Here is a 240,162-nt window from a genome sequence, read left to right as displayed (position 1 = left end):
GGAAGATGCAACACACCCTCATACAATATATAAGCAGGACACATTACTAGAAGTGAAAAGGTGCATATAAGATTGAACTTCAACAAAGAGGTAATTGTGCAATTCTGTTAGCTACTAACTGCTAATTGATAGCTCTAATAATCTCACTTGATAATGTGCAGTGTGATAATCCCAACTATCTACTCTTTGTGGCTATGGAAGTGACCACTGCACTCAATCTTTATGGCTTATTTCAAGCAGTGACAGGAAGGCATTTATTAGGTTCCTGTACTTAACATGAGATCTGGTGAATTCAGTCTTTGACAGCATGGCAAAGTCGCAGTAAGATATAGCCATCTGGTTTTGCTGCTTTCCCCAGGTGTATGATAATTGTCATCCCATTGCTTTGCCATCATAGAAAACCCTCTCAACCACCTCTAAAACAAAGGCCTCCACTCTTCAGTCCACATATTTGTACCAGATTTTCCAATCTTGCCTGCAGTTGAGAATCTTCGGTCCCAAAGGTGGCAGAGTGAGCTCAAGAAAAATTGTCAAGCCAGAGTAGTAAGTAAAGCAAAGGTGGTATTGTAAACATATTTGCATGAGGACAGGGGGTGGGGGGGCTGGTGGTAGCACAAGGATGTTTGGCAGAGAAGAGATTAATGTGGGGCTGGAGAATAGTATTACCTATGGTATGATTGAGACAGTCACATGACAGTAGACTGTGCAGTAGAATCTGGAAGTCAGCATTGTTGCAGGGCAGTACCTTGGATATGTATATAGTTACGGGTTACCATTAAACAGTTTATCTTTAATTGCACAAGCGCCCAGAACTCAGTGTGACACTAAACAACTTTTAAAACAATGATACAATTTTCTAATAGGTATATTTAAACAACAATACTTATGGTTATTTGTGAAGCAGCAGAATTGTGGAGCTTTTCTCTACAGGGAAAAGCTAAGGAACTGAAAAATGTATAGTTCTCACTGGTTTTAATTACACTGATGAGTTTGTACAATAATTCATTCTTGTCCCAGTAAGGCACAAAGTTGTATTCCAGAAGGTGCTTTTCCAGGGTACTTAGAGTCATAGCCATACTTACAGCATGGAAGCAGGTCCTTTGCCACAACTTGTCAATGCCATCCAGTTTTTACCATTAAACTAGTCCCAAATCTCTCTATACCAATCTTACCCATGTAACTATCTAAATGCTTTTTAAAAATAAAATTGTACCTGCCTTTACTACTACCTCTGGCAGCTCGTTCCAGAAACTCACCACTCTGTGTGAAAAAATTGCTCCTCTGGACCCTTTTGTTTCTCTCCTCTCTCACCTTAAATCTATGCCCTCTAGTTTCAGACTCCCTTATCTTTGGGAAAAAATGTTGACTAATTACCTGATCTACGCCCCTTATTATTTTATAGACCTCTGTAAGATCACCCCTAAGCCTCTTCTGCTCCAGGGGGAAAAAGTCCCAATCTATTCAGCTTCTCTCTATAACTCAAACCATCAAGTCCCGGTAGCATACCAGTATATCTTTTTTGCACTCTTTCTAGTTTAATAATATCTTTTTTATACTAGGGTGACCAGAACTATGTCTTGTATAATTTCAACAAGATATCCCAACTCCTGCATTCAATGTTCTGACCAATTAAAGCAAGCATACCAAATGCCTTCTTCACCACCCTGCTCACCTGTGACTCCACTTTCAATGAGCTATGAACCTGTACTCCTAGATCTCTTTGCTCTATAACTCTCCCCAGTGCCCTACCATTAACTGAGTAAGTCCTTCCCTGGTTCAATCGACCAAAATGCATCACCTTCCATCTGCCATTCATCAGCCCACTAGCCCAATTGATCAAGATCCCACTGGACTCCAAGATAACCTTCATCATTGTCCACTATCACAGATGTAGAGATGCTGGCGGTGGACTGGGATAAACACAGTAAGAAGTCTCACAACACCATGTTAAAGTCCAACCAATTTATTTGATAGTAAACTCAGAAGCTTTCGGGGTTTGCCCCTTCATCAGGTGAATGGAGAGTTCTGGCCTCAGAACTCTCAGAGCATGCTCTGTCTGAGGCCAGAACTCTCCATTCACCTGACAAAGGGGCAAACCCCAAAAGCTTCTGAGTTTACTATCAAATAAATTGGTTGGACTTTAACCTGGTGTTGTGAAACTTCTCACTGTCACAGAATCACAGAAACCCTGCAGTACAGAAAGAGGCTATTCAGCCCATCAAGTCTGCATCGACTACAATCCCATCCAGGCCCTACATATTTTATCACGAATCCCTCTAACCTGCACATCTCACGACACTAAGGAGCAATTTAAGCATGGCCAATCAACCTAACCCGCACATCTTTAGACTGTGGGAGGAAACCGGAGCACCTGGAGGAATCCCACTCAGACACAAGGAGAACGTGCAAACTCCACATAGACAGTGACCAAAGCCGGGAATCAAACCCAGGTCCCTGGAGCCATGAAGCAACAGTGCTAACCACTGTGCTATCATGCTGCCCAAATGCCATGCCATCCACTGTGCCACCAAACTTGGTGTCATCTGCAAACTTACTAACTATGCCTCCTAAATTCTCATCTAAATCATTAAATAACAAACAATAGTGGATTCAGCACTGATCCCTGAGGCACAACGTTGGTCACAAGCTTCCTGTTCGAAAAACAACCTTCTACAACCTACAACCTTCAAGTTGTAGAAACGCAATATTTCTCGAGGAGAAACGCAGTTTTCTCCTTGACTACAACCTTCTTGTAGTCAAGGAGAATACTGCGATACCAGGTAGTAGACTAGACGGGATTGAGGTACATAAGGAGGAGGTGTTAGCAATTCTTGAGAGTATGAAAATAGATAAGTCCCCTGGGCTGGATGGGATTTACCCTAGGATTCTCTGGGAGGCTAGGGAGGAGATTGCAGAGCCTTTGGCTTTGATCTTCATGTCATCATTGTCTACAGGTATAGTGCTGGAAGACTGGAGGATAGCAAACGTTGTCCCCTTGTTCAAGAAGGGGAGTAGAGACCATCCTGGGAATTATAGACCGGTGAGCCTTACTTCTGATGTGGGCAAAGTTTTGGAAAGAATTATAAGGGACAGGATTTATAATCATCTAGAGGGAAATAAATTGATTAGGGATAGTCAACATGGTTTTGTGAAGGGTAGGTCGTGCCTCACAAACCTTATCGAGTTTTTTGAAAAGGTGACCAAAGAGGTGGATAAGGGTAAGGCAGTTGACGTGGTGTATATGGATTTTAGCAAAGCGTTTGATAAGGTTCCCCATGGTAGGCTACTGCAGAAAATGCAGATGCATGGGATTGAGGATGATTTAGCAGTTTGGATCAGGAATTGGCTAGCTGATAGAAGACAGAGGGTGGTGGTTGATGGGAAATATTCAACCTGGAGTTCAGTTATAAGTGGTGTACCTCAAGGATCTGTTTTGGGGCCACTGCCATTTGTCATTTTTATAAATGACCTAGATGAGGGTGTAGAAGGATGGATTAGTAAATTTGCTGACGACACCAAAGTTGGAGGAGTTGTAGACAGTGAGGATGGATGTTACAGTTTGCAGAGGGACATAGATAAGCTGCAGAGCTGGGCCGAGAGGTGACAAATGGAGCTTAATACGGAAAAGTGAGAGGTGATTCACTTTGGTAAGAGTAACAGAAGTACGGGATATAGGGCTAATGGAAGGACTTTTAGTAGTGTTGACGAGCAGAGAGATCTTGGGGTACATGTGCATAGCTCCCTGAAAGTTGGCACCCAGGTTGGTAAGGTTGTTAAGAAGGCGTACGGTGTGTTAGCTTTTATTGGTAGAGGGATTGAATTTCGGAGCTGTGAGGTCATGTTACAACTGTACAAAACTCTGGTGCGGCCGCACTTGGAGTATTGCGTACAGTTCTAGTCGCCGCATTATTAGAAAGATGTGGAGGCATTGGAAAGGGTGCAGAGGAGGTTTACCAGGATGTTGCCTGGTATGGTGTGAAGGTCTTATGAGGAAAGGCTGAGGGACTTGAGGTTATTTTCATTAGAGAGAAGGTTACGAGGTGACCTAATTGATGCATACAAGATGATCAAAGGACTGGATAGGGTGGACAGTGAGAGCCTTTTTCCTTGGATGGTGATGGCTAACACGAGGGGACATAGCTTTAAATTAAGGGGTGGTAATTATAGGACGGATGTCAGAGGTAGGTTCTTTACTCAGAGGGTAGTAAGGGCGTGGAACGCCCTGCCTGCAGCAGTTGTGGACTCGCCAACTTTAAGGGAGTTCAAATGGTCAGTGGATAGGCATATGGATAACATTGGAATAGTTTAGGTTAGAGGGTCATTAGATTGGATCCACTGGTCCGCGCAATATCGAGGGCCGAAGGGCCTGTACTGCACTGTAATGTTCTATGTTCTACAACTGCCCTCTGCCATCAAGCCAATTTTATATCCAATTAGCTACCTCACCCTGGATCCCGTAAGACTTAACCCTACACAACAGAGATGGGCAATAACTGCTCAACTTGCTCATAACATCCGTATCCCACGAATAAAAAACTTCATATTGTTCAGTATATGTTGTCTTTAAAAATAAATCCCGCTTATTAAATGTGTTTGCAACCTGGTCCACTTTTAAATTTCACTCACATGCCCTCAACGGCAGCAATTCAGTTACTCAGACGCTATTAATTCATGTGGGAACCGTTGTTAGTCGCGGTGTTTACCAGTCGGATTGAATTTCTGTTCCAGAGCTTGCGCGGTATTTCCTGTGAGTTGCTACACCTTTCCTGCGGTGCAGATGGTGGAAGGTTTACAAACTGCCAGGCCATGAGGAAGACAATTCTGACTCTTGCTGCACACACTCGCTGCATTGCACGGAGCGCGCTGCTCCGGCCGGATCCCCGGGCTAGGCTCGCGCTGCTCCGGACGGATCCCCGGGCTGGGCTCGCGCTGCTCCGGCCGGATCCCCTGGCTCTGTCTGCGCGAGGCCCTCGAGACAGCAGCCGCAGCGCTAGCGTACACAGGGAAAACAGCGCGGCTGCTGATCTGGGTAAAATGCATACGTTATCGAAACCTTGGTGGGGAATGGTCTGTGTATTCAGTTAACCAGAAGAGGTTTTAAATCTTCTGACTTTTTCAATGTCACTGTTGATGCGACCCTGGCGGAACCATACGAAGTTTGCGATTTAGATCGCATTGTCAAATGCTTCACAGCACAAGACTTTAAGTTAGCACTTCTGGGCAATTGCTGTATACAAATGTTACCAGTGAAGTTCTGAGAGAGGTTCCCTAGTGCATCTTTAAAGTAGTTCCACCAATCTGACAGGAAGCTCAGAAATTACTGGCTGTTCACTCCGTTCCTGATCATTCTTAGTAGCTGCACATGCATAAATTTCTTTAATCCTACCTTTTTTTTCCAATAAGCGAGTCTGCTCTGAAGGGTTGAGATTGTTTTTGTATTTGGTCTTAGGTTGTAAGTTTAGAACGTGAGCTTATTATGCAAAAGACTAAAATATAATTAGTGATATATCCAGCTATTAAAGTTAACAAAAGAATAATGTTTAAAAGGAAACAACAGGGAAGGAAAGAAAACACAATTGACAAATGGAATGATTGGTAAAGTGCTTAAGTGGAAAACATAATTGAATGCATGACACTGTAGAAAAAAAGGAAACAGTGAAAATCAGCACGAGGATAGAACGTAGAACACTACAGCACAAACAGGCCCTTCGGCCCACGAGTTGCGTTGATCACATCAACACCTACGAATCCATAGACCTATCTATAACCTCCAATCCCATTAACTCCCATATACTCATCCAGAAGTCTTTTAAAAGACCCCAGCGAGTTCACCTCCACCACCACTGACGGCAACCGATTCCATTCACTCACCACCCTCGGGGTAAGTGAAAAACTTACCCCGAACATCACTTCTGTACTTGTCTCCCCGCACCTTAAACCTGTGTCCTCTCGTAGCAACCATTTCAACCCGGGGAAATAGCCTCTGAGAATCCACCCTATCTTTTCCTCTCAACATTTTATAAACCTCTATCAGGTCACCTCTCAACCTTCGTCTCGCCAGGGAGAAGAGTCCCAGCTCCCTCAACCTAACTTCATAAGGCATGCCTCCCAATCCAGGCAACATCCTTGTAAATCTCCTCTGCACCCTTTCAATAGCTTCCACGTCCTTCCTATAGTGAGGCGACCAGAACTGCGCACAGTACTCCAAGTGGGGTCTGACAAGGGTCTTATAAAGTTGCAGCATTACCTCCCGACTCCTAAACTCAATCCCTCGATTAATGAAGGCCAGTACACCATACGCCTTCTTGACCACATCCTCCACCTGCGACGTCGATTTAAGAGTCCTGTGGACCCGGACCCCAAGATCCTTCTGCTACAACAGTAACTTATTTTAAGTTGAAGACATGTAAATATGTCTCAAGGCACATCATAGAAGCATAATCAGACAAAAGTTGATAATGACATAAAAGAAGATATTAGAAGAGGGGACTGAAAAGTTGGTCAAAGAGGTATGATTTGAGGAGCATCCTAGAGCTAGAAGGTTGAGAGAGTGAATTTCAGAGTTTAAGATTGAAGTGGCTACCAGCCATTAATGGTAGGATGAAGGGTTGGATGTGGACAAGTGACCAGAGTCAAAAAAACTTTAATTCTCGAAGGGTTTAGATTAAGAATTTACAGATATCAGGACAATGAGGCCACAAAGAAATTTAAAAGCACAAGGATGAGAATTTTAAATTGGATTGTATGAACAGGACTTGGTATAGTCCTGAGCTGGAAAAACTTAGCAGATCAGTGACATTGGTGGAGAAACAAGGTTCACGTTTTGAGTTGAGTATGACTTCAAAACTTGTTACAAGTTAGTATAAAGGCAGAATTTTAGATGAGCTGAAGTTTATGGAGAGTAGGGGTAGCAAGGTTAGACAGGGTGCTGAATTAATCAAATGTGGAAGTGACAAAAGGCATAAATGAGCATTAAGCTTCAGAAGGTCCAAGATTGGCAATAAATGAGAAGTGGAAGTAGGTAATCTACGATGGAGGATATGGGTTTGTCTTTGCTCAGACTTCTTGGCCTTTGGCTTTCTTGGCTTTGTTGCAATTCAATTTTGCTCCAGTAGCATGTTTGCTAAATTGCAGTATTAACCAACTTAATTACTAGAAAATATGTAGTGTTTGTGAAAGCATTTAATAAATTCTGCCAAGATGGATTAAGCTATTTCTAAACAATGTTTCTAGAATGTAGTGTGTCATGGATTAAACAAATGTAATCTGCTTTCCATTAGGTTCTATTTACCAGCCAGTTTTTAACATTGATGTTTTGGTGGCTTTGTTACGCCAGGAGAATGCCAAAGAAATATGTGTTATTAAATTGCCCATGGAAATACGGTACAGTGATTATTTTATCATTGTAAGTGGAACTTCTGCAAGGCATTTACAAGCAATGGCACAGTATGCAATCAAAGTGGTAAGTGTCGTATTTGTGTGAATGGAAGTTTTGCTAACTGACTTTATAACCCAAAAGTTCAAGCCCACATCTTAAGCTTACTTTTTGATTGGGAATGTAGATCAATGTAATATTCATACTAATGTGTTAGACCTAGAAGGAAAACCTAAAAGTTAACTTTGTGGATAATAAATTTAAATATATAACTTTTAGAAAGCTGAACATATTTTGCAAATTACTTATTTCATTTGCAGGAAATACACTAAAACTTGCTATGCTAAGCTATAGCCCCAGTATGAATTCTCATTAGATAATCTTGGTTATCCATATTTATTTAAAATATATGCAGCACACAAGATAACTAATATACACTTGATTTTTCAAGCATCATGACTTGCAGTGTTATGATTTAATAGTGATGAATGAAATGCATCTTGGAGGTGCAGTGGCCTTAGGTTTAATGTTGGTCATATGAGTGAGTTAAGGAAAATGTTTCTAGAGCCTAGAAACTGGAGTTTCTAGTTTCTGTGTTGGTTGATTATTCATAGAATCCCTACAGTGCAGAAAGAGGCCATTTGAACCTACATCGACAACAATACCACCCAGGCCCTATCCCTGCAATCCAACATATTTACCCTGCTAACTCCCCTGACACTAAGTGGCAATTTAGCATGGCCAATCCACCTAACCTGAAAAATCTCAAGTGTGGGAGGAAACCGGAGCACCCAGAGGAAACTCACGCATATACAGGGAGAACATGCAAGCTTCAGTGACTCAAGGCCAGAATTGAACCCAAGTCTCTGGCACTGTGAGGCAGCAGTGCTAGCCACTATGTTACCCCAAGTACCTTATTCTGTAAAGTTTTAAAAACACTAAAAAATGAAGTGGATTTTCTATTTAAGATGCATAACTAAATTATTGTAGGAGCTTAGGAAGATTGTAGAATTTGTAGTAGCTACTACACCAGAAGAAAGGAAGTGTGTTTTATGGCAAATTAAATTGTGGATGCTCAGGAATATTTCACGTCACTGACTTTTAATGGAAACTAAAATAGTTCTGTTTAAGTTTGGTTGACATAGTCAAATCCCATCTCCTCCTCCTTGGTTTAATGAACTGACACTTAAAGGGACAGTTTTGTTACAAACTACCGGTTAATATTGAACATTCAAATTTCAAAAGGAAAATAGAAGCAGAAAGAATGTCTTTCTTGACTTTGGAAGTACCCTCAATTCAGCCCAAAGTGGCCATTTTTGAAGTGGCTTTTCAAATATGTTTACACATCAACTTCAGCATTGTAACCAAGTGGTTTCAGCTTCACTTCGACCTTGAAGCTGATAGCCGAGGACTGAAACAGAATGGCCTCATTGAATGGCAAAAAACAGGTGGTATGAGACAAGTTTTTAAATTCATATTATTTCATTCATACTATGTGGACATTATTGACTAGGCTTAGCATGTATTACCCTTCCTGCATCAGGATCACAACTGTTACAGCATAGGAGGCCGCCATTCTGCCCACGTCTGCACTGGCCCTTCCGAATGAGCAATTCATCCAATGCCATTCCTTTGCCTTCTCGCCATACCCCTGTGTATTCTTCCTTTTCAGTCGAATTCCTTTTGAATGCCTCAGTAGAACCTACCTCCACTACATTGTTCATTCTTTCAATGCATGAAAGCACTTTTTATGCTGCTTTTACTTCTTTTGCCAATTACTTTAAATCCATGCTGTCTAATTCTTGATCCTGTCACAGGAAGTTTCACCTCATCTATTTTGACCAGATCCCTCATGATTTTGCATATCTCAACCAAAATCTAAGGAAAACAGTCCCAAATTCTCTTTCATTGCTAAAGTTCCTCATCCCTGAAACCAGTTTTATATTTTCTGCACTCTCTCCAATGCTTTCACATCCCAAAATGTGACACCCAGAACTGGATGCAATATTCCAGCTGAGGTCACATTAGTTTCTTATACAAATTTATTAGAACTCCCCCCAGGATACTATATGCTTTATTAACCATGTTCTCAATGTGTCCTACCAACTTCAATAACTTGTACACCCTAGATCCCTCTACTCCTCTACAGTTGTACCTTTTATTTTATATTCTCTCCAAGTTCTTCTAACCAAAACAAATCATTCATGTTTCTCCACACCTCAACTTCATCTAGCACTTCTTTGCCTACTGCACCAACTTGTTCATGACCGATTAAAGTTCTACACATTGCTCCTCAGTTCAGTGCTTCCAAGTTTTGTATCAATCATCTGCAAATTTTGAAATTGTGTACCAATATCTAGGTCATTAATATGTCAGGAAGAGCAAGGTTATGTTTCTGGCTAAATTATAGAGTGAAATTACTGATGTTAAATTGGCACTGTCGGTATTTACTGATTTACTCTGCAGCATAAAAACTTGAAAGGAGGGCAGACTGCTCATGCCCACATTGAAGGGAAAGATGCAGATGATTGGAAGTGCATAGATTTTGGTAAGTTCAATAAAATCACTAAAATATTTTGTTTAATGACAAATGTCGAACACTACTGAGGAGAGAAATCTGAAAATTCCCAGATAATCCCGAAAACACTCACCTGTGGTTCAGCTCAGATGGTTGACTGATTCCTGGGTGAAAGCATGAACTTGTTAGAAATGGTTGAGCCTACACTCGTTGGTGTGTAGATGAATGAGAGAGAATTCTATTGAGACTAAAAGGGTGGAAATTCCCACCTGATGTCAATGGACATTTTGCTGGTCCATCACATTTCCCATCCCATCTGCAATAATTCTTATGGTGCAGGACTGAAAAGTCCCTAAGATCTTGAGGGACCTTGATGGGGTGAATGCCGGGAGAATATTACCTCTTTTGGTGAGGGGAGTCTAGAACTAGGGATACAGTTTAAGAATTAGGAGTTTTCCATTTAAGATGATGTTTTTTTTCCTCTTCCAGAAGCTTAAGTCTTATGAAATCTCTTCCTGTGAGAGCAGTGGTGATTGGGTCATCATTACATATATTCAAGAGTGACTTGATTTTTGATCAAGGGAGGTATTGAATTGTGGAGAAGGCTCAAAAGGAATGGCCTACTACTCAGTTTCATGTTTCAGTTGTGTTCTAGTGAAATTAACACTATGGCACTTAGTTATGTGTGGACTCATTGCTCAAATTAGAGCAAAATAATGGGTAACTGGAAGTAATTCCAATGTTCTGTGCTAAAGGGGTTGAATGTTATCAGTTGCAGTTCATAGACAAACTACAGGATTGGTTTAAGATGTATCCATGAACTGATCACCTCATTGTCTACCCTGTGATATTAGCCATAGACCAGGGAGTTCCTGAGGCTAATCCCTTGAATCTGCTTAGATCATCCCAGCTTGTTGGTTTGATTGTACTCGGGCTTTTAATACAGGTACAGCAGCCTAATAACAATGCCAAGAATTTGAAACTTTACATTCCACCAGAGGGCAGCATCAGAAAATTCATCTCAGCAGCCGAATTTAGAGAAATGAGTCCGATACTGAATTTGTCTGCCCTCTGTACAACTCCGGCCTCATTATAAACTCAGTGGTTGGGGGAAACTCTTATGATCGTTTAAAATCTGTAATGAAGTAGTTTTGAACGGGCATTTGTTTATCTGCTGTCACTTTAAAATTGTTTTCTTCTATCAAGGTAACATCATAGTACACTTCATGCTACCTGAAACAAGGGAAGTTTATGAACTGGAGAAACTTTGGACCTTGCGTTCTTACGATGATCAGTTTGCTAAGATACTGCCAGAAATTCTTCCAACAGATTTTATATATGGACCAACCGATGACTTGGACCAAAAAAGTAATTTCAAAGGACTGTCTTGAAGAGACTCAAAGTGCACAAATCATGATTCATTATGTAAAGCAGTTCATCTAATGAATGATCAGAGGAATTAGTACAAGAAAGGAGATTAATTACATAAGTATAAGGTTCAGAAAGTAGTTATATTGAATTAACTCCAGCTTGGAGAAATTAAGCATATGCTGCAGTTGTAGCAGCTGATATTTTGATCATGCATTTCAAAAAAATAAAATGACTGCATTTTCACATATGAAAGCAATATAGCAGCATTCTGGTTGGGTGTGCTTTATATTGTTGAATGTGTTTGAGGAGCTAACAACATGGCAGGCTCAGGATCAGTAGGTTTATTGTACACTATAAATTGTAATGCATGTTTTGAACCTTTGAAGTACAGAGCGGCAGTGTATAATAATGAATCATCAAAGGGAGCTGAAAATTGTTACAAATGAAAACAAATTGTTGTATTTGTAAAATACACATTTCAAATGTGTATGAGTTAGTAAATGTCAGATACTTATCTAATGTTGCAAAAACAAAATGTTACATGGGAATTGATCTAATTTGAGTAGAAGGACAGAAATGAAATGCATCACCACACTCCTATTACAGTAAAGATTTGGGTCCTGCAGAAAAGTTCTAAATATGAATTTATTAAGTGGTCTAAAAGCTGGTGTGGGTAATCTTTGAACAGCATTTAAGATGGTTAAGAATAGATGACATGCAATAGACCTATCTGGGTTAACGAGAGGGAATATGTGGGAGCACTTTCCATCCACTCCAATGTGAAAACATCAACCGGAGTTGGAGGGGGTTGAGCTATGAGGAGAGGCTGAATAAACTGGGCTTGTACTCGTTAGAGTTTAGAAGAATGAGGGGAGATCTCATTGAGACGTATAAGATGATGAATGGGATGGATAGGATAGAGGTGGAGAGACTCTTCCCACTCAAAAAAGACAGTAGGACTAGGGGGCACAGCCTCAAGATAAAAGGGGGGCGGTTTAGAATGGAGTTGAGGAGGAACTTCTTCACTCAAAGGGTGGTGAATCTCTGGAATTCTCTGCCCGTTGAAGTGGTGGAGGCTGCTTCACTAAATATTTTTAAGACGCGGGTTGATGGGTTTTTGATAAGTGAGGGGATTAAGGGTTATGGGGAGAAAGCGGGAAAGTGGAACTGAGCAGCGACAGATCAGCCATGATCTTATTGAATGGCGGGGTAGGCTCGAAGGGCTAGATGGCCTACTGCTGCTCCTATTTCTTATGTTCTTGTGAAAAAACATTTCAAATTATTTTTACATTGCTTCTTCCTACATTCAAAGCATGCATCAGTTAATTCTCAAATTTTTTTTGGGACATTTATGAAATAAATTTTTAAAGATGGTTCTCAATTTCTGAGAAGGAATAATAAATTGTACAAAGATGGCTTGTTGCACTGTAGTAAACATGGTCTTGAAAGTGACCAAATAAATTCTGACATTATGCCCTATAGGTCCCAGGAAGATCACGTTTTAATAGATTCATGTTTTACAGTGTTAAAGACAAACTATTTTCATAATTTTTGACTGACTTCACATTTAGCTGTTTCAAAATGAGTGGCTATTAGTGTGTTTGCCTCTAAATATTAATTGTGACAATTATACATGAAATTGTGTTAGTGTTTGACATGTTTATGAACAATTGCTAATCCACTGGAACAAAAATGTCTCTGTTCATACTTACAAACTATTGCAGCAAGAGAAAATGCTTAACATCTTGAAGACATACATAATCACATTAGGAGCTAAATTCTTTTATTTCATACAGAGGCATTTGACAAGTGGGGCTGCATTGGGGGCACAGTATTTAAATGAAAGAAGTGAGCCAAATTATTTTTTGCTGGTATCACTTCCATTTACAGAACTACCTTCCACTAAATGCCAGTATTTCCAAATTACCAATCTTGCTATATAGACCAGAAAATTAATGATACAACAACAGCAGCAGATCAGGCAATGTAAATGCAGCAATTTAACCAAAACATATGGTAAATCAATTTATCAAATGTTATTTGCAACAAAAAAAAAGTGGGCTCTGACCTTTCAGCCTCACGTCAATTCATTTAAGCTATTAAATGACCTTCTGTAGTTCAGTAATTTTATGTAAGAAAACATTTCTAATTCTACATGGAGAAGTCACTCTGTCAAAAGAATGAGAATTAATCCATTTTGCTAAAGCTACAACATAAGCTTTGAGAATTTTTAATTAGTAATGAATATATGTAGGCAAAAACACACCAGACCATTTTTATATTGTCTAATCTGTACAAAAAATGATCTTTGGGAAAAAATTATCAATCTATCCTATGCAGAAATGCCTCTAATTCAAATGTATCTAAGAGGTAGATCAAAAATTGATGAAGTAAATGGTTTTGCCAAGTTGTGCCCCTCTATTTCAGTGCAGCATGATGATTCTGATCATCTCATGCACAAAAAAAATCACAAAAAGGTTCAGAGGTAATAGCATGGCTCTGCTCAGACCACACACACACAGCAGTGTTTATGCACTTAATATGCACTGCCTTCATTTAAAGCACTGAGGTAGATGGAAACTGGGTGCACTCAGGAAATTAACTGGAGCATTTCGACTTTACCACAAATTAATTATTTTAGCTTATTCTGTTCAGACTACATTCGATGGGAGGAGGAGGAACAAACGTTATTTTGTGGCTGTCAATCTGGCCAAAATGTATTTATTGCTATACTGGTTATCTGTAGGATGTGCATAAACCCTGCTGCATTTTGATTAAGCTCAGAGGAAAGACAGTATTGAAACTAACAGCCTCTCCCATGACTTAGTGTAGCCCACTACAGTAGCTGCATATGTAAACTCTTATTTTCAACAACTTTAGAATGAGCAAACAGCATTTGACTTTTTCTCCCCATTATGGTGATCAAAATGTGTGGTTCAATAAATTCGGAGTCCACTCTAGCGTACTCTGCCACAATGCACCCAGACAGATCTAATAGCTCTACCAGTAATTGAAGATGAAGCTTGCTCTTAGAACAAAATGGCCAAGTCCAAATCGACTGTGTCATTAATACATCAAGATGCAGTGATGGTCAAAGGCACCAAGGGTCCATGCATTTAAAATTACCCAGTTATACTAAAAGCTAATCCATTTTGCAGCCTCTTTCCCCAAGCCCAGCCTCTTGCCATCACTTCCTTGTTTTGTTCCCAAAAGTACCATCAATCAAAAATAGGAAATAAACACTTTCATCCTATCTTAAGAAAAAAAATGGCATTGCTGCTATTAGTATATATTGGCATCATTCGGCGTCTCAAACATTCACAGAATTTTGATCAAATGATGGTGTTGTAGACCTCAGGAAAACTGAGGCAAGTATCATTTATCGAATACTCCCATCAGCCAGCAGCTAGAAGCAACACATTTACATCTGTATTTTTCTCTGTAGTGCTCCTGGCTTTTAGCTGATCAAATTTTACTTTTTTTATTAAAAAAATAAAATGCTTGACTATTACTTTTATAAAGTATACAAAATAAGCAGAAAAAAGGAACAATTGAGGTACTAAATGCCTGAGGTAGTTTAGTAAAATGCATAATCAATTCATGCCTGGCCAACACCATTCAACACTTCCCTTGGTTCTCATGGCAGTATTCTAGTAATCTTTGTAAAACAACCCAATTTAAAAAAGCCATTTTGCATTTTGGGACAGATGCCTCAATCTTGCCAACTCCCTTAGCCCCTCCCCAAAAAATCTCAAGGTTTCATAATGATTCGAACTATAAGAGCAATGCCTTTTTATAACCAGTGAAAAATCAGAAGAGAAAGCTTCATTAAACCCAACAGATCTAAGAATTTTGGGAAAGCTAACAAGGCAATATAAATTTTTGAAATTCGAACAAAAGAAGGGAAGTGAAAGGGCCTTATTTAAAGCTGGGTTTCACAAGGTTTCTTCTTGAACGCCTAAAGAATACATTCTCACAAAGACAGAGTTCATAGGTTGCCTAGCCCTCAATAAAAGGTGACTGGGGAAGGTGGAACATATGCTTCTTTATTAGCGACAGGTTTAACTGCCTGTGATTACACAGTCTCTCTCTCTCTCTTTGGTCTGGCATCTGTCTCTGTGGTAGACTGGAGATCCTGAACCTTTTACTTTCTTCGTGATTGGGGCTGTCCACTCTGCACTGTTTTCTGTTGTTGCTGTCTTTTTACTTGGATCAAAATGTCTTGAATTTTCCGCTGAGCAAGCTACACGTCAGAGAGAGAAGTTAGTTATTTTTTGTAAGCAATCTTCACAAATTTTGCACTGAGTTCAAGCCTCATTTAACCAAAGTGGAATGTGAATTCTTTCACCCCAAAGTGGATCAGTAAAATTCTAGAGGCTAAACTGGTAATTATAAATATACATATTTGACAACCATAATTATATACAGAACATCCAGCACATTCCTCCACCTAACCAACAGGTTAGGTATTTGGAGCATAAAAGATTGACCAAGTCATATTTCATTTAAAAATCACTGGACAAGGTGACTTGGCCTATCATACCTGGATACGCAGTTACTCAACTTCCATTTTTTTCTATAGCCACACAATTTTCTACCCTTCATATACTTTTCCAATTCACATTTGGTGCTTATTTTAGAGTTGCTTCATATGACCCTTTCAGACAACACATTCCAGATCATGATGCTAACTCACAACATAAAACAATTCTTACTGCATTTTTCACCCTTTTGTCAATTACCTTGAATGTATGTTCTCTCCTTATGTTAGTGGAAACAGTTTATTTACTTTATTAAAACATTATGATTTTAATGTCTCTATTAAATCTCCCTTGATCTTCTACTTTAAAGGAGAACAACTCAACTCATCTAGTTTCTCTACAAAATAGACAGCATTAAAAAAATCATTTATGTGATGCAAATGTTTATTTTCCATCCGTAGTTGCCCTTCAGGTGGTGGTATGCTGCCTTCTTGAACTGTTGCAGTCTGAGGTGTAGGTACACCCAGAATGTCAGGGAGGGAATTCAGGATTTTGACCCAGCAACATCGAAGGAATGGCAATATATCTCCAAGTCAGGATGCTGAGTGACTTGGAGGAAAACCTCCAGTTGGTGGGGTTACCAGATATTTGCTGCTCTTATCCTCCTAGATGGTAGTAATCATGAGATTGGAAAGTGCAGTCTAAGGAACCTTGGTGTGTTCCTGCAGTACATCTTGAAGATGGTATACATGGCTGTTTGTCAGTGGTGATGTGATGGAATGTTTGTGGTAGAGTTGTAATCAATCAGGTTGCTTTGTCCTGGTTAGTGTCAAGCTTCGAGTGTTGTTAGAGCTGCACACATCCAGGCAAGCGCAGAGTATTCCATTATACTCCTGACTTGTGCCTTGTAGATGGTGAACATGCTTTTTGGGTGGGGTGGGGTGCAGCGCAGGCAGACAATTACTTGCCACGGAATTCCTAGCCTTTGATCTGCTTTGGTAGCCAGTGTTTATATGGTTAGTCCAGTTCAGTTTCTGGTTAATGATAATCCTCAGGTGTTGATAATAGGGGATTCAGCAATGATGAGATTGAATGTCAAGGGGCAATGCTGGAGATGGTTATTGCCTGGCACTTGTGTGGCTCATTGTTATAATGATGAAAATTCAGGTTAGAAGTACATAATTTTAAATCCCAACCTCAACTGTTTTTTTTGCAACATTTTTTCCGAAATAAGAAATTCTGATGAAAATCTAAAACACCATGGTTGAAAGAGTAGCTCTCAAAAACACGGTGCATGTAGGAAGGCAAGACAGACTGAAGACGGTTGGAGAGCAAGACTGTTGCGGAATCACAAAAAGGAGAGCTGGAGGAGCAGGCAGAGTATAGGGTAGTTTGGAGCTTAGAGAAAAACAAAAGATAAGATTTCAGAGGAACTTACCATAATAGCGTTGATAAAAGTAGACAGACAGAAACTTTACTATAGAATAAAGTTGATTGATTTGGGGGAGGGGGGAGTCAAGGGAAAGAGAGATCTATTTTGTTTAAATAATTCCATGTTGTTTTCATTCCGCCACCCAGAGATCAATTCTATACATTCACCATTAATAATTTCTTGACATCAGTTTAAAATTTGCCTCTTTCTACTTTGTATCAGAAGGCTTTTGGGTCACTGACATGCTACTTTCCAAGAGCACTCATTTTTAATTGCAAAACACTGGGACACAGATGTTCAAGACAAATACACTGTTGAGAGTTTCTCTCCCCAGATTTCAGGTAGCTTTCAGCATTCAGGTAAATTTAAATGGGAGCAGGAATTTGGAAAACAATATTATGTATTTTCAACAGGGTTGTGTTAACTACAGTAAAATTAAATGGGAATCATGAAACTGGGCACTGGAGAAAAAAGTGAACAACAGTGAGAATAGGATTGACAAAACAGAAGTGTGGCAAAATTTAAAAATGGATTCAAAAGTAGCTTTCAAAAAGTATGTCTCAATGCAAATAAAAAGGGAGCCAAAAGATATACGAAAGAAAAACGGTTGTGAAGTAAAAACAAGATGAGATACGCATTTATGTTTCAGCAAGGTTAAGAAAATGTGTCATAGGTAAATAAAAAGTTAGGGTTTAAACACAAAGGCCAGTGAAATGATCAGACTAACATCTGATCTTGAAAGCAAGTCAAACTGAAGACTACTACAGTCCAGGACAGAATTGTCAGAATATGGAGACAAGGGCAGAGGGCAATCAAGGAAATTGAGATTCTGGATAAATTAAGATTGGTATGAGCAAGATAGAAACAAGATTGTGAAGGTGTCCAAATAATTGTAATAACAAAAAGGTATATCAGGTACATTTCAAAACTACAAATGAGACAAAATGTCTGATTTTAACTGTGTTACAGGGATAGATTTTGTGCAGGTTAATATCTTAACTAAAGCATCAGAAGACATGATTAGCTAGCCTAAACCTAGGTGCACCTTGTAAGTCAGATTGCATTTTTAGGGAACCTTTGCTCATAAAACGACTTGTGTAGTAAAAGACAGTGTACAGGATGGCAATCTGTCAACATGTTGCCACATAGTGATAAATGACAAACATAAATAGTGCAGGGTCTTTAAGCCACACACAAGGATTTACTGCCTGTGGAGCTTTTTGAGATATCTCAAGAATGTGAACAGTATTATGGAAATGCAAGTCCTTTCGTGCCCCCAAAGTCAAATAGCGGATGCAAAATAATATTCTTGCTGCATTAGCGTATTTAAGCTAGAGGACAGGTTTGAACTAGTAAAATATGTGACAATATCAGGAGATTCTTCTCAATAGATTGAACAAGCAACATATTTCCAGATAAAAGCAGTGGAGGTGGAAATGCTACTATCATTTGTAGGGCGCATTGGGAAGAATCTAAATAGATCAAAAACACAGGCCAAATAACCACCTTCACCTGTAGATATTTTGCATAGAACAAAAGGACACAAGAGTCCGAAGTACTTTTAGTGTCATAGGAGGATGTCCCAGGTGCTTCTTTTTATGAGCAAAAATGAGACAAAGTCACACAAGTAGATATCACAATGGGTGACCAATAGCACAGTGAGAGAGATTCAGGTTAAGGCATGTCTTTAAAGGAGGCGGGAGGCAGAGATGTTAAGGGAAGAAATTCCAGAGCTTCGGGCCTAGACAATGAACTCACGGCTGCCAAAGAGACAAGAGAAATTAGGGATACAGAGCGGCAGGAATTGGAGTAACAAAGCTCTTGGGGGTTAGAGATGGGTAATGGCAAAGACATGAAGTGATTTGTGAATTGGTGAAATGAGCTGAGTTGGAGTCATGATATGGCAGAGCTTTAGAGGAGCTGAATTTTATGGAGGGTGGAAAATGGGAAGCTGGTCAAGAGCACACTGCAATAAAATGAACACAAGAACAGAATCAGGGAGGAAACCAAATGGCTCAAGCCTGTTCAGCCATTTAATAAAGTCATGGCTGATCAGTGACCTCAAGTCCACTTTCACACCTGCTCCCCATATCTTGATTCCCTTCCAAAGTCAAAAATCAAGTGATCTCAGTGGCTCTGAGTAAACTCAAGGGCTGAATATTCATTGTCCTTTGGAGTAGAGGATTCCAAAGATTCATGACCCTCCAAATGAGAAACCTCTTCTTTATCGCAGTCTGAAATGACTGCCCCTTTACTCTGAGGCTAAGTGCCAAATTCTCAACCCTCCAGTCAGAGGATAGAACTTCTCAACATCTACTCTTTCAAGCCCCTCAGTATCTTGTATGTTTGAATGAGGCCAACTTCCATTCTTCTGAACTCCAGTAGAAGTCATTACTACTAAATCTCTCCTGATTTCAGGATTGAGAGTTGATTTGTGAATCACAGTTGCACCCCTCCAAGGTACATATTTCCTTTCCACTAAGACCAAAACTATATGGTGCTTCACATGTGGTCCTACCAATGCCTTCTATAATTAAAGCAAGACTTCCTTAAAGTATTCCCTTGCAATAAAGTCCCAACAATGTGCCTATATAATTGTTTGTTATACTTGTATGTTAGCTGTAATTCTTGTACAAGGATACCCAAGTCTCTCTGAACCTCACAATAGTTTATTTAAGAAGCAATTTTTATTTTCCTCCTGAAGTGAATAATGTCATGTTTCCTTGTACTAAACTCCACTTACCACTCTTGTCACTTACTTAACCCTATTATCCCTATTATCCCTTTGCTGTCTCATGCTGGCAGCTTACTTTGTCACCTAGCTCTATCTCACTAGCAAATCTGAATTATTATTCTCAGTGCCTTTGTCCAAGCCATTAGTATAGATTATAGTAGAGGTTCCAGCATGGGTATTTGTGACCCCCCTCCATCAGCTTACCAACTTGAAAATAATCCTGTTTGTTGTCCTTTAGTCAACCCTCTGTATATGCCATTATATTAATACCAATCCTATTAGCCTCTTCTTTTGCAAGAACTTTTCCTGTAGCACCTTATCAAATGTTTTTCTGAAAATTCAAACATACATCTGATGGTTCCCCTTTACCTATCCAACTAGCCATATCTTCAAATGAAGGAATATATTTTGCCAAACACAATTTCCATTTTATTAAGCTTACGTTGGCTCTGTCTGATCATATTATTATGATTTTCTAACTTCCCCTTTACCATTTCCTTAATGATAGATGCCAGCAGTTTCCCGACAACTGATGTGGTTAACCGACCTATACTTCCCAATTTTCTCTTCCCTTCTTTTCTCGAATAGCATTTTCTACCTTCCAATCCACTGAGACCATTCTATAATCAGGGAACGTTGGACAATCACAATCAGTGCATCCAGCATCTTTGTAGTCATCTCCATGAACTCTGGGATGGAGGATACTTCAGCTTTCAGTCCCATTAATTTCTCAGTATCTTTTCATCTACAAACACCAATTACTTCAACTTCCTCAATCTCACTAGATCCTTGGTTTCTCACTTTTGTACATTGTCTTCTACTGTAAAGACAGGGACACAATATTTGTTTAATGTTTCTGCCATTTACTTATTCCCTATTACAATTGCTCCTGTCTTGGGCTCTAAGGGAGTCACATTATTCCCTTCCTTTTTACAATCTGCTTTTGTATGTCTTATTCTATCACACTCTATTTTGTCCCTCTATCAATTTTTTCCATCAGCCTTACTGATTTCTAAAACTTATCCAATTCTAAGGTTTACTATTCTTACCATCATATATGCCCTTCCTTTAACACAATGACCCATAACTTCTTTGGAGCACCATGGATAAGTAATCTGTCCCCCATGGACATTCTACTTCCCAATGGAAAATAGATTCATTAAGAATTTGCTGACATTAAATAAAATGTTTTATATGAAAACTTCAGCAGCAAATAGTTGAATTGAATCAGGTGGTACTATGGAGGTAAGACTGACTAACAATGAACAGAGTTGTGCTAAATGGATGACTTTCAGACTTGCAAACTGTAACTAGCAATTCGTGTGGTACAGTGTCAACAGGGATCAGTGCTGGGGCCGTTGGTTCTAGTATTGAAAGTGAACTGGTCCTGAGACAGGAAAAATTGTGTTGGGGAGAAAGGAAATGACAAAATGTTAAACAAATAGTTAGTGTCTGCTTTTACAGTGGAAGACAGAAATCCTTGGAAATCAAGGATCTCATCAGATATGCAACAACATTTGCAATCTGTTTGGGGGTGGTGCTTCAGTTATTTACAGTCTACATTATTGACAATTATTGACTTGGATGAAGGGACCAATTTTGTTGATGATACTGAGCTAAATTTGCTGATGATACTAAGATAGTTAGGAAAGCAAGATGTGAGGGGGCCATGTAAATTCTGCCAAGGTATATAGATGGGTTAAGCAAGTGGGAAACAAACTGATAAATGGAGCATAAGGAGAGAAAACATGAAGTTATTCACTTTGGTGATAACAATAGCAGATTTTTAAAAATCAGAGCTACTTCAGAATACTGCAGTACACAGGGATTTAGGTAATCATGAATCTTAAAAGTTATCATTCAGGTGCAACAAGTAATTAGAAAGGCATATGAAATGAAGCATTGACCTTTATTACCATAGGGTTAGAGTATTATAGTAGAAAAGTCTTGCTACAATTGCATAGGCCATTTGTATAACAACACATGAAGGACTGTGTACAGTTCTGATCTCTTTATTCGAGGAGGGATATACTTGCATCAAAGGTCACTCAGAGAAGGTTCACTAAGTTGATTCGCAAGATGGATGAAGGGATCATATTCCGAGGAGAGGTTTGGTATTGAGCAGGTTAGCCGTGCACTCCCTAAAAGTTTAAAGGAGTGAGGAGGGATCTTACTGAAGTATAAAATATTGAGGGGCTTGAGGTCACAAGATGCTGAGAGGGTGTTATCCCTTATTGGGGAGGGGGTTGGCATGGCAAAGGGGGATGTACAAGGGTTCACAGTTTCAGAATAAGGGGCCTCCTATTTAAGGTAGCAGTCAGGAATTGCATCGCTGGAGACTGGATGGGAAGGACAGTCCAACAACGGGGTAGGGAAGGTGGCTGACCATAAGGAAAAAAAGGGACTTAAAAATGCAGTTACATAGATATTCCAAGGAACTTTACAACCAACGGTTACAAGTAAACGTGTTTGAAGTGTAGTTATTGTTGTAATGTAGGAAATAGGGCAGTCAATTTGCGCATAGCAAACTCTCTCAGATAGCAATATGATAATGACCAGAATTTGTTTGCAATTTTGGTTGAGGGGCAAATATTAGCCAGGTCATGCAGGATAATTCGCCACCTCTTCTTGAATCCACCTACAGGCATAGATGGGGCTTCCACTTAACATCTCATCTGAATATCTGACAGTACTGTACTCCCTTTGTGCTTCACTAGAATGTCAGCATAAATTTCTGAGACAGGATTTGAAGCTACATCTCCTTAGAGGTAAAAATGCAGACATTGGATGGTCACATGTTAACACTCCCATGAAGTGACCTTATCGTAAGAGAAAAGCAATCTCAGAAGGACGGATGACATTTACACTTAATTGTTTTCAAACTGTAGATTTTACATATTTCGCCTCTTTTCCCTGACTTTTGGTGCAGGTTTAAGCAATAATCTCAACATCTGGTTTTTTTTAAAACTGTGAAGGGCTTGGAATAACTCATCCCACTACATTTGCACTCTACTGCAGAATAATCTCTGCCACCAACAATTCAGCTTAATTACTTGAGTAAAATAGTCACATTGAACCAAATTTCCTCGATGCAAAGTTGAAAATTAACAGATGGATAAAACAAACAGAATTCAACTGCACCTGTAGAGATATCCCCATCAAATACTGCAAAGCGAGGCAACATTTTGAAAAACTGGAACCATACTCCCTAGAAACATTCCTACCAAAGGTTGAAGAATTTGAGTATCATGCTCAAAGATAGACAGTAGCAATACACAAGTCATTAATCAATAGAAAGGCATTATTTAAGACAGTTATAACATCTTACCTGACTTGCAAAGAAGTGACCAGTGATTTTCACAATAACCTGATCATTTTCATCTGGTGTTTGATCACGAGGAACTACTACTTCTGCACTGGTCAGGTTCTGTAGTTCATTTACCTTTTCATTAAAAAACTGAAGTTACTCTCAAATGTGCATACAAACACTAAATTTTTATACAAGGATCCTGAAATATTATTTCAAAAAGCAGGGACATGAATATCTATATATAAAATTTAAGCAGGAAGTGCCAGAGGGGTGGAGAACAACATCATTCCTATCTTGGCAGAGACTGAGCTTATCAGGAGACCCTTGTGACAGTTCTCAATATTACTGATAAATCCCAGTCAGAAAATATCAAAATTATAAAAAGTAGCTACACAAAAAGACATGACTTTGAAATTTTTAGATGATACTAAGCTGTGGGATAAAGCATGTGGGACTTCATCAAATTATAGTATGGTATATAAAGCTTGCAAAGTGGACAAATAAATGACATATCCTCATTTATATCTTAGAGTACAACAACATTAGAAGTGGATTTATTCCAAAAGCCAGGTATACATGCCACTACACCCAGTACTCACCGTTTTGCCACCCTTTCCAATAACCCGACCAGCAGCATGGCTTGGCACTTTGATATGGGTCTCCAATTTCACTTCTTCTTTGGGTCCAAAGAAGTTCTCCTCTTTAAGTTTATTATAGATTCTTCCTTGAGCCTGAAGAAGAAAATATTTTCCCAAATATAACACTTCGCCAATCAAGAACTGAGCTCCTGTTTGTCATTCTGGCATTAAAATATTTTCGTTACAATAATCTGAAATTTTTAAAAATTCACTAACAAGTGGGAAATTTAGCTTAAGGGTCAGAAAGATTAGCTCTTACTTTTGAACAGGATGTGAGCTGAATTTGCTCAAATCTCTCTCCAGTTGCAGTACATGTCACTATTATGGTACAGTAATTAAGAAATTATGCCAATAACAACGCATTATGTACATGAGGTCATAATTTGTTGGGATTTTAGTACTACTCTATAAAGACTTTTAACCAAAATATTGAACAGTTACATAAATCATGGCCCAACTCGAATTAAAATTAATGGAGAAATTGACTATTTAAATCAAACCACTGTGACTGCTGCAACTTTGACCATTACAGGATGCAAAGTACTCAGGATCAATAATAAACACAATCGTTCAGCCAGCTGAAGTTATCGTTATGGATCAATCTGCAGAATAAGGGTCACATGAACTGGAGAACCAACTGGGGAGCAGGGTGGAGTAATCACCCTGATTAGTACAGGCTTCTGTACTCAGGAGTCATCTCAGGAGTGGATTCTAGTCATGGGGCTGCATGCCTCTATAGTTTTAATCTGTAAATAAACAAGTTGATTTTCCCTAAACTACTGAACGAATATCTTTCCATTTGAAGACCACAATTATCCAGGTTACATTGAAGTGAAAGAAGAAAACAGTACTTACCGAGATGCCCCAGTTTGGATAAATAGATCCATTTGACTCCTCTGCAGAGGATCGGACAATATGTAGAATATTTTGAGTATTACTTTGAAGTGAATGGAATAGCGAAGGAAGTGAAGCGCAAGACAATTCTGAGTGTGTGGGGTACCCAAACATATAACCAGACTCGTACTGTCACAGCCCCAAGCACGCTCAACTCCAAATGTCATACTTCAGAAATTCAAGTTTAAAGGCAGAGTGTCCAAGGAAAAATGACCATGACTTATATCACTAAATTGAAGCAGAGATCTGAGCTTTGCAATTTTAGGAGATTCACTAGGTTGATTCCAGAGTTGAGGGGGTTGGCTTATGAGGAGAGACTAAGTAGACTGGGGCTACACTCATTGGAATTCAGAAGAGTGAGGAAGATCTTATAGAAACATTTCTATTCCCTTCATAATCTTATAAAGCAGAAGCAGGGAAGTTTTCCCACTGGCAGGTGAAACTAGAACTAGGGGACATGGCCTCAAAATTAGAGAGCGCGCATTTAAGATGGAGTTGAGGAGGAACTTCTTCACACAAAGAGTTGTGAATTCCCTGCCCAATGAAGCAGTTGAAGCTACCTCATTGAATGTTTTTAAGGCAAAGATGAGATTTTTGAACAGTAAAGGAATTAAGGGTTATGGTGAGTGGGCAGGTAGAGCTGAGTCCACATAACGATCAATGATTTTATTAACTGGCAGAGCAGGCTTGAGGGGCCAGATGGCCTGCTCCTGCTCCCAGTTCTCATGTTCTTATGGAGCTTGCCTGAATGGTGTGTCATGGAACAGATTAATCTAAGAGATGAATAATGAGGCAATTCAATGACGACTACTTGCAGAGGTTGATACAAATTTTAAACCAGCAATGGTGATAAATACAGGCAATGGAAAGCATTGAAAAAGGTGCACAAGAGATACAGTGCATGCAAAATGGCACCATTCACTAGTTAGGGATGGAACCTGCAGTCAGCAATGATGTCAAATAGCTATGAGTTCAGCCTCAAATACAGCTGTTCCAGTACCAGAGGAAATTGCTACGGCGCTGAAATGTTTTGGACATGTTGCCAGTCACAGCAAAGCAAATCAGATACTGGACCAGTTGGGATCCACTTGTATCCAAAGCGAGACAAAAGATATTACAAATAGAGTCAATGAGCCAGTTTCTGAAGAAATGAAACCATTTGTTACTTGCAAGGATGAATGAAGATGCCAGGATGGCATTCTACTCTGTGGAGTAATAGTAGTCCTATCTATACCAGGCAGAGAGCTGCTTCTAATGTGATTACACAGTGCTCATGCGGACATCTCAAAGATGAAGGTGTTTGCCGGAAGTTGCGTACGCTAGCGATGCTGACAGAGAGCTTAGTTAAGCACTGAGCAGTGTCAATTACTACGAAGGTTATCTACTGCACCTTTGAGAATGGCATGGCCTGCCATGGGTATGGGTCCTTATTGATTATGTCAGTGCATTTATGGACAATATGTTTCTGCATACCAAGAGGATGGACGTTTTTGAGCTGAAGTCTCTTACATCACACGGTACGACTGAAAGATTGCAATGTTTCTCCAACCACAGAATACGAGGTAATAGTGTCTGACAGTGGAACAATATTTACAAATGCTAAGATTTGAAACTTCACACATTAGAACTGTGCCTTACCATCCAGCGTCTAGCTGAGCAAGCTGTCCAAACTTAAGTCTGGCCTAGAGAAGCAGTCAGGAGGAACCCTGGTGAACAGAAACTCACGTTTCCTTCTTGGCTACTGGACCACTCTATATGCAGCAATGGGAGTCGCGCCAGCAGAGCTGATAATGAACTATTATCTCAGAATGTGACAGAGCTTCATGATTCCAAATTTGCTGGGGAGGGGAGAGGCTAGCCAAAACAATCAGAAGGTACGTCATGATTCATATCAATTAGCAGTCATTTCTGGTGGTTGGTGCTGTAAATGAGGAGGAATTTTAGTAGCAGATCGAGTTGGTTCTGTCATTGTTGCTGAACTGCACCCAAGTGGATGTAGAAGGAAGGATTGTCCAAAAAAACAGAGACAGACCATTTTAATGGAGATATCCCAAGAGCAGAGGCAGACTTGCAATGAAACAGATTGTGTGTAAGGGGAGCATGGCAGCCAAACGCTGGGCACCAGAGTCTGAAGTCACACTGTACTGAAACTCCAATTGGTTGTTTGCCCCTGGAGCAGGAAAGCACTGGCGAATGGTGATGTGACTGGAGGGAGGGAGAGCAGTTAAAGGCAAAGATCTCATGCTTAGTTATTTTGCAAAATCGGCACAAAAAACCATTAGGGAGGGAGCCAGCCAGCTAGCCAGCCAGTTGGGATTTGGAAGCAAGCCACTATTGAGGAAAGCAGGGTGATTTGATCCCCCATGTCAGGGCTGACAAGGGCTGGACAGGCCATAGCCAGACAGCCTTTCCTCGTGGCTTTTTTCACCACTTCACCCACCTTGGTGAGTGAAGTGGTGAAAAAAGCCACGAGGGAGGTTGAGTGTGAGCCAGCTAAGCAGTCGGGACTTGAGGTCACCGCCGTCCAGCAGCAAGGGGAGCAGGGGTGACTTGACACCCCCCCCCCCCGGAGCTGAGGGGGGCAAAAAAGTCTGCTCTTCCAGACAATTCATACATCAAGATCAATCAATTAATATGAAGTAACACTATCAATCTGACAGTCAGAAACACAAAATTGAAGGCGAGGCAAGACAACAAAGCTAGGCAACAAGAATGTCATTTTACTTTAAAAAGTTTAGTACTGAACAGCACACAAACTACATATTCATCCTCAACTGAAAAAGGGGAATCCGAAATGACAATGAAACAACAAGATATTTCTTCTGTTGAAGTGAGGGCAGAAACCCACCCTGATGACATTGCCTTGTGGTCAAAATCTGTTCCACTGGGGATGATAGAATATGTTGTACTAAGTAAATCTGAAGACATAGGTAATATGGAAAATGAGAGTAAAGAGTTTGAGGTTTGTGGAAGTGAAATGGGATGTCAGAGATTAGAAGTTGCCTGATTTTTTTTTCAGAAACCTCTAAGGCAGTCTACTGTTAGTTTTGCAAATTATTCCCTGATAGTAAAAGGAAACACGCTTTTGTTGGCAGGTACTCTAACTGGAGAAGTACTGGAAGAGATATTGCTGATTATGAAACTTCCAAAGCTCATTTTAAAGCTATGTGAGCATTCAAAGATATAAATTATCTGGAAGAATTGACTCTGCATAATCAGTTCAGTTTTGAAAAGGAATGTTCTTACTGGAGGAAAGTGCCAAGACGTGCTGTTACCATGGTTAAATTGCTGTCTTCTTTGGGACTACCTCAGAAGACAGGATGAGTCATTATTTCAAGTCAAAGAGGTCTTTTTTTTTTTAGCCTACCCTGAATATCTCCGAGTTTGATAACTTTTCAAATGGTCTTTGAGAAGTTTATCAATATTGTAGCTCAGAAAGACCTACGTTTTAACATACAGAAGCACTGTAATGGCAGAGTGGCTCAGAATCCAATTCACCAATGAAGTAGAAGATGCCAAATATCATTCCATAATAATTGATTCAACACCAGACAGAAGGATCAATTAACATTTTAAGATGTGACTAGTGATGGTGAAGTTGTAGAGCAATTTCTTTATTTTGTCCAGCTGCAGTCCCACACTCGAGTATCTGGAAACAACTATTTTGGAAAGCATTGCAAACTTAGGTTGGGACATCAAAAATTGTTGTGGGCAGAGCTTCGATAATGCCACAAAAATGTAGGAAAATATTCAGGCCTTAAAGCAAGATTGAATAATGCAAGTCCCTGTGCATTAATCATCTCATGCCCCAACCATTCCTTGATTTTAATCTGCAACACTGCAGCTGAATCCTATGAGATGGCTGGACATCTTTTGTTCGAAAAATGTATACTTTTTTCCAGTTTCCACAAGTGATGGAATATGTTGCAATCACATTTGAAGCAAATGGAAAAAATTTGCTAGTCAAAAGAATGTGACAACAGGTGATCTACTCATGCAGATGCTGTTTCACCTTCGAAAAATGAACTTTGATGTAAATGAAACCTAATGAGACATAGCTGCATTAAATTCAGAAAAAACCACAAATGAAACTTGAAGCAAAACCTTTAGCAGAGAAGTTTGAAAAGTACCACATAGCAGTTTTTACCCTGTTGTGGAACAATTTACTTCAACGAATTAATTGCTGTCAAATGCTAAATAATTGTTAAGGGAGCTTGAAATGACAATACTTGTTGGAAACAGAGGCACTAACAATAGCTAAAAAATACAAGTCCCTCCAATGATGAAGTGTGCAAGACGCAGGAAGTTTTTTTCTCCTCAATGAAACTAGAGACAATTAAGTCACTTTAAAAATGAATGATCATCCTTGACACTGTCAATATTACCGACAATCATGATGCAATTGCAGAGTAGAAGTGAATCTCTGAAGAAAACTGTTGATTAATTTGCACGTTTTTCATTTGGATGAGAATGCTAAAAGCCACTGCAGAAAATTCTGCCAGGATGACATAGATGAAGTGAAATAATTAATTAACTTAATTGACAATGAAGGGCTCTGTGCTTTGAGATCAACAGCCGATTTCTATGGACAAATATATTCAATGACAACATATGCATTGGACAGAGCGCAGAGGAGATTTGCCAGAAAGCTGCCTGGTTTGGAGGGTGGTCTTATGAGGAAAGGCTGAGGGAGCTGGGGCTTTTCTCTTTAGAGTGGAGGAGGATGATGAGAGGTGACTTACAGGTTTATAAGATGAGGGGGACAGATCGTCTCTGAACGCCCACTCTATTTCCTCGGGTGGATGTAGCTGTTACTAGGGGGCACAACTATAAGGTTCATGGTGGGAGATATAGGAGGGATGTCTGAGGTAGGTTCTTTACTCAGTTGTTGGGGTGTGGAATGCACTGCCTGCTGTGATAGTACAGTCAAACACTTTAGGAACTTTCGAGCAGCTATTGTACAGGCACATGGAGCACACCAGAGTGATAGGGAGTGGAATAGCTCGATCTTGGGTTCAGATATAGCTCAGTACAACATCGAGGGCCAAAGGGCCTGTAGTGTGCTGTATTGTTCTATATTCTATATGTTCTATGCATCTTGTTGATTGGCATGTGCCTTAATGATGTCACCAACTGATTTTGTATCTCTTGCTCATCAAGTTCTATCAAGACACACATTGCAACATTGACCATCTTTGCCATAATTCTGAGAAGAGATAAGCTTGGGTTTTAATTCAGCAATTATTGTACACGTGTTTTTACAAGTTAAAAAGCAGTTAAGCAGTGAACAATGTGTGTATTTTTGTGGCTTGTACCTTTGCATTGAGATGAAGGGTGGATGGGGTTCCGCAACCTGCAAGACCACCACTGCCTAGCAGCCAGCTTTGCAATCAGGCAATGTTGGTGACTGTTTTAGCATTAAAGTACCTGGTCGTTCTGTGGTAGGTACAACCAATGTCTCCATGGAAGCAGAACTGAACTGTGTGTCTAAAGAGGCATCTCTGTCATTGTGGTTTTGGCTGATAGCAATCCTGTGGAAGCATCTCAGACAGAGGAATTACACCCCTCCACAAGGATTCAGAAACCCCATGAAAGACTTGATTTATAATTGATTAAATTCATGTACTAAATGTTTAATTACCTGGGACTGCAAATCGAGTGTTGACATTTATGAAGGGATGTGGCAAGTGTCCCTTTATGGATCGATCTGCAGGACAAGAGTCACATGATCCAGGGAATCATGATCAGGGAACGGGTTGGGAGATTACACTTAAGTACAGGCTTTGTATTCAGGCGTTATCTCGAGGCTGATTGCAGTTACAAGGCTGGAGCCTCTGTATAGTTTGAACCTGCAAATAAATGAGTTGTGATTTCCTAGACAGGTGAACAAGCATCTTTACAGTAACATTTGGATTGTTTTGCTCCAAAAAAGTACTGAAATCTTAAAACTTCTAAGTGATAAAATAAGATTTTTTGACAGCCAAGCAGGCTCTAGCTCCTCCCACCACCAAGACTGATATTAGTTTTATATTAATGTTTACTGAGATTGCATTGATTCCAGCTGATACTCAAATCTGGCTGGAATTGCAGAAATGGTGTTGTTTCAGAGAATTTACCTTAAACTGAGCTTCAGGCTGCCCCGAGATGATCACCATTCGCTGTTTAGCATCTGGGCCTTCTGCAGGAGCAATCTGTAATATAACATTTATGAACGAGAACAGTACTTTTAAGAATGATCATACAAGGAATCAACCAACACAAATCAACCAGCACTTCTTTCCTCCATTCAAGTCCCATGTTACTTTTCTTGCAAAAAATCTTTCCTCCATGTGAGGCAGTCATAATGAGCAGCATGGTGACATAGTGGGTAGCAATGCTGTTTCACAGCACCATGGACCTAGGTTGGGTTCCTGTCTGTGCAGAGTCTGCACGTTCTCCTCGTGGCTGCGTGAGTTTCCTCCCACAGTCCAAATGATGTGCTGGTTCGGTGCATTGGCTATGCTAAATTCTCTCTCAGTGTACCCGAGCAGGCGCTCCATATGCAACAAGTTCAGGTTGGTTAGCTCAGTTGTCAAGACCATTGGTTTATGATGTGAAGCAATACCAAGAGCATGGGTTCAATTCCCATACTGGCTGAGGATATTCATGAAGGCCCAACCTCCTCATCCCATTGCCAGAAGTGTGGCAACCCTTGGGTTAAATCACTACCAGACAGTTCTCCCCCTCAATAGGAGGCAGAGAGTGGGGGTTAATGGGTGCTATCCGGATTGGCGGTTGGTGACTAGTGGAGTGCTCCAGGGGTCGGTGCTGGGGCCTCAGCTATTTACCATTTATATAGATGATCTGGAGGAGGGAACCGAGTGTATGGTGTCGAAATTTGCTGATGACACCAAGATTGGTGGAACGGCAAATTGCGCGGAGGGTGTGGAGAGTCTGCAGAAGGATCTAAATAGGCTGGGCGAATGGGCCAGGAACTGGCAAATGGAATTTAATGTTGGCAAGTGCGAGGTGGTCCACTTTGGTAGGAATAATGGTAGGAAGGACTCTTACTTACGTGGCAAAAAACTGCAGCAGGCCACGGTGCAGAGGGACCTCGGGGTTCTTGTGCATGAGTCGCAAAAACCCAGCCTGCAGGTGCAGCAGATGGTCAGGAAGGCTAATGGGATGCTGGCCTTCGAGGGTGATTGAAGAAAAAGTAGGGCGGTCTTGCTGCGGCTGTATAGGGCATTGGTGAGGCCGCAGCTGGAGTACTGTGTGCAGTTTTGGTCGCCGTACTTACGCAAGGATATTTTGGCCTTGGAGGGAGTGCAGAGGAGGTTTACTAGGCTGATGCCGGAGTTGAGGGGGTTGAGCTATGAGGAGAGGTTGAATAAACTAGGCTTGAACTTGTTAGAGTTTAGAAGAATGAGGGGAGATCTCATTGAGACATATATGATGATGAATGGGATGGATAGGATAGAGGTGGAGAGACTCTTCCTGCTCAAAGGACAGTAGGACTAGGGGGCACAGCCTCAAGATAAAGGGGAGGCGGTTTAGAACGGAGTTGAGGAGGAACTTCTTCACTCAAAGGGTGGTGAATCTCTGGAATTCTCTGCCCGTTGAGGTGGTGGAGGCTGCCTCGCTAAATATTTTTAAGACACGGGTTGATGGGTTTTTGATAAGCGAGGGGATTAAGGGTTATGGGGAGAGGGCGGGAATGTGGAACTGAGCCACGACAGATCAGCCACGATCTTATTGAATGGCGGGGCAGGCTTGAAGGGCTAGATGGCCTACTCCTGCTCCTATTTCTTATGTTCAAAAGGGGAGAGCAGACTATGGTCATCTGAGACTACGGTGACTTTGCTTATACACAAGATCTGGACAACATTAAAGCTTGTGCTAGTAAATACAGGAAATCTCCGCCTCCAACAAGAGAGAATCTAAGCTTTTCCCCTTGACATTCAACGGCCTTACCATTTAACATTTTGATTAAATTTATTGCACATTGTCTGCCTTTGCCAGTATTATATTAATTTCCCTGAAAATCATATACACTTTACAATTACAGTATGGAATAAAATTCTGATTTTTAAGCTTGTTCAATTCCACCCTGATCAAATCACAAAAATCAACATTAATGAGTTACACATACATTTTCGCTGGCATATCTCTGCAGTAAATTAAAGCTAGTGCTCAAAGATAAGGCTGAAATAAAACACACGTCGATTTAAAATATACCCAGCAACAACTTGCAGTTACATAGTGCTTTTGATCTAGTAAAACACTGGAAGGAGCTATTTGGGGACAGGTGACCAGAAACATCACCACTGACAAGTTATAAGGAGCAACTTGAAAGAGATATGCAGACGGGTTTGATCATAGAATCCCTACAGTACAAAAGGAGGCCATTTGGCCCACCGAGTCTGCACTGACCCTCTGATAGAGCCTGGAGGAGATAAACTTTCTCCAACCTTATCCCTGTAACCCCAGACATTTACCATGGCTAATCCATCTAACCGTCACATCTTTAGGCTGTGGAAGCAAACCAGAGCACCCAGAGGAAACCCACACGGACACAGTGAAAATGTGCAAAGTTCACACACTGACCCAAGACAGGAGTTGAACCCAGGGCCCTGGTGCTGTGAGGCAGCAGTAGTAACCACCGTGCTCTTTAGGGACAAAATTCCATATAGTTCAGCACCATAGTAGCTGAAGACCTGGCCATGACTGGTAGAGCGAAGACAATTGGGAATGGGTATGGGGCAAATCAAGCCAATGTTATAAACAGCTAATTTCAACATAGTAATATTTATACAATGTCCCAATAAAGATCGATGATCAAATGATGGGGTCTACTAGGGAAACCCAATATTCAGGGGATTATAAAGACAGACATTGACAGGCATTCAGAAACAATAAAAATTAACACACACACACAGCATTCAACTGTTCAGAATATTCTGTAAGCATTTCAAAATTATTGCAAATTGCTTTTGCAATTTTTAATATTGAACATTGCTGAAAATACTCAGCAGGGTCAGGCACAATCTGTGGAGAGAAACAGTGTTAATGTTCCATGGTGAAGTGACATTTCTCTCTACAAATGCTAGCTGACCTGGTGAACATTCGTAACATTTTTTGATTTTCTCAGATTTCCAGCATCTGCAACATTGTGGTTTTGTATCTCCATTTTTAAAGTAGTTTGTTAAAGAAATGCCAATAGAATGTGTTAATTACCTTAATGGAAGCTGATGCATAGCGAGAGAGTTGTTTGATATGTTGCCCCTTCTTGCCAATAATTGCACCTACAGCCAGAGCAGGGATGAAGACATGAACTGTTTCAGATTCGGACTGCTGCTGCAAAGAAGAGAGTCATTATGTACAAGCAACATGAAGTTTATACACAAGCTTCTCAAATCATAATTTTTCCACTACACATACATGTTTTCCCATACCTCAATGCTAGCCAAGAACCAATCTGACATTTTTTTTTGCAATTTCCTTTGTCCCTGCTGTTATCACTGAGAACTGAGCATCAAATCTCAGGTGTGTTATAATTTTATAAATAAAAACATAAGACAAATGCTGCTGCTTTTACATTGTCATGTGCATCCACTATACATACCAGGCCAGCTGAAATAGAGGGTCTTTTATGAAGCTTATGAATTAAAAAATTCAGTGAGCCTGCCAGACAGCAGATATTCTCAATACAAAGTTTGGAGCTTAAATACAAGTCATTTTACCACATTTGCAACCATGTAAGCAAGGTTAAAGCACTGAAAAGTTGAGGGGGCAAAGAAAATATATCCCAGATCTTATACCTTCATTTGTTCAGGCTGGGACTAAAAATGTGTTTTTTTTTTAAATTTCTCTAGGATTAAAAATGATCCCTCCAAGTGTGGAAGAGGATGGCTGGCAAAGCAGCACTGATTTCCCATCCCCAGTTGCTCTGAAGTGATAGTGTGATTTCTCAAGAAACTACTGTACACCTTGGGGACAATACTGCTTCCACAATTGTGGTAAGTAGGAAATTCCAGGATGTTTTTAATTGAAACTGCACTGAAATGAAACTAAATTATGTTGTGTTACATTTTGGAAGTGTGTAAATCCAGTGCCCATTCATCATTTTGAAAAATGGCCAATATAACCGGAAAGATTTTTTTAAAGATTAAAATGAGTGACAACTTAATTCAGTATTACACTGTCAAAAAATGAGTAATGTTTATTGGAAACAAATTAGGAATTATAAATCAAATTTTAAATTTGGTACAGGACAGGTTCCCCAACTGGACAGGTAAAAAGATTCAAACTCTAGTTCAAGACCCCCAGCTCATATTTGGCTCAAATTGGTGTTAGCGGACACAGCAAAGTAAAAAAGCAGCAAAATAAGTTAAGGGAATTTCAAAGAGACCGAGAATTCCAGGTAAGGAGGCTGGTGGCTATCTACCAAGACAAGAGCATAACTAAATTCCAAACCATTGTTCACGTTCAGCTGAGCTGCAATTTGCTCATCCTTCAAGGCAAAGATAACCATATTCATCATTCTGATATTTGACAGTTCCAGGGAGTACACAGATAACTGCTACAGCAGATCTGTGGCCAGAAGGTTCTGCCACAAATAGTACAGGACACTGCAAACAGTTTTGGATGAGTTGCTGGCTCAGAATTTTCCCTCCGCCTCAGATGTGCGCTTAAGCTTTGGAGGCCACACAGTTTTACATTTGGTTGCAAGAGATGCAGCAACCCTGCACAATTGATTCCAAGATTTGAAGCTGATATTAAATCTACCAAGCCAAGCCGTCAGTGCCCTTGTAACACTTCCTTTGACCACCATGAGTGCGCACTCCAGACACTACTTCTCCACAGAAGATTTGCTTTGGTGAGTATCTGGCATTCTGGTCACATGACCAGCCTAACTCAGTTGTGGTTTTCTCAATATGATGTAAATGCGGAGCATGCCAGCTCAGATGAGCACATCATTCTCTGCTATTTTGTCCTGCCATCTAATCTTCAGAAGCTATTGAAGGCAGCTTAACGAAAGTTGCTGAGCTTCTTGGCGCGGCATGGGTACATAATCTAATTCTCAAATGCTTCAGTTGGGGCTATTGTTATAGATGTTGGGATGAATCTTCTGAGGAATACATCCATGAGCATTATGTCAGATCATCAACTACTGATTAATTTCTCAGTGAAGCCAAAATGCGCTCTTACCTTCCAAAAGCCCTCGCAGATGTCTATCAAAAACCTTGCTCAAGACAAACATGCTATATAGACTAGCGTTCTGTTTTTGGTATTTCTCTTGCAATACATAGATGGACAATCAAGACATCTTTTTATTCATGCAGGATGATACCTTGCTCCCATGCAAGTTCAGTAAACTTCTTGAACAGGCATTCACCTCCAGTCTTGTAGTTGGGATCGTAACAACGTGTGGAACTTTGCCACCAGCCAGGAATTTGATTGCATTTGTTGTTTCTAACAATGTGGGTGGGTGGGTCAAGGGAGCACTTACAGCCAACTGATCACTTTTTTGTTGATAGAAGGCAGCTAATTGAGGATGGGGTTAAAATGCACTGCCAATTATTTTAGATTTGGGTTTTCTCGCTGAGCAGTGTTAACTCATCAGCAGAGGATTGGTGAAGAACTATTAGGTTAGGATATCTTGACAGATTTAGGAGCATTGTGGAATCTCTTCAGCTTTTGTGGTCTACATAGGACCAAAGTCCCTACTCAGATGATGTGAAAGATCATCTAGCACTATACAGAATTGTACAGTGGATTTCTCAGTGTCCTGATGAGCATTTATTCTTTAATGGATACCAGAAAATAATTACCTGACTGTTAATTTTATTTGTTGTGGAATCTTGTTTTGTCCAAAGTTGCCGCTGCATGTGGCTACTTTAGAGTGATTACATTTTCACAGTCGTGAAATATTCTGAAACTGAAGGGCATTATGAAAAATGCTTTTTCCTTGCAACATTTTACAGCAAATTAAAAACACTACAAACAAACCAAAATAGATGTTGTTATCACCACATGCAGATGAACAGGGAAACTTTACCCAATCTTGTGTTTGAAAAATCATCTTTGAGGAAATCTATTTAGTTAGAAGTCAGACAACATTCAGATTAGAAAACTGGGAAATCAGTAGGGAAAAGCAATTAAAACTCAAATTATATGATTAAACCTCAGGCTCATTTACTTCTGCAACAGATAATGCTCTTTAAAAAAACTCCAATTTTCCCGTTGCAATTGCTAAACAACTTTGTCCCAATTAGTTCAATTTATATTTTAATTGCATACAATTCTTCTTCTAAAGAAATTCAGGCAATTTAATATAAACACCATCTATACTATTAGCAATGTCATGCAAAGATGCATTTAATTCAGGGTTATGGTTTCTCACCTCTCCTGCAATGTCTCAAAAAATAAAAATGTTTTCAACTATTTAAATAACTAGGAATGATGGCACCTGTTTCACCACTCTTAAATTCAAGGCTTAAAACAATAGAATCCAAAGAGTTCCTACAATACTCTTAGAACTTAAATGCAAGCTCACCACACTGATTTCTCCAACTCAACTCCAACTAGGCAATTTATCCTGGGGCTTGTGATTGCTCTGAAATTCTGGTCAACTTCTTAAATGAAGATCCATCCAAATTAGCAGTAGGCCACACAATTCTTCGAGCCTGCCCTGTCACTCTAAAGGTTTTGATCAAATCACCTCTTACAGTAAACTTTAGTGGGTACAAGGCTAGCCTCTGCAAACTTTCCTCCTAGGATAACCCACCAATTTCTGGTATTAAGTCTAGTAAACCTTCTGAACTGCTTCTGAAGCACCTACATCTTTCTGTAAATAAGGAGACCAATACTGCACACAATACTCCAGATACGGTCTCATCAATGCCCTGTCAAACTGAAGCATTACCTCTCTACTTTTGTAATCAGTTCCTCTCTCGATGTTTTCTTAGCATTCATAATTACTTGCTGTATCTGGATGCCAGCCTTTTGTGATTCATACACTCAGATGCGTAGAGCACATCAAAGCTCTGCAATCTTTGACTATTTAAATAACAAGCTTTTTTTTTATGCTTCCTGCCAAGATGGACAAGTTCACATTGGTCAGATTACACTCCATTTGCCAGACATTTGCCCACTGAACCTACCATCTTTTGTAGTCTACTTACATCCTCTTCACAATTTAACGTTGTACCTATCTTTATGTCATCAGCAAATTTAGCAATCATTCCTTCAGTCCTTTCATCCAAGTAATTTAAATTGTAAAGCGTTGAGACCCCAACACTGATCCCTGTTTTATACCACTCATCACATCTCGCCAAGCATAAAAACCCATTTAGGCCAACTGTTCATGTGCTAGCCCAATCTTCTATCAATGCTATCCCCTACATAAACCTAAGCACAGTACATTCATCAGCTCCCCTTTATCTACAGCATATGCAACCCCTTTAATTGACACCAATAGATTGATTAAACATGATCCCCCTTGCTTCAAACCATGTTGACTATGCCTGGCGATCTTGAATTTTTCTGAGTTCCCTGCTCTGGCTTCTAACATTTTCCCTATGACAGGTGTTAGGTTAACTGGCTTGTAGTTTCCAACATTCTGTCTCCCTTTTTGACTAAAGGGAATCATACTTGCTATTTTACAATCTAATGGAACTTTCCCTGATTGGAAGAATTTTGAAAAGATTAAAACCAATGTGTTAGATGTCACATTAGCCATTTCTTTCAAGACCTATGGGTGAAGTCCATCTGGACCATAGACCAACGATTTGCTAAATACCATTTCCCTGGTGATTGTAATTTTTGAGTCCCTTCCTCCCTTCCATTTACAGACTTAGCGCTATTTCTGGTCTATAACATGCACCCTCTAAGCAAAGGCCGATGCAAAATAATTGCTCAAATCATCCATCATCTTTGCAATCAGCCTCACCTTTTACGAATCATTCAGAAATTCTCATTTTTGATCAAATCTTATCTGAGCATGTTAGTTCCATCTTTTCCTATTGCTTTGCCTCCATAGTATCCTTTTTACCTCTAGTGCAGCAAGACATCTTTAGGTTCCTAATGTTACTCAATCCCTAACCAAGCTCATCACTACTACTCTTCAACCTCTACGCCTCTGGTTTAACATCCTCTTCAGTAAGCCCACAGCTAATTTCTGTGCCTCTTTGGCATTCAAAGGACTTACTATGGCACCAGTTCCTTGTGAGTAACACTCCCAAATGCCTCAGTTTTCTATCACCAACTGCCCAACTCAGTGACTGGTTTAAAAGCAATCCGTTCCCTCCAATCCCCCCACCCCCCACTCAGTGTCAGGAAACATTTGTGCCTCAGCATTTCCCTCCAAAGTATTCATTAAAAAGTATCCATCTCTGTGAGTGATTACCAACATTGGGACTTGACGCTCAGATGGTGACAGCTCACCTCGTACTGAAACCTAAAGATAACAGCATTTGCCTTGCAAAATAATGTAACCAGCTGTAATGTCACAAACAGATTCAAAGTATGTCTCTGCGCATGCACCTCTAGTTAAACCTGAAAAGGAATCCAGAAAGCAAAGAACTGCTTAAAAACGGTAGCTGTTAACATTTTCAATTACTGTGGATCATTAAGAAAATTGGTCACTATTCAATGTATTGGTGGTAATCTTGCCTTCAAAGTTAAATTTACTCTGATATACTCTCTAAAAATTCTAGACATCCTAGCCAAAATCCCAAGAATGCACTTAAAACAAGATGGCCCTGTTGTTTGCGCTTGAATTCATGTCCAAGCATCATGTTATTTGCTTGGAATTTGCTGCCTCCCCAGAACGAGAGGAGTGCAATGTCCATGTAGATCCAGATTTTTCTCCCAGAATTTTTCTGGTGTTAGCAGATCAACATATTGTTTGCCAGTATTAGGAAAATCACAATTAGAATCACACTCGAAAGGGAGCCAGTGGACATGGTTAATTTGGACTTTCAAAAGGCTTTGACAACATTCCACATAAGAGATGAGTATGTAAAATTTAAGTGCATGGGACTGGGCGTAGTGTATTGAGATGGATAGAACATGGATAGACAGGAAACAATGATTAGGAATAAATGGGCGTTTTTCCAAACAGCAGCAGTGACATGTGGGGTACTGCAGGGATCAGTCCTTAGCACCCAAGTTATTCAGAAATGGAACCAAGTGCAACATTTCCAAATTTGCAGATGACAAATGGGTGGGTGAGCTGCGAGGAGCTGTGATTTGGACAGACTGAGTGAATGGACAAATGCACAACAGATGAAGTATAATGTGAATAAATGTGAAGTTATCCACTTTGATAGCGAAGACAAAGTGGAAGATTATCTGACTGACTAAAAAAAAATTGAGGGGGGGGAAAATGTGCAACAAGACCTGGGTGCACCAATTCCTAAAAAGGTAAGCATGCAGCTGCAGCGGACACGAAAGGTGGTAAATGATATGTTGGCCTTCATTGCAAGAGGATCCGAGTGCAGGTGCAGGGATGTCCTGCTTAGTTACACAGGGCCTTGGCGAGGGAGAGCAACGAACGTTTACCAGACTGATTCCTGGGATGGCGGGATTGACAAACAAGGAGAGCTAGAGTCAGTTACTATTATACTTGCTGGAGTTTAGAGAATGAGGGAGAAATTGCATAGAAACCTATAAAAAACTTTAAAATAACTGTCAGCTAGTTGTCAGCTTATGGAATTCGCTATGACAAAGCAGTTGAGGCTAAAACACCATTTTCAAAGAGGTACATATAGCTTTTGGGTGAAAGGGATCAAAAGGATGGGGGGGTGCGGACAGAGTTCAAGCAATTGAGTTGGAGTTTAGCCATGATCACAATGGCAGAGCAGGCAAAAGGGCCAAATGGCCTAATTCTGCTTCTATTTTTTATGTTTCTAGAGATAGGCAAGACACTGATTACAGTGGCCATCATCTTTCTTTGAACCAGAGTGTTTGATACAAGGTGTGACTTTCAGGTAAATCCTTGAAAAGGAAATTGCAAGATCCCATTCCCGAATATCCTTCAATAATTCGAGACACTTATAGTGCAATTAATTCAGGAGATTCATCAGCCGAGTGGTTCAAAACAAAAAGTATCAACATCTTGAGTGAAATATTGTGCTCATTTCCTACATTCATATGTTCAGAACAAAACAAAAATTGCTGCTGCCTCATTCATTAAAACATCAATTTTACAGCACAATCCAACGTAAAGATGTACATCACCTTCAGCAGTTTAAAAGGAAAAGATGAGTGCCTCCAACCTTCTGAATTTGCCCATTTAGCTTATGCCACTCTGATGTTTGGCTTTGTACAAACAGCATCTATCGCTTAGCTACTTATATTTTAGCCAACACATTACTTTCAAATTATTTGCACATTACCTGCATATTAAATTAAATATAGAATGCCAAGTCTGGTGACTAAAAGCAAGAAGTACCCTTTAACCATGTGATCATTGATAATGCAGTGTGAATCAACAGTTCTGATCCAGAATTGAATAATTTAAACTATGGAGTTGCATTCTTCCAGTTGGCAAATTGAAATGGCAATTTAAAAACAAACTTTTTCTTTATGAATTTTTCTCTCTCTCTATCCAATTTCTTTCTGCGTCTGTTTTGACCCCAAATCACCACCACCTAATTTGTCTCTTTCTCAATGGGTAAACCTTTGGTTCAGAAACATAATGTTGGCCCCATCATTCACTGAGATCCTACATGCCTGTCTCACTGTTACCAGCCTGTACTTTCAGCAAGTTACAATACAAAAGAAGAGCTGAAGAGTACGGAAGTCTAGCGAGATGCCCTGTTCCAGCAATATCTATCTGGCCAATTAAGTTTTTTTTCCTCCCCTCCCTTCATTGATATCCAATGACAATTAGATGAAACTAGAGTGGATAGCTGTTTTGCATTTTGCAAATTATTTTAGGATCATCTTACATGATCATTGTAAATGGGTAAATTAAATTACAAAAGCAAGGCTGTGCAGGTGAACCATGAAGGATAAGTGAATGTCAGACCATTTTTGTTGACATAAGAGTTCAATAAACCTATCACACTAAAATAAGTTCAATTTATGCAGGTTATATATTTTTAACGTGAAGATAGTTCTATCATTACAACATCTTCAGCAGGAAAGCAGGTCAGGCAAACAGTGCTGTGCATAGCAGACTAAAAATAGTCACTTACAGCTAGTTGCTGGCCCCCTGAAGCAATGCTCGATACCTCATACACATCACAGAAATTTGGATAGCTCTAAATCAAAGAAAATGGGCATTTAAGTAACTTCAGTTTCTGCTCAGAACTTCAATTCAGCTTTCTACTACAGATGCCAAATCAAAAACAGTGAAGATATGAAATAGAAATTTTACGTGTTTCACTATCAAAAAATGTTAACAGCCAAAATGAAAGTACAAATATACAAGGATATCGTGTACAAATTACAAACAGTACGTTACATTTTATAGCAGAAATTATCAAAAAGGAACAAAGCATACAGACAACAGGATAGTTTCCACATCAGGTGTAAATTGGTGAAGTGCTCATTTTGAAAGTGGTTTGCCCCACCTCCCCCCAGCTTTAAAACAATTTAATAAATCTAGGAATATATTGTGGAATGATCAAAAAAAGCATGGTAACTAGGCAGTTTGATTAATAGAGCGTTTGCTCATGGAAAAAATAAGCTTTGCTAAAAATCAGTGTCAATCACCCATCTGTGGGTAAATAGATTTTTTTCCTAATGCTGTAGGATTTACAGAACTGCTCCTCACTATACGAGGGCACACCAGTTCCATTCTAGTGAATTAGAAAGTTTTAAAAGATTCCTAGTGTCCTTGTACCTAAACAAAAATTAATTTTTAGCTTCTCTCCTAGAGGCTGAAAATTAACCCAGCTAGTAGAAAATTTCAAATGGTGGTTGCAGTAGTCCAGGAAGGAGAAAAGTGGGGCAGTTGGTCAGCTTCTAATGCCATTAAAACTAGTGCAAATGACAGCAGGAATCCAAGTTGTGCTGAAAGTGATCAGCACATAAAATTTTATAATCTTTCGTCAATTTAAGGCAAAACGTGCTCAAAAACAGAATCAGTGCAATCAAGCAGAAAATTCAGGCCAACAAATCTGGAGGATCAAATATCCCAGCTGTACAGCATATGGAATAAATGTATTTGACACACACACACCACCTCTAATGTTCAGCAAGATCTAAATTGAAGACGACAACAAATTGGTGTCGGTATTAAATCAGATGCAGGTAGAAAAAAAATAGCAATCCTATGCTGATGAAAGTAATTTACATGTACTGAGCCCAGTCCATAGCTGCATCAGTATAGGAGTGAAAATGTTCAATTGAATCAATTACAGTGGAACATATATAGGACCTTAACATGACCAATAAAGAACTTCAAAATGAATAGTTTACTGAGCCTTTACATACTGTGCACCTAATTTTATACAAACTGGCTTCAAATTTGTGGTGAGGAAATTATTGCAAAGGAGATCTTTCAAACCAATGGCTTTAAATGTGCATATATTTAAAATTATTTTTGCATGAAGTTCAAAGTTACCTTGCAATAGTGTTCTTCTACAACCATAGCTCTCAAAAACATTTGACGTTCCATGAACAATTTATGGGAACATAATCAGGATGAAAACAGCTGGAATTTATACATTGAGGAAAGGCTGTGTTTACTGCCAACATCATGCATGCGCAGTTTGTGTGTTACTCTATGACATCGTGAGTGGCAGTGACCAGGAACAAAGATGGTGCTGCTCAAAGCATCTCAGCTCAGTTTTAGGTGGCTGCATTCTCATATCCACCCCTAATAGCATAATGTTAACACAATAGCCCTAGATCCACTAAACAAAAAAAAAACACCAAATGCAACTATTTGAATATGTATTCAAGTAAAACTAAATTTGTAGAGGAAGCACTAATGTTGCTGCAAGTTGTCGGAGATGAAAGTCTGCTTTGCGATTGCCTCCAAGCAGGAGTGCTCTGTGCAAAATGTTATGAGCTCATGCAGAAAGTGGCTGCAGTTAAGTAGGTTTTCAATTAATCCCAGCAAATGGTAAAAAGATAAACTTCCTTGATGGAGCTATTAATACCATACAGTTACGCAAGAGTGTACTTACGTAATGAGAGATGTTATTGCTGCACGCGCAGACTGGGGTTGGGCACAGCAGAGTGACATCGGTTTTCTGCACAGTGCAGACCAGTGCACATACATACAGCTATCAGTGGCCATTTTGTACAGCTATCTTATGTTGGCAGGAGAGTGTGTGTGTGGAGAAAAATATAATTTTTTTTTACTTTGATTTGGCTGTTGTACCCTCAAATCTTAGTAATGCAGGAGTTAACATTCAGCTTAACCAGAAAGTTGCACCTAGCAAATCCTTCACTTGTACATTTTCCTTATTGGAAATCACAAATAATTAAACTGTAATTCATGCTGTTCATGGCCTAACTCTTTAATACAAATATAAGAAATGGAGGAAAATCTGCATAGTACAAGTATTAAAAGGTGATTAATACTATGTAGATATATTTCTGGAAATAGTTCTCAACAATTTCAGGAAATTATTGCTTAAATGACCATTTAGTGAACTTTAGTTTTCAAGATTTGATAATCTAATGCCAGCCACATTCAACAGCCCTGTAGCTATGAGATGGAACCACTGTCAAAAGTCATTGGGGTAAACCAAACATATCAACTTTAATATAGAGTGCAGCATAATTGCAGTAATTAGAAATAATCAAATCCAACTTCATAGGGACCTATGAAAAGATACCAACCCAAGGAATTTACAAGCATTGCTATGTCAGAGATAGGAGACAGCAACTACAGGATAACCAATACTTACAGGGTACCGCTAGACCCATGACACTGGGTCATTGTATCACTTATCAAGTTTCAGCCGGAACATGACTTGCAATCAAATGTAAAACAATATGGATTGCTGACACAGGTATTGATTGCATCTCTTTTTGTTTAATGTTAGTGGGATTTGTTTAATGGGAACACCAATTTAGCTCTTGTGCAGTCACACAAAACTTGAAGTGCTGTTAGTTCACCTCATAACATGCAAGCTACCAAACTATCAACAGTATACAATACAGCCTAGGTCTTTTTATGAATATAATCAGGGGCACTTGAGTATTACAGACCAAAGTTTAGCAGTGATTCACAAGGCTCTTGCATGACAGGCTGTACAACCTTGTTACCTCTCTTTTCTCTATTTATTCATGGGATGTGGGTGTTGCTGGCTGGGCCAGTATGTACTGCCCCACGTGAGGGCGTTTAATGAGTCAACCACATTGAAGCAGGGCTGGAGACACATAGGCCAGACCAGTAAGGGCAACAGATTTCCTTTCCTTATGGATATCAGTGAATCAGATGGGATTTTACAACGACCGATGATTTGTTTCTCATCATTAGGATTTTGGAGCACTCAGTTAACAGATTGTGAAGGTCAGGAATTTGGTGCAACTAGGAATTTTCAGGTTTTAAGTATTTCTCAAGGTGAAAGCTATTTATGGATGGCACAGTGGTTAGCACTGCTGTCTCGGCGCCAGGAACCCAGGTTCAATTCTGGCCTTGGGTCACTGTCTGTGAGAAGTTTGCATTTTCTTCCTGTGTCTGCTCTAGTTTCCTCCCACAGTCCAAAGATGTGTGAGTTAGATGGATTGTCCATGCTAAATTGCCCCCCAGTGTCAGGGAGATTAGAAGGGTAAATATGTGCAGTTATGGGGCCAGGGCCTGGGTGGGATTGTTGTCGGTGCAGGCCCAATGGGCTGAAGGGCCTCCTCCTGCACTGTAGGGATTCCATGATTCTAACTTAAATAACTGCAAAATTGGTTGAAAGCTAGTTAAGAAAATAAATAACATATGCTTTCATGTTTCGTAAATGCAAGTTAGCTGGTCACAGAAGGGCAGGTGGTATGCTCTAACTGCTGCATTTGAGTTAGTGGAGTGCATTTTGGTCCCAGATGACCATATATGTAGTAGGTGTCTGCAGCTTTGGGTTCAAGAATTGCTGGGGTTTGCGCTGCAGACTTTGCTATGGCATCAGAAGGGCAAAGAGTTACGCAGACTCTTTGTTCCAAGAGGCAGTCACTTCCATCGGATTAAGTAGAGTTTTAGAGTTGGTCAATGAAGATGGACAGAGACAGGGTTGCATGGCTGAGTCAAACAGGTACAGGGATCCAGGAAGTAGTAATGGACAAACTTCAGCCTCTAACTTACAAGTATGAAGACATGGACTGCAGGGTAGATGGCCAAACAGAACACCATACTGCAGTAGGCCATTCATGTGTCAATGACAGTTAGAATTAGGAATGACGTTGAATGTACTGAGAAAAAAAAAGATAAATAAAAGGCAGAAGTAAAATCTATAGGTTGCTATCTGAGCCACATGTCGATTGGCATACAAGTAAACAGATTAAAAAGTTAATGTGGCTGAAGTGGTGTGGGAGACAGAAGTTTTACTTCACCTGAGTAGTACCCAGAAGAACTGTGCCATTGGACTGGCTCTATTTAAGCTGGGCTAGTACTAACTTCCCGGCGACTTGAACAACTAGGGCAGTAAACAGGGTATTAAAACTAATAAAGGAAATACAGGAAAGGACAAATTCAAAAACAGCAAGGAAATTTTATGGTTCTAGCACAGATTAGTGTTTTGGGTAAAACACACAATGGTCCAGGAAAGGGAAGAGAGTGCAGTAAAGTTGTATCTATCTTCACTGTAGAAGATAACAATTGTGAACTTGCTTATCTCAGGGCAGAGGCTGAATGCCAGGAGATGCCATCAATGACTGGTTTGGGTTCTATCGCCATGCACACCCCTTTGATTGTTTTTCGGCAGACAATCACAAGGTGTAGAGAGTAAGTCTGGTTTCTCTGGAGAGAAACACACCAGTTTTCTCACCAGAAACACTTGCATTTTAAGTAAGATTTCACCCTATAATACATCTAAACATGGTCTAATGATCTCCCATCATCTGTTTCTGCTTCAAATGATTAGTCTCCAGTTGTGTATCCAATACATGGGACATAATTTTAAAATTTACTAGGTTATCTCCTCAATATTCTTGCATTCTAAATCAACCTTTTCCCCATTGCAAAAAACATGAAGTATTTCCAACTTCAATTTTCTACATTAACTTTCACTTACTATGGCATTAAATCTAAACATTCAACATCTACTTCCACAACACCTGACATTCCTGCAAGTTTTAAATAAAAATGCAAAATAATGACATTTTTCACAACTTAAAAAATAGCCAAGGAAGCTTCCAGGGCCAACTCCCCAAGACTGTTAGCTACATTCATCTACACAAATGGTAAGAATGCAATTGTCCTCAGCATTATTACATATGGCAATAAAATCTGTCTGGATTCCTGCTCTTGATCATAATTTTTCCAATGCTTAATTAGAGGTATTAGTGGTCATTGATAAAGGGAACTCAGATCTCCAGCAAATACAATATCATTGAAAACTGTTTTGAAGACCCTTTTTTTGAGAAAAACCCATTCTCCATGGCACAGCTGCAGTAATATTTACAAATTAACCTTCCATCATATTTTTATTCAAAGAATGCATTCCTATTCCTCCTTGTCCTTAATTCTACCATTCAGAATGTTCTGCACAAATCCTCAAAATGAAGATTAGCTGCCGATTCATCCCATTGCTGTTTGTGGGAAGTTGTCAGCATTGACAGCTGCCTCATCTCCTATGAAATAGTTACTGAACTTCAAAACTAACCAACCTGATAAGGCACCATACAAATATCTATCCCTGCTCAACAGCAGCGACAAAGCTGCAAGTTTTAATATACTTTTAAACATTCATAAGATACTGGAAATAATTGGGTCTTTTTTTTCAGTTCTCTGCCCAAAAGTATGTCCGAATCACAGTGCTGCAATCTCCACTAGGGGTCGCACAAGGAGACAAATTCCAAATTGACCCCAGCTGAAACTGGAATCAAACCACACGCTGTTGGCACCAATCTGATCTACCAGGGCTGTCGAGCCAAACAGCCTCAATAGGAATGCGAGCTGCGGAGCGAATATACATTTTTACATTAAATATTCTAGTTTGGAACTACGAATAATGACAAATGCCATAATTTTCTTTCCATCACACGGCTGACCAAGAGACTCTCCCGCTTTGACCACCTGCCATTGGCATAAGTTGGCAGGATTTGCAGATTGGTATTCAACTTGTTTGGCTGCATTATGAATGCATGTTCTTTGGCCTCATTTGTGGAATGGGACTCGAAACCAAGGCTTTTCGCTCAGAGGCAGGGATGCCATTCACTGTGCCATAAGACTTCAGATTGGGTTGTCCTAGGATTAACAGACTTCCATTTATTTCGGTACATCTCCACAGATGATTCATTGGGAGCTAAAGATATAAAAATATGCTTTTGTCTGTAGGTGTAAAATGCATACAAATCTCAAACTATCATGGAGCTTAATCAGGTGCATGCTTCAGATGTCTGTGTGGACTTTCCATATTCTTGTGTCTGTGTAGGTTTCCTCCGGCTGCTCCATATTCTCCTTCAGTCCAAAATGAGCGGGTTAGGTAGATTGGCCATGCTAAAAATTGCCCCTTAAGAGTCCTGAGATATGTAGATTAGAGGGATTAGTGGGTAAATATGTAGGGATATGGGGGTAGGGTCTGGCTGGGATTGTGGTCGGTGCAGACTCGATGGGCCAAATGGCTTCTTTCTACACTGTAGGGTTTCTTTGGTTCTATGACTTCAGTACCTGTCATGACTCATCTTTATGACCATTGATGACTTGATAAGACTGTGAGCTATCTACATAGCATACCAGGCAAAATAATTCCCAGCAGTTAACAGCAAATTTATTTGTACCGATCTAACTAATTTTCTGGGCAGAACGCCAAACACTCAAAAGGACATGAAGTGCACCAGAGTGTCACATAAGATATTTTAATTGTGTTCTGGTTTTACATTTCAAGTGAATTAAATCATGGCTTGAGTTGCTTCCCATAATTTTAAATGATTCGAATACTTTGCAAGCGAGTCTACTGACAGTAGAAACAGGCCACGTGACTGTTACATCAGAAACGGTTTGTCCATATTCCCTTATTCCCCACTCGGAAAGACAGTGTGAAGAACAATTTAGTGCAGTGCCTCAACATTCGAGGTATTAAACTACTAATAGTTCTTTAAAGTTGGTCACAAATAACTGTAAATCGATATGATAAACTTACCTTCAAGAAATACAAAACTTGCAGTAATGGAACTAGCATTATCACAAAAGTCTAAGTCACAAATCACAAACTGTACCAATAAGCTGCAAGTACTCAGTTAACAAGAGTTTTACTTAATTTAAACTATTTAGCAAGAGCTTATGAAAGCAATACTCATAGTAAGTATCAGACATCAGAGTACACTCACCCCAAATGGAGTATAAGCAGGAGGTACAGAAGGTGGTGGCAGTACAGGTGAAGATTGAGGAAACAAGCCAAGAGCTTTCAGGTTTAGGCCAGGAATTAAATGTGCTTGAAGCTGCAAAAGTGAAATATTATGGCCAAAAATATTTTGACCAAAAGAAGTTACATTATTCAATCTTATACACACAGCTAAACACAAAAATATGGTCAAGAAGTTAGCTTTCCTTAAAGCATCGAATTGTGTGTTGAAAGATTGGACAATTTTTTTGTTGCCAAGCAAAAGATCAATATCATTTGTATAGCACCTTCAAAGACAGTAAAACGTCACAAGGCTCTTTGGATAGCTAGTTTGCTCTTACACAAGTTACAGCAGAATATCCCGAATTGTTACATATCACATTACTGAATTAGCAATGCAAATCCCCTTGCAGTTAACTATACATTTTGCACCAGGTCTGTGCTTAGCACTTGGAAATCATGTCACATCATTGAACTACAAGAAGCTACCTCTTTTTCCACACCTCAAAATCCATTATTTGAGAAATTACTCCACTAGTACTGAATTGTCAGCTATGTATTATGGAATGCTTATTGCAATTGGTAAGGAACTTTTGCTTACTTAGTTTGAATGCAGTACTTATTTAAAATGTGTCCTACTCTGGTTTACTGAACAATTAGCATGAAAGTTTGTGCTATTTGTTGGGCCTATTCTAAAGTAGATTTTGAAGATGTAATGGCTTTCTCAATATAATGAAACTGTTACTAGATCAGCATTCCTTGGTAAAGCGAAGAAGTTATTCAATTTAGTTTAAGATGGCCATAAAATTTTCAAAGAAAACTAGGAGTTTTAACTCACCATGTCTGTCAGGATGGTAAAAAGGGAAAACTCAATATCACTCTTTCAGGCCTACAGAACATAGCTACAATTGGACTCATTAACAATGGCTGTGCAGAAGTCTAACAGCTGAATGTGTTGGCAGGAAAGAGATAAAATCCTGAGCTGAGAACAAAATAGTTTTCTGGCTTGGGGAAAAGGCAACCAAGGAGAAAAATGCAAGGTGAAAAAAAAATAGAAGCATGAACTTAGCTTGGAGGGTATGTTGTACTGGCCATATGAGGGACCTGGCTATAACTAGATATGATCAGGAATTAAATGTTGATGACTACCGAAATCTTCCAAAAAAAAAACTGGAAAATGTAGCAGCAATTTTTCAAACATCCCACCAATGGAGTAATGTAGAAAACTCAATTCACCCAAATCTCAAACCTGGACAGCAAATGGAAAATTCGTGCTTTCCACAGCACTGTCCTTTCATTCTGGTTTCTTATTATTAATGGAAACAATTTTTCCCATCTACTCTGTCCAAACACCTCATCATTTTTGAATACCTCTATCAAATCTCCACTGCTCCAAAGAGAACAGTCCAACTTCTCCAATCTATCTTCATAACTGAAGTTCCTCACCCTTGGAGCCATTCTTGAGTCTTTTCTGAACCTTCTCAATGTCTTCACATCCTTCCTAAAGTATGATGCCTAGAACTGGATCCAATACTTCAGCTGAGGCCAAACTAGAGTTCTGTAGAAGTTTAACATAACTTCCTTGATTTTAAGCTAACCCCTATTAATAAAGGGTAGGAAGCTGTATGCTTTATTATACATGCTCCAGCTCCTTCCCATGATTTATGCACATTGATATTCAGGCCCACATGCACCATCTTTAGAATTGTACCCTTTACTTTACATTGTCTGTGCTCTTCCTACCAAAATTACTTCACCCGTCTCTGCATTAAGTTCATCTTTCACTTCTCACAGTTCACAACACTTCAAGTTTTGCAATATTCACAAATTTTTAAATTGTGCCTCATACCAGGTAGGCACAATATTTCACCACAAATATCTATTTGGTTCAATGCTCAGTTAAAGCTCTGTCAGAACTATTCAGCTTTAGACCTCATCACCACCTTAATCCAGACATGAATACTAGCACTGAATTAGAGGGAGTTGGAAGTAACTTCATTCACTAGAATGGGACGAAGAATGACAGCAAGCAAAGCTTAAACAAAGCAGAGGTTCACGTAGGTCAAGGAAACCTTCCTGGGTCTGAAGCGAAAGTACAGGAACGCTGGAACACTCAATAGTATCTTCAGCCCAAGCGTCTCCCCACCCCGCCCAGCCATCCACAAGATCTGAAATGGAATGGTTTGCTGTAGATCAGTGTTTAGCTTGATTCACAAATTCCTGATAATGATGTAATCTATGCCAACTTGCAGCAGGGGACAGTTGAAAGTCAGGAAGAGGCAGCTGGTCCCAGATAACTGGTTATTAGTTGGCATTTATGCAGCACAAATGTTATTTGTCACTTGTCCAAGTCTGGATGTTGTCCAGGTCCTGCCATAGGCTGGTACATGGTGTCATTATGAACAAGGCTGAATATGAATTGTCAGTAAACAGCCCTGATCCTGAACTGAAGGTCATTGCTGTAGCAATTGAAGAAAATTGAGTCAAGGATGCTGCCTTTTAAAAAAAAATCTAGCAGCAATGCCCTGGGGCTACGATAATTGGTACCCTGCCACCACAGCTGTCTTCTGTCAGGTATGATTCCAGCCATTGGCAGGCTTCCATAATGACCTCAGGTTTATGAGGGCTGCTTTATGTCATGTTTTCTACCTTACACTTACCCTTGGCTCTATGCTAATATTCAGCTGGTGTGCACACCTGGATCAAGACTGTGATAAGGTCTGTAGCAAAGTGAAAATCTGCTGGAAACCATAGAGTTATTCATAAATGGATGTCACTTGTTGGCACCACCATCGATTCCCCAGAGGCTGATACAAAAAGTGACAACTTTGATTTCTCCTGCTTTCTGTGGGCAATCTGTACCGGGACAAATTTCCATCATCATTTAAGGTTGACTCATCCACCAAAAGGTTTCAATGGGGAAAGACTACAGTTTAGAGCCCTCTTGCCAATACATAGTGAGGGCCTGGAATCAATGCAATATCCCATGTGTGTATAGGTCACAAAATGTTTCATGTGGACCGTAGTTCCCCAGAATTTAACCTAAGTTATGATATCTGGGTTGCACCTGAACTATAGCATTACAAATTTTATGAATAAAGCATAACAAAACAAAAAAATCAAATGTACGATGATAAACTCAGCTACACTTGGGTAGAATCGTAAAGGTGTTATTTTAGTTGACAAAATTTAATCAAGTTTGATTTCTGACAATATGAAGTGAACATAAGGATTACAAGAAATTCAACCTACAGATTACTGTAATTTGAAAAATTACTAATCCTCAAGAGACACAGCTCTGCAAAGACCAAGCAGATAGCAGTTTATGCAATAAAAGGGCATAGTCCATTTTATAGGAACTACTGAAAGATAATTGTTAACTATTCCAAATACAACCCTCAATTGGAATAACAGCACTGTATGAATAGCAAACATGCTGATTACTTACATTCATAGCAGCCATATCATTATCATAAGATTCTCTAATTTTCTTCATAATTTCTTCTTCAGCTTTGGAACATGCTTCAATACTGCTTTTTATTGTAATGGTCCTTTCTGGATTGCAAAGAGTCAAGTCTTGCAACCTGCAAATCCAACAAAATTACAAATTTTGTTAGGAGATCATCAATACAACGCACAGAAAACTGAAATCCAGAGCTCCAAAACTTACGGAGAAATTGTGATTTTAGTGTCTGTATCTTGCTCTATCTTTTTCAGGTTTCTTCCTTCTTTCCCAATGAGACGTCCAACAAAGTTGTTGTGTGCTAAAATCTTTAAAGGTATTTCTTCTGTGCTGCAATTATGTAAATAGGAGATTTAATCCCAGTTTGCAAATTTTTCAGATGGTGATTCATTTAATTTACCCAATTTTTTTTAAAACTTATTTTCAGGGCAAAAGTACTCTATAGTGATTTAGATTAAGACATTTAGACATTTACTTTGTTATTGCCTTTGTAGCTCACAGGGTAAGTGCAGCACAATTTATACCTAGTCATACAAACCCGAGGATCTCAGGTTCAATGCCAAGTTAGCTGACTCAACAGCAAAAGGTTGCCATATTTGGGTTTCGTGTAGGCTATGACTGTAGAGAGGAAGCTGTGGGTTTAGGTCTACAAGTGAGAAAGCAGATTAAGGACTTTGGGGGAGAAATGATTCAACCATCTATATTTAAAAGGATAAATAAATTAAACCCCAAAAGTGGATTTCCACAAATTCTACATGAAATACAGGCTCAAAGCTTAAAAAGTAAAGGTGCACATTTAGATTTCACTGCTTTAAGTTGTGGTGGAGAATTAATGGAATAGCCCTGGGAAGCAAGTAGCACTGAAAACTTTAGGGGAATGTTGTCTGTTTTGGGAATGGACAATTGAGATGTTAATTTTGAGAATGACCAAATGGACTTCAGAGAGCTACAATTTCCCCATCTGTCAATTGTTTCGAAAATTGTAATTTTGAAGAAAAGGGAGTGATATTCTGGCAACTTAAAAGTACCTGCCTGGTTTGTGGGTACAAACTAACTTATTTATATTATTAAGGATCTAAATGCAAAACGTTATTTGATATACGTACAACTTTGTATCCTGAGCTTCCTTCTGCATGATTTCCATTATCATCTTGCAAGCAGCTGAACACCCCTCTGGTGTTGAGTGAATACTTATTGGCTTCTCAGCAGCACCCGCATTATCTTTACGATGAATGTCAATCCTAATCACAAATGACAAATGCATGTTCAATGCTAAGAAACAAAATCCACTTCTATATTTTCTTTCCCTTTTTCAAAGGATTTCACAGCTTCCCCCAGTCTGTGCAATGGTCCTTATTACTGGATATATGAAGGTAGTTCTTTTGGGTCACTGAGCAGGAAATTTACCATCTTTATGGATTTAGGATTGGACAAGTACAAATTTGCACTTGTATGCAATCTGTGCTTTGGACTTAAAGTGTAAGTACAATGACTCAAATCCAGTTATCTGAACACCAGCCATGTCCAATCAGACACTTTAAATTGCTATGAAGAATTTTTATGATAAGTAAAATAACTTACTGACTTAATGGGCTAGGTGCTGCATTGGCACACAAATTTTGCACACTGGTCTTTTCCTGCACCACAAGTAAGAATCCCTTGATCCAACCCAACCCAAACATCCAACACAAAACTGGCAGGATCCAAAATCCAGCTGAGGCCTGGCCCAGAGGTCGCATGTAGCTATAATTGTGGCTCATTTGAATTTAGCAATCATTAGAATAATCCGTTTATCCCCCCCCCCCTTAAGCAAAACTCAAAACACAAATACAAACTGACAACTCAAATAAGGAACAAAGCTCTTCATAATAAAAAGTTGCAAGTGAAAAACTTACTTTGACTGTGTCTGTTTTGTGATATTCCGGATTGTTGCTCCTTCCTTCCCAATGATGGCACCTACAAACTGAGTTGGAACCATGATTCGCAAAGGAACATCAGACTGCTGCTGTTTCGGTCTAACTGTACCATTAGGGGACCCTTGTCGAGGCGGGCCTCGTTGTCCAAAACCACGTCGTGCTTGTGAAGGTAGCTGTTGTGAACTCTGACCAGCCATCTCATCAGGAATATAGGTTACTTTTAATGAGAAGTTCTCCAACATATAGCCATTAAGTTTTTCGATTGCCCTATTAAAAAAGGCAGCTATTAACACATGATTAGCATGTCATAAATTAGAAAGGGATTTCAATAAGATTAAGGGGGCAGCGATATAATAAAAAAGAGGCACCAACTCCCAAGCTCCTTCAACACCACACTACTATAGTAGTGTTATATTAGTGATAGCCAAAACATGCTGGAAAAAAATCAGAAAATTTTGTAAACAAGGTCAATCAGCATTTGGAAGAGTTTACACCACTGACCATTTATCAAAACTAGAGTTTGATCAGCTCAAAACACAATTGACTTAATTTAGTCCCATAAGCTTGTTCCATCATCGGTGAGGCAATCCATTTCTGAACACCTGCTGTTTCCCTACATTCAATACCTTTGACAGATGAATCAATCTCACAACAATTGTAACTGATCTAACATCAACTGCCATTTGCAGAAGAGTCCAAACTTCTATGGTCCTTTGTGAAAAGAAGAATTTTCCAACTTCACTACTGAAGGTCTGGCTGTAACTTCATGACTACACTCCCCAAACAATGGAAATAGCTTCTCCACTAAATGCTCCCCTTAATATTTTGAAAACTTCAATTAAATTACCCTGTCAAAATTCCAGGTAATACAACCCTGTTTTGTTTAATCTCTCATCTTGGCTTAATCCTTAGCGTCTAGATATCATTCTAGTAAATCTAGGCTACACTCCAAGGCCAAAACTTTGTTTTAAATTGATGCTGCTTGGGAGTGGGGTTACCCTATCAACATTCTGGCAAAGGTGGTCTGCATTCTTAGCACAGACCTTTGTCTGCTAGGTCCTGGGGCTATTACAGCCAGTTCAGCTTAACCAGTTTTTCCACAATGCTCTTACCTTCAGCCGCTGTTTCACCTTTTAGCCATGATGTGGAGATGCTGGTGTTGGACTGGAGCAAAATACAGTAAGAAGTCTCACAACACCAGGTTAAAGTCCAACAGGTTTATTTGGTAGCAAAAGCCACTAGCTCAGAGCGCTGCTCCTTCATCAGGTGAGTGGGAGTGCTGATCACAAACAGGGCATATAAAGACACAATAATGATTGGAATGTGCATCTTTATAGGTAATCAAGTCTTAAAGGCATAGACTATGTGTGGAGAGAGTGTTAAGCATAGGTTAACGAGATCTGTATTGTCCCCAGACAGGACAGTTAGTGAGATTTTGCAAGCCCAGGCAAGTCATGGGAGTTATAGATAGTGTAATATGAACACAAGATCCCAGTTGAGGCTGTCCTCATGTGCGCAACTTGGCTATCATTCCACACACATGACCAACCAGGTTCATGTCACACTCTCTGTAACCCCCAAGACTTGCCTGGACTTGCAAAAATCTCACTGTCCTATCCTATCTGGAGACAATACACATCTCTTTAACCCATGCTTAACACTCTTTCCACTCACATTGTCTGTGCCTTTAAGACTTGATTAGCTATAAAGACTCACATTCCAATCATTATTCTGTAAATTGAATGTGTCTTGATATGTCCTGTTTGTGAACAGAACTCCCACTCATCTGATGAAGGAGCAACGCCCTGAAAGCTAGTGGCTTTTGCTACCAAGTAGATATGTTGGACTTTAACCTAGTGTTGAGAGACTTTTTACTGTGTTCACCTTTTAGCCACACACACACTTACTTGATTTGCTCATTATACTTGTCATTATCCCATATATTACTGCGTAACACTCCAACATTTTATAGGTCAGTCTATTTATTTTACGGTGTTCCAGAGAGATGACATTGGTGTAAACTTATAGACCTCAATTGTCTCCAATTAGATTGGCATAGCATGGTAGCACAGTGGTGAGCACTGCTACTTCACTGCTCCAGGGACCTGGGTTCGATTCCCAGCTTGGGTCACTGTCTGTGTGGAGTTTGCACATTCTCCTCATGTCTGCATGGGTTTCCTCTGGGTGCTCCAGTTTCTTCCCACAGTCCAAAGATGTGCAGATTAGGCTGATTGGCCATGCTAAAATTGCCCCTTAGTGTCTGAGACATGTAGATTAGAGGGATTAGCAGGTAAATATGTAGGGATATGGGGGTAAGGCCTGGGTGGGATTGTGGTTGGTGCAGACTCGATGGGCCACGTGGCCTCTTTCTGCACTGTCTGATTTCTATGATTTTTATGAGATAGAGAACATGCCTTTATTTGTAGAAAATGAGGAACTACTGAATTATAAATCAATTAGTCTGGTCTGATTCCAAATCCAATTCACAAAAGTAGTCAAAGGACACCAAGTATTACCCCCATTTTCCAAAAAAATGTTTTCAAAATACTTCTTTTCAATCTATTTAGAGGTTGCACCTTGCCACCAATAAAAATTTACCTAAAAGATAGTTAAAAATGAGAAGTGCAGATGAATCGTTTCCACCCAGGAAAAAGTGTTTCCCCTTGTAGAAAAAGAATTGCACACAATTTAAAGCACAAGTTATTCTGCCCAACTTGCCCATACTGGTATTTAAGGCCCACATCTGCTTTGTCCCAACTTATTCCATGCAACCCTAATTGCATAATCATCTATTCCTTTCTCCTTTGCATGCATATCTAGCTTCCCTTGAGCAAAATTTGTGCTATTTGACTTGACCATTTCATGCGGTAGCAAGTTTCACACTGGATCAGTGGTTTGCAACAGGTGCAGCGACAACAGATTGTATACAAATGAATGTGACAAATCCAGTGAAAAGTATTGTTTCTTACACACTATACCGACGTAACATACTGCACATAGAGGAGGAGAGAGTGAAGAATATAGTTTTGCAGTCATAGCTAGGGTGTAGAGAAAGATCAACTTAAGGCAAGGTAGATCCATTCAAAAAATCTGATGGCAGCAGGGAAGAAGCTGTTCTTGAGTTGGTTGTTACATGATCTCAGGCTTTTGTATCTTTTTCCCCCCAATGGAAGACGGTGGAAAAGGGTATGCCCAGGTTGCGTAGGGTCCTTGATTATGCTGGCTGGTTTTCCAAGTCAGTGGGAAGTATAGGCCATGTCAACGAATGGGGGCTGGTTTGAGTGATGGACTGGGGTTCATTCACGATCCTTTGTAGTTTCTTACAGTCTTGGACACATCTGGAGTCATGTGTTGTGAAATCTTGTAAAAATTTTCACATTTTGAGACTGGTACTTTTCCATTGGAGAGGAAGCTGCAAGTGTGGGTGTCTGGGCTCCGGGATAAGGAGTCGAAGCCAGGTGCGAATTGAATGCGGAGACGGATGATCTGATGTGAAATTGCAAATATATCTGCGGGTCAGCCAGGTGACACAGGACCCTACCTTTCCATTACTGGCAGAACCCCAGGCCAACATCAGCTCAAGGGAATGACACCACAATGCCTGGCCCCTGGATTTAAAATTGGTTTTGTTACAAACCAGCATTTGTGGCGATGCAACCGGGAGACGCTCTCAGCCTGGAGTCTTCTCACCATTCCCGTTATCAGGAGGGACTATCGTCTCTCTCTCTGTTTGATGCTATGACTATTACTCATCAATAAAATGTCACTGCAATCAATGAACGAGTGCAAACTAGAATGCCTCAGAACAAGACATCAGGGCTGTTCACTGCTGTCTTGCACCAAACAGTTACAGGTGAGAAGGGGTTTTGAAATGGACCTTGCTGCCAATGAGATTGTTTGGTTCGATTATTAGCCAGGACTCTCCAAAGCAATTTGGATATGCAGTTACCTTGACTAGGATGCTGTTTCTAGAACCTGCAGCACTCTTAAAAATCAACACAAGCCAGAGCACATTATTAATGGGTTGATGAATCTCTGATGAATAAAACTCAGGACACACAGCATTTCACAATTAAACTAAAGTTACTCGAAGAACAAAGAAAATTACAACACAGGAACAGGCACTTCAGCCCTCCAAGCCTGCACCGACCATGCTGCCCAACTTAACTAAAACCCTTTACGCTTCCTCTATTCCCTCTATTCCCATCTCATTCATGTACTTGTCAAGATGCCCCTTAAATGTCACTACCGCCCCCAGCAACCCATCATTGTATTAAAAAAACTGCCTCGTACATCTCTTAAAACTTGCCCCTCACACCTTAAAGCTATGCCCCCTAGTAACTGACTCTTCCACCCTGGGAAAAGGCTTCTAACTATCTACTCTGTCCATGCCTCTCAATCTTGTAGACTTCTATGACGTTGCCCCTCAACCTTTGTTCCAGTGAGAACAAACCAAGTTTCTCCAACCTCTCCTTATAGCTAATACCCTCCATACCAGGCAACATCCTTGTAAATCTCCATAGCTCCACATCCTTCTGGTAGTGTGGCAACCAGAACGAAATACTATATTCCAAGTGCAGCCTAACTAAGGTTCTATAAAGCGTCAACATGACTTGCCAATTTTTAAACTCAATATCCCAGGCAATGAAGGCAAGCATGCCGTATGCCTTCTTGACTACCTTCTCCATCCGCATTGCCACTTTGTGACCTGTGTACCTGTACACCCAGATCCCTTTGCCTATCAATACTCCTAAGGGTTCTGCCATTTACTGCATATTTCCTATCTGTATTAGGCCTTCCAAAATGCATTGCCTCACATTTGTCCAGATTAAACCCCATCTGTCATCTCTCCGCCCAAGTCTCCAACTGATTTATGTCCTGCTGTATCATCTGATGGTCCTCATCGCTATCCGCAAATCCACCAATCTTTGTATTGTCCGCAAACTTACTAATCAATCCAGTTACATTTTCCTCCAAATCATTTATATATATTACAAACAGCAAAGGTCCCAGCACTGACCCCTGAGGAACACCACTAGTCACTGCCCTCCATTCAGAAACGCACCCTTCTACTGCTATCTTCTGTCCTTTGACCGAGCCTGTTTTGTATCCACCTTGCCAGCTCACCTCTGATCCCATGCAACTTCACCTTCTGCACCAGTCTGCAATGAGGGACCTTGTCAAAGGCCTTACTGAAGTCCATGTAGACAACATCCACTGCCCTACCCTCAATCACCTTCGTCACTTCCTCGAAAAACCTTGATCAAGTTTGAGATACGACCTCCCCTTCACATATTAGTACCTCTCACTAATATGTCCACTTATTTCCAAGTGGGAATAAATCCTGTCTCGAAGAATCTTCTCCAATAATTTCCCTACCACTGATGTAAGGCTCACCAGCCTGAAATTACCTGGATTATTCTTGCTACCCTTCTTAAAGTAACAACATTGGCTATTCTTCAATCCTCTGGGACACCCTCTGTAGCCAGTGAGGATACAAAGATTTCTCTAAAGGCCGAGCAATTTCCTCTCTTGCCTCAGTATTCTAGGGTATATCCTCTCAGGCCCTGGAGACTTGTCTACCTTGATGTTTCTCAAGAACCCCAATACCTCTTCCTTTTTGATCTCAACATGACACAAACTATTTACACATCCTCTCCCAGACTCATCATCCATCACGTCCTTTTTGCTGAATACTGACTCAAAGTACTCATTTAATACCTCGCCCATTTCCTCGGGCCCCACACATAAATGCCCTCCATTGTCCTTTAGTGGGCCAACTCTCTCACTTCTGAGATGTGTAAAAAGCCTCAAGATTTTCCTTAATCCTGCTGGCCAATGCTTTTTCATGACCCCTTTTAGCTCTTCTAGCTCCTTGCTCAAGTTTCTTTCTACTTTCCTTGTATTCCATACTTGCTTTGTGTGTTCCCAGCCTCCTAACCTTGACAAATGCTTCCCTTTTCTTTGACTAGGCTCACAATATGTCTTGTTATCTAAGGTTCCCAAAACTTGCCATACTTATCCTTCATCCTTGTGCCAGTCCTGAATCCCGATCAACTTGCACTTGAAAGCTTCCCACATGCCAGATGTTGATTTGCCCTCAATCTACATAATATTGTTGTAATTAGCCTTGTCCACTTTGGTAGGAATAATGGTAGGAAGGACTATTACTTACATGGCAAAAAACTGCAGCATGCAACGGTGCAGAGGGACCTCGGGGTCCTTGTGCATGAGTCGCAAAAACCCAGCCTGTAGGTGCAGCAGGTGGTCAGGAAGGTGAATGGGATGCTGGCCTTCATAGCAAGGGGGATTGAATATAAAAGTAGGGAGGTCTTGCTGCAACTGTACAGGGCACTGGTGAGGCCGCAGCTGGAGTACTGTGTGCAGTTTTGGTCGTCGCACTTACACAAGGATATTTTGGCCTTGGAAGGAGTGCAGAGGAGGTTTACTAGGCTGATGCCGGAGTTGAGGGGGTTGAGCTATGAGGAGAGGCTGAATAAACTAGGCTTGTACTCGTTAGAGTTTAGAAGAATGAGGGGAGATCTCATTGAGACATATATGATGATGAATGGGATGGATAGGATAGAGGTGGAGAGGCTCTTCCCACTCAGAAAGGACAGTACATCTAGAGGGCACAGCCTCAAGATAAAGGCGGGGGCATTTTAGAACGGAGTTGAGGAGGAACTTCTTCACGCAAAAGGGTGGTGAATCTCTGGAATTCTCTGCCCGTTGAAGTGGTGGAGGCTGCCTCGCTAAATACATTTAAGACGCGGGTTGATAAGTTTTTGATAGGCAAGGGGATTAAGGGTTATGGGGAGAGGGCGGGAATGTGGAACTGAGACATGACAAATCAGTCATGATCTTATTGAATGGCAGGGCAGGCTCGAGGGGCTAGATGGCCTACTGCTGCTCCTATTTCTTATGTTCAGACCTTAACTCGAGGACTACATTTATCTTTATCCATCAGTACCTTAAAGCTTAATGAATTGTGGTCACTGTTCCCAAACTACTGCCTACTGAAATATCAACCACCTGGCTGAGCTCATTCCCCAATACCAGGTCCAGTACAGTTCCTTCCCTAGTTGGACTATCTACATACTGTTTCAGGAAGCCCTCCTGGATGCTCCCTACAAAGAAGCTTTAAGCAAGCACTAATTAAGTCCCAGTCAAAATCTCCCACCACAACAACCCTGTTACTTTTACACCTTGCCAAAATCTACCTACATATCTATTCTCAATCTCCCACTGGTAATTGGATGGCCTACAGTAAACTCCCAACATACTATATCGAGTAAATAGTATTTATTAAGAGCACGGGAGTTCCACTCAGCCCCTTGAGCCTGTTCCAGTAGTTAATTACATCATGGCAGATTTATCCCTGAACTCCCAACATTTATTTTTGATCACTTAATGTGCTTCTTCGGGTACAATACCCAAAGAGGCCAACTGTCAACCATAGTTCGCTACTGGATTGATCCTTAGCCAAGTACTGCAGAAGATTGTCATTCAGCTGACCAGGAAATACATTGCCTGTCATCAGGTGTATTTGGAAGGGCTTGGTGTTTAGCAAGTGAAGCAGGAGACTTCTAACCAATAAGATTTTTAAATAGAATACATTATTGAACATAAGAACATAAGAAATAGGAGGAGTAGGCCACTTAGCCTTTGAGCCTGCCCCGCCATTCAATAAGATCATGGCTGATCTGAAGTGGATCAGTTCCACTTTCCCGCTTTCTCCCCATAACCCTTAATTCCCTTGTCTGTCAAAAACCTATCTACCCGTGACTTAAATACATTTAGGGAGGTAGCCTCCGCCACTTCAACAGGCAGAGAATTCCAGAGATTCACCACCCTTTGTGTGAAGAAGTTCCTCCTCAACACAGATCTAAACTGCCCCCCTCTTATCTTGAGGCTGTGCCCTCTAGTCCTGCTATCCTTTCTAAGCGGGAAGAATCTCTCTACCTCTACCATATTCATCCCCTTCATCATCTTGTACGTCTCTACAAGATCCCCCCTCATCTTTCTAAACTCCAATAAGTACAGGCCCAGTCTATTCAGTCTCTCTTCATAGTCCAACCCCCTCATCTCCGGTATCAGCCTAGTGAACCTCCTCTGCACTCCCAAGGCCAATATATCCTTCCGCAAGTGCAGCGACCAAAACTGCACACAGTACTCCAGCTGCGGCCTCACCAGTACCCTGTACAGTTGCAGCAAGACCTCCCTACTTTTATATTCTATCTCCCTCACTATAAAGGCCAGCATTCCATTCGCCTTCTTGATCACCTGCAGACTGCGTTTTTGCGACTCATGCACAAGGACCCCCAGGTATTGGTAGTCCTGTAGCACCTCAAATGATTCTTGAAACAAATTAATAAGTTAACAAGGGAATAGTTTACACATGTGAATGCAGAGAATTAAACAATTATGATTTTAAAACAAAGTACATTAAAATATCAGCATATAAGTATTATCATTGTTCATGTGCGCAGTTCTGGTCGCCTCACTACAGGAAGGATGTGGAAGCTATTGAGAGGGTGCAGTGGATATTTACAAGGATGTTGCCTGGATTGGGAGGCATGCCTTATGAAGATAGGTTGAGGGAGCTAGGTCTCTTCTCCCTGGAGAGACAAAGGTTGAGAGGCAACCTGATAGAGGTTTATAAAAATGTTGAGCGGAATCAATAGGGTGGATTCTCAGAGGCTATTTCCCAGGGCTGAAATGGTCGCTACAAGAGGACACAGGTTTAAAAAGGTGCTGGGAAGCAAGTACAGAGGAGATGTTAGGGGTAAGTTTTTCACTCAAAAGGGTGGTGAATGAGTGGAATCGGCTGCCAACAGTGGTGGTAGAGGCAAACTCGCTGGGGTCTTTTAAAAGACTGCTGGGTGAGTACATGGGATTTAATGGGATTGGGAGTTAGATAGTTCTATGGCCTGGTGGGTATGGATATGATCAGCGCAACATGTGGGCCGAAGGGTCTGTTTGTGCTGTAGTGTTCTATGTTCACTTCAGCTGAAAAGCAAGTTACCGCAAGGTTACATTAACACCTTCCATGGTCAGCAAATCCTGAAAGGGGACGTGAACCTAGACCTTCTGGATCAGAGATAAGGACACTGCCAGAGTTACAAGACCTTCTATTGATGCTCTTATCTAAATAAAATCCGTTATTCACTACCTTGAGACCCTTTGCTTTTTTTGGGAGGTGGGGTGGGAAGAGAAGGAAAAAGAGAAGATAAAAGAGAGGATGTTCTTTGTACCCTGACTATGAGAGAGACTATTTGTTACATTAGCACTTAGGATTGTATCAACCCAAAATCTTCTAGATGGCAGGCAATATAAATCTACGCAACTTCTCTATATTTAACCCTTGTAGCCCCAGTAGACTCCTGCTAAATCCGTGTTGCATCCACTCCAAAGCTCAAGGGGTGCTGCCCAGAACCAAACACATTAATGTTATCTAACCAGACCTTTATAAGATGTAACTGAAAGTCTATTATTGTGAAGCATCTCCCACTGGAGAGAACAGCTAAGATTCTATTAGCTTCTAACTGCTTTTTGAACCTGTCCACTGACCAGATTCCAAGTACAGAGCGGGTTTGTCTCATTGAAGTGTGCAATGTTACTGAAAAAGGTTGAGAAACAACTGCTCCAAGTAAAAGATGTTTCTCCCAAAACCCTGATTGGATTTATTAGTGACAGTCTTGTGTTTGCCCACAGGCAAAATTATTTTCTCTCCATCTACCCCACCAAACCCTTTTGTAATTTATGATTTTTCATTCCTCCATCCTCTCCCTTCTAGAGAATGAGCCTCAACCTGTTCAGTTTTTGCTCCTTGATAGTTATAACTTAATTATCTTAACTAACTTAATTACACAAACAGGATGCTAGATAAACATATGTTAGAAAAATGTTTTTACATGGAATTACTTACAAATTTAAAACAGGAGTCCAGCAATGTTTTCACATCCTGATCAATATGAATGGGTTTCCAATTAGAACAATAGTGAAAAATATAGTGGAAGAATTTTCAAAAGGGTAATTTGCCAGATTGCCAAATAATACACCTGCACTTAGGAGATAAAAGGACCATGATTCTAGACACTGTCAAAATCCTGGAGCCTCCTCACTAACAGTACTATAAACATACCTATACCACATGGCCTGCTGCTATTCAAGGCAACAGCTCAGTTCACCACCACCACCTTAAGGGCAACTGGGGGTGGACAGTATATCCCAACAACACTTGCATCCCAGGAACAAACTGAAAAACTGTTCTCTTTTGGCATAGGCCCAGAAATGTGAAAACACCAATCTGCGAACCCAAATCACAAGAAATAACTAACATGTTAGATATGTTAGACAGGCATGGCAATCAGTAATCTCTAAACTGTCTGTGCTTTATATGCTCTGTCTGAGGCCAGAACTCTCCATTCACCTGACGAAGGGACTAACCCCGAAAGCTTGTGAGTATATTATCAAATAAATAGGTTGGACTAAAACCTGGTGTTGTCAGACTTTTTACAGTGCCAACTTCAAAAAGGACAGAAGTTTAAAAGCTGACTTTCAGTAGCAAAATATGTAGCCAAGTTATACTCATGTATACACGATTATATTGTTCAAATTATACATGGCACAATGGCATCAGCTAAACAAGAAAAGGAATGGAGCTGGCAAAAGTTATTTTGGATGAATTGCAGGGAAATGATATTAACCAAATAATCAATTATGGGACTCGGTAATATAATAGTGCTACTGGAGCAAATCTTTGTCTCTTTGGACACAGGTGAGGTACCAGAGGACAGCAAACGTGGTACTGTTGTTTAAAAAAGGTTAGGAGGGATAACCCTGCTAACTATAGGCCGGTGAGTTTGACGTTAATGGTAGGCAAGTTGATGGAGAGGATTCTTAGGGATAGGATGTATGAGCACTTGGAGCGTTGCAATCCGATTAAGGATACGCAGCATGGCTTTGTAGAGGGGAAGTCTTGCCTTACAAATCTGGTAGAATTTTTTGAGGTGGTGACAAAAACGGTCGATGAAGGACGAGCCGTTGATATCGTCTATATGGATTTCAGTAAGGCGTTTGACAAAGTCCCTCATGGTAGGTTGGTAGAAAAGATTAAGGTTCATGGGATACAAGGCCAGGTATTTCGATGGGTGGAGAACTGGCTTGGTAATAGGAGACAGTAGTAGTGGAAGGGTCCTTTTCTAGCTGGAGGTCTGTCACTAGTGGTGTGCCGCAGGGCTCAGTACTGGGACCTCTTCTCTTTGTAGTATATATAAATGATTTGGAAGAGGGACTAAGTGGTGTGATCAGCAAAATTTGCAGACGATACTAAGATGGCTGGATTGACAGGCAGTGAGGAGCAGTGTCTGGCAATACAACAGGATATTGCTAGGCTGGTATATTGGGCAGATATATGGCAAATGGAGTTTAATCCTGATAAATTCATCACCTCACATTTTGACCAGAATAACATAGGGGGGAGTTATATAAGCCTATAAAGAGTATAGAAACGCAGCAGGACCTGGGGGTGCAAGTGCACAAGTCTTTGAAGGTGGCAGTACAAGTGGAGAAGGTTGTGAAGAAAGCCTATGGTATGTTAGCCTTTATAGGAAGGGGTATAGAGTACAACAGCTAGCGTCTAATGTTGCAGTTGTATAGAACGTTGGTTAGTCCACATTTGGAGTACTGCGTCCAGTTCTGGTCGCCTTACTGCTGGAAGGACGTGGAGACTCTGGAGAGAGTGCAGAGGAGGTTTACCAGGATGTTACCTGGTATGGAAGGACTGGGTTATGAGGAAAGATTGAGCAAATTGGGGCTGTTTTCCCTTGAAAGACGGCAACTGAAGGGGGATCTAATAGAGGTATATAAGATTATGAAGGGTACAGATAGAGTAAACAGAGGTAAGCTATTTCCTATGTTAGAGAGACACAGTATGAGGGGCCACGGGCTTAGGGTGAGGGGAGAGAGGTATAACACGGATATCAGGGGGAGGTTTTTCAAACAGAGGGTAGTGGGAGTATGGAATGCTCTGCCAAGTAAAAGGTGGAGGAGGCAGGCACGCTGGAGTTGTCTAAGTAACTCAAACAGGCACGAGTGGGTTGGAGATGGAAGGATATAGGAGACTGTTTTAAATAAGGTTCATTAGCATTGGGACGTCCCTGGTAATGTAAAAGGATGTGGAATGATAATGTTTTTCCTCTTTTAATTCACAGGTTTTAAGTCGGTCTGCCTTGTTGTCCAACGAGGGGCATACACACGATAGGTTGTACTAGGGCTGCTCTTGGATGTTTGCAAATAGCCTAGTGCTTCATGTCGTTAGTGTGCGCTTAAACTGGACCAGATGCTGGGCAACACGACAGCTCAGTGACTATCACTGTTTGCTGTGCAGACACATGGATTTGGGCCAGTGTCTGTGGGAGTTTGCGCATTCTCCCTGTGCTTGTGTGGGTTTTCTCCAGGTGCTCTGGTTTCCTCCCACACCCTAAAGATGTGCAATTAGGCTGATTGGAGGTAATAAATTGTCCCTAAATCAGTTTCCCTCAATGTGGGATGCCATAAGCATAGGTAAGGGTCATGGGTGGAAGGGGGACTGGTAATGTTAAAACGGCGGCGTGGGCTCATTGGGCCGAAGGGCCTATTTCCCAGGCTGTTTTTGTTCTTTGAGTTGAGTTTAGAACTCATTTATTTGCTTGTTTGCACTTGAAACAACTAGGGAGTATGGTTTTGGGTGACTCGGAGAGAGGAGTTGGACAACAGCATCAAGTGAATACTCAGGAATTCACCCGAAGAAGTCATTTGCAACTGTGCCAGTCCAAAGTCAAGCTGGTGGGAACTCTTCACTGATTTGCTGTATCACAATATTGTCCTGTGTCATGATAAAGGAATAGTGGGAATTTAAATTCTCTTCTTGTGCTGTGACTTTTTATCCCCCAACTTTTGGTCCTGGGCAAATTGTTCATTTTTCTTGGATTTAATATATATATTACTCTTTGCTGAATACCTCTAATCCATCTGCAAGTGCATCCTAATTAAATTTCCAGTCACTTGCCATTTTACTACTTCATCCCACCCTCAGCTGCTCCACTCTATCCCAAAAAGGTTAGATGAAAGCTCAACGTTCATCACCACTTCTTCAGATTAGGTTCTTTACAGCCTTTTGGACTCTCAGAACACAACGTCACCAGATCACAACAATTATTCTATCAAGTGCTGGTAACTGTTGCGTTGTTATAATTTATAGCTTCTGTAGATTTCATCTTTGGTTTATTTGCTTGTTCCATTAGTACTCTCTTCTGTCTTTTTCTATCATCCTTCCACCATTTAATCAATCCTCCCTTTCCACCTCTCAGACCTTTTATTTACTTGTTTAAAAACTGTTACATCTAACTTCTTCCAGTACCGATAAAAGATCAACTTGAAATAGGTATCTTCTGCAGTCATTGGCTGACCCTGTACTTCTGTAGTTTGCTGATTTTAGTTCCGATTTCCAGCATCAGTAGTATTTTGCTTTTGCACTGGCCTGTTTCTGTGCTATTTTAGACAATGACATGCAAATTCATACAACTAGGATGCTGGTGAAATAAAAATTCACTTGGATGTTCTGTGGAATGAATCCTGAAGTTGTGTCAGGAAGTTAATAAAAGCTTCTGGCACTTTTCCACAATTAAAAGGACCATGAAGAATTACTCGTACAATACTCACTGTCTTGCATGTTCCTTGGTAGAATATGTAACATTCACTACTGCAGTCTCTGTTTCTGTATTAACTGCAGACCAAAAAAATAAAAAAGTGATATTAAAAAACTGGATAAGATATGCAGTTAATTATAAATACTAAAATGGCGATTAAATACCTTGTTCGCAGTTTTCCACTGAACCATATTGAGCTAACAAGCTGTCCAAGACCTAGAACAAAAAGAGAAGATAATGGGAACTGAATACATTCAGGAGCAAATTAGTTTACAATTCTTCATGAAACAAGATGTTACATTTTGCATATCCGTTGCAATCAGAACTATATTCTAGCATATAATAAAAACATTTCTCATTCTATGACTATGGAAAACACTAATATTGCTGAAGAATGATACATACTGATTCATCTTGCACTCATCAGGACAAACCCAAGAATACCAAATTTCAAATAATCAGAACAATTTATATCATGGAAGGAAAAGGGGGTTGGCAAGTTAACCATGATGAAAGCAACAGGGAAACAAAATATTTTTTAAAATTTAGAACGACACAGTGGCTAGCACTACTGCCTCTCTGCATCAGGAACCTGGGTTCAATTCCAGCCTGGGGTCACTGTGTGGAGTTTGCACATTCTTCCCAGATCTGAGAGTGTTTCCTCTGGGTGCTCCCTTCCTTCCACATTCCAAAGATGTGCAGGTTAGATGGACTGGCCATGTCCCTTAGTGTCACAAGACGTGTAGGTTAGAGGGACTAATGGGATAAATGTGGGTTAAATACCTGGGCAAGATGTTCTGTCAGGAAGTTAGTGCAGACTCAATGGGCCAAATGGTCTCCTTCTGCACTGTAGGGATTCTGCAATTACATCTTTCATGTACATTCCCCAAACTTCCAGCTAATTCAGAAAAAGGTGCAAGGTATAAAGATATTTATTTTGCTTGGGAGGAGTGGATTCCTGCATATGAATGTAAGTCGCCTCTAGGAAGTGTAAATGAACTATGTTAAAAGCTTGGCTATCTCAAATTGGTTCTTAATGTAGCCATGAGCACACTCAGGATTGTTCAGCACTGTTGCCCAATCTCAGAACCACATCTAACAGCAGTCATTTTGTTTTATGTTTTACAAACATGGGTTGTTGGAGTACCATCTCTGCTCTGCCCATTATGAGCTATTGAAGAAATGTTTAATTCTATCCATAAATCTGAGGACATAGTCTATACCATATACCTGGCATTGCACAGGCACTGAAATTCATACTTTACACAAGTGTGTTGGCCAGATCTTTTTGGACTGATCCATTAATGGAAAATGTCATTTGTGTCGCTGCTGCATAGTGGCTTATTTGAATTTTCCAGAAGCAACATACATTGATATGCTCTAATCCACTGCTGTCAAATAAAAAAGAGACACGTTCAAGGAGGCTCCTTTTTTGAATTACCATGAGTCTGGGTAACCTATAATTCCCCATTCCTTTCTCCATGTAACAACTCAGGCAGAGTTGACTTGCCAAACAGTCGGCACCCCTTTGCTCCTGTGATACAAGTTGCGATCACTTGAAACTTGACAGCCTCACCATTGTCCTGATGAATACACATTGACAAGCTTAGCAACAAGTCCCTCTTTTTGGCAATATTGAAGTATCAAATGATTGGAAAACACTATTAATGATCTGCATTAGGGCATTATAGTCCATTGTGTATAGATCAATCAAGATGCATCATATGAAAAACGTGCCAACCTTTTTAAACCAAATCACAACTGCAACCCAGGTATTAAACGATACAGAACATCTGAGTTATGTGCAGAAGGCAGCCAATGCTTCACTTCAGATGGAAAATGAGTGCACAGTTTTCTCTGGCTTTATAGAAGGGAAGTTCTCTGTGGAAGTGTATTCCAAAGACTGGTGACCTTGGAGAAGAAATTCTTCCTCATCCCACTTTTAATCGGAGACCTCTAATTTTTAAAACATTTCTCCTAAGTCCTAGACTACCCAGGAGGAAACATCCTTCCAACTATCAAACCCCCTCAGAATCTTACATTCCAAATAGATTGTCTCTCATTCTTACTCCGCCAGAAGTGAATTCTCTCTAAACCTCTTCTGATGCAAGTATATCGTTCCTCAAGTTGTTGCAAGACCCAATTTTTATATTTCATCCCCCTTGCAATAAAGGCCAATATCCTATTTGCCTAATTGTTTGCTATACCCATGTTAACATTTCATATACAAGGAGACACAGATTACTATGTTGTAGCATGCTGCAGTCTCAACATTTTATAGAATTTCATAAAATCCCTAAATGCAGGAGGCCATATGGCCCATCAAGTCTGCACCGACACTGACAGTATTTTACTCAGGCCCTCACGCTCACCCTGTCCACATATCCCCACACATTTGCCAAGGCTAATCTATTTAACCTACATATCTTGGGCACTAAGAGGCCATTTAGCATGACCAATCCACCTAACTTGCACATCTTTGCACTGTGGGAGGAAAACAGAGCACCTGGAGGAAAGTCAGGCAGACACAGGAGGAATGTACAAACTCCACACAGTCATCCAATACTGGAATTGAGCCCAGGTCCCTGGTGCTGTGAGGCAGCAGTGCTAATCGTTTGACATTCCACTTCTCTATTCTTCTTTTGCCAAAGTGGACCATCTCATATACTTCATCTGTCAATTTTTGCTCACTCACCTAACATATTTGAAATTCTTTGCAGATACACTGTATACCCCAACCTACCTTGGGAAGCATTAAGGATATATGCTTGTTTGTACCATAACAGACTTCATCCTGTTATGGTACAAACGAGTTTTTTTTTGGGGGGGGGGGGGGGTTCTCCTCACCCATTGAGGACTCATAGGCCCCACCCACTACCTTCACATTAAACCACTTGCCCACCTCGTTGGATGACACTACTCATTTTAACAGTAATTCTAATAAAGGATATTGGGTGAAAAAGTCCACCACTATATATGCCAGAATTAAGACGCAAAGGCAGATCAAAACAAAACTGCACAGATTTAGTAAGCGGATGACCCTGGGATAACAAGCGAATGTTCACTACCACGTTGACCAGATTAGTCCCAATGATAAATCAGGTAACAGGATCAATTAAGAGATGAAATCACAGGGGAGAAGGACAAATGGATGTCCTTGGATTCACTAGGATAACAAATGGAAGTTTACTAACATGCTCACTCAGAATGCCCCCAGTGAGATAATTAGGATCAATTAAGAGATGACATTACAGGGGATACATTCAAAGATGAACAAGGGTTACTCCAAACAGGATACCTGGCAAAATTTGCTTCAGAGCTCAGTTAGAGGATTGTTCTCATTAATATGAAAAAAGCAGTGCAGGATCAACACGAGGATATAATTAGAGAGTGTACAAGCCCAGGATTAACAAATTCTGATTTTTTACAGTATAACAGATGACAAACACCTGCATTCATATATCTCACACTTGTTAGGATAAAAACTATCACAAAAATCAGGACTATAATTTCAAGGGAACAAAGTTCAGCAATAATGGTGAACTGCTGGATTATGTAACCATCCGTGGACCTTGAAAAGACCAAAGCCATGACAGGATCATCAAGCAACATCCAGGTTCCATTCACAGATTTGCTGAAGATTTTGCACCTCAGCCATGTTGTCATCTTGAAACCCCAGTAAAGAGAAATCTAGACCCCAGCAAGTGAAGACCTGTCATGTCTGGCCACCTTCAGCCCTTCAACAAACACAGGGGACAAGACACTGCAGTGGACGGAGTCTTCAACCAACCCCAGACTTCAAACACCAGATACAATGTGCTCCATCAAACTCAAAAACGTCCAGCTAACAAAATCAAGATTGTGAAAGCATGACAGTCAGTTCTCAAATTTGGCTGGGAATTCATCAATTACCTGCAGGAGACTGGGCACGTGGATACTCATTCTCAAACCCCACCTTCTTGACTCAAATAGGATGTTCGACACACCACGTAGCAAGATTTCCCAGGACTGACACTAAGCCCCCATTGAGGTGGCTGCCCTCTCGACTGACAGGATTCTCTTCTCCGCTTCAATCAATCATTCTCTTTACGATCTCTCTCAGTTTATAGAGCAACAAGAACAACAAAGAACAAAAAAAAGACAGCCCGGGAAACAGGCCCTTCGGCCCAACGAGCCCGCGCTGCCATCTTAACACCACCAGTCCCCCCCTCCACCCATGGCCCTTATCTAATGTTTTATGGCCATGCACATTGAGGGAAACTAATTTAGGGACAATTTATTACTGCCAATCAACCTAATAGCACATCTTTGGGGTGTGGGAGGAAACTGAAGCACCCGGAGAAAACCCCCACAAGCACGGGGAGAATGCGCAAACTCCCTCAGACACCGGCCCAAATCCATGTGTCTGCACAGCAATCAGCGATAGTCACTGAGCTGTCGTGTTGCCCAGTATCTGGTCCAGTTTAAGCACACACTAACGACATGAAGCACTAGGCCAATCTCGAACAACCAAGAGCAGCCCAGGTACGACCCATCGCGTGTATGCCCCTCATTGGACACAATGTGGACCGACTTTAAACCTGTGAATGAAAAAGAGGAAAAAAAACATTATTGTACCATATCCATTTATCTTACCAGGGACGCCCCAATGACCCTTACTTAAAACAATCTCCTATATCCACCCATCTCCAACCCACTCACGTGCCTGTCAAAGTTGCTCTTAACCAACTCTAGCGTGTTTGTCTCCACCACCTTACTTGGCAGAGCATTCCATACCCCCACTACCCTGTGTGAAAAACCTCCCTCTAATATCTGTGTTGTACCTCCTCCCCATCACCTTAAGCCCCTTGTCCTGTGTTTACTCTATGATAGAGACACAGAGGTAAGCTATTTCCTATCTATACCCTTCATAATCTTATATACCTCTATTAGATCCCCCCCAGTCGCCGTCTTTCAAGGGAAAAGAGCCCCAATTTATTCAATCTTTCCTCATACCCCAGTCCTTCCATACCAGGCAACATCCTAGTAACCTCCTCTGCACTCTCTCCAGAGTCTCCACGTCCTTCCGGTGGAAAGGCAACCAGAACTGTACGCAGTACTCTAAATGCGGCCTAACCAACATTCTGTACAACTGCAACATTAGACTCCAGCTCTTATATTCTATACCCCTTCCTATAAAGGCTAACATACCATAGGCTTTCTTCACCACACTCTCCACTTGCACTGCCACCTTCAAAGACTTCTGCACTTGCACCCCCAGGTCTCGCTGCAATTCTACACTCCTTACAGGCTTACCTTTTATCATATAACTCTCTCCTACATTATTCTGGCCAAAATGCATCACCTCACATTTATCAGGATTAAACTCCATTTGCCATATATCTGCCCAATATAGCAGCCTATCAATATCCTGTTGTATTGTCGGACACTGCTCCTCACTGCCCGCCAATCCAGCCATCTTGGTGTCATCAGCAAATTTGCTGATCACACCACTTACTCCCTCTTCCAAATCATTTATATAGACTACAAAAAGAGGTCCTAGTACTGAGCCCTGCGGCACACCACTAGTGACAGACCTCCAGCTAGAAAAAGACCCCTCCACTACTACTCTGACTCCTCTTTGCAAGCCAGTTCTCTACCCATCTAGATACCTGACCACATATCACATGAGCTTTAATCTTCTCTACCAACCTACCATGAGGGACTTTGTCAAACGCCTTACTGAAATCCACACAGACAACATCAACGGCTCATCCTTCGTCGACCGTTTTTGTCACCTCCTCAAAAAATTCTACCAGACTCGTAAGGCAAGACATCCCCTTTACAAAGCCATGCTGTGTATCCTTAATCAGATCGCAACGCTCTAAGTGCTCATACATCCTATCCCTAAGAATCCTTTCCATCAACTTGCCTACCACTGACGTTAAACTCACCGGCCTATAGTTACCCGGGTTATCCCTGCTTCCCTTTTTAAACAACAGTACCACGTTTGCTATCCTCCAGTCCTCTGGGACCTCACCTGTGTCCAAAGAAGAGACAAAGATTTGCGTCAGAGGCCCAGCAATCTCACCTCTCGCCTCCCTAAGCAGCCTAAGATAAATGCCATCGGGCCCCGGAGATTTATCGGTTTTAATGCTACCTAAAAGCCCAAACACTACTTCTCTCGTAAATCGATAGATCTTTCAATTGGTCTACTGCTCCCTCGATGACCGTACCAGACACCCTCTCCTTTGTGAATACCAACACAAAATATTCATTCAGGATCTCCCCCATTCCCTCAGCCTCTAAGCACAATTCCCCTCGTCTGTCCCTGAGAGGACCAATTTTGCCCCTAAGATAGGAGTAAAACGCTCATTGTTCTCCGGAGCAGTGTACTGGTGGCTGGTGAGTCTGAACTGAGTGTACTATTATTTTCAATTGCATTGCCGGTTCGCAGGGTTTTTTTGTAGTTTGCGCTTTCCGTAGCAGGACCTAGGCGCAAGGGCAGTCGGGAAGGGAGCGCGGGAGTACAAAACAGGTACTCACCCGAGGATCAGTCTCATTGTTCTCTGGAGCAGTGTACTGGTGGCTGGTGAGTCTGAACTGCGAGCGTACTATTATTTTCAATTGCATTGCCGGTTCGCGGGGTTCTCTTGTAGTTTGCACTTTCCATAGCGGGACCTAGGCGCAAGGGCAGTCGGGAAGGGAGTGCGGGAGTACAAAAGCAAGGCCGCAATAGACAGTGGGCAGTGTCAGGAGCGGGCAGCAGAGTGAGGTGGGTGCTGAGTGTGTACTGCAAGGGCTTTGGCTCACAGGGCTTAGGCGAGAGCAGGCTTAGGCAAGGTGAGTTACTGGTCAAGTTTTTCCATTTGTGTCCATAAGTCTAAGGGTGGTCAAATAAATGGCAGGGCGCTTGGGGAGGCGTGTCAGCTGTGTTAGGTGCAATACGTGGGAGTTCCTGGACACACCACATCTCCGGAAAGTCCACATCTGCACCAAACGTCTGGAGTTGCAGCGTTTGAGGGCCCAGGTTAGGCAACTGGAGCTGAAGCTGGAGGATTTATTTTTAGTTAGAGAAAATGAGGCGCTAATGAATAGTAATCACATTCAGGAGGGGATCCCAGAGCCGGGGGAGGGGGGGTTACAGTTAGAAAGGGGAAAAAGAAGAGGAGTAATGTTCCAAAGGCTCACATTATCAATGTGAGCACCAATAGTCTGTGCTGCTGAGCAGAGACCATTGTCCACAACTTCGCTCAATGGTAGCCATCATCCTAACGCCTACGGAACAGCCAAAACATGAGCTCACTCACCAATGAGACTGCCGCCGTGAAGTGGGCCCCACCATCTCTCAAGTCCAAGTCATTATGGGGTGTGCACCAGGATAAAAAGGACTAAAACATGAATAGCACCAGTGCTCACAAAAACATGGTACATCATGAGACCCTGACCCTAGTTTTAGAAGTAGTGCCCCCCTAGTTCTGGACTTCCAGTAGAGGAAAAGATCCTTTCTATATCCATTTTATCAATGCCATTCAGGATCTCACATTCTTCAGTCAAAGCATCAGTCACATTCTACACTGCAGTGGAAAACAAGCCCAGCATAACTGACCTTTCCTCACAAGACAACCCATTCATTCCAGATATCAATCAGGTAAATCTCCTTTGAACCACCCCAACACACTTACATCCCTTCTTAAATAAGAAGAGTAAATCAACATACAGTATTTGAAATGTGGCTCCCCAATTTATAATTATAATCCTTATAATAAGCTAAATTCTTGTATTAAAGATTGCATTGCAGTGGCCTTCTTGATTATGCTATGACTCACGTACTGGAATACCTAGCTCCTTCTGCACCTCAGAATCTTGCAGTCATTCTCTGTTGAAGTTTTATCTTACTGTAATTCTCAACTATTACTAGGATCTGTGTGTGCACTCTACTGAGAATAGAAACAAAATGCCTGTTCACAGTCTCTGCTATTTCCTTGTTTCCCATTATTGAACTGGCTTAAGAGAATGTTCACTTCAGCTACTCTTTTCCTTTTTGTACATTTCTAATTTTACATTTCTTACTAGTTTTCCCTCACTTTAGTTTCACCCTTTTAAACTAAAAGTCATCCTTTGTTAGTTTCTAGAATTTTCCCAATCTTCTCAGCTACTAATCTTTGTAGCATTGTACATCTTTCCTTTCAATTTGATTGTGTTTGTTTTAAAAGGTAAATATGTAATCTACCCGTAACTTAAACTAAATCAAGTAACGAGTTAAATTAGGAAGTATAAGCAAGCAATTAAATAAAACAAGATTTTATGGGATGGCAGCACAAGTAGTGCACTGCAACTGCAAAATAGAGATTTGTGGAGAGTGCTGTAACTCAAGACAAACAGGTCTTCACTTGCTAGGGTCTAGATTTCTCTTTACTGGGGTTTCATGACGACATGGCTGAGGTGCAAAATCTTCAGCAAACCTGTGAATGGAACCTGGATGTTGCTTGATGATCCTGTCACGAGGCGCAGATTTTGCAAATCACAGACGGCAGCAGGACAGCAAAATTCAACTATAAGGGGAAAAACTAGCAAAAAATATAAAAACAGTAAACTCTTCTACAAAATGTATAAAAAGGAAGAGTAGTTAAAGTGAGCATTGGTCTTTTAACAGGCTAATCAATAATGGGAATCAAGGAAAGGGCAGAGACTCTGAACAAGCATTTTGTACGTTATATCTGCCTTGGTGTCATGGTTAACAACATTTCCATGCAGCTGGAAAGGAATGTGAAGGAGGAAGATCCACTTGTTATTGTTTGTGAGGAGGCCAGCAACATCAATGGATTGAGATTCAAGGCAGTTGGAGCTGCTAATTAAAAACAAGTATAAAATAGAAAGCAAAACCTCAAATATATTAATAACTGGATTACTAACATGAGCCATGTGCAGTTTGGCAGTGTCAAACAGAGCAGATAGCGGAATACATGGTTCAAAGAATGGTGTGTGGGAGGCAGGAATTTTGATTCATGGGGCATTGGCACAGAACTAAGGAAAGATGGAGCTGAGATTGGGCCCACTTAAACAGGGTTGGAATCAGCTCTAACTGTAGTGGGAAGGGACAAAATGCAGGTGAATTGGCAAGTATTGTATTTTGGGTGCAGTGACAAGAAAGGATGAAAAATGTAACAGTGTAGTCAATAAATTCAAATCAGGAAAAATTGTAAAGTTAAAATAATATGGTGCTTTATTTGAACGTACAAAGCATTTCAGCCCAATTAGCTTTTGTGCCTCTAACATAATAAAATACCCCATGGTGCTTTGAGGGATTGTTATGGAACAAAGACCATCAGAAGGTATGCTCTTAGAGTCTTACCTGGGGCAAATGAGGGACAGAGGCTTGAATGGCAACTGAAGCCCCTCCACCCACCCACGATGGAGTTGAGGCAAAGATTAGTACAGAAGCGGGGTTGGGGGGAGCATTGGGGGAAAATTTATCCATTGGTCATAAAGGTGTGGAAGTTCTCAGCAGCGGAAGGTTGAAGCAGAGCAATGCTAGAGCAGGAAATAGGCAGTCTTCATATTGGTGCGAATGTGACGTCAGATGGTCACCTCGGTGGTCACATATGAAATTAACATTGCAAACAGCTTGGTTTCAGAAAAAGTTGCTAGAAAAAGGGATGAAATGGTCAATTTTCTGAACATTCAACTGCAGGAAATCCTTGCTCAGTTAATTCTGAATGTCAGATACACAATCTGACAAATTCAGCAAGGGTCTAGACAGATTGAGAAATGGAGTAGCATCAGTACACTTTCGGAAACTGTTGCCATGATTTTGAATGATGTCACTGACAGACATGTAGTTAAGGAAAAAAATGCGTGCTAAGGTTAAACTGCTGGGGAATACCACTGGTAATGATACAGGAACGAGAAGTCATTACAAATATTTTGTTTCCAATAGGACAGATACAAATGATACAAGGCTAGTTCACTCCCTTCCAGCAGATGGCAGTGAAGCTTTGGCACGGTTTATCATGCAATTGCATTCCCAAAGACGATAGAAAGATTGAAGACAATGACAAAGGTAGTCTACCTTGTCAACATCAAAGAGAACAGAAAGGTACCTCTGACGCTGGTAAGAGCCTTCTATAACAAGAAAAGCTTGATTCATCGGTGAAATTCTGAAGATGATGATTTGGGACAGCTATGTGTTAAAGGCTCAAGAAGGCAAGGTTTGGAAATAGGAGGATAGTTTACGACAGAGCAATTGAGGTTCTCTTTTCAGGAAACGGGTGATGGTAAGGAAGAGGGAACTATTAAAAATGTTAGTTATTAGAGCTGGGAGCTGCTTTGTCAGCAGTTTAGTAGAAATAGAATCTGGAGAAAAAGATGAGGACTTATCAACAGGAGGGACTCAGTGTAGGGAGGGAAACAGGTGATAAACCAAAGATGTAAATGGGGCATGGGGGAAATCTTAAAATGGTAGGCCTGGTGGGGTAGGGGAAAGGAGAACAGCACAGGTAGCTGACTATATGGTCTTGATCTTTGCAGCAAAGAAATCCATGAGCTCATTGCATACGTTATTGGAGTGTGCGCTGAAGGCAGGGTTGCGATTTGAGGAGAGTGATGGAAAACAGATGTTGCTTTTTGTCACCTTGGATGATCTTTGAAGATTGAGCAGTTTGCATGTAATACTTTTAAAAGGGTCTAGCCATATCTGAAGATAAATAATTTGAACCAGTTATTCACAAATACATGTCTGTGTCTCTTAGACTTAAGTGATGATGAGAGATATACTGGGGAACAACCAGGATGGCAAAAAGTAAGAGTTCTTGTGAGACAAGGGAAAAGGTAATGTAGGAAATCAAAAGCTGTTGTGACATCAATAAACTAAAGGCAAAAGTAGAGGGTACTTCAAGAATGTAGAGGTACATGACATCCAAAGGAGGGGTTGTTGCACAAGAGAAAGGTTCCTGAGGTTGAAAGTCCCTGTACTATCAGCTAACGGGACCAGTTTTTGTCTGCTTTATCTGAACTTGTCAATTTTGCACATTGCTAACAAATCCCCCTTCAATTTCCTGCACACCACAGAAGAACCCTGGATCTCCAACGTAATCTTGGCCACTAAAATCCTGCAATCCTAGAACCATTCTGGTAAATCTCCTCTGCACCCTCTCAAGAGTCCTCGCATCCTCCCTAAAAAGTGTGGTGAGAAGAACTAGATGCCTAACCAGAGCTTTGTAATGCGTCTGCTTTTATATTCAATACTTCTATTTATTACAGAATTCATGCAGTGCAGAAGGAGACCATTCAGCCCATCTAGTCTGCACTGAGACCCACTCTATCCACATAACAATACAATTTTCATTGTTAATCCAGCTAACCTACACATCTTGCGAAACTATGGAACAATATTCCATGGCCAATCCATCTAATCTGCACACCTTTGGAACTTGGGAGGAAACAAAACCCTCCTGGCACTGAGGCAGCCGTGCTAACCATTGCACCACCATGACACTGAAGCTCAAGATCCCATTTGCACTGCTAATGACTCTCAATATGCCTTGCCACCTATGTGCATGAACCACTAGGTTAGAACTATGCCATTAAGTCTACATTGCCACGCTCCATCTTTCAAGCCAAAATGCATTATGCCAGTCTTCTCTTATTAAATTCTATCTGCCACTTGTCCACCTATTCTGCAAGCCTATTTCTTGTCACAGTTCTTTAGTATTATCTCATAAATGGAGAGGCTGTTACTAGTGAAGTGTCGCAAGGATTGGTGCTAAGCCTCAGCTATTTACAATCCATTAATGGCTTCGACTAAGGGATGAGGAACAGCGAATCCAAGTTTGCTGACAAAGTTGGTGGAAAAGATTTTATTTGCTATCATGTGGCTGTTACTGGCTACCTCTAGTTCAAGTATGTTTTGAGGAAGACACCAAGATTCTGCAAGGCATTTTGAAAACTGAATGGGAAGGGTGGTGTATATAGAGTGTAAAACTGGAAGTGAGGTTATTCACCTTGATAAAGAATTTTAAAAAAATCAGTTTCACAGACATTTAAAAAATATTTCATTAAATGTTAATAATGCTGATATAGAAGGCAACGTTTCTTCAATGCTCCAATGTTATGCAGTAGTAAGGCTCCAGCTGAGGCGTAACCTGTTCTTTTGATAAAAGGGATTAGTATAACTTCCTTGCTTTTGTACTCTATTTCTCTAATAGCAGAGACCTTTTTTTAAATAACAGCGAGACCATCAGCATTCATTGCAGAGTAAACCCAAAGGCAACATTTGGCATCTACACATGTACAGTTAAGTACTGAAATTTAAAAGTTGTGATTAGAGATACTCTACTCCATCTGGTGTATTATTGCAGTCTTTGCCAATAATCACAGCACGAAAACAACAACAACATGCCCTCACCACAGATAACTAACTTGTAATGCTGCAACATCACCAGGTGATGGCACTATCTCAGCTATCTGCTGCAGAAACCCTCACCTAGCTTTAGGCTCAACTATTCCAATACATTCCAAACCAACTTGCACCATAAAATATGGGAACAGAATTAAGCCTTGCGGCCCATTGAGTCTGCTCTGCCATTCAAATCATGGCTGATAAGTTTCTCAATCCCATTCTCCCACCTTTTCTCTAACATTCAATCCCTTAACCAATCAAGAATCTCTCTCTCAAATATACACAATGACCTGGCCTCCACAGCCTTCTGTGGCAATGAATTCCATAGATTCTCCACACTCTGGCTGAAGAAATTCCTCTTCATCTCAGTTCTAAAGACTCCTCCCTTTACTCAGCAGCTGTGTCCTCAAATCCTAGTCTCTATTAATGGAAACATCTTCCCTAATTCCACTCTATCCAGGTCTTTCAGTATTCTGTAAATTTCTCCCTCTGCAAACTGGAAACAAACCAATCAGAAAATGCTGGAAAAATCTCAATAGGTCTGACAGCATCTGTGGAGAGAGAATAGAGCCAACATTGACTGATTTTTTTTGTCCTCATCTCCATACTCTGCTGCTTGTATTCTAACCTGCACCAAACCCCACTCACATATCACCCCTCTGCTCATGACATTGTTAATTGGACACCAATGTATATATTTTAAATTCACTTTTTGTTCAAATCCCTCTAGGTTTTGCCCCACTTTATCTATAACTGTCTTTGGGCCTACAACCAGAGATATACTCCATATACTCCAATTTTAAATTGTTCCATTGGCATCCACGACTTCAAAACTTGAAATTCTCTATTAATCTTTCATGATCCTCCTTTAAAATGCTCTTTAAAAAGAGAAATTCCTTTCTGCCTCAATGCTTCCTTATGTGACTTGGTGCAAAACTTTGTTTGACGACATCCTTGTGAAGCTGCTTTAGCCATTATTTGTCACCTTTTAAATGCGAGTTATATTGAGATAAAAAGGGAGGCGATATTGGAGGCTTTGAAAAGCATTAAGGTGGACAAGTCCCGAGGGCCAAATAGGGTCTATACCCAGAATACTAAGAGGTGTGAGGGAAGAAACTGTTGAGGCCTTGGCCAAATTCTTTGCACCCTCTTTAACTTGGGGCGAGGTACTAGAGGATTGGGGAATAGCTAATGTTGCTCCTCGGTTGAGAAGGACAGAAGAGACAATTCAGGAAACTACAAGCCTGTGGACCTTAGTAGTGATGTAGAAATTATTGGAGAAGATTCATGGGACAGGATGTACTCACTTCTGGAAGAGAATAGGGTTATTAGTGATAGGCAGCATGGTTTTGTAAAAGAAAGGTTTGGTCTCACAAACTTGATTAAGTTCTTTGAGCTGGTGACCAAAGTAGGGCAGAGGATGTCATATGGACTTTACTAAAGCCTTTGATAAGGTTACTCATGGCAGGCTGATACAGAAGGTGAAGTCATATGGGATCCAAGGTGAGCTGACAAAATGTAGGTGATCAGTAAATTTGCAGATGATACAAAAATTGGGAGAGTAGCAAATAGTGAAGAGGTTGTCAGAGGATACAACAGGATATAAATCAGCTGGAGACTTAGGCCAAACAATGGCAGATGGAACTTAACCCAGATAAATGTTGGCTGCGATTTAGAAGGTCTACTGCAGAAGGAAAATATACTGTAAATGATAGAACCCTTAGAAATATTAACATAGAGAGATCAAGGTGTGCAAATCCAGTCTCCTGAAGGTGGCAACTCAGGTGGACAAGGTGATCAAGAAGGCATATGGCATGCTGGCCTTCAATCAGGGTGTTGAGTATAGGAATTAGAAAATCATGTTGCAGCTGTATAAGACTTTGGTTAGGCCACATTTGGAGTAATGTGTACAATTCTGATCACCATAGTACCAGAAGGATGTTGGTGTATTGGAAAAAGGTGAAGAGGAGATTTATCAGGATGCTGCTGGTTTGGAGGATATGGACTACGAAGTAAGTTTGAAGAAACTTGGATTGCTTTCATTGGAGCTTCGGAGAATGAGGGGGGACCTGACAGGGGTTTTACAAGATTATGACAGGCTTAGAGAGAGTGGATAGCCAGAGAGGCAAGAAAATATTAGTCAGGCATCTGTGTTGGCACAGACTTGGTTAAGCTGAAGGTCCTGTCCCTGTGCTGTAATGTTCTTTATTCTATATTTCCTGATTTTCAATCCATATATTCCAGTACGGATACCTCAAACTGATTGGAAGAAGAGCCTTGCTCATCATGCTCACAGATACCATAAAAAGGAGCACACCACACCACACTGGAATATTCCCCAATTAATGCAAGTCACACTGAACAGCACTAAATGCGTCACTGGACAATTGTACAAGAGATTAACAGCAAAAGGAGTTTTTGATACTGAAAACTAAATCATTGTCTATTTTCTTCTATTCCTTCAGAGTGCAGGCATCTCTGGCTTGGCCAACATTTATTGTCCATCTCCAATTGCCCTTGAAAATGTGTTAGTGAGCTGACTTCTTGAATCCCACCCCACGTGATGCAGCTTCACCCACAGCTGTTAGGGAGCAAGTTCCAGGATTTTGAAACGACGACAGTGAAGCACCAGCAAAGCAATTTGAAGCAAGTGTCACATGGATTGAAAGGGAAATTGTAAGTGGTGCCCCCATGCATCACTGCCCTTATCCTTTAGGTGGTAGTGGTCTCCAATTTGGCAGATGCTGTCTAAGGACCCTTGGCAAGTTGCAGCAGTGACTGTGTAGAGATACACACTGCTACCACTGTGCAGCGGTGGACAGGCTACCATTCTTATTGGCTGCTTTGCCCTGCATGGTGTTGAGCTTCATTCATCCAATCAAGTATCCAAAAAAATCATCTTGGGCTCAAAATTGATCTTTGGGGAACTCCATCATATTGCCTTTTGTCTAAAAGCAACCCTCAACTATTTTCTGCTTTGTGTCCCTCAGTCTATACTGTCACTGTCTTTCGATCCCATGGATTTCCATTTTGCTAACAAGTGCATAATGTGGTGTTTTGTCAGATGCCTTTTTAAAATCCCATATAAACAAGCTCAATATTCATCACTCCTCACTATCACTTTCAAGTTAGTTAAGTGTGATTTGCTTAAGAAATCTATGCTGACTTCTGTTTATTAACTCATACTTTGCTAAATACCAGATCATTTCATCCCAAGCTATTGTTCAAGTGTCCTACTACTAAAATCAGGTTAACTGACCTGTTGTTGCTGAACTAAGACTTCAAAACAAAAAAAATGCAACATTTGCATTCATCCATTCCACTGGCGTCATCACTATACCCAAGAGAAGACAAGACTGTGACCCAAGTCGCCTGCAATTTCCATCTTACTTCGGTCAGTATCAAAAGGCATCCATTCTGGACTTGCATGGTGGCACAGTGGTAAGCACTGCTGCTTGCAGCGCCAGGGACTCAAGTTCGATTTCTGCGGGATCTATACTTTCTACCTGTGTCTGTATGGGTTTCCTCCCAGATGTGAAATTCTCTCGTGTACCTGAACAGGTGCCAGAGCATGGCGAGTAGGGAATTTCACAGCAACTTCTTTACAGTGTTAATGTAAGCCTGTGACAATAAATAAATTTTAAAAACTTAGTGGTACTTTCCACTGAAGTCTGTCAACCTTTTAGGTACTTGCTCTCAATCTTACCCAATATCATTACTCCTCCATTAACAAGGGTACACTGATAACAGACAGATGCAAAAGTACCCATTTTAGTACCTTAGCTATGCCTTCGGTCTCCACAAAATGATTTCCAACTGTGCTTTTGCGTGTTTATACAAGACCTTTCGATTTGCTCTAATCCGGTAATCCTTTCTCATGCTGTCCCTTTGTCCCCATTTTTATTTTATATAAAGATTTCCCCCAATTTCTACATTGCCTGATATGAACCAATTAACAGATGCTTTTTTTTTTGCATCTCATTTCAATCTCAACTTTAATAGTGCAGGGAATTCTAGCTTCTTTCTCCATTTATGCTGTCCACTTTTCTCTTTGGAAGCTTCCCACTTCTCAATTTCTGATTTCTCCATCAACATTTTCCTTTCTGGTTTTATCAGGTTTTTTTCCCCTCATCCCTATTTTGATATTTTGAAGGGCCAGCACCAAAAAAAAGGTAAGCATCAAGTATCTCATTTTATCCAAGTGTGTTTTTGGTTCAACATTTAAAACCCCAATAGCATGATCCACAGATGAACCCGATACTGCAGGTGAACGTAGACACAATTTACAAATAGAGCAAATTGATCACAGTCGTTACAGTGCAAGAAGAGGTCATTACCCCATCATGTCTGCACAGGCACTGCAAATGAGCAACTCCTTTGATGCTATTCTCCCATCTTCTCCCTGTACCCCTGCATAGTTTAATTCTCTTGAGTAATTTGATTAAACCTGCATCAACCACATTCTTGGATCTTAACCACTCATTGCATTCTCTCATGTAGCTTTTACTTTCTTTTCTAATTACTTTAAATCTGTGCCCCGTCATTGATTCTTTCACAAATGGGAAAAGTTTCTCCCCGTGGATAGTTCAAACTATCTTCATTACTTAAATTCCACATCCCTGGAATTATTCTCATTGTAAATCTTTTCTGGTGCCTTCACATCCTTCCAAGTGCCCAGAACTTGGTGCAATGCATCAGTTGACACTGAACTCATGTTTTCTAAGTTTATCATGACTTCTTTACTCATCATCTTTATGCCCGTGCTGATAAAGCCCACAATACTACATATATTATCATCTTTTCTGTCTGTCCTGCCACATTCAATGGCTCATACAGACAGGCACCCAGGTTCCTTTTCTCCCACAATACCTTCAGATCTTTTCTATAGTACTTCTGCATTCTTATAACCAAAATGAAATATTTCAAATTTCTGTGCATTAACGTTCAATTGCCAATCAGCACATTCTAGTGTCTGTTTTTGAAGTTCTACATTATCCTCCTCTCAGCTTACAATGCTTCCAAGTTTTGTACCATTCACAAATTTTGAAATTATGATCTGTACACAAAGTTAAAACTTGCGCTGAAGTTTGGGATCAACATTAAAAACAACAGAAACAGTGCCACAGGAAAAATCAAAGGAACTGATAAGATCTCGATTCAGCCAATGCCTCACTCCCAACTCTCAATTACCTAGAGACATTGAGTGCCCACAGGCCTCCATAATCAGTGAAGAGACACTTGGAAACACCAAAATTGGTTTGATGAGTTCAACCAGGAGATCCAGAAACAAAACAAGCTGCCAGTGCAAGGCTTTTCTGAACCTGAAACAGCAACCCAACTCGAGAGCAAGAAAACAGCTGTAGACAGCTGAAGACAAACAAAAATCCTGTGACCTAAAGATGGAGAAAGCGCAATTAGTCAACAACCATGACACACAATGTTTATTTATCTAGGTTAAGACCCATGACTCGAACACCAAAGGCCCACCCCAATCCTAATTAAGATTAGAGGAGTATTCATCAAGAACAGCGGCGCACAGTCCGCTGGAAGGAGAACTTCAAGAATCTCTATAACAGAGACTGTGTCTTCAATACAAGCGTCTTTGACTGCAACCCACAACGTTAGAAGTGACCATCTCAGCACCATGCTAACCTAGTGAGGTAGAAGAGGCCATCCCACAGCTAAAGAACAAGGCATTTAGGAGCAGATGGAGTCTCCAAAGCACTAAAGCATGGTGGAGAAGCACTATTGACGCCAATAAACAACGTTAATTCCCTTATCTGGAAAGAGAACAGCCAGGAAATTTCAAATGCTGTAATCATGTCCGGCTGCAGCAATTAGAGATTTCTCTACTGTAGGCCGCAGCAAAAGGTAATCACAAGAGGCCTCCTTTAATCATGAGGTGATTTAAGAGCTCTTCCAAAAGTCAAAATATACAGTCTGCCCAATTGGACACAATGGACATGATCTTCACCACTCAACAAAAGAATTGCATGAAACAACACCAACCTTCATACCCGGCCTTTGATGCCTGTCAACCATGAGGGAGTATGGTGCTGCCCCCACAAAAATCTGCAAATCCATGGACAAGACAGATGCACCAGTGTTCTTATTCGGGCAACCTCTTCGCACTGAAGCATTGACCCTGCACGAATAGCTCCACTGGACAGGCTACACTGTCCATATGACGGTCCTGAAACAAGTGCTCTACTCAGCTTTGACATGGCAAGCGAACCCCAGGAGAGCAGAGGAAATGCTTCAAGGAAGCCCTCAAAAGCTTCCTTGCAAAAATTCAACATCTTTACCGACAACTTGGAATACCTGGCCCAAGACCACCCAAAGTGGAGGGAAAGCAGCTGAACATAAAGTTTCATCACAGAGTAAGCTGAAGCCAAGCATCGAAAGAGAGAAGTCCGAGGGGCAAACCGGGCACCTCATCCACCCACTCCTCCAATAAGCATCTGCCCCAGCTAACAGACGTTCTGAGAATCATCCAAGAACTCGTTTAGTAAGGAAACAAGTTATCCTTAACTCAGGAACTGTGTAAGAAGAGAGTGATTAATATATAATTGGGAAGAGGTTTGTCCCAGTGCTGAACTCTTCCACCAGTTCAATATACCATTGGCCACTAACGTTTCTGGTCACTCAACCAATTTAGTATCATGTTGCTGTATCTCTTATTCCATGTTGCACAAGACTGTTTTGCAGCACTTAGCAAATGCCTTTTGAAACCCCACATACACAACATCAACCCTCTTACCACGAAAGACTCAAAACAAGTTGGATAGGACAATTTGCCCATAAGTCAATGCTGACTTTCTTTCCTTAATTAACCCACACTGGCACAAGTGACTATTAATTTTGACCTGCATCATTTTTAGAAGCTTCCTCATCACAGGGGTTGAACTAACTGCCACCAATCCTAAATTTTCTGAAGGTCTGTTATACTGTCATTGGTTGGACATATGAGCTTTTTGCTAATATGGCCTACAGCAGTGACTAGGCAACATTTGCAAAGAACAAGCTGCTTTATGGAGACACTGATTCTATGGAATCCAAGAGAGCATGGCTAAGATAAGCCCAGATTGAAACCAGAGTGGTCATGTGATCCCACTAGTATATTACAATTACTAGATGTGAACCAAGTTGGGGAGACAGTCACACAAAGAGCAAAAGCCTTTTCCCTCTCCCCCTTGTCACCAAAAACACTCAAAAGCTGAGCAGTTTGCAACTTGAAATGCCACCAGAAGACTGCATTTCTATAAACCAAGAGCTCCAAGATAAGATTTTGATAATCAAGCATGATTGCAGAATGAATGTTCCAGTGAAAACCAGCAACTTGAGAAAATTGGCCCTTTAGCTCTAAGCAAGCATTCAGGCAATCAGCACATATATTTTTGTTACTTTATTTTTAATTTGACCAAGTTTTAAAATCCGATAAGCTGCAGAGCTTTATTTCTTTTCTCCATGCTTGGGGGAGGGTGGGGACGTGGGTGCTGTTTATGCATTAGTGGGTATTTGAACTTCTTTGCACATTTTAAACCTTTTGTTAATTTCAACATCTTTACCCAAATTAGTTTAGCAAGTAAAGAGCTTGGTTATTGCTAAAAGAAAGAAAACTGGCTGGCTTATTTCTTTCACCAAGCTACACAGTTATGTACATATACTGAATTGGCAAGGCCAGCAAATTAAATTCAAATTGGATTAAACCAACCCAGGAGTGAGACAGAAATGAATTGGTTCATGCCTCCTAACCTGTTTGTAACATCTTTATAGAAAGGGTTGACTGCACCAGAGTCAAATACTTAACCAACCTCCACAAGTCAACAAAATCTTAGCGTACAAAGAAGTTGTCGTCTGCTCTCGTACTACAGTGGGAACTGAACTTTGTATCAGTGACAGAACCGTGCTAGAGAAACAGCAGTAGCAATGTCTCTGCCACTTCCTGTAAACCAACAAGACTTTCAAACAAATGGTAGTGCCCTTGAAGCCAGGTCCACTAAGTTCGCAAAACTGAATATAGTCTTCACTATCACGTCCTGACATTCAAGGTCTTCCTGAAGACCAGCAGCATTGACACTTAGAGAGAGGAGTTTGCTACCAATCAATGATGACAGCTTGTTCATTTAAGCTTGGTCATGCCAACATTTTAATGAGGCAGAATATCAAAGGAAAGAAATGGAAGCAAATCTTGAACTCTGGATCCCAATACCTTATGGAATGTCTTGCCCCATCTACCCAAAGCTTTACATAATCGTCTGCTTCGTCAAAAGGTTACCCAGTCGGCCTAAGGCGTCCACCAAAATGTACAACTTCCACCCTCCAAATAATGGAGCACACAACTGTCCCAACAGTGGTGTTAATGTTTTATATACATTTATTTTTTATTCCTCTATTTAACACAAGGGAATATATCATTTGTATCTGTCCATTCATTAATAATTGTCTCCTAAAATTTAGGATTTGCACTTAGCCAAAGTAAATTTGCAGCCGCCATCTATACCACTCAAAAGTCTTTTTACAATCATATCTCTCCTCCTTTTCATACTTACTCTCACACTCCATCATATATCTCACTTCTCCTAACAAGTCCCTTACAAGACCATAGATGTGGGAGCATATGTAGGCCTTTCAGCCCATCAAGTCTGCTCTGCCATTCAATGAGATCACAACTGATCTGACATTATAATCCTCAACTCCACTTTGCTGCTTTATCCCCACAACACTTGATTCCCTGATGATTGAAAATCTGTTTATTGCAGAGGCTGGGTTGTTAACGATGTCCAAAACTGAGATAAAGAATTCCATAGATTCACTAACCCCAAGAGAAGAAAGCTCTCATCTCTGTATTAAATGGCAACCCCTTAATCCAAGATTATGCCATTTGATCCTAGATATCCCACAGGGGAAACAACCTCTCAACATCTACTCGGTCAAGCCCTCTGAGAATTCTGTCTCTACAAGGTTCTCTCTCATTTCTCTAAAGTCCAATGAGTACTGGCCCACTGAATCTCTCCAAGAAAATCCCTCCATACCCAGAATCAACCTACTGAACCTGTGCCTCCAATGGCAGTATATCTTTCCTTAAAAGGAGACCAAAATAGTATTCAGGTCTGATCTAATTAGCGCCTTGTACAGTTTTAGCAAGACCTTCCCATTTTTATACTCCATTCCCTTTGCCTTCCTTATTACCTGTGAAATTTGCATGGTAGCTTTTTATGACTTGCACAAGAGGATTCCAATTCCCTCGAGTTGCAGCTTTTCTGCCTACATTTAAATACTCAATTCTTAATCTTCCCAAAGTACTTAACTTCACACTTTCCTACATTATATTTCAACTGCCAAGTTTACCCACTCACTTTGCCATCCGAGGCAATCCTATAGTAAAGGATGACTTGCATGACATTTACTGCATCTTTAGTTGTTACATTAAAATATATTTACCCAACATAAATTGTCTATAATAAATGTAAACAATCATTTTATCTCTCAAGTTACAGACTTCAAGCGTTTGTCCAATGCTTAGACTAATTGTTTACGGTTAGACAGTTCATTGTTTTTCCATTCTTGAGTCAACAGGTTATTTTAGCTATTCTCCAATTCTATGGAATAATTGATAAATTGAACGTGGATTGAATTGTAGCTAGAGTTCCTGCTTCCTTAAATGGTCTAAAGTCAATACCATGCAAGTTCAGCAAAACTTGAATTTATATCACACCTTTGAGGATTTCCCAAAGCACTTTACAACAGTAGCTTTACTTCAGAATTATGGCCGTAAAGGTAGAATCACAGCAGCTGATTTGTATGCAGTAAAACCCCCTAAAATCGAGAATGACCATTTTAATGATGGTTGACTGAGGAATAGATATTGACCAGGACATTGTTGTATCTCTCCTGTACCTCTGATATAATGGATCCTTTATGCTCATCTGAAAGCACAGAAAGGGCTGCTGTTTAACATCTAAAAGTTGCCACCTCTGACAGCACAGCACTCCCTCAGTAAGGCATTGGAAAGCAGTCTAGGTTTTTGAGAGGTGCCTGGACTGATGTTGCCACAGATCTCCAAGGCAAGAAAACCCCCAAATGAATCATTTATTTTCTATTGCTCTCATTCTCCCATATCTCATCATTTATAATTAATGTAAAAATACCAGAGATGCTGTAATTTCACCCACCGCAACCAATGCCTTTCTTTATCCCTTGTTAATCAGATCCTATTTTCACCTCTTCATACATATGAAGCAATTATTATTTTTCCTCCACATTATCCAGTTTATTTTCCTGTTTTGTTTTACATCATTTGATCTCTTTCGCCCCCATCTCTTTACTGCATTGCCTTTATAGGTCTGACAATAGCTTTTGACTCCAACCACATTTTTGATAAATCCTCAAATCTTGCATGTCCAGCAAAATTTATTAATCTGAAGACCCTGCATGATAGTTTTATAGCAACCATCTTTTGAAATGGATTGGAGACCATGCCTTTTCACATCCAGATAGACTTCATGCAACGTTCTTCATTCTTGCTATCTTAGCCTAGTCATGGAACTTATCCACAACTAATTTCAGCAAGATATAATAATTGAGTTGTTTCGACAGGAGCCGAGACTAAGGTGACCTGCCAGCAAATCCATGACTTACAATATGCTGTGTAGTTGTGACCCACACTGCAAGTGATATGTAGACCACCACAATATCAACAAGGCCAAAATCCTTTTTTTAATCAGCCCACCCTAATCATTTTCTAAGTTCAGGTTTAGACCACAAACATCAGGTCTCATTTACCCATCACTTAAGCAAAAAAGTAGATTTTACAATTTATGTCTGTTTTCAAAGCCCTCTGTGCCTCACCCCTTCCTATCTCTAACCCCACAACAGGATAAACTGCAAGTTTGGAGCAGGGCACATTTTTGAATAAACTTAAGTTTAGGAACTTTCCTGATTTTTTGGGGAAGGTTAGTTTTTAAAAAATACGATAAATCTGCTTCAAGTCACACCGTTTAACCATTTAAAACACAATATGTTGTGGTAAAATGAATCTAATGCCTTGTTAGACAAATGGCATCATTTTACAGCACACTAATCAAAATAGGCACTTGCGTTATCAGCTGCTTTGAAAACAAAAGTAAATGCAAAAATTTTTTAGTTTCACATTTCACATACCTACATTAACCATATTATGGTACTTGCCCAATTTTATATTTACCATATATGGTACTTCCCCAATTTGTTTTTGCACATCAACATCAAATCTCAAAAGCTGTCAAGGTGCTAGGGTGACTGTCGCAAGCTGTAATCAGAGTAACTGTAAATACTCTAGGTAGACACATAACTGGCTTGTAAAGTGTAAAGGTTGGACAAATGCCAACACAAGTACCGGACACAGCTGTTACATTAGCCTCTGTTGCCAAGCAAGCCCAGTACTTCTATTCCTCAGCCCCACTGTTTCAAAACTAAATTAGGAGAAAATTCACTAAAAAATAATCAGAGCTGACAGTACTTAAATGCCACTTTACTGTAAGATTACTATATCAGGGCTCATAATAAATGATGCACCACTGGAATAGTGAAGCCCAATTACTTCCACAGACACCCATAAAAGCCCTTTGGGAATCAAAAAGATACATTCATTTACAGGACTTGGGTGCTACTGGCCAGGGCAGCATTAATTGCCCATCTCCAGTTGCCCTGAGATGGTGAGCTGCATTCCTAAACTACTTCAGTCCCTCATGTGTAGATATACTCAGTACTGTTATGGAAGGAGTTCAAGAACTTTTGACCCAGCAACTGTGAAAAAATTATAATATATTTTGAAATCAGGATGTGAGTGGCTTGGAGGGAAACTTGCAAGTGTTGTTTCCTTGTATCTGCTGCCCTTGTCCTTTAGATGGTAGTGGTCGCGCATTTGGAAGGAGCCTTGGTGACATCCTGCAGTGCATCTTCAAAATGGTACACACTGCTGCCACTTTTCTTCAGTGAAGAGAGTGAACATTTGTGGAAGGGATGCTGATCAAGTAGGCTGCTGTGTCCTGGATGGTGTCGAACTTCATTTGCACTCATCCAGGCAAAATGGAGAATATTCCATCACACTAAAGCATATTTTACCAGCACAATTGAAAGACATGCAAATACTGAAGGCTAGGGATTCAAACAACTCTCCAAGATCTATGATGACAAGTACTAGATAAGTGAATGTTGCCCCACGGAAGCTGCTGCCTTTCAAGTGAAAAATTAGATAGGCATAAAGGATCTCATTCTACTACATGAGAAATATGTGAGTTCTTCCTGTTCAATTTTTATTCCTAAATATCAGTGAAAAACAAGTAGATAATATGGTCAATATATTGTTCTTTGAGAGATAGTGATGTGTACAAAATGGTATCCACATTTCCTATACTGCAAAAGAAATTCACTGGCTGGAAAGTGCTTTGGGACATGAAGTCATGAAACATGTTCAATATATTAAAGTCCATTTTCCTTTAAAACTTTTCAGAAGCAGCAGCTTCCCAACACAACACTGTACTAAACATTTTACAAAAATAGTGCAAACATAACTTGTGTCAATAAACTAACCATTGTGTTTTTAATTTTTATAGGTCCAAAGATGTGTAAGAAATGGCATCCACAGTTTAAAATTTTTGTTTCTATTAATTTTCGTATGTTTTAAATTTCTAGCCTCAAGTCCTGATTTAGGACATAGTACAGTTTCGGTGACTATGGTGAATCCTTCACAGAAGGAAAATTAAAACAGGAAAACTTACAAAAATAAGCACAAAAAAGGGACCAAGTTGTCAGGGTTAAGGGATTATCATGACATAACATTACTACACATGCGGCACAGAGCCCCTAGGTTCAAACAGCACTGCAGCAGAGACTAGAGTATTAAAAAACACTTCCATCTGTACCAGACATCTTAGGAACCCAGAACTTAGCATAAAACTTTTGGCAATTCATACAGTATCTATTTATAGCCTTAATCCTGGAACAAGGGGAAATCCTCTCTGATGTGAGGAGGATAACTGCTTCCATCCCCCAAATGATGAATTGGCAACAGCATAAAAGCATTCTTTTAGAACTTCAGATTGGCACTTAACTGGGACAAAATTGTGATTTAATTGGTGGGAGGAAGGGGAAGGAAGGAAGAAAGAAAGAAAGGAAGAGAGAAAATTCAAATGGAGCCATTAGGTCAGTTTACTTTTTGGTGGCTTTACACCACCCAACTACATTGAATGACTGGTTTCCAGATGCGCTATATTACAGAAAGGAATATTCTCCCCGGCCTCAAAATTGGTTCCACTCTTCTCACTAAGACAACTTTAGAAAAATTGCCTTGATACTAAACATTTGGTCACATCACATACTAATGCAAGTAAACAGGCACATTTTGAAATCTAACAATTAAGCATACTGTATATCTAAAATTCCATCAAAGACTTACTGAATATCTTCCTCCAGTTATAAGAAACTGTACTTAAATTTCAAGCTACATTTATCAATGCTTTGGGTATAACTGCTCAATAGTGGTATCAAATAAACCATGTCAGAATAACGAGCTAGTCTAGATGTAGGCATGCCGCAGCCATCACCAAACGAAGCATCAAACAGACTTGAATTGTTTTCAGATGCTGCCAGATCACCTGAGTTTCGTTTCAGATTCCAGCATCTGTGGTATTTTGATGTTTTTGTACCAATATCTGATGATCATGGACAAAATCATGGTTAATAGACCAATCTGTGAAGGTTTTTGCCATTTAGGGGCTAGGCAGATATGCAGAGTGATTTGAAAGTATAAAGAAAATATGACAATGGTGGATAACTCTGGGGTTTATGTTGTTTCATCTTATAGTATGAAGACTAACGTTAAATATTTAACTAGAACATTAGAGGACAAATGATGCAAGAGCAGAGGACAAGAAGTATGCGGAGATAAAAGCAAAATACGGCAGATATAACAAAACAAAATGCTGGAAAATCTCAGCAGGTCTGACAGCATTTGTGAGGAGAGAATAGAGCTGTTGAGACTCGATGACCCTTTGTCAGAGCGTGCAGAGACATTGTGTGAAGCCTAATGCTAAGCCTTGTACTATGCATGGTTAAAATAACTTTTAAAGGAAGTTAAAAGTTTACCAAATGCTTTGTTTCTGCAGTCTCTTGCCAACCATAACCAAGGACAATCAAAATTGAGATCAAAATGGTAACAGAAACATTAGTTAGTCTCCTGCTTCTTTTTCAATGTTGATACATCCATTTGACTGCTTAATTTCTTAACTGCTTTCAGAATGGTTTGGTTTATCTCACTGCGCAGGTTGTTGACTTGCATAGCCTTGTTGATCAGATCCATGGCCTCAGCAGCCTTTTTTTGGGGATCACAGATTATCCTGCTTTTTTTGCTTATTTGGTATTTCTTCAAATTCACATGTTAACACATTGTGGGTATATCTATGAAAAGTAACAGAGGTAAAGCAACGTTACCACCATCTGGCCTCTCCTTGACTCAGTTCCTTTCTTACCATCACTGCCTGGGCAGCTCTCCCACTCCACCCTGATTCAAACTTCCATTTCTATGGGGGGAGCAGAGGTGGAGTAAGTGAAGTTACTGGCTTTAGCTCAGAGGGGAGCAGTGTCCTGGATCTTGGTGAGTAAATAATTTCAGTGTCAGATTTAGGGATCCATTACCTGGAAAATTCTAAATCAGAAAAAGGTGCAAAGCTGATCACAAACCCACTTGAAGAAATGCAGGTTGAACCTGCTCATCTCCAGAAACTTTGTCCACAGCTAGGGTTCAGGAGGAGGAAATGGCAAGCAGGAGAATCAGGGAGAGGGAGGTTCAGTGTGAGGGTGGATCAACATGAGGATGGGATACAGATTCTGCAAGTAGGAGAGACAGCAAAAGAAAGGATCCGTAATGACCAAAAGCAGCAGAGAGCAGGATGTATGCTGAATGGCAGGAAAGACGCTGAGAGAGCATGATCAGCTGCGAGTGGGAGCCAAGTCACAATATTTCTTTATAAAGTTTAAAAATATTTAATATAGGAGTTTAGCAATGTGAAGCACTCCAACTTGAGGACTGAACCTTTTTCTTGACAAGCAAGATCGTACAGAACCTAACTACAGCTTTTATATTCTTGGGAAAATGTGATTTGCTTAGTTGCAATTTTCAGGAATATGATCTCGACTTCTAAGCAAGGACTTGCTGTACAAGCAACTAACTCTGACTTGAAGAAAGTCCATCGCTAGAGAAAATCCCAAAAATGACTTTGGCTGTGGAATTTATGCAAACTAATTAGGAGTGAAGTGGTCTTCATCAGGTCTGTCACATTTGCTAGAGCAAGACAACCATGTGAATTATGAACTATTCTTTTGCTTATAAGATGTAGAAGTGAATATTCTCTCCAGTTCAACTTTCCCAAGTAAGCCTTGAGGGTGTATATCATGGAATATGAATAAATAGGAAAATGGGTGCCCGATTCATGCACAGCATGCTTACTGATTATGAAAGTTGGGAAAGGGGGATTTTAGCTGTTCTGACACCAGTCTCTAACATGTTCTCAATTCTGTTTCCAGACTTGAAAACCCTTTGCCATAGCCAAAGATCTTTAACATCCAGCATCATATTCTCACTTTTCTTCACAACTGAAGTCAAATTTATTCTTCCCCCTCATCTAGTAAAGCCATGCTGTCTTTACTTGCTTTTTACATCCACAAAAGTATTTCACACTTTTTTCAAATTTAAGAAATTTCTAGTCACTTGAAGACAGTGGAGCTTGGAATACTTTCCATCTTAATACTTTATCAACACCAATTCAGCTCATCATTACTAGGATTATTTACGTTCCCACTTATTCAAAAGGAGCTTATATTCACGTAGCATCTTTAATATAACAAAAATTCCCCAAGTGCTTCAAACGAAAATTGTAAAATAAAATGACACCAATTCACTGAGGAGATAACAGATCCAAAGATTTGATTAAACAGGTAGGTTTTAAAGGGTATTTTATTGGAGGAAAGAAGGGGCAGAGAGATAGAGAGAATTCCAAAGAACATAAGAAATCAGAGCAGGAGTAGGCCATCTAGCCCTTCAAGCCTGCCCTGCCATTCAATAAGATCATGGCTCAGCTGAAGTGGATCAGTTCCATTTTCCCGTTTTCTCCCCATAACCCTTAATTCCCCTGTCTATCAAAAACCTATCTACCCGTGACTTAAATATATTTAGTGAGGTAGCCTCCACCACTTCAACGGGCAGAGAATTCCAGAAATTCACCACCCTTTGAGTGAAGAAGTTCCTCCTCAACTCCAATCTAAACTGCCCCCCCCCCCCCAATCTTGAGGCTGTGCCCTCTAGTCCTGCTATCCTAAGCGGGAAGAATCTCTCTACCTCTACCCAATCCATCCCCTTCATTATCTTATACGTCTCTATAAGATCCCCCCTCATCCTTCTAAACTTCGAGTACAAACCCAGTCTATTTAGTCTCTCTTCATAGTCCAACTCCCTCATCTCCAGTATCAGCCTAGTGAACCTCCTCTGCAATCCCCCCCAAGGCCAATATATCATTGCACAAGTGCAGCGACCAAAACTGCAGACAGTATTCCAGCTGCGGCCTCATGAGTACCCTGTACGGTTGCAGCAAGACCTCCCTACTTTTATATTCTATCCCCCTCGCTATAAAGACCAGCATTCCATTCGCCTTCTTGATCACCTGCTGCACTTGCAGACTGGGTTTTTGCAACTTGTGCACAAGGACCCCCAGGTCCCTCTGCACCGTAACATGCTGCAGCTTTTCACCTTTTAAATAATCATCTCTCCTACTATTATTTCTGCCAAAGTGGATAACCTCACACTTGCTAACATTATACTCCACCTGCCTAGAATCTAGAGCTTAGAGACTAGGCAACCGAGGTGCAGCAACCAAAGTTAGGGAAGCTCAACAGGCTAAATGTAGATGAATATATATGGGAGGGCTGAGGCTAGAAGAGATTACAGAGATAGATCATAGAGGGATACAAAAACAAAGATCAGAATTTTTAAAACTGAAGTTGTTTGACTGGGAGCCAATGTAGGTTAGTGAGCACAGCGTGCTCGGTGAATGGGAGGGTACGAGTTAGAACATGAACACGTGTTTTAGTTGGCCTCAAATTTAGAGGGTATAATGTTGGAGACCAGCCAGGAGTGCACTTGAATAGGCGAGTATTGAGGTAACAACAGGCATGCTTTTTGTTTAAAAATAGACAAGATGCATGAAGTTGGGTGATGTTTATGGAGGTGGAACTAGGCAGTCTTACTGATGTCATGAACATGGAAGCAGAACTTCACCTCATGGTGAAATATGACAACAAAGTTGCAAACTGACTAGCTTAGAGATTGTTGCCACCGAGTGGCATAAAGTTAGTCAATGGAACAGAGTTTAGTGTGCTTCTGAAACAAAGGGTGGCATGGGGGCACAAGGTTAGTGCTGCTGCCTCTCAGTGCCAGGGACCTGGGTTCAATTCCAACCTCAGGTGAATGTGTATTTCACATTTGCCCCATGTCTGTGTGGGTTACCTCCAGGCGCTCCAATTTCCTCCCACAGTCCAAAGATGTGCAGGTTAAATTGAACTGCCATGCTAAATTGATCCTTTGTGTCAGAGGGATTAGCATGGTAAATACATGGAGTTATAGGGAAAGGGCCAGGGTGGGATTGTCGTCAGTGCTGGCTCGACTGGCCGAACGACGACCTTCTGCACTGTAGGGATTCTACAGGTTTCAGTCTAACCAATATTTAAATTGGGTGTTGGCCGAGTAATCTGATAATTTAGGAGTAATAGAGGTGTTGAGAGAAATGGTGGGGAGATGGAACTGGGAATCACCAGTTTACACATGAAAGCTAATGCTATGCTGTTGGTTTCACTGCAGAGCAACATATAGATGAGAAAAAGATGACAAAGATAGATCCTTGGAGTACTCCAGAGATAACAGGTGAAGGAGCAGGATGAGAAGCCACTGAAGGCGATTTTCTGGCTACAATTCGATAGATACAATAGAATCGTGCAAGAGAGATCCCACCCAGCTAGAAGAAAAGATAAGATGTTGGAGGAGGGTGGTGTGGTTAACTGTGACAAAGTTTCCTGCAGGTCAAGATGAGAAAGTTTCTCTTTTTCATAGCCACACAGGATGTCACTTGTGACTTTTAAAATAGCCAGCACAATACTGTGGCAGGGGCACAAACCCCAGAGCTCCAGAAAAGATGGGAATGGATAACACATTCTAGGACTTGAAGAAAGTAATATTTTAGGAGAAAGGTGGGGTTGAGGATAACAGAGGTTATGTTAATCAGCAATTATGAGATTTTCATCTTCATGCAGACTGGATGAATCAAATATGCAAAAATAGCATGGAGTGTGATTTCATAACAGCATGTTCAAGACAGTTTCTTATAACAATGTGTCCTGGAGTCAACCAGCAAACCAACTATATTAGACCTGGCAATACAAAATGAGACAGGATTAATGATTTCATAGTAAAGAATCCTTTAAAGATGAGAAATTTGGATCTGAAACTAGCATCTTAAACTTAAATAAAGCTAATTACAATGGCACGAGGACAGAGACAAAGACAAATGGGTTAAATGTGCTGGGGCCTCAGCTATTTACCATTTATATAGATGATCTGGAGGAGGGAACCGAGTGTAGGGTGTCGAAATTTGCTGATGACACCAAGATTGGGGGAAAGGCAAATTGTGCGGAGGGTGTGGAGAGTCTGCAGAAGGATCTAGATAGGCTGGGCGAATGGGCCAGGAAATGGCAAATGGAATTTAATGTTGGCAAGTGTGAGGTGGTCCACTTTGGTAGGAAGAATGGTAGGAAGGACTATTACTTACGTGGCGAAAAACTGCAGCAGGCGACGGTGCAGAGGGACCTCGGGGTCCTTGTGCATGAGTCGCAAAAACCCAGCCTGCAGGTGCAGCAGGTGGTCAGGAAGGCGAATGGGATGCTGGCCTTCATAGCGAGGGGGATTGAATATAAAAGTAGGGAGGTCTTGCTGCAGCTGTATAGGGCATTGGTGAGGCCGCAGCTGGAGTACTGTGTGCAGTTTTGGGCGCCGCACCTGCGCAAGGATATTTTGGCCTTGGAGGGAGTGCAGAGGAGGTTTACTAGGCTGATACCGGAGTTGAGGGGGTTGAGCTATGAGGAGAGGCTGAATAAACTAGGCTTGTACTCGTTAGAGTTTAGAAGAATGAGGGGAGATCTCATTGAGACGTATAAGATGATGAATGGGATGGATAGGATAGAGGTGGAAAGACTCTTCCCGCTCAAAAAAGACAGTAGGACTAGGGGGCACAGCCTCAAGATAAAGGGGGGGCGGTTCAGAACGGAGTTGAGGAGGAACTTCTTCACTCAAAGGGTGGTGAATCTCTGGAATTCTCTGCCCGTTGAAGTGGTGGAGGCTGCCTCGCTAAATATTTTTAAGAAGCGGGTTGATGGGTTTTTGATAAGAGAAGGGATTAAGGGTTATGGGGAGAGGGCGGGAAAGTGGAACTGAGCCACGACAGATCAGCCATGATCTTATTGAATGGCGGGGCAGGCTCGAAGGGCCAGATGGCCTACTTCTGCTCCTATTTCTTATGTTCTTATGTTCTTATGTTCTTAAAGAAACAGAAACAACAGATGCAACAACTCATCTAAATTAAGCTTACAATCTTCTCAAAAGAACGTACCTCAAAATTAAACAGGAGGGTGGAATAAGGAGCTAACAACATACACTTTGTTAACTATTTGTACATCCATGCAGTCTCGAGACAAACTTGTCAAGAATCACATTCATGAGTTCTCTAGCCTCAACCTTGTTGGACATGTGGGCAAAAGAAACAAGAAAAAAAGTGTTCTGTACTTTTCAGAATCTCTGTTCAAAATTCAGGTGTTCCATATTTATAAGTGAATAAATAATTCCATGGTGAACGTTTATGGAAATGGAATGGTTCAAATACCAAAAAAGCTCAAGTCAAAATGAAGCTATGATGGTATAGGAAGAAGAAAACCTAATTTCTCCAGCACAATTGACTGTACAAATATTTTCCATCTCTCTACCGAACACATCTGCATCTTCAGATTTTTCACAGATGTGTCTTAGCTCTTATTTTCACCAAGGTAGTCTGGATATCAAGCTAGGTTTCACAAAACAACCTTATGAAGGAAATAAAACAAAAGTAATACAGAAAGAGAGCAGATAAATGTGAAGACTATTCACTCATGGATACATGGGTGATCAAATCATTAAACATGATAGAGCAGGTTGGGATTAATAAGGCAACGAGATCTTGGATTATGTAAATAGCGGCAGAGTACAAAAGCAAACAAATGATGAAGAACTTGCGTAAAACACTGGTTTGACCACAACTTAATGCCGGTTTCAATTGAGTGCCACCCTTTAGGAACGCTGCAAAGGCTTCAGAGAGGATGCAGAGAAAATTTACTAGAATTATTCCAAGATGAAGACAATGTTTTCATCAATCTCATGCCTGTCATGGCCCACCTGCTCCATCATAGTTATGCATCATACATCAATGCATGGAAGGATCATTGCTTTGTTAAATGTTATCCTTTGGATAACGCATTAAAACTATGCACCCATCCACATTGGTGGCACAAAGGTTAGCACTGCTGCCTTTCAGTGCCAAGGACTACATGAAGCAACTGCAATTGAATTGGTTTGCCAGAACACTATCACAAGTAGACATACAACTAAATAGTAACTCTGGTCAGGTAGGCCTTACCCTGGTTTATACAAATTACAATTCAATTGGCTAAATTACATGTTTAAATCTCAAGACAAAGATCCAGCAATGACTCTTGTTGCTCAATTTTTCATATGCAGGAAAAAAATGTGAGGTAGTGAACTTAAAATGACTACTATAGAATGAGTAAGGGATAACCTAGCACAACTCAGGTTAATAGGGTTCAAGGGAAAAACCTCAAGTGGCTGAAGTCATGCCCAAACAAAATGTTAGTTCTGATTTGAACTCCAGTGGCCAATCCATTAATCAGCAGTTGCAAATTGCAACATCTTTAGCTACTTCAATGACTTGATTGCCACTTGGATCACTGTCTGTGTGGAGTGTGCACATTCTGCGCGGGTCTCCTCTGGTTTCCTCCCACAATCTGAAAGACATAGTTAGGTGCATTGACCTGAACAGACACCAGAGTGTGGCAACAAAGGGAGTTTCATAGTAACTTCATTGCAGTGTTAATGCAAGCCTTACTTGTGACTAATAAATAAAACAAACATTATCCTCAAGCGGACATGAGATCTATAGACTCTATCTGAAATAAAGCAGGACACTTGCTTAACATTATGCCTAATATTCATTCTTCAAACTACACAAGCAAAAGAAAAATGGGTTTTGTTCCTGGGTTCTTGTGCTCAAATTAGAATAATGGAATTGTACAACTCAGGAGGGCGTCTTTGAAAGAGTTGTTCAATTTGGTGCCATACTTGTGCTTTTCCTCTAATCATGGCAGATTAATCCCCTGTAGGTAAATGTCCAATTGCTTTTCGAAAGCAAATTAGCAAAAGTTGTTGTATCATTGATTTATTGGGAATCAAAGCATAGCTAAGAAAAGAAACATATGACCGAAGTGGAGAAAACAGAAAAAAAAAAGGACCTAATGCCTGCTTTTGAGGAAAGAAAGACCACTATGCTTTCAGGTGAAGAAGTTTCATACAAAATCAGTGCTACATGAAGCAATTGCAATTGAATTGGTTTGCCAGAACACTACCAACACAAGCAGACACACAACAGATCATCATCATCTCTGGTCAGGTAGTCTTACCCTAGTTTATACAAATTATAATTCAATTGGTTAAATTACATGTTTAAATCTCAAGACAAAAGATCCAGCAATGATACCTGTTGCTCAATTCTTCATATGCAGAAAGGGAAAAGAAAATGAGGTAGTGAAATTAAATGACAACTACAGAATGAGTAAGGGATAACCTAGCACAACTGAGGTTAATAGAGTTCAAGGGAAAAACCTAATGTGGCTGAAGTCGTGCCCAAAATGTTAGTTCTGGCCACTGGAGTTCAAATCAATCTGTTAATCAACAGTTGTAAAATGCAACATCTTTAACTACTTCAATAACTTCCCTCCTCTCTTATTTACACTGATAATTCCAGTGTTTAGTTCTATTTATTCAATAATAAATGCTGAAAGTTGCCTAGGTCCTGCTGTATGTAGACATTGATTGCTTTAAGCTACAGAAATACTAAACATTAATGACTTTACAAAAGACTTAAAAGATGGGAAAGGGCTCTTATCCAACTTCAGGATAGAATCATAATTAGCTAAGGGCTCCCTGCATCAGCACTGTGAAAGGCAGAGTAACTACAATGTCAGCTAGTCATATCAAGGAAGGAAAACAGAATTTTCTAGCACTTTTCACAACTTGTACTTAAATAGAACCTTTTAAGATAATAAAACTTCAAGGCACTTCAACTACAGGATATTTCAAATTAATTTACAGCCAATGAAGTACCAGTGCTCGGTTCAAGGTACATCAGCTGCGTAATGGAACACTCACCACTCGCACGGATCATTTAGCCACTATGGGATTTGAGAGCTTGACACTATCCAGGAATAGAGCACCTCACCAGTGGGCACAGCATTCATCCCTCCAGCAGGGGTACGCTGCAGCTGCATCATACAATCTTTATAAGGGGCACTACAGAAATTTACCAAGTTTACTTCAACATCTCCAAGTTTCCAACAATCAGGAAACAACAAATGTCAAAATGCCATTCCAGACACTATTTTCATTTCACGTGCGCTCACTATCCTTTCATAACTTCTGGAATCCTAGAATTCACCACCCAACAAAAAGCACTATAATTCAAAGAGATAGGCTGCCAACATCTTTGCTCTATAACTAGAGATGGATACAAAATGTGACCTTGCCAACATATTTCAAACATATGTAAAAAGGATAATTTTTAAATAGATTTAGAGAGAATAACCATGGGAATAATGTTGTATCAAGACAATGTTTTATAGTCTTCAAAATTTTATGTCAATGAATTATGTAGAAGATGTACACAGACCACAGGGCAGTTAGCTAAAAAGAAACTTCCACTCAGATGCATAAAAAAGGGGCAGAGCCACCAGTGAGAGTCAGATGCATACGAATCCACAAAAAGACAAGAAACATGCACGTACAAAAAACCTTATTTTTCTATTTGGGTTCACTAACAAGATAGGGAAAGTTTCCAACAGGCTGGCTGTGATCTTACCACTAGGACACTACTGACATCTGTCAGAGCAATCCAAACTTAAGAGGATACCCATTTCTAAACCATGTGACAAGTAATTGGTGCTTGATTTAGTACAAGCCACTGAAACAAATACACTTCCATTGAATTTCATCAATGAAAAGGAAGAAACTTGCATTTAAGAGTGCCTCCCTCACATACATCAGGACATTCTTAAGTACTGCAAGAGAAATTAAGTGTACAAATGCAACTGCCTTTTATTTCACAAACCAATCAGAACAACTATTAAATAACTAAAATACAAAAGTATGAAAATATCCCCTTGCAGGATATTGCACTTCTGCTCACTTCAATAAAAACATTGCAGTGTTTTGCAGACCTTCACAATGTAACACTATTTTTTGAGTGACAGATTACAGATGCTGAGAACTCATTCACTTTGATTTCAAATCCAACAAGATACGTTGCAAAAAGAGTTGTTACTGCATGGTAAGCTGTTTTACATGCCTGTACATTTTGAATTTCTCCCATCTCTGCCTAATGGTCAAATGATGCTGACAGCTTTCCCATAGATAGGCTGATCAGTTGGCATTTGAAAATCTGAAAATTTTTAACTCTAGGTATTTTATGTTATTTTCCTCTTCACAAGACTAAAATGTTGCATTCATCATAGAAATGAAGTGTTAGGGTGGATTGCAACATTTTGATCTTTTAATGAATTTTGTTTGAAATCAAAATCTTTTACACCATAATACTTTTCACATCTTCATGTTCAATGATTAGTACAGAGAATGGCCATAATACTCAATAACGCTATTATGCCAATCACACCAACCTCTTTTCCATTAATAATCCCATTTATCATATACATGCCCCCAAACTCAATTAAGTTTATTTATTAGTCACAAAGCAGGCTTACATTAACATTGCAGTGAAGTTACTGTGAAATTCTCCTAGTTGCTGCACTGACACCTGTTCAGGTCAATGCAACTAATCTAACCAGCATATCTGTGGGAGGAAACCTGCAGAGACATGGGGAGAACATGCAAACTCCATACAGACAGTGACCCAAGCTGAGAATCAAATCCAGGTCCCTGGGAGTGGCACGGTGGCAGTAATTAGCACTGCTGCCTCACAGCGCCATTCTATCAACTTTCCTTGCAAGTAATTTCATAATTTCTAACTTGTGCCCTCAGGTATTTCAAAGTTTTTGATAAGAGATAAATCTCCTGACAAATTCAAATACTAACTTTTCTCTCATTGCTCATCATTTAAATTCCTCATTATTGAAATTTGCCTTCTGAAATCATATTATTGATTCCTCTCAAGAGCAATGCAATTTTCCTATGAGTAGGTAACAAAAGCAGCACCAAGTACTCTATACAGAGACCATCCATTATGATTTGTGCACTGCTTCTAATAATGCAAGTCATTTCACTTTTTTTAAAAAAAATGTATTTAGTTTTGGAAGTTGCAGGTTTATCCACAATAGCCTGAAGCACCTTTTTTCTGAAAACAAGAGGCAGGCAATGAACAGGTTATGTTATTTGACTAACATAACACTGAGGCATGGATTAATAAACCAGGATCCATTACATTTTTAAACTCCACCATGACAGTTTGAGAATTTGAACAAGTGAAGAAGAAATCTGAAAATATCTTTTAGTAATCCTGCCCCCATAGGGCAGGATTCTCTGGCCTCACTCACCCCCGAAACTGGAAAGTCCTGCCCAAGGTCAACCTCAATTCCCACGGCGGGCAAGACAGTAAAATTTGCCTCATAATCTTTACCTAGTTCAACACGTGACACACATCTTTCTTTTTAACTGCCTTCTGAAGTAGTCTAGCGAGTCACTCAGTTATATCAGCCAAATCAGAATTACTAAGTCTAGGTATAAATACCAAAATTGTCCAAAATTTCTTTTAATGACATTAAGATGGAAATGTCCCATACTTGTTTTGGTTCCTTGTTCTCAGAATAATTTCACTCTTAAATCGAATAGAACGTGATCATCGTTATTCAATGTGATTCCCATGACCTTAAAGCCTTTGGAATCTGGCTGTATCATTTACACTAACTCCTATCTTGGCATCTTAGGCATAGGTGGAAACTTAATTCACCATATTTTTACTCACGGCATTATTAAAAAAGCAAAACCATCCTCAGGGTACATCACTTGGAAATCATAGGATTTCTCATTTTTAAATCAAATTGCATCCTCTGCCGTACTCCACTTCCGAATAAGGTTACTGGATGATCCAGGTACAGAATAATTGTGCTGATCAACTCACCGGGGAGTACGCCATTCTCAACAACACCCAGTTCAAAATGCTGAAGAGAAAAGGGGCTTGCATCTTCCATGATGGTCACCTTGCACCAATTTAAGCTGCCTTGAAATCTGGCAAGGATAGGCTGATTGACTGCCCCAGGGAACTGTTTCAAATGCTCCTCCTGGCCCATGAATTAAGTGCCTTGGGCTTACTTCAGACTTTCCTTACAACATCCTCAAGCTTGGTTTGACTCTACATCAGCCATTTCCAAGACAATACAACTGCCACCCCTCATCCAACACTGCGACTGTCACCTCACTATTTGAAACGCTGAAACCAGTGTTACCACCTTGCTTCAAAGCTAAAATATTCTAATGGGTGCAACACAACTTCCCGTTTATATCCACAAGTTTTCATTTTGTTTAAATCTCATATTTACTAAGACTGACAGCATAGAAAGGAATTTAAATATCCACTGTAACTATCTACTAAACATTAAGACACACTTACCTCCCACTGCAAGTGAGGGGGTATGTTCCTAATCTGAAGTTTCCGACTCCTGCAGAAAGAAAGATAATTTGTAAAATAGAACAAAAGGTTTTTTTTCCTTTAAGTTAAACATCAATGTTTAAATACTTCAAGTAGTTTCCCAACACCTTCCCCAGCTACCCCCCCGCCCATGACATTAATGCTGCACATCACTGTTCAAGATGGCACTTTATTCAATGGATAAGCCCAAGGTAACCAGCACCAACAGGATCCAAGCCTCTAAACATTTGTCACTGATGTTCCAGTAGCCCAAAACCCATAAAACCCAGTACGTAAACAGCCAATCTGTAGTCTTAGCTAGAGATCCGTACAAGCAAAACAGTCATTAATGAAGATTTTAAAAGTCCAAAAGGAAAAGATGAAGTCATTCAGAATAGAAATCAGAAAATAAAGTACAAGTTCAGATGGCTGCGAAACTCAACTGCTTACTCCAAACCAAAACACAAACTATTATTTGCATCAGTGGTTCTGCACAACTACAGAAATCAATTCACACTATTTACTCCTGGACCAAGAACAGTTTGATTAATATAAGTTAAGGGAGGGTGGGGAAGCTCAATCACTGATTCCAAAAATGTTCGAAGAGTCATTACTCTAATAAGAGTACGCACATCATTACTTAAAATTTTGTAGACCATTTCTTTGCATTAGATTTACTTTTTTTTGGGAAGTATTTCTGCCCTATCATGCAATTTATTTTTTGAACCAAACTATTTCCAAACCCCCTCTATACTTCTCCAGAATTGCAACTCCCGCCATAAAAATCTGGACTAGCATCAGTGGCAAATGATATAATCCAATCTGTTGCACACCAATGCACCTTTCATGCTACTTTTGACAACTGAAAGGACATATTATTTTGTATGTAAAAGGGTTACAATACTAATATTGCTATTTAAAAAATGATTCTTACCTAATATAATCCTGCAGAAATTTGTTTTATAAACTATCCTCCATTTCATGATTCATCTGCAACTGATCGGCTCAATGTGCACACTTTGGTGATACCAGTTGGGGGCAGGATTGGGAACCTCCACAATGACAGCATGTGAATGCATAAAGCAACACAAAATACATTTTTAGCTATCAAATCATTTAGCAATTTTCCCAACTCTAAATACCATGAAAAGATTATTGAATTTTTGCCTTATTCTGCAACAAGCAGGCGTAAAATTTTAAATTTCTAACTGGAATCTGATATGGTGCTTCATTCTAAAAAAGCCTTATTGAAGCCAATTAAACCATTTTCAATACAGTTTAAAAACCAGTCTCAGTCTGGGCTAACATTAGTCAATTGAAATTTCTCTTGTGGAAGTTGCAGGGAAAAGAGAGAGAGAAAGAAAAGGAAAGAGAGTGTTTCATTGGAAGCAGGAGAGGGGATAAAATGGTTTTAGTGATATGCAATATTATCTAATCTTAAAAACATTTAAACAACTCATACACTAATAGTAGAATTTGAAACTCAATAATGGATGTCAATATCTTTTAAAAATATTTCGATTAATGAGCAATAAATTACAACTTCCTGAAAAATTCTAATTTTCCCTAAATAAATTTGGTTAACAGCAAACCCAAATGAATATTAACTGTTGAGAAATTATGGTTCCAATTTCAGAAAAAGCGCTGAAAGTATTACAAATGTTTAAATGAACTTCTTGCACAAACAAAATGTCTTTTTGAAGAGCAAAAAAATTAAAAATTTCACGTTAGGTTGTGGAAGGACCAATATTAGAAACTCATCACAGTCAAGTGTCAAAGCATGCAAAGGTGACACAGAGACCTTCGTTATTTTGAAACAAGAAAAAGGTGACAACAACTCACCATTTAAACCTTCTGAAACATTGTTTTCTTCAAAATGTTTGATACAATTCAGAACAATTAAGCATTTTACTGATAGCCATTGTCTAGGTAGGATTTTTCAATAGTTCAATTGTATCATAAAATCAAGTGTCATTAAATGAAAAGTTGGTCAGCATTTGAAGGAGAAACTAACTTTTTTTAAAAAAGGGAGATCTTTGCTCAGGACCAGAAAACATTGAAGCATTAGAAATGCCCCTATCCTTAACATTCCAAAAGATGCTACCCAAAATACAAATTGGAAAGGGATGGATATATTCTCCACCATGTGCTCTGATGTTTTCCACAATCATGATCCTGACAACAAAAGACATTATATGGATGGGAAGCTGCCTAGTGAGTTGAGAGTACTGGGAATATAAAAAGGCAGAAGAAAACAGACCAGTGAATCATACACCTTCTCAGTTCAGTGTTTGTCTCTGCTGCATTTGCTGCAGATAAAATCATGCCAAAGTTGATAGTCTCAATACAGAGGCACTGGAGTTGGTCAGAACGGCGCAAACCATCATCTCATGAAAAGGCTGCCAAATATGGTGGAAACACAACTGACAAATGCCCCACATGGTATTTCCATCTTTTATCATCTTTATTATAGGAATGGAAAAGGCTACAATCTATCATTTCCCCCAATTTGGGCATTTAAATTTATCCAAGCAGTTGAAGAAAACCAAAACATCTAGCTAATTTTGCTGTGCAATTAGTTGAATCTCTCAGATAAGATTTGATTTCCTGAATATCAGCGACATTTCATATTGTTCAGATCAAAAGTGAGAAAAGCAACTAAGTTCTGGTAATAATATTCAATTATTTTCATTTTCCAACATATCTGGGGTTTACCAAAGCTTCCACCATGTCAATCTGAAGTATTAGAGTACATAAACCAAGACATTGATTTCTTACAACTTTTAGAAATTACATTAGTAAAGGAGGCTTTCTTAAATCAGCTTTTCAACTGGATCACCAGAAAGCTAAAAAGCCCACCTGTAATGTTTTGCCTCTTATAAAAGGACAGCTTTACACCATGCATTTTAAAAACAAACTGCACTAAAAAGTGGATAAACCAGATTCTTTAGTGCAAAGTAGATGTAAACTAAGTTTAAAAAGGTTGGCACCTAGCATTACAAATGTCAACTTCATTTGCAATCGTCAAAATCAAAAGTGAATCAGTTCCTGAACCAGCAAACTGTAGGACAACCTGGTATTGATAGCTTTTCATGGCTGTGAATAAATTGTCAACACGAGATCATTTGTTTTTGAAAAGTTCATGCTTGGGTATGGGCATCACTAAAGCAGCCAGCAGTTATTGATGATCACCTGAAGCTTTCAGTGAGGTAGTAGTGAGCTTTCTTGGGCAACTACAGGCAAGTGCTGAAGGTATTCCCCCATTGTACTCCATGATTTTGGCCCAGGAACAAAGGAGGAATGTTGATAATTGGGTGATGTTGCCCCTGTGCATTGTGCACACTGCAGTCACAGTGCAGTGGTGGAGGGATTGAGTATGCAAAGTGATGGTCAAACTGCCCAATCAAGCAGATTGTGCTGCTTCATCACAGTTGGTACCAAACTGGAATATTGTTGAAGCAGCACTGATCCAAGCAAAGTGAAGAATATTCTATTAAGCCCTTGTCTCTGGATGGTGGGAAGTCTTTGCGGAGCCAAAAGGTCAATTTCCCCTCTCAGAATACCCAGCTATGATCTGGTACTGACTTACGCAGCTGATTCAATTTCTGATTCATGGCATCCTCCAAGATGCTGATGGTGAGGTACTAGATAATGGCAATACTACAGCATCAAAGGGAGGTGGTTAGACTCTGAGAATTGGCACTCAAGCAGCCATCATAGAACAAAGAACAGTACAGGCCCTTTGGCCCTTGATGTTGTGCCAAGTTATGTCTGAAACCAAGATCAAGCTATCCCACTCCCCATCATTCTGGTGTGTTCCATGTGCCTATCCAATAACTGCTTGCAAGTTCCTAAAGTGTTCAACCCCACTATCACAGCAGGCAGTGCATTCCATACCCCAACCACTGAGTAAAGATATCTACCACAGACATCCCTCCTATATTTCTCACTATGAACCTTAAAGTTACGCCCCCTAGTAACAGCTACATACACCCAAGGAAATAGTCTCTGCAAGTCCAGGTCTTGCAACAAGCAGGCTTTTCTGACAGTTTGAGAAAGTGCACTGCAAATCATTAGCAAACACCCTCACTTATTTTCTTAACCATACAGGATAGATTGTTTTAGTGTCAGTCAGTTATGACTTTTGTAAAAATCAATCTGTACAAATGCCTACGATGATACAAAATTTCTTTAAAAATTTGATTATATTAGCATTAGAAGACGACCATTCAATGCCAAAATCTTCTTCCACAAGTACAACTTGGGCTACCTCCAGAAAACATAAAATCCAACTACAATCACAAACCACAGCACTTGTACGTGGTATCACATGTATTGTCTCAGAAACAATGCATACACAATAATAAGTACACAACTTGAAAATACGTTAGCAGATTTTGTCAAGGGTTGACTTGTTTCCAAAAAGTACCGTCAGTCAAGCACCTGATATCTGCTGTGGGAAAATACAGCACTATGGAACTATTCATCAAGACACTCAGGAAGCTTCCAATTTCCCACATGGCCAGCCCATCCCTAGATCAACATGTGTTATTATAAATTGTTTAGAAGCTTCTTAAAGCCATTAAACCCAAAATGATCCATTATTTCCTATCAGAAGTGTTCAGAGAATTCATTTTGTTAGGAATACACATCTCCAAGAACTCTTTTTAAAGTTGGATGGACATGGAATTAACCTGGACTTTTTTTTATAAAAAGGTTACAAGTTCACCTTGGACCGTGAGCAAGTTCCTTCTTTGAAGAAATCACATGACTAACTAAATGACCAGCAATTCCTGACTAATTGTTTACTTGACTTAATTGCTGGTTTACACACAAAAAAAAAGCTGTTTGTTTTCAGGCTGTAAACTCCTGTTTTTCTGGAAAAACACCTGATCAGACTTCTGTTTAAACAGGTTTTTTGTAGTCGAGTTTTGGGAACAAACCAGAAATCTCTCTCCCTTTGTTTTGCACGGAGTTCAGCGATGGTGTCCATCTCCAGAAAACCTCTCACCTTAGTGTGGCTCATCTGTATTCAGAAGCCTGAGAAGTCACAATAAAAGAACATCCCCAAGAACAGGGATATCCTGAAAGTCCCTTGGAAAGAACTTTCAGACAGCACCGTGATCAATGAGCCAGCAGATGCAGAAGCATCAGATTGACCATATCCAAACCCTTCAAATTTTATCCTTTTTCATCAATTACTCCACCAGGAAAAGCTCTTCCTCATACCAACTTCTGCAGAGGCCCTTTTTGTTTGTCCTTTGTTCATGTGTGCACATGCATCTGTGCGCATGCATGTTGGGATTTAAAGAGGTACATAGTTACGCTTCTGGATTACAGATTGCATGTTCACCAGTTTTTGCAACTTGTTTCAGAAAAAAAAGTTCACTACATCATAAAATCATTGAGTTTTTGTTGGAAGAAGCATACTTAATGTCTTTTACTCTGGGTCACACTGCGGCCAAGGCAAACAATTAGCCATTTTGATGAGTGAATTTAACATTTACCCTAATGGTGCGACCTGTGGATTAGTAAAAACTGCGCACTTCTCCCATTCCAGCTTTTATGTATACATTTTGTAACTGGCATATAAACTGCTTCCAACTAAAAGTGATAAAGAACTTTTATTATACAACCAACACTGAATTAGCAATTCCAGGCAAATAAAGACAAAAATCAAGAAACATGGCGATAGCTTATACACAAAAATCACACGACAAGAGCAATCTGCAGCTGATATTTTCCATCTCAGAATCAGTTCTTTAACCACATTTACAGAACTAAAAAACCTCTTTAATCCCAACAGTTTAGAACATTTAAAAGTTGAAACACAAGTTTGGCTAAATTAGAAAATATTGAAGGCAAAAAACAGGATTCAAGACTTGTAAAATATTCTGTCATGCTGAACAGAAAACCTTCAATATACATTGTAAATAACAAGAAATGTAAATATAGGCCACATTATTTGAAGAGTTCAAGTCTAGGTGGTATAAAGCACTGCAGCATTTAAACACAATCATTAAAAGTGTTCAAAATACAAATACGACTATCTCTGACTGTCACATGACTCTGAACACCCAGTCATTTATTTCTCCAACCCACCATTTCCTCAGTTTCAGGTTTTTTTTTACACACTATTCCCAGAAAGATCAAAACGGCACTTTCTTTCCAATTAGAAACCTTGCAATCTTCTGGTGATGGTACTGATTTTTGGACTAAACCTACTACTTTCTATTCAGAAATTTTGGCAATGTACAGGGCACTGGTGACTCCGCAGCTGGAGTACTGTGTGCAGTTTTGGTCGCCGCACTTATGCAAGGATATTTTCGCCTTGGAGGGAGTGCAGAGGAGGTTTACTAGGCTGATACCGGAGTTGAGGGGGTTGAACTATGAGGAGAGGCTGAATAAGCTAGGCTTGTACTCGTTAGAGTTTAGAAGAATGAGGGGAGATCTCATTGAGACATACATGATGATGAATGGGATGGATAGGATAGAGATGGAGAGGCTCTTCCCGATCAGAAAAGACAGTAGGACTAGAGGGCACAGCCTCAAGATAAAAGGGGGGGAGGGGGCGTTTTAGAACGGAGTTGAGGAGGAACTTCTTCACTCAAAGGGTGGTGAATCTCTAGAATTCTCTGCCCGTTGAAGTGGTGGAGGCTGCCTCGCTAAATATATTTAAGACGCGGGTTGATAGGTTTTTGATAGGCAAGGGGATTAAGGGTTATGGTGGGAGGGCGGGAATGTGGAACTGAGACACGACAGATCACCCATGATCTTACTGAATGGCGGGGCAGGCTCGAAGGGCTAGGTGGCCTACTCCTATTTCTTATGTTCAATGTAAATGGGAAAGCGAAAATGTTTGGTTGGTGCTTTACCTTGGGGACTCAGCACTACTCTGGTGAGCTGCTCGCTATCCTTGGCATTGATTTATATTCTTCTACCAGATTCCAGGGCCATTGGAGCTTTCTCCGCCAGTTTACCCGTATCCACCTATATACCGAGTGTTCCTTTTTAGCTACTAATATGCTGTTCTGTTTCCTACTAAACATGTTACAGCCAAGGGCACGTGCGATTTCTCTTCAATGTTACTCATTTGTTATATTCTTCAGTTCTGACGGAGTTATACCTGAAATATTAATTTGATGTTCTCTCCAAAGATGCTATCCACTAAGTGCTTCCAGAGTTTCCTACTTCTTTTCATATACTTAGAATGTGAAGTACTTCGCCTTTTCTTCTGCGTATACAAAGGAACCCTGTTCTACAGCCATCCTTGTTTTGATTGCATCAATTTCAAATACAACATTCAAGTAAGCCAAGAATGCTCAGTGATGTAGCAAATTCTTTGCAACAGTTAACTTAGAAAACGCATTATATCTTCAGTTTGCAAATTGTTCAAGTTAGAAAAGCTGTAATTGGAAGTTTGGAGCTAACCGATTACCAATATGTATTTCCCATTAACTGAAATTTCTTTTTAAAAGAAATTCAAAATGCAAAAATCATAGAAATCTGCTGCACAGGAGGAGACCACTCTGCCCATGGGGCTGTGATGGCTCCCTGCAAGAGCAGTCATGTTTAGCCCCACATCTGGACTTTTGGTCCAACACCCTGCAAGGTCCTCATCTTCAAGCACCTACCAAATTTCCTTTTCAAATTATTTATGGAATCAGCTGCTGCAATCTTTTCAGGTACAACATTTCATAGCATGTGCTATGTCTTTATAAACCCAGATAACACACACCATCAAGGTCTCCCTACTCATCTAAGCTTTAGAAAGTTGTGTCAATTATATTGTATTGTCTTCCCATTGTTACAGCTGAACAAGTCAGATCCCAGAACAAAACCTGGTTTGACAGATCCCAATTTCTTTTTAGAAACAATGGAGGGCAGTTACTGAACACGGTCACAGGAGTATGCTCATGCACTTTCAACACAAAATGTTTATTAAAGGAAAACTATATTATTCTAGATAAGAGGTTGGAAAGACTTTAATATGAACACCAGTAGTCCTTCACCAAACTGTATAGTTTTACAGATGCATACGAACAAGCAGCTGGAGGCAGATATTCAGGCACCACCCTCCCCCGCAACCCCAAAGGCAATGGCTGATCTGATAAGTTATTTGGAGTAGATTACTATTACCCCCTTACTTTCAAAAGGTTCTTGCTTAATAATATTCAAGGATTCGACTTATACTTTCCACCCACCTCTCCAAAGTTCCAAAGACTCACAACCCTCAAAAAATTTTCATCTGTTGTAAATGGCTGACCTGCTTAATACTGGATTCTCCCACAACAGGAAATAACCTTTCCACGTCCATCCTGTCACCCTGACAAGACCTTTCAGGAAAGGTTTTGATTAAGTTGCATCTAACTCTACTAAATGCCAGTGGGTACAAGTCTAGCTGGTTCTTCACTTTCTTCATAAGATAATACACTCATTCCAGATATTAGGTAAACCTTCCCTGAACTACTTCCAATGCATTTACATCCTTCCTTAAAATAAGGTGACCAATATTTTACACAGTACTCCATAAGGTCTTGCTGGTGCTCTGTACAACTTAAACAATCTTGCTACTTTTATAATTAATTCCCCTCACAATAACATTCTATTAACTCTCCTACTTACTTGCTGAACCTGCATACAAGCCTTTTGCAATTCATGCACTAAGACACCCAGGTCCCACTGCATCTTCCAGCTCTGCAATCTCTCATTTAGATGACACTTTTTATTCTTCTTCCCAAAATGAACAATTTCACATTCTCCCATATTCCACTCATGTCTTTTTATAGCCCCATGTCTCGTTCACAACATGCTTTCCTACCAATCTTTGTGCCATCAGCAAATTTTGCAACCATCCCATCCATCCTTTCATCGAAGTTAATTATACAAGTTGTAAACAGTTGAGGTCCCTGTGGCACATCATTTGGTACATCTTGCCAACCTGAAAAAGACATTTATGCCTACTCTACTTCCTGTTAGCCAGCCAATCCTCATGAGCTTTTATCTTCCACAATAGTTGTGTAGCTTTTGATGTGGCACTTTACCAAATGCCTGTGGAAAATCTAAGTTAATACATCCATTAGTTCCCCTTTATGTTGTTTTTTCAAACCTTCATTTATTGGTTTTTACAGAAAGGTACATCATAAAATACAGGCAAAGAAAAAGTTCAAACAAACAACAGGTGAAGATAGAAACAAAAACTGAATTATTCAACTCAGGAAACAACTGCCAAAATGACAATAGATTGCTAGATGGAATTAAATTTTTGTAAACTGATCTGCGCAGTGTACTTAATCCTTTCAATTTCAAGAAATATCATCTTCTTGACCCACTGCAAGTGGGGAGCCACTGACTTGTGTGCAAACAATGAAGCAAAAGGCCAAGACATCTGACTGGTGGTGATTTACAGGCATCTCATCAGGGATTATCCCAGAAGTATGAATAATAGGGTTAATCTCAATGGATGTGCCACATATATGAAAATGTTGAAAATCAAGGTTGGAGTGTCAAGTTTGTCAAAAAATGAAAGAAAGCAAGAATTGTCTGCAGCCTCTGAGGAATACATGGTAGAATAGAATGTTTTAAATTGACTTTTATATATGTGTGTGATGTCATACAGAAGTACCAGATTCAGTGCAAACCTCCGTGGTCAGATCAAAGGCCAAATGACTTGAAGTTGTTGGGAAAGTAGTTTGCTGGCTTTTTCCACCATGCTCACAAGACTGTTGTCTTGATTTCAGAATAATTTGCTCAGCTTAGTTTGTGGATAAAAGATAAGGAAAGATTTGATTTACAGACAGAATTTAAAGTTCAGAAGTTGGCGCAGTGGTGTACGCCAAACTGGTCAATTTGGAGTACAAGGTCAACAAGTTCAGTTAGGCAATTTGAGTGCTGCGCGTTGACTCTTGCAGTGTATGAAATAATCTGACCACTATATAAATCTTAAATGCTTCCCAAATAATGGATACAGTTACATCAGGGGTCATATTGACATCCAAGAACAAATCAAATGAGGAGATAAACTTAATAAATTCTTCAGAGTGAAGAACAGACTAAAATACTGAGGGGGGGGGGGGGGGGGGGGCGGGGAAGATACATTTTCAGGAAACATCAATAGGAGGCATGGTCAGATATAACAATGCTATAATAGTCACTGCAGTCAAATTAAAATGTCTATTCTCGATTAAGAATGATGAACTGGTGAGAAAAAAAAACAATAATCTGTAACTTTCTAGAAAGGAGTTACCAAAAGCCGTCACAGAACAAAGCACGAGCCAGTTTTAGAAGTCAAGAGAATGATTTAAAATGCAAGTTAAGTCCCCATTGAGAATCAGATGACAATTGTGCAAAAGAAATAAAATTGCTGAATTACCAAGCATCATCCCAATTAGATGACTACCGGTTGACCAGAATTATTCATTTACTAAATAAACTACCAGATACAATCTGCTGTGTGAAGAGACAAATGGTATATTAACAAATCAAAATTGTAGCCCTGTGATTTATAATGAAAGACTTGCCCCAGGCATCCCTTCCTGAGTCGAAAAAGTGTTCTAAAAGTGTGCAAATGGGTTTCAAGAAAAGCAATGCTTTTGCATGAGAAAATGCCTTCCTGCATTTCACAGGGCAAATCAGCCTTTTTACATTTCAATTAACAACATTTGTAGAAACTTTGCACACATCGGATAAAATTTCTTTAGTGTCATCACACAAAGGAAAATGAACTGACCAGACTGAGACAACCAAGTTGGAACAAATGACAAACCAACAGCCTTCATTTAAAAAGAGCAACCACAGAAAGGAGAAAAGAACAAAAATAGAAAAAAAAAGTCCCCAACATCAGTCTCTCTCCCTACCCCCCACCAAAGGCTGCACCCAGTCCCTCTCTTCTAAAGAGCGATGTGAACATAGGGATAATTCAGAAGAACTTGTGTCCAAAACCCTACCAGAGGTGAAATAAAACGCAAGAGTCATTCCCAGCTACAAATACCAAAGAGCCCAACGATACTTTGTGGCAATTTTAATTGTTATCACAAAAAAAATCATAATCAAAGACCTTCAAACTTCGCAATCACTATTAATATCGTACTACCATCAAGTGTTCAACATTAGTAATGCACAATGGGCAGCTGTAGAACCGAGAAAAGGTTTCTCAGCTGAAATCCAATGGAATGTTGACATACATTGCAGCCCATTAAACTCAGACAGTCAACCAGTAACATGTTTCACATAATAGTCTTTTTTGGGATCAAGGAATATTTTCTGAACATTGTTGCGATCAGCGACCTTTAACCTAGCAGGATAGAACATGCCAAATTTTGCTCTTGGGCCTAGGCTTTGAGACTCCACAAAGGCAGCTCTTTTCTTGGCTACTGCTGCAGCAAAATCCATAAAAGTAACAATTCAGTTGCCTTTGCAGAGCAGGGTACCCGTCTCAACAGCTGCAGAATTCTTCCTTGAAACGATAGTAATGGAATTCAATAACGAAAGGCCATGGCCTCAGCATAGTTTTCGGCTTGGATTGCAGGCTGTGGTGAGAGCTGTCTAGCAGCAACATCTCAGGCAAGTCCAGCACATCTTTCAGTAGCTGTGCCACAAATTTGGTAGTGCAGAGGCCCTCAGTTCTCCACACCCAAAAATCCTCAAATTGAATTTCCTTGATCTTGCTTCAAGGTCTTTGGTCTAAGGTGTTGTTACTGCAGGTCTCAAGCTGCAGCACTCTGTCCAAATACTCAAGACCAGAAAGGCACTCCCCATGTGCAACACAAACAGCACTGATCGAGTTGATGGCGGTCAGTAGCTTCTCTCGACATCCATCCTGTCACCCCTTCAGGATGTTATACGTCTTAACCAAGTCACTGCTTACTCTTCAAAACTACAGCAGATACAAGCCTAGCCTGTCCAACCTTTCCTCAAAATAACTTGCCATTTCTAATATTGATCTTTACCTGCATACCAACTTTGTGAATCATGTTTAGGATACCAGATCTCTCTTCGTTTAGATAATGTGCTTTTATTCTTCATGCCAAAATGGTCAACTTCATATTTTCCCACATTATACTCCATTTGCCAGAACCTTGCCCACTCCTTTTGTAGCCTTCGTAGGTCCTCTTCACAACTTACGTTATCTTTGTCTCATCAGCAAATTTGCAGCCGTCAGCCAAATCGTTTATATAAATTGTAAAAGGTTGACGCCCCAGGATTGATCCCTGTGCCATGTCACTGGTCACATCCCTTCAACCAGAAAATGAACCATTTATGCCTGTTTCCTGTCAGCTAGCCCATCTTCTATTCATGCCGATGTTAACTGCTACACGATCTTTTATCTTCCACAATAAAATGTGTTGTGGCACCTCAAATGCCAGCATGTGACTTGGTTAAGCACGATTCCCCTCTTACAAAACCATCTTAGGCCACCCCAGCCCAGCCATAATGTTTTAGAGTGGAGACGATACTTGGCATTGCCACATTAGATGCGAGGGCAGATAGCCAAAGTTTGGTCAAAAACACAAGTTAAAGAAATGTCTTAAAACGAGAACAATCAGAAAGGGGGAATTCAAAAACGCAGGGCTTTGGATGCTGTGCTCTAAAGGATGCAATTTATATAAGAGTAGAACCCTACCATCATTTAATCAGAGTTGAGCTGGGATTTATTCACAATGTGTATAAAATTGGTCCAAATGTCAGTGAGAGAGAGATTAGGTTGAAACAACTTGCATTGATACGTTGTTATATAATAATATTCTGCATTGCCCCCACCATTTCCCAGGAGCGTAATCTGACAATAGTTGACATATAGATAAAGAAAATGGCATCCAGACCAAAAGCTTATTTAGGGTGTTAGGTTGTTTGAAGCTCCTTAAATAAAACAGAAGGGCAGAAATGGCAAGATTTGCAGAGGAAATTTTAGAACTTAAGGACTGCACTGCTGAAGTGGCAAACAAAGTGAAACACACACACAACAGGTAAATATTGGAGGAATGCAGTTTTCTGAAGGTTTGAGGTGATTGGAGTTTTAGGTGGGACCATGGAGAGGTTGAATAAAGGGCGAGACATTTTAAATCATTGGAAGATCAGTCTTGATGAATTATTTTTCATTTTCTCTTGGATCCCACCAATGTCCCCATTATCAAAAGTAACTGCAACAAGACAGTCCCTGTCTGAAAATGGATAACTTCAGTTTCATTCCCAAAGAGAATGCCAACATTTTCCTAAAGCTTTGGTGAAAGCAGTTGTAATACTCTAGTATACTACATGCTGTAGTCAGGTAATTTGCTTTCTACAAAATTGGAATGGAACAAGTTGATTTTATATCTAGGCATTAATTCACCAGGTAGAGATTTGAAAGCACCAGTCAATTGCATTGACTTGCATAGAAAGAGCTTGTAAATTAATTTGCATTTAAGAATCACTCTTGCTACTCTCAAAGGCTAGAATCAGAAAATGGGCATCTTTATTTAATAGTCCTCTATCTTGAGGTTACCCTATTAGTTCATCATAATCATTAGCTGTCCAATCAAGACAGTTCTGTGATGGAATGCTCCAAACCTGTCTTCTGCATTTTTCTTCAATTTCAGAAGGTTTTTTTAGGGGATCCAGATCCATTCTTTTCCCCTTAAACTGCACATACAATTATCATGTGGAGATGCCAGTATTGGACTGGGGTAAACACAGTAAAAAGTCTCAAAACACCAGGGTAAAGTCCAACAGGTTTATTTGTTAGCACAAGCCACTAGCTTTCAGAGCGCTGCCCCTTCATCAGGTGAGTGGGTTCTCAATGGGCATAAACAGACAAACTCAATTTACAAAATAATGGTTGGAATGTGAGTTTTTACAGGTAAAGTAGTCTTAAAAAGGTACAATGTGAGTGGCGAGGGAGTTAAGTACAAGTTAAAGATGTATATTGTCTCTATCCAGGACAATTATTCCATACAATTACTGTACAGAACACAAACCATTTAGCTCAGAGTCTAGTTCAGATGCTTATAATTCATGCAAACCTCCCCCTTCTCTAATTACCTTTCCCACTAGCCCCTACCCCTCTCTCCATCATGAATGCATCAGGCCTCTCCTTGTATCAATGCTATCTACTTCAATTATTTCATGTGGCAACAAGTTTAATATACTCACTGCTCCAAAAATAAATTCCTCCTTAAATTCTTTATTTGATCTTTTTCCCCCATATTTTATTGGTGTGCTTTCAGTCTGGATTCATCTGGAAGTGGAAATTTTTTTTCAACTAGATGCCTTCATAAATTTGGAAGTCTCTTATCAGGTCTCCTCCAAAATCTAGTCTTTGCCAGATAACAGAGTCACTTTCTACTCAGTTTTTCGAAAACTGAATTTTACAAATGGTGATAGCCAGTTAGACTACCATGAATGTACGAACTTTAAAAACTATCCACTTTACCCTGACCTTCTAACATCTTTTAAACTTCACTTTCAAACTGCTGCGCTACCCCACTCCTTCCCATCATAGTTCCACGAGCATGCCTGGGACATCAGGTCTTTGTAGCTCTCTTCATAAAAATATTTTCTCAATTCTTCTAATTACCTTAACCTTCTACCATCTGGTTACCAACTTAATCAGAACAAGTAGTTCTGAGCAAATTACTGCTATCTAAACCCCACGTTTTAAAACCAGGATTGCCCCCTAACACTTTGAGAAAGAATGCTTTCTCCTTGATCACCAATATCATTTTGGTGAACCTCTGGTTTGCCTAAAAGGGCCTCGGCATCCATCCTGAAGTAAATGGATCAGCCAAACATTTATTTCAATTGCGGGCTATTTTACATTCTCTATTTTCAAATAAGATCACAAATCAGAGAGGCGAAATGGTGTAGTTTTTAGAAACAGGATCTTTCTAGTGCTTCATTTTGGTAATTAGGATGTGAAGTTGTAACCAATTTGATCAAGTTTTGCTCAGACACGTTCACATGCTTCCATTTAAGTTTTGCTATTTGCCAAGATGCAGATCTACATTTGTTCAAATGCTCTGTACCGCAGGCTTCAGCAATACATTTTTTTCTTGAATTTCAAAAGGAAGTTAAAAGTATTAATATTCAGCACAAGTGTTTTCAAATCTGAATTAAACAAATCAGATTACAATTGGACAATACTAAGATTTGATTTCAGGCTGGGCTCAAAAGATTTCGATATAAACAGCATTCAAGACTTCTGATTACAAGATATTTAAATCAAATTTACAAGTTCATAAAACTCAGTCCATTCATTTAAAGTTTCAAATTTATACCAAACTCAAATGACAAATAAATGAAATTCAGAAAGTGCAGAATCTAAATTATTCACTGATTTGTTACAAGCCATTTTACATTGCAACTTTTTCTTGTGAAATTACTAATCTGAATGAAAATCAAAGATCATACTCTGGGTCTCGACTTGACAAATTTTGCAAACATTTACAAATTAATCATTTTAATCTGCAACAGGCCAGGCAAGCCTATAAGTAAAAAGGACAACACTTAAATACAAACCATCTTCAAGACAAACTGGAGGTAGATTTAGTTTTTGAAAAATCACATTTGTTCATGATCAATTTACTTTTAGATTTAAATCTGTCTTGAGATTTGATTGGAAATGCATCACAATTCAGAATTTTCTCCAAAACTTCTACAGGACAAGTTATTTACATTAAAAAGTACATATTGTGAAATGCAATTTTGAAAGTGCAACCACTGAAGAGGCAAACGATAGAAACCATTTTGGGTTGGTGTATTCCATGTAGGTAATCCCCAAAAATACAAGCCTTCTCCACAATAGCGAAATGTCTCAAGGGATTTCCTCAGAAAGATCTCTACTGTTTAGGGAAGTGACTAAAAACACACTTCTTGGTCCATTACTTCCAAGACACTTTTGAAAACAATGCAAAGGGATTTAAGTTTAGGGCAAAGAATCCTAGAGGTTCTACCACCTGTGCTAGTGAACAGAGGTCAGTTTATAGCATAGAAACAGGAGCTGGCCATTCCACCCCTTGAGCCTTTTCCACTATTCAGATTAGACCATGGTTGATCTGAACTTCATGTAATGGCTGCAGCACAGAATGCAGTGTGCTATGTGCATACCAGCTCTCTGCAATCGCAACTCAGCTAGTCTAAACCCGACCTTTCAGGCAGTGTACTACAAATTCTAGCCCTTCCTTCTTTTGTCAATCATTTTAAATCTTTGTCCTTTGGTTCAGCTGCATGGCTTAAACCCATCATGATTTAACACTTTCATCAAATCCCCTCTCAAACTTTTCTGTTTTGAGAGTAGCTCCTAGCTTTTCAAATCTAGAGGTACCTGAAGTCTCTCATCCCTGGAACCACTCAAAATCCTTTTCAACACCCTTGTTTCTCTAGTCACAAAAGTATCAGAATTGGACACAATGTACTAGAGTGGAGGCCAGCCCAGTATTTTGTAAGGGATCATTGTACTATCCTTGTTTTTGTAGTCTTTGCCTCAATTTATAAAGCGTAGGATCTCTATACCTTATTCTCCACACTCACATCTGTCCTGCCACTTTAAATTTGTGCACATATGCTCCAGGTATCGCTACTGCAGTATCTGTGAGGAATTGTGCCCTTTCTTATATTGCCTCTCCTTCTTACAAAGTGCATCACCTCACCTCTCTGCATTAAAACTTAATCTATCGTGTCAGCCCGTTATGTCCTTTTGAAGTCCATCATCATCATCTTCCTCTTCAAAATTATGAAGTGCTTCCTAATTTTGTTGCTCAATTTACCCAGCTCTTTGCCCTTATATATTCATTTTCCAGAAGAAATAGTTTCTCTTATCTACTCTAATGAATCCTTACCATTTTAACTATTTCCATTAGGTCAGCCTCCAATCTATTAAACAATAAAAATGAATTTTATGCTACACAGCTCATAACTGGAACACTGAACTTCAGTCTGATTAATCAACCCCATACCTCTCAAGATCAATATATTTTTCCTGAGATTCAGCACCCAAAACTGATCCCAATTTGAGCGAAATCTTCTCTGAACTGAAATAGCATCCACCCTTTGTATTTCATCCCTTGGGATAAGGTTAACATTTCATTAGACTCCTTAAATGATTTTCTTCTACTAGTGCACTAGCTCTAGCGATTTGTGTTAATGGACACCAGGAACACAGGCTGGAGAGGGGTGTCAGGGCTGGACAGGTTGCAAAGCTATAAAGGAATTTGTAAATGATGATTGAGGATATTGCTGGAGTGGTTGTGTTGCAAATATAGCATAGATTAATTTTCCACAACTACAAGCACTAAAGGATGCAAAAGACCAAGGATAAACATTTTGTTTAATCAAATTCTGCTTAATACTATCCTTGAAGTACCCTGGCTTGTTTTACTATATTAAAAGACAAAAAAAATGTTGTCACTATCAGGATTCTGAGAGATAGAGCAGGGTAGCAAAAGCAAAGCCAGATGAGTTATATTTTCAACTATCCATCAGTCTCAAAGGCTTCAAGTGAACAATGCCCACTTAAACAAGTTGCTAAAGAGTCCTAGGCACTTGGTAAAATCTTACTCCATCAAGAAAGAAATGGGATGGGAGGAACAAAAGAAATAAGGGAGACATTTAAAGAACAAAAACACACCCAAGGCTAAAGATGGGCCAGTTATTGAATGGTCAGTGTGTACACAATTGTTCCTGCCAATTTTAATAGCAAATACAACAACTTGCATTTATATAGCCCATTTAACATCTCAAACCAATTCAAATTTGACAAAATGGAACCTAGAAATTAAACCTTAATGCTACGTTTATATATTTTGTAGAAAGTTCAGAAAAAAATTGAATGAATGTATTATTAAATACTCTATAGCTAGTTTAAATACAACTTAATATCCTTCTATACAAAATCTTAAATTATGAATGAATTTCAGTCTTCATAAAGAGGTCATGGGTGCTGAAATTTTCTTTCTGGAAATAACTTTACAACCAGTACACAATTTTTAACCAGGTCCCAAGAAACTTAAATTTAAAAAGGAAAACTTCAAATTCAGCCATTTTAACACAGAAATCATTCTGAAGCAGTTTGAATTTGAGAAATGTAGTTATTCTTGGGATGCATTACCAGCATTTAATATCAAGATAAACTGTTAAAACGAATTGAATTTTAGAGCAAACATTTAAATACAAGAAATCAATAAACCCATCCAACTTTTGAGGAAGTCTGAGGTACATCAGTAACTTGGGTTGATTTACCTAGCCTTAGCCACAGCAGCAGTCAAGTCTTACAATTGATCTTGGTGCCCCTAGTTTACAGGAGAAAGCACAGCCAGTAAACTGGCTCCCAAACATGATCAGGTGACCCTTGCTGAAAGCATACGATAGGGACAAGATCAAGTTCAGCTGAGATTTCCCCATTTGATTAGCCAGTCAGCACTTGCATCATGTTGAGGTACTCAAAACTGCCTAGTGCAATTACACCCTGGCATTAAAAACAAGATCTTGCATTACATAGTATTTTTAAAACATAGTACAAGGTGTATCAAAAAGAAAACTCATAAGGCACACAATAGGATAGATAATCCAAAGTTTGGGCAAAGAGTCAGGATTTAAAGAACCTCTGATAAGGAAGAGGAACAATGGTTTGGGGAGGGAATAAGCAAATGTTTTCAGTAGAGAAGGTGAAACCGAGCACAAAAACAAGCTTGATATTAAGTTAAATTTATTTTAATACTAACATTAATTTTTCTACATTAGTCTGTTTAATCAGGAATATATTGATTGCATTAATCATATTAGATAACCTTTCAATCTTTTGGAATAAAAGATCAAACTTGTGACTAGCAATTTGAAGTGCAACAGCAAATCCAATTTTATCTGGGGTTTTAAAAGTTACAACGTAGATTAAAATTGCACAGAACTTCAAATTCAGGAAAGCAGCACATCAACTTTTGCCACTTGTATTTTAATATTTCAGCAGCTGTTATGATTGAACTATATAAAAGTGACTCATTCTTAAGAATAGATTTAAAGTGATTCATTTTTAAGAATAGGTTTAAGAATCATAGAACTATCTTATGACTCATTCTTCAGAACAGGTTAAAGACATATCCTCCTTTACCTTCTCTACGGCCACTGGCAAAATTTCACGTAGCATACAACTCTAGTAGTCAGTCATAGAAAAAGAAAGCTGTGCCATTTGCACCTTACAATTTAAAATTTGTTCAAAGTGCATATCATTTCATTTCCAAAGTAGATAATTTTTAAATATTGCCACGATCTGCAGACAGCACATTTAAAAAATCCCTTCAAATTAACTATTTTCTAAAACTAGTCACCATTTTATTGAGAGACATTTGGGTTGTAAGTGAACAGCAAGCTAAATTTTATTGCAGTAAAACTGGTACATTTTGCTGACTTAAGCCAATTTGCTTACAATAATGGATACAACTATTTCAAATTACATGCATTCTAAAAACACGTTTACAAGTTACAGTACAGTTCATTTCGATTCATTGTGTACAGAGTGAAGTTTGACAAACACGAGAAATCTCAAAAATCACGTCAGGTATTTGGGCTTTTTGACAAGATTTTTAAATTCAATTAAGACTGAATGATTTGTAGGCTGCATTTTCATTCCCATGTAATAAGTTATGCATGTCTAAAAGGTTGCAAATAGATCATCTTTGTATTGTAATGAAAGGATTCATAAATCACTTTTTACAGATGGATTGCATAGACGACGAATATTATATAATTTTGCTGTCTTTACAAAGCTAGAACTCTAGTTTTGATTTCTTTCAAATTGCTGTGTCAAGTATTAATCTAAACATTTAAAATATTCTATTAGTCAGTTTACAGAAATGTGCACAGGTTCCCAGAGGTTGAAATTCTTAATATTCAACAGTCAACAAGAGTCTGAAGAGTTGAAGGTATTGATATTTATCAATTCAGTAAAAGGACAAATCACATTTCTGAATATAGATGAATGTTAACTGAAATTATATAGGTCATGATTCAGCTTTTTGTTAAACAATGTATTTGGTGTCCAGAAATCCCAGCAGGCATGAAGAATGCCACTTAACCATGTAATTAAATGAATACAAAGTTTTAAGAGAGTATTTACATCTTTAATATTAAATAGCTATGGCAATATAATCATTTCAATATTAGTAAATACAAAACATCACATACATTAACCTGTGCCACTTATTTTAGAATTTTGATCTTGTTTGTACTGTGTGCGCAACATACAAGTGAAGAAAAAGCAGGTAAACATAACCAATTTTCAGGGGTTAAGAGAATGTGACTATACTCCGAACCATCAAGCTCAAGACTGTTATAAAATAAACTCAAGCAGAAGTTAGAACACCTTTGTTATATTGAGACTTTCAGTTTTATAATTGTTAAGCTACATTGTAATTAATAGTTGTATAGTGTCCTGTGGTGCACCATTAATTTTTGGACTGTTCTATTATGCATAACATTAGCAAAGAACACCAACACATGTTTTCATTGTCCAGTGTCACATCAGATATGGCTCATCAGTTCAATACACAGCTGTATATTGGAAGATTTCTAAATTAGATTTTAATACAACTTCAATGCTGCTGAATTAAAAACCTGACACAAAGATTCAAAATATAAGCCATATTACGATGCATCTATCAAGTGATCGTCCATAGGTATTGTATTCTACAACTTCTGCTCTAAATATTGTTTTGTTTTATTACCAGTGATTTTCAGAAACGTCAAACATGATCAAATCATGCAAAAACTAGATATATCAAAACGAATCAAACAGATTTTGAAGTTGTTACTAAATTGCACTTTACCTGAACCATAATCATGTACCTTTCTTAGATTAAATTTACCAGTTCAGAATGGTAATATTCATTTGGAAACTTGTATAAAAACTATACATCACATTTGCAACTGACAGTAACACCACATCCATAAGTGGCACTTTCCACATATTCTACACATCTAAGAAAGGAACATGGTTATGCTTCAGGTGAAGTGCAGTTAGTAACAAATTAATCAAAATTGTTACCAAGATTAGCCACTCCCATGTTAACAGTTGGCCATTAAAAACCAACCCACACCATTTATTACTAGTAAGCAAAATTTTTCACTTATTTTAATTGCAGTCATTTGCTCATTCCTGCAATGTCTCAATGACTACCATGGGTACGCTGTGAAGCTCAAAATAGACAGAAAAGATAGTTTGCATCTGCTTTTGCCAGATTTCTGGTACAAATGAAGAAATTGATTCCCTGTCACTCAAAAGATGTCCTCAATGTAAGAAACATTCTTAAAGCTTTCTTTGAGCCAAGAAATTTGTGCTCCATTCATGGTTTAAAAAAAAATCACCATGCACACTTTCCTGATTGAACCCAAAGTTTAGAAATTTAGCACAGTTAAATATTGAGTTAAAAAAAATCCCAAAACATTGGACCAAGTATGTTAATAGTGGTGCAGGGAAAAATCAAAACTTTAGACCACACAAGAGCAACTCTCCAGAAATGTTATTGCAGTCAGCCTGGATCCAGGAATTTGATCCAATTTCTATTGCCCCATCCCCTAAAATAATTTTGATCAATTAGATCCAATACACGGTTAAACACAAGTGCATAATGTTAGGTCTCATTGAATTTAAAGACAACACTAAAGTTAACTGTAGGAAATTTGTAACGGAAATAAGCCACAGATTGAAATTAAATACATAAGGTGAACAATTAAACCAGTTTCAAAATATAATGAAGAGTTGTTAAGCTGTTTGAGTCAATATACTGAATAAACGTGTCAGATTATACTGGCCATCCTCTCTGCATTTAGCAAATTGTTGTTCTAAGGCTGCACCACAGCACAGACACTTCTATCCAGAATTAAGAGTTAAACATAACAGATTTATTATATGCCATAAACAGCATTATGGAATGACATGGCATAAAACAAACTATTTCCACACTCTTAATGCCAAAATATCTACAAAACAAGAAAAACGATATTTGTGGTAGGAAATCACAGATACCCTAAACATGATTCAACAATCAAAAGCAGTTCAGCTGCCTAGTATGCAATGGCTGCCCTCTTTACTGATTGTAGTCAGAGGTCAAGGAGGAAGTAACCCTAGACAGAGGAAAGAACACCCACTACTTCACAGACATTTTTCATTACTTTACAGATACAGCAATCAATTTGGGCCTCAAGCTTCCCTTCTCCAAAATGCACATGAAGCAGGTTTTTTCTAAAAAAAAAGTGTTTACAATTTCATTCCAGGAAAATAAATGACACTGTTTAGAGAATACTTTGTTCATAAAGTATTACTCATATAGCTACCAAAATTCTTAAGACAGATTTTAACCCCAGGTGCAAGTGTCAGATCTGTACCCATCCCCCCCAATACTAAACTGCCCGTTGTACAAATGACAGCAGGCTGTTTGCATAATCAGATTGTGAGCATGTACATTGTCCACTGGACACCAGCTGCTGTGACATCAAGTAAAGACTACAGATCTCGGCTACAAACATCAAAATGGGAGAGACATACACACGCTTCCCATATCATTCAAACTTGTGTATGTGAATAGGATCTCAGTTGGGAATTCATTAAACGATTTTACAGTAACTGATTATAGATTTTCTCAATTTCTTTGTAATAATTTTGCCCTGCAAATACTAACTGAAAAAGAACCTGTGAAGCCAATAAATATGCATAGTTTGGGTGTGCATTTTGAAAATTTAAAGCATATATTCAAACATGAGGCAAAGACATCTTAAAAGGTTTAACCCTCCCCCATTACATACTCCCACCCTTCTATCAAGTAAGCTTTGACCATGCCCTCTCCAATAACAGTGTGCAGTCTTTCATCCTTTTAACGCTTCAGTAAGTGCTCTATGGCACCATATTCCCAACCTGCCTTTCACAGCAGGTACAAAGGTCGCTTTTGCAATGGTGGGCGTACCCACGTCAGTTCTGAACGTTCCAACGCGAGCTGGAATGCAGTGACTGCTGGGCCCAAGAATTTCACTTTGAATAACAAATTAAGCACACTTTATCCTGATTGGTCCTCTGGCCTCAACACAACTTTATGGAAACCCTTACTAACACCACCTCTTGACCTTTCTTTACGTGATGAGGATGTGGATTAGCAGTACCACACTCACTTTGCCTCCAAACCTCGAGGCAAAAATGAACAAACGAGGGAAACTACTCGCTGCTCAACTATGCACATCAAGTCACAAGAGGAAAAAAAACTAGATAATTCAAACTGAATTTCCCAATGAAACATGAAAAAAAATGCAGGACTCTGGCATTTGGATAAATATGCACATTGTGCATTGATGAAAACTGAGCAGGAAGACCACAGTGAAACAGTTGCATATATCAATTGTTGGTCTGTTATTAGTAAAGCAAGCATTTCTCCCCCCATTTGCAAATTCTGGCCCGATCCAATGAACCCCTACAAAGCAATATTTGAAAAAAAATTACATAAAGCAAAGTGGGAGAATGCAAATACCAAAAGGTATGTTCACTAATTCAGTTCTTCGGACCAAAGTGAATATTTGTGTAGGAAAGGCTTTAAGTACAGCTCACAGAATTCACATACCAGCTAACTGGGTGGGCTCCTGTACTGATACGTATGCAAGATTCCAAAAACTGCCATAGCAAAATGACTAAATAAAGTTAGCTGATCAATCCTATTTCACAACCATTGATTTACATATGAATTTATCAGTCATAATGGACACAAGGAAGTTATATTCAAATATTAAATTGATCTTTGGGCAACTTATCTAGAGCAATCCATTTTTTTAAAAATCCACATATGCTTTTCAATATATACAACTTGTATTTATGTAGCATATTCACCATCAAGGCTTTGAATATTTTATACATATTTTCAAAGAAGTCAGAAAATGAAATGCTAATGTTTGGACTTACTAAAAGTGATACACATTACAAATATTCTAAACTTCAATTATGTTTGAATTATGTAAATGCACAGTGCATACCTCAATTTGGTTGTGGTCACAATTGATGGAGCCAAGAATTTCTTCAAACCCATTACAAATGATTATTAGAATTTGATCTGACTTTGTTAACTTTTCCCCTTCCTTCACCCCACATCCACCTCAAAAAATCAAGTCTTCTTTCCAAGAAGGCAACTGAATTTCATGCATTGACCTCAAACTCATAAGATTGGTATTTGATCTTAAGGCCTACAAAATAATACCCAAGTTATCAACTTACTGGGCCAGATTGCAAATAAGATTCTGGAAACCAAGCAACCTTTTGAAACACAACCTCTTTCTCACTTGATATTTCACAAAACGTGTTAATGGTTGAGATATTTATTTTCAATTGTGATTCTTATGTCATACTACAGTACTGACGGGACACCAGCTGTAGAATGCACAACGAGGCCAGACACGAGCTGTTGTGCAAACTACAAAAGCACACTACCTGCCAATAGAGCACTGCATGTCTTGGTTTATGTGTACCAAAGTTTCACTTCTCAAGGTAAAGTCTCCATTAGGAAAGACAGACTTTCAATTTCCTCTTGCGTCCAGTATTCGTGTGTTTCATTTACATATGAAATCTTAGCGATCCAATGGATGACAACAGCAATTTTAAACCCTGCTTTTTACCCAGATTCAAGGTATCTTACTCAGAACTCAAGATGGCCTCTCGAGGAGACTGCATACTGCAGCATTTTAGTCTGCACACAAGTCACACTAGCAATTAATCCCAGGACTATGCTTCCACTTTCATATCTGTGCAAAGACATTTCAACTGCACACTAGCAATAAATGGACACAACATCTTAAATTCAGGTTTCAGAAAATCCCACATGATAACTGTGTTTTCAAATTAAGTGTGCAATATGACCTATATTTCAGAATGTATTTACCAATATGAAGTCCAAAATAACTCAAACAATGACTTTCTAGATCAAAACAAAGAATGGGCACAAGTTTTAAAAAGGTGATGCAAAAGCAAGAATCAAAAAGGTTGATACCACTCAGATTTTTTTAAACTCTTGCTAATAACTAAGCCATTCATGTGATAAAATGGTTAAAAAGTACGAGGATGAACCATATGTACTCTTGAAAATTTCAAGTTTTATCATGAAAGAGTAGAATGGACGAATCAACTTGCTTCACGTCTATTCAATCTTTGCTTATTAAATCAAGAACTGCAATGCAAAATTAGTAAAATTAACAGAACAGTTGTACAGTTTCTACCCTACCTAATCAATTTTGATCATTAGATTGAGTTACTTTAAAAAGTGTTAAATTATACAAATCAGTCTCATAATACATGGTATTATTCATGAAGTTACATCATTTACATAAGTTTTGGATTCAAGTCTTCATGCCCCTCAGTATTATCAATTCCTGGATTAGATTCAAAAATATAAAAAAAACACTCAAAATTGATATTTTAGTCATGTTGCACTAATTAGTTACATAGACCACTGAATAAAAGTAGTGTGGACAGAGTTCAAAATGCTATATGGAAGAATGGAAGAGAAAAAGAATGTCAAGATAGGAAGTTACCTAAAGCCCCTTCCTCCCATACTAAATTTTGCCCTTTCAACCATTTGTATCTCTTAAAATGTAGCAACCTCAAGGTGTAACCTCACAGGACTACAAAAAAGTCAAATTACATTAAGTAAAAGCTCCTGCAAACTTACTTTGAAGATGGGATAAAATTGGTTTCATTTTAAATCATACGTTCAAAATTTGTTGTGCATAAAATCCTGGGGGGGGGGGGGGGGGGAAGAGAGGAAAGCGGGGGCGATGAGGGCCACTAGAGAAAAAACATCACATCCTAGTCAAAAACAAAACCAGTAATTTGGCACAAGAAATGTAACCTATCACAAACCAATTCAACTTGTAGATCCATTTGAAACGCTAGAACCATTGGTGACTTCTTTAAAAATGCAACAGCTGACATTACTTTCTGAAGTAAGTGGTTTTAAGACAGCCTAAGACTCAAAAGACTGAAAAATTAATATTTAACTCCAACTCCTGAAAAAGATAGAATGAACCTAGGATATTATATCATGTATGTTTGGGCAATAGCATTTTTGAATGATCCTCGTGCATTTAATTTTAAACTCGATGGAATAATCGATTGCATATTAACGTTTAAGCGAAACGCCTCAAAACATTTAAATGCTTTCCTTCCACATCACATCTCACCTAGTATACAAGAAAAAACATTCGATAGCGATTTTCGGATTTTTTTAAACTCAAATTGGGAACTTCTCACGTGTTTGTCGGTTAGCATAATACAAGGCATCTCAGAGCATTTCCTGCTGACGCCCAAAACTTTTCAAAAATACTGCATCAAGGTCTTGGAGTTTGAGTTAAAAAGTTCTTTGGACTTCTCGAAGCAAATGCAGTTTTAATCAAATTCTCGCGCAATGGTAAAAAAAAAACAAGAAATTGATTATAAACAAAATACGAACCCAAAAATAGATACAAAGTAGCAAGTTCAAACGGAAACTAGATGCTAAATTAAGCACATCATGTCCAGAAGCTCGTACGGTTTGTATAATATTTAATTCTAAACACATATCATTAATCAGACAGTTCTTGTATTTAATTCTACCTGTGCGGATAGAAACCTGATACGAATTAAACCTTTTACCTTTGTCGTTTAGGGACGGAATGTTCCACTTCGATAGATTTCCCGTGCAGCTCCACTTTACCTGAGGCAATACATAAAATACAAGGGTGCGTGTTAAACACTTCAAACATCCAAAACTGACCGCTTTTAGTGCGTCGATCCTAAACGTTTAAGTTGATGCGTGTCTGACCAACTTGCAAGGACACACTAACGTTTAGAAATCTCGGGCTCCGACTGACAAGAAATTTCAGTGTAAATGTGAGGAAACCAGTAAACCGCAACCCCTCCTAAAACTGATGTGAATAGGTGTATTTTTAAAATAATTTTTAAAAACAAAATCAAGTCGTGTCTCAATTGTTCTATAACCCTAATTTTCAGCCATGTTTCTAGTGGTCGAGTCCTAAAGGACACTTTTGGGGACTCAGTATGGCCGACTGGAAACGCATTCGCGCTTTCGGGACGAAACGAACGAAAATAAAATTGATAGTGTCGAAGGTCTTTGGATAGGGAGCTTTTGCTTCTATTTGTATTTAGTGCAGTAGAAAATTTGAAGAACGCGTTCCTGTCTCAAGCAAACATTGATTTGAATGGTGGCTCCGAGCTAAAGGCCTACAATTAAAGAGAAGGTGCAGCGACCCGGGCTGCATTCTCCCAATATCGCCCCCCCCCCCGGTAAACCGCTGCTCCAGTTTAAATAAGGAATGAGCAAATCATAAAAGCATCCCCGTGCAGAATGTATCCTGGTTTAGTTACTGCTAAAAGCCACTGGGAGCTATAATCATTAAACAGAGCAGGAAGGGGGAAAAAAGACCGCGTGCAGAGGCGGCATAGACCGGGGTCCACTAAAAATGTGTACATTTAATCCAAATTAGATTATAGGATAGAAGGAAAATCCCCAATTCCTTCAGCGAACGTCTGAAGAAAGTGTGGCGGGAAGTAGGGAGTGTGGAAATGGATATTTATGAAACACTCGGGAGTAAACAGCCTTCCCCCTCCTCCTCCTCCACCCACTCCCAGTTCAGTTTGTGCGAAAGTGGTGCGCAAGAAGCTGCTTTTAGGCCTCGCACCAAACAAGGTTCACGGCTCTTTAGCCTCAAAACTTGAGATCACATTGGGGAGTGCATGGGATTGAGTTACTTACCTGACAGCGTATCTATAGCCTTCATAGCGCAGTTATCATCTGGACAATCGACAAAAGCATAACCAGTTTTCACCAGAAACTGTCCAGTGAAGGGAATCTTCCATTCCTTGAACAGACTTTCCAAGTCCACAGTGGTTACGTTTTCGGTGAGATTCCCAATATAGAGCTTGTTCATGTTGTTAAAACTGCAAAAAAAAGAGAAGCAAAGATCTTTCCCGTCTTTATCTTTCCCTCTGGAGAAATAATCCGTCGATTTAAATACAAAGATGGGAGGAAAGCAAGAGTTCTTACAAAAAAAAGACGATGATAAAATTAATTCCCAGAACAAGTAGTGTTAGCAGTCTAGAATGGCGGGCTGTAGAGAGAAAAAAAACTATTTTTTTGTCTTTCCCCCAAAACCCCTTTCGCAAACAGGCTGTGAAAATGTCACACCGCACGTTACTAGTAGCACCGCCTCTGAATAAAATGCAGCTTCAAAAAATCCCTGAATATTCCGGCTGAATGAGCCACGTGGTCAAACTACACATCAACTTCTCACGTGAGGAATGCCAGCTATTCAAAGATACTGGGGGAGAGGGGGAGGAGGGGCAAGCTTTACACTAACAATCGGAGAAACATACCGATTGTGGAATAACAGTTGTTGGAGCGCTCTTTTTTCCCCCATCCCCCCCTTTTCCTTCTGCCTTCCCATTCGCACACAGCCCGACTCTTAGACCCTATCAAGCGTCTTCAGCCTCGCTACCATTGACCAAGTTTTTTTTTCTCTCTGCTTGCGAATTTCATTCATTGGTTTAAATCAAGCTGCCATTTACAAGGGCAATGGCGCGAAAATTCTCCTGACTGCTGCAGTTCCCCCAATGTAGTGGTTGCGCGAGTTGCTGATGATGGTGGCAATGGGGGGGGTGGTTGGTTGGTTAGCGGAGGGGGGGAAGGGGAGGGTATTTTCTTAATGATCTACCCATCCTGTTCTTCTCCCCCCTCCCCCGTTGAAGCTGAATAATGTAGAAAGGACACTACGTTCAGATGTATAACGCGTCGCCACCACAAACTGAAACGTTGCAATGGCTGCTCCTTAATAAATAAGGCGTATTTTTTTTAAATGTCAAAATCTTCAAGCTACGTTTTTGTCCGTGTGTCTTCATCCCCAGATTTTGACTGGTGGTGGGACCCCACCAAAAAGGACAATTCACACGATCGCATCGAAATTCTGGTCGAAAAAAAGATCTTGTGAAAGTTTTAGCAGTTTCGCCGCTTTCTTATTCAATTCGAGCTAAGAAGCCTACATCACTGTTGTTCATACAAGACAACGTTGCCGTTTTAAAATATTGGAACTAAGGGTCTTTTGTCTTTGAAAGGTTGTTGGTTTTAACGTTTGCCCACAGATGTACTGGAGTAAGTTTGTTAAAAGTAGTGAATCCGGTCTGTTTGTTAACAACGCGTGCCGAATCGCTTTCCGTGCAAATTTCTTTTTTTTAAATGGAGCGTTTTTGTGGCGAGGGGAGGAAAATTAGTGAACAAAATTCACATTGCACAACTTCGCTGGCGGAAGTGTTGAGAACGAACGAAAAATGTACATCCGAGATTCAAAGCCCGTTTCCTTTTCTTTGTTGGCAGGCGCGAATGTAAGAAATTTGGTATTGCCGATTTAAAATTGTTTAAAGCTAAAGCGCCCTTTAGCGACATGGCTAACGATACCCGGCGTGAGGGAGGAAGCCTCCCGATGAAAAGCAAATAATCGTTAATAAATTAATTTATATTTTGCGATCATTCCTCATGATTGGAGCTGTCTACTTTAATTGACTAGATAATATGCGGTGCTTTAGCGCATATCACGTTTTTATATATTTAAAATTGAGCTAAAACGTGCAATTAAAATACATTTCGTTCACGTTGACTCTTGCTAAATCTTCTGTTTCGATGGTATATTCCGTTTGCCCAATAATATTTTTTTCTGGGAATTTGTAACAGTCGTCGCAAAGTTTAAAATATATCGATTAGCCGTAAAGGATGGGCTTTTGTTTTGTTCCAAGCGTAATGGAGGTATGATTTATTGGTGTAATTTAAAAAGTATGTTGTAAAATAATTGCATTTGCTGCACACAATGTATTTGAGAATAGCCAAGAAAAACTATCCTTAATCTGGTGATCCAATTGAATATTTAATCTATGTAATTATTGTACTTGGAATTAGGGTCATTGTGCAAAATGACTGCCGTGGAGAGAGCAAATAACATGTTTCATATGTTTAGAAAGCACGCAAAAATATGAAAATATCGACTTAATTTGGTTACCATATTAAATGATCAATTCGAGCACCACTTTAAATAAAGGGCGATCCAAAATGGGGGAGGGGCAACTGGAAAGTAGGACCTTATAGGAGCTGCATTGTTAAAAAATTGTTACCAAAAATTGCCTGGTGCAAAGTTAATAAATACAGAATGAACAGATCATAAATATCCAAACTCTGACACTTTGTAGAAGCTTATTTTGTGGCAGAGAAGAGAAAAACTAGTTTGATATGTTTCATTGTAGCAGTGGTATCTATTTTCAATCTTTGTTCTACCAGTAGTTGGTTCAAACTCTACAGTTCCTTAAGGCTTTCTCTGCATTTCCCATAATCATCGACTCAACTTGAATCAGGTTTAAATACCAAAGGTGTCAATGTATCTCATTTGAAATGATCAAAAACTGATAGCAAATCTAAACTTTTAACAACATGTTACTTTTAAATTGTGATTATAGTTTATCATTTTCATTTGAAAATGAAAGATATTAACTAGTTGATCAGAAAAAGTCCTTATTTTCAACTTTCAATTATCTTAAACTAATACCAGAATGTTATAATGCCTCAATGTTGGAATATATAAAATGTGCATTCAATATAGTGACAAACAAGTTGCAATCTTGTTTTCTATTTAAAAAATACATTCAAAATGGGGGAGCTACCCTCTAAGATTTAAAAAAAAAGTAGAAACCAAGAACTTGCGATTAAAGCCATATACAAATTTCTGAAAATCTTTTGTTAGTACAGTTTGAATTTTATCCATAATCTTTTAAAATCAATACTTAAAATATTGAATTGACAAACCCTTTTTTCACTAGAACACATGTAAGTTTGTTTTGAGAAATATATTAATTGAGTAGATATTGTAGTCTCTCCTAACGATAAAAAGTGCAATTCCTTAAAATGCCCCACTGTTTAAACCAATATTGCATGAGGATAAATGAAATGGAAATTAATAAACCTGATTGGGGGGGGGGGGGGTGAAAATTGCACATTATAAGCAGTTATACTTGTGGTTAAAAGTCTAATTCTAATTTATTGTAGCTAGGGTATTTTTGATAATTGATTTACTCTTTAATATATAAATTAATCAGTTAATGTTCTACAGAATTTCAACAACTCTGAAATAAATTAATTTTATAATTTAAGGTGTTGTAAGCATTGTACATCGCAGCATATTTGCTTTCCCCACTTATGAAAAAGTGGTATTATAAATATATTGACTGCATGATAAATAATTATAGATTATTGAAACTGTTTATCAAAGCTCCATGGTCTATTTAATACTGCATCATTAGGAAATTCTCAAAATGTTTGATGGAAAAATAGTTTGAAATTATTTGGAATGTTTTTCATCAGGATAAAAATCAGATTTGTTCTCTTAGTTTTCTTTGTGCCTCCTCCGTAGAGACATGAAAAATCTTTTCATTTTAAGAAATAATACAACTAGATATTATGATGACATATTGATATCTGTAATACCAAATTTTGACTTATGATCTGAATGTATAATTGGTACATTGTTAACTGTATAAACTGGTTTAGGTCTAAACATCAAATTAGGTTTGATTAATCGAACTTGATTTTACTTTTGATTCTAAAGACAATTAGAAATTGATAAAATTAAGATAGTGTCATGTTTGTATATAAGATTCAGTAGAATTAAGGTTTTCTTCTAATGTTATCCAAAATTGGTACGCATTTTGTTGTCCAATGGGGCTTTTGCTTTCCTTACTCATAACTTTTAAATCATGAATTATGAAGTTACCTAATTAACTTTACTGATCATTTTGTAATTGTTTTCACAATTATAGAACTATTGAATTGTTCATTGTAAACCAGATTCTGAAGTTTCTAGTGAAATGTCGAGCAAACAGACTGAGGTTGTGTGTGCACTGAGCAATGTGAGTTTTGAGATCAGAATGCACAGTATAGATTGTAATAATCAATACCTTTATCCATCTGTTGCATTATACACCAAATAAAAGTATATTCATGTTTTGAAGTAAGATATTGGTATGTGAAATCAATGACTTCAAATAATTATTCAAAATACATGAAAATTATATGGTCCAAATCTATAATTAATATTGCAAGATAAGTTATCCTCGTATTCTCAAAAAAAAAATTCAAGTTTCTCTTAATAAGAATATTGTCTAGCTATTCTAAATGATCATGATAGTATTAAAATTTTTAGTCCTCATTTCAACATTTGAATTTAAGAATTCTTGAAATGAAATGTTAAATATAAAAGAATTGTATTCCTTTTTGGTAAAGTTTTCTGCAATTATCCCATTAATTAACATTTTCAATGCTTTAGTTAAAAAATGAAGCAAATGTAAAGTGTCAATGTTAATATTCCCCAAGATTGAATAAATTTTACTTGTTGTTTAGTACCTCATTGGATATTACAATGTGATGCCTAGCCTGTTGACTTAGTACTTCAATGGACATTACAAGATGATGCCTATTGACTCATCACCAAAAAAAAATGCAGGAAACTAAACTTGCATACTTGGTTTGTGTCACAATTCTGAAGGAAAATAAATCATGTTTTAATTGATATGGTGAAAGAAAATTTAGTTTTTAAAATCAACTTTTGAAATAAATCCAAAACATGTTTTCTGTCAAATTACATTTAATAGGTGTCTTTATTTATGAATTGTCCATTTTTAATGGCATTTCACTCCACTCATTTATTTCTGTGTTTATGCGTGTATTCCTTTTTGTGCATTTCCTATGTTTTCCTTCTTTAAATATTTCCTTTATTTGTGTTCTTTCCTACAACTGTTTGGGCTTTTTTTCTTCACCTTATTTTCTTTTTGTTAATTTCGCAATTTATTTATACTTTTCCTTTTCTTACTTTAATCTAAGCACTTCTACCATGTTAGCATTTTTTGTATTCTTCATTGTCTTTTACTGTTTTCATTTCTCAATTATTTTCGTTTGTAAAAAACTTAAATAGCTCATCACTAAGATATCTAACATTATTATCCAAACAACTTTTCTTTAAAAAACGTCTTGATGAAAAACAATATATTAAGATGATTTTTAAATTAATTTTTATCATTGTTCAAATTTTTTAAAAGTTTCTTGGTATGAAATAGCAATGCAATAGTAGCAACTGGTGTAGTGCCACAGTAGCAAAATCAATAACCGTGCTAGATAAGTCTGGAGATAGAAAAGGGCTTTCTTGGGAGATCAGATAGGTGCACGATAGACAGCAGAGAGACTAAATTGGGGCTGGTTATTTCAAACTATGTGTACAAAGAGAGGGAATATGGTCAAAATTATTTAGAATAACCAGGCATTGTAGACAGGACAAAGGAAGTCTGACTGCAGTGGAGGGAAGGAAAGAAATCTGAAGATAATTGAGAGATCAGAATGTTCAGACTAAAAGCAGAAAATTCTAAAACTGGTCAGTAGGTCTGGTAGCATCTGTGGAGAGAGAAACAGTTAGTATTTTGAATCAAATATGACTTCTTCAGAATCTCTCAGTTCTTAAGGGGACTCATTTGAGTCAAGATGTTAATTCTATTTCTCTATCCATGGATGCTACAATACCTGCTGAGCATTTCCAGCACTTTCTGCTTTTATTTCAGTTATCCAGCATTCGTAGTTTTTTGCTTTTATCTCGCAATTGTTACATTCAGTTAAAGAAGGGCAGATAGCAAATTAATCAAATATTTGTAGTGCCTTCCTATAGCTCCTATACTTAATGCTAATCATAAACGTTTTTATAGTTTCTAAATTGGTAAGAGTCTGAGAAATGCATATAAGTCTTTCTATTGAGAGTCACAAATTCTATTTGTTTTATTTGAAATATGGATGAATAATCTGCTTCTTAAGATGAATGATGTTAAGTTTTCGCCGTATATTTCTTCATTGTTTGGGTTAGTTGTCACACCTTTTAACTGGACCCTATTTGCACCTGCATCTGAAATACAGTATATGACAGGGTTCCAGACGTTCACCAAACACATCTGAAGACAGTTGTCAGGGGATGGCCAAAAGTTCTAATAACACCCCTTTCAATACTCCTCTACTCCTTTGAAGAAGTGTTTGGTTCTGTTCTGTATCTTTTCAAAATAACATAGCTTCAGAGAGCAAGGATCATGTCTGCCTGCCCCTGTCCCCACACACTCTGTGTGTTGCTGCATCAATAATAAATATATGGGGGGGGGGGAGGGGGGCGGAATCAATTCTCCTCACTATAGATTAATTTGAAGAGAAAGTCTAAATGTACGTTCTCATGACAAAACATTTAGTTTGTAAAAAAAAATGAGTTTGTTGAGGAAGTTTCCTATTAAATTTTCTAAAATCACATTTTTGTCTGAACTTCTGTATTATTTGGTTAAGGTTAACATTGATCAAGTCTTTCAGCTTCTTGAAGAATTTTCACAATTTTAGTTCATAATTTTATATTTCTAAAGAGAATCATACAGGAGGCTATTAATCCTTCATGCCTGTGCAACTGTTTGAAAGAGCTATCTAATTAGCCCCAATCTCCCGTTCCATATCCAGTTCCCTTTTCAAAGTTACTATTGAATTTGCTTCTATCATTCTTTGAGATATTATTCCGAATTTCAAAATCATAAAATATTTCCCTTGAGTTCAAACAAATTGTACACTTGCTGAAATAGTGGTTGAATTGTTGCTTACTAATTTTAGTTAAATTATAAGTTTTATTGTTCAAATGGTTAGTTATCATATGGTTTCCTGTAGTGTTTTGAAATGTATCACTATGTAAACTAAAAGTTGCAGCATTGTGTTTTAAAGTGTATGATTTTTATGGATGTTTAGAATGAACAGATCAGCATTTAAATGCTTTAAAAACATGAGAAAATTCACTTCATTATATAAAATTAAATTAATCTATTTTGTAAATTATTAAAAAGCCTTAAAGATTAAAAAGTTAACAGAAAGCTTTGGTTTCATTATCTGTAAGGAGAACAATTCCTAAAGTTAACCTTTATTGATATGTGAAAATGGGGTGAATATTTTAACAATCATGCGGGTCTTAGCTGTGAACAAAAATTTTTTAAAAACAATTAGATATATGTAAAAATCTATAAATAATCCTTATGGATTTGTGACAGCAAAATTTACAAAATGACTCCAAAATTGTTTCTCTTAGCTCCATTCTGACTTGAAACCTTTTGACAAACATTCGTTCATAATGAACATTTGAATTATGTTAATTACTGCTATTATCAGAAATTGAATTGAGATTATTGATTTCTTAAGAATTAAGGGATAGCAATAACATCTGTTTCTTTAGAGATTATGTAGTTCTGCACGTTGGTGTTTGTTGCAAGCTTATCTACCAACTTGGATTTTGTATCAGTAACATTGTTACAAACGTGAACGCCCATTGAATCTTGATGCAGAAGGATCAAACAGCTTTTGAAACAATTCATTGATCCATGCAGTGAATTGCATAGAAATGGAGACAGGTCCTTCAGCCCAACCAGCCCATGTGGTTGTTTATCTTCCACAGGAAAAGTAGTCCTAATTCCATGAACCCATCCCATTCATTTTAACCCCGCTTTATTTCATCTATCAATCCCATTTCTAAGTGTTGAAGCCACTGTTGCTTCTTAGTCAAACTTGAGAATGCTTTGCACATGTCAAGATTGCACAGACATCAACAAGATGAGTTTATCTAGTGTTGGTGTCATAGGTAGTGAAGAGACCGTTCTTCACTCTATGAAGAGCTGTTCATAGTAATGCCATAGAATATTTAAGTGCTCACCTATTTTAATATGCACTTGGATAAGTGGAAAAGAAATTATCTGTACACTAACCTTCACCTTTATAGAAACTTAACAATAATGCTTTAAATTAATGAGTATTTCTAGCAATACAGCTCTCTAGGACCAAATTAAAGAATGATCTTAAATTATGAACTGAAGTCTGGTGGAGGCGTGAACCCACAATTTATTGTTAACAATAACTTCATTGTTAATGAACATTAACAGTGAAGTTAATGTTCATTAGACCAGAAACATCAAATGCATACACAATGGATTGGCATCCAACATCAAAGTGGGAAAAGGAAAGTAGAATTGGTGATTATCAGCATTGTATGAAAGTTTCGCTCCATTTATGATTGTCAATTGGACTAATAAATTACAGCTACAAATGCAAGAGTTGTAAATTAGATGGGTTATTTCAATTCTGTATGATTGGTATTTGTTGTTAAAATCAGATTTGTAATAATGTATGTAATTTTGGACACCATACATTCAAAATTATGATGCATTGGAAAGGATTAATGAGTCTGTCATGTGGGTGATTCTAGTACCTACAATTTTTTTATGGGCAAAGTAATTGAATTTCTTAGCACCAGAAAAAAATGAGATGGAAACATGATAGCAAATTCACTAACCAAATTGTTAACACTGATTACATAACTTGAGCTCAAGTATGAAATGAATAAACCGCAATGTGTGGAATAGACCACCATCTAGTCCGATCAATTTTGTGATGATTAATTCATTCAAAATCTCACAGCTGACTATCCAGTTAAAAATCGGACTGAAAGTTATAAGGATATGTTTAAGAAAATTATCAAAAGTCTAATGGAACATTATGCTTCCAGTGTTGCTCACACTATTAAAATGTCATTTGGCAAATAGCTACTTAAATATGAATAGATTGCTTTTGAAATTTTCCACAGTTCCCAAAGACAATGTCTAGAAAGTGGGATGCATTGTTCCTGTTTCAGGGGATGGGGAGGTGAAGTATGGAGGCATAAAATAGCATCAGCAACGGCAAGTTTGTGTTGAGTTTTCCACACCTGTTCTAGGAACCTTCTGGGAAATTGACTTGAATGAGTGGAGCGCGTGGCAGTGCTGCTCCACTTGGGATTCCTAAATGGTCACTGTGAGCTCCACCAAAATGTAAGGTTTTAAAAGGAAAAGCATTACTGTGAAATCAAGAGAAATAAGAATGCTTACCTGATTCCACGGTCTTTGTGATTGCTTCCCCATTGCTATTGCAAACACCATAGGGCTTAACTAACTGCATGTAGTGCCTGTAGAGATGCCAAATAATGTTAAGACCAGAGGTACAATTATGTCCCAGCCTCTAGTCCCTCAGTTAAGACATGCACTGTCATGAATGGACTGTAATCTACTTCTATCTCAATGTGTTCTTTGTTTTCTTTGAAGTTACACATATGGTTATTTTCTACTTCCACAGATTAATGAGTTTAAGCTGAGTCTCTGAAAACCTGCAGATGCGGGGGCTTCACTGGGACCAAATTTCTGAGAAGAAATATCTGTTTTCTCAAAGTTTTCTTTCTCCTGATCTGGAGTTTAATAGCTGAAGATGTCAAATTCTGCTTTCTTAAAAAAATACTTATTGCAAAATATCCTAATAATGGTTCTGCTGATTGACTTGCATTTGATTTCCTGTTTTTACTAATTTTGCTGATTTCAGCTGATTATACAATATAAATGCTTCTGTTGACATGATTGTTACAGATTAGGAATGGGAAAATCTCAGTGTTTATTTTCCTGATTATGACAGCATGATTGGATTTAACTGTGATGTCCACCATATTGAATAACCTACCAGCTTGGTGGTATGGAGTATGGTGCCCTAGGAAGGGATTGATATTTTCGGGGGAGGATGAGAGACATTGAGAAGATTGGCAAAAATGAACCAAGAAACTCAGTGGTTTGGATCATGAATTCATTAAAAATAGTTGTTTTTATTCTTCCATGGAATATAGGTGTTGCTGATGAGACATGAGTATATATTATTACAACTAATTTGCAAACTACACAACATTCTTTTATAAATTCTAAAAATTCTGATAACAGTACATTACCACAAAAGCATGGATCCATTTTGATCCAGTGCACCAAGATCATCAGCAGTATTTTTTTTTAATTGAAAGTTTATGATTGATATAAATACTGATTTGATTTATTATTGTCACATGTATTAGTCCACATTGAAAAGTATTGTTTCTTATTCTCTACAAAGCAGACCATACGTAGAGAAGGAAAGAAGAGAGTGCAAAATGTAGGGTTACAGTCATAGCTAGAGTGTAGAGAAAGATTAACTTAGTACAAAGAAGGTCCATTCAAAGGTCTGATGGCAGCAAGGAAGAAGCTGTTTTTGAGTCAGTTGGTAGGTGAGCTCAGACTTTTGTATCTTTTTCTAGATGGAAAAAGGTGGGAGTGAGTATGTCCAGGGTGCATGGGTTCCTTAATTATGGTGGCGGCTTTACTGAGGCAATAGGAAACTGAATTAATAAATGGGAGGCTGGTTTGTGTGATTAACTGATTTAATTTATTTGATATTGGGCTTCATTCGTTTCGCCTTTATAGATTTTTGTGGCCTTGGATAGAGCAGGAGCCGTACCATGCTGTGATACACCACAGAAAGCATTCTTTCTGGTTGTATCTGTAAAAGTTGGTGAGAGTCTTAGTGGACATGCCAAATTTCCTGAGCCCCCTGAGAAAGTAGAAGCATTGGTGGGCTTTCTTAACTATAGCATTGGCATGGAGATACCATGACAGGTTGTGTGTGATTTGTACACCTAGAAATTTGAAGCTCTCAACCATTTCCACTTCATCCCCTTTGATGTAGACAAGAGCATGTCCTCTACTACGCTTCCTGAAGTCAATGACTATCTCCTTCGTTTTGTTGACATTGAGGGAAAGATTATTGGCTTACCAGTTCACCAGATTCTCTGTCTCTTTCCTCTACTTCATCTCATCATTGTTTGCAATCCAACCCACAATGGTGGGTATCATTAGCAAACCTGAAAATTGAATTGGAGGGGAAGTTGGCCACACAGTCATAGGTGTATAAGGAATATAGTAAGGAGCTGAGGACACAGCTTTGTGGGGCACCGGTGTTGAGGATGATCGTGGCAGGGGTATTGTTGCCTATCCTTACTGATTGTGGTCTGTAGGTTAGCAAGTTCAGGATCCAGTCATAGACAGAGGAACTGAGCCCCAGGCCATGGAGTTTGGAGATGAGTATTGTAGGAATAATGATATTGAAGGCTGAGCTGTAGTCAATACATAGGTGTCTTTGTTAACTGGGTGTTCCAGGATTGAGTTTTGGGTCAGGGAGATGGCATTTACTGTGGACCTGTTGCGGCAATAGGTGAACTGTAGTGGATCCAGGCATTCTGGGAGGCCAGAATTGATTCATGCCAATGATTAACCTTTCAGAGAACTTCATAATGATGGATGTCAGAGTCACTGGACGATATTCGTTAAGGCACACTGCCTGGCTTTTCTTTGGTACTGGGATGATGGTCATCGTCTTGATGCAGATGGAGATCTCAGATTGGTGTAAAGAGAGGTTAAAGATGCCTGTGAATACTGCCAGCTGGTCCACACAGGACCTGAGTGCTTGTCTGGGTACCCCATCTGAGCCAGTTGCTGTGGTTTGTCTTGAAGCACAACCCTAATTTGGCAATATTTTTGTTCTCTGATAAATAATAAGATGCACTGACACCTAAATAAGTGAATGACCATATAATAACTATATACTGCAAATGGAATGGGAAACACTTCCATGATATATAATCTACCCAAAAGTTGACATACCATATGGCTAATTGGAAATATGTCAGAAGAATGAATCAAATGCAATAGATATTGAAATAGGTTTCAGGAAAGATGTTTGCAACAGATATACGGCATCTAATCAGGCATTGGACAAAACAATTCAATCAGAATTTATTTAAATTGCAATATTTAACACAGAAATGGAGAGGTGAGGGAGAAAACATTAAATGAAAAATGATTGTTAAACTTGTTCCTGTGGAATAAGTTGTCATAATGAAGCTGGTGAGGCAGTAGAAATATGGATGCTGAAATCCATTCATACCTATTAGTTTAGAATTTTTATATTTTCACACTAATGCTGACCATTTACTCACATAAAGAACAGAAACTGGGGCATGGGGGAGAAATAGTTAATGCCTGAGGAAAGATGTGAGTTCTGCATAAAAGTAGATTGGTTAACAAAAGATTAAAACTAATAACAAAGGAAAAAAATAACCTTCAATGTTGGGAGACAAAGTTGATATAAACGGAAACCTGTGACATTCACAGAAATTAATCAATGGGAATTGTGGGGAGCAAGGGTGAAAAAAATTCAAAACTTGAGTTGGAAAGTTGAATAATAATATCCAAGTGGCTCAATTTCCTATGATAGATCAGTGTACTGCAGTCTGTATTTCAAACTGGTGGATCTTTATCCTCAGTTCAGGCACCATATTTTAAGCAAAAAGAGGACAATTTAAAGTGCATGGATATTAACAACAAATTTACTACCCAACATCTTGTTATCTACCTCAACCCTGCATCTAATGTTAATATTGAGACCATTGACCAGCTGCCTGTGACCCTAACCCTAATCCTTCTCCCAACACGCAGCACTGACCCTGAACTTCCACTTTATCTAATTTATCTTATTCTTCTCATTCCCTCAAATCTGTTCATAATGCCTAAAAATTGCACTCTCAACCCTTGTCCCATGAAACTCCTAACCATCCATTTTGCTCCTTGATGCCTATGTTTATTTATAATGTAAAGTGTTTTAAAACACAATTAACAATTTTTTCTTTTCTATCCTTCTTCAAATTTACCATCACCCCTCTCAGAAAAACAACCCTTGACCTGAACTTGCAAACTACCATCCCATTTCCCTTCCCACTCCTAAATCCATTATCATTTTGTTGCCTCCCAAATCTGTGCCATCTTCATAAGAACTCCAGGTTTAATTCCTTCCAATCAGGTTTCTGCCCATGCCGTAGTACTGAAATTGCTCCTCTCAAAGTTACAAATAACATCCATATGACTGCAATAAACTATCTGTCTTTGTCCTTGACGTGTCTGCAGTCTTTGACGTGGTCAATTGCAATTACTTCTCTTCCTTTTCCTGCACCATTACCTGTCCTTTCAAAAACATAAAGTTGTCTCCTACCTCATTTTCATCTACATGATTCTCCTCAGAGACGTTATCTGAAAGCACCGCATTAATTTGCACTTATACACCGACAACATTCAACTTTACCTCATCCACTTTCAACTACTCTACTGTCATTAAGTTATCAGGCACCTTATCCAGAAATCTCTGAGAAGACCCAAAGCCATTGTTTTCCACCCTGTGTTCCCTAGTAAAACCTATTTTGATGAAACTTTTAGTCACCTTCTCTAACATATCCTTTGCGGCCCAGTGTCAAATTTTACTTTATAATGCTCCTGAGAAGTGCCTTGGGATGTTTAATTACATTACAGGTGTTTCTTAAATATAAGTTGTTGTCACACTTTAGACATAGGGCTTCAAAGCATCAAATACATATAAAAAAGTGGGAAAAGGTAGTCAATCATCATGGTTTCCTCTGATTGCAACTGGAAAATTAAAGCCCTGTGAACTTCTTCTATAGCATAAATTAACTAGCAATTGACTTAAGTACATGCGTACATAAAACTGGTCCATGTAACTCAAAGGGGGAAAGTGAAAATTAACACACCTACTTGTTAACTGTGGCCGTCCTCAAAATGAATAACCTCTGGGCACATATCACATCCTTTTAATCTTTAAGTACTCCATGTAAGAATTCCAATGAACTTGTTCATTCTCATCCAGCCACTGCATCACAAATTGTTCAACCCATCTACAAGATCAGATCTTGTCACCAAGATGCTCTCTTTTCTGTATGTAAAACAATGCGCATACTAAATGCATCACTCAACAATCTTAAAACTATACACATTTTAAATCATAAAATTTAAAACAGTATAAAGTAGAGGATTCACATGACTCGAATGTTTAAATGCAAAATAACTTTGTCATGTTAGTTTTTTCAGTCCAGATAGGAGGCTAGTTCCCTGACTTAAATTTACAATGTTAAAACCAGCCTTAAACTCTTTATCATCTTGTTTAGTAATTATAAAAGGTATAAGTAATCTGGTTAGGAGAGTGGAGAAAGTTCGACGTATACCCCCAAGTTCGAAGGATGGCTAGGTGGTAAGAAGATGTCAACATAGCTGATGAATCATGCACAAAGACAATTAAAATTTTAAAACATTTTCATAATATATTAAATGTGCATAATACACAACAAAGCAAAAGACATATACCAGAAGCAATAAGTTTTATATGCCTGCTGAATTAGCTAAAAGTTTAACAGAGATTACTGGACAACTAATAATTGGGGAAGGCTTTTCAATTATGTGAAGAGTCATTGAAAGATACTCAAGGACTATCAGTATACGGCAGAAAAACGAAATGGCCCTTTTCGATCATACTTCACTCTTAATGGTGATGTGCAACTAACTGAATCAACTGCTGCTGTTAATTTAAAAATCTTCATATTAAAATAGATGAGGAAAAGAAGCAGAAAATGTTAGAAATAATTAACAGGTCTGGCAGCACCTATGGAGAGAGAAACAAAGTTAACAGTGATGAAAAGTCACAATCTGAAACATTAACTCTGTTCCACTCCTTACAAATACTGCCTCACTGGCTGAGTATGTCCAGTATTTTCTGATTTCCAGCATGCATAATATTTTGCTTTGTGAGACAAATCACACCAGACACCATATTGGCATTTATGTTAGCATGCAAGAAGTGAACGTATGCCAGAAGTGTGCAAAGCAGGCAGATCATGATATCAAACCAAGTGCATCATTGATTTTGAACCAGTGATGATATTTTGTATGTCAACATTCGAGCTGTTATTCTCTCTTATCTCACACAGCTGGACACTTATTCAACAATGGCAATCCCCCCACACAAGCATTTTTTAAAGGAATCACCAACTACTTGCAGATTAATTACTCATTGCTTTCTTCTGCCTCTTGCTTTCAAAATTCTTGAAAAGATGCAAAAATTACAGGGAGAGTTGTGGCAAATGCTGAAGGAGTTTTTGCTGATTTCAAGAACTTTCCACAAAGCAGTTGCTCCCAGGTATGGATACACTAAAGGCATTCCCTTGAATACAGCATGACATGAATATATAGGCCATGCAGAGGAAAACAAACTGCTGAAAGAAGGTGGTGAAGGAAGGGAAACAACTCTTGTTAGGACACCCTATATGCCTAGGGTATTCAGGGAACGATTCTCCAACCTGAATGTCAGCGATGAACAAGTAAGAGACACCTACGCTTCAATAAGGCTGTCCTCATTAAATCTACCACCCATAATTGCAACCTTGAAGCAGGGTAAGAATCACATTGCCAGTGACTGTATATGTGTCTGAGGTGAAGAACTTTTGTGCTTCTGATTCCTGGACAAGCCTGGAACTGGAGATATTTCAATATCTCACAGTTTGCCACATGGCCATTCCATTCAATAAGAGCTAAATGCATTTTGTTCTCTCTTGATAGAACCAAGTAGGTGTACAGGCACGTGATTTCACTAGGATGGCACGCATATTATTTTGCAGATATTGCCTGTCAACTCTGCCCTATACTGCAATGCAAGAGATTCCATACCCTCAAAATTTTAGCTGGTATGTGACCGCAAGTAGAAAATCATGTAGGTTATGCAGTATGTCTGAGACTGCCACAGAGTGCATTCTAAACAGAATATAAAATTTGGAAAATTGGAGAAAGTAGGAATTTTGTACAGTGCAGAGGGAGGCATCCTCCTTTACCTACAAGATTTGTATTGGTTTGTGTAACTTTCAAGCAGAAAGTATTTAAAATTTTGTCCAATGTTTTAGTATAGGTTAGTGTGTAGAAAAAAATCTAGTAACAATCTAAGAAGCTGATGTAAAGTTTTAATGATAAAACTTTTTTATCTGTTTGGATTCTTTTGATTTGTCAATTTACAGAGTGTGAGTGAGTTTATTTAGTGGGTGGTGTCTTGCGCACACAGCAAGATATGAAGGACTAGAACACATGGCTGCTAACATTTGGTTGGCAGCATTGGCAATGGGATAGGGGTATTGGTGAAGAACAAAAATAACAGAAGATAAAAGGAGCCAACAACAAAGTTGCCCTGGCTGGAGAAACTGTTTCCAAAAGGAATAATATAGGATTTATGGAAGGGATGTTTATGGCAACAATGGGATGGGAAAGACATGGGAGGGATGAAAAAATGGCACGGTAGGAGAGGGGTGGGACAGGAGGCATGAAATTTCATGAAATGGGAGGCAGGGAATGAGATGATGAAATAGCAGGGATAATTATTTCACACAACTTACTATTCAAAAGCCCATCTTCATGCTAAAAATGATTTGAATCCAAATGTTTCCGAAAAGCTGCCAGGTGAATTAAAAGGATAAATCAGCATTGATTGTATAATCACAGTCAACACCCTCCAGATTTTCTGCAGGTAATTCCATACCACTGCGACTTAGTTTCAAGAGCTAAGCAATTATAATGTTGCTTCAAAACATGAATCCTGAACGAGGACTTTTTAATGGAACTTGATAGTAAATAGGATGCTGTTTTCTTCGAAGATAGAGGCAGAGATTATAACAGATAAATTTCAAGGAAATAGAATGCTTATTCCTTAAACTAGACGTAAATTTGCCTTTTCACCTTGGGAGAAAACAATATAATTTTATATTTAAAGAAGTACTATTGTAATAAAGATTCTATTTTGATCACAAATATTTTGCAGGTCTCTAAGAGTAACAAAAATAATCTCAACTACATTAAAGCTGAGTAGTTCGACTGAACTGCAATTCAATATGTGGGAGTTTGTGGACAGTGCTAATGTCCTGAGAGGACAGATCTGCAGTAAGTATCTCATTCAGAAATCTTTCTTGCTCAAAATCACTGAACCAGAGTGTGAGTTGGAGACATTCTGACATGCAAAGGAGGAAGAGAATTACCAGCACGGTTTGTTTCAGACTTGGTTACACCATATAGAGAGGTACTGGATCAGAATGAAGTTGGTGTGGTTAATAGTGGGAAGCTAGATGGGATAGAAAACTAGAATATGCACAAATAGTTTCAATAGAAACAATATACTTACTACCTTCTGAGGATAAGGGTAAAGGCTATTGGAATGCTGACTGAAGCACCTTGGAGCTGAAAGCTGTTTACTTGCAGAGAAGGAGGACAAAAAAGGCAAGTTACAGGACATTCAGAGAGTTAAGAAGATGGATAGCATCCTTTGTAAGATGGATCAAGTGTCCTACATGGCATGGTGCCTGCCTAGCTCCAGGGCAGGAGCCACCTCTAACTGTCTTAAAAGGATATTGGAGAGGTAGGGTAGAATCTGGTCATTGTTCTCCATATTGGGACCAAAAACATTGAAAGCAGTAGGCAAGGGGTTCACTTTGGAAAGAACTAGGAGAAGTTAAAGATTAGGATCTGAAGAGTTCTATTCTCTGGGTTGTTATGAATCACATGCAAATCGATTGATAGGAAAGTGAACAAATGGCAAAAGGATAGTTTAGTGTGCATTACCTAAAAAAGCATTCTCTATAATGTACAGAGTATAAAGAAAAATGGAATGAATTGCAGGCATGTATTCAAGTTGGAGAATATGGCATGGTGGTGCTGTGAATATCTAGTTCAGGTTTCATGTGTTTTACAATATAACTTAGAGTTTTTGAAATTAAAGATTTATAGAGAATAGGGGCACCTCATTGAGAAAATAATAGGCAACCCTCGGGTGAATACAATTCAAACAAGCTGGGAGTTTATTACGCTTAAATGGATTGGATCATGTTGACTTCAGAAGTTCACAGTTAGAAAGGTAAGATCATAAAACAGCAGACATGGTTAGTTATCTAAAGAACTGGAGGGATGACATAATCAATCATTTCACAAGGGCAGTCCAGAGAGAAATTTTTGCTTTGAGAGTTAGAACTAAATTGGTACAACAGCATTCAGTAAACTCTGGAGGCTTATAAAATCCCATTTCTTTCTTTAGACAAAGAAGGAATTTCAAATTAAGGATAAGTAACCCAGAGGTCTGTTTGAGGGTATCCCAGAGTATGTCACATCATCATGGAGATGGGTGGAACTCAGGGAGATTCTGTGGTCTCATTTTATCTGGGGTTTTCTGAGAGTTAGCTGCAGCTTGGATTTTGTTTGGGGTGAAGCTCACTGAGAGAATATAGACAAAAGTAAATTATGGTTTGTTAGGCCCTGCACTGTAAAAAGAGAAAAAGCTATTCTGATCATCCAACACATGAAATCCGGGTAGGGTTTAGTCTCAGTTTGGATTTCATGAGGGAAAAGAAACTGGAAGATTGCCCTGATTGAAACAAGTGGAAAAATCTACAACGGTCCTCACAGATCCTTGTGGCAAAGAAATCAGTCAGTGAATCAGTTTGGAACTATTGAGAAATTAACCAAAACAAGGGACTTAGGTATCCACAGTCAAGAGATAATAAATCAAAATTTTGCCTCTGAAAATACATGTGGGAAATTAAAGTCATTTCTGCAGGGCCAAGGCATACTTTAAGGTAATCCTGACAGAAGTAAATTACTCTAAGGTATCAAAGTATAAAAGAATTCTGGGGAAAAAAAAGTAAAACAAAATGCATACCATATGTTCTTATAAACTACAATGTTAAATTAATTGTACTTGGTTTGTTTAAATCTCTCATATTCAATAAAATTTTCTTTTGTTTATAAATGTGATATCTCGTGGTGTGGTTCTGATGGTTAAAATGAGTTGTTTGGACTTCTGTTTAAATGTTAATGGTCCTGCAGAGAACTGTAACAATTGCCATTACTGAAATGTGGCTGCAAGACTGAAGAAATACTAAAGAAACTAAAGATATCAGATTATGCATGTGGCATAGTGGTTAGCACTGCTGCCTCACAGTGCCAGAGACCTGTGTTTGATTCCCAGCTTGGGTCACTATCTGTGTGGAGTTTGTACATTCTTCCCGTGTCTGTGTGGGTGCTCTGGTTTTCCCCCCACAGTCCAGAGACATGCAAGTTATGTGAACTGGCGATGGTAAGTTTTCCTCAGTATCTGAATAGGTGTTGGAATGTGGTGACTAGGGGATTTTCACAGTAACTTCATTGCAGTGTGAGTGTAAGCTACTTGTAACTACTTTTATAACTTATTTTTTAAAGCCTACAGGGAAGATAGTTGAGGGAGAGTGGTAGATTTAATGATTAAATTGCTTCATTGATAAGTGAGGACATTTCAAGAAGCTCAACAGGCTATGGATATTTTATGGGTAGAATTAAGAAACAGAAAATTATGTATGACCATAGTGGGAGTTGTGTTTAGGCCCTCTTGTAGCAGCTAAGAAATGGTGGATTATATAAATGCAAAGATTAATTAAGCATGTCACAAATACAGAATGGTTTCATTATAGATTTTTAACTTTCATCTAGATTGGGATAAGCAAACTGGCATACATGAGAAAGGTAGTGAATTGCTGATTGTGATCAAGATAATTTACTGCAACAATATGTCATCGAACCTTCAAAGGGTAAGGCAATATTATTTTTCAAGTGATCAACCAGATTGAGTTAACAACATGGTGCAAGAACATATTACCTAACAGCAATCATATCATGATCAAGTTCAACATAATGTTTAATATAGCTACTCAGATTCTAGATATAGGTAATTATTTCATGCCATGAGACATAGACTGTCCACAATATACTGAACAAATCTGTTCATGGGTAAAATGACACAAGATCAGTGGAGGTGCTGAAAAGAGAGTTTAATGCGGCTGCAGGGGGAAAGATGATTGCGCACATACTTGTGGAATGTGCCCTTGCAAAGGAGGTTCGGAGTGAGATTCAGTGCTATTTGCTGAGGTTTATCCCAAGTAGCTCTATCATGCAAGACTTTGTGTTCCCGGGCTGTTCCCAGGGATGTACACCAAGACAAACATCAGCTGCTACTAGAACTCATCAACTCGGTGAAAGATGCTCTTTGGTCTGCCTGAAATTTATTGATCTTCCAGTGCAAAGAATTGTCCTCAACTGAGTATTGCAGACAGGCACATTCCAAGGTCAAGGACTATGTGTTGAAGAATGTAGTTAAGCATGGGAAACTACCAATAGAGAAAGGCCATTGTGTAAGGCCTTTCAGCCAAAGTATATGGAGGGACTAGTAACAGGGTAAAACCTCTTGGATTGTGTGTACAATTCTAAGGCATGACCATGTAACTTCATTGAAGCACCGCGGAGTGCAACTTATCAATGTATATAGTTTGTAAAGAATTTTGCTCTCTAACTAAAATATTGAAATATATGCAATATTTTCATTATTGAACTGTCGGACCTCAGAGTGCATCTTGATCTCTGGACAAAATGTAAATATACCTTACTGTTACAATAATTGGAAATGTTTTGTAATGTGTCATTCAGACTTTATATGAATAAAATATATTTTTGTAAAAGAAAATAATTTAATATGATGGTGAATGATATTTCACTGTGGAACAATATCTCCACTTGCCAGAAAACACATATGGACGATGAAAGAGATACGAAACAATATAAAAACTAAAAGGAAAAGCATGCAAACTGGGAGAAGTACAAAGAGCAGTGATAGGGACCAGATCAGAAACTGCAAGGTATATTATGAAGTTAACCTAGACCCTAACTTTTCCTTTGAATTTGGCATTAGGGAGAGCATAAAGCTATTTCACTCCAGATATAATTCAATTGACCCACTAGGAAGTTTTTGTCAAAACAAACTTTATTTAAGAACAGTTAAAATATAACAAAAAGAATTAGATTTATCAATTGGAAACGCTTAACCATGACAAGGTATAATTCTTAACTAGCAATCTCTATAGATCTAATATAAGAAACATTCCCCATGGACATAAACCCCTTTTTCATAACCAGTTAGTACCAAAGACTGATATGATCATGTGGATGCTAGGTTCCCAGCAGTTTAAAACCTCTGGGCAGAGCCTCCGGAAAAAGATCCACTCCCAAACAGCAGAATCTCAGGAAAAGAGACTCATTTCCTGGCAGATTCCAGTCTCTAAAATCAAAGAGAAAAAAAAGGAAGTGAAAGCGACCTCTCTCTAAAGATCCCAAACAGCAGACTGAGCTTAAGTTATCCGTGTAAGTCTAGCTTCACCTGATATTACTGTCAACCAAGTTAATCAAGTTCTACTCTGCAAAATCGCATGGGAAATCACTAAGAAATAGTTCAAATTAGAGCAAACATTCTATCAATTAGAAACAATTATGGTGCTTCAGTAATAATAGACAAGGCCAGTTACAAACACAGCACTGGTTAGAACAGACTGTTTAAAAAAAACTGCACCAGACACATGACTCAAATACATTTCTTAAAGGCACAGTATCATCACATCAGCAAAGGGTGTCAAAACAGATAGTGATAACTACAGAATGGGAAATGAGAAGAAAGATGCAACAAATCAGAACAAATAATAATGGCCAAAAAAGAGTGGTCAGGAGTGGGCTTCTTGATAATTGATAGTGGAGATAGTAATGAAAATTAGGAAATGTTACTGTGTAAGTATGATATTACAATTTTTTTGGAACTGCTTTTAAGGTTACATTTTGTAAATCTTGAACTGAGCTTAAAGACTGTTTCCAAGAAGAATGCTGACTTTTCTTTTGTGGATTCGGGCTAGAACCCTTTCAGCCAGACAAAGAGGAGACATCCTCAGACATATGTATTTGAAATTCAATGAATCTTCTAAAGGAGTAACCAGAGACTTTTTGACTTGCTGACTTTTCATCCAAACACAAAGACAGTAACTGATACATCACTGCAAAGTATGAACAACTTTGACCCTTTTGATCACCGCAGATGCTAAGGAGACTTTGGAATTGCTAAATGGGGTTACTGCTTGCCTTGTATGGGAAATGGAGTTGGCACTTTGAAACAGTGTCTATATTAGCTGGACTGCTAAGAATAATTCAAAAAGACTGCTTAAAACCAGATCCACCTTGAACCATCTCAAAGAACTTGTGGTGGCAGAAAAAAAACTGCTTGCAACAGGGGTAGACAAAATTGGGGGGGTGGTGTTGGTGTCTAGAAAAACTGTTATTGATCTTCTGTAAACTAACTCAGCAGCTAAAAGTGCCACACTTGCAGAATAGACATAAGGAACTTCTTTTCTTGTAAACCTGATTTCACCAACTGAATTCCCTGATTAAAGCAAACTCTTGACAATTCAACAATGAAAGCTGCAAAGACAACTTTGCAACACAGGACCTTCACTTCAAATAACCTGTCATCTTGACTTCAAAACGTATCAGGCTAGCACTGAATCCAGACTAACTTGATTTACCTTTATAACTGTCATTTTCTCTTAATTTCGGAACTAATGTGTGTATATTAGTAACCTGACCGTTACTTAGGTAACTCCTAGAGCAATAGTGTTCAATAAACTAACATTTTCCTTTTTTAAGTAAGAAGACTTTGCAGTCAGATTATTTCCAAATTTAGTTATTATTCCAAGGGTAAAAAATACAAAATAAAGGGGAAATAAAGTAGAGCCAAGCTGTTGAAATCAAATGAAAGTCTGCGGCAATGAGTTTTTTGCAAGTACTAACGATAGAAGTTATGATGTCTGGTTTTGATGCACAAAGATTTTGAATAGATTAATGACTGAAAGTGAGAAAAGCTGAGCATAAATTGTAAGAAATCAAATAATGGAAACCTCCAACCATGTCCTTAGTTGGGATTCTCCAGTGCTCCTGTGGTGAATGGAGTTTTGGCTGAGTGGGATAGGAGCGAACAAGATCAGAGAATCCCACTCAAAATGTTTTAGTCGTGTCCGGAAAGAGAGTTATATCAGAATGCACAATCACAGTGAAGAATGAATAGGTGAAACAGGTCAAAAGGAAAGTGTGAAGTAAGATGAAGGATTTGAATGTCTAAATTCAAAAATGAGAAAAATTACGATCTGTTTAAAATTAGCCACAGAAGCAAATGTTAAATGATGAGTGAGCCAGAGTTGTGATGTTTGAGGCAAATAATGAAGGTATCTTGGACAAGTGACACTGCTGATAAAGAGGTGCAAGAGGCCAAAAGAACTTTACTGATCAAAGTAAGAAAAGAAAGTTGGAATTTCTTTGACATAATTAGAAATCATTATTTAGAATGATTGATACTGATGGGAAAGGTTGATGGTAAAAGAGATCAAGGTAGACAAACAACAATCTTCCTAAACAGCCTCTCAAACTGGATGAATGTACCATCAAAGAAGATGGGGCAAGATTAATAAGAAGGTTCAGGGTTGCCAATGCCCTCTTATGTTGGTTTAGTTTAGTGAGTGGTCATAGAAAGGTAGGAATTTGGAGCAGAAGTCGGCATTCAGCCCTTTGAGCCTGCTCCAGCATTCAATCAGATCATGGCTGACCTCTCTGTGGTCTCAAATCCACTTCCCTACCTGTTGCTCATATCCCTGTAACCCGTTTTTGTTATCAGAAATATATCTATCTTCTTGAAACCATTTGATGATTCAGACTCACTATGGAGCAGCGAGTTCCACAAATTCAGCACCCTCTGCAAGAAGGAGTTCCTCCTCATCTCAATTTTAAATCTACTATCTCTCAACCTATACCTGTGACTTTTTATTCTAGATTGCCCCACAAGGGAAAACAGTTGGACTACATTTATTCTATCAGTCCCTTTTAATATTTAATATATCTTGATCAGTTTAGCTCAGTTGGCTGGACAACTAGTTAGTTGAACTTCCGCCAACAGTGTGGGTTCAATTCCCATACAGGCTGAGGTTATTCTTGAAGGCCTGCCTTCTCAGCTTTTTTCCTCACCTGAGATGTGATGATCCTCATGTTAAAATCATCACCTGTCAGCTCTCCCCCTCAAAAGGGAGAGCAGTCTATGGTCATCTGGGACTATGGCAACTTTAACCTTTTAGGATATGGTACCTAGAGAGAGACAGAATTATAGTGTATAGACGTTTATAGAATAGGAGGACATAATATGGCAAAAATTAGCATTCTTAGACATGAAACAATTAAAAGCCATGACTAAACAGGTAGGATTTAAAATACCACTAACACAAAGGGACATGAAATTCTCAAGATGCTGATCAAACACTTGGAACTCAATCCAAAGTTAGAACGGATAGAAGATGCTGGAACCAGACCAGAGACTTAAGCCAAAATACAGCTGGAAAAGCTAAAAATAAGGCGAGAGTTTCAGGAAAGATAAAAAAAGAGGGAACATGAAGCACAGAAAGAAAGAGAGGGTTTTCCAGCCAGGCACGGATTTTTAGTTTGTGGGGCCATGTACTCACCTTTATTTCTGCCCTTGAACAACCTCATACCCACCCCGACCCTACCGAGCCTCACCCCACAGAACGCAAAGGCAGAGGCCACAAAAATACACAATTTAATCACTGCTTTTTAACTTGATAAAACACGCCCGTATGAATAATTGCTGAATTGAAATCCAAACTTACCTCTGCTCAGAATGACAGTAAAGATGCTCACTACTATGATGTGTGTGTCTTGAGGTGAGCATTCGTGGAACTTGCCGATGAGCAAGCAGATGGAAAAATCAGCATTAGTGCATCACAGGCCAGTGCAGGACAGAATGAGCCAGTCTAGTGCAGGAGCAAATGTTCCAATCAACAATGTGCTTATGGTGCCATTCAATACATTTCAAAGTCTCATTCAGTTTCAAATAATAAAAGTTAACTTCCTTACTTCTCCTCACAAATTCAAAGAAGTTATTGCCATAACTTCACGTGAGTGGAGTATCCAGTGAGTCCAAGTCCAATATCAGTGGTTTTGTCTTTCAGCGTTCCATTCTTCATCCTTAAGAGATTTTCTGAAGGCCAGTCTGGAGAGCAATGATGGTTAGAATGATCAGCATGTGACCAGCTGCAGGCATTACATCAGATAACAATGGTCCACTTTGAAAAACAGAATTTACACAAGATAATATGGAAAAGGGGCAGATTATTAAGATTTTCTTGTCTCATCCCTTACCAGCATAGCAATTTGGTTAGCCTTTTTTTCTACACTTCTCTACAAAATCATTAATTACATTATTCCAGGTAAAATCCTGTAAAGATGCACTTTCAACTGTCAATATTGCTGAACTTATTAAATGTTCCTGACTCGCTGTACTTCACAAATAAGTTTTGTATCTTTTCAATACTGAAAAAGAACATTCACCGGAAGGATTTGTGACAGATATTGTTAAAAATAATTTCACATTGGTTTCCACATTTGGAAAGATTGCCTCCAAACCATAAATACAAGTCTATATGAATCACCTGATGATCTCAAAGCACATTTCTCATCATTACCGATGAAATGAATGAATTGTTTCAATTCACCTTCCTAAAGATTTGTCTGCCCTTATCTTTAAAGTGCTCAAGCTCTTTACTAGCTTCCTGCAGTATCTGATTCCTATATGTTTAACTTTAAATAATTGTCTGTCCTACATGTTTTAATTTCAAGTAGCTGTCTGTGCTAAAAGTCAGTGTCTGCTTAATGTCTCTCTCCCAGGTAACCTTTTTATGTGCCAGGCAGCCATTTTATGTGTCAAGTACCCATCTTTATGATTTTCCCCACTTCAGTCCCCACTTTGGTCTGGATTATGACTTTAATAATCCCTAGACCAACAATTACACATTCACATATAGAGGCCAATTTTCTTCTTTCCTTCTTCGTTTCTTCTGATGTCTTCAGGGATCTTCATCATGGGTTCTTCCTCAATAGATACACTGGTTCCTGGCACAATTCTAGTTACCATAACCATGACATTAAGGCATCCAATAATTAGACAACAGACAATTATAATTGAAATAAGTATGACTAATCCATGTAATAAGTAAGATTCCCAGGACTCCCCTACTAGCCATTCCAGCCAATTACTTCCTTTCTTGGGTCTCTGTCTGAAGTTATCAAGTTGTTCTCTGATGCTATTGATGACTTGTGTAATATTATAGGACTTATCTGTGACATGGGTTATGCAATTGTTGCCTATGATTGTACACACTCCCCCTTGTTGTGCTAACTGGTAGTCCACTGCATATCGTGTCTGTTGTGCGTATAATCTCACTTCAGCCATTTCTTGGTTAACAGCCTCCAGTGCTTTTGAAGTGCTCTTTCCCAGCACTGTTAGTCCACAAACAATATGATTCCTATTCTTTGCACTAATCACTCCTGCCGCCCCCGCACCCCCCCCCCCCCTGCAGAGACAAGGCTCCAAGACACCTGTATTCCAGTGATGATTCCATTGTGCCCGGGGCTTCCCAGTTGGCGCGGAATTCTTTGCTAATAGCCCGGGTTACTATTCTCCTCCGAATATGCCCCTTCTGAGGGTATGGAACAGTCAGTGGTCCTATCGTTCCTACTGCAAAACAGCTTGGGAGGTTTGGTGTTTCTGTCATGTAAATACCATTGAAGAGGAATACATACCCCTTCTTAGCCCGGTAACATTTAGTGTCTCGATTATGAGTTTGTTTATATTGCCAGTTGTTTGATTTACTTGACTCCCTGTTTGATTCTACCATCTGGTAAGTATCAAATGGGTATGTCCATTTGGCTGAGCTTACATGAGTCCCATTGCATTGTCCCCAAATGAGTTGTCTTTCTGCGGTTATATTTAGACATTTCTGTTCATCACAAATGCAAGTAAACTGTCCCTTATTAAACCGCCAATGTTGACGGACACCCTGCATCTGCACACAAGAATCATTCTTAGGGACCAAAGCATAGACACATCCTCATCCCTGTCCTGTAAAACAAAGCGGATAGCTTGCAGTATCTGAACAAGCTTTTCCTCCCACCTGTGGGAACCCTCTGCACACAAGACCTGTGGGGGTTATAAGTCCCACACATCTCCCCTGTATAACTCTTTTATATTTGCCAATTTATGCCTTACAGGGTGCATCTGATGTATCTATTGTATACAAGTCATGAGGTGTCCACCCAGGAGCGGCTACAAATAGGGTTTCTACCAATTGTGCTAATGGGGGAACGTACAGTTCGATTCTCGTGTAAGTCTATAAGAGCTTTGTAAAATAGATTATCCTCTAATCCAGTCAAATTTACAGTTGTGACAACAGAAATCAGTACAGTTACATACACGATTACATACATATTTGCAACGATCAAGTATCAATCCTAATATTATAATTTATATAATCTCCAAAAGTTATACTATTAACCCAAACACGCCAGTTGCTCTTGCTTGCAGTCTTTGCCTTTGAGGAAAGCAGTCTGGTTAATTCATTCATACATTCATTTCTTTGTGTAATTTCAGCTGAGTCCAGTGTTCCCATACACCTTTCCCTCTTATGTCTATACAGGAATAGGTGTCCCCACTATTATAACTTCATACGGCCTATTCCATTTTGGTGCAAACCTTGGTTTAACAGATAATGCTTTTACGAGGACGTGACTTACTGCTGTTGGGATGTCAGGGAGCATTTCAAGCTCTCCCTCTGCGTCTTTTATTTTCTAATTGTCTTTTACCAATTTGCACATCTCTTTGAGTTGGGTGCTTAGTTCCAAAACATATCTCCTGATTTTATCTTTTAGTGGACCTACATCGGCCCCACCTGTTATGATGCTTTCTGGTAATTGCATCGCCCATCCTGTCATTAGTTCAGGGGTTAATCTGGCTGTCCGTTTTGTGGTAGCCCTTAGTCTTATTAGTATTGTGGGCAATACCTCTGCAATTCACTTAAATGTCAGTAGTGCAAAATATTTAATTATATGTCCCCCTTCCATAGAAAGCTTAGTGTGAATCAAATAACACTTTGCACTGGTCTTTTGGCTGCAGCTGGACATCCACTCATTTGTATATAATCTTATCAAAAGGCATCGCTTTTCCCATTAAAATTACATGCCATACAGCTCCAATCTTTATATGATGTACTCTTACATTATATCTAATTTGATCATTTGTTTGTGTGCAAGCAGCACATTACAGTATTTCACAAAATGCCACTGCCCTACTTACAAAGAAGTGCGTTCAAATGCCTAGCACCAACATTTAGCAACGTTGTGTAAGTTAGTCAGGATTTGATTTTATCCTTGGGTCCATATGGCAGTGCTATACTGTATAATAATAAAGTGGCGGTTGTATCATACCACTTTACTTATCACAACCGTGATATCCCAACTCTTTTAATTTAAGTTGTTTCTATTTTTAAACTGAGGTAAGCTTTGCAGTGTTTTTATATTTGGCAAATTTTGAACAATAGATGGCACATGAAATTCCAACAACAGTACTTAATTTTAACCAGTTACAGAATACTAAACTATCAGACATTCATAAATCACTATATTCTGCAGACTTTAATACTACATTTCACGGACTTGATATACTTTAAACAGACTCACAGACAGTATATTTACCTCATTCTTTTGTTCCTGCTTTTCTACCCCTCCACAAAATTACTTATTTTCTTCTCCTAACTTCTCAACTAACTCTCTCATAATTCTACTTCAAGACAAAGAAAAGAGCACATGGTTCCCTCCAAGGTTTAAATCCTTTCTTAAATTTCAATTTACTTTCTAATTTTTATTTAAAGTCTGTATCAAACCCACTGTTGTAAAATCACAATTAGGGGAAGAACATTAAAACATTAAAGCAAACAACAACAAAATATCCACACAGACACACATGGAAGCTTCCAACGTTCATTCCACAGTACTTCCTCTTTCATTCAAACTGTAATTAAACTCAATATCAAGAAGTCTTAAACTTAAATCTTTAACAGTTTTGACACCTCCCCAGCCCGCCAAGCCTAAACCGAAGTGCAAAAACATCGCATCCACTGCCTGCAACAAACACTCCACAGGAACAAATAAGCTTTAACAACTCCTGCTCTCACTCTAATGCAACAACGTTCGACAGCAACCAGACCACACAAACACACTGAAATACAAAAACTAAGATTTCTCCTCTCCACCTCCAGGTATGCCACTAGCCCATTCTACCAATTCATCGCAATCTTAGGACATAATCACCCCCATTTTTAGGATGGTTTGGTGAGCACTAGAGAGTCTATCCTTAAAAATCTGGATGAATGTTCAATCCCCATAACCTGGATTCCCTTGTCCTGAGCATTCTTTATATACCTGAAACAATCATTCTCCATACTCAGAAACTCCTTCCCCTTTTAACTGTTTGTTATGGTAATTCTGCCCCAGTTAGTAAGAGCATTCCCGAATACCCTCTGAATTTCTTCTTTAAACTCGGTAAAGGGTGCCTGTTGGGCATCTATCTCCGATGTTAGGGGGACTACATGTGTCCACTGTCCCCCAATATAATCCTGTGCTGGAGGAGCAGCGGGTCCACCTGCTGCCTGCCTCCACTTATCCGCTGGACAGGCAGCCATGACCAGCTGGTGTACATCTCTCAGTTATAATTGGTGTCCTACCCAGATTGTGTCAAATTCTTCCAAGAATTTAGTGTTTGTGCTTCTAGGCTGTTACTTACACAGGGAAGCCATTATCTGCTGTCTCTCACCTGGGGTGAAGGGTTTATAATTTGCCTTTGGCTACGCATCTGTTCCCCCGCGGGTTACTGGTGCCAAGTTATGCTGTAGCGCTTCCCACTCCTCTCGAGGAGCGGTTGGTCCCTGTCGTGGACTCATAAGGAGGTAGAGGAACAGTTTCCCCTCTCCATTGCTTTTCTTCTAATACCTGGTTTTGTTTCTCCAGTTCCCTCACTCGGGATTCTAATTCTCTAATTTTTTCTTTATCTTCACTCCACTTCTTAGTAGAGGTGACTACTTGCTCAATTAGACCAGCTAACTGATGTATTAACAATATTTCTATCTTCTTCAACTTGTTTCTCTTTTCTTTATCTATCCACGTTCTCTGCTGCTCTAAGATCTGAAAAGTATCCCAACCATCCCTTTGCATCCTCTTTATTAATGCTTGCCTGCCTGTCATGTACACTTCAGTGAGAGAATCTGCAGGTCCTCTTTTACCTTATTATCTGCCATTTCGCAGATTTCACTACCCCCCGGTCACTATTGCCAAATTGGCAATGTGTTTTAGGTACCGCATGGCCATGATTACTCCCTAGTAAAGTGTGCTTTCTACCATAGGGACTTCACTACCACCAGCCACTATTACTACTTCAGCACCATGTTTCACTACCGTCTCAGGGTTTCAATTTATACTCGCAGCTTCCACTATTACCACCTCGGCAATGTGCTTCTCGACCAGAGTCCGGCTGTAAGTCAGAATTGATCAGCTCCTTTTCTGCACTGCTTTTACAACATTGACAGTCCAGTACCCAACTTTACAAACTTTCATGCAATCAGACAGCAACTCTGCGTCTGTTCACCACAGTAAGAAGTCTCACAACACCAGGTTAGAGTCCAACCAGTTTATTTGATAGTAATGTCACAAGCTTTTGGAAATGGTGTTCCTTCGTCAGGTATGTGGAATGTTCTGATTAGAGAATGGCATATAAAGTCACACACGGTTTATAGAATACTGATTAGAATGCAAGTCTTTACAGCTAACCTGCTATTCAAGTCTTAAAGATGCAGACAATGTGAGTGGAGATAGCATTAACATAGGTTAAAGAAATGTGTATTGTCTCCAGACAGGACAGTAAGTGAGATTTTACAAGCCCAGGCAAGTCATAGGGGTTACAGATAGTGTGACATGAACCCAAGATCGCAGTTGAGGCCGTCCTCGTGTGTGTGAACTCATCTATCAGTTTCTGCTCAGCAACTCTGCGCTGTCGTGTGTCATGAAGGCCGCCTTGGAGAACGCTTGCCGAAAGATCAGAGACCAAATGCCCGTGACCGCTGAAGTGTTCGCCAACAGGAAGGGAACAGTCTTGCCTGGTGATTGTAGAGCGATGTTCATTCATCCATTGTTGTAGCGTCTGCATGGTCTCCCCAATGTACCATGCTTCGGGACATCCTTTCCTGCAGCGTATTAGGTAGACAACGTTGGCCGAGTTGCAAGAGTATATGCCGTGTACCTGGTAGATGGTGTTCTCACATAAGAACATAAGAAATAGGAGCAGGAGTAGGCCATCTAGCCCTTCAAGCCTGCCCCGCCATTCAATAAGATTATGGCTGATCTGAAGTGGATCAGTTCCAGTTTCCCACTTTCTCCCCATAACCCTTAATTCCCTTGTCTATCAGAAACCGATCTACCCGTGACTTAAATATGTTTAGTGAGGTAGCCTCCACCATTTCAACGGGCAGAGAATTCCAGAGATTCACCACCCTTTGAGTGAAGAAGTTCCTCCTCAACTCTGATCTAAACTGCGCCCCCCCCCCCGCCGCTTATCTTGAGGCTGTGTCCTGTAGTCCTGCTATCCTTTCTAAGCGGGAAGAATCTCTCTACCTCTACCATATCCATCACCTTCATTATCTTATCCGTCTCTATAAGATCCCCCCTCATCCTTCTAAACTCCAACGAGTACAGACCCAGTCTATTTAGTCTCTCTTCATAGGCCAACTCCCTCATCTTGGGTATCAGCCTCATGAACCTCCTCTGCACTCCCTCCAAGACCAATATATCCTTCCGCAAGTGCGGCGACCAAAACTGCACACAGTACTCCAGTTGCGGCCTCACTAGTACCCTGTACAGTTGCAGCAAGACTTCCCTACTTCTATATTCTATCCCCCTCGTTATAAAGGCCAGCATCCCATTCGCCTTCTTGATCACCTGCTGCACCTGCAGTCTGGGTTTTTGCGACACGTGCATAAGAACCCCCAGGTCCCTCTGCACTGTATCACGTGAGATGATGTCATCCATGTCGATGATCTGGCATGTCTTGCAGAGGTTGCTGTGGCAGGATTGTGTGGTGTTGTGGTCACTGTTCTCCTGAAGGCTGGGTAGTTTGCTGCGAACAACAGTCTGTTTGAGGCTGTGCAGTTATTTGAAGGCAAGAAGTGGGGGTGTGGGGATGGCCCTGGCGAGATGTTCGTCTTCATCAATGATATGTTGGAGACTCTGGAGAAGATGTCGTAGCTCCTCCGCTCTGGGGAAGTACTGGACGATGAAGGGTGCTCTGTCCACCGTGTCCCTGAGGAGGTCGGTGCGGTTTTTCACTGTGGTGCGTCGGAACTGTCGATCGATGGGTCGAGCGCCATATCCTGTTCTTATGAGGGCATCTTCCAGCGTCTGGAGGCGTCTGTCACGATCTTCCTCATCTGAGCAAATCCTGTGTATACGGAGGGTTTGTCCATAGGGGATGGCTTCTTTAATGTATTTAGGATGGAAGCTGGAGAAGTGGAGCGTCGTGAGGTTATCTGTGGGATTGTGGTACAGTGAGGTGCTGAGGTGACCGTCCTTGATGGAGATGCGTGTGTCCAAGAGTGCAACCAATTCCGGACAGTAGTCCATGGTGAGTCTGATGGTGGGATGGAATTTGTTGATGTCACCATATAGTTGTTTCAGTGATTGTTCCCCATGAGTGCAAAGGAAGAAAATGTCGTCAATGTATCTAGTGTATGGCATTGGTTGAAGATCCTGTGTGGTGAAGAAGTCTTGTTCGCCACTACAGAGTTTGATGTCAACCAACATCTGCCACTTGTGCTTCACAATCCTAAGTGCCCTCAGTGTCTCTTTGCCCACTTGAATTCCTGACCTACGCATGGGGGATTTCCCCCCTTAACAACGGGGTCTAAGGCTGGGTGTTTTTGAGACAGGCACTACCTTTTCCTCTTGTCGGTCGGCACAAGTAACAGTTACTTATCACTATCAGCAGTTAGTACTTATCACTATACCGTATACAACAAAACTTATTACTACAAATACTCTTTAAGTTTAATCCCTTTCAAACTGTGTTCTTGACCTTGTCTGACTCCCACAGATTCAGTGATCTCCACCCCGGCTTTCCGATCATGGCCAATCAATCAAAACTTACCAGTAATAGGATCCTAGCCAACTACTCCAATTGTTGTGGGAAATTACCACCGGAGTCAGACTGGAGGTTCAAAAGTACAGCTTTTATTTCAGACACGAAGCTTCGGGGAGAAAGCACTGGTACTCCGCAATACTTGGCAGCTACCTTCTCAATAATACAATAGGAGTGGTTCCTTTTTATACTTTTCAGACAATGGATAGACCGGACATTAGCCATTTAACACATCGTTGTAGTTGAGTAGGATCGATAGTTTAACACATCATTACAGTCAGACATATACAGACATTGGCTCTTAACATCGTATTGTTTCATAGAATGACTACATTTCCTCTTTCAGTGACTATCAATGACTTAGTTTCGGTCTATATATACAGTAATCAGTTTTCCTGCATTTATGTATTCCCAATCCCATTTATGGCTAATCTCTTTATCAGTCCTTATTGTCCTGAGTCTGTCCTTATCTTTAAAGGGCCTCAAGCTCTTTACTGACTTCCTGCAGTATCTGATTCCTGCATGTTTAACTTTAAATAACTGTCTGCAAGTTTTAATTTCAAGTAGCTGTCTGCACTAAAGTCAGTGCCTGCTTAATGTCTCTCTCCCAGGTAACCTCTTTTTTTCCTGGCAGCCATTTTATGTGTCAGGTACCCATCTTTATGATTTTCCCCACTTCACCTCCCCACCTACATCTGGAATTCCTGTGATGCCCTACTTCCAGTTTGTAGGACCTAACTGCCTCCTATTCACCATGGATGTGTAATCTCTCTACACCTCCATCCCACACCAGGCCTGAGAGCTCTTCACTTCTTTTTTAAAAAGAGGCCTGAACAATTCCCATCCACCACCACTCTCCTCTGCCTGGCTGAACTTGTTCTATCTCTCAATAACTTCTCCTTTAACTCATCCCACTTTCTCCAAATCAAAGGTGTAGCAATGGGTACCCACATGGGTCCTAGCTACCTTGTCTTTTTATGGGGTTTGTGGAACATTCCTTGTTAATGGCCTATTCGGGTCTCCTCCCACAACTCCTTTACCAGTACATCAATGATTATTTTGATGCTGTTTCATGCTTTTGTCCAGACTTGGAAAAAATCATCAACTTCACTTCCAGTTTCCACCCCTCTATTGCCTTCACCTGGTCCATCTCAGACACTTCCTTTCTCTTCCTTGACCTTTCTGTCTCCATTTCTGGCAATAGACTATCTACCAATATCAATTACAAGTCCATTAATTCCCACAGCTAAAAAAGCCCTTGCTGTGTGTTCACCATCCCCTCCGACCTTCCCCGCTCTGAGGCTGAGTGTACTGTTCTCAGCAAAGGTCGCAGCTTTGTATCCATGCATCCCTACTTCAATGAACTCCGGGCTTGACATGACGTTGAACTCTTCTTTCATTGCCTTCGTTTCTGTGACTACTTCTTTGGGCAAGAGTCCCCCCCTGTTCCACAGATCCTTTCACATGCCTCCAACATTCTGCCCCCAGTTGGACACCCCCACCAAGACAATTACCTGCCCTTGATTTTTTCATTGGGAACTGTCGACGGGACATTGGCCATCTTAACTTTTCTGCCTCCCCCTCACCCATTCCAACCTCTCCCCTTCCAAACTTTCCACTCTTCTCTCCCTCAGATCCAACCCTGACTTCGTCATCAAACCTGCTGACAAAGAGGGTGCTGTTGTCATCTGCCGTACTGACCTCTACTCACAGAGGCTGAGTGCCAACTCTCAGATATTTCCTCTTAACCTCCCCTTGGACCATGATCACATCACTGAACATCCAGCCATTATCTCCAACACTGTTACTGCCCTCATTCCACTGAATGCCTTCCCCCCACAGCTTCCAACCTCAGGCTCCCAACCCCGGACAGCCCGTTTCTACCTATTTCCCAAAATCCACAAAAACAACTTTCCTGATAGGTCCATTGTGTCAGCATGCTCCTGCCTCACTGAACTTATTTCCTTTTATCTTGACTTCACCCTCACTACCCTGGTCCATACCCTCCCCACCTACATCCGGGATTCCTCTGATGTCCTGCGTCATATTGACAGCTTCCAGTTCGCAGGCCCTAACCACCTCCTGTTTACCATGGATGTGCAATCTCTCTACACCTCCATCCCAAACCAGGATGGCCTGAGAGCTCTTAGCTTCTTTCTTGAAAAAAGGCCTGAACAATTCCCATCCACAACACTCTCCTCTGCCTTGTTGAACTTGTTCTCTGCTTTGACAAAGGGTCATCTGGACTCTTCTCTCTCCTTAGAGATGCTGCAGACCTGCTGAGATTTTCCAGCATTTTTTCTTTTGGGCTCCCACAGCTATCTGGACTACAACTCTTCACATCCTACATCCTGTAAGGATTTCGTCCCTTTCTCTCAGCTCCTTCGTCTCTGTTGCATTTGTTCCGAAGATGCCACTTTACAAAGCGTTGCTTCTAATTTGTGCTCCTTCTTCTTCAACTGTGGTTTCCCACCTAGAGTTGTTGACAGGGCCCTCTACAGTATGCGGTCCATCTCCCATGTCACAACTCTCACCCCTTCCCCTCCCCCCCAGAACAAAGATAGAGTCCCCCTTGTTCTCACATTTCACCCTGCCAGCCTCCAAATGCAAAGTATAATCCTCCACCATTTTCGCCAACCCCAGCACCAAACACAGCTTCTCTTCACTCTGTCAGCATTCTACAGAGACTGTTCCCTCCAGGATAACCTAGTCCAGTCCTTCACTATACCCAACACTTCTCCCACCATCCCTGGCACTTTCCCATTCAATCACAGGTGGTGTAACACTTTACCTCTTCAATGCTTACCATTCTAGGTCCAAAGCACTCATTCCAGGTTAAGCAGCATTTCACTTTCATCTCTTTCAATTTGACCCTATTGCAATCACTGCTCCCAATGTGGTCTCCTCTATATTGGATGGACCAAACATGGACTGGGGGATCACTTTGCTGAGCACCTTCAGTCTGTACGTTAATCAGGATCCTGACCTTCCGGTTGTTTGCCATTTTAACACACGATCCTGCTCCCATGCCCACATGTCTGTCCTTAGCTTGCTGCAATATTTCAGTGAAGCCCAACGCCAACTGGAGGAACAGCACCTCACCTTCAGCTAAGCACTTTACAGCCTTCCGGTCTCAACATCAAATTCAACAACTTCAAAGGATTAGCTGTACCACACCTCGATCCCTTTGCTTTCATTTGATTTAATTTTTAACTGTTTTCTACCTTTTATTTCTTTATTGTCTTTCTTTATTTTTCTTCCCCCCACTCTTTCCCCCATTTTAAACTCCTTTCCTTACCCTTTCTCCCCCTTTGCTCAATTTTACCCCTTTCCCATCCATCTCCCCCTTCCCCCAAATCTTCATTTGTCACAGCTTACCCTCTGATTTCAGCTTCTCTGCCATTTGGCCATTCACACTTTCTACTCCCTCTGTCGACTGCCATTAGCAGCCTCTCCCTTGGTTTCTATGGCTACGACTCTTCTTTCATTCCCTCACCCTGCAGTATAAATATCTCCCACTTTCTAAGCCTTTTAGCTTCAACAAAGGGTCTTCTGGACTAGAAACGTCACCTCTCTTCTCTCCTTACAGATGCTGCCAGACCTGCTGAGATTTTCCAGCATTTTCTGTTTTGGTTTCAGATTCCAACATCCGCAATAATTTGCTTTTATCCTAACATTTGTTGTTAAGTTCTTGTCCCTGTTGTTATTAGGCAGATCCAAGACACTACGAGCCCAATTTTACCATTGTGCCACGCCCATTTTCAGACACAAAAACATGGTAAAGTAGGGTGCAAGGCCATTAATGCGATTTGCGCCTGTGCCCACGCAGATTGCCACTTTACCAAAACCCAGGAATGGCAGCGATCTGATTCACACCCAAAACAGGTGCAACAGCAATTTAAATGCATTTGCATGTATTTCTACTGAATTAATGAACCACCTATCCAACTTCATGGGCATTTCCCTCTTTACTGCCACGTTAGCTGATCTGGAAACCTAACATTCATTGTTAAGTTCTTATCCCTGTTGTTATTAGGCAAATCCAAGCCGTGTGTGTGTGTGTGTGTGTGTGTGTGTGTGTGTGTGTGTGTGTGTGTGTGTGTGTGTGTGTGTGTGTGTGTGTGTGTTAAAAGTTTATTTATTTGTCACAGTAGACTTACATTAACATTGCAGTGAATTTACTCTGAAAATCCCCTAGTCACCACACTCCGGCACCTATTTGAATGCACTGAGAGAGAATTTGGCATGGCCAATGCACTTAACCAGCATGTCTTTCAGACTGTGGGAGGAAACCAGAGCACCCGGAGGAAACCTACACAGGCACAGGGAGAACGTGCAGACTCCACACAGACAGTGACCCAAGTCGGGAATCAAACCCAGGTCCCTGGATGAGGCAGCAATGTTAACCACTGCGCCACCATACCACGTGTGTGTGTGTGTGTGTGTGTGTGTGTGTGTGTGTGTGTGTGTGTGTGTGTGTGTGTGTGTGTGTGTGTGTCCCCGACTGAATTCACTTAATAACTTAATATAGTGGCTTTTAGCATTTTTATCCAAACATCTGTCAAAATTTGCAAAATAAACCAATAGTTTTCTTCAGAGATTCACTTCAATGCTGCAGTTGCACCATTATTGCATCACAAATAAAATTGACAGTCTCAACGTCTCTTTTTCCCTTTCAAAGTGAATTAATTATCTCTAGTTTCATCAAAAAATAACTTCCTGCATCTTGCATGCTTATCATCAGAAGGACCTATAATTCTATAATATGTTGGTGCCTCTGTTTCCACTGAGCTACAGTTATTTTGAACTTCCATGATAAAACCTTTAACTGAGACTAACAATTGTGTAGCATTCAAATGTAGCAACATTTTGCATTATTTTGCTAAAAGCATTAATTCATTGAAGTAAATGGTTCCACAAAAGAGTAAAAAACAGTAATACTGTACTTTTCAAACTTCCCTGCCAAGAATTTTACTTCAACTTTCACACGTGCATTTTCTGAATTTTGTGTGGCTGTGCCTAACAAATTTCCTTTACATCAGCCAAAATAATATCTGCATGAGCAGACCACCCTGTATTGCAAATTAGTTTACCTGTCAAATGTTTTCCATTTGCCTGCTCCAAGTGTGAATGCAATACATCCCACTGGTATGTGGAATTGAAAAAAGGCATACACATTTTGAACAAAGTCAAACAAATGTAAAGCCCACTCACAGGATTCAGCTGTAGTGTTGCAGATTAAATTCAAGGAGTGACTGGAACATGGGATGAATAATATACAGGGGCTTGCATTGCTCAGTCTTGCTTGAAAAACCTGATTATTTTCCTGTCATATTTGCTGCATATTGAAGCTCTGCCCGCAACTAGTTTTGATGTCCCAACCTAAATTTGCAATGATTTCCAAAACAATTGTGGCTGGACAAAATTAATAAATTGCTCTATAACCTCACAATTGCGGGTCACATATCTTAAAATAATGTTAATTGATCTACATGCCTCACATCTGATGTTGAATCAGCTCTTGTGGAATAGTATTTAGCATCTCTCACTTCTTGAGTGAGTTGGATTCTGAGCTGCTTTGCCATTATAGTGATGGAATAATTTAGGTTCTGTACATTAAAATGTTGGTCTTCCCTGAGCCACAATATTGATAACTTTTCAGATGCTCTTTGAGAAGTTCAGCAACTTCACTGAGATTATTTGAACCAGACAAAGAAATTACGTCTTCGAGCTGACGATAATGACTCATCATGTCCTCTTAAAGGGAGCCCCAAAGAAGGCAGCAGCGTGACAGTGGAAACAACACGTCTTGGCACTTACCCCAGTAAGAACACTCTTTTTCAAACTGAGCTGATAATGCAGAATCAATTCTTCTAGATAATTTATATCTTAGAATGAAAGCTCGCATAGCTTTAAAATGAGCTTGGAAGTTTCATAATCAGCAATATCTCTCCCAATATTTCCCCAGTTAGAGTACCTACCAACAAATGCTCATTTCCTTTTATATGCAAAACTAATATGCAAAACTAACAGTAGACTGCCTTAGAGATTTCTATAAAAAAACAATCAATTTCTAATTTCTGACATCCAATTTCTCTTCACCCTCAGAAAATGGATATAATGAATTTAAACCTGCTTTCAGACTCCAACCTAAAACTCTTTGCTCAAATTTTCTATATTGTCTATGTTCCTCAGGTGTATTTAGCACAAAATATTCTATCATCCCCAGTGGAACAGTGGATTTTGGTCACGAGGCAATGTATTCAGGGTAGGTGTCTTCCCTCACTTCAACAAAATAATCAGCAATATCTTGTAGTTCTGTTGTCATACCTGAGTCCACTTTTTATTCAACTTTTTTCTCCAGAGATTGGCAAGTTTAACTCATCAGATATTCACCCAAACCCTTGGATGAGGATGAATGTGCAGCTTGTGTACTGCTCAATACTTGAATTTGTTGAAGCAACAAAACAAACTGTCTTTCTGCCCAGCTTCATCCTCTTGCCTTGCCTTCCATTTTCCGCATTTCTGACTGCCAGATTGACAAAAAAATTGATTTATATATACTGCTAAAAAAATTGATTTTGATTTTAGGCAGCTAATTAAGTGTCTGAAAAAACAGGTGTTTACACAGTCAATCCCACATTTCTATCAGGTTCAAGTTCTCCAAAAATGGATTTATCTTTTAACTATAAAGCTGTGATTATGATCAATGATGGCCATTTCTTGCTGAAGTGGAGTCATCTGTTTTGCATTCTTATGCAGCTGTAGAGCCTGATTGTGGATCTGCTTGGCTTTCTACTATGTGGGAAAGGATAAATTGTCAGATTCTATCGGTACTGCCCAGTCTTTCTAGTTTGCCTTTGTCTTTAGCTATCTACATTCAGCATTGCTCAAAGGCAGCAATGCCACTACTTGAGGTTGCTCCTATGTAGTTCTTTCTGTGTATTCTTCTCCTATTTCATGCTACATTTCCTGAAGTTTGCTTTCAAGGGGTCCTTGAACCTTAATCTTGGCCTACCCCATGGTGGTGTTCAAGTTTAAATTGTGTATATAAGACTGCCTTTGGGATTTTATCATCAGTTATACATACTACATGAAGGGTCGTGAGAACTGTTGTAGGTAAAATAGTACCTCAGACTGTTAGTGAGTCAAAATACAGTGGTTTTTATTTCAAAACTCTGGGGTTTATTCCAGAATTTTGGGAGAAGTAGGATTATAGACTTCTCACAGAACACAAATACAAGTGGGCATTTGTACATTATGAGTCTTAGTGTCAATCACGATTCCAAGTTCCAGTTCCTGCCAGACTTCCGGGTCTTCCTTCCTTGGTCGTGATTCAGCCCCAGATTTAATCAGAATTCACTGTCCAGCTGGCAGCTGCAGTCATGACACATGGTCACAATTCAAAACCTTTCTGCAGCAGTACTGGCATCCTAGTCTTTGAAGTTACTTGTGCGATCGTGGCTGTCCCAGCAGGACTCTTCCTGTTAAAAATCGGTATTGTGATCTGCCATCAGCAGCTGTCAAGAGCCGGTATCATAAACTACCATCTGTGTAACGGTGTCCAACTAATACAAATAAGTAAGATTTGCAAAGTCTACAAAATAACAGCCACATTAAACTCTCTGTCTTTATAAAAATGAGAGTTAAAGCATGTAATACATGAACAAATAACTTATATTACTGCCAGGAACAGTATAAGCTTGAGAAGATCAGTCATGATGAAGGGTTATGTTTGTGACATATTCTAGGTACAAAATCCATTAACCCTTTCCTTCAGGTACAAAATGCATTCACCTTTTCCCTACTTCAAGGACGCACAGTATTAACTCTGTCTTTGTACAATAGTGGCACAGTGATTAGCACTGCTACCTCAGCGCCAGGGACCTGAATTTGATTCTGGTCTTAGGTGACTATCTATTTGGAGTTTGCACGTCCTCCCTGTGTCTGCATGGGTTTCCACCAGGTATTCTGGTTTCCTGCCACAATCCAAAAATGCGCATGTTAGGCGGATTGGCCATGGTAAACTGCATAGGGTTACAGCTGTAGGGCGGAGGGGGTGGGCCTGGTGCTCTTTTGGAGAGTTGGTGCAGACTCGATGGGCAAAATAGCCTCCTTCTGCACTGTAGGGATTCTATGGATTCTCCCAATGGATGCTGCCAGGCCTGTTGAGTTTTTCCAGCTTCTTCCATTTTTGTTTCCGATTCCACTACTTGCAGTATTTGTTACTTTAGTTTTACATACTGCATGTCTACTTCATCTGAATTGGGCTCTGATGATGAGTGTTTCAATTCCAGACATTTCTATTTTTTTGAAGTATCTCTTTGTTGGGCACTTCTCCTTCAATTTGATGTTCTAAATGCATTCCATGTAGAACGTGTCCAACTGCTTAATATCTCTGAATAGGTATTCCAAGTTTCATAAACATATAGGCGGGTAGTTATTACCAGAGCTTTGTACAGAATGTGTTTTATCATAAGTGTAATACCTCATTTCCTCTATGGTCTCTTGCATAAATAAGCAAATATTGAGATTGTCCCAGCAATTCTACTTGCCACCTCACTGTCAGTGCAGGGGTTTATGGAGATAGGTTAAATGATCTACAGCATTCTGGATTGTGTCATTAATATTTATAGAAAACAATACTTGAAAGGCAGTTATCTTTGGATTGTTCCCAGTACTACGTGCTAGTTAGTACAGAAATAGGAAGATAATAGGAGGAGCAAATGAATGCACAACTGAGGAGATGGTGCAGAAAACATGAATACACCAATTAGAAGCTGATAATGACTGATCTAATTTTAACCTCAACTCCACATTCCTGCCAACCCCCAATAACCTTTTATCCCATTGCTTATCAAGAATCTAAGTACGGCTGCCTTAAAGATATTCAAAAACCATGCCTCAACCACCTTTCGAAAATGAGAACTGCAAAGTCTCACAACCATTTAACAGAAAAATCTCCCCTCACCTCTATCTTAAATGGGTGGCCCCTTATATTTAAACAGTGATCCAAAGTTCTAGATTCTCCCACAGCAGGAAACATCCTTTCCACATCCACCCTATCAAGGCCTTATATTTTATATGTTTTAATCAAGTTGCTTCTTACTCTTCTAAACTCCGGCAGATACAAGCCTGCTGGGTCTGTCCAAACATTCCTCATAAGATAATTCTCCCATTCCAGATATTAATCTCATAAACTGTCTCTGAACATTTTTCACTGCACTTCCACCCTTCTTTAAGGAAGGGGATCAGTACTGTACTCCAAATGTGATCTCACCAATATCCTGTGTAACTAAAGCATGTCTTTCCTACTCTTCTATTCAATTCCCCTTAAAATAAACAATAACATTCTATTAGCTTTGCTAATTACTTGCTGCACCTGCATTCAAATCTTTTACAACTCATGCACCAGGACATCCTTTGCATCTCAGAGCTCTGCAATCTCTTGCCATTTCGATAATATGCTTTTTTATTCTGCCTGTCAAAATGGACAAGCTCACATTTTCCCACATTATACTCCATTTGCCAGATTTTTGTCCACTCACCTAACTTATCCATATCCTTTTGTAGCCTTAATATGTCTTATTCACAACTTAATTTCCTACTTTCTTTAGATCATCAGCAAATTTAGCAATCATACCTTTGTTTCCTTTATCTAAATTCTTCATATAGATTGTAAAAAGTTGAAGCCCCAGCACTGATCCCTGTGCACACCACTTGTCGCATCCTGTCAACCAGATAAAGACCCACTGTGCCAACACTCTGTTTCCTGTTACTCAGCCAAGCTTATATCTATGACAATATGTGATCCCCTACATCATGAGTTTTTATTTTCTGCATAACCTTTGATCAAATGCCTTATGGAAAGCTAATCCATCTTCTTTCCCTTATCCACAGCACCTCTTATGTCTTCAATTAACTCCAAAAGATATGTTAAACATAATTTCCCTTTCACAAAACCATGTTGACCCTGCCTGATTCCCTTGAATTTATCAAAGTGGTTTGTTATAATGGCTTTAATAATTGTTACGAGCCCAGCTCGGTAGACTGTAGCTTTTAATTTTTGTTTAGCGACATGGATGCATGGTCACAGGACTGCTGATAGTCTTATGACAAAAGTATAAAATGTTTATTAAGCAAGAAAATATAAATTATAATATACTACATTTTCATTTGAGCAGTACCTACAAAGATACATACAGTTTTGTAAGGATAACACAAGTTAGAGAATATATCTTGTGCGCTAATGTTCTCACTAAGTACACAATCCATGTAACCAATAGACAAAATGTGGTCAGATACTCCCCTCTTTGAAACAAAATGACACTTGCCAGCCAAACCAATGTCTACAAACCCCCCAAATACTAATTACACTTTGAGCCAACTGATCTCATTAGAACTCTGCTTCCACACAAGGCTTTCCAATCTCCACCCTTGGAAAAACACACTTTTATATCTTTTCCCACACAAGGCTTTCTCTCACGTGTCTTCACCAGAGATTTCAACCTCCTTTTGTTATTCCTCTGCTCTAGATCAACATGAACAATCAAGTTTCCACACAACCTCCCAGGTACCCAGCCACACCAACAGAACAGTACTGCTTCATAGACTGTATTAAAGAGTCATTAACCTTAGAATTACTCCGGATGTTTGGCTTCTTGCTGGTTGACTTCTCGAAGACAAGTCTGTGTCTTGCAGCTCTGTCTTTAGCTGGCAGCCTCTCTCTGCTCCTTTATTTAACTACAGTGAACAGTACCTTGTTCAGATTCTGGTTTTTTGTCCTTTTGAGCTTAATCATCCTGGGACTTACCTCTTTTCATTCATCTGTTTCTGGAACTTTCTGTTCTTTAGCTTCTAGGACTTGCTTCCTGTCCCTCTGTATAGTCCTGCCTGTATTGGCAGCTTCTGTGGAAATCTTCTTGTTTCTCAGTTACCTATCCCAGACTGAATTCAAATGCTTCTGCTTTTCAGTATGGATCTCTGGTTGGTAAGTTACAGCTCAGTTTTTTTTAAACAAGCCTGTAATTGCTTTTATGTCATAAGACCTCAATTAAAATGCAAAAAAAGTTTAAAGTGAACCTAAAATCTAGAGATGCGCAAGTATCTAAAGAAGCTAAACTAAAATTTTAACCTTTTCTTAGCACACAAGTACAGGAACACAAATTAAGCTTAAACTTAAACTAGTGTCTTGTTCCTAATACAAATTTAAATTATTTAAACTATCTCTATTCCTAACATAATAGCTTCTAATATTTTCTCTATGACAGATGTTAAACTAGCTGGCCTATAGTTGCCTGCTTTCTGTCTTCCTCCCTTTTTAAGTAAATAAATTACATTAGCTATTTTCCAATCTAATGGACCCTTCCCTAAATTTAGTGAATATTGGAAAATTGAAAACTGACATATCAACCATCTTACTAGTCACTCCTTCTCAAACCCTAAGATTAAATCAATCAGGACCTGAAAATTTGTCAATCTGTAGTTTAAACAATTTGTTCAGCATCACTTTTCTGGTGATTTTAATTTTCTTTCCATTCCTTCCTCCCATTCAATACCTAATTTACAGACATTTCTGGGATGTTATTTGTATTCTCTATAGTGAAGACTGATGCAAAACAGCTGTACAAATCATCTGCTATCTTTCTATTTTCTATTATTAACTCTCCAGATTCACTTTCTATCAGACCAATGCTCACTTTGTTAACTTTTTTTTTAACTATTTATAGAAACTTTATCTGTCTTTATATTCCCAGCCAGCTTTCTCTTGTACTCTAATTTCACGCCCCCCCCCCCGCCCCATAATTCTTTTAGTCATTCTTTTCTGCATTTTATGTTCTGTTCAATCTTCTGAGCTGCCAGCTATCTTTGTTCAATTGTATCCTTTTTCTTTAGGTTTGATAACTTTCTGAATTAACCATGGATTGGCCTGTGGATTTTTTTCTTCCTCATCAGAATGTATCTATTCTATGTATCCTGAAATATCCTCTCACATGTATGCTACTGCATCTCTATTATCCTATCCTTTAACCTAAATTGCCAATTCACTTTTTGCTAACTCTGCTTCTATGTCTACATTATTGCTGTAATTTGCATTTGAAGTACTGAGATCAGGCCCACTCTTCACTCCCTCAAACTGTATGTTAAATCGCAAGCATATTATGATCACTGATACTTAGGGACAACTTCATTGTGAGGTCATTAATTAATCCTATCTCATCGTAAAATACCAGCCTATTCCCTGTTGCCTCCAGAAAGTGTTAATCTAAGAAAATATTCTGAAAACATTCTGTGAATTCTATGCTATCTTTTCCTTGCGGATTATGCCAGTGCATATATAGATTAAAATCTCCCATGCTAATCATTGTACCTTTCTGACAAGCTCCCAATATTTCTGCTTTGATACCTCCTACTATATGATTACTGTTAGGGGGCTTGTACTCCACTCCAACAAGTTCTCACTACAGGAAGGATGTGGAAGCTATTAAGAGGGTGCAGAGGAGATTTACAAGGATGTTGCCTGGATTGGGAGGCATGCCTTATGAAGATAGGTTGAGGGAGCTAGGTCTCTTCTCCCTGGAGAGACGAAGGTTGAGAGGCGACCTGATAGAGGTTTATAAAATTTTGAGAGGAATAGATAGGGTGGATTCTCGGAGGCTATTTCCCAGGGCTGAAATGGTCGCTACGAGAGGACACAGGTTTAAGGTGCTGGGAAGCAAGTACAGAGGAGATGTTAGGGGTAAGTTTTTCACTCAGAGGGTGATGAGTGAGTAGAATCGGCTGCCATCGGTGGTGGTGGAGGCAAACTCACTGGGGTCTTTTAAAAGACTTCTGGATGAGTATATGGGATCTAATGGGATTTGGAGTTACGGATAGTTCTATGGCTTGGTAGTTATGGATGTGATCGGCGCAACTAGTGGGCTGAAGGGCCTGTTTGTGCTGTAGTGTTCTATGTTCCATAAGCAATTTCTTGCCTTTATCATTTCTCATCTCTGCCCAAATCACTTCTATATCCTGTTTTCCTGTATTTATGTCTCTATTGTTATAATGTTCTCTTTAGTTCCAGAACCACCCCTCCACCTTTTCTTAGCTTCCTATCTTTCGTAAAAGTCACATACCTTTCAATATTCAGGTCCCACTTAATGCCATTCTGCAGCCATGTCTCTATAATGGCAATTAATTTGTACTTATTAATATCCATTTATTTACATCTGTTTTGTTTTGAATGTTACATGCATTTAAATACAGAGCCTTAACTTTTGTCCTTTTATTATTTTTGTAACCTCTATCCTTATCTGTTGATTTCCTCTTGGACTTGTGCTCTCTTGTCCCTTTCTTTCGTGGTCTGCTTATCATTTTCTTTATTAGTATTTTTCTCTCTTGCCTTGTCTCTCCTCTTTGTTTTGCTACATCTTCTAGCTATAAGAAAACAGAGAATAAACGAGCAATAAGAAAACAGAAAATAAACATAAATGGGTCATTTTCTGATTGACAAGATATAATGGGTAGTATGCCACAAGGATTAGGGCTGGGGCCTCAGCATTTTACTATTTATATAAGTAACTTGGATGAAAGGACTGTCCCTTTGAGGATTCGAGTTCAAAAGTAGAGATGTCTTACTGCAGTTATACAGGGTCTTGGTGAGACCACACTTGGAGTACTGCGTACAGTTTTGGTCTCCCTACCTATGAAAGGATATACTTTAAATAGAGAAAGTGTAGTGGAAGTTCACTAGGCTGATACTGGGGTTGGCAGAACTGCGCTATGAAGAGAGATTAGTTCATGTATTCACCAGAGTTCAGAAATACAAAAGGAAATCTGATTGCAACATATAAAATTCTAACAGGGCTGGATAAACTAGATGCAGGGAGGTTGGGGTATCTTGCAATGGATGTCGCGTTGCAAGAAAGGATGTCCCGAAGCATGGTACATTGGGGAGACCACGCAGACGCTACGACAACAGATGAATGAACATCGCTCGACAATCACCAGGCAAGACTGTTCCCTTCCTGTTGGCGAACACTTCAGCAGTCACGGGCATTCAGCCTCTGACCTCCTGGTAAGCATTCTCCAAGGCAGCCTTCACGACACACGACAGCGCAGAGTCGCTGAGCAGAGACTGATAGCCAAGTTCCACACACATGAGGATGGTCTCAACAGGGATCTTGGGTTCATGTCGCACTATCTGTAACCCCCATGACTTGCCTGGGTTTGCAAAACCTCACTTATTGTACTGTCTGGAGACAATACACATCTCTTTAACCTGTGATCAGTGCTCCTTCCACTCACATTGTCGGCCACTTTCGGACTTGAACAGCAGGTTAGGTGTAAAGATTTGCATTCTAATCAGTAATCTGTAAACTGTCTGTGCTTTATATGTTCTGGCTGAGGCCAGAACTCTCCATTCACCTGAAGAAGAGGGAAACTCGAAAGCTAGTGAGTTTACTATCAAATAAATCGGTTGGACTTAAACCTGGCGTTGTCAGACTTTTTACTGTGTTTACCCCAGTCCAACGCCAGCATATCCACATCATGGCATATCTAGAACCAGGAGACACAGACTCAGGTTATGAGGTAAACCATTTACAACTGAGATAAGGAAAAATTTGTTCACTCAAATGGTAGTGAACCAGTGGAATTTTTCACCATGGAAGGCTGTGAAGGGCAAGTTACTGAATGTATTCAAGAGAGAATTAGTTTTTTAGATTTTAATGGTATCAAGGCATGTGGGAAGAAAGAGGGAATATGGCATCGAGATCGAGGATCAGCCATGATCATATTAAATGGCAAAGCAGGCTTGAAGGACCAAATGGCCTATTCTGCTCCTTGTTTCTATGTTTCTATGAAGGACTGGTTGCTAAATTTGCTGATGATATACGATAGGTAGGATAGCAAGTTGTAAAGGCATAAGGAAGCTACGAAAGGGCATAGATAGATTAGGTGATAGACAGAAATCTGGCAAGTGGAATATAATGTGGGAAAATGTGAAATTGTCCATTTTGGCAGGAAGAATAAAAATTAAACATATTATCTAAGTGGTGAGAGATTGCAGAGCTCTGAAGTATGCAGAGGGATCTGGATGTTCTAATGCACAAATCACAAAAGGTTAGCATGCAGATACAATAAGTAATTAGGAAAGCTAGTAGAATGTTATAACTTATTGGGAGGGAAATTGAAAATAAAAGTAGGGAGGTTATGCTTCAATTATACAGGACATTGGAGGGACTGTATCTGGAATTTTGTACAGTATTGGTCTCCTTAGTTAAGAAAGATGTAAATGCATTGGAAGCAGTTCAGTGGAGATTTACTAAATTAATACCTGGAATGGGAGGATGGTCTGATTAGAAACACTTGGACAGTTAGTTTGTACCCACTGGAGTTTAGAAGATGAGGAGGTGACTTAATTGAAACATACAAGATCCTGAGGGACCTTAACACAGTTCATGTGGAGAATGTTTGCTCTTGTGAATCTAAACCTAAGGGATCATTATTTAAAAATAAGGAATTGCCTATATGAGAAAGAGATGATGAGAAGTTATTTCTCTTGGAGGCTTGAGTGTCTTTGAAACTCTCTTCCTCAAAAGGTGCTGGGAGCAGAATTTAAAAATATTTTTATGGCACAGCTAGATAGATTCTTGGTGAGCAAGAGGCTGAAGGGTCATCAGAGTTAGGCGGGAATATGGAATTGAGATTTCAATCAGATCAGCAAGGATCTTATTGAATGGCAGAGGAGGCCCAAGGGGCGTGTGGACTACTTCTGCTCCTAATTGGTATGTTCATAAAAAAAAAACAGGTGGGGTAGCATTCAGGAAAACATTATAGTGCTGGAGAGAGAGGATGTCCTTGAGGGGTCAAGAACAAAATCTAGTTAGAGCTAAGAACGAAAAAATATAGCATTACACGACAGGGCATATTGTACCCTGCCTAATAGAGAAGGTGTATAAAAAAAATTGCAAGGAAATTACAGAGGGGTGCAAGAAATACATTGTAGTTATTATAGGGGGTGTTAATTATCCTACTACAGACTGGGATAGTAATAGTGCAAAGGACAGTGAGGGAAAGGGTTTGTGAAGTGTGTTTAGGAGAATTTTGTAAATTGGTAAATTTTGGCCTAATGAGGAAGGAAGTATTGCTGGATCTGGTTCAGGGGAATGAGCAGAGTCAAATGGATCAAGAATCACTAAGGGAATATTTAGTGAGCAGTGATCACTGTGGATTAAGACTTAGGTTAGCTCTGGAAAAGAGTAAAAATGATTAATTGGAGGAAAGACCAACTTCAGTGGGGTGGGAATCTTTCTGGTCCAAGTAAAATTAAATCAAAGATTGGCTAGCAAAGCTGTAATGAAACAATGTACTGCCTTCAAAGAGGAGATAGTTTTGTAACTGCTGAGGTATATCTCCACCAGGGTGAAAGACACAATAAACAAATTCAAAGATCCAGGGTGACAACAGTGATAAAGAGTAAAATAAAACAGTAAAAAATAAAGTATATGATAGACGTCAGCTGGATAATACAGTTTAAAACCAAGCTGAATATAGAAAGTTCAGAAGGAAATGAATAAGGAAACAAGAGAAGCCAAGAAAGAGTATGAGAAGAAACTGGCAATGAAAGGAAATCCAAAACCTCTCTATAGGTGTATACATATTATCCAAAAGTGTATACATATCCTCCCAGGAGCCATACTTCCTTTTACACCCGCTGTGGGTTCTCTGGTTCCCTTTTTAAAAATCTCTTATAAAACTTGCAGGCGTGGCATCACGCCGGTGAGGGAGGACTTCCTTCACAGCAGGAACAACAGGGCGGGGAAGCCCTATAGTTATATGCTAATCTATTTAAATGAATTTCCCAACCTTCCTAGGCACGATCTCAGCGGTGAGATTCTCATTTTCCTGCTCGCAAAATCCCCCTAATATCTTTTTCCAAAAGAGGGCAAAAGGATAAATTCAGCAACTGCAGTTTAGAAGCTTTTAGAAATGAGAATTTGAGACAAAATTAACAGCAACTTGGACAAATGTGAGTTAATTAAGGAAGTTCAAGCATGGATTTGTTAAGGGAAAATGATGGTTAAGTAACTTGCTTTAATTTTTTGTTGAGGTAATGGAGAGGGGTTGATGAAGGCAATGTGTTTGATTTCAACATTTGTGGCTGACACAAAACCCAAAAGTATTGTGAATTGAAGAGGATAGCGATAAGCTTCAAGAGGGGATAGAGAGGCTGCTAGAATGGGCGAAAAAGTAGCAAAAGAAATATCATGCAGAGAAATGTGAAGTGACTTATTTAGCTGGGAAGAACGGGGAGAAACCTAATAAAATAAAAGATATAATTCTAAAGTGGGTGCAGGAGCAAAGTACCAGGGGTTAAATGAGCACAAATTGTTGAATGTAGCAGGGGAGGTTGAGAAAGCAGTTAATAAGGCATCCAGAATCTTGAGCTTCAAGTACAAAAACAAGCAAGTTGTGATAAAACTTGTATAAAACACTGTTTCGACATCAACTGGGGTATTGTGTCCAGTTGGTGCAGACAGAATGATTGCAAAGATGCAGACTTCAGTAATGTGGGTAGATTGGAGAAGCTGAGGCTGTTCTCCTTAGAGAAGAAAAGATTAAGAAAAGATTTGATAGAGGTTTACAGAACCATGAGCGGGTCTAGACAGAACAGGTAGGGAGAAACTATTCGTGTTGGCCAACTGATGTAGAACCAGAGGACACTGATTTAAGGGGACTGAAGAAAGAAGCAACAGTGACATGAGAAAATTTTCTTTATCAAGTGAGTGGTTAGGATCTAGAATGTAGTGCCTAATGTGATGCAGGCAGATATCAATAAGGCCTCCAACAGAGAATTAGATGACTATGAATGTACGAACAAGGAGCAGGAGTTTGCCATTCAGTACCTCTAACCTGCTCTGCCATTTAATAAGATCTTGGCTGATCTGATAGTAACCTCAAATCTGCATTCCCAATAACGTATCACCCTCTTGCTTACCAAAAATCTATCCTTCACCTCGGCCTTAAAAATATTCAAAATCCACTGAGTCAAAAAGAATTCTCCTCATCTTTGTTTTAATTGCATGACCCTTTATTTTAAAACAGTGATCCTCGTTCTAGATTCTCCCACAAGAGGAAACATCCTTTGCACATGCACCCTGCCAAGACCCCTCAGGATCTTATGGCCAGAATTTTATCAGCACGCCTGCCCAGATTCTGGGGGTGGGCGAGGCTCAGAGAATGGCAATTTCCGTTAGCCTCTGACAGGATCGTACAAACCTTAGGCAGATATGCTGGTAAAATTCCACCCTTTTTGTTTCAATCAAGTTGCCTCTTTCTCTTCCAAACACCAAGCCTAACCTGTCCAACTATTCCTCAAAAGTCAACTCACCCTTTCCAAGTATTAGTCTGGAAAACTTCTCTGAACTGCTTGCAATGCATTTACATCCTTCCTTAAAGAAATTGACCAATACTGAACACAGTATTCTAAGGAACTGAAGTATAACCTCTCTACTTTTGCATTCAATTCCCCTTACAATTACACATATATAAAGAGCAAGAGGGTAGCCAGGGAAAGGGTTGGCCCAATCAAGGACAAGGGAGGGAATCTATGTGTGGAACCAGAGGAAATGGATGAGATATTAAATGAGTACTTTGCGTCAGTATTTACCGATGAGAAGGACTTGGTGGATGATGAGTCTGGGAAACAATGTGCAGATTGTTGAAGTTATGCTGAGATCAAAAAAGAGGAGGTATTGGGGTTCTTGAGAAACATCAAGGTAGACAAGTCTCCAGGGCCTGATGTGATATACCCTAGAAAACTGAGAGAGACAAGGAGGAAATTGCTGGGGCCTTGAGAGAAATCTTTGTATCCTCACTAGCTACAGGGGAGGTCCCAGAGGATTGGAGAATAGCCAGTGTTGTTCCTTTGCTTAAGGGTAGCAAGAATAATCCAGGTAATTACAGGCCAGTGAGCCTTATATCAGTGGTAGGGAAATTATTGGAGAGGGTTCTTCGAGACAGGATTTATTCCCACTTGGAAATAATTGGATGTATTAGTGAGAGCCAACATGGTTTTGCAAAGGGGAGGTCGTACCTCACAAATTGAATCGTGTTTTTCGAGGAAGTGACAAAGATGGTTGATGAGGGTAGGGCAGTGGATGTTGTCTACATGGACTTCGGTAAGGCCTTTGACAAGGTCTCTCGTGGCAGACTGGTGCAGAAAGTGAAGTCGCATGGGATCAGAGGTGAGCTGCCAAGGTGGATACAAAACTGGCTCAGTCAAAGAAAATAGAGGATAGCAGTGGAAGGGTGCATTTCTGAATGGAGGGCTGTGACAAGTGGCGTTCCTCAGGGATCAATGCTGGGACCTTTGCTGTTTGTAATATATGTAAATAATTTGGAGGAAAATATGGATTGATTAGTAAGTTTGTGGACAACACAAAGATTGGTGGATTTGCAGATAGCGATGAGGACCATCAGAGGATACAGCAGGATATAGATCAGTTGGAGACTTGGGTGGAGAGATGGCAGATGGGTTTAATCCAGACAAATGTGAGGTAATGCATTTTGGAACGTTTAATACAGATAGGAAATATGCAGTAAATGGCAGAACCCTTAGGAGTATTGGTAGGCAAAGGGATCTGGCTGTACAGGTACACAGGTCACTAAAAGTGGCAACGTAGGTGGAGAAGGTAGTCAAGAAGGCATATGGCATGATTGCCTTTATCGCTGGGGTATTGAGTATAAAAATTAACAAGTCATAGAACCTTAGTGAGGCCACACTTGGAATATAGTGTTCAATTCTGGTCACCACACTACCAGAAGGTATTGTGCTGGAAGTGCTTTACGGCTTCTAGCACTGCCTTCTCTGTTATATGTACACTTCTCAACACATCACTATTTATTTCCCCAGTTCCCTAACATCTTTTCTCAACAGCGAACATTGATGAAAAATATTCATTTAAGATCTCACCCGTCTATTGCGAATCTGCACATAGATGACCTTATTGACCCTTAAGAGGTACTACTCGCTCTCTAGTTACCCTTTTGCCCTTTATGCATTTGTAGAAGCTCTTTGGATTCTCCTTTGCCTTATCTGCCAAAACAATCTCATGTCCCCTTTTTGCCCTCCTGATTTCTCTCCTAACTCTACTCCTACATCCTCTATACACTTCAAGGGATCTACTTGACCCCAGCCACCTATGCATGTCATGTGCCTCCTTCTTGTTCTTAAAACAAACAAAGAACAAAGGACAACCCAGCACGGGAAACAGGCCCTTTGGCCCAACGAGCCCGCACCGCCGCATCCTCCTACACCTATCCTGCCTTGCGTGTATGCGAGTGGAACCCCTAACTTAGCCAGATTCAGGGGAGAATAGTGTCAATTTGGTAAACCAATCAGCCTGAGAGCACATCTTTGGGGTGTGGGAGGAAACCGGAGTGCCCGGAGGAAACCCACGCAACCACAGGGAGAATGCACAAACTCCCACAGACACAGGCCCAAATCCATGTATCTGCGCAGCTAGCAGTGCTAGTCACCGAGCTGTTGCGGTGCCCATCTACCGGTCCAGGATCAAGCACACACACCGACACGAAGTACTAGGCCACTCCCGGAACCTCCAAGAGCAGCCCACGCACGACCCACCGTGTGCATGCCCCTTGTTTGACAACAAGGTGGACCGACACCTGTGGAATAAAAAGACAAAAACGTTAACATGTAAGTCTGCATTTCCGGTGTCGTCCCGAGGCTCTGACCCTATTTAATACCCTCTACTATAACCCTCCATCCTCGTTTCGCTCATGTGTCTATCTAAGTAAACCTTAAACAAGTCCAACGTTCCTGCCTCCACCACCCTACTCAGTAGCGCGTTCCACACCCCCACGACCCTCTGCGTGAAGAACCTTCCTCTCATATCCAAATTATACTTCTCCCCCCTCACCCTTAGATCATGACCTTTCGTAATTGTACCCAATCTAGGGTGCAGTTTATCACTATTGACTCTATCTATTCCCTTCAGTATCTTATATACCTCTATCATGTCTCCCCTTAATCTCCGTCTTTCCAAGGAGAAAAGTTCCAGTTTCTCCAACCTTTCCTCGTAACCCAGCCCCTCCATGCCAGGCAACATCCTGGTAAACCTCCTCTGCACCCTCTCCAGAGTCTCCACGTCCTTCCGGTAGTAAGGTGACCAGAACTGGACGCAGTCCTCCAAATGCGGTCTAACCAACGTTCTGTACAACTGAAGCATTAGACGGCAGCTTTTATACTCTATACCCCTTCCTATAAAGGCTAGCATTCCATAAGCCTTCCTAACAACCTCCTCTACTTGTGTCGCAACCTTCATAGACTTGTGAAACCTGCACTCCCAGGTCCCTCTGTATTTCTATACTCCTAATCGGTCTACCTTTTATCACGTAACTCCTCCCTGCATTATTCCTTCCAAAATGCATCACCTCACATTTGTCAGGATTAAATTCCATCTGCCACCTATCTGCCCAATGTACCAACATATCTATATCCTGCTGTATCACCTGACATTCCACCTCAGTATCCGCCAATCCTGCCATCTTGGTGTCATCCGCAAACTTGCTGATCACACCACGTAAGCTCTCTTCCAAGTCATTGATGTATACTACAAAGAGGAGAGGTCCCAGTACTGAGCCCTGCGGCATACCACTGGTCACTGGCCTCCAGCCCGAAAAGGTCCCCTCAACAACTACCCTCTGTCTCCTATTTCCCAGCCAGTTCTCGATCCACCTAGCTACCTGACCTCGTATCCCATGCGCCTTAACCTTTTCTACCAGCCTACCATGAGGGACTTTGTCAAATGCCTTACTGAAATCCATATAGATGACATCAATGGCTCACCCATCATCAACTGTTTTTGTCACCTCCTCAAAGAATTCTACCAGATTCGTAAGGCAAGACCTCCCCCGAACAAAGCCACGTTGCGTATCCCTAATCAGATCGCAACGCTCCAAATGCTCATACATCCTATCCCTAAGAATTTTTTCCATTAATTTTCCTACCACCGACGTCAAACTCACCGGTCTATAATTTCCAGGGTTATCCCTACTACCCTTTTTAAACAGCGGTACCACATTAGCTACCCTCCAGTCTTCTGGGACCTCACCTGTGTCCAAAGAAGAGACAAAGATTTGCGTCAGAGGCCCAGCAATTTCATCTTTCACCTCCCTAAGCAGCCTGGGATAAATACCATCAGGCCCCAGAGCTTTATCCGTCTTTACGCTACCTAAAAACCTTAGCACTTCCTCCCTCGTAATGGATATTTCCTTCCACTGATCTACAGCTCCCTCCAAGACATTACACGACACCGAACCCCTCTCCTTCGTGAATACCGACGCAAAGTATTCATTCAGGATCTCCCCCATTCCCTCCGACTCAATACATAACTCCCCACTTTTGTCCCTAAGAGGACCAATTTTCCCTCTAACCACTCTCTTGCTCCTAATATAGGAATAAAATGCCTTTGGATTTTCCATAATCCTATCAGCCAAAGCCATTTCATGCCCTCTCTTCGCCCTTCTAACTCCCCTTTTTAGCTCCCTCCTACTCTCTCTATATTCCTCCAGCACACTCTCCGTACCCAGTCGTTTTAACCTAACATGCTCCTCCCTCTTCTTCCTAACCAAGTCTTCGATACCCCCTGTAATCCACGGCTCCCTAATCCTACCTTTCCCATCCTTCCGCTTAACTGGAACATGCCTCTCCTGCAACATTTTCAGTTTGCCCTTGAAAGCCTCCCACTTGCCAACCATGGACTTGCCAGCTAACAGTCCCTCCCAATCAGTGTCCTTCAGCTCCCTCCTAATCCTGCTATAGCTCGCCTTTCCCCAGTTCAGCACACTCCCGTTCGGCCGGCACTCATCCCTTTCCATTTTTATCCTAAAGTAGACGGACTTGTGGTCACTGTTAGCCACATGTTCGCCTACCTCTACCTCAACCACCTGCCCTGGCTCATTACCCAACACTAAATCCAGTATAGCCCCTCCCCTAGTCGGGCTAGTTACATACTGCTATAGAGACCCTTTCAAAACACATTTCACAAACTCCTCTCCCTCCGTACCCCCAGCTCTAGGCCCCTTCCAATCCACTCCAGGAAGGTTAAAGTCACCCACTACAACCACCTTATTCTTCCCGCACCTATCCAAAATGCCCCTGCAAATGCCTTCCTCCACTGACCTCGGGCTGTTGGGTGGCCTATAGTACACCCCTAGCATCATAATCTCTCCCTTCTTATTCCTCAACTCCACCCACAGCGACTCAACCCCTATCTCTTCCATATTATCCTCCCTCTGCACTGCTGTGATGTGCTCCTTTACTAACAGTGCCACCCCTCCACCTCTCTTCAACCCTCCTCTGTCACACCTAAAACACTTGTACCCAGGAACATTCAGCTGCCAGTCCTGCCCTTCCCGTAACCACGTCTCCGTTACAGCCACCACATCTAAATTCCTCATGAACATTAAGGCCCTAAGCTTATCCGTTTTACCCGTCACACTCCTCGCATTGAAACAGACACAGTTCAACCCACGAGTGTCCCTCGGAACCTCCTTCTCCCTGATAATTTTCCTTTCACCCAACTCTCTCCCGGCCCCAGTGTCTAATGAGCTATCAGTCACATCTCCACCCCCCCTCCCTATTAGTTTAAACCCTGCCTAAACACCCCAGCTAACCTCCCTGCTAAGACATTTGTCCCTCTCCCATTCAAATTCTCCCCACCCCTCCTATACAGTTGCCCTTCTCTCATAAATACCTCCCAGTGGTCTACAAAAGTGAAGCCCTCTACCCTACACCAATCCCTCAGCCATGCATTCAGCTGCATGATCTCGTTATTCCTAGCCCTGCTGGTACCAGGCAGCAGCCCAGAGAATGCCACCCTGGAGGTCCTGCTCCTCAGTTTGGACCCCAACTCCCTAAATTGCCTACGTACATCTACCCTATTCCTCCTTCCTACGTCCCTCTCCCCTACATGTATTATTACCTCTGCCTGGGTCCCCTCCCCTTTCAGAATTCCCTGTATCCTTTCCGTTACGTCCTGTACCCCTGCTCCAGGGAGGCAGACCACCATCCTGGAGTCACGTCTCTGCCCACAGAACCTCCTGTCAACGCCTTGGACCCTCCCATCCCCTACCACTATTACCTTGCCAGCCCCCTTCTGTCCCTCTAAGTCATTCTGTCCCTCCTGCCTATCCTTTTGTGCCCCTGTCGATGAATCTTGGGTGGCCACTGGGGAGGCCGGGGGACCATGACTTCAGACACTGAGGCTCATCGGGGGAGAGAGGGTGCCATTGTCAATGGGGTGCAACAGACATCCACCCCCCCCTAGACTGGCTAACTCTAAGGGTCAGGAACAAGAGGGGGCTGTTGAGAGGAGGAAGGGGGGTGGGGACCAGATGCCTCAGCCTCTCAATCTGCATAACAGATTTGAGGTTCTTGCTTCCAGTGTGGACGAGGATGAGGGAGGTGAGGTTGGTGAGCAAACTGCACACAGTACAGTGATGCAGCAGGGCATAGGCAAAGAGAAGGTGATAAGGAACGTAGTAGTGATTGGGGATAGTGGGGTTAAGGGTATTGACACTGTCCTTTGTCACAATGACAAAGTGCACAGAAGGGTGTGTTGTCTGCCTGGTGCTCGGGTCCGGGATGTCGCATCTGGGCTGCAGAGGAACCTGGAGTGGGAGGGTGAGAATCCGGTCGTTGTGGTACATGTGGGTGCCGGCGACGTAAACAAAATGCAAAGTGAGGATCTGGGGAGGGAGTATGAAAAGCTGGGAATGGAATTAAAAAGTAGAACCGACAAGGTGGTTATCTCTGGGCTACTGCCTGAACCGAGTGCAGATGGGCGTAGGGTTGACAGGATTAAGGAAGTGAATGGGTGGCTCAGGGATTGGTGTGGGAGGAATGGGTTTGAATTTATGGGGCATTGGCACCAGTATTGGGGTAGGTGGGACCTGTTCGGGCAGGATGGTGTTGGTCTGAACCGTGCTGGGACCAGAGTCCTGGCGAATCGTGTAAATAGGACTGTAGACAGGGCTTTAAACTAATTAGGGGGGGGGAGGGTGCGAGGGTAGGTGACATTACGGGGTCTAAAGTTAAGGAGAGGGTACAGGTAAGGGAAGAGGCCAAGGATGTCCCAATAATAAAGGGAGTAGGGGGCGTGAGTATGGTTGGTGGCATTCTGGCAAATAGGGTCCAGGTGAAGGCTGGGATGAAAGCGCTTTATCTGAATGCACGAAGCATTCGGAATAAAGTGGATGAGCTGGTGGCGCAGATCAGCACAAATGGATATGATCTGGTGGCCATTACAGAGACGTGGCTGCAAGGTGACAGGGACTGGGAGCTGAATGTCCAGGGGTATCAAGTATTTAGGAAGGATAGGCGGGAGGAAAAAGGGGGGGGGGTGCGTAGCTCTGCTGATTAAGGATAGCATCAGGGTGGTAGCAAGGGATGATATAGGAACCAAAGAGCAGAAAGTGGAATCTTTGTGGGTGGAGATTAGGAACAGCAAAGGGAGGAAGACGCTGGTGGGTGTCGTCTATAGGCCCCTGAGTAATGATCTGGAGGTGGGGCGGGCTGTTAACTTGCAAATAAGTGCGGCGTGCAGGAATGGGACGGCCGTAATTATGGGAGATTTCAATCTGCATATTGATTGGTCGACCCATGTTGGACGCGGTGGGCTCGAGGAGGAGTTCTTGGAATGCTGCCGGGATAGTTTCCTTGAACAGTGTGTGTTGGAGCCGACGAGGGAGCGAGCTATCTTGGATCTGCTGTTATGTAATGAGGCGGGTAGAATTAGGGAACTTGCGGTGAAGGATCCTCTTGGGGAGAGTGATCATTGTATGGTGGAGTTTCTGGTGCAGATGGAGGAGGAGAAAGTGGGTTCCCGGACACGCGTACTTTGTTTGAACAGAGGGGAGTATGGTAGGATGAGAGAGGAATTGGCGAATGTGGACTGGGGGAGTGCGTTGGAAGGTAGATCTGCTGAGGAGCAGTGGAGGATCTTTAAGGAGATCTTTCTTGGTGCTCAGCAGAAATTTATTCCGATGGTCAAAAAGGACTGTAGGAGGAGAGGTAATAAGCCGTGGATAACGAAGGAGGTGAAGGGAAGTGTTAAATTAAGAGCGGAGGCATTTAGAGTAGCTAACAGTGGTGGGCGAGAAGAGGACTGGGAGAGGTTTAAAAGTCAACAAAGATTGACAAAGAAGTTGATAAAGAAGGGTAGGATAAACTATGAAGCTGGGCTAGCGCTTAATATAAAAAAGGATAGCAAGAGTTTTTATATATATATAAAAAGGAAGAGGCTGGCTAGGGTGAACGTTGGACCCTTAGAGGATGAGAAGCGGGACTTAGTGGTAGGGGATGGGGAAATGGCTGAGGCCTTGAATAACTTTTTTGTTTCGGTCTTCACGGAGGAGGACGTGAATAATTTGCCGGGTGTTAGCGATGGAAAGATGGTAGGAAGGGAGAATCTCAATGACATTATTGTTACTAGAGAGGTGGTGCTCGACAGACTGGAGGGACTGATTGTGGACAAGTCCCCAGGACCGGATGGAATGCATCCAAGGGTTCTGAAAGAAATGGCGGAGGTGATAGTGGATGCATTGGTGGTTATTTTCCAAACGTCGCTGGATTCCGGGGACGTGCCGGAAGATTGGAAAACGGCTAATGATACGTCGTTGTTTAAGAAGGGTGCCAGGCAAAAGGCAGGGAATTATAGGCCGATTAGTTTAACATCTGTTGTAGGTAAAATGTTAGAATCCGTCATCAAGGAGGAAATAGCGGGGCATCTTGAGGGGAATTGCTTGATAGAGCAGACGCAGCACGGTTTCGTTAAGGGGAAGTCGTGTCTGACAAATTTATTGGAGTTCTATGAGGATGTGTCTAGGGCGGTGGATAGAGGAGAGCCTGTGGATGTGGTCTTTCTTGATTTTCAGAAGGCGTTTGACAAGGTACCTCACAAGAGGTTATTGCAGAAGGTAAGGGGGCATAGAGTTGGGGGTAGGGTGTTAGCGTGGATAGAGGATTGGCTGTCAAATAGGAGGCAAAGAGTGGGGGTCAATGGGTGCCATTCGGATTGGCGGTTGGTGACTAGTGGAGTGCCCCAGCGGTCGGTGCTGGGGCCTCAGCTATTTACCATTTATATAGATGATCTGGAGGAGGGAACCGAGTGTAGGGTGTTGAAATTTGCTGATGACACCAAGATTGGTGGAACGGCAAATTGCGCGGAGGGTGTAGAGAGTCTGCAGAAGGATCTAGATAGGCTGGGCGAATGGGCCAGGAACTGGCAAATGGAATTTAATGTTGGCAAGTGCAAGGTGGTCCACTTTGGTAGGAATAATGGTAGGGAGGACTATTACTTATGTGGTGAAAAACTGCAGCAGGCAACGGTGCAGAGGGACCTCGGGGTCCTTGTGCATGAGTCGCAAAAACCCAGCCTGCAGGTGCAACAGGTGGTCAGGAAGGCGAATGGGATGCTGGCCTTCATCGCGAGGGGGATTGAATATAAAAGTAGGGAGGTCTTGCTGCAGCTGTATAGGGCGTTGGTGAGGCCGCAGCTGGAGTACTGTGTGCAGTTTTGGGCGCCGCACTTACGCAAGGATATTTTGGCCTTGGAGGGAGTGCAGAGGAGGTTTACTAGGCTGATGCTGGAGTTGAGGGGGTTGAGCTATGAGGAGAGGCTGAATAAACTAGGCTTGTACTCGTTAGAGTTTAGAAGAATGAGGGGAGATCTCATTGAGACATATAGGATGATGAATGGGGTGGATAGGATAGAGGTGGAGAGACTCTTCCCGCTTAGAACGGAGTTGAGGAGGAACTTCTTCACTCAAAGGGTGGTGAATCTCTGGAATTCTCTGCCCGTTGAAGTGGTGGAGGCTGCTTCGCTAAATATTTTTAAGACGCGGGTTGATGGGTTTTTGATAAGCGAGGGGATTAAGGGTTATGGGGAGAGGGCGGGAAAGTGGAACTGAGCCACGACAGATCAGCCATGATCTTATTGAATGGCGGGGCAGGCTCGAAGGGCTAGATGGCCTACTCCTGCTCCTATTTCTTATGTTCTTATGCTTTATAAAGACAAATTTTCAAACAGACTGCACAGCTTGAGTAAAAGAATCCCAGTGGAATATCTTAAACATTCATTCTTCCTGATTTAGATAATTAATCATGCAAAAATATCTCTGCAGGAAAAATAATTTAATTAATGTGCTTAGTGCTAATATGTAACCAGCATTTGTTAATCTGTTTAATATTGAAGTAGCGAAAGAAATAACTGACATTTATATAGCATTATATGGCACAGCCATATAAAAATTTTGATGTTTAGTCACTGCTATAATGTAGGTGAATGGAGCAGCCAGGGAATTCCATTTTATACTTGTGTGCAATTAAAAAGCTTGGAAGAGAATTACATTGAATATCTCCAATCTCACATTGTGGTGGAAATGGGCATTATCAGTATTGCTACAAAAATTTTAATCAAGCATTCTGTTGAGTATATGAGATTAGCATTTTATGCCCAATTGAACTATAAACATACCACAGCACCAATTATATTTGAACTAAAACAGTGACGTTAAGGATTGGCTGTGACTGGCCTTCCCTGGTTATTGAGCTGCATGAATAAGTTGGTGTTTTAAGAGTTATACTCAAAAAGAATATTGAATGGTGACTTTCATGAACATGGCTATTGATCTGTGATTTTTCTAGGGTGCTCCTGAAGCACATTTGTATCAGAATATTAAAAAATCTGTGACAATATTGTATACATTGATAATTGCTAATTGAGGCAATGGGCATCAAATGGGGACTCAACTATACTACTATATATTGAGAGAGGCTGGTTGAAAGTGTGGTTGAAAGCAAGGATATTTTGGCCTTGGAGGGAGTGCAGAGGAGGTTTACTAGGCTGATGCCGGAGTTGAGGGGGTTGAGCTATGAGGAGAGGCTGAATAAACTAGGCTTGTACTCGTTAGAGTTTAGAAGAATGAGGGGAGATCTCATTGAGATATATAAGATGATGAATGGGATGGATAGGATAGAGGTGGAGAGACTCTTCCCGCTCAGAAAGGACAGTAGGACTAGGGGGCACAGCCTCAAGATAAAGGGGGGGCGGTTTAGAACGGAGTTGAGGAGGAACTTCTTCACTCAAAGGGTGGTGAATCTCTGGAATTCTCTGCCCGTTGAAGTGGTGGAGGCTGCCTCGCTAAATATTTTTAAGACGCGGGTTGATGGGTTTTTGATAAGCGAGGGGATTAAGGGTTATGGGGAGAGGGCGGGAATGTGGAACTGAGACACGACAGATCAGATCTTATTGAATGGCGGGGCAGGCTCAAAGGGCTGGATGGCCTACTCCTGCTCCTATTTCTTATCTTATCTTATGTTATCTTGTTGGTTGAGATGCATAATATGTAATGTTACTCTGTAAATAGAAACTGTTAAGTATATAAGGACTAGGCTCCAACTCTGCCCCACATAATTATCTAAGTTGTAGCATACATCACTTAAGAAATATACCCAATAAATGCTTTTACACGTCTGCAAAATAATGGATTATTGTTTAGCATATTCATGAAAAATGGCATTTCTAAAAGTGCAACACTACTCAGGGCTGCTTTATAAAGATAAATTTTCAAAGAGACTACACAACTTGAGTTAAAGAATCCCAATGAAATATCTTAAACATTCATTTTTCCAAGGACGTCTCTGCGGAAAAAATAATGTCATTAATATGCTTGGTAATGCAACATTCTAGCTAACCTTCTCTAATGTAAAAAGTCACAGAGAAAATCTTACCCTTACCAGATTGCTTTGAACACTAGGTAGGCCTGGATCAAGCCAAGAAGTGGCAGAACTGGCATATTAGATTTTCCAAGTACAGAACCTCTTCAGGACGAGTAGAGAAGATGAGCAAGGAGTAGATCAATACTCTTCTCTTTTCCGTGGGAAGTAGTGCAGACAACATAATGATCAGATAGGACAGAAATGAACAAACAGCAACATATGAAGATTTTTTAAAAAGCTTTTGATACATATTTCAGCCATAGATGGAACACAATCATAGAAAGGGTAAAGTTTAATAGATGTACCCAAAGACTGAGAGAGAATGTAGATTCCTTCATTAACAGATTATATTGCCTAGCTGAGAATTATGAATATGGAGTCTTGAAAGGTGAAGTAATTCAGGATTGCATTGTTGTAGGAGTTTTAAAGGAGACGTTATCAGATTTTCTCCAGTCCAAGCAGGGTTTATCAAACGCAGTTATCAAAGCAGACATGTTATCAAAGGTGAAGCAAACAACTGAGTTAATGCTGCAGCAGGGAGTTATTTCACCTGCAATGTAACCTATAAGTTTGTTCCAGTACCAAAATCAAATGGCTCATTATGAATCTGTGTCAACCTCATACAGTTAACCATTGCTGTGGAAAGGGAGATCCACCCATTGGAGTCTGTGGCTAAGAGTCTGGTAAAGCCAGCAAAAGCACAAGTTTTACCAAACAGTAACATTTGAGTACGGAATCCAAATTACTGACAAAATTAATCACATCTTTTGGGAGATACTATTTCAATTGATTACCCTTTCTATTTATATTGGCACAGAAGATTTTCAGAGGACAACGTTGGACATTTTGAAAGGATCAGAAGTGATCATCTGCCACATGGATCACACCCTAATCCATGAGTCCACCCTATTGGAGCATGATGCCAGAGTGAGAACGGTGTTGTGAAACTTTCAAGAAGCAGGATTCATACTTAATAATAAAATGTGCATTCTTGAAACCAGCCATTACATTTCTAGAATGCACCATTCATACATCAGATGTCAGGGTTGATCCTGAAATAACCGAGGCAAAGATTTTCCACCGCCTCTCAATGTCATAGCTTCAGGGATTCATGAGAATGGTAAATCAAGTTTGGAAAGTTCTTACCTAATCTGCCACATGTAAATGAGTCACAGTGACAATTGCTTAGACAAGACCAAGTATGTTGGGAAAAAAAATCAACAAATTTAATTCAAAAAGATTAAAGCGACGCTCATTTCACAAGATACATTGACTCATTATGACCCAGAACTGCTGATGGTATGCATCGCAGATGCATCATTAACTGGACCAGGACCAGTGCTCTTTCAAATTCAGAGGGATGGTAAATGCAGTCCAGTGTCTGATGCATCGCGATCATTAACTGAAATGGAACTAAATTATGCTATTGTTAAAAAAGAAGCATTGGCAGTCGTGTGAACTTGTAAGATGTTTGCTGACTCTGTTTTGGGCATAACAGTTCTCATTGTGACACAATACATACCATTGGTTACTTTATTAAAATCTATGCAGCCAAGAGTCCTGTGATTTTATTACAATTGATGAGATTCGATGTTTACAGCCGACATGTTCAAGGAAGATAACAATCCGCAGTGGATGCATTTTCACGCATTCCTGTTGAAAGCCTGAGCAAGAAGACAGAAATTTTGCTGAAAATGTGGAGTCCTATACTTCACTGAGCACAGTATTTCTACAAGCAATAATACAAAGGTGAAAATAAATTAACACGACTCAAAAAACAGCTGGCGCTGACTATAATGCCGTCTTTAATCAATTTGTGTTTTAGAGCTCTGTAACCACAGGTACTAGCTAACTGATATAGGTCATTAACGAAAGAATTGATGGGTTCCCCAAACCATTGGGTATTTTGATTGAATTTTTCTCTCTTTATATCAAAATTCCTTTTGAGGCTGACATATTTCTCAAAGACCAAGGTTTCCTCAATGCTTTTCCACACAAGGATATCATCAGCTATGGCTCCCATGGTATATATAAGTGTACAGACCTGCTGTTTCTGAAACTTCCCTTGTAACCCCAAAGCCATTTAGAACTTTTCGAATTGTCAAGAGCTCCCATTGTTGTCCTTGCTATGGACTGTCAGTGTGTTGAAAAGGGTGAGAAGGGCGTAGTGGTTGTTCAGTGGCTAGAATCACCAGTCTTCACACATGATCCTTGGCTGCAGTTTACTAAATTTTGACCTCCAGTGTTACTACCATATTTCAATGTTATTGCTGAGCATTACTGAGGTTTTACTAATACCATGCTTTTCAGTCCTACTGAACACTAATGAGGTTTTGTTTCCATTTGCTAGGCCTGAGACAGTCAGCATAGTTTAACTTCAAACAATTTATTAAGAACTATTTACAAAGACCTCATAGCAAGTGCATGGTATTCAAGACACAGTCTGTTTCACTTGAGGTCTCATAGATCCTCAGTCACCTGGCAATTGGTATCACAGTTACATCATTAATATCAGCATGGTCTCATTAGCATATCAATTAAGCCATTGCATATAAGAAGAATGTTTAATAAAAGTTAATGTTTACCAACAGCCTTGCCTCCAACAGTCTCTATCAATCCTAGCCTTGAACAAGCTCAGCTAAGACCCACAATGATGATAGCAGACCTTCTAAAATAGCATAATTAGTAAGCCACAGAATAGCTGAGAGAAATTAAACCTACGTTTATTGGTATATTAGACATGAATTTAATTATATCTGTAATATTTATACACAATATTAATTAATGATAGCAATAATTAGTTTTACACAAAACTGTTACATTTCATTCAGTATCGTAATTTTGAAATGATATACATAATTCTGTAAATCTGTACTTATTTAACCCATTAATAAAAATGTATCAATGTTATTATTTCAAGGAATTAAAACAGTTACTTTTAATTGCTGATTTTGATGTTGGTGGTTAAAAATTACTCCTGCAGATCTCTATTCACTTTAATCTGAAAACATCAAAAGATTACTTCAGACTGGAAGCCCAAATGTGAAGTGGTTATAACCAGCAAAACTGCCAAGATCTCAATGGGTGTGTATATTCCTCCCTGCCACTGGAAATTTCTTTATGGCACATTAACATGGATTACACCTGCCTTGGGCAAAATAAATCTGCTGATTTGCCACTTCCTATGCCTCCATGCCACCTCCCATGTAATCTCTTTTACACTTCTCATGCCTGCATTCAACAGTAAAAGGATTGAACTGATGCACAACTTGATGGCCATTGGGAATGTGATAATGCCAAGGTCTGAATTTGACAACTCCCAAAAACAGGTGCAGGGATGGCAATGCACCATTATCTGTGTTTATTATGTGCAGTGCAGACAGCAAGCTAACTTTGTGCTGCCTACTCATTTCAATGATTTCGAATTCCAGCCAGCATGAACTGTGCCATTCATTGGCTGGAAGCTTCAGCATGGGGTCAATGTCATGAACTGCTAGTACTGGTTAAACCTAACCTGCACGGTCGAAAGCCAGTCTACACCTCATAAATAGGGTGGCCATGGCAGGAAGCCACCAAAACTGATTACCTTTGCGATGCTCATTGGATGGCACCATCATGACTTAGGTGTGACATTATTGTGTTCAGGAATCCTGTGCCCCTGAAGTGACAATAATCAGGATAAAGTATTAAAACAAACATGTTTTTTGCATCCTGTCCCTTTTGTATCTTGTCCCCCCTCCAATTAAGTATTTTCACTCTAGGTTGCTTTTTGTCTCTTTCGAGAGCTAATCTAAACTGCAAGATTCTATGATAACAATCCCCTAAACAGTTTCCGTAGCAGCACTTGATCTACTTAACCCATATCATTCCTCTGAGCGAGATCCGGCAAAGCCTCCTTCCTTGTTGAGCTGGAAACACACTGATCAGGCCATGCTGTTTATTTGACAGTGCTGGCTAGCTTTAACTGGTACTCACAATTCATAACATTGACCCAATGCAGAAGCGTCCAGCCAATGAATGACACAGTTCGTGCTGGCTGGAATCTGAAATCATTGAAATGAGTGGATAGCACAAAGTTAGCTTGCTGCCTGGACTGCACCTAATAAACACAGATAAAGGTGCATTGTCCTGACCAGAAGCTTTACCCCCTTCTCTGCTATTTAACCTATCACCACAATCTCTATTAGGAAAATTGAAATCCCCACTATCAACTTTCTATAGAACTTGCACTTTTCTGAAATTTCCCTACAGATTTGCTCCTCTATTTCATTCCAACTAGTTGATGGTCTTATCTATTGAAGGCAAGCTGCACCCTTGTTGTTTCTTAATTCTAGGCAAATCAATTCACTCTTTGACACCTTCTCCTTCTCTCTTTCCCTCCCTATCTTTTCAAAACACTGTTATCAGGAATATTTATTACCCAGTCCCATCCTTTAAGGAGCCAGATCTTCATAAATCACCAAAACACCAAATTCACCAGTGGCAATTGCACTTGCAGTTCACCAGCTTTACTTACCACATGAGAGCATAAGAAATAGGAGCAGGAAGAGACCATTGCTGCAATATGCCTTTAAGAGGTAGCAGCGCACCATTACTTTAAGGAAGATGTGTCATGAGATCTGAGTTTCAGCCAAGAGACACAGGTTTGCAGCTCTGATTTCCTCAAGCTTCCTATCTATGTATATGTTTACAAATGCCTGTTCTTAATAAATCAACCCATAACATCCCTTTTGACAAACCCTTTTGAGCAATTGGTGTTTTTATATCATAACACACGCATGATGGTTTGTCTTGGTGGTTTCCTTCTAATTGACATGGTGTTTAGCGCAGTAGCAAGATTAAATACAGGTACACATAATGAAGAACATAGGTTTATTCTACATGGCATAAGATGACCCTGGATGTTTTGGTTAGACTGCAACCAAGTCAAGGCATTGGAGATTGATGAAACTGAATCTGCTGACTGTACAGAAAAGCTTTGAAGACATACTGTTCCTATGAGCTGATGAGCAGATGGGTCCCTCGTGGTGAGATTGCAGCATATAGCCTGTCAATTCAGTGAATGGGACAGTGCCTTGAGAGGAGCAGTATCTGCTCAGCTTAGTTGGGAAAGGTGATTGACCAGGGCGTGATTTGATTTGATTTGATTTGATTTATTATGGTCACGTATATTAGCATACACTGAAAAGTATTGTTTCTCGCGCTCAATGCAGACAAAGTGTATCAGTTATAGGGAAGGAAATGAGAGAGTGCAGAATGTAATGTTTTTGGTAGGATGTAGAGATAGATCAACTTAATGCAAGGTAAGTCCATTCAAAAATCTGATGGCAGCAGGGAAGAAGCTGTTCTTGAGTCGATTGTTACGTGACTTTTGTATCTTTTCCCTGACGGAATAAGTGGAAGAGAGAATGTCTGGGGTGGATGGAGTCCTTAATTATGCTGGCTGCTTTGCCGAGGCAGCTGGAAGTGTAGATGGAGTCAATGGATGGGAGGCTGGTTTGCATGATGGATTGGGCTCCATTCATGACCTTTTGTACTTTCTTGCGGTCTTGGGCAGAGCAGGATCAGATCAATAGTGAGCGAAACAGAGAGTCAAACATAAAAAAATCAAATATTGAGCAGGGTAAGTTGCCATTATAATGCGCAGAGCTTCAGAAAAGCAACTGCAGCAACACTCAATTCAGGTATTATCAGGGAAGGAATGTCAGAGGGATATCGTCAAAATGTCCATAAAATCCACCAGTTTAAAGTGGCATACATCTGACATGCTATCTTCATTCAGAATGTTTAAACAGCATGCAGAGCTATGGGGGGGAGGAATTGTCTGGTCATACTTCCCATTGATGTCACCCCATGCCGCTGAGAAACCCGCAGGAGGGGATGCGCTGTCAGCGGGACCAGAGAGTCCTGCCAGTGTGAATGCACAGAGAATTCCCCCCTTAGTTTCTTGATTCAGGTATATCTGAACCAGCAAAGCAAGCCACTAGATTCAGCTAGCAATTGGGAATGAAAGCCTACACACGCTGAACACATCAGGGTTAACAGCAGAAGAGCTAAAGGATCCCAAAAAGAAATGGACTGCATTGTAAGGTTAGTTCAGAATCAAGTTAAACTTCCATATTCATTGGCTGGAATTCATGTAATTTTGACTATGGCCTCCAAAATCCATAGACCACTTTATTAGCAGGTGCAAAGGAAAGTATACATGTAGTGATTTTTCAGATGCAGAACTAGCAGACAGAATTATTCAGTTGATGATTGAATTCACTTTCATGAGAGAATTCCAGAAAGATCTGCTATTCAAACGCAAAACGTATATCAGTGTAAGTATGAAGCGACGCTCACAGGTTGACATGCATACAAATGCTAAGTATAATCACTTGTTGATGCACTAACTAGAACACAAAAACTTAGCAAGACGTTTAGAAGGTGTGGCATTCTGCATGCACCAAGGAAATACCCAACTTTCAGAAACTCTGCAAGGCATGAGGCAGAAAGGGCCATTGGCAGTGCACTAGAGCAATGGCTGATGCAGCTACAAAGAACATGCACTGATCCAAACAGATCGAACATAATGGCTACCTTTAAGCAATAAGAATAACTGCCTGGTACCCTGTCAAAACCATATACATGAGGTGGCTGACAAACCAGAAAATGAAATGATGTACACAATAAGGTGATGGGAGGTGAACACATGTTTCACACTGCCAATCTGATGGAAAACATAGATGCCAGCTCACTGTCCAAAATGTTTTATCAAGATTTGAATTATTTGCCCTTAAATGTTAGTAACCATTTGTTATTGGCCAAGGAAGACATGGGGCAAATGCCAACAAGTGCCCTGGTGAATTCCAAAAGATGCATCTCCACAGACATGGAAGGCCATGACAAAACCTGCTACTGCAAAACTTCTGGGGTACAATGATTCACTGATCCCATGTGCAAGATCCATAGTCCTGGAGTGCAAATACAATCAATCCTCATGAGTGTCACCAATGCTCCACATCATGAGGACTAGAAACCAGATGATCATAGGCCTACTGGCTGGCCATGACTCACACTACTGACAACCCATGGAATTAGTCAGACTTCAGACAGCAGGTCAACCTCAGAAATTATTGAAAACAACTCAGTCCACAAACTAACATCAAAATAGCCAGTACTGTCTGTCTAAGTTATCAATATAGATTGTTAATCACTGAGGCCCCAGCACTAATTTATGCAGCACTCCACCACTTCCAGTCTGCCAACTTTAAAATGCCCCATTAATGCCTACTCTTTGCTTCCCGTCCATTAATCAAGACTCTAACAATGCTAATATATTACCTTCAACTTCCTGAGCCTTTGTCTTACACTTTTTTTTTGTTTGGGACTTTACTAAATGCCTTTTGGAAATCCAAGTGTACTACATCTACTGGCTCCTCTTTATCCTACCCTACTTTCAGAGAATCATTGCCCTCACCATATCCAGAACTGAATACCACTAGAGATTCACACAGGATACTCCTGCATTGCTTGCCTGATCCTTATTGCCTGAGTGGCAGTCATCGATTCCTTGTACCCTCTTCAGCTGCAGGGTGGTCACTTTCTGAATTGTGCTTTCCACAAAACTCTCAGCCTCGTGGATGCACTGCAATGTTGCCAGCTTTTGTACAAGCTCTGAAACTCGAAACCAGAGCTTGAGCTTCTCCATATGAAAACATTTCCTTCCGATTTGGCTGTTCAGCACATGAGAAACATCTTAGTTCCCACATGACGCATGATATGCATTCAACAACAATGACCCTGACATGCCTTTATTTATTGGACCGTGAACTAAATTTATCAGACATTAAAAATTAAGAACTTGAGATTTACAACACTATAGCTAACACTTTTTAAACTCCTTTAGTTATTTTAGTTCCTTGTCATGGCTCCTTACCTCAATGTCTACTTTCAATCACAACCTTTGTTCTCTTGAGCTCAGCTCCAGTTTGTCAGTCATGGCATCATATGTTCAGTCTGTGATTCTTTATGAATCTTCTCATCAAAAGATATCCTCTGTACTCTGTGCCTGGACTGTATTCATGTTTTTTGTTTCTCTCATGAGAGTCTATGTTGTTCCCTCTATACTTGTGTTGGATTGTACTCTTCCATCCTCCTATGATACTCACCAAATGACAGCCACATGGAAACGCTGGCTGGGTGGCTGGAAAGAAACTGCAACGGGGGACAGTGCAGCTAAGAGTGATGGAGGAACTGTCTGGTTTGTAAAAGGAATGTTAAAGTCAGAATTTAGTGCAAGTTGGAATTCCCTGGAGGAGGGAGGAGCACTATTTCATTCTTTATATCCAGTACCTGGCAAGAAACCTTCTCTGATGTCTGGGCTATGAAACTGTAATTTGCTATTACTTTCCAAAATTACTAATCAACTAATCAAATAAAAAAAACTGCAGATGCTGAAAATTTGAAGTAGAAAATAAAAACAGTAAATATTGGAAATACCCAGCTGGTCTGGCAGTGTCTATGAAGGGAGAAACAGAGTTAACATTGCAGTTTGTGACCTTCCATCAGAACTTCCACTAGACAGACATGGCTGGGAAAGTGATGTGTTGTAACTGCAACATCTGGGCATTCATGGAGGCCATTGCAATCTCAGGCAACTGCATCTCCAGTAGGTATCTGCAGCTCCAGCAATTTGGACTCCATGTTGTTGAACTGGAGTGAGAGCTGCAGGCATTGCAGAGCATCAGGGCAGGGGAGAGTTACTTGAACACTTTGTTCAGTAGAACCTTAGAACTTGGTCAATGGTCAGGGACATGGAATTGCAAATGCATGTCAGATATGGAAATTCAGGATTTGGAGAGGTCAGTTCTTGACTTTTATCAATAGTTAAAGGTAGTTGCTAGGTGGATGGGTGAGAACAAGCACCACATGGTGAATGTGGATATGGTGCAGGAGCTTGTTCAAGTGGAGGGAGTAGAAAGGAATGTGTTCCTACTAGAGTAGAGTAAGAAGTCTCACAACACCAGGATAAAGTCCAACAGGTTTATTTGGCAGCACAAGGTTTCGGAGCACTGCCCCTTCATCAGGTGAGGGGGACTTGTGTTCACAAACAGGACATACATAGATACAAATTCAATTTACAGGATAATGGTTGGAATGTGAGTCTTTACAGGTAATCAAGTCTTAAAGGTACAGACAATGTGTGTGGAGAGAGGGCCAAACACAAGTTAAACAGGTGTGTATGGTCTCCAGACAGGACAGTCTTCGGAAGACAAATACAGGACACGGTGGACTGAGCCCCTTCATCGTCCAGTATTTCTCTGGAGTGGAGGAGCTACAAAACCTTCCCCGGAGCCTTCAACATGTCATCAATGAAGACGAACATCTCGCCGAGGCCATCCCCACACTCCCACTTTTTGCCTTCAAACAACCGCACGACCTCAAACAGACTATTGACCACAGCAAACTACCCAGCCTTCAGGAGAACAATGACCACGACACCACACAACCCTGCCACAGCAACCTCTGCAAGACATGCCAGATCATCATTACAGATGCCATCATCTCATGTGGGAACACCATCCAGCAGGTACACGGTACATACTCTTGTGACTCAGTCAGAGTTGTCTACCTGATACGCTGCAGGAAAGGATGTCCCGAGGCATGGCACACTGGGGAGGCCATGCAAATGCTACGACAATGGATGAATGGACATGCTCAACAATCACCAGGCAGGAGCGTTCTCTTCCAGTCAGGGAACACTTCAGCAGTCACGGGCATTCAGCCTCTGATCTACGGGTAAGCGTTCTCTAAGGCAGCCTTCAAGATAGAGGACAACGCAGAATCTCTCAGTAGAAACTGATAGCCAAGTTCCACGTACATGAGGACGGCCTCAACCAAGATCTTGGATTCATGTCACACTATCCATAACCCCCACAACTGGGCTTGCAAAATCTCACTAACTGTCCTGGCTGGAGACAATACACATCTCTTTAACCTGTGCTTAACCCTCTCTCCATTCATTGTCTGTACTTTTAAGACTTGATTACCTGTAAAGACTCACATTCCAACCATTATCTTGTAAACTGAGTTTGTGTCATATATGCCTGTTTGTGAATACAACTCCTCGCTCACCTAATGAATGAGCAGTGCTCCGAAAGCTTGCGCTGCCAGATAAACCTGTTGGAGTTTAACCTGGTGTTGTGAGACTTCTTACTGTGCTTACCCCAGTCCAACGCTGGCATCTCCATATCATTCCTATTAGAAGACAGCAGTTCTCTCCAGATATGACCAGAAGCTGTGGAGGTTTTGTTAGCTGTCTGGTGCCAAGGTTAAATACATTTCAACCTGGCTGGAAACATCTTGGAGTGAGAAGAGCAGATCCAGTTGTCGTAATCCATGTGGAACCAACAACATGGAAAGCTTGATGAATTAAGATCCAAATTAAAACACAGTTTCTAAGATAGTAACCTTTGGATTGTTACATGAGCCACAGTTAGCATAGGGTTAAGTAGATTAGAGAATTGAATAAAAACCCATCACATTTCTACCTTCTGAAAATGAAATATATTCAATTTGAATCCAAAAGAGACAATGCTGGAAAATCTCAGCATGTCTGGCAACAATTTGTAAGGAGAGAAAAGAGCTGACGTTTCAAGTCCAGATGACCCTCTGTCAAAGCTAAAAGGCACAGAAAATGGGAAATATTATACTACAGGGTGAGGGAATGAAAGATGAATCATAGCCACAGAAACCAGGGGAAAAGACTGCTAATTGCTGTCCACAGAGAGAATAAAGGGCGTGAATGGCCAAACATCAGAGAAGCTGTGAGCTGTGACAGATGAAGATGTTGCAGTGGGGGGGGGGGCATGGTTTGTGGGGAGGGTGAGGAGATGGGAGAAAGGTAGAATGTAGAGAAAGGGAAGGGGGGGAGAAAGCTAAGGGAAGGGAGATGAAGTAGGGAGAAAGATTGGGAGGGGGAGAAGAATGAAGTAAGACAATAAAGAAATAAAAGGTAGAGATCAGTAAAAAAATTAAATAAAATAGAATTAAAACAAAGGGGGCTGAGGTGGGGGAGAGCAATTCATCTGAAGCTGGTGAATTCGATGTTGAGACCAGAAGCTGTAAAGCGCCTATAGTTGGAAAATGAAATACTGTTCCTCCAGTTTGCATTCAGCTTCCCTGGAACATTGCAATAAGCCAAGGACAGGCGTGAGCATGAGAGCAGGATTGTGTGTTAAAATGACAAGAAATGGAAAGGTCAGGGTTCTGACTGTGCACAGACCGACGCACAGACCAAAGGTGTTCAACAAAACAATCACCCAGTTTACGTTTGATCTTTCCAATATAGAGGAGACCACATTGGAGTAGCAAATGCAACATATCAAATTGAAAGAGATGCAAGTGAAAGGCTGTTTAACTTGGAATAAATGTTTTGGACTTTCGATAGTGAGCATAGAAGAGGTGAACAGAGAGGTGTTGCACCTTCTGCAATTGCATGGGAAGGTGCCATGAAGGACAGGAGAGATGTTGGGTACGATTGGAAGGAGTACGATGTTGGGTACGATGTTGGGAGGAGTGGAATTTGAAATGTTGACTTTGTTTCTCTCTCCACATATAATAGACCTGCTGAGTTCTTCCAGCACTTTCTGTTTTTCTATTAGAGGCTGAAAGTGTGCATGGAAGGTGAATTTGTAGAATGCTTTCATAACAACTTCCAGAAAGTTCTGGAACCAGCTCAGGGCAATGTCATTTCAGTTATTTTCGGTGAGTGTTGATTAATAAGGCTGGATGAAATAGTAACCTCATGGAGCTCAATTTGACAGCTGCAAATTGGGGGTCACAACAATTGCACCCATCCCCCCCCCCAAACCCCTGAGTGCTAAAGTAAGGCATAATGACATTAGGTCAGCGATTTGACATCATCATGCTAGGCTCTGATATTATGGAAGGTAAGCAGGCATGGAAATTGGAAATAATAGATTAACAAGTTATTGAATTTGTTAAAGATCCAAAGGTATGCTTTTTGTTGCCTATTAGCATTTTTTGGGTGTCTGATGAGGAAAGTTTGAGAGTGCTTTAGGGAAGATATAAGGAAGTGGCACAAGGCTGGAAAAAATGATTCCAATTGGACTATGGTTGAATATAGCAGCAGTGTTTGGATGTTCTTTGACTTTGTTTATTCAGTTTTGAGACTCTAATGGCAAATAAGGAGCAGTAGAGAGAGCAAGGGCCCTTTACATTGGTAGCCCCGACCCATTTCCTATTCATTTCCTATCTGTATCACATGATGTCCTGGCTTAGAGTCCCAAATGGACATGGAACTTCCCTTCACATCACTAATTGGCCATCTCCTCACCAGATAGCCCCCAATTAATCATTTGACACTTGATTCACTGTGGGAATGAGTCGCCCACTCAATTTCTGTTCTGTCTCCCTTACCTCTCCAAAAACTGTAAAATCCAGCCCTTAAAAAATATCTTTTTGGAAAAGTGATCATAATACATAATTCATATGAGTAACAAACTAAAATCCAAAATAAGAATCTTAAACTTATTCAAAGCCAATTATATAGGTATGGGAGGAGAGCTGGCTAAGGGTGATTGGATAAACAGATTAAAATGTATGGTAGTTCATAGAATCCTTACAGTGCAGAAGGAGGCCATTTGGCCCATAAAGTCTGCACCGACCACAGTCCCACCCAGGCCTTATCCCTATAGCCTTATGCACTTATCCTAGCTAATCCTTCTGACACTAAGGATCAATTTATCTTGTCTAATCAACCTAACCTGCACATTTTTAGACTGTGGGAGGAAACCGGAGCACCTGGAGGAAAGCTTTGCAGACATAGGGAGAATGTGCAAACTCCACACAGACAGTGACACCAAACTGGGAACCTGGTCCTTGATGCCGTGAGGCAGCAGTGCTAACCACCTTGCTGCTCAAGACTCTAGTTAATAAGCAGTGGGAAGCATGAAAAGAAATGATTCAAAATGTTCAACAAAAATATATCCTATTATAATAGCAAACCTCAATGAGAAAGATCCATCCATGGCTTATTAGGAAAGTTGAGGACAGTTTTTAGCTTTAAAGGAGACTTTCAATGCTGTAAAGAATTGTAGTAAACCTGATAGTGGTTTCTTAGAAACAGCAAAGGGTAACTAAAATGCTGAGAAAAATGAAAAAAACAGAATGAGATTGAACTAGCTGGGACTATTTAAATGGATTGCAAAAACGTTTTATTAGCAAAGGACGATAACTAAAGAAAACATTGGTCCCTTTGAGTCAAGAAGGATAAATTATCATAGGGAATGAAGAAATGGCAGTAGCGTTGATTATCTTCACAGTAGTAGGCACAAATTATAGACCATAAATAAATGAAAGTGAGGAAGTTACAGAAATTAATATTAGGCAGAGAAAAAAGGAGTAAAGAAATTTAAGGGGCAAAAAGCTGACAAATCCTCAGGATTTGATGACCTGAATCCTAGGCTTCTAAAAGAGGTTGCTGCAATGATAGTGGATGTATTGGTTTTGATTTTGCAATTTACCAAGTTTCTAGAATGTTCTAGGTGGATTAGAAGTTAACAAATGTAAACCTGTTTTTCAGAGAGGAGGGAGAAAGAAAATAAGGAACTACGGGGGCCATTTATCCTGACATCAGTCAGTGGGAAAAGGCTAGAATCTAAATAAAAATCGTAACAATGCTCTTAGAATATCATGTTATGATCAGACAAAGTCAACATGGTTTTATGAAAGGAAAATCATGTTTAACAAATTTGTTAAAGTTTTCAAGGCTGCAAAATACTGGAACTCCTTCCCTAACTGCACTGTGGTACCACATGGACTGCAGCAGGTAAAGAAGGCAGTTCACCACCACTTTCTCAAGGGTTATTCGGAATGGGGAATAAATTCTGTCCTAGCTGGCAACACCCATTTCCTTAAATTAATAATCTAAAACAAAAAAACTAATAGGATAGAAATAGTGGAGCCAGTAGGTGGATACTTCGGATTTCCAAAAAAGGCATTCAACAAGACTAATATGCAAGATAAGGACTCATGGAGTAAGGGATAGTATCTTAGCATGGATGGAAAATTAGTTGATGGACAGGAAGCAGGGAGTAGGGACAAATGGGGTGGTATAGTGGCACAGTGGTTAGCACTGCTGCCTCACAACACTAGGAACCCAGGTTAGATTCTAGCTTTGGGTGACTATGTGGAATTTGCACATTCTTCCCACATCTCTCCTCCGGACGCTCCAGTTTCCTCCCATAATCTAAGGATATGCAGGTTAGGTGGCTTGGCCATAGTAAATTTCTGCTTAGAGCCCAGTGATTTGTAGGTTCGATGGATTAGCCATGGTAAATGGAGTTTGCAGGGATGGGGCAAGGATGTATGTCTGGGTAAGATGCTCTTTCAGAGAGTTGATGCAGACTCAATGGGTCAAATTGTCTCCTTTTGCACTGTAGGGATTCTATGATGTTCAAGCTGGCAGCTGTAACTAGTAAAATGTCACAAGGATCAGGTTAGATTGTTCTTGTACACTAGTTCCTTTTCAATAAAGGCCAACATGTCACTTGTCTTCCTAATTGCTTGCTGTACTAGAAGCTAATTTTCTGTGTTCCTTGTATGGCTGCAGCCAAGTCTCTCTGAACATTTAGAAGTCTCATGCCTTTTAACAATATTCTGCTTTTCTATTTTTATTAGCAAAGTCAATAACACCACACTTCTCTACATTTGACTCTATCTTTATACACATTTGCTTAACAGGTGTTCAGCAGAATAAGATGTTTTGGAATACACAGGATTTTAACAAATTTTGACACAGAGAAGTTGCTTGCCCTGTCTGGGGAATATGGTGTGGGTATGCCGGCGTTGGACTGGCGTAAACACAGTAAAAAGTCTGACAACACCAGGTTTTAGTCCAACCGATTTATTTGATAGTAGACTCACAAGCTTTCGAGGTTTCCCTCTTCGTCAGGTGAATAGAGAGTTCTGGCCTCAGACAGAGCATATAAAGCACAGACAGTTTAGAGATTACTGATTAGAATGCGAATCCTTACACCTAACCTGCTGTTCAAGACCTGAAGTGGCTGATAATGTGAGTGGAAGGAGCACTGATCACAGGTTACAGAGATGTTGTCAGACTTTTTACTGGGGAATATGGACCAGGGGCCATTGATTCAGGATAAGGGATTGATCATTTAGGACTGATGTATCAAGTAATTACTGCATACAGAGAATTGTGAATCTTTGGACTTTTCTACCACAAAAGGCTACGGATGTTCCATCATTTGAGGAAGGGTGTCCTTGTTATATAAAAATACAGCACAAGTTTACCAGGCTGATTCTTGGGATGGAAGATCTGTCTTATGAGGAGAGGTTAAGTCAGTTAGGATTATATTCACTGGAGTTTAAAAGAGTGAGAGGGGTTTTCACAGGAACTTATAAAATTCTAACAAGGTTAGACAGGGTAAATTCAGAAAGAGTGTTCCCAATGGTGGGGGAGTCCAGAACTAGGGGTCATAGATTGAGGATAAAAGGTAAACCTTTTAGAACTGAAGTGAGGAGAAATTTCTTCACCCCGAGAGTGGTGAATGTGTGGAATTCACTACCACAGAATGTAGTTGAGGCCAAAATGTTAGTTTATTTCAAGAAGGAATTAGATATATCTCTTGGGGCTAAAGGGATCAAGGGAAAGGGGGAAAGGGGGATCAGGATATTGAATTCAATGATCAGCCATGATCAAGATGAATGGTGGAGCAGCCTCAAAGGGTCGAATGGCCTACTCCTGCTTCTAGTTTCAATGTTCCTATTCAGTACATTCAGTACTGGCGTGGACAGACTTCAGGTCTCTAGAGGATCAAGAGATATTAGAAGCAGACAGGAAACTGTAGTTGAGGTAGAAAATAAGTTGGAATCATAATGAGGTTTAAGAGGTTGTGTGGAGTACTCCTATTCCTATTTCTCATGTTCTTATGATCATTGGGAATGGACCCATTGATCAGAAGGAGGGAAGTAGCTATGATTGGATTGGGAAGAAGAGGGTAACCCCTCGAAAGCTTGCGAGTATATTATCAAATAAATAGGTTGGACTAAAACCTGGTGTTGTCAGACTTTTTACTGTGTTTACGCCAGTCCAACGCCGGCATACCCACATCATGGATTGGGAAGAACAGGATGAAGAACTGGCAAGTGAAGATTGATCATTGAGAGGTGCTGGTGAGGGTGGCGGGAGGAAGCTGGCAATGGAGCTTGGGATAAGCTGAGGGCTTTGCCAAGGGGCTGGGGTCAGGGGAAGAACAGCTGCTCCTCAGGCCCACAAGGAGTTCGAAAATAGACATTCACCTTGTGGTGCTGTGGTGCTAGCAGCTTCCAGCTAGCTTTCCCAGCACTGAAACTGCTCTTATCAAAGTCACAAATGATTGCAACAGCAGCTACATGTGACTGATAAATATAAACTATCCCTTCTCATCCTTTTTGAACTGCTTGCAATCTTTGAAAACATTTACTACGGCATCCATTCCCAACACCTCTCCAGTTCCCCAGACAGGTTAGCCTGCAATCACTTTGTTCCATTTTTAGCTTGTAGTCAGAGAATCACTTGCAAAGGTTTCTCTTCCTGCTCCTGCACAGTTACCCCTGGTCCTTTGACTCTCTGATCATTTCTTATTTCTCATTTCCATGCTGTCCCTTGGCACCATTATCCAGAAGTTTAGTGTTAGTTTTCTCATGTATGCTGGGGACATCCAATGCTAACTCACCTTCTTGACTCCTTCACTGTTGCTAAATCATTAAATTGCGTATCCAACCAACATTCAGTACTGGATAAGCTGACATTTCCTCTAATTGTTATCAAATGATGGAGAAGAAAACTGAATCATACACAAAAATATTGAACTTTAAAAAGACGTGACTTTCATATTTTAAAATGGGCACAGACCCAGAGGCTAGTCGAGAATGTGCAGTTATCCAGACAGTTATGGCTGCAAAGGGTTTCTCTAAGGGACAATGGAACTCCTTCCTGTATTTCCAGACATAGTACTTGTAAAAGCATCCAAAGACTCATTACCATTTCTGGTAAGGAGAAAGAAATGTAATTGCTATCCCATCTCAAAGACCCGGGGTGTAATTGCCTGAACCTATGCTGCGAAGACCCTCCAATGAGCTGTAAAAAAAGATTCAAAATGATTCAAAATTCATGTACTTAAACTAAAATTAACCTTCATCTTCAGCTCTATGGTCGGCATCTCCAAGACCCAATGAATCTTGGGGCTCCTTCAAGATGCAAGCACCGGCTGAGAAAGAGCCACACACGCGTGGTTTCAGTTGCCCATGCGCCTGACCAAATGAACATGGAACTGAAGACAAAAACCCCACATGTCCATACAAAAAGCAAAAACTTAAAAAAGGGTGCAAAAACCCCAGAAGAAAAAACAGAGACAGGGAGAGGTTAAGAACAAATTTCCCAGTCAGGGAAGAAGACAGAGAAAATAGGAGGTGTGCCTCAAATATTTTTAATAGTACAGAGGTGTGCCATGACATATAAAAGGCTGAGAGCCACTGCTGTAGGGAACACTAGTATATTCCAGTCCTTGTGAAATATACATAGAAAGGATGTGTGTGTGCATGTGCATGTGTGCATGTGTGTGTGCCTGCATGTGCCCCTGCAAAAATAATCACCTTTTGCAGGATTATCTAAACACTGTATCTGACTGTGGAAGTCAATTAGCCAGCAAAGGGATCACAGCTAAAAAAAAACTCTGAGAGATCTCAACCAAATTACAGAAAACCTGAATCAAAGAATCAAGTATTCGCCAGCGGAAGCTAACGAGAGTAGAATCATTCTATAACGGCGGCACGCATCACCATCTACTCCTCATAACTGAAGGGCTTTTCCATATTATTTATGTTTACTTACTGTTGGACTTAATTCTTACTTATCACCATATCAATTTGGATACATGTGTTTTATTATTTCTCTTTACGCTTTTGGTAGTCAATAAGCTTATTCTATCTTAACCCAAGAAAGTCTGTTTAAATTGGCTCTCTTTTAAACATAACTATTGGGTCTGGAAAAGGAACGGGAATCTTATTAGATTTAACCATAACAATGGTTTGAATAAAAATAAGGAGCCAGTCATCACTCCTCACCCAGGTTTATAACAATTTTGGGACACCCCAGCTGGACAGTGACAAATCGAGGCATCTTGCCCAGATCAACAATCTTTGGAGAGCTTCACCTGGGGCTGGTCGTAACATTATGTATTAGGAAGATTGAAATCATTGCTTTTGGCACCTGATACAAACTCCATTTCCTAGCTATGACTCTACCCCTTTCCCTGGGAACTGTCTAAAACTAAATCAGACTGTTCATAACTTTGATGTCAAAGCTGCTCCTTCAATCAGCTTCCAACTATCTGCACCATCACTACAACTGCCTTTTATGCCTGAGTAACCTTGTTCAATTTTGGCCCTGGCTCAGCTTACCTTTTGCTGAAATCCTTACTCATGGCTTTATTAACTCCAGACTTTACCATTCCAATGAAGTCCTGGCTGCTTTCCCCCATTCTACTCTGATGGTTGAATTTCTAATACAGATGGAAGGTGACAAAATAGAGTCCCAAACCAGTGTCCTCTGCTTGAACAAGGGGGAATACAATAGAATGAGGGCAGAGTTGGCTAATGTAGATTGGGAACACAGACTAATTGGTGGGATAGTTGAGGAACAGAGAAGGATTTTTAAGGAGATTGTTCTCAGTACTCAGCAAAAATATATTCCAGTGAAAAAGAAGGAATGTAAGAAAAGGGATAACCAGCCATGGATAACTAAGGAAATAAAGGAGAGTATCAAATTGAAAACCAATGCATACAGAGTGGCCAAAATTATTGGGGAATTAGAAGATTGGGAAAGCTTTAAAAAACAACAAAGAATCACTAAGAAAACAATAAAGAAAGGAAAGATTACGAAAGTAAACTAGCACAAAATATAAAAACTGATAGTGAAAGTTTTTACAAATATATAAAAGAAAATGCAGGACACCTAGAAAAGAATGGTTCAATCAAGCAGACGCAGCATGGATTCATGAAGGGAAAGTCATATTCAACAAATTTACTGGAATTTTATGAAGATATAACAAGTGCGCTTGATAGAGGGGAACCGATAGATGTGGTGTATTTAGATTTCCAGAAGGCATTCGATAAGGTGCCTCACAAAAGATTGCTGCAGAAGATAAAGGTACACGGAGTTGGGAGTAAAGTGTTAGCGTGGATTGAGGATTGGCTATCGAACAAAGCAGAGAGTCAAAATAAATGGGTGCTTTTCCTGTTAGCAGTGACTAGTGGTGTGCTGCAGGGATTGGTGCTGGGGCCTCAGCCGTTTACCATATACATAGACGATCTGGAGGAAGGGACCAAGTGTAGGGTAACAAAGTTTGCAGATGACACAAAGATGAGTGGGAGAGCAAATTGCGTGGAGGACACAGTCTGCAGAGGGATCTGGATAGGCTAAGTGAGTGGGCAAGGATCTGGCAGATGGAGTATAACATTGGTAAGTGTGAGGTTATCCACTTTGGAAGGAATAATAAAGTGGACTATTATTTAAACAGTGAAAAATTACAACATGCTACTGTGCAGAGGACCTGGGGGCCCTCGTGCACGAATCACAAAAAAACTCAGTCTGCAGGTGATCAAGAAGGCAAATGGAATGTTGGCCTTTATCACGAGGGAGATGGAATATAAAAGCAGGGAGGGATTGCTGCAATTGTACAAGGTTTGTGAGGCTGCACCTAGAGTACTGTGTACAATTTTGGTCCCCTTATTTAAGGAAGGATATATTAGCTTTGGAGGGGGTACAGAGAAGGTTCATCAGGTTGATTCCAGAGACGAAGGGGTTGGCTTGAGGAGAGAATGAGTAGACTGGGCCTGTACTCACTGAAGTTTAGACAGTTGAGGGGAAATCTTATAGAGACTTAGAAGATAATGAAGGGGCTAGACAGGGTAGAAGCAGCGTGGTTATTTCCACTTAGAATGGAAACAAGAACTAGGGGGCACAGCCTCAAAATGCAGGGGAGTCAATTTAGAACAGAGTTGAGGAGGAGCTTCTTCTCCCAGAGGGTAGTGAATCTTTGGAATTCTCTACCCATTGAAGCAGTGGAGGTTACCTAGTTAAATGTGTTTAAGTCACAGGTAGATAGATTTCTGATCGATAAGGGAACTCAGGGTTATGGGGAGCAGGCGGGTAAGTGGAACTGAACCACTACCAGTTCAGCCATGATCTCATTGAATGGTGGAGCAGGCTCAAGGGGCTAGATGGCCTACTCCTGCTCCTATTTCTTATGTTCTTATGCTCTCAGTCTGGTTTCTCGCTAGTTCCCCAAAAGTAGGGAGCTACTCTGAATCCCCGCCAGAGTGATATTGTATTGGCGGGGTGGGAAATGCCGGCAGGCCCAGCTAATCACATTAAAATAAGATTAAAAATAGATTTAAATCACCTAACTGCTGCTCCCGCCAGTTTCCAGTGTGGTCCCAACCGTGCCAGATACCCAGCACTTGGAGTTGCGTGCGCAGCTGGAACACATGCAGGAATCCTGTGAATCAGCCCACACGCAATTTTCCTGGACCACTGCACTAAAAAATTAGCACAGCAGGATGGGAAAGTTGACTGCATAGAATCCCTGGTGCAGAAGGAGGCCATTCAGCCCACTGAGTCTGCACCAACAACAATCCCTCCTAGCCTTATCCCTGCAACCCCATGTATATATCCTCCTAATCCCCTTGACACTAGGGATAATATAACATTGCCAATCCACCTAACCTGCACATCTTTGGAGTGTGGAAGCACCTGGAGGAAATCCACGCAAACACGGGGAGAATGTGCAAACTCTGCACAGACAGTGACCGAAGCCGGGAATTGAACCTAGAGCCGTGGCATTGTGAGGCAGCTGTGCTATCTTTAAACTCAGATCCCAACTGCCCTGTGAGAGATATAAGTGTCCCTCCACAGCAGGACGCTCGAATGATCAACCCCACTGCTTCAGTATGGATGTTATCTAAACTGACAGAGTTCACCTTCACCAGCATCAAAACAATTGCTTGCTCTCAAAGATGTCCACCAGAAAGCATGAAGCCAAGGGGCGTGTTGTTTGCTGCATTGTACAGGCAGCAGCACTAGCACGCTCCAGCTCATTTGGTACTCCAATGTTTGGCATTGTGGTTGAACGATCTTTTCTGATGGCTCCACACAAGTTCAAGATCCTCCTGTGTGTGTGTCACCCACCTCATCACAGAAACCCTCAGGTTAGGCACATTCTCCACTGCCTTTTTGCTGCTGGGATGGTGTTCCCTGACCAAGTCTCTCCAAATAGCATTGCTGCATGCTCACGTCCCTATAAGAATTCAAATGGTCAAACACAGAAAATAGAAGCAGGAGTAAACAATTTAGCCCATTGATCCTGTTCTGCCATTCATCATAGTCATGCTGATTGTCCAAATCAGTAACCTGTTCCTGCTTTCCCCTATTTTCTATAATCCCTTTAATTCCAAAAGTTATATCTAATTGCTTCTTGAAAACAAACAATATTTTGGCTTCAACTGCTTTCAATGGTAATGAATTCCACCACCCTGTGGGTGAAGAAATTTCTCTTCATCTCAGTCTTAAATCATTTACCCCGTATCCTCAGAGAGTGATACCTGGTTCTAACACTCCCAATTTACCCCAGTCCAACACCGGCATCTCCACAACATGTCTAACACTCCCACCATCGGGAGCATCCTTCCTGAATCTACCCTGTCTGGTCCTGCTAGAATTTTATAGGTTTTCTGTTAGATCCTCTCTCATCTAAACTCCAGAGAATATAATCCTAACCGACTCAATCTATCCTCACATGTCTGTCCTGTCATCTCAGGAATCTGTCTGGTAAACCTTTGATGCACTCTTTCCAAATCAAGATATCCTTCCACAGATATGGAGACCAAAACTGCACACAATATTCCAGGTGTGAGCTCACCAATGCCCCGCATAGCAAGACATCCCTGCCCCTGAACTCGAATCTTCTCTTTTTGCCTTTTTTACCATCTGCTGCATCTACATGCTGACTTTCAGCAACTGGTGTACAAGGACACCGGGGTCTTGTTGCATATTCCCCTCTCCCAGTCTGTAGGCATTCAGATAATAATCTGCCCTCCTGTTTTTGCTGCCAATGTGAATAACTTTGCATTTATTCACATTATACTGTATCTGTCATGCATCTGCCCACTCACTCACCTTGTCCAAGTCACAGTGAATGATCTCCACATCCTCCTCATAGTTCACCCTCCCACTCAGCTTTATGTCATCTGTAAATTTGGAGATATTACGTTTAGTTCCCTCATCTAAATTATTAATATATATTGTAAATAGCTGAGGTCCCAGCACTTATCCCTGTGGTACCCCACTAGTCACTGCTTGCCACTTGGAAAAAGACCTGTTTATTCCTGTTCTTTGTTTCCTATCTTCCAATCAGTTTTCTACCCATCTCCCTATCCTGTGCGCTATAATTTTACGCACTAAGTTCTTGCGTGAGACCTTGCTGAAAGTCTTCTGAAAGTCCAAATAATCCACATCCACCTGCTGTCCCTCAACTAATGGCATTGTGGGTCAACCCACAGCACACGGACTGCAGCACTTCAAGAAGGCAGCTCACCAGCATCTTCTCAGGGGCAATCAGGGATGGTCAATAAATGCTGGCCAGCCAACAACGCCCATGTCCAACAAATGAATTTTAAAAGTTCTATCGCCTCCCCACCCCACTTGTTTAGGCGTTTGACCTCAGACTTCCCCAGGTTCCTCAGTGTGATGGGACAGCCTGTAATCCCAGCACCACTCCCATTGATGCAGTTGGGACTACAGAGCTGTCAACCATCCGACTGGTGGGATATCCTCCCTGAATAGGGGAAGAAGTTTCCTCTTAAAGCAGCTCATGATGCTTGCAGGGTTAAAATGCTGTGGGGCAACTCTTTGGATCATGGGCAGGTTCCCTTCACTCTGCAGTCAGGGCGAGCGGCTCGCTGGTGTTCCATAAAATCCCTGTCCGTTATCTTAATGGAGGCTTTTCACCAGCACCTATACTTAGAGCACCCTCTCCTGGCCATTATTAATTATACCCAATAGATCAGGGAAAGTAATTGGAGTATGAGATGAGACTGACTGCAAAAAAATCTCCTTGAATTTAAACACATCTTGTTCCATATTCACAAGTCAAAAGTTTGGGGCTGGGTTCTCCAGCCTTGCCTGAGTCTGGGATTCTCCAGTCCCGCTGCAGCGAGAAGAGATTTGGTTGAGTGTCACATTCTCCGTTCTCACTGGAGGCTGTAGCAGGGTATGAACGGCGGGAGAACTGTGTCCTTGATTTTGCTTTTTGGTTAGTGAAAGAAAATGTCACATTGTTTCTCAGGCAAACTAGAATTGAAATATTATCCTAATCATCGATGATCATGTTTGCAGTATTAAACAATATTGGAAAGACCAGATTTTCTCACTGGGAGGGGTGTGGGGTGTCGAGAAACAGAAGTCTGTGTCTTTTCCAGGTGCTGGAATTGTTCCCCTTCTCCAGAGGGAAACAGTCACTCGTTGGGAATTTGACTAGAATGTCACTTTGTTGACATGGAGACAGTTTCTCTGTCCAAATAAGGCTGATTAGCGGGCTCTTGAAACTGGAAAACTAATCAGTGACCTTGCAACATGAGAGGAGAAACTGCTTTAGGGCAGGTAAGAGAGAGATCACTTCCACATGGATGTGCTATCTCTCTCTAAACTTCATGGCCCTGATTTTACCGGCACAGCTGTCCCAAAATTGGAGTAGGCAAGGCTCACAGAACAACATTCCTCACTGACCTCAGGCGCGATCTTACCTAAAATGAGTGCCTATGAGTCTTTAATTGAAAAATGGAGGAGAGTGGTGAGTGTGTATGTATGTGAGAGAGAGGTCAATGTGTATGTGTATATATGTGTGTGAGAGAAAGAGAAGTGAGTGTTTGTGTGAGAGAGAAAGGTGAGAGTGTATTTCTGTTCGTATGAGAAAGAGAGTTGAGTATATGTGTGAGAGATGAGTGAGTGTGTGTGAGAGAGAGATGATGGTGTATGCGTGTATGTGAGAGAGAGAGGCGAGTATGTGTGTGAGAGAGGTGAGTGTGTCTAGAGAGAGAGAGATAAGCATTAGTGAGCGTGTGTATGAGAGGTGAGAATGTGGGTGTGTGCTAGAGAGAGAGGTGAGTGTGTGTGTGAGAGAGGTGAGTGTGTCTAGAGAGAGAGATGAGCATTAGTGAGCGTGTGTATGAGAGAGAGGTGAGAATGTGGGTGTGTACTAGAGAGAGAGGTGAGTGTGTGTGTGAGAGAGAGAGGTCAGTGTGTGCGTGTGTGTGAGAGATGTGTGTGTGTGAGAGAAAGAGGTCAGTGAGTGTGTGTGAGAAAGAGAAGTGAGTGTGTGTGAGTGAGAGAGGTGAGTGTGTATGTGAGAGAGAGGTGTGTGTGTGTATGAGAGAGGGGGAGAGGTGAGTGTGTATAAGAGAGAGGGAGAGGTGAGTGTGTGTGAGAGAGAGTGAATGTGAGTGTGTGTGTGAGAGAGAGAGATGTGTGTGTGTGTGAGAGAGAGGTCAGTGTGTGAGAGAGAGTGAGTGTGTGTGTGTGTGAGACAGAGAGAGGTGAGTGTGTGAGAGAGAGAGTGAGTGTGTGTATGTGAGAGAGAGAGTGAGTGATGTATGTGAGAGAGAGAGGTAAGTGTGTGTGTGTGTGAGAGAGAGGTGAATGTGTGTGTGAGAGAGAGTGAGTGTGTGTGTGTGTGTGTGAGAGACAGAAAGAGAAGTCAGTGTGTGTGTAAGAGAGGTGAGTGTGTGTGTGTAAGAGAGGTGTGTGTGTGTGAGAGAGATGAGTGTGTGTGTGTGTGTGAGAGAGAGAGGTCAGTGTGTGTGTGAGAGAGAGGTAAGTATGTGTGTGAGGGAGAGTGAGTGTGTGTGTGTGTTGTGAGAGAGAGAGGTAAGTGTATGTGTGTGTGAGAGAGAGAAGGTGAGTGTGTGAGAGAGCTGTGTGTGTGTGAGAGAGAGGTGAGTGTGTGTGTGAGAGAGAGTGTGTGTCTGTGTGTGTCTGAGAGAGAAAGGTAAGTGTAAGTGTGTGTGTGTGTGTGTGAGAGAGAGGTGAGTGTGTGTGTGTGCGAGAGAGAGAGGTGAGTGTGTGTGTGTGCGAGAGAGAGAGGTGAGTGTGTGTGTGTGAGAGAGAGAGGTGAGTGTGTGTGTGTGCGAGAGAGAGAGGTGAGTGTGTGTGTGAGAGAGAGTGAGTGTGTGTGTGTGTGAGAGAGAGAGGTGAGTGTGTGTGTGAGAGAGAGGTGGGTGTGTGTGTGAGAGAGAGAGTGAGTGTGTGAGAGAGGTGTGAGTGTGTGTGAGAGAGGTGTGTGTGTGTGGGAGAGGTGAGTATGTGTGTGAGAGAGAGTGAGTATGTGTGTGTGAGAGAGAGAAAGAGAGGTGAGTGTGTGTGTGTGAGAGAGAGAGAGAAGTCAGTATGTGTGTGAGAGAGAGGTGAGTATGTGTGTGAGAGAGAGTGAGTATGTGTGTGTGAGAGAGAGAAAGAGAGGTGAGTGTGTGTGTGTGAGAGAGAGAGAGAAGTCAGTATGTGTGTGAGAGAGAGGTGAGTATGTGTGTGAGAGAGAGTGAGTGTGTGTGTGAGAGAGAGTGTGTGTCTGTGTGTGTCTGAGAGAGAAAGGTAAGTGTAAGTGTGTGTGTGTGTGTGAGAGAGAGAGAGGTGAGTGTGTGTGTGTGTGTGAGAGAGAGGTGAGTGTGTGTGTGAGAGAGAGAGAGAAGTCAGTATGTGTGTGAGAGAGAGGTGAGTATGTGTGTGAGAGAGAGTGTGTGCCTGTGTGTGTGAGAGAGAAAGGTAAGTGTGAGTGTGTGTGTGAGAGAGAGGTGAGTGTGTGTGTGAGAGAGAGTGAATGTGTGCGTGTGTGTGTGAGAGAGAGAGGTCAGTGTGTGTGTGAGAGAGAGGTGAGTGCGTGTGTGAGAGAGAGTGAATGTGTGCGTGTGTGTGTGAGAGAGAGAGGTCAGTGTGTGTGTGAGAGAGAGGTGAGTGCGTGTGTGAGAGAGAGTGAATGTGTGCGTGTGTGTGTGAGAGAGAGAGGTCAGTGTGTGTGTGTGTGTGTGTATGTGTATGTGTGTGTGTGTGTGAGAAGGAGTGAGTGTCTGTGTGTGTGTGTGTGTGTGTGTGTGTGTGAGAGAGAGAGGTCCGTGTGCGTGTGAGAGAGAGAGAGGTCAGTGTGCGTGTGTGTGTGTGTGTGTGTGAGAGAGAGAGAGAGATGAGTGTGTGTGTGTGTGAGAGAGAGTGCGTGTGTGTGTGAGAGAGAGTGAGTGTGTGTGTGTGAGAGAGAGAGGTCAGTGTGTGTGAGAGAGAGAGGTCAGTGAGTGTGTGTGAGAGAGAGGTCTGTGTGTGTGTGTGTATGTGTGTATGAGAGAGAGGTGAGTGTGTGTGTGAGAGAGAGATGAGTGTGTATGTGAGAGAGATGAGAGTGTGTGTGTGTGAGAGAAGTGAGTGTATGTGAGAGAGAGGTGGGTGTGTCTGTGAGAGGAGTATGTGTGTGTGAGTGTGTGTGAGAGAGGTGAGTTTGTGTCTGAGAGAGAGATGTGTGTGTGAGAGAGAGGTGAGTTTGTGTGTGAGGGAGAGATGTGTGTGTGAGAGAGAGAGGTGAGTTTGTGTGTGAGAGAGAGGTGTGTGTGTGTGTGTGAGAGAGGTGAGTTTGTGTGTGAGAGAGAGATGTGTGTGTGTGAGAGAGAGGTGAGAGTGTGTTTCAGGGAGAGAGAGATTTGAGTGTGTGTGAGAGAGAAGTGAATATGGGTGTGTATGTGAGAGAGAGGTGAGTGTGTGGGTATGTGAAAGAGAGGTGGGTGTGTCTGTAAGAGAGGTGAGTATGCATGTGTGTGTGAGAGAGAGGTGAGTGTGTATGTGTGAGAACAGTGAGGGTGTGTGTGTGTGTAAGAGAGGTGAAAATGGGTGTGTGTGTGAGAGAGAGTGGTGAGTGTGTGTGAGAGAGAGAGGTAAGTGTGCGTGAGAGGGAGGTGAGTGTGTGTGAGAGGGAGGTGAGTGTGTGTGAGAGAGCGCAGTGTGTGTGTGTGAGAGAGCGCAGTGTGTGTGTGTGAGAGAGGTGAGTGTGTGTGTGTGAGAGAGGTGAGTTTGTGTGTGTGAGAGAGAGGTGAGTTTGTGTGTGTGAGAGAGGTGAGTTTGTGTGTGTGTGAGAGAGGTGAGTGTGTGTGTGTGTGTGTGTGAGAGAGGTGAGTTTGTGTGTGTGAGAGAGATGAGTGTGTGTGTATATGTGTGTGTGTGAGAAAGCTGAGTATATGTGTGAGAGAGAGAAGTGAGAGCGTGTGAGAGAGAGGGGTGAGTGCATGTGAGAGAGAAAAAAAGGTGAGTGGGTGTGAGAGAGGGAGGTGAGTGTGTGTGTGAGAGAGAGGTGTGCATGTGAAAGAGGTGAATGTTTATAAGAGAGAAAGATGAGTATGTGTGAGAGAGAGGTGAGCATGTGTGTGTGTGAGAGAGGTGAGTGTGTGTGTGAGAGGGGTGAGTGTGTGTGAGAGAGAGAAGTGAATGTGTGCCTGTGAGAGAGAGGGTGTGTGTGTGTGTGTGTGTGTGTGTGTGTGTGTGTGTGTGTGTGTGTGTGTGTGTGTGTGTGTGTGTGTGTGTGTGTGTGTGTGTGTGACAGAGAGAGAGAGAGAGAGAGAGATGAGTGTGGGTGAGTAGAGAAATATTAGCAGAGAAATGGTGCTGGGAAAATTGATGGGATTGAAGGCGGATAAATCCCCAGGGCCTGATGATCTACATTCCAGAGTACTTAAGGAAGTGGCTGTAGCAATAGTGGATGCATTGGTGGTTATCTTCCAGGATTTTATAGACTCTGGAACAGGTTGGAGGGTAGCTAATGAGCTAATGTCACTCAAATATTCAAAAAGGGAGCTGGAGCAAAAGCAGGGAATTATAGACCAGTAAGCTTAACATCGGGGGTGGAGAAAATTCTCAAATCCATTATCAAGGACTTTATAGCAGAGCATTTAGATAGCAGTGGCAGGATCAGACAGAATCAGCATGGATTTATGAATGGAAATCATGCTTGACAAATTGATTGGAACTCTTTGAAGATGTAACCAATGGAGTTGTCAAGAGGGAGCCAGTGAACGTGATATATTTGGACTTTCAGAAATCACTGGATAAAGTCACAAGAAATTATCGTGCAGGATTAAAGCGCATTGGATTGGGGGAAGTGTACTGAGATGGATAGAAAACTGGTTGGCAGAAAGAAACAAAGAGTAGGAATTAATGGGTGCTTTTCAAATTAGTAGGCAGTAACTCGTGGGGTGCCACAGGGATTGGTGCTGGGATCCCAGCTGTTTACAATATATATTAATGATTTGGACGAGGGAACAAAACGTAACATCTCAAATTTTGCAAATGATACCAAGTTGGGTGGGAGGGTGAATTGTGATGAGGATGCAGCAATCCTTCAGAATGATTTGGATAAGTTGAGTGAGTGGGCAAATCAATGGCAAATGCAGTACTATTTGGATAAATATGAGGTTATTCACTTTGGACGGAAAAACAAGAAGGCAAATTACTACCTGAATGGCTGTAAATTGGGAGAGGGGAGTGTGCAGATGGACCTGGGTGTCCTTGTGCACCAGTCACTGAAGTTAAAGATGCAGGTGCAACAGGTGGTAAAGAAGAGCAACTGGCATGTTGGTCTTCATTGAGTGAGGTTTCGAGTACAGGAGCAGGGAAGTGTTATTGCAATTATCCAGGGCCTTGGTGAGGCCAAACCTAGAGTACCATGTGCAGTTTTGGTCTCTGAGGAAGGGTGTTTTTGCTCTTGAGGAGTGCAGCCAAAGTTCACCAGGCTGATTCCGGGGGTCACAGGATTGATATATGAGGAGAGATTGACTAGGTTAGGATTGCTTTCACTGGAGTTCAGACGAATGAGGGGGGACCTCATAGAGACTTATAAAACTCTAACAGGATTAGACAGGGTAGATATAGGGAGAATATTCCCAATGGTGGGGGAGTCCAGACCAGAAGTCACACTCTGAGGCTTCAGGGTAGACCATTTAGGATGGAGGTCAGGAAACATTTCTTCACCCAAAGAGTGGTGAGCCTGTGGAATTTATTACCACAGGAAGTAGTTGATGCCAAAACATTGAATGTATTCAAGAGGCAGCTGGATATAACACTTGGGGCGAATGGGATCTAAGGTTATGGAGAAAAAGCCGGATTAGGCTATTGAGTTGGATGATCAGCCATGATTGTAATGAATGGCAGAGCAGGCTTGAAGGGCCAAATGGCCTCCTGCTTCTCCTAGCTTCTGTTTCTATGAATGTGTCTGTGTGAGAGAGTTGAGTGTGTGTGTGCAAGAGAGAGGTGAGTGTGTGTGTGTGTGTGAGAGAGAGGAGTATGTGTGTGTCTGTGTGTGAGAGATGAGTTTGTGTGTGTGTGAGAAAGAGGTGAGTTTGTGTGTGTATGTATGTGCGTGTGTGTGCATGAGAGAGAGAGAAGGAGAGAGGTGAGTGTGTGTGTGTGTGAGAAGTGTGTGTGTGAGAGCCAAGGCATAGAATATAAGAGCAAGGAGGATATGATGGAATTGTATAAAATGCTAATTAAACCACAGAAGGAGCTTTGATGAAGGAGGATTTGGTAGGCCCAGGGAACCGTGGTGCATTAAAAAAGTTGATTCGTTGGTTAGGAAGAAAAAGGAGGCTTATGTTCGGATGAGGCTTGAGGGCTCAGGTAGTGCATTAGAAAGTTTTAGATTGGCTAGGAGGGAGTTGAAGAGGGAGTTAAGAAGGGCTAAAAGAGGACATGAGATGACTTTGGCTGATAGGATTAAGGAGAACCCTAAGGCGTTTTACAGGTATGTCAAGAACAGAAGGTTGGTTAGGGCAAGATTAGGGCCAGTTACAGACAGTAGAGGGAAGTTGTGTGTGGAACCGGAGATTGGAGAGGCGTTGAACCAATATTTCTCTTCGGTGTTCACGCAAGGGGACATGAACGTAGCTGAGGAGGACACTGGGGTGCGGGGGTGTAAAATAGATAGTATTGCAGTTGATACGGGGGATGTGCTGGATATTTTAGAGGGTTTGAAAATAGATAAGTCCCCTGGTCCGGATGGAATTTACCCTAGGATTCTCTGGGAGGCAAGAGAGGTGATTGCGGAGCCTCTGGCTCTGATCTTCAGGTCGTCGTTGGTCTCTGGTATAGTACCGGAAGATTGGAGGACAGCAAATGTTGTCCCATTGTTTAAGAAGGGGAGAAGAGGCTTCCCTGGGAATTATAGACCGGTGAGTCTTACTTCTGTGGTGGGTAAGGTTTTGGAAAGGATTATTAGAGACAGGATTTATAGTTATTTGGAGAGTAATGAATTGATTAGAGACAGTCAGCATGGTTTTGTAGCGGGTAGGTCGTGCCTTACTAACCTTATCGAGTTCTTTGAGAAAGTGACCAAAGAGGTGGATAGGGGTAAGGCAGTTGACGTGGTGTATATGGATTTTAGTAAGGCGTTTGATAAGGTTCACCATGGTAGGCTTCTGCAGAAAATGCAGATGTATGGGATTGGGGGTGATCTAGGTAATTGGATCAGGAATTGGCTAGCAGATAGGAGACAGAGGGTGGTGGTTGATGGTAAATATTCGTCATGGAGTTCAGTTACGAGTGGTGTGCCTCAGGGATCTGTTTTGGGGCCACTGCTGTTTGTAATTTTTATTAATGATCTGGATGAGGGTATAGTTGGGTGGATTAGTAAGTTTGCTGATGACACCAAAGTCAGAGGTGTGGTAGATTGTGAGGAAGGGTGTCATAGTTTGCAGGGTGACTTAGAAAGGTTGCAGAGCTGGGCCGTGAGGTGGCGGATGGAGTTTAATGTGGAGAAGTGTGAGGTAATTCATTTCGGTAGGAATAACAGATGTGTTGAGTATAGGGCTAACGGGAGGACTTTGAATAGAGTGGAGGAGCAGAGGGATCTAGGTGTATGTGTACATAGATCCCTGAAAGTTGGGAATCAAGTAGATAAGGTTGTTAAGAAGGCATACGGTGTCTTGGCGTTTATTGGTAGGGGGATTGAATTTAGGAGTCACAGCGTCATGATGCAACTGTACACAACTCTGGTGCGGCCGCACTTGGAGTATTGTGTGCAGTTCTGGTCCCCACATTACAGGAAGGATGTAGAGGCTTTGGAGAGGGTGCAGAGGAGGTTTACCAGGATGTTGCCTGGTATGGAGGGGAGATCCTATGAGGAGAGACTGAGAGATTTGGGGTTGTTTTCGCTGGAAAGAAGGCGGCTAAGAGGGGACCTTATTGAAACATATAAGATGATTAGAGGTTTAGACAGGGTGGATAGTGATAGCCTTTTTCCTAGGATGGAGAAAGCTAGCACGAGGGGGCACGGCTTTAAATTAAGGGGGGGTAGTTATAGGACTGATGTCAGGGGTAGGTTCTTTACCCAGAGGGTGGTGAGGGACTGGAATGCCCTGCCAGCTGCAGTTGTAAATGCGCCTAGTTTGGGGGCGTTTAAGAGATCTGTGGATAGGTTTATGGACGAAATGGGATTGGTTTAGATTAGTGGGTTAGTGTTGTTTTTTTTTTAAAAAGCTGGTCGGCGCAACATCGTGGGCCGAAGGGCCTGTTCTGCGCTGTAATGTTCTATGTTCTATGTTCTATGTTCTATGTTCTATGAAGGGTCATCTTGACTCCAAACATTAGCTCTATTTTCTCTCCAAAGATGCTGTCAGATCACTGAGATTTTCCATAGTATTTTCCCTTTATTTTGGACTTCTGTATGTAGTCACCACACTATGGAAGAGCGTGATTGCACCAGAAAGGGTGCAGAAGAGATTCACCAGGATGTTACCTGGACTGCAACATTTCAGCTATGAAAAGAAGTTGGCTAGGCTGGGCTTGTTTCCCGTAGGGCAGAGAAGGATGAGGTGGATACGCCTGAGGTGTACAAAATTATGAGTGACATTGATAGGTTAGATGGAGAAAAAAATCCCCTTAGTAGAAGGTTCAAAAATCAGGGGGCATAGATTTAAGGGAAGGGGCTGAAGATTCCAAGGGGATTTGAGGAAAAATCTTTTTCACCCAGAGAGTGGTGGGAATCTGGAACTCGCGCCTGAATTGTAACAGCAACTCCAATAGTTATTAGAAGAGCAGCACAACAGTTAACATGGAAATTCCATTCAGAAAGTGGGACAGTCAGGTGCAGAGGAGAGCCAGGTGGAGTTATTTTTACACAGTGGATGATTTTTTTCTTACTTAATATTGTAGCGATAGTATAAAGCAGAAATATTCTGTGTGAGATATGGTTCTGTTTTCTCCAGCAAAATAACAAGATGGCATCCTTTTACACCATTCTGTTTTCTGTTTACTTCCCGTTGGGTGCAATCCATATTTTGTTGATACTTTATTCAATGCCCAAGGTGTGATCTCACCAATGCCCTGTGTAACTGAAGCGTAACCTCACGATTTTTGTAATTAATTCCCCTCACAATAAATGATCACATTCAATCAGTTTTCCTAATTACTTGCTGTAAGTGCATACTAGCTTTTTGTAATTCATGCACTAGGAAGCTAGATCCCTCTGGACATTAGAGCTCTGCAATCTCTCACCACTTAAATAAGCTTCTTTTTTATTCTTCCTGCCAAAATGGACAATTTCACATTTGCCCACATTATAGTCCATTTGCCAGATTTTTACCCACTGACAACCTATCTATGTCCCTTTGTAATGTCCTTACATTTGCTTCACATTTTACTTTCCTACCTTGCTTTGTGTCACCAGGGAATTTAGCAAATATTCCTTCAGTCCCTTCGTCCAAGTCATTGATATAAATTGTAAAACATTGATGCCCCAATACTGATCCCAGTGGTACTCTGCTTGCTGCATCCTGTCAACCACAAAGATACAGTTATGCCAACTCTCTGTTTCCTGTTAGCTAGCCAATCTTCAGTCTATGTCAATGTTACCCCCTACAAGATGAGCTTTAATTTCACACAATGATCTTTGATGAGACACGCTATCAAATGCCTTCTGGAAATTTCATACAGGACGCTGAACTCTGATGCACCTCAACACCACAATTCCATGTAATATTTACCATATGTACCTATACATCAAGCTTTGATATATGCTCTCAAAGAGGCTTATTAGTTTTAAACTTGTAGCAAATTCCTTCTCTTTCACTACCCAGTACAGTGATATAAAACCTGCAATTTTGAAAGTTATGACCAGCCACCAACCTTAAACACTTGACAATGAAGGATTCTGACACTTATCCTGACTTGGAAACTGAGGCATCTGAGAGTGGTGGAAGTTAGATAGGATGGCCAATGGTTTGGATGGGTATAACTTGTTGGGTTGTGAGAGGGCACCAGTACTTTCAGAGGCAGAATAGGGCCACACCAACATGCAATGTGAATGGTCAGGATTGCATATCTCATCATCTTACTGCTGTCATACTCAAGTCACCAGGATAGTCAGTGCATGAACTATGACTTAGTGTCCAGCAGGGTCAGGTGTTAGTTGCCTGCCACTGAGGACCTCCAGCCCAGCCCAAGTGCACCACACCCAAAGCTCCTGCACCCTTGAAGGCTGCCCCACCCCATCCCATCCCACATCTGATGCATCATTTTGAACCCTGGAGGTTGGAGCTCAGTGGTGCTCACCTCCTCACTTGCCCTTGCAATCCATGGTGCCTAGATCACACTTCAAGGGACCTGTAGTGATTTGTGCCCATGTGACTTCCTGCTTAGAGGTTGGACAATTCCAGGAGGGGGGATAATCACATGCCAAACTCATTAATGATATTGAAATCAAGTCAATCTCATGTTCATCAGCTTCATGCCCTTTCTGGGCAAGATCCAGTTTGTGGCAGCAAGAGACCGAGAAGATTGCAAACCATTTGGCATCAGACGCAAAACCTGTCTTTGGGCCTGCACGTAAATTTCCTGAATTAGCACAATCCATACCAGGTGCAATATGGCCAGAAAATCATCAGAAAATATGTCTCAATATTAATAATTCTTTAAGTTGAATGTGGGGGTAGAGTTTCAGCATGGATGAAAATAATTAATCTGGCATAAAAACACTCTTGGTTTTACAAATGTAAACCTTCGAGTAGCCCAATTTTAACTGAAAATGCACAGACTATTTTTCGTTAGATTGGGATACAGTAGTCAATTCTGGGTAGTAATCCCATTTTCAAAAAATTCAAAATCTTTTAAAGTTAAAATTTATTTATTATTGTCACAAGGAGGTTTACATTAACATAGCAATTAAGTTATTATGAAAGTCCCCTAGTTGCCATCCTGGTGCCTGTTGGGCACACTTAGGGAGAATTTAGCATGGCCGATGCACCTAACCAGCACGTCCTTTGAACTATGGGAGGAAGCTGGAGCACCTGGAGGAAACCCATGCAGACATGGGGAGAACATGCAGAGTCCACACAGACAGTCCTCCGAGGCCGGAACTAAATCTGGGTCCCTAGAGCTATGAGGCAGCAGTGCTAACCACTGTGCCACTGTGCCAACCTTCTTATTGATGTCTTAGTGCCAAACAGATCCGACTTAATGGTTGAACCTTCCTCAAAAGCCTGCAAGTGAGCACAATTAATAGAAACTCAAGATGATCAATTCACCATGGAATATTGTCAGTTTTCAATGTATTTTAAACTAGCACAAAATTACTAGCAAATTACACATGAAATTTTGGCATTTTGCTGACTTTTGACAAAGTATGTTGAAGATTTTAATGCAGTTAAGCAAAAATTCAAGATTATTTTCTAGTTTATTTACTTACAGATGCCTGTCTTTAAAGCATATTATCATTCTTCTCCAATGTTTTCAGCGTCATTAAGATGGAAAATAAATGCTTTTTGAGAATGCCATTTATACCAAATTTACGTTCTTCAACTTTACTGACATTGTTAGAAAAAAAGTAATGTAAAATGATGTCAATATTCTAACATAATACTTGCTGTAAGCCTGCAGCATCAAAATCATAGTCTAATGACAATACAATGCACAACTACCCCACTGCCCAGAAGTGTTGGCAATAATCTTCCTTAGAGACACTTTGATGTCGAAGTATGGCAGGATTGCCAATGTTACACCTTTTGTTCAAAGGTCGTAAGAGGGATGAACCTTCAGGATAGTCAATATAAAAACAGTAGTGGGGAAGCTTTTGGAAACAATAATCCTGGAGAAAATTAACCGCCACTTGGACACACAAACATGAATAAAGGAGAACTTTCACAGATTTGATGAGGGAAAATCATGTTTGACAAACGTAAGATTGAGTTTTTTGATGAAGTAACTGTAGGGTCCATTGATTCCTTTGAATGTCACTAGAGAGGTAGTGCTTGATTGACGAGCGGGACTGATGGTGGACAAGTCCCCAGGACTGGATGGAATGCATCCCTGGGTTCTGAAGGAAATGGCAGAGGTGATAGTAGACGCCTTAGTGATTATTTACCAAACTTCGCTGGATTCCGGGGAAGTGCCAGAAGATTGGAAAACGGCTAATGTTACACTGCTGTTTAAAAAAGGTAGCAGGCAAAAGGCAGGGAATTATAGGCCAGTTATTTTAACGTCTGTTGTTGGAAAAATGCTGGAATCCGTCATCAAAGAAGAAATAGCGAGGCACCCAGAGAAGAATTGTTTGATAGAGCAGACGCAGCACGGATTCGTTAAGGGGAAGTCGTGTTTGACAAATTTGTTGGAATTCTATGAGGATGTGACTAGTGCGGTGGACAGAGGAGAACCGGTGGATGTGGTGTTTCTCGATTTTCAGAAGGCGTTTGATAAGGTGCCGCACAAAAGGTTGTTACAGAAGGTTAGGGTGCACGGAGTTGGGGGTAAGGTGTTAGCGTGGATAGAGGATTGGCTGTCTAATAGGAGGCAGAGAGTTGGTATCAATGGGTGCTATTCTGATTGGCGGTTGGCAACTAGTGGACTGCTGCAGGGATTGGTGCTGGGGCCACAGCTATTTACCATTTATATAGATGATCTGGAGGAGGGGGCTGAGTGTAGGGCGTCGAAATTTGCTGATGACACAAAGATGAGTGGAAAAGCAAATTGTGCGGAGGGTGTGGAAAGTCTGCAGAGGGATGGATAGGGTAGAGGTAGAGAGATTCTTCCCGCTCAGAAAGGACAGCAGGACTAGAGGGCAAAGCCTCAACATAAGGGGGGGACAGTTTAGAACGGAGTTGAGGAGGAACTTCTTCACTCAAAGGGTGGTGAATCTCTGGAATTCTCTGCCCGTTGAAGTGGTGGAGGCTACCTCGCTAAATATATTTAAGTCACGGGTAGATAGGTTTTTGGTTGGCAAGGGAATTAAGGGTTATGGGGAGAGGGCGGGAAAGTGGAACTGAGCCACGACAGATCAGCCATGATCTTATTGAATGGCGGGGCAGGCTTGAGGGGCTAGATGGCCTACTCCTATTTCTTATGTTCTTATGTTCTTAACAGATGACAACGGCACTGGTATGATGAATTTATTTTATTGAACAGAACTTAAAATTAAATCATTACAAAAGCAAAAAGAAAGAGAAAAAAGCCTAATGAGAAAGAGACTGGCCTTTTCTGCCCATCCTGTACTGATCACACAGTGCAGAAACAGACTGAACTAAACAAGGCTGAACACATAGAGCTGGAACTATGATATATGGGATTCATTATCTTTGTAAATACATTCCAATTTGGAAAAACCATCTTGTGAAAAATAAACTTACACCTATGTTGTGACCAACTGAAAAGGTTAAATAGGGGGAGCCCATTCACACCTTCTCACCTGATTGCAATGTTTATAATATTTAAGACAAGCATACAAGTGTAAAAAGAGTAGATTCAGTGATGGCAAGAGAAAAAAGTGAGAGATTCACACCAGGACAAAGACAGAAAACAACAGTTTATACACAGAAACCAAGAGGGATTCATAGGTACACAGAGAAAATCAAATATATGTAACAGAAAGAATCATAGGTATATATTTGGAGAGAAAAAGAGAAAAGATACATGAGGACAAACAGAAGTGCAGAATTGTACAGTGAGGGAAAGGAAGAATCATAGATGCACAAGGAAAGAGCGATAATTCCATTAAGCAATGACAGTAAGATTTGCTGTTCTACACAGAGACAAAGAAAGACTGACTCACAGTTAGACAGAACAAATAAGCGATAATGAATTACATACATGGGAGAGGGAAACAAAGAATCCACCGATGCATTTAGGCAAAGGAAAAATGATCTACACTGCAGGACAAAAAGCAAGAACCACAGATAGACACAGAAGTAAGTTCTGGTAAAGTTCACATATGCTTCAAAATTCGTGGTCACCTTGCTCCTTAAAACTCTTCTGTCTAGTCCAGATACTGTCCTGTTTTTTTAAAAATATATTTTTACTGAAGATTTTTCATTTTTTGCAATTAATGCAACAAACTCTCAAAGGATTGGAACAGTACAGCAAGACCATTTTCAAACAACTACATGTAGGAAGAAACAGGGAGAAAAATTAACAGTTTATAAATATTAATTGTATCCAGCGCCTCCCATCATATAAGAAATGAAAGGATATATTGATGGATGGGAGGGATAACAGGCTACAGTGGAGCACAACTGAGCTCACAGGTTAATGGCAACAGAGGTACAGAGCTTTTACAGAAATTAAAGCAGCTACTGCCATTGTTGATTCCACCATTAAAAAAATACAGGTTGGGATGTCTTGTTGAAGTTGTACAAGACATTAGTAAGACCACACTTGGAATACTGTGCACAGTTCTGGTCCCCCTATTACAGAAAGTATACTATTAAACTAGAAAGAGTGCAGAAAAGATTTACCAGAATGCCACCTGAACGTGATAGTTTGAGTTATATGGAGAGGCTGGATAGACTGGGACTTTTTCCCCTGGAACGTAGTTATGTTAATTAATAGTGTAATTATATAGTATAATTAATTATGTTAATGTTAATTGCAAATTGTGTGGAGGGTGTGGAAAGTCTGCAGAAGGATCTAGATAGGCTGGGTGAATGGGCCAGGAACTGGCAAATGGAATTTAATGTTGGCAAGTGTGAAGTTGTCCACTTTGGTAGGAATAATGGTAGGAAGGACTATTACTTACATGGCAAAAAACTGCAGCATGCGACGGTGCAGAGGGACCTCGGGGTCCTTGTGCATGAGTCGCAAAAACCCAGCCTGCAGGTGCAGCAGGTGGTCAGGAAGGCTAATGGGATGCTGGCCTTCATCGCGAGGGGGATTGAATATAAAAGTAGGGAGGTCTTGCTGCGACTGTATAGGGCACTGGGTGAGGCCGCAGCTGGAGTACTGTGTGCAGTTTTGGTTGCCGCACTTACGCAAGGATATTTTGGCCTTGGAGGGAGTGCAGAGGAGGTTTACTAGGCTGATACCAGAGTTGAGGGAGTTGAACTATGAGGAGAGGCTGAATAAACTAGGCTTGTACTCGTTAGAGTTTAGAAGAATGAGGGGAGATCTCATTGAGACATATAAGTTGGTGAATGGGATGGATAGGATAGAGGTGGAGAGACTCTTCCCGCTCAGAAAGGACAGTAGGACTAGGGGGCACAGCCTCAAGATAAAGGGGGAGGGCGGTTTAGAACGGAGTTGAGGAGGAACTTCTTCACTCAAAGGGTGGTGAATCTCTGGAATTCTCTGCTCGTTGAAGTGGTGGAGGCTGCCTCGCTAAATCTATTTAAGACGCGGGTTGATAGGTTTTTGATAGGCAAGGGGATTAAGGGTTATGGGGAGAGGGCGGGAATGTGGAACTGAGACACGACAGATCAGCCATGATCTTACTGAATGGCAGGGAAGGCTCGAAGGGCTAGATGGCCTACTCCTGCTCCTATTTCTTATGTTCTTATGTTATTGAAGTTGTTTGGCACATGCTGTCTCTAACTTAGAGAAACAGCCTGGCCTTGCAGATGTTGTTTATGAAAACCTTTGTTCGGCTTATGAAAAGCCTGTGTTGCTAGCATTGTACTTTTCAAAAAGGCAGTCAATTTTCTAGCTAACACAATGCATGCCTTCTGAGTTTTAAAGTGTGGTCAAGTTAAAGCTGAGTTAGTTAATATTTTAAGCTTAGCATTTAAATGGAACTGCATAGGCAGAAATATCTTTGCATAAATGAAGCAAACCATACACAGACTCAGCAGTAACAAAGAAGATGGCTGAGGCAGGGCAGTTGATGTTGTGCAGATGGACTTTCAAATGGTATTTGATAAACTACAGGTGCAGCTTGTTAGAAAAATTCAAGCTTGTGAGAAGGTAAGGATAGGAGTTGGCCATAGAGCCTCTTGAGCCTGTTTCATCATTCAATGGAATCATGGCTGGTCTGCAATTAACTCCATATAGAGGCATTTGTGCCATATCTCTTAATTAGGGAATTACTCAATTTGTAATCTTGCAGATTTAATGAATATTGTGAAATACGGAATTATCTGTGAAATTAAAATAAATTAACCAGTGATGCGTTACTCTAAAAAATGGTTTGTTTAAAATTTCTTTGTATTCATGATGGTGCAGAAACACTACATTCCTCTTTATGTGACCGCATGACAACAGTTGGCATGTTGAACGAGTGTGCATATACTTACAACACAAGTGACATTAGTTTGGTTAAAAGAAGGTACTAGTTGAAATAACCTGAAGATATGGATATATCAAAGAATGTTTCAGATCAGAATGGTGCAAAGTGGGTCCTAAAGTTTTTTTAAGTTTATGAGTTTCACATGTAGGCTTATATTAACACTGCAATAAAGTTACTGTGGAAACCCCCCTAGTTACCACATTCTGGCACCTGTTTGGGTACACTGAGGGAGAACTTAGTATGGAATTTTGGACTGTGGGAGGAAACTGGAGCACCTGGAGAAAATCCATGCAGACATGAGGAGAATGTGCAGCCTCCGCAAGACAGTGACGCAAGCTGGGAATTGAACACTGGTCCCTGGCGCTGTCAGGCAGCACTGCTAACTACTGTGCCACCATGCCGCCTGTTAGAAAACATACCAGCAGGTAGTGGTAAATTGCTTTGTTCTTCTAATACAACTCTAGATTTTTTAAGAAAAGATTTAATTGATCACCATGTAGTTCCAGAGTCTTATATTAAATGTAAATGTACTGAAAAAATATTGCCTGAAACCAAGATGGACTTACAATGAAAAGTACTAACCTAAGTACAGAGTCCTTACCAATGGGGTGGTGGGCTGGGGGGAGGGGGCAAGCTGGCCAGTGTCTGTGGTCACCAATCAGGACATTTGCTAATAGGCTCCTGCACCATCATCAGTGTGCCATTATGTGTGGCAATACAAAGGGACCTCTTTTAAACTGTAAACTTTAAACTGTAACGACGCAGGGCAGAATAATATAGGGGGGTGGAGGGAAAGGAGGCTGGGGTAGGGTGGTGGCACCCCCAGAAAAATGTCAGCATGGAGCCAACATCCATTAAAAGTTGTCATCTCCTCGAAGCCTGTTGATGAAGCAATGGAAATTCTATTGTCTGCCAATCCACCCTATCTTATATGCCACCGCCCTACCCCACTCCACCAGCCAGTGGGAAACTCACCTGCTGGGGATACATAGAATTCAACCTGTAGCATACATGATGGGCTAAGGATTTCCACTGATATCTTTCATTCTTCACCCCTTATCACATTTCACCTGAGGGACTTCACCAATTGTCTCAGGTGAACTTCATTGCCTTTGCTTCCTAATCTGTTTTCACTTCTGCTACTTTTTTAATGTGATTGACACAATATTTTTCTTGTTGTCCTGTTTTTCCCAAAAAAACTTCTCTAATATTATTCATATACACAAGGCATATCCATTTCTAAGATTAATGCAAAGATAAGATAAATATACATAGATATAAATAAATATCCTTAGAAATACAAGGTAGCTGTGTTCCCACAGTCCACACTCAAGGAGAGAATCAATTTCTGAACACTCACACACGTTTATTTCTTATTATTTTCAGGAGGATTGCTAATTCTAAATAATTAGCAGGTTGCAAATATCTACGTTTCAAGCAATGGATTATACTTGTATGGACCTAACAATTCTTCAGTTCTCCTGTTTCCATCCTGTGGATAGTTCCTACTAATTATTATGTTTTCTTAGCCTGCAATTTTCTCAATCCAAATTCTCTATCACTCTTCAGTTTTACTTGTTCTGACACCAGTGTGTGTAACTCTATTCTGATCATTTCCAAGTCAGTGTCTCTAGCGAGTTTGTGTCAATGTATTGATGATTTCAAAAATTGTCTCAATCTCTTGAGCCACATGAATCATTTCTTGTGCTGTTGTCAAGTAGCTGCATATGTCTGAAATCCATTCTTCAGGACAAATTCACCATGCATTTCAGCATGTTAGCCGCTTCACATGTGCTCACACATACTAGTTATGTCAATACCATGTGCCATGCCACCAAAGGTGTGTCATTTCATAACTTTTAAAAATACACATTTCATTCAATGCTGCATCTTTGAAATTGACTTTCGCTTTTAATGTGGACATATTCTCAGAAAGATGGGTGCTGGAAGTCAGATGACCAGGTCTGTGTATTCAAGGAACTAACCGAGGAATTGGCTCACTGTATGGATGTATCCTAAAGACAGACAAACACTCATTCCATTTAGATGTTGACATCTCCTCAAAACCTGTTGATGAAGCAATGCAAATTCTATTGTCTGCCAACAAACTAATCAAGGATTTAATCACTGAAAGAACAATGGAGATAGAATGTAGTTTTTGCACTTCAAGAAACCGTGCTTGGTAATGAACAAAGACATCTGCATTGTTCACGTGACTCCAGAGGCTTCCAGAGGCAAATTTAATAAAGGTTTGCAAAAAGAGTAGCAGTATGCCTGAGGATATTCCGAAGGCTGTAACATTTTGGGTTCACCAAAACAGACAACTAAGCCACTGGAAACTAAAGAACTGACTTTGTGACCTACAGAAAGTCTATTGCTTCAAGAAGATCCAGCAAGGATCTTTTATATGACCTCGGCTGTTGAGCTCAACTAAACTGCACTTGGAGTATGAAGAAAACCCTCTATCAGGCCTGCAGTGTACAAGACAACTACGTAAATTATAAACTATTCCTTTTCCTTCACAACATGTAAAAGTGCACTGTTCTCTCCAACTGTACTTTCCATGGGTGTGCTTGTGTGTGTGAATGTATGAAGTGCTGTAGTGTTTAAGGGGTGAGTGCTTAAAGAAATAATAATTTTTCTTTGTTTAAATCCACAAGAGGCCTATTCTTAATTATTCAAATCGTCCACATACTCAGGGTGAAAAATGCAGACACATCTTCCTCTCAAAAATTCACTGAACATAGAGAGAGAAAAGGACAGAGATTCAGCAGTTCTCTCTCACGTCTGTAGCATATGTTGCACATGTAATCAAACCATTCTTCAACTTTCAGGTGATCTTATCGAAGAAGATGAGGTGTATCTCTCAGGATATTTGCTTAACTTCCCTGATTAGTCCTCAATCTCAGGGTAGTGGCTAGACTATTAGATGTGTTTTTCTTAAAAAGTTCATAGACAAAGATACAAATATCTCCATGATAAATTTATTATTCTTAGCTACAATTTTGTGACATTCATAGAAGATACATTTTAATACATTCCATTGAATAACACTCAGATGACTTATGTCAATTCATTGAAGAACATAGAATTAGAAGCATTTCCATTTGGTGCTGTCATTTTCCTTGTTCTATTTTCTACTGTAATTCTCTTTTTCTCTTTCTGCTTTACACATTTCATTAATTATTACTCTATCTTATTCATGAGCCCTGTCAGAAATTAACTGTCCAATCACATCTTTAAAGCAATAATCAGCCATTCCATGTGATCTCAGTTATTACCACACTT

At 40.3% G+C, this 240,162-nt stretch overlaps 2 protein-coding genes across 6 annotated transcripts; one reads left to right on the top strand and one right to left on the bottom strand.

Moving 5' to 3' along the window:
- The first annotated feature begins 4,727 nt into the window (after positions 1-4,727).
- malsu1 (mitochondrial assembly of ribosomal large subunit 1) lies at positions 4,728-12,130 on the top strand. The gene is made up of 4 exons (XM_080207040.1): positions 4,728-5,029; positions 7,281-7,462; positions 9,842-9,923; positions 11,100-12,130. Exons 1-4 carry the CDS (start codon positions 4,807-4,809, stop codon positions 11,282-11,284), a joined length of 672 nt encoding a protein of 223 aa, XP_080063166.1. The 5' UTR covers positions 4,728-4,806; the 3' UTR covers positions 11,285-12,130.
- Positions 12,131-12,487: 357 nt separating this feature from the next.
- Positions 12,488-134,860, bottom strand: LOC145355102 (insulin-like growth factor 2 mRNA-binding protein 3). Of its 5 annotated transcripts, XM_080206986.1 has the most exons (17): positions 134,710-134,860; positions 134,419-134,603; positions 133,299-133,359; positions 106,658-106,706; positions 68,425-68,476; positions 68,274-68,337; positions 54,549-54,836; positions 53,760-53,894; positions 52,861-52,983; positions 52,639-52,774; positions 49,177-49,287; positions 41,940-42,005; positions 33,970-34,089; positions 30,870-30,944; positions 23,821-23,952; positions 23,240-23,353; positions 12,488-15,507 (listed from the first exon to the last, which is right to left on the bottom strand). In XM_080206986.1, exons 2-17 carry the CDS (start codon positions 134,591-134,593, stop codon positions 15,409-15,411), a joined length of 1,800 nt encoding a protein of 599 aa, XP_080063112.1. In that variant the 5' UTR covers positions 134,594-134,603; positions 134,710-134,860; the 3' UTR covers positions 12,488-15,408. The 5 variants fall into 5 exon arrangements, with proteins under 5 accessions (XP_080063112.1, XP_080063105.1, XP_080063121.1 ...); XM_080206979.1 differs by having other exon boundaries at positions 134,419-134,860; XM_080206995.1 differs by having other exon boundaries at positions 33,970-34,086; positions 134,419-134,860.
- Positions 134,861-240,162: the final 105,302 nt, after the last annotated feature.

The sequence above is a fragment of the Carcharhinus amblyrhynchos genome, chromosome 2, assembly GCF_965287045.1.
Source record: "Carcharhinus amblyrhynchos chromosome 2, sCarAmb.v2.hapA, whole genome shotgun sequence".
Lineage (NCBI taxonomy): Eukaryota > Metazoa > Chordata > Chondrichthyes > Carcharhiniformes > Carcharhinidae > Carcharhinus > Carcharhinus amblyrhynchos.
This window is presented reverse-complemented; position numbering and strand designations above follow the sequence as displayed.

Coding starts and splice junctions, on each gene's coding strand:
- LOC145355102 (XM_080206979.1), bottom strand. CDS start 134,593: ATGAACAAGCTCTATATTGGGAATCTCACCGAAAACGTAACCACTGTG. Junction 53,895..54,548: donor ACAAAACAGACACAGTCAAA/GTAAGTTTTTCA, acceptor ATTTGTGATTAG/GATTGACATTCATCGTAAAG. Junction 49,288..52,638: donor ATGATATGGCTGCTATGAAT/GTAAGTAATCAG, acceptor TCACTTTTGCAG/CTTCAAGCACATTTAATTCC.
- malsu1 (XM_080207040.1), top strand. CDS start 4,807: ATGAGGAAGACAATTCTGACTCTTGCTGCACACACTCGCTGCATTGCA. Junction 5,030..7,280: donor CAGCGCGGCTGCTGATCTGG/GTAAAATGCATA, acceptor GCTTTCCATTAG/GTTCTATTTACCAGCCAGTT. Junction 7,463..9,841: donor CACAGTATGCAATCAAAGTG/GTAAGTGTCGTA, acceptor TTTACTCTGCAG/CATAAAAACTTGAAAGGAGG.